General features: G+C 43.6%; 3 protein-coding genes and 1 long non-coding RNA gene across 8 annotated transcripts; 2 read left to right on the top strand and 2 right to left on the bottom strand.

The window, feature by feature from the left end:
• The first annotated feature begins 57,298 nt into the window (after positions 1 to 57,298).
• Positions 57,299 to 58,090, top strand: LOC100994837 (ubiquitin-ribosomal protein eS31 fusion protein-like). Its single transcript, XM_063599521.1, has one exon. It carries the CDS (start codon positions 57,360 to 57,362, stop codon positions 57,858 to 57,860), a length of 501 nt encoding a protein of 166 aa, XP_063455591.1. The 5' UTR covers positions 57,299 to 57,359; the 3' UTR covers positions 57,861 to 58,090.
• Positions 58,091 to 90,759: 32,669 nt separating this feature from the next.
• Positions 90,760 to 204,726, top strand: LOC117976546 (uncharacterized). Of its 2 annotated transcripts, XR_010110558.1 has the most exons (5): positions 90,760 to 90,791; positions 116,044 to 116,413; positions 117,001 to 117,095; positions 118,938 to 119,058; positions 204,551 to 204,726. It is a non-coding gene; the product is annotated as an uncharacterized LOC117976546 (long non-coding RNA). The 2 variants fall into 2 exon arrangements; XR_004667239.3 differs by lacking the exon at positions 90,760 to 90,791 and having other exon boundaries at positions 115,547 to 116,413.
• MYH13 (myosin heavy chain 13) lies at positions 99,417 to 162,681 on the bottom strand. Its single transcript, XM_055102259.2, has 38 exons — positions 162,478 to 162,681; positions 160,509 to 160,652; positions 160,267 to 160,423; positions 158,304 to 158,331; positions 158,103 to 158,214; positions 155,879 to 155,971; positions 153,253 to 153,316; positions 153,064 to 153,162; positions 152,849 to 152,952; positions 148,760 to 148,898; positions 144,910 to 145,028; positions 143,694 to 143,843; positions 143,429 to 143,599; positions 142,023 to 142,332; positions 138,542 to 138,615; positions 138,364 to 138,451; positions 131,268 to 131,385; positions 130,294 to 130,417; positions 128,585 to 128,721; positions 126,050 to 126,305; positions 122,536 to 122,778; positions 120,078 to 120,254; positions 118,897 to 119,042; positions 118,700 to 118,790; positions 117,336 to 117,725; positions 114,445 to 114,571; positions 114,238 to 114,356; positions 111,694 to 111,890; positions 111,110 to 111,293; positions 110,447 to 110,612; positions 109,639 to 109,763; positions 107,776 to 108,372; positions 105,484 to 105,609; positions 105,004 to 105,174; positions 101,944 to 102,048; positions 101,746 to 101,841; positions 100,120 to 100,254; positions 99,417 to 99,517 (listed from the first exon to the last, which is right to left on the bottom strand). Exons 1-38 carry the CDS (start codon positions 162,679 to 162,681, stop codon positions 99,503 to 99,505), a joined length of 5,901 nt encoding a protein of 1,966 aa, XP_054958234.2. The 3' UTR covers positions 99,417 to 99,502.
• On the bottom strand, positions 188,736 to 220,319 carry LOC103782669 (myosin-8). Of its 4 annotated transcripts, XM_008971340.5 has the most exons (40): positions 220,299 to 220,319; positions 220,032 to 220,075; positions 218,387 to 218,626; positions 217,257 to 217,400; positions 217,015 to 217,171; positions 214,050 to 214,077; positions 213,841 to 213,949; positions 213,661 to 213,753; positions 213,485 to 213,548; positions 212,755 to 212,853; positions 212,561 to 212,664; positions 212,271 to 212,409; positions 210,974 to 211,092; positions 210,734 to 210,883; positions 209,156 to 209,326; positions 207,676 to 207,985; positions 207,494 to 207,561; positions 205,295 to 205,382; positions 205,093 to 205,210; positions 204,677 to 204,800; positions 204,444 to 204,580; positions 202,733 to 202,988; positions 199,947 to 200,189; positions 199,679 to 199,855; positions 199,449 to 199,594; positions 199,272 to 199,362; positions 198,793 to 199,182; positions 197,945 to 198,071; positions 197,185 to 197,303; positions 196,861 to 197,057; positions 195,213 to 195,396; positions 194,963 to 195,128; positions 194,740 to 194,864; positions 193,544 to 193,852; positions 192,661 to 192,864; positions 191,499 to 191,624; positions 191,245 to 191,415; positions 190,956 to 191,060; positions 190,296 to 190,391; positions 188,736 to 189,017 (listed from the first exon to the last, which is right to left on the bottom strand). In XM_008971340.5, the coding sequence occupies exons 3-40, from the start codon at positions 218,594 to 218,596 to the stop codon at positions 188,868 to 188,870; spliced, it is 5,814 nt and encodes a 1,937-aa protein (XP_008969588.4). In that variant the 5' UTR covers positions 218,597 to 218,626; positions 220,032 to 220,075; positions 220,299 to 220,319; the 3' UTR covers positions 188,736 to 188,867. The 4 variants fall into 4 exon arrangements, with proteins under 4 accessions (XP_008969588.4, XP_034798266.3, XP_024781796.4 ...); XM_034942375.3 differs by lacking the exons at positions 220,032 to 220,075; positions 220,299 to 220,319 and having other exon boundaries at positions 188,764 to 189,017; positions 207,494 to 207,547; positions 207,665 to 207,985; positions 218,387 to 218,596; XM_024926028.4 differs by lacking the exons at positions 220,032 to 220,075; positions 220,299 to 220,319 and having other exon boundaries at positions 188,764 to 189,017; positions 207,667 to 207,985; positions 218,387 to 218,596.
• Positions 220,320 to 222,095: the final 1,776 nt, after the last annotated feature.

Here is a 222,095-nt window from a genome sequence, read left to right as displayed (position 1 = left end):
CATTTCTGCCACTTTATAGCTGTGTGCCACTGGGTGATTTACTTACGTCTCTGAGCCTCATTTTCCTCATCACTACAAGAAGACAACAGTAGTATTAATATCATAGAGTTATTAAGAAGATTAAGTGAGGAAGCATGTAAACTGTTTAGAGCAGTGCCTGGCACATTAAATGCCCCTATGTTAGCGATTGTTTTTATCTATCCAGTTCAAGGGTCCTGGTGATTTATTACGTAACACTTCTTTTTTAACTAAGATTTCTAGAGCAACAATAGAAGGAGGAACTCTTACATCTTTGGGATGCCACAAATTTTGTAGAAACACACTTTGGCTTTCTGTTTTCTCCCAGGATCTTGAAGGAAAGATAAATTCCTCCCTTATCAATTTTCCCTCCTGCCTTCTCCCTCTCTGATTTCTATTACTATCTTGAAATTGTATTTAAATCTTTAATTATTTTTGCTTTTTTTTTTTTTTAAATTGAGACAAGATCTGGCTGTATTGCCCAGACTGGAGTGCAATGGTGTGATCTTGGCTCACTGCATCCTCTGCCTCGTGTCTCAAGCCATCCTCCCACCTCAGCCTCCAGAGAAGCTAGCTGGGACTACAGGTGCACACCACCATGCCTGGCTAATTTATTTTTGCTTTTTTTTTTTTTTTTTTTTTTTTTTGAGATGGAGTCTCGCTCTGTAGCCAGGCTGGAGTGCAGTGGCACTATCTCGGCTCACTGCAAGCTCCGCCTCCTGGGTTCATGCCATTCTCCCGCCTCAGCCTCCCAAGTAGCTGGGACTACAGGCGCCTGCCACCACGCCCGGCTAATTTTTTGTATTTTTAGTAGAGACGGGGTTTCACCGTGTTAGCCAGGCAGGTCTCAATCTCCTGACCTCGTGATCTGCCCGCCTCGGCCTCCCAAAGTGCTGGGATTACAGGCGTGAGCCACCACACCTAGCCTACTTTTGCTTTTTTAAAAAATAATAATTATTATTAAGTCTTATTTTACTGGTTAGACTGTTAGTAACTCAGGAGAGGGATAGCATCTTTGTTTTAAATTTCCATCTATCTTTTTTTTTTTTAGACTGAGTTTTACTCTTGTCACCCAGGCTGCAGTGCAATGGCATGATTTTGGCTCACTGCAACCTCCACCTCCGAAGTTCAAGTGATTCTCCTGCCTCAGCCTCCTGAGTGGCTGGGATCACAGGCATGCGCCTCCACGCCCGGCTAATTTTGTATTTTTAGTAGAGATGGGGTTTCGCCCTGTTGGCCAGGCTGGTCTCGAACTCCTAACCTCAGGTGATCCACCCACCTCTGCCTACCAAAGTGCTGGGATTACAGGCATGAGCCACCATGCCTAGCCTATCTATCCTTCTTAAAGCCTAACGTTGACTCATACAAAAAGCAGGCATTCAATACTTCTTGATCTTTTGCATAGATTGTTTGGACCCTGTTCATATTTAGATTTTCTACTTGCTAAGTTGTTGTATAAACCTGTGTCAGAGCTTTCTCTAGACACTGTGCATTTGATAGTTATGTGGTGGCTGATATTTCATTTCTACTCAAGACAACCTTATACACCTTTCTATCAGCCTATGGATGGCAGAGAAATGGAAAGGTTTCCATTTCTTTACAACGTTAAACATAGCCAGGCATGGTCGCTCATACCTGTAATCCCAATGCTTTGAGAGGCTGAGGCTGTGGGATCCCTTGAGGCCAAGAGTTTAGGACCAGCCCAGACAACATAGTAAGACCCCTGTCTCTACAAAAAATAAAATAAAATAGAAAATAAATAAAATAATTTAGCCACAGGACGTGGTGACATATCCCTGTGGTCCCAGCTACTCAGGAGGCTGAGGTGGGAGGATCACTTGAGCCTAGGAGATCGAGGCTGCAGTGAGCCATGACCACACAACTGCACTCCAGCCTGGGCAGCAGTGCAAGCCCCTGTCTAAAAAAAAGAAAAAGGAAGAAAAAGCAAGTTAAACATAAATTTACCTAATGACCCAGCAATTTCTTCCGAGGCATCTACCTAAGAGAAATGAAAACATATGTCCACACAAAACTTGTAGTGAATGTTCATAGCAGTATTATTCACAGAATTCAAACAGTGGAAATAATCTAAATGTCCATCAGCTGGTGAATAGATAGACAAGAGGTAGTATGCCAATACAATGGAATATTTACTCAGCCATGAGAAGGAGATATTGATTCACGCTACAACATGGATGAACCTCAAAGACATTGTGCTAAGTGAAAGAAGCCAGACACAAAAGGCAATGTATTATATGATTCCATTTATATGCAACATCCAGAAAAGGCAAATCCATAGACACGATTTAAAAATTAGTGGTCACCTGGAGTTGGAGCTGCAAACAAGGAAGAAAGAAACAAACACAAGGTTTCTTTGGGGCGATGTAAATGTTCTAAAATTAGTTTGTGGTAATGATCACACAACACAGTAAGTCACCAAACTGTACACATAAAACAAGTAAAATTCGGGGCATATAAATTATACCTCAAAAAATTGTTAGTGTTGAGCAAAAATCAAAATTCATAATGATCTTCATCACCCAACAAGAGTTATCTTTTTCAACTCATGTGTGCTATTTCATTCAACAACAGCTCAAAGAAGTGTTAAACACATATTAGAAAATGGACAGTGTACTGGGCCTAGGGATAGAGAGATAACTATGACAGCTATATAAAGAATACTGGCTGAGCATGGTGGCTCATGCCTGTAATTCCAAAGCTTTGGAAGGCTGAGGTTCGAGGATCACTTGAAGCCAGGAGCTCAAGTCCAGCCTGGGCAACATAGTGAGACCCCATCTCTATAAAAAATTTGCCAGGCATGGGGGCATGTGCTTGTAGTCCCAGCTACTAGGGAGGCTGAAACAAGAAGATCATTTGAGCCTAGGAAAGCTATGATTGTGCCACTGCACTCCAACCTGAGTGTCACAGCAAGACCCTGTCTCTAAAAAAAAAAAAAAAGAAAAATAGGTTTTAAAATAAAACAATTCCTCTTGATCAATAAAGAAAACATAGACAACCCAACAGAAAAATGGGCAAAGAACTTGAACAGGCATTTCACAAAAGAAGATATCCAAATGACCTATTGGTCATATTAAAAGATGCACGACATCATTAATCAAGAAAGCATGATTTGCTTTTCTTTGATTTTGATTAAATCATAAGAAGGTATCAATATACACTCAGAAGTGATGAAGATAAAAACAGAACAGAAAATACCACATATTGGAGAGGCTGTGGTACACCCGGAGCTGTCATACACTGCTGGTGAGAGCCTGTTGGAAAATTGGCAGTATTTAGCACAGTGGAAATGAGTGTTCTCCATAACTCATCTAATCCCCTTCTAGGCGTATAACCAACTAAGATACGTTGATATGTCCAACAGAAGATGTATAACAATGTTCATAGCAGCACTATTTATAACAGCCCCAAACTGGAAACAACCCAATATCCATCAAACTAGAATTGATAAATCGTGACATATTTATACAATGGAAAACTCTACACTTAGAATAAACAGGCTTGGTACAATGGCTCACCTCTGTAATCCTAGAATACCGGGAGGCTGAGGTGGGGGGATCTCTTGACACCAGGAGCTTGAGACCAGCCTGGTCAACACAGTGAGGCCTCATCTTTACTAAAAATAAAATAAAATAAAATAATTTAGCCAGGCATGATGGCATGTACCTGTAGTCCCAGCTATTCAAGAGGCTGAGGTGGGAGGATTGCTTGAGCCTAGGAGGTCGGGGCTACAGTTAGCTGAGATCACACCACTGTACTCCTGCCTGGGTGACACAGTAAGACCCTATCTCAAAAAAAAAAAAAAAGAGAGAGAGAGAATAAACAAACTATTGCTACATATAAGTGAATCCCATAGATGTAATGTGGAGCAAAGAGCAAAAGAAGCCAAACACTAAAGAGCAGAGACATCATGATTCTGAGAGAGGAGGAAGGAAGAAACCAGTCAGGCAGGCAGTTAGGGTGGGTCCTTGGTAAAATTATTTCAAACAAAAGAACAGCCTGAAAAATCAAACTGCAGGCACAGATTAGGGAACTTGCACAGGGTGCCTTGCCTAAGACATGCCAACAGCCACATAGATAAGAAAGGCTACACAGGGGACTTGCCTAGACATGCCCGCAATGGAAAATTCCACCCCCTGACACATGCGCAGTAAGAGGAACAAAGCAATGTGGAGTAATTCAAGCTAAGGAGACCCATGTGCACTAGGAGGAGGAGTTGGAGCTACCAGAAATTCACACCTTATACAAATGAGAAGCCCAGCCCTCACTGGTTTCTTATAAAAGCCTCTGTATTCAACTGTGAAACGGCAACCCTCTTTCAGTCCCCCTCTCTGCAATGGAGAGCTTTCTCCTTTCACTTATTAAACTTTTGCTCCAACCTCACCCTTGGTGTCTATGCTCCTTAATTTTCTTGGTCATGAGACAAAGAACTTCAGGTGATACCTTGGGCAACACCAAGGTACACCAGTGCTACATTGGGTGCATTGGCGAGACTGTAACAATTCCATTTATATGACATTCCTAGAAGTCAGGAGAGGAGTTATTTTGGGGAAAGGTAGTGACGGCACAGGGGTGTCTAGGTTGCTGATAATAATCTATTCCTTGATCCTGTTGCTAGTTACATGAGCTGTTCTCCAGTCTATATACTAATTTGTGCGCTTCTCTGTGTGGATGCTATTTTTCAATATGGTTTGTTAAAAAATAATAGTATTGGGGGGAGGGGGGAGGGATAGCATTAGGAGATATACCTAGTGCTAAATGACGAGTTAATGGGTGCAGCACACCAGCATGGCACATGTATACATATGTAACTAACCTGCACATTGTGCACATGTACCCTAAAACTTAAAGTATAATAATAAAAATAATAATAATAATAGTATTCCGGCTGGGTGCGGAGGCTCACGCTTGTAATCTCAGTACTTTGGGAGGTCAAGGTGGATGGATCACCTGAGGTCAGGAGTTCGAGACCAGCCTGGCTAATATATAGTGAAACCCCGCCTCTACTAAAAAAATACAAAAATTAGCTGGGGATGGTGGCGGGCACCTGTAATCCCAGCTACTTGGGAAGCTGAGGCAGGAGAATCACTTGAACCTGGGAAGTGGAGGTTACAGTGAGCTGAGATCATGCCACTGCACTCCAGCCTGGGTGACAGAGCAAGACTTCATCTCTCTCTCAAAAAAAAAAATAATAATCACAATGGTATTCTAATCTCAAAGAATTTGTAGTCTAAATTCTACAGAGATGCTTTCCAAACTTTTTTGACTGTACACCCCTATCAGTAAAACTCCCGGAGATATCTACTTCTATTATCTATGAATTAAATAGATGAACCACTAAACTAATAAGCATATTATCATAGAATTAAAAATTTAAAAAGGTAATATTGAAGTAGATGTAATATTCAAATAGCAGTTCTAATATTGTCTTCCTGCACCATAATGGAAGTTTTATGTACTTCTCAGTGATCTGAGAATCAGTTTCAAGAAGATACTGGGAAGGGAAAGAAAGTTAATATACTGAAAATAAGCATTTTGGAATCATGACTTCAGAGAAATAAATGGGTCCAGTTCTCCCCTTGGAGTCCGGAAGAAACCTGGCGTTGGGCCTCCATGGAAGAGGAAGTGTGAAGAGCTCTATCCATCCCTTCCTTGATTTTCTCATCCAGAATCTCAGCCAGAGTTCCAGCCAAAGATTCTGAAACTTAAACATGTATAAGGATCACTGGAGAAACATGTTAGAAAGGATGCCTATTTTTAGGCCACCCTCCCAGAGATTAGTGGGTCTGGGATGGGACCTAGGAATCTGTGTTTTCAACAAAATCCCCAGAGTACTGTGGGGTTTTCAGACTGTATTTCAAACGTTGTTGGGCCAAGTGCAGTGGCTCACACCTGTAATCCCAGCACTTTGGGAGGCCAAGGCCGGCAGATCACTTGAGCCCTGTAGTTTGAGCCCAGCCTAGGAAACATGGTGAACCTCATCTCTACAAAAATACAAAAATTAGGAGCTGCGATTGTAGCAGAGCACTCCAGCCTGGATAACAGAGCAAGATCCTATCTCAAAGGACAAGGGGGGGTTTTATTTTCAGGTATTATTCGTACTCTCAGAGTGTATTTGTTTATTTATTGAGATGGAGTCTCGCTGTGTCGCCCAGGATGGAGTGCAGTGGCGCCATCTCGGCTCACTGCAACCTCCGCCTCCCAGGTTCAAGCAATTCTCCTGCCTCAGCCTCCCGAGTAGCTGGGACTACAGGCGCCCGCCACCATGCCCAGCTAATTTTTGGATTTTTAGTAGAGATGGAGATTCACCATGTTGCCCAGGATGGTCTCGATCTCTTGACCTCTTGATCCACCCACCTCGCCTCCCAAAGTGCTGGGATTACAGGTGTGAGCCGCTGCGCCTGGCCTAGAGTGTCTTCATTTATAAGAAGGGTTTACGTTGGCATCTTGTTTGGCCAGGCCCACCAATGTTTAAAAAGAGGGGAAGGAGGCTGGGTGCAGTGGCTCAAAGCAGTAATCCCAGCACTTTGGGAGGCTGGAGGCAGGTGGATCACTTGAGGCCAGGAGATCAAGCCCAGCCTGGCCAACATGGCAAAACCCCTTCTCTGCTAAAAAGTACAAAAAGTAGCTGGCTGTGTGCCACACACCTGTAATTCTAGCTACTTGGGTGGCTGAGATATGAGAATCGCTTGAACCTGGGAAGCAGAGCTTGCAATGAGCTGAGATTGCACCACTACACTCCAGCCTGGGTGACGGAGACTCTGTCTCAAAAAAAAAAAAAAAAAAAAGATAAAGAAAAAGAAGAGAAGGGAAGAGGAAGCAAAGCTAGATGCAGACAGAAAACAGTAATAGATCAAAGAGGAAAGAAACAATTTGGGGAACAGGAGACAGAGAATATAGAATAAGAAAAGGAGAGTAGGATAGAAAAGAGAAGGGAAAGGGGCGAGAGAGGGGAAGAGGGTGGGAGCGTGGAGAAGAAAGAGAAAACAAAGCCCAGCCTTCTCCCAGGTCTTCCAAGATCTCCACCCACTCCCTCACAAACACAGCTTCCCTGGTGTAAGCTAAAGGTTTCATTTGCAGAAGCAGCATGAAGCAAGAGAAAAGGAGAAGGGAAGAAATAAGTTGTGTGACCAGAAATAACACAAACCGAAGTCTGCTTTTTCACTGCTATTGCTTGGTGGGTGTGGAAAGGAGTTCCAGCCCCATCCTCACTGTTCCCTAACAGCAGCACAGAAATATGGAAATGAGATTGCCCTTTGGGAGTAAATAACAGTAAAATATCCACGGAGGAGCGAGGCTGAGCAGAGATATGCAAAGCCACATAAAGAGACAGAAAGGCAGAAAGTCTCCAGGGCCAGGACCCAACTCCGATGTGACGTCGCTATTAACATATCTGAAGCTTGGACAAATCCACCCAAAGAAGGGTGGGCTGTCTAAGAAAAGCTTAGAAAAGAAGTTTACGAAAATTGCTGTCCCTCCCTGGCTCAGTGTTATCCCTCCTTGTGGCTCCTTTGCCCAGGGCCACAAGGTCCCTTCATTCTTGAAACACACACACACATACACACACACACACACACACACACACACACACATGCAGGCACGCACGCAGAACTACCCTTGATTACACACCCAGTCTGCTTCTCTTGCCCCGAAGACAAGCCAGATCCTAATTTCCCCAGCGCTGTGGCAGAAACTGAGGTTTTCATTTGTAGGTGGTGTCCCTCTATTGTGTAAAAATGGTTCTCCAGTGTGCATTAAAAGCAGCTTAGGTTGCTGGGCGCGGTGGCTCACGCCTGTAATCCCAGCACTTTGGGAGGCCAAGGCGGGCAGATCACGAGGTCAGGAGATCGAGACCATCCTGGCTAACACAGTGAAACCCTGTCTCTGCTAAAAATACAAAAAAATTAGCCAGGCGTGGTGGCGGGCACCTGTAGTCCCAGCTACTCAGGAGGCTGAGGCAGGAGAATGGCGTGAACCTGGGAGGCGGAGGTTGCAGTGAGCCGAGATCGCGCCACTGCACTCCAGCTTGGGTGACAGAGCAATACTCCAACAACAACAACAAAAAATAGCTTAGGCTGACATAAATCGCTGGGGAATCTTGAGCTTCAGAAACAAACAAAACGCACAGGAATGACCTGGCCACGGGTTCTTGGCTTTTTTGTGGACAAAGGGGCTGGCCAAGGAAGACTGTCAGGAATAGCGCATTTCTTTCTCAGAACAAATCCCCGGCACGAGTCTTCATTCTTTTGAAGATAAAAATAAATTCGGAATTAATCACAACAGAAAAGGAACAGTGTCTTCAATGACTATAATTAGTTCTCCGTTTATTAATGAAGACTCCAATGATTAGGCTCATTCGAGTCCCAACTGTTTTGCTTGGTAATTACACACCTAAGACAAGGGGTTTCACCTCTGTAAACCTCAATTTCCTCATCTGCAGGACAGGGATGGGGGGACCTATTTCATTAGGCCGTGGAAAAGATTGCAGAAAGCCGTCTGGGGGATGTGGTTGGCCGAGAGTCCAGCTGTGGGGAATGTACAGCGTGCCTTCTGCAGAGAACTGGCTTCAGACCAGAAGAAACTTGACTTGATGTATTCAGAAGCCAACATGTTCTGTGGAAACTTCCAGGCCTGGTATCACAGGGAGTAGGGAGGTAGAGGGAATGCTTATTTACACTGTAGACTAATAAAAATTCCTTCCAGAGCCTCTGGGTACAACCTGGATGAGGTAATAGAACGCACATTTACATACCTGTGGACTTCCCCAACAGGATCTCCCTGTCAGACAAAGGAGGATTTCCCAAGCCCTTCCCACGGTCACCTGAAGGTCAGAGGCTGAGAAGCAGGAACGAGTTCTTGGGGACCTGTGGGGTAGCCTGGACACTGGGCAGAAAGGGCTTCATGAGAACCATCTTGGAAATGAAAGGGCACATGGCTGGGGCCTCTCTGGGCAGTCAGAGTTAAAATAATAACACAGGGAAGCCTGGCATTCCCAGAGGCCAATATCCAGATGCTTCAACAATCTGGAATTCGGCCGGGCGCAGTGGCTCACGCCTGTCATCCCAGGACTTTGGGAGGCTGAGGCGGGTGGATCACCTGAGGTCAGGAGTTCAAGACCAGCCTGGCCGACATGGTGAAATCCTGTTTCTACTAAAAATACAAAAATTAGCCAGACGTGATGGCATGTGCTTATAATCCCAGCTACTCAGGAGGCTGAGGCAGGAGAATCACTGAATCCAGGAGGCAGAGGTTGCACTGAGCCGAGATCACACCATTGCATTCTAGACTGGGCGACAAAGGGAGACTCCGTCTAAGAAAAAAAAAAATCCAGAATTCAGTGACGACTGAGCAAAAGGAATTTTGAATAAACAAGGTGAAAAGTGTGTATCATGTTGTTCATTGTTGAAGGGAGCAGTAGGGAAACGGAGTTCATGAGACTATCTTCTCTACTTGTTTATAGGTTTGAAATTTTTCATAATAAAAAAAGGAAGGCCAAGCGTGGCGGCTCATGCCTATAATCCTAGCACTTTGGGAGGCTGAGGCAGGAGGATTGCTTGAGTTCAGCAGTTCAAGACCAGCTTAGGCAACCTAGTGAGACCACATCTCTCTACAAAAAATTAAAAATTACTCGGGCATGATAGTGTGTGTCTGTAGTGGCAGCTACTCGGGAGGCTCAGGCAGGAGGACCGCTTGAGCTCAGGGGTTTGAGGTTGTAGTGAGCCGAGATTTTGCCACTGCACTCCAGCCTGGGTGATAGAAAAAAAAAAAAGGAAATATATGCATCTTAGCTTACTCCATATACCTACTCCTCTGAAAGACCATCAGAATCTCAGTTAGAGCCTATCCACTCACAGTCTTCAAACAATCCTAACAACAGATTTTTTTAATCTAGCATTTTTCAGATAATAATGTTACCGGAAAGGGGTCTCAATCCAGACCCCAAGAGAAGGTTCTTGGACCTCAAGCAAGAAAGAGTTCATGATTAGCCCATAGAGTAAAGTGAAAGTAAGTTTATTAAAAAAGAAATAAAGAATGGCTACTCCATAGGCAGAGCAGTGGCTTGGGCTGCTCAACTAAGGATACTTATAGTATTACTGGATTACATGCTAAACAAAGGGTGGATTATTCATGAGTTTTCTGGGAAAGGGGGGGGCAATTGCCAGAACTGAGGGTTCTTCCCCTTTTTAGACCATATAGAGTAACTTCCTGATGTTGCCATGGCATTTGTAAACCATCATGGCGCTGGTGGGAGTGTCCCGTAGCATGCTAATGCATTATAATTTGTGTATAATGAGCAGGGAGGACCACCAGAGGTCACTTTCATCGCCACCTTGGTTTTGGTGGGTTTCGGCCAGCTCCTTTACCACAGCCTATTTTATCAGCAAGGTCTTTATGACCTGTATCTTGTGGCGACCTCCCATCTCATCCTGTGACTTAGAGTGCCTAACGTCCTTGGCTGGGCACGGTGGCTCATGCCTGTAATACCAGCACTTTGGGAGGCCGAGGCGGGCGGATCACAAGGTCAGGAGATCGAGACCATCCTGGCTAACACAGTGAAACCCTGTCTCTACTAAAAATACAAAAAATTAGCCGGGCATGGTGGTGGGCACCTGTAGTCCCAGCTACTCAGGAGTCTGAGGCAGGAGAATGGCGTGAACCCGGGAGGCAGAGGTTGCGGTGAGCCGAGATCTTGCCATTGCACTCCAGCCTGGGCAACAGAGCAAGACTCCGTCTCAAAAAAAAAAAAAAAAAAAGGAAAGCCTAACGTCCTTGGAATGCAGCCCAATAGGTCTTAGCCTTATTTTACCCAGCCCCTATTCAAGATGGAGTTGCTCTGGTTCAAACGCCTCTGACAATAATGTATGGAAGAAGATATCGACAGCAGGAAGGAGAACCAGCTGACAACAGATTGACACTGGCAATGAGGGGTGGGGATAGGGATCAGAGAGTATCATTTTAAAAGACTCAAGAAAACAAAAGGTGTCTAAACCAGAGCTATTTAGCAACCATCAAGAGCCCCTTAAGATGTTGGTAATCAATATTCATTAAAAGACGGAGCGCTACTCCTCAAATATAAACATTATGCAAATATAAAGTACTATAAGAATGACAATGACCCTCAATCATTCCATTTTAACAGTCAAGGCAGTGTGTAATACTTTCTTGAATAATCTTCACCCATAGTGGTTAAAGGATTTCAAGTTATTTCAAGTGTTTGTAAGTGTCCAAAGACACAAGCACAACAAATTTAGCTTAAAGATCTTAATTGGTTTTTATTTGTGATTCTAGAATTGGGCACCACTTCCTTCTGTAAAACAGAATGAGTGTTCCCACGAGCTGAGCAGAGGAGGTTGGTTTTATATTCAGAAAAGAGCTGGGGAAAGCAGAAACAAAATGTGGACTGCTATTTCAAAGTTAAAAGACCGGGCACGGTGGCTCACCACCTGTAATCCCAGCACTTTGGGAGGCTGAGGAAGGTGGATCACTTGAGGCCAGGAGTTCCAGACCAGCCTGGCCAACATAGCGAAACCCCATCTCTATTAAAAAATACAAAAATTAGCTGGGCGTGGTGGCACATGCCTGTAATCCCAACTACTCAGGAAGCTGAGGCAGGAGAATCACTTGAAGCTGAGAGGTGGAGGTTGCGGTGAGCTGAGATCTTGCCAGTGCACTCGCTCTAGCCTGGGCGACAGAGGGAGACTCCATCTAAAAAAAAAAAAAAAAAAAAAAAAAGTTAAAGGTTAGGCCAGGTGCAGTGGCTCACACCTGTAACTCCTAGCACTTTGGAAGGCCGAGGCTGGAGGATCACTTGAAGGCCGGAGCTCCAGACCAGCCTGGGCAACATAGTGAGACCCCGTCTCTACAACTTTTTTTTTTGAAATTAGCTGGGTGTACTGGTTCACGCCTGTGGTCCCAGCTGCTCAGGAGACTAAGGCAGGAGGATCGCTTGAGCCCAGGAGTGTGAGGTTGCAGTGAGCCCTGATGGTGCCACTGCATTCCAGCCTGCGCAACAGAGTGAGGCCCTGCCTCCAAAAAAATAAATAAAGATTAAAGCCAAGGGCTCTTGTTTATCATGCCAGCTAAAACTGGCCTGTTTAGGGGATTATCTCTCTCTCCCGGTTTCTCAAAAGGTCAGATAAACAACTTAGCTTCTGTTTGGTAGCGTGGAACTTTAGCATGAGTGACTCCATTTTGGTTTGGTCTGTTGGGCCTGGTACAGGAGCTAGTGCAAACCTATAAATTTGTGCATATTAGGTGCTTCCTACTGGCCTCCTCACTGCAGCCACCCTAGAAATCTCAGCACTCACTAAAAGAATAACCCTGGCCAGGCATGGTGGCTCATGCCTGTAATCCCAGCACTTTGAGAGGCTGAGGTGGGCAGATCACCTGAGGTCGAGAGTTTGAGACCACCCTGACCAACATGGAGAAACCCCATCTCTACTAAAAATACAAAATTAGCCAGGCATGGTGGCACACGCCTGTGATCCCAGCTACTTGGGAGAGGCTGAGGCAGGAGAATCACTTGAACCTGGGAGGTGGAGGTTGCGGTAAGCAAAGATCGCGCCATTGCACTCCAGCCTGGGCAACAAGAGTGAAACTTCGTCTCAAAAAAAAAAAACATAATAATAACCCTGACTTGTGAGCAACCATTTGCCCTGGACGGAACTTCAGGAATTAGGGGTACACTGGGGATGGAAATAATTCTGAAGAAAAGCTGCTACTGGAGAAATTATTGCTAGTTATTGCTGATCATGTATTACAAACATAAGTGAAAGGAACAGTTTTGATTCTTGGACAAATTCACTTGTGTAGAACAACTCATTTTCTAACTAAAATGAAATGAGATGGCTGTTAATATTGGTCACCTGGGGGAAGAGGCTGGGCGTGGAGGGGGCGGGTGAGAGGAAAATATCCTGGCATTGTTTCATTAGCTACAATGAGCTCATATTACTTTTGCAATCTAAAAAAGATTAAAAGGGAAATTAAGTATTCATAATAAGTAAGGAAATAATGAACATAGATTTTTGTACCTGTGGCCCTTCACCAGGTTAGTTAGGAGATCAAGATACTTTAGCCTATGGTGAGTTCCAACGTCCACCTCCGCTCTCTTTATGGGATCTGAACCTACTGGCCTCCTAGTATTCTTGCGCGGTGACTTGTAACCTTAAACTCTGACGCTTGGCTTTCGTGAAAATCTTACGAAAGCGATTGTCCTACAGGAACAACTGTCTGCTAGTGAGTTGGTATTAGATTTAATCATGCAAAAATATCAATGCCAGATCATTTTTGGTCTATATGCATAGTTTAACTTAACAGTTTCTTTCTTTTTTTTTTTTTTTTTTTTGAGACGGGGTCTTGCTCTTTCGCCCAGGCTGGGGTGAAATGGTGTGATCTCGGCTCACTGCAACTTCCAGCCTCCGGGTTCCAGTGATTCTCCCGCCTCAGCCTCCCAAGTAGCTGGGATTACAGGTGCCCACCACCATGCCTGGCTATTTTTTGTATTTTTAGTAGAGATGGGGTTTTGCCATGTTGGCAAGGCTGGTCTCGAACTCCTGACCTCAGGTGATCCACCTGCCTTGGCCTCCCAATGTGCTAGGATTACAGGCGTGAGCCACCATGCCCGGCCTAACTTAATAGTTTCAATGCAACATCCCCATCCACAGTGAAACCCAATGGATAAAGTGAGGCCTATGGAAGTCTCCAATTCACCCAGTCCCTGCCACATTCCTTACTGCCACCCACACCACAAAGCATTGCCTTATGTTATGCTGGATGAGTGACATGCACCACCAGCAGCTCTCCAGAATTACCGAAAGCCTGTGAAAAAGGTAGATACCTGGGACCGACTCAGGAGATTTTGAAATAAGGAGATCTGGGTGTCTGTATTCTTGTTTCCCAGGTGATTTTTATGCACGGGTCTGGCCCAGAACCTTAGCATAGTGCGATGCTTCCCACGCTTTACTGCATGTTAGCATCACCTGGCGATTTCAGAATGGCTGGGAGTGACAGGCATCCATATTTTTATTTTTATTTTTATTTTTTTTGAGACAGTCTCGCTCTGTCATCCAGGCTGAAGTGCAGTTACACGATCTCAGCTCACTGCAGCCTTAACCTCCCTGGTTCAATCATTTCTCATGCCTCAACTTCCCAGGTAGCTGAGACCACAGGCACCCACCATCACGCCAGGCTAATTTTGGTGTTTTTAGTAGAGATGGGTTTTTGCCATATTGGCCAGGCTGGTCTGGAACTCCTGACTTCAAGTGATCCGCCCGCCTCAGCCTCCCAAAGTGCTGGGAGTACAGGTCTGAGCCACCGCACCCGGCCGCATCCACATTTTTAAAAGATCCCCCAATTATGTCAATGTGCGGCCAAGTTTGGGAACCACTGTCATAGTGAATGACAGTTGACCTTCATTTCCAGAGGCAGGGACACCTGTAGCCCAGACCTGAGCACGTCATCAGGGAGTAGGAACAGCACAGGAGGGCAAAGATCTGCCCACATGCATGACTCTGGTTAGGTCCTGGGACAAGCTGACCCTGTTCTCTAGGGCTGGACTTGCTGGCTTGGCCCACCTGGCTGCCTGCCTCCAGGGATGGAACACCTGCTGGGCCTCGCTGCCCCAGCCCCCACTGTTTCCTGGGCAGCCCCGCCTTCCGCTGCCCACTCAGTGAGGGATACGCGCTTGGGAGCTGCTTCCCCTGCCTGGGAGTGCAGCCCAGGACCCACCAGGGAGCATGTTGCCATGACGATGGTGGCAGCCTGCTCCCCAGCCCCCTTCTGCCACTGTAAAAGCCCCGTGGAAAATCAGAACTCACGGGCTCTTCTGACTGCCTGGACTTCTCCACAGGAAGGGGATATGGGAGCTTTCTCCCCTCTGTGCCATTTGCAAAGCTGGAGGAGGGAACAACAGCCTCAAAACAAAAATGCAATTTTCCCACTTTATTGAGATACTTAAAGAAATCAATTTTCTTTTCTTTTTTCTGTTTGTTTTTGAGATGGAGTCTCGCCCTATCACTCAGGCTGGAGTGCAGTGATGCAATCTCGGCTCACTGCAACCTCCGCAGCCCGTCTCCTGCCCCTCCCCCGGGTTCAAGCAATTCTCCTGCCTCAGCTTCCCGAGTAGCTGGGATTACAGGAGTAATCCCACCATGCCCGGCTAATTTTTTGTGTTTTTAGTAGAGACAGCGTTTCGCCATGTTGGCCAGGCTGATCTCAAACTCCTGACCTCAGGCGATCCACCCGCCTTGGCCTCCCAAAGTGCTGGGATTACAGGCGTGAGCCACTGCCTCTCACTCCCTATTTTCTTAACACAAGGATTATCCACTGCAATTGTTGTCATGATGTTTGTCAAGAGAAAAATGGGGAATGTATGAAGGAGAAAGAGCTGTTTCTCTTCAGGTGGAGAAGAGGCAGGAACAGGGATAAAGCAGAGGAAGCACAGCAGAGGCATCAAAGGGTGATTTCTAGAAAAATGCCATTGAGTAAAGAGGATGAGACTGAGGCTGCCTGGAGCAGGGCTGGGTAGACTAATAAAGAAATCAAGGAGGACCCCTGGTAGAGAATTTGGCCAGGAAATAGGTCTGGAAAAGAGAAGACTGATATAGAGTACTCTAGTTGTCTATTGCAGATTATTTCAAAATATGGTGGCTTTAAACAACAATAAATAGTGCTTTTTAAAAAAAATCGATGCTATTCTTGTTTATATTGATTTTAACTAATTAATTACATTTTAGAGGTAGGGTCTCACTATGTTGCCCAGGCTGGTCTCGAACTCCTGGACTCAAGTGATCTTCCTACATCAGCCTCCCCAATAGCTGGGACTATAGGCGCACACCACTATGCCTGGCTACATTTCTTTTTATTTTTTATTTTTTTGAAACAGAGTCTCCCTCTGTCACCCGGCTGGAGTGCAGTGGCGCGATCTCGGCTCAGTGCAACCTCTGCCTCCAGGGTTCAAGCGATTCCCCTGCCTCAGCCTCCCAAGTAGCTGGGATTATAGGTGCCTGCCACCACATCCAGCTAATTTTTGTACTTTTAGTAGAGACGGGGTTTCACCATGTTGGCCAGGATGGTCTCAATCTCCTGACCTTGTGATCCGCCCGCCTCAGCCTCTCAAAGTGCTGGGATTACAAGTGTGAGCCACCGCACCTGGCCTGGCTACATTTCTTATCTTATACATTCTGTGGGTCTGTTGAGTCAACAGCAGCTGAGCTTGGTACTCCTGGCTTGAGGTCTCTTGTGAGGTTCCAGTCAACAGGTCAGTCAGGGCTGAAATCATCTGAAGACTTGACTGGGGCTGTAGGAGCTGTTTCCAAGATGGCACACACACAGCTGGTGAGCTAGTCATGACTGTTGGCAGGTGGTTTCAGTTCCTTCACATGTGTAGCACTCCATAGAGCTGCTTGAGTGTCCTTATGACATGGCAGCTGGTTTCCCTCAGACAGAGTGATCCCAGAGCCAGTAAGACAGAGCTGCAATATCTTTTATGACTCACTGTCAGAAGTTACACATCTTATTTCTTTTTTTTGAGACAAAGTTTTGCTCTTGTTGCCCAGGCTGAAGTGCAATGGCGTGATCTCAGCTCACTGCAACCTCCGCCTCCCGGGTTCAAGTGATTCTCCTGCCTCAGCCTCCCAAAGTGCTGGGATTACAGGCGTGAGCCACTACGCCTGACCTTCACATTTTATTGCTACAACATCTTATTGGATCCACATGTCAGCCCTATACACTGCTGGGAGAGAATACATAAGGGTATGAATACCAGAAGGTGAGTATCATGAGGGCCATTTTGGAGGCTGGCTACTTAAAGGAGAAAATTCTTTCTCAGTCACTGCCAAGTATAATTGTGGAGGTTATTCCCTGTACAAGGAAACCCAGCAGATGGGGCAAGAAGGGGACTTCAATCCAGGCTGAACTTGATGTCTGGCCATGCCCCCAGCCAAAGCAAGTGGGTACACCCCCCCTTTTTTTTTTTTGAGACACAGTCTCACTCTGTCACCAGGCTAGAGTGCAGTGGCACAATCTCTGCTCACTGCAACCTCCGCCTCCTGGGTTCAAGCAATTCTCCTGCCTCAGCCTCCCAAGTAGCTGGGAATACAGGTGTGCACCACCACTCCCGAGTAATTTTTGTATTTTTAGTAGAAGTGGGGTATCACCATGTTGGCCAGGCTGGTCTCGATCTCTTGACCTTGTGATCAGCCTGCCTCAGCCTCCCAAAGTGCTGGGATTACAGGTGTAAGCCACCTTTTAATAATGTGCCTCTCTAGAAGAGGTACATGCCCTGTTCTTACAAAGATGCAGTTTGTGCCTCAGCCCCACTTTTTCAGGATATTTTCAAATGCATGTAACAGAAAACCTAACTTTAAAAAAAGAAAATATAATAATGTATTGAGTCATATAATTGAGGGGTGCAGGGGGATAGTGCTTCAGGTATGGCTGAACCTAGAGTCTCAAACAATGTTGTGACCTCTCTCTTTATCTCACCTCTGGTTTCCTCTGATTTGCTGTAACTCCATGTCAACTTTACTCTCCTAAAGCTCTCTTATTACCATGGCACCTAGCTGCTCTAGTCCTTCTGACTCTCAGGTTCAGCCCAGATATGAAGATTCTTCCTTGAGGCATTTGGAATAAAAAGTTCTCAGCCCCATTCTCTTTGACTCCTCTCTTGCACATTCACTGTGGCCAAGGACATGAAATATGTTGATTGGCTTAGTCTATGATGTACAGCCACCCCTAGAAAATAGGGCTGGCTCAATTCTAACCCAACAATTTTGAAGATTTCTTCTAAAGGAATGAGTTGGATACTAGTAACCAATAAGGAAAGAAAGAAAGAAAGAAAGAAAGAAAGAGAAAGAAAGAAGGAAGGGAAAGAAAGAGAGAGAGAGAAAGAAAGAGAAAGAAGGAAGGAAGGAGAAAGAAGGAAGAAAGAAAGAGAAAGAAGGAAGGAAGGAAGGAGAAAGAAAAGAAAGAAAGAAAGAAAGAAAGAAAGAAAGAAAGAAAGAAAGAAAGAAAGAAAGAAAGAAAGAGCGAGCAATGATCCTGGAAGGGCAAACATCACAGTGGTTCACCATGGCCCAGAGTCAGTCAGCATTCAACTGACACTGGAGGGAGAAGATTCCTCCTTGCTATGCTTTGACTGTCCCCTCCAAAACACATGTTGACATTTAATTGCCAGTGTAATGGTATTGGGAGGTTGGTCCTTTAATGATTAGGGCAGAGCCCTCATGAATGAATTAATCCTATCATGCCAGTGGGCTAGTTATGGGTTTGTTATTTCGGGAGTGGGTTCCTAGGATAAATAAAAGGATGAAGTTTGGCTTCCATTTCTCTGTCTGTCTTGCTCATGCTTGCATGCCCTTCTGCCATGTTATGACACAGCATGAAGGCACTCGCCAGGTGCTAGTGCCATGCTCTTGGACTTGCCAGCCTCCAGAACCATAAGCCAAATAAACTTCTATTGTTTATAAATTGTAGAGTCTGCGGCATTTTCTTATGGCAGCAGGAAACAAACTAAGACAGTGCTAGAATCTTGGGGTGGATGCTGGCCATCAGAAGATGGACCAGAGCAGTGCCTAGGTACAGAGGGAAAGAAGAATACCTGTGACTGTTGCCTTAGGTGTAATCAGAGGGCTTGGCTGTCCCCAGGCTTGGTAGGTGAAGCCCCATATCATAGGTTTGTGATCCAAGCTATCAACCTTTTATAATTAAAAAGTAGAATTTTGTTTTCAAATTACTTTTCTCAACAGTAGAAGTAATGTATAAATTAAAGGAGAGGATCTAATCATTTATCATTCATTCATTCTTTTTTTTTTTTTTTTTTTTTAAAGAGGAAGAGTCTCACCCTGTCATCCAGGCTGGAGTACAGTGGTACAATCATAGCTCACTGCAACCTCAAACTCCTGGCTCAAGTGATTCTCCTGCCTTAGTTTCCCAAGTAGCTAGGACTAAGGCATGCGCCACTACACCTGGCTAATTATTTTATTTTATTCTTTTAGATACAGGGTCTATATTGCCCAGGCTGGTCTTGAACTCCTGGGCTCAAGGGATCCTCCTGCCTCAGCCTCCCAAAGTGCTGGGATTACAGGTGTGGTCCACCAGAACTGGGCATCATTTATCAGTCTTCAAATATGTCTGGAGCACTTCCCACATGCCATAATGTCTCATGATGAAACAATGTCTTTTTAAAAAATTGGGAAATGACCAGGGCACGGTGGCTCATGCCTGTAATCTAGCACTTTAGGAGGCTGAGGCAGGCGGATCACCTGAGGTTGGGAGTTTGAGAACAGCCTGGCCAACATGGCGAAATCCCATCTCTGCTAAAAATTCAAAAATTAGCCGGGCATGGTGGCAGGTGCCTGTAATCCCAGATACTCAGGAGGCTGAGGCAGGAGAATTGCTTGAACCCAGGAGACAGAGGTTGCAGTGAGCCAAGATCACGACACTGCACTCTAGCCTGGGTGACAGAGCGAGACTCCATCTCAATAAATAAATAATTAAAATGGGGAAGTGTAAGTGCAAATCCAGGACTGGCTTCTTTTAGATTTAACTCTCAGTAACCATTGCTCATCGATATCTACTCCCAGGTTTAAGCAGTACTACTCTGACTCTTTTTGGAGTTGAAGATCCCCCTGGTTGTGCCTGTTTTGGCAGTTCCAATTCTTGGGGTGAAAGCTGCTTTGCCCATTCCTCTGCTTGAGTCTGGGAAAGCTTTTTTTTTTTTTTTTTTTTTTTTTGAGACGGAGTCTTGCTCTTTCGCCCAGGCTGGAGTGCAGTGGCCCGATCTCAGCTCACTGCAAGCTCCGCCTCCTGGGTTCACGCCATTCTCCTGCCTCAGCCTCCCGAGTAGCTGGGACTACAGGCGCCCGCCACCACGCCCGGCTAATTTTTTCTATTTTTAGTAGAGACGGGGTTTCACCGTGTTAGCTAGGATGGTCTCGATCTCCTGACCTCGTGATCCGCCCGCCTCGGCCTCCCAAAGTACTGGGATTACAGGCGTGAGCCACCGCGCCCGGCCTGGGAAAGCATTTTACAATCAGCGTATTTTTCTCCAGTGGAGGGGCAAGGGGCCTTTTCAATTCTACTACCTCACCATTCTTCAGCATTAAAAATCTTTGCACTGCCAGGCACAGTGGCTCACTCCTGTAATCCCTGCACTTTGGGAGGCTGGGGCGGGTGGATCACCTGAGGTTGGGAGTTCAAGACTAGTGTGACCAACATGGAGAAACCCCATCTCTACTAAAAATGCAAAATTAGCTGGGCATGGTGGTGCATGCCTGTAATCCCAGCTACTCGGGAGGCTGAGGCAGGAGAATCGCTTGAACCTGGGAGGTGGAAGTTGCAGTGAGCTGAGATGGTGCCATTGCACTCCAGCCTGGGTAACAAGAGTGAAACTCTGTCTCAAAAACAAACAAAAAAACTAATTAAAAATCTTTGCATCTCCCTTGCACAGTAATTCCTGCTTTGCCTATGTATTTTTGTGTCCTGAGGCAGAAAAGAGAGAGAAAAACATTGGGCACCCACAATTCCAGTTCAGGCTGGGAAGAGAAGACTCCTATTAGCTAGAGTCTGCCACCAGACCCAGCTCCCTGCTAGCACACTCAATGGCTCCCTCCTTCCCCGTTAAGTGTCCTTATCTGTATGGTATTAGGTTGATGCAAAAGTAATTGCGGTTTTTGCCATTTCAAAGTAATAGTAACTCTATCAAGAAGAATTTAAGATTCTGCTCATTTCTGCATTTTAAAATCTGGCTCTGTGAAATTTTGCAGGAGAAATGGGTTCTATTTTTAAAGGGGCTGATTCTTTCTTTCTTCTGATCATTTTCAAGTGAAATTTGAATGAAATAGAGCAGTTTTGAAAGCTCAGCTGCATGATAGATTCTTCCTGAGCTGGGTGGAGCTGGGTTAATGTTTCACAGAAAGTTGATCACTTCTATTGGTGGTCTGATGGTTCACTCAATAATTGTAGAGGACATAGAGATGTGTATTTAAAATGAGTTATATTGAGCCGGGCAAGGTGGCTCACGCCTGTAATCCCAGCACTTTGGGAGGCCAAGGCAGGTGGATCACCTGAGGCCCAGAGTTTGAGACCAGCCTGACCACCATGGAGAAACCCCGTCTCTACTGAAAATACAAAATTGGCTGGGTGTGGTGGTGCATGCCTGTAATCCCAGCTACTCGGGAGGCTGAGGCAGGAGAATCGCTTGAACCTGGGAGGTGGAAGTTGCGGTGAGCCGAGATCGTGTCATTGCACTCCAGCCTGGAGAACAAGAGAGAAACTCCATCTCAAAAACATAAAATAAAATAATAAATAAATGAGTTAAATTGAATATGTATTTTATGTATAGTGAACTTGTATGATTCACGAATATTATTGCTAGGACAAAGTGCAAATAGATAGCTATGTTAGCTCAGACTTGATTGAAAGAAACATGTCAGTAAACAAAAATGCTATTGGTACACAGATACGGCAGAAATCATGAAGATGGCTTTGTTTCCTGTGGTTCTGTAATAAATCACTACAAACTTGGTGTCTTAAAATAACACATATTTATTTTCTTACAGTTCTGGAGGCCAGAACTTTAAAATCAGTTTCACTGGGCTGGAATTAAGGTGCTAACAGGTCTGTGTTCCTTCTGAAGGCTCTAGGGGAGGACCCTTTCCTTGCCTCTTCCAGCTTCTCTGGAAGCTGCCCACATTCTGTGGCTTGTGGCCCCATCACTTGAATCTTTCCCTCCATGGTCACATCAACTCCTCTCCTTCTGTGTGTATACAAATGTCTCTCTGCTTCCCTGTTTTTTTGTGCTTCTTTTGTGTGTGTGTGTGTGTGTGTGTTTTGTTTGTTTGTTTTTATTTTTTTTGAGACAGAGTCTTACTCTGTCACCCAGGCTGGAGTGCAGTGGCACAATCTTGGCTCACTGCAGCCTTCCCCTCCTGGCTTCAAGCAATTCTTGTGCCTCAGCCACCTGAGTAGCTGAGATTACTACATGTATTTTTAGTAGAGACGGGGTTTCACCATGTTGGCTAGGCTGGTCTCAAACTCTTGACCTCAAGTGATCTGCCTGCCTCGGCCTCCCAAAGTGCTGGGATTACAGGTGTGAGCTACCAAAACCAGCCTGCTTCCCTTTCATAAGGATACCTGTGATGGCATTTAGGACCACCTGAATAATCCGGGATAATCCCCCATCTCAAGATCCTTAATGCAATCACATCTCCGAAGTCTTTTTTTTTTTTTTTTCTTGTTTATTCTTTTGCCAAACAAGGTAACACATTCTCAGGCTCCAGGGATTGGGACATGGGCAGCTTTTAGGAGGGCACTATTCAGCCTACCACAGTGGCAGAGGAAGTTTGGAAAGCACAGAGCAGGTGAAGAAATAAGACTTGTATTGCCAGAATCCATATCCCAAAGGTCTCCAGTGATCGTCAGAGAAAAGAGTCTGCTCTCTGCTTCTGCCTCCAGCTCACTGAAGATGTGGGAGGAGTGGGGTGTGCAGAGAAAAGGACCATGCAGTCCGGGTGCAGTGGCTCACGCCTGTAATCCCAGCACTTTGGGAGGCTGAGGCAGGCAGATCACGAGGTCAAGAGATCGAGACCATCCTGGCCAACATGGTGAAACCCCGTCTCTATTAAAAATACAAAAATTAGCTGGGCGTGGTGGCACGCGTCTGTAGTCCCAGCTACTTGGGAGGCTGAGGCAAGAGGAATGGCTTGAACCCGGGAGGTGGAGGTTGCAGTGAGCCGAGATCGCACCACTGCACTGCAGCCTGGGTGACAGAGCAAGAGTCCATCTCAAAAAAAAAAAAAAAAAAAAAAAGAAAAAGAAAAAGAAAAAAAAGGACCATGCACTCCAGGCAGGTTCCTGTTGTCCTTGAAGAGTAAACACAAAAACACTTGTCCTTGAAGAGTAAACACAAAAAAACTGGATGCATTCACCATAACCTTGGATTCTTGGACATAATTTGAATCACTGGTGCATACATTGGTGATACACACACCTTAGAAAACACAAATTTTAAATTGCTCCGGGTTCAAAGGAACATTGTTTTACTCCATGAGGATCACTACCTTAAGGCCCCATTTCAGATTCACACTGTATTTATTGAAATTGCTTTTGAAATGTGAATCACCGAATGTTAATAAACAAAGTAATTATTCCTGATTTTCTTTAAGTGTTCCATTTATTAAAGGGAACTGATGCTATTCATGATTTCATGAAGAAACATGAGATCTGTAAGTAGGTTAATGTGCTTTTCTCATGAAATTAACGAAGGCATTTTCTTATTGCATAATAAGTAAATTAGAAACGGGATTATCGCATTTCAGGGAAAGGTGCTGTAGTAGCTTCTCGCTGGATCTGATTAGTGCATTCACAGTGAGTGCTTTCTCTTGGAAGACTTTCTGGAGGGAGGGCTTATCAACTGAACTCATGTAATTCAGCAAGTTGCGTTAAAGTGTGCAAATGAAGTGAGTGGGAGAGAGGAACTAAATCTCATATCAGCATCAGCTTTGATGACACCCGGGCTTGCTCCCCACCCCCACGTGCACCGCCCACCCTCTGCACATCTGCACAGGCCTGTTGTTGCTCTGACTTCATGGCACCAGTGAGTGATGTCTCTTTTGGCCAAGCAGACAAGAGGAGACCAAAGGAACCAGAGAGCTCCGGGAGACAGGGATGCCAGTCTGCAGCTGGTGAGGAGAGGAAGCTGGGGGGCAGCTCACTCTTTCTCAGAACAATGTCCGGAGAACCTTTGCAGGGAAGCTGATTCAAAGTGCCCCAAAGGTGTGGCCTGACAACCTTTCTTTAACATGCTCCTCCTGGGCCTGGCTCTGATCGACAACAAAGAAGCGCATCATTTTTGCTCCCGGCTTCTGCTCCTCCTGATCTTTGATTCAAATCCCAGCATAGGGTCTTTTTGCTAAATGGGGTCTTTTTAAATAAAAGATGCATTGTTAGAGAAGCTAGGAGGGTTTCATTTCTGTAATGGGGTCTTTAGTCAAACACAGAGCAGACCTTCTCAAGGAGAGGGGACAAAGCTATCAGTGGTCAGGCCCCACAGGCTGGGGAGAGACAGAGAGAGACAAAGATTCTAATCCAAGTGGGTGACAGCCAGGAGGGGAGGGAAACCTTGCCGGTTTTATTCACGAGAGTTTTCACTAGTGACCAATAGTTAGAAGCAATAAAGAAGGGTGTCAGGTCTGAAGGGACATCAAATTCAGTGACTTTAAAGTTCCCTTCTAGTACCACGGGTGTGACCCTGTGCTTTTATGGTTCACTTAGGCATTCTTTCCTGGGCTGAGCTGTGGAGTAGACAGAACACAGTTTCCTGCATCACACAGCCCTGGGTTCCAATGAAATCCCACCACTCACAGCTATGTGGCCTTGGGTTTGTCATTTCTCCAAGTCTGTTGTCCTTGTCTACAAAAACAGAGATACCACCTCCCTCCTGAGAGCATTAGTAACTATGAGACAGAGGATACTGGGCCATGTCTTAGCCTGTTCAAGTCTCTGTCACAAAATGCCACAGACTGAGCAATTTATAAACAAAAGATGTTTCTTTCTCACATTTTGGAGGCTGGAAGCCCAAGATCAAGGTGCCAGTAGACTCAGTGTCTGGTGAGGGCCCATCCCTCATAGATGGCACCTTCTGTGTGTCCTCATATGGTGAGGAAAGCGAACAAGCTCCTTCAAGTCTCTTTTATAAAGGCACCAACCTCATTCACCTCCTAATCACCTAATCACCTCCTAAAGGCCCCACCTCTTAATACCAACACATTGAGGGTTAGGTTTCCACACATGAATTTTGGAGAGGCACAAACATTCAGATCATAGTAGTCCCGGTCGCCAAGTCCCACTATTCTTTTCTTGTTGTTGTTTTTGTTTTTGGGAAGGAGTCTTGCTCTGTTGCCTAGGCTGCAGTGCAGTGGCATGATCTCAGCCCATTGCAACCTCTGCCTCCTAGATTCCAGCAATTCTCCTGCGTCAGCCTCTCGAGTAGCTGGGACTACAGGCATGCACCACCACGCCTGGCTAATTTTTATATTTGCAATAAAGATGGAGTTTCGACATGTTGGCCAGGCTGGTCTTGAACTCCTGACCCCAGATGATCTGCCCACTTCTGCCTCCCAAAGTGGGAGGATTACTGGTGTGAGCCAGTGCGCCCACCTCCAAGTCCCCCTATTCTTGATAAGCTGCCTGTCCTCCAATGTTGGTTAAGGAAACGGATATTCAGTTCTCCCCAGCGTGTGTGCTGAAGCTTCTGGTCATAACCCCAGCTTGGGCCTTCCTGCTCCCTTCCTCCCCTCCTGGCCTGTTCCTGCTTGGCTATTGCAGGTGGATGCTGCTCAAGTGCATCTGGATACCAAGGGTCTGAGAGGCAGGAATACAACTAGAAGAGCCAGAACAATTCCAACACAGGGATCTCCCAAGAGAAATCCCAAGGGAAGTCCAAAGAGAAGTTGCCATGTGGGCCTGAGAGTCTTGGGCCACTTTGCTTGTGCACCTCCCCTTGCCCTGCAGAGGGACTGAGTTCCTGGCTGTTGGCTCCTAGGGGATGCAGAGTTGCCCAGGTGTGATCAGAGGGGAGGAAGCCTTGAGCTCCCCCTAGTGGTCGTGGCAGGCCATGTAAACCAGAGGCCCAGGTTGGGGGCTGCGGGCCCCACCTCCCACCCCCACTCCACGCAAGACTCTTAGGGCCTCATCATCAGACTTTGGAGTCCACTTTCCCAATGTGGCACCACTCCTTTCCACAAAACCAGGGGCCACAAATGAGAGATTTGGTGCCTCTAATTTATTTGGCCAGCTCCATGTTAAAGAAAAACTTTACTTGCCAATACATAAGCGTTGGATTTGACATAAAAATCCAGACATGTGATTTCTCTTGCAAAATCAGAAGCTCTGGCAGATGAAGCCTCGCTGGCTTGCTCACTGCTCACCTCCTGTTGCGTGGCCAGCCCAGTTCCTAACAAGCCATGGACTGGTACTGGTCCGGGGCCGAGGGTTGGGGACCCCTGCAGTAGAGGGCAGGGGCAGAGGTGGGGAGGCCATTAAGAGGCTGTTGTTCTGATGCAAGTGAGAGATTAGGGTACGCTGGACCAGGGTGGTGTTAGTAATCATGATTAGAAATGGTTGGTACCGGCCGGGCACAGTGTCTCACGCCTGTAATCCCAGTACTTTGGGAGGCCAAGGTGGGCTGATCACCTGAGGTCAGGAGTTCGAGACCAGCCTGACCAACATGGAGAAACCCCCATCTCTACTAAAAACACAAAATTAGCCGGGCGTGGTGGCGCATGCCTGTAATCCCAGCTACTCAGGAGGCTGAGGCAGGAGAATCGCTTGAACCCGGGAGGCGGAGGTTGTGGTGAGCTGAGATCACGCCATCACACTCCAGCCTAGGCCATAAGAGCGAAACTGTCTGAAAAAAAAAAAAAGAAAGAAAAAAAAAAGAAAGAAAGAAAGAAAAAAGAAGTGGTTGGTACCACAGAATTGAACCCCCTCTCGTATATAAAAAGCATCTTCTGTCTCCCATTTTTCCTCATTTCTGCTCATTTCAGCTGAGGCTGAGAGTCCCTGGTTGTAGCCTTGTAGCCCCATCAGGCTGTAGCCTGAGCCATTTTTTCTGGAACTGATGGGTCTCCTTCAACTTTACCTTGCTCCACCCAATTCTTCATGGTTAGCGTGTGGTTCTGCAATCCCACGGTGTCACTCACCAGGACCCAGAAGAATACCAGTCTGTACCCAAAACATTTAGAAGACACAAGCAAATGCTAGCAGAACTCATCATCTTGTTACAATGACTTCTGTCATTCAATCCTGCTACTGAGCCAGGCGCTTGAAGGTCTCTAGGATTTTCTTTTCTTTCTTTTTTTTTTCTTTTTTTTTTTTTTTTGAGATGGAGTCTTACTCTGTCACCCAGGCTGGAGTGCAGTGGCACAATCTCGGCTCATTGCCACCTCCGCCTCCCAGGCTCAAGCAGTTCTTCTGCCTCAGCCTCCCAAGTAGCTGGGACTACAGGCGCCCGCTGCCATGCCCGGCTAATTTTTTTGTATTTTAGTAGAGACAGGGTTTCACCCTGTTGCGCAGGCTGGTCGCGAACTCCTGAGCTCAAGCAATCCGCCTGCCTCAGCCTCCCAAAGTGCTGGGATTACAGGTGTGAGCCACCGTGCCCGGCCGAAGGTCTCTAGGATTTTCTACATGCTATTATCTTTTCTTGGAATACATCTTCCCTCCACCCAGGTAACCCTAGTCTTAGCTTAGACGTGGCTCTCTCCATAGATCCTTTCTTGACCCAGAAGTTTTTGCTGAGGGCTGCCACCACCAGTCAGAATGCAGTTCCAAATTCATCTTATACAGGTCTGGGACTAGGGTGCAAACTTTCAGGAGCCAGTTACTCTCAGGGTCATGCAAGTGTAGGGGCCACTTGAGAGTGTCTCCTTACATTCTACACCCTAGGAGCCTCCTGCACTCCACCCTAGTCCTGGCCCTTGCTATGATCCAAGACATGCAGGAACATCAAGCTCAGGGGCTTTGTGTCCCCAGATGCTTTGCCACTATGGCGCTGAGTTGGATTGTACCTTGCGAGGCACTGGCATGGCATTTGGAAGAGAGAAGAGCAGAAGAAGCCATCATTATCCAGCAGCACTGAACTCGCTTGGCAGCAACATTCATCATTCCCGAGTCATCTTCCTGAACTCACCCATTTCACTGGTGCCACTAGCTGCTGAGAATGTCATGAGACCCTTCCTCGGGATGCCCATGCTCTGTCATTTCTTGAAGCAGCCCTCCTGACTGCCACTTTCCAAGCCTCTATTTCCCTCTAATAAACGTTTTGGTCTCCTAAATACCTGGAGTGGCATTTACTTTCCAGGCTGAGCCCTGACAGACACACTTCCCCAGTCCCCCATGAGAAAGAGTAGGCTTCCCATGAGTCACGATTTCAGCATCTTCACCAGCATAGGACATCTGCCTGTCAGCCAGCCCTGTGCACTCTGGCTGCCGATGCCCAGGCCTTCCTGGCCTTCCTTCAGTGCCCCTGCCTGGCACATAACTCATAACTCTTAATCTCCATCCTTAAGTGGGTTCCTCAGGAAAGCTGTCTCTGGCTCTGCCCAGCCCTCTCTGTGACCAGCTCCATGCCCTCCTAAGCACTTAACTTAGAGCTTCATTATTATTATTATTACTTTTTGAGATGGAGTCTCCATCTCTTTTGAGATGAAGTCTTGCTCTGTCACCAGGCTGGAGTGCAGTGGCATGATCTCGGCTCACTGCAACCTCCACCTCCCAGGTTCAACTGATTCTCCTGCCTCAGCCTCCCGAGTAGCTGGGGGATTACAGGCGCCTGCCACCACACCCGGCTAATTTTTGTACTTTTAGTAGAGATGGGGTTTTGCCATGTTGGCCAGGCTGGTCTTGAACTACTGACCTCAGTTGATCCTCTTGCCTTGGCCTCCCAAAGTGCTGGTATTACAGGTGTGAGCCACTGTGCCCGGCCAGAACCCCATGGTTTTCTTCCTTCCTATAGTTTATTCCTGATACGGTTTGGTTGTGTCTCCACCCAAATGTCACCTTGAATTGGAGTAATCCCCACGTGTCAAGGGTGGGGCCATGTGGAGATAGCTGAATCATGGGGCCGGTTTCCCCCACACTGTTCTTGTGATAGTGGATAAGTCTCATGAGACCTGATGGTTGTTTTTTTTTTTTTTTTTTTTGAGACGGAGTCTCGCTCTGTTGCCCAGGCTGCAGTGCAGTGGCACGATATTGGCTCACTGCAAGCTCCGCCTCCCAGGTTCAAGCGATTCTCCCGCCTCAGCCTCCCAAGTAGCTGGGACTGCAGGTGCCCACCACCATGCCTGGCTGATTTTTTGTATTTTTAGTAGAGATGGGGTTTCACTGTGTTAGCCAGGATGGTCTCGATCTCCTGACCTCATGATCCGCCTGCTTCGGCCTCCCAAGATCTGATGGTTTTATACATGGGAGTTCCCCTGCACTTGCTCTCTCTTGCCGGCTGCCTTGTAAGACCTGCCTTTGCTTCTCCTTTGCCCTCTGCCATGATTGTGAGGCCTCCTCAGCCATGTGAAACTGTGAGTCCATTAAACCTCTTTCTTTTATAAAGTACCCAGTCTTGGGTATGTCTTTATTAGCAGCATAAGAACAGATTAATACAGTCCCAACGTATAATATTTCTTTGATTATTCAATAATCAGTGGCACATCTCTTTCAGTAGGTGATAGGATCCATGAGGACAGGCAGAATTGCCCACTATGGTATCCCCTGTGCCTGATTCAGTACCTGGCACTAGTATGTGCTCAATGAGCAATTTGTGAAATGAATCAATAAATAATTTGTTGCATTGAATTGCATTAGGTTGTCAGCACCCATGGAGCACTTCTGGTAATGGTAGCTCAATGATAGGAACTATGGGAGAGGTAAAAAAAATGAATAATCAATAAACAGATAGGAAAGGTTAAGTCTTGTGAAGGCACGTATTCCAATATGGCCACCAAGGGCTCTCCCATCCTAGGAGCACTTGTTACAATGTAACCTTTACATTCCTTCCATCAAGAGGTGCCGTCTATGTCCCTTTCCTTTGAAATTAAGTGAGCTTTTGCACCTGTTTTGACCAATAAAATATAGCAGAAAGGTCATAGCAAACAATGCCACTGTCCCCTTACTTTGGAATACTCCCTTCTGAAGTTTGTGGCCATGGAGGCAGTCTGGCTGCCCACAAGTCCACCATGCTGTGAGGAAGCTCAAACTCCCCTAGATAGAGAAGCCCTGAACCTACTTGAAGAAAGATGTCCTGCCAGTCTTCAGCTGCTTCAACCACTGTCTGGTTGCAATTAAATGAGACCACTGGCCAGAACTGTCCAGATGAGACTGTCCCAAATTCCTGACCCACAGAAACAATGACAGATAGTAAAATGACTTTTGTTGCATTAAGCCACTGAATTTGGGGGTGATTTGTTACACAGCAAGAAATAACTAGAATAGATTTGAATTCAAAGAATGTATGATCTAGTTAGAGGCCGGGCATGATGGCTCATGCTTGTAATCCCAGTGCTTTGAGAGGCCAAGGTGGGAGGATCACTTAAGTCCAGAGCTCAAGACCATCCTGGTCAATATAGAGAGACCCTGCCTCTATTTTTGAAAAAAAAATTGAGTTGGAAAGTCAAGACGTGAGTGAATTTAACCAAGTTTATTGGATGGTGCCAGCAGTCTCTGGATGACAAGGGTCCAAATTGTATGGTTCTATCTATGCGAATACCATAAATACACTCACCCATCCATCCCCATCTTCTCTCTCCCATTCATCTCTATCCATGCTCCCTTACCTCTGCCCCTAATCTTGGCTTGGTCCTTCAAATCCTTGGTTCCCATCATATGTCTGCAATTCACTGCAGGGCTGACACTTTCTCAAACTCTCAACCTGATAGAGCCTTAAATTAACAAGCTACCTGGTCTTCCCAGCTTCACTTTGGATGTACTGCAGAGTGGAGTCAAGGATGTTTAGATCACAAACCCCTGGTTCTGGCTCCTGGATCTTGGCAACAGTCATCACATAAATTTTCTAACAAGAGACACATCCGCATAATTAAACCAAAGATATCACAGACGCAGACACATGCAAAGAGGGCAGGGCTGGGAGAAGGGAACCATTCATCAAAACCTCATCATAAATTCAAGTTGAAGGACTGAAAAGGAACAAAGCATGGATACTTCCCAAACCCAGCAGCTGGACCTCTCACTGAAATCCTGAAATCACTGCAGCCCAACTCAACATCTGGGAGAGAATAAAATATAATAAAGACTTAAAAAGAACAGACGCTGGGCAATTACCAGTTGAAGTGCGGATGGGGAATATAAATTCTCTGAGCGCCTAAAGACAGAAATATACATTGGCACATGGGTCTTAGGGCTGTGAATTTCATCCAGCTGTAGCCACCATTCTTTCTCACTATGACTAATATTTCGTTAGCAAATGCACTTTCTAAGCAATGAACATAATTATGTTCAGGTTGACATGACCTAAATTAGAGTGGCTGAATTTTTATTTATTCGACACCAGCAGTGAAGTAAAATGTCCAAAAGGATTTTGATGCTGAATCAAAGTACCAAAGAATGTTGGGAATAACATTCTATTTAGAATTGGAAGATCTGGGTAGAAGTCCTATCTAGTCCATGTATACATTGTGTGAGACTGGGCCATATTGAATCTCCTAAATGTGGACACAAATTTGAAATGGAGATAAAACCTACCTCCAGAGTTTTAATGAGGATTAAATTAGGTAATATATCTTCAAAACTCCTGCCACATTGCTTTTGGCTTCTTCACCTGTAAAATTGGAGCAATACTTGCATAAGAGGGTTAGGTTGTAAGGATTCCTTAGCTTATGATACTAATTAAGATACTCTTGGTTGTAACAGACAGTGGGATTTATAGTTGCTTTAAAATATAATGTATTGGCTGAGCACGGTGGCTCATGCCTGTAATACCAGCACTTTGGGAGGCCAAGGTGGGCGGATCACCGGAGGTCAGGAGTTGGAGACCAGCCTGGCCAACATGGTGAAATCCAGTCCCTAACACACACACACACACACACACACACACACACACACACAAAATTAGCTGGGGCATGGTGTCACATGCCTGTAGTCTCAGCTACTCGGGAGGCCGAGTATGAGAATCTCTTGAACCCAGGAGGTGGAGGTTGCAGTGAGCCGAAATGGCACCAGTGCACTCCAGCCTGGGCAACAGAGTAAGACTGTCTCAAAATAATAATAAAATAAAATAAAATGTATTGAGTTGTTCTAGCTAATGAGAAAGCAGAAGGTAAGTGATTCCAGGGTAGGATCAATGACATCAGTGATGAATAATATCAAGGCATTGAGTCTAAGTCTCTGCAACCCATGTGGCTCCTCCCTCATGGTGGCAAGATGGTTGCATCAGCTCCAAGCATCAGGTCTTCACACCAGAGTGCCCAAAGCATGAAAGGAGAAGAGTTTTTTCCACACATCTCTCTTATCAAGGAGGAGAACATTGCTCCCCCCACACATTTTCTGTTACATCTCATTGGCCAGAACTGAACCATGGCTATTTTTTGCTGGGAAGGAGCCTGGGGAAATAAATACCCAGTATTTCCAAAAGCTAGCATGGAGAGCCACCTCTAGCAGCAGTGGAAAAGGGGGAGAAAAATGACATTGGGGTGGGAAACACACTGGGTCTGCCCCTGTAATGGATGTGGAGTGTCTACCGTGAGGGCCCCACGGTCAATGGAGTAACATTCATTGAGCACCAGCTGTGTGCCAGCTATGGTTTGTAGTCCTTTAGAGGGATCACCACATTTCATCCTCTCAACAATCCTTGAGAAAGTACTACTATTAGCCTTGTTTTATTTTTTTGAGACTGAGTTTCACTCTTGTTGCCCAGGCTGGAGTGCAGTGGTGTGATCTCGGCTCACTGCAACCTCTGCCTCCCAGGTTCAAGTGATTCTCCTGCCTCAGCCTCCCAAGTAGATGGGATTACAGGCATGGACCACCACAGCCGGCTAATTTTGTATTTTTGGTAGAGACGGGGTTTCTCCTTGTTGGTCTCAAACTTCTGACCTCAGGTGATCCACCTGCCTTGGCCTCCCGAAGTGTTGGGATTACAGGCATGAGCCACCGCACCCAGCCAGCCTTGTTTTATAGACAAGGAAATTGAGGCACAGAAAATTTCATCCACTTTAGCTCAAGGCTATGCAACTAGTGAGTTGGCACAAAGATATCCACACCTGAGTCAGAGCAGGTTGAGTCTTCAAACTAGGTCAAAGGTGGATGCCCATCTCACTTCTCAGGTCTTGTTTGTTCTGATTCTCACCTCGAACTCAAGTGGATTTGAGTTTCTACCTGTGTATCTTAGTGATGAGTATGTTTGTGAAACATTTCCATAAATTCATGAGATCTCCTAAACTGTTCCAGAATTTATTTACACGTTCATATTGTGGTGATTGTTGTGGAGTGGAGGCCTCAAGGCTCAGGCTTACCTGGACCACAAGGTCAGTGACCTGGGCCCATATCAGGACTGATTTGTGCCCATCACTTTCCATGGGGTCTGACAGATTTTCTCCAGAGAGGCGGGTGGTAAGCTGTGGTCACAACCAGGGTTTATCTTACGCTTTGTTAACTGGGCAGGGAGGCTACTGGAAGGAAGTCCCCCAGTATGGACCGCAGGGCACTTGGGAGAGAATACGAGCCTGGCACAAGGAGCTGGGCTCAGCCACATGGCCTGAAGGTTTTGGGTGTGGCTTGTTGGCTGTTACTTGGCCCTGTCCCTGAGGAACAGAAGCACTTTGACTGTGACCTCAGGGCCAAGGGAGTAGAGCAGTGAGGAGAGGGGGACCTTCCTAAACCTCCCTGGAGAACAAAAGCAACCTCAGCACTTCGGCACAGAGCAGAGCAGACCTGGGACGATGCCTGGGGCAGAGCAGCTACTGGTGCCCATTGGAGTGTCCCAGAGCTTGGGGAGAAACAGTGCAAGGTGCACAACCAGCTGTGGACAAAAGTCTGTTCTCAACCTCCTACTGTGTGCCAGGCACTGGCTGGCATGGTCCGTGTCAACAGATTGCCTGACAAGGGAGAGGAGCTTAGAAACAGCGTGTTGACGGTGAAACCCCGCCTCTACTAAAAATACAAAAAAAAAATTAGCCAGGCGTGGTGGCGGGCACCTGTAGTCCCAGCTACTCGGGAGGCTCAGGCAGGAGAATGGCGTGAACCCCAGAGGCGGAGCTTGCAGTGAGTCGAGATTGCGCCACTGCACTCCAGCCTGGGCGACAGAGTGAGACTCCGTCTCAAAAAAAAAAAAAAAAGAAACAGCGTGTTGAGCTCTGTGATGGGGGAAGTGCAGGGTATGAAGAGCGCCTCCAGGAGGGCCAGGCACCTAACTGGGCTTGGGGAAGATTCTGGAAGTGTCTTATTAGAGCATGCCTAACCTTTCATACCAGTTTTCTACAATGCTTCTGCTGTCTCATATTTCCCTACTGCACGCCAACCTCCATGTGGCAGCCAGATTTGTCATCCTGAAGCAGAGTTTTCTCAACCTGATTTTTTCCATGATTACTACCCCCTCAATACACATCATTCAATTTTTTTTTTTTTCTTAGCGGAATTTCGCTCTGTCGCCCAGGCTGGAGTGCAGTGGTGTGATCTCAACTCACTGCAACCTTCGCCTCCCAGGTTCAAGCAATTCTCCTGTCTCAGCCTCCCGAGTAGCTGGGACTATAGGCGCCCGCCACCATCCCTGGCTAATTTTTTTTTTTTTTTTTTGTATTTTTGGTGGAGACAGGGTTTCACCATGTTGGTCAGGCTGGTCTCGAACTCCTGACCTCAGGTGATCCATCCGCCTCAGCCTCCCAAAGTGCTGGGATTACAGGCATGAGCCACTGCACTCAGCCACATCAGTGAAATTTTAATACCACAGAGATATTGTATGTCTGTTTGCTTATTGTACATACATCTGTGCTTTATACATAAAAAGTACAATTTTTTACTTCCCAAGAACCAATTTCTGTCCCTTTGGTGGCAATATTTCCCCCCACTGCGAATGTAGTTTTCTAAAAGAATAAGCCCAATTTTCTTAGTCCATTCCTGCTGCTATAACATAACACTTCAGATTGGGTAATTTATAAATAATATAAATTTGTTTCTCAGAGGTCTGGAGGCTGGGAAGTCTAGGGTCAAGGTGCCAGCAGGCATTGCTTTGGGCCAGGTGTGGTGGCTCACGCCCGTAATCCCAACACTTTGGGAGGCTGAGGCAGGCGGATCACCTGAGGTCAGGAGTTCAAGACCAGCCTGGCCAACATGGTGAAACCCCGTCTTAACTAAAAACACAAAAATTAGCCGGGCGGTGGTGGCACATGCTTGTAATCCCAGCTACTCAGGAGGCTGAGGCAAGAGAATCGCTTGAGCCCGGAGGCAGAGGTTGCAGTGAGCCGAGATCGTGCCATTCCACTCCAGCCTGGGTGACAAGAGCAAAACTCCATTTCAAAAAAAAAAAAAAAAAAATGTGCCAGCCGATTTGGTGTCTGGTGAAGGCTTGCTCTCTGCTTCTAAGACTGTGCCTTGCTGAGTCCTTACTTAGCAGGAGGGCAAAAGGGGGACAATTAGGATCCCTCAAGCCCTTTTACAAGAGCACTAAATTGCTTCCCATAGGCCTCTTAGTACCAGCACTTTGAGGGTTAAGTTCCAACATATGAAGTTTAGGGAGATGCAAATATTCGGACTCTGGTAGCTATGCTCTTCGTGTAAAGCCATTAAATCATTTCTGAGGCATGTTTAGTTGATCCATTTAATCTGGTGGCTGTGGTGGTGTCACAGTGACATGGCTAGCTGGAAAGTTACAGCATGGATGAAGGGTACACCTAATGGAAGCCTGTAAGTCAATGGTTGGATCAGTTCTCTATCATTTCATAACAATTACCCTGAAGCTTAGTAGCACACACATCATCTCTTTTCTGTGGGTGAAGAACCTTAGTATGGTTTAGTTGGGTGCTCATGCTCAGGGTGTCTCACAGGTTGCAATTGAGGTGTCCGTCAGTTCAGCTGGGGAGGGTCTGCTTTCAAGGTCACCCCGTGGTAGTTGGCAGAGCTCAGTTCCTTATAGGCGAGTGGACTAAGGACCTCAGTTCGTTGCTGACTGTTGTCTTCAGGCTGTCCTCAGTCTCTCCTTCACATATGAGCCTTCCCATGGGGCAGCTGGCAACATGGCAACTTGCTTCATCAGTGTGAATGAGAGTGGGGGGAGAATGGAGAGAAAGAGAGATAGGGATGGGGAAAGCAGCAGAGGAAGAGAAGGAGAGAGGGAATTTGATCAAGACAGAAGTCACAGTCTTTAGAAGCAATGCACTCTGGAGAGGCGATTGCACAAGGTGTGAATAGCAAGAGGCAGGATCATCACTGAGAGCCTTTCAGAAGCTGCCTACCATGATGGTCAAGCCAAAGTCAGGAAACACACAAGTCACAAAAGCCGTTGGTGGTCTAGGTTGGGTGGATGATCAACAATTGGGAAGGCAGCCAGGACCTGTCCTTAAGGCAAATCCATGGGCCAAGAGCAGAAAGGTGGCATGGAATCAGTGGTCAACAGGAGTCCAAATTCCAAGCAAGGCACTGAGTCAAGTCAAGAAGGATACCAAGGACTCTGGGAGCAATCGCTGGCCAAGCAGCCCAGGCAACAAAGATGAGTTACAGTGGTAGGAAGATTCTTTTTATTTTTTATTATTTTTTATTTTTTGAGATGGAGTCTTGCTCTGTTGCCCAGGCTGGAGTGTAGTGGCCCGATCTCGGCTCACTGCAAGCTCCACCGCCTGGGTTCACACCATTCTCCTGCCTTAGCCTCCCGAGTAGCTGGGACTACAGGCGCCCGCCACCATGCCAGGCTAATTTTTTTTTGCATTTTTAGTAGAGAAGGTGTTTCACCGTGTTAGCCAGGATGGTCTCAATCTCCTGACCTCGTGATCCACCCCCACCTCGGCCTCCCAAAGTGCTAAGATTACAAGCGTGAGCCACCATGCCTGGTGGAAGATTCTAAAGCTAGGTAATGGCTTTGTCAGCCAGGAAGCCTCTTACACACCAATTCCCTGATAAAAACTGCCCCCAGACCCTGGTAGTTCTAGGGCCTGGAGGTGGGAGCAGTGATCGTCTTTAGGAAGCTTTGAGAATTGAGCATCCTAGAGACAGAGCTCAGAGCAAATGGGGAAGCAGCACAGGGAAGATTCTAGAAACAGACAGGTGGGCTTTGAATGCCAGCCCAGCTACTCACTAGTTGTGTGGTGTTAGGTGAGTAAATTGACCCTAAACCTGAGTTTTCTTTTCTCTAAATAATCCTCAATTCATAGTAAGGCTGACAAAGATGGAATAGGATACTAAAATCTTAGTACAGTGTCTGCTACAGAGCAAGCATTCAATAAATGTTTATTATTGCTATAATTCTTATTATATAAAGGTAATATATTTAGGGGAAAAACAATGCAAACCTTAAAATCAAAATAACACCACCAACAAGAGCCTAATATTCTCTGATTGAGAAGATGCCAATTCAAAATTTAACCCAATTTCTTATTTACTAATAAAGGGTGGCAGGCAGTATGGGAATCACAATTGCTGAAGGGCTATTTCATGTCAGGCATTGCTCTAGGTGCCTTGTAAAGCTAACTTCATGCCATCCTTTCAACCAGCATGCAAAAGTGGAGTTGGTATTCCCATGTTATAGACGAAGCAACAGAGACTCAGAAAAGTTGAGTGAGTTGCTGAAGGTCACGCAGTTAATAGGAGATAGAAGTGGACATTTGATACGGGTCAGTTGGATTCCAAATCCCAAGGCCATCGATCCTATTTTATGTTAACATGGTTGGGTGGAGATGTTAACCAGAGCCTACATAGCTTACTCATGACATAGGGAGGAGCTGAAGAGTGAGTCCAGGTTGCAGAATATGTGACAAGAGGAGCCAAGGAATCAGTCAACTCCCAAGGGCAAAAGAATGATGTTTTCATTCATTACCATTCAGGAAAGAAAACATATTTCTCCTTAGGAAATCAGAGTCAGAATCCAAGATAGTGAAGAACCAACACAATAATATTTTGGACCTTTTTAATAGGTATCAGTTCTTTAATATTTGAGTTTCCCTTGGGAAGGAATAATCTCTCCTCCAGTGCATTTTCACCCATGAACAGACCTAATTTTACGTCTAGTATCCAGAAGGCTTCTGGGCTTCTAAAGAGGTTTTCACCCTGGATGGACAATTCTCTAACACTATTTTTTAGCTACCACAGCTCGATCAAAACACTCTCTGTGGATGTATATATACTAAAGATCACTGCCAATTGTAGCTATAACAGTCAAGTTTCTTAGTTGCAGAAAAGTTTGAGCAGAAAGGGATTTACAGCTGGGTGCAGTGGCTCACACTTGTAATCCTAGCCCTTTGGGAGGCTGAAGAGGGTGGATCACATGAGGTCAGGAGTTCAAGACCAGCCTGGCCAACATGATGAAATCCTGTCTCTACTAAAAATACAGAAATTAACTGGGCTTGGTGGTACACGCCTGTAATCCCAGCTACTCAGGAGGCTGAAGCAGGAGAATCGCTTGAACCCGGGAGGCAGAGGTTGCAGTGAGCTGAGATTGCACCACTGCACTCCAGCCTAGGTGACAGAGTAAGACTCCATCTCAAAAAAAAAAAAAAAAGGGATTTACTACCAGATATTGTATTATTTTCAATATTTCCGGGGAGACTGGAGAACCAAGCTTGGATGTCACATGGCCAGGAACAATGCAGCCCACCAACCATGTCATAGCACTTTTCTGGTTTTAAATTCTGTATTGGAAGATGTTTGGGACTGAGTGCAGTGGCTCACTCCTATAATCCCAGCAACTTGGGAGGCCAAGAAGGGTGAATTACTTAAGCTCAGGAGTTCGAGACCAGCTGAGGCAACATGATGAAACCTTGTCTCTATAAAAAATAGAAAAATTAGCTGGGCGTTCTGATGTGCAGCTGTAGTCCCAGGTACTTGGGAGGCTGAGGTGGGAGGATCGCTTGATTCTGGGAGGTGGAAGTTGCAGTGAGCCAAGATCATGCCTGGGTGACAGAGTAAGACCTTGTCTGAAAAAAAAAAAAAGTGCCTGGAATTTGCTTCAAAAGAATATGGAAATGGAGAGTAGGGGTACAGATGAAAATAAATTGACACAAGTTAATAATTATTGAAGCTAAAACAGGTGCACGAGGTTTCATTTCACTGGTCTATTTTGTTAAAATAAATTTATTGAGATATAACTTAATGAGTACAGCGTACATTTAGTGCTACACTAAAAGCCCAGACTTTATCACTATGCAGTATATCCGTGTAACAAAATTGCTCTTGTATTCCTTAAAATTTTACAAATAAGATTTTAAAAGGGGAAAGAGAAAAACAGATTTGTTGAGATATAATGTATATGCTATAAAATTTACTCATTTTAAACTGTACAATTCAATGGTTTTTAGTATATTTACAGAATCGAGTAACCATAACCACAATCTAAATTTGGAACATTTTTATCACCCCCCAAAAAGGAACCCCATACCCATTAGCAGTATGGGTATTCCCATTCTGCCATTCCCATTCCTTCTCATTCCAGCCAAGGGAAAACTGTAATCTACTTTCTGTCCCTATAAATTTGCTTATTTGGGATATTTCTTATAAATGGAAACTTACAATATGTGGTCTTTCATGACTGGCTTCTCTCACTTAACACGTGTTCTAGGTCCATCCATGTTGTAGTGTGTATTAGTAGGTCATTCTTTTTGACTGTTGTGTGATAAATACATTCAGTTGTATGTATGTCACATTTTGTTTATCCACTAATTAGCTGGCAGGCATTTGGATTGTTTCCACTTTTTTGGCTATTATGAATAATGGTGCTAGGAACATTCATGTATAAATGTTTGTATGGACACTTATTTTAATTTTTCTTGAATATTCCTAGGAGTGGAATTGCTGCGTCGTATGGTAACTTTATGTTTCACATTTGGAGGAACTACCAGATTGGTTTCCAAAATGGCTGCACCATTTTGTACATTCTTACCAGTAATGTATGAAGGTTCCAGTTTCTCCACATTCTTACCAACAGTTGTTATACTCTTATTAAATTTTTATTTTTTTATATGGTAAAATACGTACTACTTTAACATGTACTACTTTAACCTTTTTTTTTTTTTGAGATGGAGTCTTGCTCTGTTGCCCAGGCTGGAGTCAGTGGCACCATCTTGGCTCACTGCAATCTTCAACTCCTGGGTTCAAGCAATTCTCATGCCTCAGCTTCCTGAGTAGCTGGGATTACACGTGTGTGCCACCATGCCCTGCTAATTTTTGTAGTTTTAGTAGAGACAGGGTTTCACCATGTTGGCCAGGCTGGTCTTGAGCTCCTATCCTCAAGTGACCTGCCTGCCTTGGCTTCCTGCACCCTGTCTATTTTAGCCATTTTAATTGTGCAACTCAGTGGCATTAAGTACATTCACAATATTGTTTGTATAACAATCACTACTCTCTATTTCTAGTACTTTTTCATTGCTCCAAATAGAAACACTGTACGCTTTATACAATAACTCCTCATTCTCCTTTCTCCCCACTCCCTCTACTTTCTGTCTCTATGAATTTGCCTACTCTAGGTACTGCAGATATGTGTAATCATATAATCTTTGTCCTCTTGTGTCTAGCTTCTTTCACTTAGCATAATGTTTTCAAGGTTCACCCATGTTGCAGCATGTATCAAGATTTCATTCTTTTTCATGATTGAATAATATTCCACATTACCTATATAACACATGTTACTCATTCATCTGCTGATGGACACAAGTTGTTTTCCCCTTTTGGCTATTGTGAATAATACCGTTATGAACATTGGTGCAAAATATCTGTTTGAGTTCCTGCTTTCAATTCTTTTGGGTATATACCCAGAAGTGGGATTGCTGGATCACATGGTAATTCTATGTTTAACTTTCTGAGGAGACGCCAAACTGTTTTCCACAGCAGCTGCACCGTTTTACATTCCCACGAGCAACGCACAGGAGTTCCAATTTCTCCACATCCTTGCCAATACTTGTTATTTTTGATTCTAGCCATCCTAGTGGGTGTGAAGTGGTATCTTATTGTGGTTTTGATTTGCATTTTCCTGATGGCTAATGATGTTGAGGATCTTTTCATGTGCTTATTAGCCATTTGTATACCTTCTTCAGAAAAATGTCGATTCAAATCCTTTGCACATTTGAAAGTGATTTTTAAAAAATCTTCTAATTTGAGTTGTAATACTTTTTTATCTATTCTGAATGCAAGTCTCTTATCAGGTATATAATTTGCATATGTTGTCTTTTCACTTTCTTGATGGTATTGTTCGAAGCACAAACGTTTTTAATCTTGTTGAAGGCCAGTTTATTTTTTCCTCTATTGCTTATGCTTTTGGTGTCTTATCTAAGAAATCATTGCTTACACCAATGTTGTGAAGATATACTGTTATGTTTTCTTCTAAGAATTTTATAGTTTTAGCACGTATAAAAAGGTCTGTGATCTATTATGAGTTAATTTTTGTGCATAATGTAAGGGTCCTAACTAATTCTTTTCCGCATAGATATTAATCTATCTATGTTTGTGTATGGTGAGGCTTCCCGTAATAAAACCTTAAGAAAAGGCAGGCTTAGCATGGTGGCTCACGCCTGTAATCACAACAGTTTGGGAGGCCAAGGTGGGTGGATCGTTTGAGGTCAGGAATTTAAAACCAGCTTGGCCAACATGATAAAACCCCGCCTCTATTAAAAACACAAAAATTAGCTGGGCGTGGTGGTGGATGCCTGCAGTCCCAGCTACTCGGGAGGCCGAGGCAGGAGAATCACTTGAACCTGGGAGGCAAGGTGGCAGTGAGCAGAGATCGCACCACTGCACTCCAGCCTGGGCAACAGAGCGAGACTTTGTCTCAAAGGAAAAAAAAAAGAAAGAAAGAAAGAAAAGAAAAGGCATTGAAAAAAAGTTACACACTAGGTAGGAACTGCTTTTCATTGCTAATGACTTCTACCTAAATAAGAGTGTTTTTAGCACTCTTACGTTTGGTTTTTAAATTTATTCACTTTAAGTAAAAGAAGTTCAGAAGTAGGCAGAGCTGATACGGCCATTCTATTCTATCTATAATTGTTATTGACCCAGAATCCTACTATCTGTTTGTTTCAACATTCCTACATGTGGCATCTATCCTCAAGGTTACCATGGTCACAATGTAGTTGCTGGAGCACCAGCAACACCTTTGCATTCTGAGCAGGAAGAAGAAAAGTTAAAAAAAAAAAAAAAAGCCGGGGGTTGGGGAGCGGTGAGAAGGAGAGTCATCCCTTTGAACAACTTTTCCCCGAAGCTAATTTAAATGCTTGAGTTTCTTTCTTTTTCTTTTTTCTTTTTTTTTTTTTTGACAGAGTCTCGCTCTGTCGCCCAGGCTGGAGTGCAGTGGTGCAATCTCGGTTCACTGCAAGCTCCACCTCCCGGGTTCACACCAATCTCCTGCCTCAGCCTCCTGAGTAGCTGGGACTACAGGCGCCCGCCACCATGCCTGGCTAATTTTTTGTATTTTTTTTAGTAGAGATGCGGTTTCACCATGTTAGCCAGGATGGTCTCGATCTCCTGACCTCATGATCCACCCGCCTCGGCCTCCCAAAGTGCTGGGATTACAGGCATGAGCCACCACGCCCGGCCTTTAAACACTTGAGTTTATAACCCATTGGCTATTCCCGTAGTAGGGAGGCTGGGTACATTAACATATTCATCAGTACAAGGGTCCTAACATTAAATTAAATGAGGATGCATGGTGGATATCAAGTAGCCAAGGCAGCTGGCTGTGGTGCAGGGTGCCACTCGGCCACCCACTACCGATTTTTAGTCCTCTTAGTGGCAAATAGGATTGTGGGATTAGATGAGCCAAGTATTGCTAGAGCTTCCAAGTTCTAGAGACTTGAATTCTACATTTAATATAAACTCTCCAGATTTTTCAATGCTGGTAACCAATCCAAAAAAACAAAAGTTTAACCTTGTCTGGGCCAAACACAGTACTTCTGTGGCCCGTGTTCCACCTCTGTGCTGCCTGTTGACATCCTCTGCTTTTGGGTGAACATTAGAGCTCTTGAGACACCTGAAGGGCCCAGGAGTGGTATTACAATTCCCCTGTGTGGCTCCGAGCCAGTGGGTAGAAGTCACGAGGAAGTAGATCTTGGCTCAACTTTAGGAAGAACTCTATCTGCAGAGCTGTCAAAAACAGAAGGAGCTGCCTGGGGAGGTAGGAAGCTCTCTGTTGCTAGAGGTGTTTGAGCAGATGCCAGAGAAGAACTTGGCAATGATTTCTAAGGTCCTCCCAACCCCAAGAGTCTCTGAGGCTATAAGAAAATTACTGTGATGACTACTGCTGCTTCGATGACTCACTGAAAGGAGGATCCTGCAGGAGGCAAATGGAGGATGAGACGCCACACATCTGGATTGCTAAGGAGCTAGCAACCCACCAGCTGTGGTGTCCTACCCTGCAAATGACAAGGCAGAGGGAAATGGGAAATGCCCTCACCGTGGGGATGACCTCTATTCAACGTAGCCTGTAGGGCAGCAAAGAGTTCCTTCCCAAATATTTACAAGCACGATTTGATTCATCTCCGTGCATTGCATAGGGATACACAACAGATACGTAGCTTTTCTTATGCAGGATGATTCAGGTTACTAAACTACACTCCTTTATTTACTCCTGCTTTCAGGGCTGGCTTTCTGGTATGCGACCTGTGCAGGTGTAGAGGGCCCTGCATGCAGAAGGACCTGATGCTTGGTGTAATGCTCCGCTGTTACCATCTTAAAATTCTCAGTTTTGAAAAAGGGGTCTCATATTTTCATTTTTCCCTGGCCCCTGCAATTATGCAGTGGGTACTCCACACTTTTACTCAAAATGTATTCAGTGTAGAAAATGCGAAGCACTGGGGGCCGGGCCCACTCTGTCACCCGAGCTGGAGTGCAATGGTGTGATCTCAGCTCACGGCAACCTCTGTCTCCCAGGCTCAAACAATCCTCCCGCCTCAGCCTCCTGAGTAGCTGGGACCACGGTCGCGTGCCAGCATGCCCAGCTAATTTTTGTCTATTTTGTAGAGATGGGGTTTCACTATGTTGTCCAGGCTAGTCTTGAACTCCAAGGCTCAAGCCTTCCACCTGCCTCAGCCTCCCAAAGTGCTGGGATTACAGGCATGAGAAAATTAATATCTTTCAGGCCACTGCATTATGGGAGTTTTCCGTTAGCCTACTTGACCAAATACAATAAACAAACAGGAGTTAATTATGCGAAAAAAAGGAAGAGAAGGCAGACTCCAAAGTGCCCAGTCCAGGGAGAACGTGGCATATTCAGGGAACTGGGAATGGTTCAAGATGCTTGACACTCTGGCTGTGGGAGGGAGAGTGGTGACTTAGTCAGCTCAGGCTGCTATAACAAAACACCATAGACCGGGGAACTTAAACAACATTTATTTCTCTCTCTCTTTTTTTTTTTTTTGAGACAAAGTCTTGCTCTCCTGCCCAGGCTGCAGTGCAGTGGCGTGATCTTGGCTCACTGCAACTTCCACCTCCCAGGTTCAAGTGATTCTCCTGCCTCAGCCTCCCAAGTAGTTTGGACCACAGGCACCTGCCACCACACCTGGCCAATTTTTGTATTTTTAGTAGAGATGGGGTTTCGCCATGTTGGCCAGGGTGGTCTCAAACTCCTGATTTCAGGTGATCCACCCACCTCGGCCTCCCAAAGTGCTGGGATTACAGGCATAAGCCGCCGCACCCAGCCCAAACCCTTATTTCTCACAGCTCTGGAAGTCCAAGATCAAGGTGCAGACAGATTTTGTTCTTGATGAGGGCCTTCTTCCTGGCTTGCAGATGGCTGCCTTCCTGCTATGTTCTCACATGGTGGAGAGAGGGATGGAGGGTGAAGGGAGGGAGGGGAGGGGAGGGAGGGGTCTGTTGTCTCTTCTTCTTTTTATGAGGGCACTAATCTCATCTTGAGGATCCCCACCCCCACTCCAAATACCATTACATTGTGATTTAGGACTTGGGAACACATGAATTTTGGGAGGACACAGACATTCAGTCCATAACATGTGGGCCATGTCACCAAGAACCTTGGATGCCAGGCATGGAGCCTGGATATCATCCACTGGACTGTGGGAAATCAAGTCGGGCACTGACATCCTTTTTCTTTTGCCAGCTTGGGTTGCAACCTGTGCTAAGGTTTGCTATGGTTTATATATTTGTCTCCTCCAAACCTCATGTTGAAATTTGATCCCTATTTTGGAGATGGTACCTAATGGGAAGTGCTTGGATCATGGGGTTTGGTGCCATTCTTGAGGTAGTGAGTTCTCGGTCTCATGAGATTGCACTTGGGGAGGGGGGTGTGTTATGAAGCCAGGATGCCCTTCAGGTTTAGTTTCTCTTCTTAAACGTCTGCTTCCGCTTTGACCTTCTCTGCCACATTTTAACTCAGCACAGAAGCACTCTCCAGAAGCCAAGCAGATGCCGACACCATGTCTCTTGTACAACCTGCAGAAGTGGAAGCTGAATAAACCTACTTCTTTAGAAATTATTCTGCTTTGGGTATTCCCTACACAAAATGGACTAAGACAAGCTGCAGATTTTAAAATGTATGAAATGTTTCATAAGACTGGCTAATAATACAATGAGCGCTCATGCACCCACCACCTAGCTTGAAAAACACATTGCAGATAAAGTCTCCAGCATTTCTTTCCTGATCCCATCTTCAGCTGAGTTTTTTTTTAATTTTTTTTTTTATTTAGACAAAGTCTCGCTCTGTCACTAGGTCAGAGTGCAGGGGCACTATCTCAGCTCACTGCAACCTCTGCCTCCCGGGTTCAAGCGATTCTCCTGCCTCAGCCTCCCAAGTAACTGGGACTACAGGCGCATGCCACCACGCCCAGCTAATTTTCGTATTTTTAGTAGAGATAGGGTTTCATCATGTTGGCCAGGATGGTTTCGATCTCCTGACCTCGTGATCCGCCCACCTTGGCCTCCCAAAGTGCTGCGATTATAGGTGTGAGCCACTGCGCCTGGCCCCTTCCGCTGAGTTTTTAACTTTATTTTGTTTTGTTCTGTTTTGTTTGTTTGTTTCTTTTTTCCTTTCTTTTCTTTCTTGTTTTTTTGAGATGGAGTGTCGCTCTGTCGCTCTGTCTCCCAGGCTGGAGTGCAGTGGCGCAATTTCAGCTCACTGCAACCTCCGACTCCTGGGTTCAAATGATTTTCCTGCCTCAGCCTCCCAAGTAGCTGGGACTACAGGTGCCAGCCACCATGCCCAGCTAATTTTTGTATTTTCAGTAGAGACAGGGTTTTGCCAAGTTGGCCAGGCTGGTCTCGAACTCCTGACCTCAGGTGATCCACCCGCCTTGGTCTCCCAAAGTGCTGGGGTTACAGGCATGAGCCACCATGCGCAGCCTGTTTGTTTGTTTCTTAAGGGCACTTGGAAAGGGCAAAGTGGAAACAGGACATACATCACTGAACCTCTCATATGTCCTCAATATTTTGCCAGGTACTGTGATGTATACATATGGAAGAAGCAGCCACAGCCAGGTAGAAAACAACAACAACAACAACAATAACAACAAAACCCCAACCTTTGTGCTTTCCCAGAATGCATTGACTCTTTCCTGAGACCAGCTGGGGCATGCTCAGAGGGGCACCATGTTTCTGGATGTGAGGTGATGGAATATTTGCACTGAGTCTCTAGCCATTACCCACTTCTGCTGACTCATGTGCGGATAAATGGCACAGTCCAAATAAATTTGAAATATGTGTCTGGAAGTTTTAAAGTTCTGAGAAGGACATTGAAGGATTTGGGGCTGTTCCATCTTTTCATCTGGCTGATGGCTGCGACTTTGGGGAGAAGAGAAAAGATGTTGGGAGTGAGCAGCTGGTGAGCAAAAGATGTTGATGGTGTTGGTGAGGATTTCATTTCCTGGGCCAGAGCCCAAGATGCTAGAGTACAAGGCTACTGGCAAAACACAGAGAGTACCGCAAAGTCGGGGAAGAATGTGCTGGGCAGATTACCCAATGACATCAAAGGACACTTAAAAGATTTCTGTGGGCTACATAGTAAACAGCTGTTGTTTTTGTCTGCTCAGCATTCCTTTGCCATCTTCTTTTAATAACCTCTTTATTTCTGAAGGAAAACCAGGCATTTTCATAGTCTATGCAGCTGAAGAGGGTCGACACATCCTTTGGCTTCATGGGTGAATATGCAACTTGGTAAGAGTCTATCAAAATCTCAGTGATTTATTCAGAGGTGGACACGTGACTCAGCCTGGACCAATGAGAGTTTTCTCTGGGACTTTTCTCAAATGATTAGGAATGAGATATGCTTTCTTAGAGTTGTTATGATGATAGCTAGTGTGAGACCGAGCTCGAATGAGACTGAGAATGAAGCGAATACAGCAGAAAGCTGAGTCTAATGATGGAGAGACAGAAATTCCTGAAAACATTAGGGCACTTGGATTTAGCCATGTCTGAAGCTAACTGTACCTCTTGGACTTTTTAGTTATGTGAATCTATACCTTTAAATTCTCTCTCTCCCATCAATCTGGTTTAATGTAATTTCAGTTTGGTTACTGTAATGTACAATGATAGTTGAGAAAATGTAAAACAGTCTTTGTGATTAGAAAGAAACAGGATGAGTCAGGCGCGGTGGCTTATGCCTGTAATCTCAGCACTTTGGGAGGCCGAGTCGGGTGGATCACTTGAGGTCAGGAGTTCGAGACCAGCGTGGCCAACATGGTGAAACCCCATCTCCACTAAAAATACAAAAAATTAGCTAGGTGTGGTGGTGGGTGCCTGTAGGTCCCAGCTACTCGGGAGGCTGAGGCAGGAGAATTGCTTGAACCGGGGAGGCAGAGGTTGCAGTGAGCCCAGATCATGCTACTACATTCCAGCCTTGGCAACAAGAGCAAAACTCTGTGAAAGAAAGAAAGAGAAAGAAGAAAGAAAGGAAGAAAGAAAGGAAGGAAGGAAGGAGGAAGGAAAGAAAGAAAGAAAGAAAGAAAGAAAGAAAGAAAGAAAGAGGAAAAGAAAAGAAAAGAAAAGAAAGATATAGTGCCCAGTTATTCTTGGGCAAAAATAAAGGCAACAGGATGGGAACTTTATTTATGGGCTTACATCCATCTCCCAGTGCAAAGGGTGTGGGGGAAATGGATAAGGTAAGATGTTCATACTACTGAAAGAAGAAGAAAGCTATAATTTCATTAGCATCAGTGCTACTTAGGAGGGGAATCATAACTGGAAAGTGACAATGGAAGGATGTATTTTATTTGAAAGATGCAAGTCCAATAGAAAGGGAATATTGTATAGCATTATCTGTGAGGAAGTTACTAAGTGGTCTGCCTGTCAGTATGGAAAGCTTTGGGGTCAGGAATAGGGAGGACAACCACAGAAACAAGACTCCACCCAACATGGGGCCAGAGGAAGCCTGGAGAAGATGCTTTCCTAACACACATTCCCAAGCCACGAAAGAGTTTCATTAGGAATTCCAGTTATGCAGACATAAGCTGGAATTCTTCTTTTGCTAAAGTTTAGAACATCTGATAAATTATTATCTTACTTTGCTAACAGTTTCTCAGAACACGGAAGTAGCAATGGAGTAAGCTGTTCTGTTTTCCTTTCTTTTAAAAACTATATTTTTCCCTTGAACATAAAAGAAAGACATACTTCTGGTGGAAGATTCGATAATACAGTGGTGACACTCATACATCTATTCCTCAAAGATAAGCAATTGGACTTGTACTGTGTGCCAGATGTTGGCTAAGTATTTAATAAATAGGCTCATTTAATCTCTACAGCATTAAGAGGTGCATTCTTGTATGATCCTTAGTTTGTGGATAAGAAGACTGAGGTTTAGTAAAGCTAAAAAAAAATTCTCTGAGATCACAGAGCCAAGTTGGTGCTAGAGCCAGGATTTGAACTAAGCCATCTGGGCTCTTAACCACTATACTACATTCTGTATTTGTGCTTCCACCTACATAAATTCCTTGTTATAGTGTATATTTATAATTTTGTAGCCTGTTTTTCCCTTTCACTTAATTTTATAATATAGGCAATTTCCCATTTTGTCAAAAACTCTTAAATTTTAAAAATTAAAATATTTATACTTATGTAAAGTAGACTACTCTAAGGGATGCCTATGGACCTATCACAGCTTCAACAATTACCAAACAGTCTTGTTTCCTCTATCCACTCCTCACTCTATTATCTAAAGCAAATTGCAGACATTGTACCATTTTATCTGTAAATATATCAATATGTAATTTTAGTTATTCCTTAATATTCTGAGGTATCCAATCTGTGCTCGAACTTTCCAGATGTAAACATTATTGTAAATGTTATTCTAAATTTGGTTCTGAGGATACTTACGGAAGAATTGGTGGGTGATGTGGAAGTATTAGAAGCTTTGAGCCAAAGTGACCCTGTCACTTTGGAGTTTGCAGTAGCAAACAAACAGAAAACGCTGCACTGCACAATGAGGAAACCAGATCTCCAGAAGTTCAGTAGAAAGAAAGATGTACAATTCCACCTAGAACTGTATTGTTCCACGTAGTGGCACCAGTCATATGTCACTATTTACATCAAAACTAATGAAAATTAAATAACATTTAAAATTCAGTCCCTAAATAACCACATGTGGCTTGTGGCTATCATATTAGATAGTGGAGATATAAGATATTTTATTTTATTTTATTCTGTCTTTTTTCTTTTTTTGAGACAGGGTCTCGTTCTGTCGCCCACGCTGGAGTGCAGTGGCATGATCATGGTTCAATGTAGCCTCGACTTCCTGGGGCTCAAGCAATCCTCCCACCTCAGCCTCCTGAGTATATGGGACTACACAGGCATGCACCACCATGCCTGGCTAATTTTGTTTATTTTTTATAGAGATGAGATCTCACTGTGTTGCCCAGGCTGGTCCCAAACTCCTGGACTCAAGTAATTCTCCTGCTTCTGCCTCCCAAAGTGCTAGGATTACAGGCGTGAGCCACCATGCCTGGCTGATATAAGACATTTTCACCATCACAAAAAGTTCCATTGAATGTAGCTGGTCTAGACTTTAAGAAGGAATAGTATTTGCAAGAAGCAGGAGATTCCTACACAAAAAATGTCTGCATTTGTGATTGTCAAAGGGCTTGAGGAGTGCAGCTGCCACTCTGATCACAGAGGCCTCTGATCAGCTTAGCATTCAAGAGGAGGTGGAGCACACAGCTCAAGTCTCATTGCTTATTTATTTATTTAACTGCTTTAATTGAACAGGCCCCACTTAGCCATGTGCCAACAAGAAGTTTGCGTTATTTTTGTAACTCACTTCCTTTTTGCTAAAAAATCCCTTTTCACACTCAGCAGCGGAAAAACTGAAGTTAGCCCAGTCTTATAAATACCAGCCCTGTCCAGTCATTTCCAGTTTAAAATAGTTTCATTTCGAGTAAACATTTCACGCCGTTCAGGTATTTTTATCCTCCACCACTGTCTGGTTCAGAACCCCACTCCGAGCTTGGGCATCAGAGGAGAGCTTTGTCCTTTGCTGTCTCTTCTCTTCCTCCTTGCAGCCCCTCAATAGCTGCTCCAAGTGTCCCCTAGTGGGAAGTGGAGAAGGGAGACCTCTCCTTTCTTGGCCAGGCCACGTTTCTCTATCTGACTGGGTCCTCAGTGTTATTTGGTTGCTTGATTGGCTCTACCTAGGTGATGTCCCAGGTAGGATTCTGCTGTGATGTCATGCTCAGTATAAGTCGTGGCCCAGGTGATGTGTCTCTGCCCAAGGTCCTAAGCCCAGTGGACCTTCAAAGGCTAGTGGCCACGTTTTCAGAGCCGCAGCCACTCTAACTCCCATCAAGCAATTCCCTTTCTTACTCAACTGGCGTAACTATCCTGAGTTACCCAACTTTACCTAGTTCATGGTGGAAACTTCATAGGCCCCCTTCTATGATGTTCCAGAGGATGCGGTATGATACTTGTTGTGCCCAGATGTGCCACCCCACAACTGCTCACACAAGCTTCATGCTAGGCTCCACTATAGTTGAGTTGCCAACTATTAATATGTACTTTAAGAAAATGAAGGAGTATGTGCTCTGGGTTTCAGACTCTCTTCTACCTCATAGGCACTTCCCTTGGAGTTCTCCAATTTTGAGGGACAGGTCAAGGGTCCCCATAGCACATGATTGAAGATATAATTACTTCAGAAGGAATCTTGCTCCCTCTCAAAGATGAGCCCTCATCCCTTCTTGTCCTCTCTTCTTTTTCCTTATCTCTTCCTGGTGCTAAAAGCAACTAACCCAGTTTAGATGTGTATTTTGGTATCTATTTTTGAAAGGCCAAATTATTCCAAGATGTAGCCACTTAAAACAACTTTTATTATCTCTCACAGATTCTGAGGATATGGAATTTGGGTGTGGCCAACCTGAGTGGTTCTAGCTCAGGTCTCTTATGTGGTCACAGTCAGGATCTCAGCTGGGACTGCATTATCTGAAGGCTTGACTGAGGCTGGAGAATCCACTTCCAAGATGGCTCACTCACATGGCGGTTGGCGGGAGGCTCCATTCCTTACCACATGGACATTTCCCTAGGGCTGTTCACAACGTGGTAGCTGGCTTCCCCCAGAGCGACTGATCTGACAGGGAGAGGACAATAAAAATGGAAGTCAGAGTGGGTTTAGTGTGGGGTTGACTGTATTTTTTAATCTAGTTCTGGAGAGAAGATGCTATTTTTTACAGTTTTTTTGATTTTGGCTTCCTTCTAACATTTCCTTTTATCCTTGGATTTTTACTAAATAATTTCCTCCTGATTTAAAATTTTTTTTCTCTTCTGGGAATTTGAAATCTTGGTACTTACTATTACATTAATTTTTCCAAAGAGTTGAAATCATTTTAATGCCAGAACATGGTAAATTTGCAGCCATTTCAAGCAGCTGGTGGTCTTTTTTATAACATCATTAATGGGTACTATTAAATATTCTGAGAGGTGAATGTAAAATATAAAAGGTATAAGGTTTTTTTTTTTTTAATAAAACAATAAGCCTTCAAAGAGAAAACAAACAAAAACAAAAAAAAACCCTAGTCTCATAAGTGACATACCATCACTTCTGCCATGCTGGGCTGGTCTCACCGACCATCTGGATGCAACATGGAAGGGGTTACACAGGGGGATGGGGGATGGATAACAGGAGGTGGGGATCCTTGAGGGCCATGGAGGCTGGCTACCACAAGGAGGTTCATAGATTGTGGGAATCTAACCTGGGAGTAGAGATCCCTTTTAGCTTCGTTGTTTAGAATTTAGCCAAGCTGTTTTCAGTGAGCATGAGCTTTTCCAGGGAAGACCCAGAAAGGGTCTGAGTCTTTGCTCTTGTATTTATAAAAGTACCTTTTCTTTTTACTATCACACAAGTCATATGTATGAATTGTAGAAAAAGAAAATAATAGAGAAAAGTAAAAAAGAAAAAGGAAGTAATCCTTAGCTTAGTCCACCATTCAAAAGTAAGCTCTGACAACATTTTGGTGTATATTTTTACAGAATTCTCTATGTTCATTCATAAATGCTAATTGCAATTATTTATTTATTTTTATTTTTATAGAGATGAAGTCTTGTTATGTTGCCCAGGCTGGACTCAAACTCCGAGGGTCAAGTGATCCTCCCAACTCAGCCTCTTGATTGCTGGGACTATAAAAATTTTCCACCACACCCGGCATTAACAACTATTTATTGAACATCTCTTATGTGTCAGTAATGCTACTTCCAAGAACTTACTTAAGGAAATATTCAAGGCCATGGGAAAACGTCTACAACCACTTTATCCCAATGTGTTTACTCAATAACCTTGATGTCATTTTATCTTTGTTTGTAGTTCAGCCTTAAAACTATTTTTCTTTATGGTTCCTGGCTCACAAAATTTTTATCTAAATCTAATATTACATAAATTAATTTTAAGAAGTAGGAATTTAAAATTTTTTACCTTGCAGACAGAAAATGTATAATTATGGCTATTCTCTTCTATAGCTACACTTTTCATCACTTTTTTTTCTGTTTGTTTCTTTTCTTTGAATATTAGAAGAATTTTTCAAGTAGGGTTCCTATGCATGAATCTTTATCTTTTTTTTTTTTTTTTTTTTTGAGATGGAGTCTTGCTCTGTCACCCAGGCTGGAGTGCAATGGTGCAATCTCGGCTCGCTGCAGCCTCTGCCTCCCGGGTTCCAGTGATTCTCCTGCCTCAGCCTCCTAGGTAGCTGGGATTACAGGCACACGCCACCACACCTGGCTCATTTTTGTATTTTTTAGTAGAGATGGGGTTTCACCATGTTGGCCAGGCTGGTCTTGAACTCTTGACCTCAGGCGATCCGCCTGCCTTGGCCCCCAAAAATGTTGGGATTACAGGTGTGAGCCACCGTGCCCGGCCGAATCTTTATCTTTAAAAAACTTTGCCAGGTGCAGTGGCTCATGTCCATAGTCCCAGCACTTTGAAAGGCCAAGGTGGGCAGACTGCTTGAGCTCGGGAGTTGGAGACCAGCCTGGGCAACATGGTGAAATCCTGTGTACACACACACACACACACACACACACACACACGCACACAAGCTGAGTTTGGTGTTCCATGCCTGTAATCCCAGCTATTTGGGAGGCTGAAGTGGGAGGATCGCTTGAGCCCAGGGGGTTGAGGCTGCAGTGAGCCATGATGGTACCACTGCACTCCAGCGTGGGTAACAGAGTGAGACCCTGTCTCAAAAAAATTTTTTTTTAAATGCTTTTCTCAAGGTTTAATTAAATAATTAAAATACACAAAATAATATTTATGACATATGTATAAGGAATAAGCTACCATTATCAGCTTAAAAAATCAAACACTTCCAGCATCTTAGAAGCCTTCTCTTCCTTTCTGGTGATTACTATCCTGAGTTTTGTGCTTATCATCCTCTTGCATTTCTTGATATATATGAACACACATATGGCCTGTGTATCCTTATACAATACCTTGTTTGTTTGTTTTTTTATTGAGATGGAGTCTTTCTGTGCACCCAGGCTGGAGTGCAGTGGTGCAGTCTCAGCTCACTACAACCTCCGCCTCCCGGGTTCAGGTGATTCTCTTGCCTCAGCTCCCAAGTAGCTGGGATTACAGATGCCTGCCACCACGCCCAGCTAATTTTTGTATTTTTAGTAGAGACAGATTTTCACCACGTTGGCCAGGCTGGTCCCGAACTCCTGACCTCAGGTGATCTACCTGCCTCTGCCTCCCAAAGTGCTGGGATTACAGGTGTGAGCCACCGCGCCTGGCCTTTTCTTTTGGATATATGCACAGTAGTGGGATTGCTGGATTATATGGTAGTTCCATTTTTAGCTTTTTGAGAAAGCTCCTTACTGTTTTCCGTAATAGCTGTACTAATTTACATTCCCACCAACAGTGCATAAACGTTCCCTTTTCTCTATCTCCTCATCAGCATTTGTTATTTTTTGTCTTTTTCATAATAGCCATCCTAACTAGAGCGATATATGATCTTACTGTGGTTTTGACTTGCATTTCCCTGATGATTAGTGATGTTTAGTTATGCAAAGTTTTCCCTTCTGTAAATAACATCAATTTGTATATGCTCTCCTGTGAATTGCCCCCCACCCCAATTATGTTTGTGAGAGTCATCCTTATTGATGGGCATGGGTGCAGTTAATTCCTTTTTGTTTTCTTTTGAGATGGAGTCTCGCCCTATTGTCCAAGCTGGAGTGCAATGGCGCGATCTCGGCTCACTGCAACCTCCGTCTCCTGGGTTCAAGTGATTCTCCTGCCTCAGCTCCTGAGTACCTGGGATTACAGGCATGCACCAACATGCCCGGCTAATTTTTTTTTTTTTTTTTTTTTGTATTTTTAGTAGAGATGGGGTTTCACCATGTTGATCAGGCTGGTCTCAAACTCCTGACCTCGTGATCCACCTGCCTCGGCCTCCCAAAGTGCTGGGATTACAGGGGTGAACCACCACGCCCCGTCAGTTAATTCCTTTTTACTGTGGTGTAATATTTCATTGTATAAATGCACCACATTGTGTCAGTTCTGTCCGTGGATATTAAGACATTTCTGAGTTCCAGCAATTACGAACAATACTTCTGTAAACATTCTAGAAGATGTTATCTGGTGCACACATGCAAAGATTTCTCTAGAGCAGTCATTCCCAAATTGGCTGCACATTGGAATCATGTGAGGATCTTCAAAAACTATTGACAGGTGGTTCACACCCCCAGGACATTCTGATTTAATTGGTTCAGAGTCTAACTTTGGTGTCTGGATTTTATTTGATTTTTTTCAAACACATTTATTTTTTTCAGAGACAGAGTCTTGCTATGTTGCCCAGGCTGGTCTCAAACTTCTGGACTCAAGTGATCCTCCTGCCTTGGCCTCCCAAATTGTTAGGATTACAGGCATGATCCACTGCACTGGGCCAAGTCTGGATTTTAAAAAGCATGGGATTGGCCAGGCACAGTGGCTCACGCCTGTAAACACAGCACTTTGGGAGACTGAGGAGGGTGGATCACCTGAGGTCAGGAGTTCAAGACCAGTCTGACCAACATGGAGAAACCCCATCTCTACTAAAAATACAAAATTAGCCAGGCGTGATGGTGCATGCCTGTAATCCCAACTACTCAGGAGGCTGAGGCAGGAGAATTGATTGAACCTGGGAGGTGGAGGTTTCAGTGAGCCGGGATCGTGCCATTGCACTCCAGCCTGGGCAACAAGAACGAAACTCTGCCTCAAAAAAAAAAAAAACAAAAAAAACAAAAACAAATGAAAACCATCAAAAAGTGGGCGAAGGATATGAACAGATATTTCTCAAAAGACGACATTTATGCGGCCAAGAGACATATGAAAAAAAACTCATCATCACTGGTCATTAGAGAAATGCAAATCAAAACCACAATGAGATACCATCTCACGTCAGTTAGAATGGTGATCATTAAAAAGTCAGGAAACAACAGATGCTGGAGAGGATGTGGAGAAATAGGAACACTTTTACACCATTGGTAGGAGTGTAAATTAGTTCAGCCATTGTGGAAGACAGTGTGGTGATTCCTCAAGGATCTGGAACCAGAAATACCATTTGACCCAGCAATCCCATTACTGGGTATATACCCAAAGGATTATAAATCATTCTACTATAAAGACACATGCACATGTATATACACATGCACATAAAATATAAAGACACATGCACCCAAAGGATTATAAATCATTCTACTATAAAGACACATGCATGCGTATGTTTATTGCAGCACTGTTCACAATAGCAAAGGCTTGGAACCAACCTGAATGCCCATCAGTGATAGACTGGATAAAGAAAATGTGGCACATATACACCATGGAATACTATGCAGCCATAAAAAAGGATGAATCCATGTCCTTTGCAGGGATGTGGATGAAGCTGGAAACCATCATTCTCAGCAAACTAACACAGGAACAGAAAACCAAACTGCATGTTCTCACTCATAAGTGAGAGTTGAACAATGAGAACACATGGACACAGGGAGGGGAACATCACACACTGCGGCCTATTGAGGGATGGGGAGCTCGGGGAGGGATTTCATTAGGAGAAATACCTAATGTAGATGACGGGTTGATGGATGCAGCAAACCACCATGGCACTTGTATACCTATGTAACAAACCTGCACGCTCTGCACATGTATTCCAGAACCTAAAGTATAATAATAAAAAAAAAAAAAAGGAAAAAAAGCATGGGAATCTGGCCACACGCATTGGCTCATGCCTGTAATCCCAGCACTTTGGGAGGCCAAGGCGAGGCAGGCAGATCACCTGAGGTCAGGAGTTCAAAACCAGCCTGGTCAACATGGTGAAACACTGTCTCTACAAAAATACAAAAATTAGCCAGGCATGATGGCTGGTTCCTGTAATCCCAGCTACTCGGGAGGCTGAGGTAGGAGAATCACTTGAACCCGGGAGGCGGAGGTTGCAGTCAACCGAGATCATGCCATTGCACTCCAGCCTGGGAGACAGAGCAAGACTGTCTTGGGGGGAGGAAAAAAAACAACCAACCATCATGGGATGCTAACATTCAACAATATTTGGACCCACTGCCCTAGGGTGTCTGTCTGGGAGTGGAACTGCGTGGCCATAGGGTATGTGCATTTTCAGTTGTAGTGGATATTGCCAAATTGTTTCCCACAACAAATGTGCAAGAGTTCCAGCTGTCTCAGGTCCTCACCAATATAAGGTATTGTCTGATCGTATTTTTTTTTTGGCAGCATCAATTCTACCCTTTATAAGGGAATTACGAATTTTAATCTGCTTTTGTTTTTAGTTTCCTTATAACCCTTCTTTATTACCCTTTTAATGCTACTTTCATTTATCTAAGCCTGCTGCTTTTTCATCTGAGTTTGTTTTCTCCTAATGATTTTATGTTTCAGAAAGGCCATGTCTTTTTGTGCCCTATGCAAAGAAGTTTCCTGACATGTTCTTATTGATCTGACAATGGATGGTTTCCAGTGCTTTGCTCTTCCTCTGCGTCCCAATCATGCATCTTTTTCTTTCTGTATTTTTTTTATAGATCTCATGATGGTTTTGTTCTCTTAATTCACTCATGCACAAAATATGATCTGATATTTGTCAACAGGTAGAAGGCAAATTGCCTGTGAATAGTCCCGTGCCTTCTTAGTCTACAGCTGAAGTGAAGTTTGACAAGCACAGATCGTGGTCTACTTCCTTCATTAAAACAGGTTCTCTTTTCCTTTTCGATCCGCCATCTGCAGTGGAGCCGCCACCAAAATGCAGATTTTCGTGAAAACCCTTACGGGGAAGACAACCACCCTCAAGGTTGAACCATTGGATACGATAGAAAATGTAAAGGCCAAGATCCAGGATAAGGAAGGAATTCCTCCTGATCAGCAAAGACCGATCTTTGCTGGCAAGCAACTGGAAGATGGATATACTTTGTCTGGCTACAATATTCAAAAAGAGTCTACCCTTCATTTTGTGTTGAGACTGCGTGGTGGTGCTAAGAAAAGGAAGAAGAAGTCTTACACCACTCCCAAGAAGAATAAGCACAAGAGAAAGAAGGTTAAGCTGGCTGTCCTGAAATATTATAAGGTGGTTGAGAATGGAAAAATTAGTTGCCTTCATCATGGGTGCCCTTCTGATGAATGTGGTGTTGGAGTGGTTACAGCAAGCCACTTTGACGGACATTATTGTGGCAAATGTTGTCTGACTTACTGCGTCAACAAACCAGAAGACAAGCAATTGTATGAGTTAATAAAAGACATGAACTAAAAAAACAAAAAAACAAAAATCAGGCTCACCTGGGATTCTATTGCTCCATGATGTAGCATCTTCTTGCAGCCACTAGTTAAGATCATAGGCTTTGGGGGAAGGGTCAGATTTAACTGACTCAGCACCACGTCTGCCTGCATTAATAGTGGGGTGGGAGTAAGTTAAAGAATCAGTGGTGTTTTCTGAAAAACAGAGATGATAATAGGGCCTCAGGATTAACTGCACAGAAAGGGCTTAGCGTAATATCTGGCAGATGGCAAACATTTAATAAGTGGTAGCTGTCATCATTATTATTTTATTATTAGTATATTATTAACATATTGTATGTTTGTGTATATATTATTGACACATAGTATTATTACTGTTCACCCCACTGCATTGTAAGCTACAATGAAAGTAGGGGTTTTTCTCTATTTTGTTCGTTTCTTTATCCTCAACAATTAGAACAGTGCATGACACATGGTAGACATTCAAGAAATATTTGTTGAATGAAGAAAGTTTTGAGAATTTGGAGAGGTTATAGTAGGAATTGCTAACCAATTCAAAATGTGCCATTTTGAATCAGAAGTTGGCAGTGTTATTTATAATAGTGACCCATTTGAATCAACCTGCATGTCAAATGTCAGGGATTAGCTGAATAAATCACAGTACTTCATAAGCTGGAAGCTATGTCCCTATTGCAAACCATCTTGTGGAATACATTTTGACAGAGGAAAATATTTACTTATACAGTTGGAATTTTAAAAAGGAGGAGTTATAAAACAATATGTATAGTATCATCCCAAATATATAAAAAAATATGTATATGTATAAAAAAACCTGGAGGTAGTATAACAAAATATTCATAACGATTGTCTCTGGTGGTGAGATTAAAGATGATTTTAAATTTGCTTCTTTGAGCCTTCTTTTATTTTCCAAATATGTTTGTAGTAAGCATATATTATTCTTGAAATAAGAAAAAATAACATATATATTTTAACAGACATGTACTAAAGATGAATTAAGTGGCATAAATCTCAGGGATGCAAAACAACAGTGCAAATCTAGAAGAGAAAGGAAAGACTCAAGGATGGTTTAGGTTTCAAGGGAAGTTTTAAAAGACAACAAAATGAGTCCTGAATCAGCCAGCATTCTTAGTTGCACGCAACAGAAACTAACTGGCTGATTTCAGCAGCAAGGGAATCTATTTAGAGAGTACAGGGGTAGCTCACAGAATTGCCAGGAGGGCTGGAGGACCCATGTCAACAGCTACCCAGCCAGAAACAATGCCCCAAATCCCACCACAGAGCTGACCCAGCTTCCACCACTGACACTGGGTACAGCAGCAACTCTGCTGTCCTGGGAGCCTGGTCTTGCCCCTGCCACAATCGTCACCAAAGACGTTACTCTACTGAAAGGGTATTCCTCCACTCAGCAGCCTCAGCATCACCTGGAAGAGTCTTAGACATGCGCATTCTCACGCCCCTTCCCTGACCTACTGAATCAGACTCTGGGGTGGGACCTAGCAACCTGCACTTCAACAAGACTTTAAGGTGATTGCAAAGGGCACCCAGTCTGGAAAAGCACTGCTTCATAATCACTGATGATTCTTTGCATCATCAGTTATCACTTTGCATCATTCACAGTTCAAGAGGACGCTGGACACGGTGGCTCATGCCTGTAATCCCAGCACTTTGGGAAGCCAAGGGGGGTGGCTCACTTGAGGTCAGGAGTTCAAGACCAGCCTGACCAACACGGTGAAGCCCTGTCTCTACTAAAAATACAAAAATTAGTCAGGCGTTGTGGTGGGTGCCTATAATCCCAGCTACTAGGGAGGCTGAGGCAGAAGGATTGTTTGAACCCAGGAGCTGGAGGTTGCAGTGAGCTAAGATTGTGCTACTGCACTCCAGCCTGGGCAACAGAGCAAGATTCTATCTCAAAAAGCAAGCAAACAAACAAACAAACAAACAAACAAAAAACACACATACAAATACCAAAGAACAAAACAAAACAAAACAAAAAACACAAAGTCCAAGAGGAATGCGTCTTGATTGACAGATCCTAAGTCATGTGTCTTACCGCCTTGGGGCAAGAGAGGCTGGGAAAGATTATCAACAGTGAAAAGCTTCCACAGTGAGAGGCAGGCACTGCTTTACTGGGACTTATGGGAATGAGGATTCTCAAGACATGGAGATCGAGTTGAGATGCTGATCCACAAAAAGGAATGACTAGTGGGTCATAGGAATGACAATTCCAGGGTATGGAGCAATTAAAGAGGCAAAGGGTTTTGGCCAAATCAATTCAACAACTATTTCCAGACTGATTAAAGAATGAAAAGTACAACGATAACTTTTAAAATGTTTAAGAGAAAACACAGAAGACTATCTGTTTTTTTTTTTTTTTTTTTGAGACGGAGTTTCGCTCTTGTCGCCCAGGCTGTAGTGCAATGGCACGATCTCGGCTCACTGCAACCTCTGCCTCCCAGGTTCAAGCGATTCTCCTGCCTCAGCCTCTCAAGTAGCTGGGATTATAGATACCTGCCACCACGACCAGCTATTTTTTTTTTATATATATTTTTAGTAGAGATGGGGTTTTACAATGTTGGGCAGGTTGGTCTTGAACTCCTGACCTCAGGCGATCTGCCCACCTCAGCCTCCCAAAGTGCTGGGATTACAGGCATGAGCCACGGCGCCTGGTCTAGAAGACTATCTTTTTTACACCAAGGTAGTGAAGGATTTCATAAATCAGCTTCAAAGAGCATACACTATAAAGGAAAAAACCTGGTAATTTTGATTACCTTAAATATTAAATCTTTATTATGTTAAAAAGCACCATAAATAAAGTAAAAAGACAAGCCAAAGGTTGGGAGAATATACTTGTGTCCCTTATAGCTAACAAAAGATTAGTGTCTCGAATATTTATTAAAATTCTATAAATTAATAAGAAGGAGAAAAACAACCCAATACAAGAAGTCTGAAGATGTTGTTTTAGTTATTTGTTGCTGCATACAAAATTACCCCAAAACTTAAGCATCTTTCTCTCTCTTTTTTCTTTTTTGGAGACAAGGTCTTGTTCTGTTGCCCAGGCTGGAATGAAGTGGCATGATCAAAGCTCACCGCAGCCTTGACCTCCTGGGCTCAAGTGATCCTCCTGCCACAGTCTCTCGAGTAGCTAGGACCACAGGTGCATGCAACCACGCCTGGCTAATTTAAAAAGAATTTTTATTTTTTAGAGATGGGATCTCACTATGTTGGCCAGGCTAGTCTTAAACTCCTGAGCTCAAGTGATCCATCTGCCTTGGTCTCCTAAACTGCTTGGGCTATAGGCATGAACCACCGTGCCCAGCCAAAATACAACATCTTTAAACAATTATTTGTTATCTCACAGTGGTTCAGAAATTTGGCAGTACCTTATCTGGGTAGCTCTAGTGTCTCTCAAGAGGTTGTTACCCAAGCTGTCACTGGGTCTGTGAGTCACCTTTATTTGCATTATTCACAGTATTACACTTATCTTAAAATCAATTATTGCTATAGGATAAGGGCAGCTGGGTTGACAAGATCTCCTGTGAAAATTCTAGGAGTCTTAGCCTTTTATAACCTGTTGATGGGAGTTTAAATTGGTTTCTGGAGGGTAATTTGGTATAAATACAATCAAAAGCTTCGTAACAAAACACATCTTTTGACCTAGCAAGTCTATCTCTCAGTTATTAAGAAATCATCAGACAAATATATGTAAAAATATGTATAGAATGTTTATCCAAACATTGTTTATAGTAGCAAAAATGAAATAAAGCATGCAAAACCCATAAAAAACCCACATGTCTCTCCAGAGGGTGCAAAATATACAACATGCATTGGAATATCATAATTCCAATAGAATAGACAATATAATAGGCCGGGCGTCATGACTCACGCCTGTAATCCCAGCACTTTGGGAGGCTGAGATGGGCAGATCACAAGGTCAGGAGATTGAGACCATCCTGGCTAATATGGTGAAACCCCGTCTCTACTAAAAATTCAAAAAATTAGCCAGGCATGGTGGCAGGCACCTGTAGTCCCAGCTACTTGGGAGGCTGAGGCAGGAGAATGTCATGAACCCGGGAGGTGGAGCTGGCAGTGAGCCGAGATTGCACCACTGCACTCTAGCCTGGGCGACAGAGCAAGAGTCCATCTCAAAAAAAAAAAAAAAAAGAAAAGACAATATAATAAGCATAGAAAATGGTCTGGAAGGTTTCAAAATAATATGTTCATAGTAAATACCATTGGAGATTGGGTTGTAAGAGTTTTCTATTTGTCTTTTGTTTATTTAGATTTTCTAATTTTCTTTTCTTTTCTTTTTTTTTTTGAGATGGAGTCTCACTCTGTTGCCTAGGCTGGACTTCAGCGGCACAATCTCGGCTCACTGCAACCTCCGCCTCCCGGGTTCAAGCGATTCTCCTGCCTTAGCCTCCTGAGTAGCTGGGATTACAGGTGTGCACCACCATGCCCAGCTAATTTTTGTATTTTTAGTAGAGACGGGGTTTCGCCATGTTGGTCAGGCTGGCCTCGAACTCCTGACCTCAGGTGATCCACCTGCCTCAGCCTCCCAAAGTGCTGGGATTATGGGTGTAAGCCACCACACTCGTCCCTAGATTTTCTAATTTTCTACAAAGATTATGTGTTGCTTACATGATGAAGCAGCAATGGATTTTAAAAAATGAGTTTTAGTTGATAATACATTTAATCTAATCCAGCAATGTAATAATGTTGATGCTAAAAAGTGATCATTTATGACATTAGGAGACTGGAAGAAGTAATGATCCCATTACACTCTTCATATGCTCCTAATAGGAATCACATTTTAAGGGTTCAGAGGAGAGACCCCAGGATGTTATTGGATTTGAAAACTATGTTCTACAAGTAACTGTTGAGAAATCATGATGATTTATGTTTTTAAAAAGAGATAATTAAGGAAAAGTACTTTGTCTTCAAATGTCCCAACGGCAGTCTTATGAAGACTATTGACAAAGAGCTGCTCTAGCAAATAGTCCCAGAATAAACTGCTGGAAATCCCGTGGAGGAAGAGTTCATTATGATATAGGAAAGAACTTTTGAACTACTAGGCACTGTTACTATTGCCATTATGAGTTAAATATCTTAGGGTTCTTTGGTTGCAAACAATAGAAATAGACTCCAGTTAACATATTCAGGAAAACAATTATTCAAGGATAATTTGAATTATTCTATAATTTGGAGCAGCTCATAGAGGGGACTTGGGTTTGGAAAATCACAGAAGCAAAAGACGTCTAGGATTCCAGATAGAAGGAACAAGTAAATGGGATGTTTCTGTTGGCAAAAATTAGCCCTACTTCTCTTCAAAAGGTCTTGACATAACTGCACCCAACATCCAAAGTTAATGGAGTAAGAGTGTGATGAACCTGGCTTGGCCGAGGGAAGGCAGGACTACTTCATTGACAGTCCCTATAAGACTTTTTTTTTAGACGGAGTCTCACTCTGTCGTCCAGGCTGGAGTGGAGTGGTGCGATCTCAGTTTACCGCAACCTCCGCCTCCCAGGTTCAAGCTATTCTCTGGCCTCAGCCTCCCAATTAGCTGGGATTACAGGCACCTGCCACCATGTCCAGCTAATTTTTTGTATGTTTAGTAGAGACAGGGTTTCACCATGGTGGCCAGGCTGGTCTCGAACTCCTGACCTCGTGATCCACCTGCCTCGGCCTCCCAAAGTGCTGGGATTACAGGCGTGAGCCACTGTGCCTGGCCCATTTTATTTTTTATTTTTTGAAACGGAGTCTCGCTCTGTTGCCCAGGCTGGAGTGCAGTGGTGTTGCCCAGGCTGGAGGGCAGTGGTGCGATCTCAGCTCACCACAACCTCCGTTTCCCAGGTTCAAGCTATTCTCCTGCCTGAGCCTCCCAAGCAGCTGGGATTACAGGCACCTGCCACCACACCCGGCTAATTCTTTGTATTTTTAGTAGAGACAGGGTTTCACCATGTAAGCCAGGCTGGTCTCGAACTCCTGACCTCGTGATCCACCCACCTCGGCCTCCCAAAGTGCTGGGATTACAGGCATGAGCCACCATGCCCGGCCCCTTTAAGATCTTATGTAGTGGGGAAGAGATCATTTCAGAGAGAGAGCAAAAGTGAATGAGAGAGCTGCTTCTATAAGATGGGAGAATGAATTCTGGAGCCAGAAACAACACATGCCAACACATTGCCACTTCACTCTGCCAGGCCGACCGTTTGCTTCATCACTGAAGGACTTCAGCAGAGGCTGAATGGTCAAGGATTGATAACTCCTTGCCTAGGCTGCTGTGGGGAGATCCCCATGTTAGACTGGTGGGGATTGTGGGGAAGGAGGTGTAGACTAAATGAGTTCTGTGGTTCCTCAGTAACAGTCAGCCCAATATTCCATCTCTGAGTCATACTTAGTGTGTTTTGGGAAAACCAGTGGCAGTTTTCACCCAAGATTAAAGGTGTGCCCCCTAGAACTCCCCAGTGTCCTCTTTAACACCAAATATGGTTCCAGTATCCACGAATTAAACAAACCTTTCATGAACTCATCTATATTTTTATACTCTACCTCTTCTGGGTAATGAGGTCCATCAGTTTATGAATCCTAGAGACCATTATCATGCAAATGAGTCATTCTATTTCTTAGTCCCCCCTCCTCCCCCCAATTCTGCTTCTAACCATTCACAGATGTCCGCTGACTGTCTTTGTTTTGGGACTTGGTGATCAAGTTTATGTTTGCCCTCGAAACTTTAAACATTTAAAAACATTATCTTGCTGCTCACTCTCTCCAACTCAGGTTTATTAGGCTGTGGAATGAACTTTCATGGGAAACAGTGAGCAAATGATTATGGAATGGAGTGTTTTCTTTACAAAGGAGAGGTTTTCTTTCCCCTGATTATTGCACCATGTAGTTAGGACAAAACTTGGGTGCAAGGAAACAATCACAGAATAAGGAGTCAAGAGGGAAAAAGAACCAATATTAAACTCCCACTATGTTCTAGGCATTATGCTGGGCCCTGGTGTCGTCAGGATTCCTAGTTATAAGCCCAGAAAATGACTGAAGCTGATTAAAGCAGAAAAAATCCTCACCCGTTTTAAGGCTATTGGGGTAGTTCATAGATTTCTCAGAAAGATTGGATAACCAGGTGGAGCAAATAGGCAGGAACAAAATGGTGCTCTACAGTCAGAGAAGAGCAAAAATCATGCCACAGAACTGGTTCAGTAAAAGAAAAAAAGATAGCACTAGAAACCAAACCGTGCACTCAGTCCAGACCTCTCAGGCCTGGACACTGGACACTAAGGCTGGCACCACTGCCACTCTGGCCATGAAACTGCATGTTACTGTCACGGCTAACACCACCTGGTTCTTCTTTCCTTGCTCCAATTCCCCTCTCCACGCTCATTCAAGGCTGAGGAGCATGTACATATGATTGACTGAGTCTAGGTGACCTGGCCATGCCTCAGCTTCAAGGGAGGCTGGGAGAGGAGTAGCCAGGGTTTTCCACTTGGAAGAGGGCTCTGTCTCTCTCATTTGGACAGCCAAAAAAACCACCAAAATTCCACATTAGCACTTGCCATATTTCCCTAATTCAGCAACCCCATAAGTAGGTATTTCCCCTGTTTTATAGATGAATAAATTAAGGTTTGGTGGGCTGAGTAGTTGGATTAGATCATACAGTGAGTAAGTGACTGAACAATGGCTAAAACTGGTCTCCTTCCTTATCATTTCATGATGTCTTGTCTATGCCAGGTTCTATGTTCACCCCTGAACATAAGAACCTATGAGCTAAGCATTATTATACTCATTTCACTAATGAGGAAATGAGAATTTACCCTGGGTTCTCAGCTCATAAGGCATGGAAAACAGGTGGCATAACATGAGTCAGCCCTTTAACCACTGCACTATATTGGTTCTTCAGGAAAGAGGGATGTTGGGTGAATCCTCTTTCACAGTCTTTGTCTGGCAGGCCTTGAGGGGCATGCCAAGTGTTTTAGTATGTTCTCACACTGCTAATGAAGACATACTTAAGACTGGGTAATTTGTAAAGGAAAGAGGTTTGATTAACTCACAGTTCCACATGGCTGGGGAGGCCTCATAATCATGGCGGAAGGCAAGGAGGAGCAAAGTCACATCTTACATGGTGGCAGGCAAGAGAGAGCTTGTGCAGGGGAACTCCCACTTATAAAACCATCAGATCTAGGGGCCGGGTGCGGTGGCTCATGCCTGTAATCCCAGCACTTTGGGAGGCCGAGGCAGGCAGATCATGAGGTCAGGAGATCGAGACCATCCTGGCTAACACGGTGAAACCCTGTCTGTACTAAAAATACAGAAAAAATTAGCCAGGTGTGGTGGTGGGTGCCTGTAGTCCCAGCTGCTCAGGAGGCTGAGGCAGGAGAATGGTGTGAACCCGGAAGGTGGAGCTTGCAGTGAGCAGAGATCATGCCACAGCACTCCAGCCTGGGCTGTCTAAAAAAAAAAAACCATCAGACCTTGTGAGACTTATTCACTACCATGAGAACAGTATGGGGGAAACTGATTCCATAATTCAATTATCTCCTGCCGGGTCCCTCCCACAACACATGGGAATTATGGGAGCTAAAATTCACGATGAGATTTGGGCGGGGACACAACCAAACCGTATCACCAAGTGACCACCCAGACACCTACCTCAGGCAACAGAACACTAAGCACTTTGACACCCAAGGTTGGAAGCTTTGAGCATTCTCAACTCCTGGCTCTTCCACCTCAGATAAGTTGCGAGTTGTTTTTCCCTCTTCGTGCCCGCAGCCACATCTCTGGTCTGGGTTTTACTATTTTATGCCAGTGATCTGCACTGTCTTCTCAGTTCATCTCCTTGCCTCCTGTCTTCTCCTTGAACATAGCCATGGCCAATGGCTTTGTCTTGTCCCAGGACTGTGTGCCTAATGAGACTGGGTGGCGACGGGAGAGTGGTGTCTCCTGGGTGGATGCATCAGAATTTAGTTGTGCCTGGATGTGTTACTGGAATGACCATTTTACAACCATCCAAGAATAAAGCCAATAGTAAGTGTCGTGACAGGAGCATGCGTATTAGAGGGGTTGATTATGCTGTGCCTGCAGCCTGCCTCCCCATCAACTTCCAGTTAGGTGAGACAATATGCGTTCTTATGGTTTGTGATTGAGTTTCTACTATTTGCAGCAGAGAGCATTGCCACTGCTAGTCATTTAGCTGAAATACAAATCCAATCATTTTCCTCCTCTGTGGTTTTGTATTGTCTTTGGAATCAAGCTCACATTCCTTAATATAGTTCACAAAGCTCCCGATGGGCTCATGGTTTACTGGTCAGGCGTGGTTCTCAGTATCTGCTGTCTACCCTTTTCCCCAAGGAACTTCAGGTCATCATCAGACAATCCTGCTTCCTTTTCCCCATACATACCTGCATATCTATGTTCTTTCTTTCCTAGAACATTCTTTTCCTCCTTCTCCATCTACTATACTTCTACTCATCTTTCAAGTTTAGCTCAACTGACAATCCTTCCACAAATTTTTTCCTAATCCCTCCAGGCAGAATTAAGGAATCTCTTAAGCGTTTCTGAGCACGTTGTGTCTGTGTTATGGTGCTTTCTGCAGCCTCATATACAATCACAGGCCACCTATGTTTCTGCCTCTTTGCTAAAACATGAGCCCCTTAAAGACAAAGACTATGTTCCATCCACCTTCTAGCTGTAGTGCCTGTGCCTTGTACCGGACAAAATGATCCTGTAAGTACTAATGAAATGTTCATGAATTCGTTCAGATTGCAGGTAACTTAGCATGTGCTTATTAACTGTTATTTATTTTTATTACAAATAAAGCAGTATTATTGTCAGTAATAATGTCTTTAGGATTTTGCAGTTCATGAAGCTCTTTACTACACGCTATCTCAATTAACACAGTATTTATTTTTAAATACTTATTTATGTATTTATTTACTTTGAGACAGGATCCTGCTCTGTTGCCCATTCTGGAGTGCAGTGGCACCATCACGGCTCACTGCAATCTCTGCCTCCCAGGCTCAAGTGATCCTCCCACCTCAGCCTCCCAGGTAGTTGGGACTACAAGTGCATGCCACCATGCCTGGCTAATTTGTTATTTTTGTACAGATGAGGTCTCACTATATTGCCCAGGCTGGTCTCAAAGTCCTAGGCTCAAGCCATTTGCCCACTTTGGCCTCCTACTGGGATTACAGGCATGAGCCGTCATGCCCAGCCCCACAATATCTCTATAACACCAACGTTGTCCCCACTTCCCAGATGAGGAAACTAGGCACCCAGTTAATGTATGTATATTTGTTGGATGCCTATAATTTGCATAATACTGGGCAAGAAGCCAGCTGTGAAGGAAGCTTGCAAAGAAGTAAAAACCAGAGTCTCCCTTCTCACAGTGTTTACAATTTACTTGCGGAGATAAGAAATCATGCAGAATATTTCCATTAAAAGAGACAAGAGCACTGGAAAATAACAGTGAAGAGATGTTGAAGACAGCAATTTACTACATAATAAAAGAACACAGGCCGGGCGCGGTGGCTCACGCCTGTAATCCCAGCACTTTGGGAGGCTGAGGTGGGCAGATCACTAGGTCAGAAGATCGAGACTATCCTGGCTAACACGGTGAAACCTCGTCTTTACTAAAAATACAAAAAATTAGCCAGGCATGGTGGCAGGCGCCTGTAGTCCCAGCTACTCGGGAGGCTGAGGCAAGAGAATGGCGTGAACTTGGGAGGCGGAGCTTGCAGTGAGCCAAGATCGCGCCATTGCACTCCAGCCTGGGCAACAGAGCGAGACTCTGTCTCAAAAAAAAAAAAAAAAAAAAAGAAAAGAAAAATAAAAGAACACAAAACATAAGTACCATAAGAATTAAGATGGAACACTATGGCCTGACAGTGGAGGTCCATGAAGAGTCTTCCAAAAGAGAGCCCAACTTGGATTTTAAGGATTAGTGGGATTTCACAAAATGAAGAAGTGGGCAAGGCATTCCATGTGAAAAGTGAAGTCTTAACAGGGTGCAACTCCTTCTCTGCTAAGCAAGGAAGAAGATAGGATAGTGAAAGCCCCAAGGAAATGAATGGATATATTTGTGGCATGGATAGATGGATAGGTGGATGGATAAATGGATGGATGAGTAGATGGATGGATAGATGGGTGGAAAGACAGGTGGATAGGAGGATGAGTAGATGGGTGGATGGATGAACAGAGGAGTAAATTCACAGCTTGTAGAGGATGGCGCTCATTTTACCAAAATTGTCTCCAAACACAGCAGCATGATGATGAATTGTATTCTCTTTACAGAACGGCTTGGTTTAACTTGTCCAGATGAAAGAAAGGCATTGTAGAAATCCATAAACACTTGTTGAATTAAAACATTTGAATGTGGTCAGAGCTACAGAGAAAGGCCTGGGCTTAGGATGCAATCAGGCCAGTGTGGCCTTTCGACATTATGTGTGGGTGTGTTTTCTCACAAACACATGTGAAGAGACACAAACAAAACTTCGTCTGAGGTTTTTATTTTCCTTTTTACTGTGAGATGCCAAACTTCTGTTTTGACTGGATTGTCACTTTCCAACTTTTCATGTGTGGGAGCCCAAAGCCCCATGAGTTGGCATGAATGAGACACTTTGACTCATAATGACGGTGGAGGAAACTGTTCATGTGACTGGGATAAAAGATGTTATTCAGCTGGTCAGGGAAATGATCACACTTGATGGGAAAGTGAACTTTATTCCTCAATCCCATTCTTATATCTCATGAAATTGTATCCTGAGTCAACGGTCTTATGTGATCAAGATGAGATGTGAGTTGAGTTGGTCTTCCTGTAGCTCTTTTTTTTTTTCCTTTTGAGACAAAGTCTTGCTCTGTCGGCCACGCTGGAGTGCAGTGGCGCGATCTTGGCTCACTACAACCTCCGCCTCCCAGGTTCAAGCAATTCTCCTGCCTCAGCCTCCTGAGTAGCTGTGATTACAGGTGCCCACCACCACGCCTGGCTAATTTTTGTATTTTTAGTAGAGATGGGGTTTCACCCTGTTGGCCAGGCTGGTCTCGAACTCCTGACCTCAAATGATCCACTTGCCTTGGCCTCCCAAAGTGCTGGGGTTACATGTGTGAGCCACCGTGCCTGGCCTCTAGCTTTTAACTTCTAACAACTAATGAGTCACATTAACATAATACTTCTGCCTTACTCCACAATATTACCCATCATCTGTGTTCCCTGAATTTCTGGCTCTGTTGCAGAGCCTGCAGCCATGCATCTGAACATAGAGGCTTTTCCTACAGTTGGGAGTTTCCAGCCTAGACTTTTTCCCAAGACTGGCCTAATTCTGGTCTAACTCACGATGTTTGGACTCAGCCTAAAATGTGCCAATTTTTAAAAGCTTTTAAAAAATTTCCCAGCCTAAGATGGCTTGCGCAATCTTCAGCTTGATGTCTTGTGGTTCTCTGTGAGGGCTTTTCTGGCAGACACTGTTTGTTACCTACACAACCCATTTCTGACCCGCTTCTTTATCTTGCTACCTCTACTTGTGGAAGGAGGAAATCCAAGTACAGAATTTCCCAATCTCCCTTGGGCTAGATGTGGTCATGTGACCTGACTCAGGCCAATGAGAAGAGGAGGTCTACTTGGGGCTTCTGGGAACATGTTTTTTCCTTATGTAGGAGATAAATTGAGATGTTACCTTTCTCTTCTTTTTCCCATCTGGAATGCAGAGGTAATGTCTAAAGGTACAGCAGTCACCCTGTGGCCATGATGCTGCAAGCATGTGGAAGGAAAGGCAAAACACTAAGAATGGAAGAGTAGAAAGGTAAAAGGATGCAGGCTGGGCCGGGCATGATGGCTGATGTCTGTAATCCCAGTACTTTGGGAGACTGAGGGGGAAGATTGCTTGAGTTCAGGAGTTTGAGGCGAGCCTGGGCAACATGGTGAGCCCCTGCCTGTACAACAAAATTTAAAAAATTAGCCGGGTATGGTGGTGTGTGCCTTTAGTCTGAGCTACTCGGGAGGCTGAGGCAGGGGGATTGCTTGAGACCAGGAGCTTGAGGCTATAGTGAGCTACTTCAGCCTGGGCAACACAGCAGGACCCTGTCAAAAAAAAGAAAAAAAGAAAGAGGAACAAATGAACGAAAGAAAGAAGGGAGGAAGGAAGGAAGGAAGGAAAGGAAGGAAGGAAGGAAAGAGGGAAGAAAGGAAGGAAGGAAGAAAGGAAGAAAAAAAGAAAAGACAAGAAAGAAAGGAGAAGGAAAGAAAGAAAGAAAGAGAAAGAGAGGCCAGGCACGGTGGCTCACGCCTGTAATCCCAGCACTTTGGGAGGCCGAGGCAGACAGATCACCTGACGTCAGGAGTTCGAGACCAGTCTGACCAACATGGAGAAACCCCTTCTCTACTAAAAATTCTAAATTACCTGGGTGTGGTGGCACATGCCTGTAATCCCAATTACTTGGGAGGCTGAGGCAGGAGACTCACTTGAACCCGGGAGGCAGAGTTTGCTGTGAACCAAGATTGAGCCATTACACTCCAGCCTGGGTAAAAAGAGTGAAACTCTGTCTCAAAAAAAAAGAAAGAAAAAAGAAAAAAAGTGCCAAGATGACATAGTTGGGCTGCTCAGGCAAACGGAGACCACTTTCAATAAATGTCCACATGGTTTAAAACTTCGTTGTTGAGTTCTCTGATACTTGCAGCTGAATACATCCTAACTGGTATGGTCTGCCAGTGTTTGGCTGAAGGATGCTGTGAAGAACAAGGTGAGAATATGGATCTGACTTTGGATAGAGCCAAGTATGGGAAACCAGAAATGGGGGAATGGGTTGATGAAAGGATTCATCTTGCCGTATTCCTACTTGAGTTTTCCTTTTTATTTTTTTGAAACAGGCTTTCAGTCCTGCTGCCCAGGCTGGAGTGCAGTGGCGCGATCTCGGCTCACTGCAACCTCTGCCTCCTGGGCTCAAGCAATTCTCCTGCCTCAGCCTCCCAAGTGGCTGGGATTACAGGCACATGCCACTGCACCCAACTAATTTTTGTATTTTTTGTAAAGATGGGGTTTCTCCGTGTTGCCCAGGCTTGTCTCGAACTCCTGGGCTCAAGCGATCCGCTCACCTTGACCTTCCAAAATGCTGGGATTACAGGTGGGAGCTATCATGCCTGGCCAAGTTTTCTTAATTTCTTCTACCCTCCATATGCCTCTTGGTTTAAGTTTTTTTGTTTGTTTGTTTGTTTTTGGAGACAAGGTTTTGCTTTGTTGCTCAGGCTGGAGTACACTAGTGCAATCACAGCTCGCTGCAGCCTTGAACTCCTGGGCTCAAGGGATCTTCCCTCCTCAGCCTCTTGGATAGCTGGGACTATATAGGTGTGCACCACCACACATGGCTAATTAATTTTTTTTTTTTTGGGGGGGAGGCAGAGTCCCACTATGTTGCCCAGCCTGGTCTTGAACTCCAGACCTCAAGTGATCTTCCTGCCTCCACTTCCCAAAGTGCTAGGATTACAGATGTGAGCCACCACACCTGGCCTTGGCTTAAGTTTTAATGCATTAACTCTCTTTATAGGAAATTCAAGATATTGTTGTGGCAAAGATCCCACATATGCCTATATCAGTAGTAAGTTAAAAATGATTCACCCCTAGAATAAAGCTCCATAAGGGCATGGATTTTTTGCTGTTTTGTTCAGTACTTTAGCCCCAAATTCCAGAATAGTGCTTAGCACATGGTAGATGGTCATTAAATATTTGTTGAATAAGTGAATTATTGAGACTTTGTCTCAAGACGCCCTTAGTTTGAAAGGCAGAAAGTTTGGCAAATGAATATCTATGATGTTTATAATCTGGCCATATTGCTTTGATTGTGGACTGTACTCTGCTTTGCCTAAAATCCTTTTTAATGATAGTCTTAAGTTTCGTCATGTCAATATATACCTTAAAAATAGTTGAAAAATCACCAGTTTTAGGGAGCAGGTTTAGAAAAAAATGACTGTTCCCTTGTGAAATTCCAGCCATGCTTCTGAAAAGAGGAAGTTCTATTGGACCTTGAGATTAGTCCAGGAAAGGGAGAGTCTAATTTAGGGATATTTTGAGGACAGAGTTCTGAATAGCCCATGTGGATAGCTTCCTCTGTTTTATTTTAATTGTACGCTCAGTGTAATGTGCTTAGTCTTTACCAGTCTGGTCTGAAAGTACCCTTCCAGCCTTCCTCAGCCTCCCTCTCTGCACTTCGGTTACATGCCTGAAAAGCCCTTTCCCACTTCTCATCTGACCATCTCCAAGTCAGCCCTCAATTCCCAGCTTGGCCTTTCCCAATTCCCCCAGGTGGGGATCGTTGCTCTAATCCTGGAGATCCTACAGTCTCTCATTCCTGCCTCTTTGTAGAAGCTTGTCAGGCTGCCTCACCTGCTGGAATTACGTGTTTCCCATTTCTCCCCTCTAGTACACACTGGATTTGTGGTGAATAATGATGGCCGTAGATCACATTTATAGAAAATTCACCTCATGCCGGACACAGTTCTAGGTGCTTTACATGTATTAACTCATTTACTCTTCCCAATAACCCCAAGGTAGATACTACTGAGAACCCCATTTTACAGAAGAGGATTTAACACATTCTGCAAATATTTATTGAGTGGCTACTATATGCTTGGCACTGTCCCAGCCGGGTACTAGGGATGTAATTTTTTTGTTGTCGGTTTTTTTTTTTTTTTTGAGATAGAGTCTCACTCTGTCACTCAGGGTAGAGTGCAGTGGCATAATCTTGGCTCACTACAACCTCCACCTCCCGGGTTCAAGTGATTCTCGTGCCTCAGCCTCCCGAGTGGCTGGGATTACAGGTGCCCACCACCATGCCTGGATAATTTTTGTATTTTTAGTAGAGATGGGGTTTCACCATGTTGGTCAGGCTAGTCTGAAACTCCTGACCTCAGGTGATGCTTGTCTTGAACTCCTAACCTCAGATGATGCTGATATTACAGGCGTGGGCCACCGCGCTCGGCCTAGGGATGTAACGTTGAACAAGACTGGAAGAAGGATAAAGTCAACAAAGTAAACAAATTGATGAATCGATATTTATAGAAATTGGGCAGGTCTGATGCATCAGAAAGGAACTTTTTAGGTCTGAGGAGTGAGAATGGATCCTCCCACAAGGTGCTACTATTAAAATAACCACAGATAAGGGAGGTTGAAGATGAAAGATTCATACCAGGAAACTTCACAAAACCCACCAGGCAGAGATCAATGTTAACCATGAAAGGAAGGACAAAAGCAGGAAGAGGCGAACTGAAAGAGCGACACGGGGTTGGAGAAGCACAAGTCCAAGGTGCAGGGAGAGAAAAGGGAGGCTCAAGAAAAGCCTTACAACATGGCCATGGCAGAAAGAGGAGCTGATGGTAATGAAAGGGATTCTTACAAGTGCCTGGAAATAGGCTGGCACTGATCTTACAGGCTGAGGCTTAAAAAGGTTTTGTTCTTCTGTCGGATAAGGAGAGCCATTGTGGTCCCCAGGAAATAAGGAGTTCTTGGGTGCGTGTATATGTGTGCGACTGAATGGGGAGGGGGAATTCCTTGCCCCAAATGCAGAATGATTGTCAGTGTCCACTCTATTCCTTGCACCTGCCTGAGTGGAGGAGCTGGAACTGCCCCCACAGGGACCTGCGTGAGGAAGCTGGGCCTGGGGGTGGGGATCATGGGAGGTAGGCTTGGCCCTGCCTCACAGTAAATGACTACCTGGGAGCCAGCCTAGCACGCAGGATCTGCAGCTGGTCATGGAGCTCCTGCTTTGGGTCCCCAGAGCCAACGTGGTGGAGGTGTGGATGTGACAGGGAGGAAGAAAGAGGACTGACTGCAGCCCCCAATACCTGCCCCAAGAGCCTCTGAGTAGGAGAACCGGTGGCCTCTGGACCACAGCTGCCCTGATGGAGCCCCTGTGACTCCTAAAGCCGTGTAGATCCTAAGGTCTGACCCAGGTAGCCTCTGGAGAGGGACCAGGGACCCTTTGGGAGGGCTGCAGAGAACACCAGCCCAGGATTTTCTGCTTTCCTTGCCATCCCTGCTACTAGTGAGGCAGTACAGTGAAGTGCTCCGGAACCCCATCCCCGGGGGAGAGTCTGGCTCTTTCCCTCTCTACAGTGTGACTTTGGATAAATTTTAACCCCTGTCTCTGCGTCTGCAAAATGGGCACAATAGTATCTCCCTTACAGGATTGTAGGGGGGTGAAAAGCTTAGGAAGGTGTGGAGAGCTGAGTAGGCACTCAATAAACATAAATAGTGGTAGTTATGAGTATTATTTTTGCCTCTGGGGATTGTTTGGTACGTGAAGGGCACATGCTCTTTGGAATATACCATTTCCCCTTATCCCTGAGTTTCAGGGACAATCACAATTTTTTGGTACAGGATGAAGTCCAGGAGCAAACCTTGAAGTTCCAGGCCTCTTAGTTGCCACTTCCTTCCTCTTTTGTCCTTCGTGGCAGTAAATAACCCTGGGGTAATAATTGCCAGGAGTTGTGCCTGGAAACAAACGAGCCCACTTTGACAGGGCTCTGCAGAAATTAGAATAGCTGAATGACATTAGTTTAGGTGATCTGGGCATCTGCTGCCCACCTCCTCCCAGTTTGCTCTTTATTATAGGCAGATACGGTAGTAGTTAGCTGAGCCCCTGACCCCATGACACTCTCGCTGCCTTCTAGATTCTGCTATGCCAGGGCAGCCTCCCCACTCCTCACTTTTTCTCTGCTCATTGCTCATTTGGGCTCTCCAGGGGAGGCAGGGGCGGAGAGATGATTTGCATAACATCTGAAAATAGAATTTTGGCAGCTTTTGTCAGATGCCAGGGTTCTTGGGAAGGGCATGGATACTGAAGAGGAAAAAACAAAAGGAAGTATTGGGGGAATTCTGTTTGTTCTTGGCACCAGACAGGAATTCTAGTTCACTAAGAAGATTTTTCTCTGCATCCCGAACCCCTTCAGCCCATCCTTCACCTTTCTCTGAACACATTCCTGAAATTTCTGAATGCCTGGGGCTATTTTGAGTCTGAAGCAAGCCCTTATGGGTCCTGGTGGTTCCCTTGGGTTCACCTCAGGAGAGAGAGAGTCTTTACAGAGGAGGTGAGCTCAGAGTGTGTCTGAATCTTCCGTGGAGTGTGTTGACAGCCAGAGCCTTCTGGGGACCAGGGCATGAGGGATTCCACTAAACCTTGGCTTGGACGTTCTTTCTCATCTGTATCCTTTTTTTTTTTTTTTTTGACAGCATCTCACTCTGTCACCCAGGCTGGAGTGCAGTGACAGGATCACGGCTCACAGCAGCTTTGACCTCCCAAGCTCAAGTCAGCCTCTTGAGTAATTGGGACCACAGGTACGCACCACCATGCCTGGATAATTTTTTATTTTTTGTGGAGATGGGGGTCTCGCGGCCGGGCGCAGTGGCTCACGCCTGTAATCCCAGCACTTTGGGAGGCCGAGGTGGGCGGATCACAAGGTCAGGAGATCGAGACCATCCTGGCTAACACAGTGAAACCCCGTCTCTACTTAAAATACAAAAAATTAGCCGGGCGTGGTGGTGGGCGACTTTAGTACCAGCTACTTGGGAGGCTGAGGCAGGAGAATGGCGTGAACCCGGGAGGCGGAGCTTGCAGTGAGCCGAGATCGCGCCACTGCACTCCAGCCTGGGTGACAGAGCGAGACTCCGTCTCAAAAAAAAAAAAAAAAAAAAAGACATGGGGGTCTCGCTATGTTGTGCAGGCTGGTCTCAAACTCCTGGACGCAAGTGATCCTCCTGCCTCAGCCTCCCAAAGTACTTGGAAACGGCACCTCGCTGGCCTTGACTTCTGCTACCTAAGGTTATGCTGGGGGAGTCTGACGGAATGCTATTTCTGTGGCTTTGTAGAGCACTTCATTTATTCATTTGTTAATTAATTCATTCACTCATTTATTTATTTTACCCTAAAATAATCACATGAAAAACGTTTTGTGTGTATGTGTTTGCTTGTGTGCACAACTGCTTATGGGGAAGGTGTCTACAGCTTTCATGGGGTTGACAAAAGTGTCCCTGACCCCAAAGAGTAAAAAAAAAAAAACAAAAGCAAACAAAAACAAAGAAACCCCCACCTGTATGGAGGGGTAAGAAGATTGAATTAGCATTTGTTGAGGCCATTCTGTGCCAGGTGCTATACTAAATTTTTGTGTGTTTTTTTGTTTGTTTGTTTTGGAGGGAGCGTAACTTTTTTAAATGAAGTAATACCAAAAAATCACTGTAGGAAATTTGAAAAAATAATGAGAATAATATAGAAAAAATTAATCTGTAATCCAACCACACAAAGAGCTCTTCAGCCATTGTGGATCTGTTATCTTCAAACTGTCTTCCTATAAAACTGGACACTTCACACTTCTACAACTCCCTGACATGGTGCTTATTCCTAAGTCATAGAAGACTGTGAGGCTGAAGCCACGCCCCTCGCACCAGGAGGCACGCAGCCTTAGCTATCAAGGATAGCTTTTAGCCGGTGAAGAATACACTTAGCTACCAGAGTAAGGCAAGTCCTAGGATTGAGGAATACAGGACTGAGGTTGACAAAGGAGCAGGAGGGAGTCTTGAAGGGACTTCTCCAAAAAGGTAATAATTTGGCAGGTCTTGAAGACCCAGCCTGAGTTGTTTAATGGTTATAGTTTCAGTTTTACATGATGAAAAGAGTTCTGGAGATGGATGATGGGTTATTTCACATAATGAAAGTTCTGGAAATGGAGTTGGTGGATGGGAAAGAGGGAATTACTGAGATACGGTTTGGGTACACGGGGTGCCAATGAGGCAGGAACAGGCACTGCATCTCGTGGACGCTTGATCCCACCTCGAAACTGACACTATTCTGCCACCATGGAATAGCTGTTAATGTATTTTGGAATTTCTTTTACCACTGTAATTCCCTTCATATATTTATTGCTTCCTCTTCTGGGGATATCAACTTTACATGGTATAAAATTGACTTTGGAATTTGCTCAGGAAGAAATCTGGCTTGCACTCGCTTTTTTTTTTTTCTTTTCAATTACGTGATTGTTTTTAGCCCCACTTGTAGCTAGCTTTACCACTCTAAATAATACACTTACCCTCTGCTGCGTGTGTTATCCAACTTTAGATGGTATCAATGAACTTTCCCTTCTGGAGGATGAGAAGATCAGTGCTGTCACTCATCTTTCGCCTCTCTTCTGCCCCCTCCACCTTAACTCCTGACATCTGTCCACTGGATGCTCAGTTTTAGCCTGTCAGAGTTTATAATATTTATAGTCTGTTCTGTAACTGAAACTGTGATTTTAAAAAAATTGTGATAAAATATACATAACATAAAATGTGCTGAATTTCCTGTCTTAACCTTTTTTTTTTTTTTTTTTTGAGATGGGGTCTTGCTCTGTCACCCAGGCTGGAATGCAATGGTGCGATCTCGGCTCACTGCAACCTCCACCTCCCGGGTTCAAGTGATTCTTCTGCCTCAGCCTCCTGAATAGCTGAGATTTCAAGTGCCTGCCACCATGCCCAGCTAATTGTTGTATTTTTAGTTAAGGCAGGGTTTCACCATGTTGGCCAGGCTGTTCTCGAACTCCTGACCTCAAGCGACGACCTGCTTCGGTTTCCTAAAGTTCTGGGATAACAGGCATGAGCCACCATGCCCATCCATCTTAACATTTTTTTAAATGTACAGTTCACTGTTAAGTTTTCACATTGTTGTACAGCCATCACCACCATTCAGCTCCAGAACTCTTGTAAAACAGAAACCTCGTAACCATTAAACAATTCAGGCCAGGTCCAGTGACTCACATCTGTAATCCAAGCACTTTGGGAGGCTGAGATGGGAGGCTGGAGTGCAATAGTGGGATCACAGCTTACTATAATCTCGACCTCCGGAGCTCAAGTGATCCTCCTATCTCAGCCTCCCGAGTAGCTGGGACCACAGGCATGCACCTCTATGCCTGGCTAATTTCTGAGCCCAGAAGTTCAAGACCAGTCTGGGCAACACAGGGAGACCCCGCATCTCAAAAAAAAAATTAGCCAGGTATAGTGGTGCATGCCTGTAGTCCCAGCTACTCAGGAGGCTAAGGTAGGAGGATCACTTGACCCAAGAGGTCGAGGCTGTAATGAGCTATGATTGCATCACTGCACTCCAGCCTGGGTGACAAAGTGAGACCATGTCTCAAAAAACAAACAAACGAAAAATACAAAAACCCCCACAACACTCCATTTCATTCTCCAAGTCCCTGGCAACCACTATTCTTTTTGTCAGTATGATTTTGACTACTCTAAGTAACTCATATAAGTGGAATCATACAGTTTTGCATGTCTGTGTGGCTGACTTATTTCACTTAGCATAATGCCCTCAAGGTTCATCCATGTTGTAGCATATTGCAGAATTTCATTTCTTTTTAGGCTGAAGAATATTTTGTTATGTAGATATACCATATTTTGCTCATGCATTTATTCCTCAATAGACATTGAATTGCTTTCACCTCTTGGCTATTGTGAAAAATGCTGCTATGAATGTGACTGTACATCTATCACTTTGAGACTCTGCATTCAATCCTTTTGTGCATATACCCAGAAGCAGAATTGCTAGATCATGGCAATTCTATTTTTAATTTTTTGAGGAACCATTATACTGCTTTCCATAGAAACTACATTGTTTTACATTTTCACCAACAGCGCACAAAGGTTCCAATTTTCCCACATCCTTGCCCACTCTTGTTAGTTTCTTATTTTATTTTGATAGTTGCCATCTGATGAGTGTAAGCTGATATCTCGTTGCAGTTTTGATTTGCATTTTCCTAATGATGAGGGATGTTGGCATCTTTTCATCATTAGGGAAATGCAAATCAAAACTACTGTGCTTGTTGGCCATTTGTATATCTTCTTTGGTGAAATGTCTACTCAAGTCCTTTGCCCATTTAAAAATCAGGTTATTTGTTTTATTGTTAATGAGTCGTAGGAGTTCTTTATATATTCTGGATGTTAATCCCTTACCAATTATATGATTTGCAAATATTTTCTCCCATTCTGTAGGTTGCCTTTTCACTCTGTTGATTGTGTTGTGAGATGTACAAAAGTTTTTATTTTTATGTAGTCCAGTTTATTTTTACTTTTATCGGCTGGGCCTTTGGTACCTTATCCAAGAAATTATTGCCAAATTCAATATCATAAAGCTTTTCCCCTATGTGTTCTAAGAATTTTATAATTTTGGATCTTTGATCTATTTTGAGTTAATTTTGTATATGGTATATGGCAAAAATGCGATTTCATTCTTTTGCATGTGAATTAACCAGTTTACTCAGCACTATTAGTTGAAAAAACCACCCTTTCCCCATTAAATAGTTTGGTACCTGTATTAGTCCATTTTCACACTGCTATAAAGAATACCTGAGACCAGAGAGTTTATAAAGAAAAGATGTTTAATTGACTCACTGTTACACATGGCTGGGGAGGCCTCAAAAAACTTTCAGTCATGGTGGGAGGGGAGGCACGTCTTAGATGGTTGCAGGCGAGAGAGAGTGTGTGAAGGAGGAACAGCCAAACACTTAGAAAACTCACTCACTGCTCACTATCACGAGAACAGCATGGGGGAAACCGCCTCCATGATCCAGTCACCTCCCACCAGGTCCCTCCTTTGACATGTGGGGATTATGGAGATTACAATTCGAGATGAGATTTGGATGGAGACACAGAGCCAAACCATATCAGTACCCTTATTGAAAATTATTGACATATATGTGAGGGTTTATTTCTGGGCTCTCTATTCTAGTCCATTGATCTATATGTCTGTCTTTATGCTAATACCATACTATTTTGATTACTGTAGCTTTGTAGTAAGTTTTGAAATCAGGAAGTATGAGACCTCCAACTCTGTTCTTTTCAAAATTGTTTCAGCTATTTGATGTCCCTCAAGAGTCCATATGAATGAAATTAAGTTTTCTGTGCCTTGTCTACAGATTGACTTTAAAAAGTGAAGACCAATAAAAGACATTAACTATTTTTCATTGTTGAGCCAAGCAGTGTAATCAGAACTGTAGAGAGGTATATTTGTTTGTTAGTGTGGTCCTAATGAAGTACCACAAGCTGAGTGACTTAAACAAGAGAAATAAATTATTCCACAGTTCTGCAGGCCAGAAGCCCAAGATCAAGATGCTGACAGAGTCATCCTTCTTAGGGCAAGGACTAGGGGAGGATCAATTCCAGACCTCTCTCCTAGCTTCTGGCTTTTGGCAGCATAAATGCAATCTTCACATGGCATTCTCCCTATGTGCATGTCTGTGTCCAAATTTCCCCTTTTTATTAGGACACTAGTCCTATTGGATTAGGGACCACCCCAATGACCCTAATTAACTTAATGTTAACTTAATTACCTCTGTGAAGAGTCTATCTCTAAATAAGGTCATATTCTGAGGTCCTGAGGATGAGGACTCCAACTTATCCTTTCTGAGGGACACAATTCAACCCATAACAAGAGGAAATGTAATCCTATCTCACTAACTCTGTTCCATTTGATGGAAAATTCCCAAGTGTCAAAGTCAAATGGACACTCTTTCTTTACACTCCATCAAAATCATGTCATATTTTAGTTTGCTTCATACTTGAATAGAAATGTTCTGGTTCTGATTTTAGTTTCTAATTACATTTCTCTTTCTTTTACATAAATAAACAAATAAAAAACTATTAAGTCTCACCTTACCAATAAGTTCATCCGTGTTCTAAACTATATCATTATGACTAAATGTGGGACCCTGACAATCTAGGTTCAAATTCCGGGTCTGTCAATAGCTCTTTGGGCATGTCACTTAAGTTTTCCCATATTGTTAGTGGAGTAAGAATGCTGTCTATCTCTTTGGAATGTTGTGAGGAACGGAATGAGTGTACAAGAAGATTTAGAGCAGTACCTGGCACGTAACAAGCACTCTCAACAAATATTCACTATTTACTGTGGCATACTATTTGTTGAAATCAAGCTGCTTTATCTTAAAAGAGATGTTCTTCTCAGTGCCCCATGAGTCTTTTTGTAGAGCAAACATTTCTGCCTTATTCTTCTTTAAGAGTGTCTTAGCTGTTTTTTTTCTTGCTGTTTTTTTTGAGATAGAGTTTCCTTCTGTTATCCAGGCTGGAGTGCAGTGGTGCAATCTCGGCTCACTGCAACCTCAGCCTCCCTGGTTCAAGCAATTCTCGTGCCTCAGCAAGTAGCTGGGATTACAGGCATCCACCACCATGCCTGGCTAATTTTTTGTATTTTTAGTAGAGATGGGGTTTCGCCATGTTGCCCAGGGTGGTTTTGAACTCCTGGACTTAAGCATTACATCGGCCTCGGCCTCCCAAAGTGCTGGGATTACAGGCATGAGCCACTGCACCTTGCCAATAGTGTCTTAGCTGTTCTTGATCTTTTACATTTCCTTATAAAATCTGGAATTATCTTGTTAAGCTCTGTCAATGAAAAAGAAAGAGAGAGACAGACAGAGAAAGGCAGAGATAGAGACAGAGAAAGGCAGAGATAGAGAGAGACAGAGTGAGAGATGTATACAGAGAGGGAGAGGGAAAGGAGGGAAGAAAGAAAACTCTGTAGAGAATTTTTATTTGGATTGCACTGAATAAATCATTTTGGGAGGAATTGATACCTTTATACTATTGAGTCTTCTAATTGATGAATGTGGTATACCTTTAGGTCTTTTAATCAAATAGTTCTGTGTAGGAAAAAAGCCTCTTGTACGGCAAAAGGCATCTTGAAGCTAAACTGCAATGATGACCAATGTTTAATTCCTGCATACCAAGGTGGTCTGCAGCCAGGTCTTAAAACAATACCTGTAGCACAGACAACCCATCATAAAGATGGTCACCTAACTTTTCCAGTGGTCATGAGTTGCAATAAGAAAGTCTGAGATATGACCAGCTGCACCTGTTTTACCATAGAAGCTTGCTATAGAAAAGATATTTTCTGAAGGGTGGGTATGGGGATCCACTGTGTCATGGCCACCAGAGACATCACTTCTGTTCATAAGTCCCCATTAAATATTTCTTCCTGAGAAACTGGATTGGTCAGACTCTTTGTTTTGCTTCTCAGCTCCCTTGGCCTTTGGGTGTGGGTTTGCATAGACCTGCTCACCTCAGAACACTCTTAATGAGAGTGTTTTATGATTTTTCTCATAGAGGTCTTATACATGCTTTGTTTGATTTGCTGCTAAGAAACTGATTCGTTTTATTTAATTAGAAACAGCATAGTTTTAAAAAATATTTTCAACCTTTGAAATTATCTGATGCTTGTATATACAAGTACAATTTACTTTTGTATTTTAAGTCAAAAAAATTTTATAGCCAGGCGTGGTAGCTCATATCTGTAATCTCAGCACTTTGGGAGGCCGAGGTAGGAGGATCATATGCGGCCAGGAGTTTGAGATCAGCCTGGGCAACATAGTGAGAGCCCTGTCTCTACAAAAAAACAAACAAACAAACAAAATTAGCTAGCTAGGCTTGGTTGTGTGTGCATGTAGTCCCAGCTACTTGGGCGGCTGATGTGAGAGGATTGCTTGAGCCCAGGAGGTCGAAGCAGCTGTGGGCTGTGGTCACGCCACTGCACTCCAGCCCAGGTGACAGAGAAAGATCCTGTCTCCAAAAAAAGAAAATTTTAAACCAACAAAAATTATAAATAAACATAATAAACATTTTACTTGGGAATAATTTTAGATTTATGGAAAAGTTGCAAATATGGTACAGGGAGTTCCTGTATACCCCACACACAGCCTTCCCTAATGCTAACATCTTATGTAACCACAGTACATTAGTCAAAAAGTAACAGGTCAACATCAGTACATTACTAACAGGTAAATTCCAGGCTGTATTTGGATTTCACCAGTTTTTCCACTAGTCTTTTTTTCTCTTCCAAGAGCCAATTCAGTATACCTCATTGCATTTAGCGTACTTTGATTTTTGAAAACAGCTACCTTGCGGAACCCTGTTATTAATTCTAATATTTTATATATTGATTCTTTGGAAATTTCTTTGTATACAATCGGCAAATAATAATTTTGTTCTTTCCTTCCCAGTCTTTGTATTTTAAGTGTCTTTTTCCTGCTGTATTGTATTAGGTAGGACTTCTAGTACCTTGATGAATAGAAATAATGATGGTTGGCATTCATATCTTATTCCTGATCTCAAAGGAAAAGCTTTCAACATTTCCTTAATATGATGTTTTTGTAAGACTTTTGTAGAGACTCTTTCTCACATCATGGAAGTTCCCTTTTATTCCCAGTTTAAGAGAAAGCATTTTTAAAAATCATCAATGGCTATGAATTTTATCAAATATATATTTTCTGCATCTATTGAAATGATCACATGAATTTCTGCTTTTATCTGTTTATGTAGTGTATTAACTCGAATAGATTCTCTAATGTTAAGTTAAATTTAAAATCCTGGAATAAATCCAACCTTATATCAGGTTATATTATTTTTCTTATACATTGCTGAACTCAGTTTGCTAATATGTTTTTTAGGATTTGTTGCATCGATGTTCTTATGTGAAATTGACCTATAATTTTTGCTTTGATATCAAGATAATACTGGCCTCATAAAATAAGCTGGGGCATGACTTTCTTGTCCGCATTCCTCCTCTGGAAAAGTCTGGGTAAAACTGGAATTATTTCTTCCTTAAACATTTCACTCTCATCAGTGTTTAAAGCCAAGAAATATAGCAATCCTGGCTGGGCACGGTGGCTCATGCCTGTAATCCCAGCACTTTGGGAGTCCGAGGCGGGCAGATCACCTGAGGTCGGAAGTTCGAGACCAACCTGACCAACATGGAGAAACCCCGTCTCTACTAAAAATACAAAATTAGCCGGGTGTGGTGGCGCATGCCTGTAATCCCAGCTACTCAGGAGGCTGAGGCAGGAGAATCGCTTGAACCTGGGAGGCGGAGGTTTTGGTGAACCGAGATCACGCCATTGCACTCCAGCCTGGGCAACAAGAGTGAAACTTTGTCTCAAAAATAAATACATAAATAAAATTAAATTAAATTAAAAAAAAGAAATATAGCAATCCTGACATGAGTGTTTCACAACCATCTTCACTGCACTGTTTTTTTCCAGAGCCGCGAAGCATCTCCTCATGTATTATACTAGTCATTTACAGTAATAAGTAGAGCACAGATACAGCTTCTCTGCGCTGGGCTCTGTAATGCTGGAAGCAATGGGAAACTGCAGATCATTTATACCAGTCTTCCCTTAAGCCTGGTGGATAACTAGTTTTTGTAAGCTTGCAGGATATGCGATGGGGGGATGCCCCCATGTGCTTGTTTTTTTCAGGGGAGGAAGAAGACAGGGGATTATAGAAAGCGAAGGTACAGGGCCCCTAAAACCAGGACAGCAGCTAAATTCACATTCCCTTCAAAGCTATTAGTGGACATATTGGCTGGGAGCAGGATCAGCATAGTAGTGGGGGTGTGATAAGGAGTTCTCCTTGTTCTGTAGTTCTAGGAGTCTCCCTCCATCCCTCTTTTCTCCCTACTGGCTCAGACATGCTCAGCACCTTCAGTGATGGGGAGACCTCTACAGTCATTTGTTCGGGAGAACAGGATGTGACACTTCCCCTGGCATTCTAGGGGAGCTGTCCAGGGCACATTCCAGGAAAGGAAGTGGGAGGTTTCCTTTTCCCTTTTCCTCCACTGAACCCTGGGCATGTTTACTTCACTGGGGACAGGTTGAGGCTATGCTGAGAGAGGAGTAGAAGGAGATAACTCCTGGCCACAATAGACTTCTTCAAGATTTAGCTAAAAGGTTTCCCAAAGTTTGGTCTCTGGACCCCTTTACACTCTTAAAAATTGTTGAAGACTCCAAAGAATTTTCATTTATTTGGGTCCTATCTGTTGAAATTTACCATACTAGACAATAAAACTGAGAAATTACAAACATTACTAATTCATTTAAGATAGCAATAATTAATGCATTACCTTAATATAATCTATTTTTATGAAAATGACTATTTCCCAAAACAAAACAAAAAATAGTGAGTTGAAAGTAGTATTGTCTTACATTTTTGCAAATCTTTAAAATTTCTGGCTTACCAGAAGATAGCTGATTCTCAAGTCTGCTTCTGCATTGAATCTTTGAGCCTTTTTTTAATGGCTGAGTAGTATTCCATAGTGTATATGTACCACATTTTCTTTATCCAGTCCACCATAGATGGGCACGTAGGTTGATTCCATGTCTTTGCTATTGTGAATAGGGCTGCAGTGAGCATACAAATGCATGTGTCTTTTTGGTAGAACGACTTATTTTCCTTTGGGTGTATATCTAGTAATGAGATTGCTGGGCTGAATGGTAGTTCTAAGTTCTTTGATAAATCTCTAAACTACTCTGTATTTTTAGTAAGACAAGGTTTTGCCACGTTGGCCAGGCTTGTCTCAAACTCCTGACCTCAAGTAAACCTCCCACCTCAGCCTCTCAAAGTGCTGGGATTATAGGTGTGAGCCACCGCGCCCTGCCTTGCTGGAGTCTTTAGGGTTTTCTAGGTATAGTATCATATTGTCAGCTAAGGGAGATAATGTGACTTTTCCTTTTCCTATGTAGATGCCTTTTATTTCTTTCTCTTGGCTGATTGCTCTGGCTAGGACTTCCAACTACACTGAATAGGAGTAGTGAGACTGGGCATTCTTGCCTTGTTCTTGTTCTTAAGGGAAATTCTTCCAGCTTTTGCCCATTGAGTATGAAGTTGGCTGTGGGTTTGTCATAGAAGGCTCTTATTATTTTGAGGTATGTTCCTTTCGTGCCTAGTTTGTTAAGGGTTCTTATTATAAAGGGATGTTGGATTTTATCAAAAACTTTTCCTGCATCTATTGAGATAATCATATCGTTTTTATTTTTAACTCTATTTATATGATGAATCACATTCATTGATTTGTGTATATTGGACCAATCTTGCATCCCAGGAATAAAGCCTACTTGATTGCGGTGAATTTACTTTTTGATGTAATGCTGGATTCAATCTGCTAATACTTTGTTGAGGATTTTTGTGCTTATGTTCATCAGGGATATTGGCCTGTAGGTGTCTTTTCTCATTGTGTCTTTGCCAGATTTTGATATCAGGGTGATGCTGGCTTCATAGAATCAGTTAGGGAGGAGTCCCTCCTCCTCAATTTTTGGGAATAGTTTCAGTAGAATTAGTACCAGCTCTTCTTTGTAAGTATGGTAGAATTCAGCTGTGAATCCATCTGGTCCAGGGCTTTTTTTGTTGGTAGGTTTTTAAATTACTGATTCAATTTCAGAACTCGATATTAGTCTGTTCAGGGTTTCAATTTCTTCCTAATTCAATCTTGGGAGGTTGTGTGTTTCTAGGAATTTATCCATTTCCTCTAGATTTTCTAGTTTATATGCATAGAGGTGTTCATTACAGTCTCAAGATTTTATTTTTTATTTCAATAGTTCTTGGGGGAAAAACGGGATATTTTTTATTTCAATAGTTTTGGGGAACAAATCGTTTTTTTGTTACATGGATGAGTTCTTTAGTGGTAATTTCTGAGATTTTGGTGCACCTGTCACCTGAGCAGTGCATACTGTACCCAGTGTATAGTCTTTAATCCCTCACCACCCTCCGCCTTTCCCCCTGAGTCCCCAAAGTTCATTATATCATTCTTATGCCTTTGTCCAGATCCTCTGAGGATCTTTTGTATTTCTGTGGGATCAGTTGTAATGTCATCTCTGTCATTTCTGATTGTGCTTATTTGGTTCTTCTCTCTTTTTTCTTTTTTAATCTACCTAGTTGTCTATCACTCTTGTTTATCCTTTTGAAAAACAAAGTTTTGGTTTTGTTGACCCTTTGTATGGATTTTTGGGTCTCAATTTCATTTAGTTCTGCTCTGATTTTAGTTATTTCTTTGCTTCTGCTAGCTTTGGGGTTAGTTTAATACTCTTAGAATATTCTTCATATTGAGCTAGAGTCTGGGTCCTATAACTCTTATCTACTGCTCTGGACCTGTCTTTTAATCTAGATCAGTAGTTCTCACTGTGTGGTTATAGTACCACAAGCATCAGCACCCCTGGGAGCTTGTTAGCAATGCAGATTCTCAGGCCCCACCCCAGAACTAGTGAATCAGAAACTTTGGGGATGGGGTCGGCAGTCTGCATTTTAATAAGCCCTCCTGGTGATTCAGAGACTTGCTGAAGTTTGGGAACCACTGTTCTGTACACAGCTTCTCAAACTCTCTGTGGTAAAGGATCCTCCCACCTCCATCCATGTGGACCTTCCAGGTACAACCAGTTCTGCAACACTGAAAATACATTCTGTTCAATGGGATGTGTCTGCTGACCATGAACTTGGATGTCACCACAGCATTAAATTGCTTTAAAAGTGTCCAAACGGCCAGGTGCGGTGGCTCACGCCATAATCCCAGCACTTTGGGAGGCCGAGGCGAGCGGATCACCAGAGGTCAGGAGTTCGAGACCAGCCTGACCAACATGGTGAAACCCTGTCTCTACTAAAAATACAAAAAATAAGCCAGGCATGGAGGCACATGCCTGTAATCCCAGCTATTCTGGAGGCTGAGGCAGGAGAATTGCCTGAACCCAGGAGGAGGAGGTTACAGTAAGCTGAGATTGCACCATTGCACTTCAGCCTGGGCAACAACAGTGAAACTCCATCTCAAAAAAAGAAAAAAAGAAAAAGCATCCAAACGCTCTCAATTTCTATACTTACCCCATGGAAGATCATTAACAAACAGTTCAGAAGATGAGCACTTGTCCCTGGACCATGACTTGAGTGGCGGTGCTCCAGATCTGCACTTCTCAAACTTAATGTGGGCACAAGTCACCTGGGGATCCTGTGAAGGATGGGTTCACTACATCTGGGAGGGACCTAAAATTTTGTATTTCTAAGTACCCACGGGATATTGATGCTGCTAGTCCATGGACCACACTTAGAATAGCAAGCTCTAGACTAGAGCAGTGCAGAATACATATGATATCTTTTCTCATGAGTGTCTACCTAATATTTGAAGCTAATCATCATCCTCCCATTCTCCAAGCTTCTTCTCTAGGCTAAATATGACCAGTTCTCTCAACTCTTCCACATCCGCAATATTTCCAGATCTGCTCCCCACACCATACAGGCTGGCCCCATAGATGCTATCTCTTCTCTGCCCCAAAGCCAGTTCTCCTCTTCTTTTTTCTCATTCTTCCCCCCCCCCCCAACCAGCATTTGTAGCTGTTTTGTTCAGTGTTTCCTGGGCTGGCTCCAGCCCTTGGGGGATTTTCAGATGGCTCAGGCTTCTGGGAAGCTCTTGCAGCTGGAGGAAGGAAATTACCCCAGAGCTGGACAGTGGAATGTGCATCTGCCTAACCTGGACTCTTGCCCTGGTGTGCCTCCTGCTCTCACTGATCTCTCAGAGGACCCCTGCCTGCCCCATCTAGAGTCATCTCAATTTGACTCTAGTAACCTGGGCTTTCCTTCCTCCACTCACTCCTTAAAGCATCCTGGGGAACTTAAGGGAAGGGAGGATAGCATAGAGAGGTGAGAGGGGTTGCTTGTTTGCTCTGGAGAGGGGCTTCTGACGAGGCCAAGACCCTTCACAAGGATGCCCCATCTTCACTAACCCAATGTTTCTTCTTTATCTCTCAGGACTGCCCAGAGCCAAGCTCACTCCCCGAAAGCCAGTCTTGAGCCAAGGCTTTGTTTTCAGAAGTTCTTATAAAATGTCTTTTCTGGGAAGGCGTGAAGGGATTGAGCCAGTCTCACTCGTTAACATCTCAGCAAGGATTCATCTGTCAAATTAGTGAATAATTTGCCTAGCCCAGAGGGCATAAAACTCATAGGTAGACAACTTAAAAAAATTATACACAGCTTTACAGAGAAATGAAGACTTAAGTAGATTAGAACTTCCATTTTGTTCCCCTGAATGTTGGCTTTTCTGACATGTCCATACATTTCACATGGTTATGATTAGTGTGAGTATATTAATGTAGACTTCTTTCATTTAACTTCTTTTAGCATGCGTTAATATATACATCTCAAGGCAGCCAAACATTGGATGTGCTTTTGCCCTTTAACGTGTACATAACCCTCCAAGTAATCCTAGAGTAGCATGGTGGTTGTAAACTCGGGCCCCATCACTTACTAGCTGTGCAACGCTGGGCAAATTCTTAACATCTCTGAGCCCAACCTGTAAAATGAGGACAAAATAAGAACCCACAGCATAGAGTTTTTGTGAGAATTAAATAAGCTGAGGCATGCAAAAACTCCTAAAATAGCACCTAGCCCCTCATAAGCACCCAATTAACTTTAGCTGCTCTAATTATAATTATTACTAGTATATTCAGGCAGTCATCTGTTTCTAAGCATTTTAGGTTATTTGCAGTTTTTTTTTTATTATAACAAAGTTGTTGTTAACCTTTATCCTTTCTGGTAGTCATGTAAGGATTGCCTTGTCTACTAGAAGATATTAAGATGATAATGACAATGCCAAGATAATCTGAGAAGAGAATGATTACAATCTGCAAAGGGCTCAGAAAGGAAGCATTTCCTAGGGAAGGGAGAGAGCAAGTGAGGCAGATCAGAATCGAGCCAGTCGAGGGGGGCAGTTGATGGACGAGATGAATTTGGGATATCTTTCAGAAGAAGGCACTTCAAATTCTTGTTATTTATTTCACTATGGTGCTCTCTGTGATTGGAACAGCTTGATATAGTTTGGCTCTGTGTCCCCACCCAAATTTCATCTTGAATTGTACTCCCATAATTCCCACGTGTTGTGGGAGGGACCTGGTGGGAGAGAATTGGATCACGGGGGCAGGTTTCCCTCATACTGTTCTCGTGGTGGTGAATAAGTCTCACGAGATCTGACGCTTTTATCAGGGGTTTCCGCTTTTGCGTCTTCTTTCTCTCTTCGCCTGCTGCCGTCCATGTAAGACGGGACTTGCTCCTCCTTGCCTTCCACCATGATTGTGAGGCTTCCTCAGCCACGTGGAACTGTAAGTCCAATTAAGCCCCTTTCTTTTGTAAATTGCCCACTCTCGGGTATGTCTTTATCAGCAGCATGTAAACAGACTTAATACACAGCTCCTGGCACATCATAGGTCCTCTGTCAGCTCCTGGTTGAAAGTATGAGTTGTCTGCTAGCTTCAGCAGGAGCCGCCAACCTGCTGTGGGCGGCCCTGGGTCCGGATCCCAGCCATGTCCAGATTTTTAAAGTCCAGATGTTTTGTCTGGCGCCACTCGGATCTCTGCTTCCTGAGTCATGGGACGAGAAACTCCTGGCTGGGGGCAGTGGCTCTGAGCAATGGTCTCCTTCTCCTCCTGTCAGCAGTGAGAGGCCTCTCATGGAATTTGGGTCATGGGGGTGGGGGTGGGGAATGATATTCATTAAGAGAAGTTGGACTCTTAGCAGGAGTTGAAGGACGAGAGGTGTCTGCTGGGTCTGAGTGCCAGCTGGTTCAACAGCAAGGGAAGAAAGAGATATGGCCTGCATCTTAGAATCTTAGCAGCGCTGTCTCTTTCGTGGGAAAAAGACAAGTGAGGATAAGTACAGAAGAGGGGGAAGTGCCTACTGGCATTCTTAGATAGCTTATTTTGGGCGGGGGTGGAGGGCGTTTGCAGCCATCGTGTGGTTTTGTCTACACAGTAATCCAATGGGAAGGCATGACCAGCTGAAATTTAAAAGTGAGAAATAGACTCAGTGCAGTCTAGTGAGCCCTCATCATGGAATTCCTTGTCTCTTTCCACACTGTTTCTTCTGGGAATAGGAACTTGACCTAGTAGTGGGAGGGATAAGAAACACCCCTGTTGACTCTCAGTTCATGCAGTCTGGGTGGGGCTGGTTCCACCCAAAGCTTCAGAGGTGGGCTCATGAATCAGATATGATTCATCAAAGTACCACATCCTCCTACCAACTTCTGACCAGGTGCACATGACCATGCTAGGCAATTAGAGCCAATGAGAATCAGCCCTAGGGTTTTGCTGGAACTATCTTTAGGCTCCTAAGATTTTAAGATATAGGTTAGAGGCCTGGCCATTTTGTCATCCTAAAGGGGTCACCTTCTTGGGAATAAAGTTAATTTAGAGGAAAGCAGAACTGAGAGAAGGAAAGAGAGAAAGAATTAAGAAATCATTTTAAAACCCAGATCTCACCATGAATCCATGGATCCAGTCAGCCTGAAAATTGACTACCCTTGGAATTTTCATTTAGGTGAACCAATACATTTTCCTTTTTTTTCCCCCGGAAAGACTTGTAGCTGACTTTCTGTTACAGCTGAAGGAATTCTTATCATAGAGTATAGCAGTGAAGTTGAGACTTGGTCAGCAGAGTTTGCGCTTGTCTTTCTGCCTTCCCTCCCTTCCCTGCACTGTGCAGTATGTAAATCCCTAGTCCTGAGAAGATTTCTCAATTTGCTACCTTGTATAAGCTTACCTAGTTGGACTTGTGGTGGTTAGGAAGAGTGGGTGGCCCTACATATTCCAATATCTTTTAAATTTTTATTTATTTATTTATTTAGAAACAGAGTCTTACTCTGTCATCCAGGCTGGAGTGCAATGGCGCAATCTCTACTCACTGCAACCTCCGCCTCCCAGGTTCAAGTGATTCTCCTGCCTTAGGCTCCCTAGTAGCTGGGACTACAGGCGTGTGCCTCCACACCCGGCTAACTTTTGTATTTTTAGTAGAGATGTGGTTTCACCATGTTGGCCAGGCTGGTCTCGAACTCCTGACCTCAGGTGATCCACCTGCCTCGGCCTCCCAAAGTGCTGGGATTACAGGTGTGAGCCACTGGGCCCGGCCTCCAAGTTTTTTATATACAGAGCTGCAGTTATGTTTTTACTAGGATTTCACTGGGTCCACTCAGTAATGTGCTGGTAAATGTTTAACAAAGAAAGGAAAAAAAATCTGTTCTGTAGTGTTTGCCAATTTCTGTGGTGCAAATATTCCAGCCATGGCTAATCCCAAGCTAACAACATAACAACACTGAATGCAGAGATGGAAAGAGGTACAAAGAGCACATGATTAGATAGTATTTTCACCACACAGATTTAATAGTTGTAGGTAACTGCAAGAGATTATAGATACATTGTAGTAAATAATTATGAAGTTGTAAGTTTTGACTATTTAGTACCTTTCTTATTAATATAATTTATTTAATTGTAAGTTACATAATTTAATTTTGATAGCATCTGTCTAACAACTGGCTCACAAAATTCCTGAAAATTTTATAATTGGCTCTTCCGAGCTGGAATGAGCTAGTTCTAGGCCACCACTGATCTCATCTAGTGCCCTGGTAGAAATGATTGCTTCTTCAAGAGTTAGGAGTGTAAGCTCTGGCTTGAATTAAAAAACAGACCTGAAAGTAATCTTGAAAGCTTGATTTTGGTGAAGGTCAGTGCCAAGTTGAAGTGTGCAATGAAACTGAATACATTACTGTCTACTGAATGGAATTTATGACCTGAAGATATTCACAAATAGCTGTGAGATAGCACTCTTACTTTGCATGGTCAGCTGGTCCTGCTCTGTAGAAGGGGCCATAAAGCAGTAAAATAGATGTGTAGGGCAGGAGTCCTGTATCAGGCAATTTGAACCTGCAGAAAACAGATAGCACATCTGTATTAGTCTGTTCCCCCACTGTTACAAAGAGCTACCTGAGACAAGGTAATTTATAAAGAGGTTTAGTTGGTTCATGTTTCTGCAGGCTGTACAGGTTCTGGGGAAGCCTCAGGAAACTTACTATCATGGCAGAAGGCAAGGGGAAGCAGGCAATGTCTTACATGGCTGAAGCAGGAGGAAAAGAGAGAAGTGGGAGGTGCTACCCACTTTTAAACAACCAGATCTCATGAGAACTCACTATCACAAGAACAGCAAGGGGGGAAAATCCACCCCCATAATCCAATCACCTCCCATCAGGTCCCTCCTCCAACATTGGGGATTACAATTTGACATGAGATTTGGGCGGGGACACAAATCCAAACCATGTCAACATCCAAATTAGCATAATATGAGGAGTGTTTGAGGAACAGACTCTCTACAAAGGTGTGGGCAGGTATAGAAAAACCACAGAGATACAGTAGAATTCCAGGTCTATTAACAGGGCTCCATTATCTTCCCTAGGCCTGCAAGGAGGTACAAGCTGGGGGTAAGAGGGACTCGGTTACCAGAACCTGGAGACAGAAGGGTTGGGGGACTGGGATACCTGACATGGAATGGGATTTTGGACTACAGGGAGAGACATGCGGAATAAATACTGCTCTCAATCTCCTCCTTCCCTCTGCTCTTCTAGCCCAGCTCCCCATTGGCTAGGCCCACCCAAAGGCCAGGGCAAGGGATCCCATTGATGTCAACCTCTTGGGGCATTGAGCACGTTGGAGAAAGGTGGAAAGGGTCTCACGGGTCAAATGGCACCTTGAGTATCCTGCCATGGAGTGCACATCCTGTCCTTTGTGTTGGGCTAGAAAAAGGGCCAGGGAACCTTGCTTTTGGAATTGCTATGGGCCACCTTCATCCCAGAAACATTTAGCGTCTGGTCACCTGTTCCTGCGAAGGGCAGGAGGCTATTTGTGTAGATATACTGCTTCTCCCCTGGGACCAACACTTCTCTTCCAGCCTGGCATGAGGAGCATGAGGTTTGGAGAGAGACCCTTGGCCATGTCATACTCTTTACTGCCAAGGCCATCACTAGGGACCACTCTTTGTCTGTCCAGTGAGTCTTAGCCCTCTATCTCAAGATTCTGCAAGGTCCTTTTCTGTGGATACTCAGTTGAGGAAGCCCTGGTCTGGGAGCCAAAAGACCTGGGATATCTGATTCTGATGCTATATCTTGAGGGGTTACCAGATCATGTCACTAATCTGGATTTTTGTCATTTGCAAAATCAGTGGGCTGTTCCAGATGAACATGATTCCCAGTGACACCTCTGACTCTGAAGAGCGAATCCAAGATTTTATGAGTTTCATCATCTCTAGGTCATTTGTGTAATGAAAAGCATGCCTTTCCACAGCCAGGAGGTGGCAGCAAAGCTCTGTTTTGAAGGGGGCGTTAGGCCAGGGTAGGCACTGCTCTCCAATTCCCTAGAGCTGAAAGTTCAGGTTTGGAGGCTCGGTTTTACTCCTGAATAACAACAACAACAACAACAGCATTATTATTTTCATTATTGTTAGTAAAACAGAAGCAACAATGCCATCTTCAATTTGGGCAATGCTGCATAGTTGAGGAAACATTTTTGTGCATTGCACAGGAACCTTTTAACAACTGCATCCTGTAGGTAGGTAATGCCAGGACTTTTAGTCCCATGTTGAGGCTCAGGGACATTTCTTGACTTGCCCGAGGCCCTCTGGAAAGTATTGATGTGCCAGGATAGGAACCCAAGCTTTCTTGCTTTTGTTCTTGTTCTGTGCACTCCCTATCTTATGGTGTGGAAGACCCAAGGCAAGGTCCCCTCTACCTCCTTTTCCATTTTGCAAGAGAGTAGGAGGGTCCAGAGGTACCCAGCTCAGCCTGAGGGCTTAAGACTGGTTTCTGGCTGCCAGATGAAATTTGACATATACAGGCTGGGAAAGAAAACTCAGCACACAAACCTCAGCTTCACTCTCTTCTCTTTCTTCTAGTCCCCAGAAAAGAAAAAAGATATGTATCTTTAGTTACTTACCATCAGGGTGTACCTGGTGTCTCTCTTATTCATTCATTAATTCATTCCTTCAATAATCAGAGTTCTGATGAAGTGTAAGACTCTGTTATGTACTGTGAAGGATATAGGAAGGTTCTTTCTCTTCTGACTCAGAGATCTGGGGGTCAGAAGCTGGGATATGGGAGCCAGGTAAGTGCATAGCTTCTTGGGGGTATCTTAATCCTAGAGAGCCGCCACTGAACTGGGAGTTCTTGAGGAGATGGAATTCAGATTTGGTTTTGTTGGCGTGTCAGGGAGAAGTGAATCCACAGGATTTGAAAAATGACCCCCAACTCCATATGTTAACTTCTCAAACCAGAGAAAACCCCTTAGAGACACAGCCAAAACCCCAGACTGTTGTCCAACTGAATCCCTGTCTTGTACTCCACCTACCTCCTGGGGCCAGGTCTCAACCCTCCGCATCACGATAACAGGTTATCAGAGTGCGTACGGTGTGACCCACTCTATACCACCTGTGCTTCTTGCGTATTCTTATTTGCTTCTCAAAACAACCCTATAAAGTAAACTGTTACACTCTATTTCACATCTGGGGAAACAGAGCCTTAAAGTCATGAAGTAACTTGCCCAGGGTCTCAAAGCTAGTGAGTGGTAGCATAATTGGGACCCTGACAGGTTAGGACTCAGGATCCTGACCACCTGTCCTTGCAGAGGGAAAAGCCACCAAAGTGAGACTGAAGAGCTGCAATCTTATCTCCTCCTCAAACACTGGGCAAGTCATAACTTGTCTGCATCATCTCCAGAAAATGAGGGTATTACACTTGCTTGGTCTTCTAATAGGCTTGTTGGGAGGATGGAATGGAAAAGAGAAAAATGGGCCTGTGACAACTTAGCATCATACAATGTTGTTCTGTGTGTTCGAAATAATATTATTCTCCCTCCTGACTTTGGATTTTTTTGACTGTGAAGATTGAGGCAATTGAAAAGATCATTTCAGTGGACACTTTCAGCAATGATGATGGTGATGGTGATGATGGTGATGGTGGTGGTGATGATGATGATGGTGATGGTGATCTTGAGAAGGTGGTGGTGGTGGTGATGATGGTGATGGTGGTGGTGATGATGGTGATGGTGGTGGTGATGATGATGATGGTGATGGTGATCTTGAGAAGGTGGTGGTGGTGGTGATGATGGTGATGGTGGTGATCTTGAGAAGGTGGTGGTGATGATGATGATGGTGGTGGTGGTGATGATGATGATGGTGATGGTGATCTTGAGAAGGTGGTGGTGGTGGTGATGATGATGGTGATGATGGTGATCTTGAGAAGGTGGCGGTGATGATGATGATGATGATGGTGATCTTGAGAAGATGGTGATGGTGATGGTGATGATGGTGATAGTGGTGATAGTGATGGTGGTGATTTTAATAGTGATGAAGGTGATGATGGTGATAATGATGACGGTGATGATGATGATGATGGTGGTGATGATGACAGTCATAATAATGGTAGTGGTGAAGTTAGAGGAAGGTGACCTCAGAATCATTTTCTGCTGCCACCGCTGCTGCCAATCCTCCTCAATTTCCAACCCCACTGTGTCAAAGGCATTTGGGGTGGGCTGGTGATGAGATGAAAAGGAGAATCTAGAAGGCCAGAGAGAAGGAATAATCTAAGATGTTAAAGAATAGTGTACTTATCTCAGTGCCTGGTACATAGTAAGCCAGTACTTACTATCAGGTAATAGAAGCTATGAATTTTTAAAACAGTTTTATTAAGATGTAATCATACACCATACAATTTATCTGTTTAAAGTGTAAAATTGAATGGCCTTTAATATATTCACAGTTATGCTGCCACCACCACAATCAATTTTAGAACATCCGTTTTCCCAAAAGAAACCGTGTGCCTCTTGCTGTCACCCCAACCGCCTCATCCCTCCTGGCAAAGCTATGATTTTTATTGCTATCTACACCTTACAGAATAAGGAAATTGAGACTAAGCAATGAGAATAACTTGCCCATGACCACACAGTTGGTATGTGACAGCACTGGGATTCCATCTAGGTTTGCCAGAACCTAAAGCCTGTGCTTCTGTCCACACAGGTCAGTTTGACCAATGAGGAAACTCAGGTTCAGAGAATATATGTGATCAACCCAAGGCCACACAGCTACAGCTATTAAGTGGTCAGGATGAGGCTCACATTTAGACTTGGCTCCTAATCCACCCATAAGTGTCCTTATTCCATTTTACTGTGCCCCTTCAGGGTAAGCAAATCAACATAATCAGAATGGATGAGATCCTTAAGATCCGAGAGAGAGATGTGAAACTAGCAGTAGTTTTCTTTCCCATTGGGGAGGGAGAATGGTGCCTGGGTCCAGTCTCGTCCTGGACTTGGAAAGTTAACATCTCTTTGGACCCAGCTGCTCCCTTTTCCTTTTGGCCCTGAACACCCTGAGGAGGCTCCATGCAGGTGGGGAGGAGTTATCCTAGCTGGAAGGAGGAGCAAGGTGGTACCTGAGCCCCTATCCAACCTTTTCTAAAGCATCTGTCTTCCTAGGAGTGAATGAGTTTGACAGTACCTACTACCTTCTCAGATGTTAAGGGGAACTGTGGGTGGGCATGAGAGAATTATACGACAAAGCCTTTAAAAGGGATGGGATGGAAAAGCAGAGTTGCTTGGCAGCCTGCAAGTCTAGGATCTCCAGGGTGTAATTTCCACTCTGCCCTAGACAACTATAGTCACAGTGCTTAATCCATCTGGGCCCCAGTGTCCCTATCTGTAAATTCAGAGAGAAAATGAGGAAGTAAATTGCAAGAATTATGAGTTCCTAGGAGGAAAATGTACTACAGTTATCTGAAAGAATCTTTCTTTTCTTTCCTTCCTTCTCTTCTTCCTTCCTTTTGGATGTTTTCAGCTTTATTGAAGTATAATTGACAAAAGGAATTGTATATATTTAAGGTACACAAATTGATGTTTTAATACATGCATACATTATTAACTATAGATAGGCCTGGTGCTGTAGATCTCCAGAATGTATTCATCTTGTATAACTGAAAATGTGTACCCTTTGATAAACATCTTCCCACTTCCTCCTACTCCCAGCCTCTGGCAACCATTATTCTACTCTTTGCCTCTGAGTTTGACTATCTTAGATTCCACATAGAAGTGAGGTCATTCAGTGTTTGTCTTTCTGCATCTGGCTTATTTCACTTAGCATAATGTCCCCCAAGTTCACCTATGTTGTCACAAATTGCAGGATTTCCTTCTTTTTTATGGCCCAATAGTATTCCCAATAGTATATGAATATATATATTCAAATTTGCATATATATGTACATTTGCATATATATGCACATTGTGGTGATATATACATATATACGAGATATATACATATATACGTATATACGAGATATATACGTGTATATATATACATATATACGAGATATATACGTGTATATATATATACATATATATACGTATATACACATTTTCTTTATCCATTTATCCATTGATGGACATTTAGTTTGTTTCCACATTGTGGCTATTGTGAAGAGTGATGCAATAAACATGGAAGTGTAGATATTTCTTCAAGATCCTGATTCAATTTCCTTTGGATATATGCCCAGTAGTGGAATGGCTGGATCATATGGTAGTTCCATTTTTAAGTTTTTGAAAAACTGCTATTAGGTTGTACCAATTTGCATTCCCACCAGCAGTGCACAAGAGTTCCCTTTTCTCCACGTCCTCACCAACACTTTCATCTTTCTGATAATAGCTATTCTGAGAGATGTAGAGTGATATAGGGTCTTTATTTTTAAATGTTTGTGGAAGCTAGTGATTTACCTGGCCATGGGTTGGATTTCCATGTTTTCTACTTGGAGCAAAGATCCTCCACTTTCACATTCCTTATTTTATATTTACGATAGAGCAGCAAGAATCTAAATATCAGCTTCATAGAAGAGGAATGGACCATGATAATAAACACAGCAGAGCCGGGAATCCGAGTATTTAGGAGAATTTATTTCTCACACATTTTCCCTCCACTCTCTCGGAGGTGTCCCATGGCAACGAGCATCAGGTGAGCCTCATTCTTCCATCTTCTGTGGGAGAAAAAATAATTGTACATAGGAAATGAGTCAACTAAATGGGAGACTGAACATCATCTTGAAGTGAAGCAGCTGGAAAATCTGGAACTTCAGAGGAATATTAAGGAATGGCATTGTTTCCCTTTGAACATTGTAAAAGCAAATCAATCTAGCTACTGGCGACAGGACAAATGCCCTGCAAAACAGGGGCTTCATGGGCAGCATCTGTAGCAACAGGGACAGACAGGGATGACAGTGTCGTGCCTCACTGCTCATTCTTTCAAGAGCCTGGAACCACAGGAGTCTTTGCTCAAACAGTAGCATTTGGGAGTGTGCAACCAGCAGCAGGAAGGAGAGGATCAACAGTCATCTTCCAAGCTCTCCCTGGGTGGTCCATGGGACTCCCCCGGGGCTTGGGATTTCTTGGGAAGAAGCCATACTCAGGTACTTGCTCTTCCCTGGCCCCCTACATCTCAGGTACCTGCTCTTACCTGGTCCCCACATCTCAGGTACCTGCCCTTATCTGGCCTCCCACACTCAGGCATTCGCTCTTACCTGGCCCCCATATTCAATATCTGTTCTTAGCTGGCCCCTATATCTCAGGTACCTGCTCTTACCTGGCTGCCCACGTCTCGGCTCTTGGCCCTCAGCTTGTTGACCTGGGACTCAGCGATGTCTGCCCTCTCCGCGGCCTCCTCTAGCTCATGCTGGACTCTCCGGCATCTGGACAGCTGCGTGTTGGCCTGCTCCTCCTGCACAGGAGACAGAGGGGGTATGAGGCTATAGAGCCTCTCAGTCTGATTATGAGGTGCCCTGTCTCTGAAGGCCTCTGAGGAGTTAAGCAACCAGGGCCCTGGATTCCCTGATGGCAGAGAGGGCAGGTAAGCTTTCTCCAGGGTGTGAGGACAAGGCTCCCAGCTCACGACCATGTGTACTGCCTCGGATCACCTTGCAGGTGCTACTGTCCCTTCTAGGACCTCCACATGTTCCCTTGAATCTCTTCTATATGGTATCTGCTCCATAGAGATCTTCGGGGGAGACCTAAGTCCAGAGCTCTCCCAAGGCACCTGAAGGTATAGAGACCAATGGCCCAAGTCTCCCTCGTCCTGTGCCTCTGCCCAGCACCATCTGTCAAGGCCAGGCCACTGTACTGGTCTATTTGGGGGAATGTCAAGGATTCCTGACTAAAATGTCCTCCTGGGCACCCTCTAGCCTGCCGATCCTGCTGGGACTGTACTCATCCCATGTGCGTGAATTGCTCTCAATATTGCACCAGTTCAAATCTGCTTCCCTGAGGTCAGGATTGAACCAACCAGGCTCCAGGGAAGGGAGGAAAAAGAGCAATGGGAGAAGCTCAGTCATTTGTCCAGGGCAGACTCCCCTAAATTTTGGTCCTCAGAACAGTAGCCCTGAGGGATGCTCTGCATACAATAAGAAGGTTCCAAAGTCAATGAAGAGTGAGAAATGGTATATTCTGGAACCCTTCCTTCACTTTGTAGAGTTGATGACATATCAAACTCTACAACATCTACAAAATCTGAGATATCCTTGAAGTAAAGCAACCAGGGTAACTTTGTTTAACTCAGATTTTCCCAAATGATTTCTTTTCTATAAAAGGATAAGCTCCTCCCCATGGCAGCCCCACCTTCCTGCTATTAACATCCCTCAGAACCAGTGTCCTCAGAAGACACTTTGGGAAACACTGATTTTAGCCCATTCCATTTCTTTCCTATTGATTTCACCTATTTGATCAAAGGGTGGATGAAAAAGGATGGGATGGAGTGGAGGGAGTTAGGGAGGGCTGAGGAAGGCTGGAGATGCCTAGGAGGGTGGGCTGTGGTGGGATGGTGGGAATTAGGATGAGGTATCTCAGGTCAGGTCATGGGAGCAGGAATGGCTTTGAGGGTAGACTGGGGTGGTTCGGGAGAGTCAGGGTGATCCAACGCCAGCAGAGTAGGCTAACATGCTCTAGGGGGTGTCAAGTGAGTCACGGTGGGCAGGATGAAGGGGATGGAGGGGGCTGGCCAAGTAGGGTGAGGCAAGAGGGCACAGAGATGGTGAAGGTCGTGAAGGCTTAACATGGACCAGGAGAGGAAGAGGGCAGTTGTCTCTGTGTTTATAGCCTGCAAATACAAACTCAGGCCTGAGGCTCAGGGGACTTTACCAACCAGGATGGCGGGGACACCCAGGATGCCCCAGGGACTGTCTGTCTGTGGGCACTGCTGGGGACCTCCTGTGCTTACCGCCTCCTCAGCCTGCCTCTTGTAAGACTTCACTTTGGCCTGCAGCTTGTCCACCAGGTCCTGGAGCCTGAGGATATTCTTGCGGTCCTCCTCAGCCTGCAAACAGAGTACACGTGGCAGGGGCCCGCAAACCTATGGCCACTTCTGATGGGGCTTGGTCCATACAGCATTCACTGAGGAGGTTTTTGGGACCTCTACCTGGTAAGTCATCTCCTTGACTTTGCGTTCGTACTTGTGGGCTCCCTTCAGGGCTTCAGCTCCCCTCTTCTGTTCCACATCAAGCTCATTTTCCAGCTCCCGCACCTGAGTAGGATGAAAGGAACACAGAATTCAAATCTCCTCTCCCAGGCTTCTCTCATGGACTCATGGGCCAATCATTCTAGAGTGAACTCAAGATCCCCTAATGGTCATTAAAAAGTCAGGAAAACAACAGATGCTGGAGATGATGTGGAGAAATAGGAACACTTTTACACTGTTGGTGGGAGTGTAAATTAGTTCAACCATTGTGGAAGACAGTGTGGCAATTCCTCAAGGATGTAGAACTAGAAATACCATTTGACCCAGTAATCCCAATATTGGGTATATTCCCAAAGGATTATAAATCATTCTATGAAGACACATGCACATATATGTTTACTGAGGCACCGTTCACAATAGCAAAGCCTTGGAACCAACCCAAATGCCCATAAATGATAGACTGGATAAAGAAAATATGGCACATATACACCATGGAATACTATGCAGCCATAAAAAAGGATGAGTTCATGTCCTTTTCAGGGACATGGATGAAGCTGGAAACCATCATTCTCAGCAAACTAACACAGGAACAGAAAACCAAACACCACATATTCTCACTCATAAGTGGGAGTTGAACAATGAGAACACATGGTCACAGTAAAGGGAAGATTATACACTGGGACCTGTCAGGGGGCAGGGGGCTAGGGGAGGGATAGCATTAGGAGTAATACCTAATGTAAATGATGGGTTGATGGGTGCAGCAAACCAACATAGCACGTTTATACCTATGTAATAAACCCGCACGTTCTGCACATGTACCCCAGAACTTAAAGTTAGAACAAAAAAAGATCCCCTAATGGGATTTTGCCAAGATGTCTCCTCCTAGGTCTCAGGAGCCACATTTTATTGACAATGCAGGTGCTTTGAGCAAGTGAGAATAAGATGCCCTTACTGGGCAGAGGCAGCCTCAGGTGCACAGAGCATAGCTGGTGGGTCAGGATTTGCTTAGATGCTCCCTTTTGTGGAGCCAGGTCGTTTGGCAAGGGCAGCAAAAGCTAACCTGACTTGTCCTTGCAGGTGAAACCTGCCCAACTGTTCATTGAACTTACAGCAGATCAAGTAACTTGAACTTACAGATCAAGTAAGGCAGCAGGGATCACGAAGAGAACCTGGGCCAGGAGTAGTCAAAGCACTCTCCAGGCCCACTTGATAGACCCAAAGCAAGTCAGTCGCCACCACTGAGCATGAGTTTCTGTATATTTAGGATGGAGATAATATTTCCTGCCCAGCCTACCTCAAATGTGGAGATCAAATGAAAGTATGTGAAAGTATTGTTAGAATGACAAAGCACTACACAGGTGTTGTTAATTTCATAGTTGCTTCTGCCTTTCTTGAAGTCTCGAGGGGAAAGGGCAGCCACTGAGGACATAAGTCACCAACTGTGGTCCCAACTCCACAATCCAGAGATTGAAGCCAGGGAGGGGCAGCAGCCAGCTGCATGCTCCACTCCACTGGGAATCCTAGTGGCTGCAGAGCAGGGGCGACTCTGGGCTTGGAGACTCACTAGATCAGCCTTGAAAACTACCAATCGGACGGGCTTACTCTGGGTGCTGTTCCCAAAACCTCCCCACCCTCTACCTCCTGGACCCAGGAAATGTCTTCCATCAGGTTCTACAAAACATTTGTTTTCCTGGGAATTCTTTCTAGGCTTCTGTAAGGTTTATGGAAGTCACATAACCGGGCAGGGGATGGGAGGACAGTCAAGGTGCCTCACCATGGGAGGGGGAGGGTGGCCGAGGGCTCCCCGCCAACCCAGGAATCAAAGTATGGCAGAAGGTGTCATGAGATCTAATCCTTTTCCCATAGGAGGGATCCATGAGAAGAACAGGCCTAAACTCATTGTAGTGGAATAGGACTGGGGATAATTGAAAATAAACATTAAAGAATTTTGGGGGAAGTTCTAACTTCCCTGGTGTTTACTTTTGTTATTCAAAAAGTCTATGGCCTTGTTGTTTTTAGCACCCCCCTAAAAAAAAATCCTTTCACATTTAATGGGACCATGTGCCTGGGGAGGATATCCTCGGGTGGTTTGCATAAAGAATGACAGTATTTGGAGGCTTTCCTGCTGGGAAAAGTTGTCTCCTTCTCTTTTCCTCCTCCTCATCCTCCTTTCCTCCCTCTCTTTCATTTCCTGTCTCCCTGGGACAAGAGACATTCGAACAGCCTCCTCTGCAGAGCCCTCCTCCAAAATGTCAACCGCTAGTGCAGCCCATTTTAAAATGATTGAAATAAACCACATGGGTCTAACAGGAAAAGCGAGGGAGACAGGAAACAAAGGGAACAGTCAGCAAAGAAACTGAACAATAACTGCAGGATACGCTCCCAGATAAAGAAAGAGCAGGATGTCCAGGTGTCGGGGGGTTGAACTTTTCTGGTGCATCAAGCTAAAGGAAGAAGCCCCGATCACCCTCTTTTGGGGCTGGAGCAAGAGACATACCTGTGCCAGAATTGCAGCCTGCACTGACAGATGAGAAAAGCTGGGGAGGGAAGGAAACCTGAGACTGGGAGAAAACGGAAACTGCAGATTTTATGTAGGATAGGCCGTGTTGATCAAAGTGAAGCTTGGTCCAAAATGTAAATGCATCAAAATGAGTAATTTTATGACTGTAGAGTATGTTAATAGCTTTCTCCATGTATGTGTGTGCATCTGAATCTACATAGCAAACGGAATGTGAACATTAACATACATCATTCTATTACATTTACTGAGATGTGAGCATACCAAAATAGATGTGTGTGTGCGTGTGTGTGTGTGTGTGTGTGTGTGTGTGTTTTGGGGCATAGGAACAGGTGAAACAGAAAGAGGTGAGAAATGAGGCTCACAGGGAATTTTTCAAGCAGTCCTGAAACTGAATTTGCAATCTATTCATTCAGTGGCCTTTTCCCACCATCTCAGTTTCTGGACTGTGGTTCTGTCCGAGGCTGTCACTTTCAGAGTAACAGTCCTCTCAAAAACTCTACCCGGTTCTCCAGTTTCTGGATCTGCTTCTTCCCGCCCTTCAGCGCCAGTTGTTCAGCCTCATCTAGACGGTGCTGCAGGTCCTTCACCGTCTGCTCCAGGTTCTTCTTCATCCGCTCCAGGTGGGCGCTGGTGTCCTGTTCCTTCTTTAGCTCCTCAGCCATCATGGCAGCCTGGTTAAGTTCACAGGACACATCAGAGGCCCTGTCCGCCCATCCCTACCCAGAGCTTGCAGAAGAGGCGAGGGCTGGGATCATGGTGCTGAGCCTCCCCTGTCTGACTGGGGCCAGTCATTGCTGATTCCCCACAGCCTCCCCTCCCACTTTGCCACTGCTGAGACTGTACCTCATTACATCTGTCTGGGAAGCCACCACTAACCGATTGTTGTCATAAGAGATGAAACATACTTGCCACGCCCTGGCTCAGAGGCCCCCCTTTCTCAGTTCCAAACCCCATCTCTGAAAAGGAAGAACAGAGCTCACATCCGTGATGGCCTTCTTGGCCTTCTCCTCTGCGTTCCTGGACTCCTGGATCGAGTTCTCCACCTCTGCCTGGCACTGAGCTATGTCAGCCTCCAGTTTTTTCTTGGTATTTATCAGGCTTGTATTCTACAAGAAGAATTAGATATCAGGGGTGTGGGTTCTCTTGGGGCGCTTAAAAAAATTGGGAGAGGGTTGGCTGGGGAAGGAAGTAAATTGTGATCCTGTTCCATTTCTTATTTTTCATGTGGGTGACCTGCTGGGTACAGTACTGTACATTCTTTCTTTATTCTTAACTGAACAGAAAGTCCTGAAACAGACCCAAGAATTGTACATGAAAGAATTCAGTAAATGATAAAAGTAGAATTTCAAATATTTGAGGATGGATAGATTATTCAGTAAAAAGTCTTGGAACAAGGAAATGATGATAGACATACTATATGAAATGAAAAATAATTTAAATAATCAAAATATGCCATAAATAGAATTGTAAGGGGTGACGACAAACTGGAAAACATTTGCAATGTACATTACAGAAGAAAATATTCCCTTTCTTAACATATAAATAAGGCAAATCAATTAAAAAAAGGGCAAAAACTACAAATGGGTAAAATACTAGAAGAAATTCAAATGGCCAACAAATGTGATAAAATGTTCCATCTCATTAGCAATAAAAAAAATACTAAAAACTCAGTGAGGTATGTTTCAGCAATAAAATTGGTGAAGATTTTTAAAATAAGAGCTAGAATATTTGAGAATTTGTAGAAGAGAACTCTCACACGTTTCCCCAATGGAAATAAAAATTGGGACAACCTTGTTAAAGAACAATTTGTATTACAAATACCTTTGCTGTTTGGACCTTGAAATTTCATTTTTAGAAATTTATTTACTTTTAGAAATATTAAGATTCTAGTAATCATAGAAGTATATGAAAATTTAGTTATGAGGAAGTTCATCAAAATAGTCTTTCTAAAAGTAAAATTTTTATTGAGAACAATCTAAAATAACCACAGAAGACTGATTAAATGAAAGGGCCGTAATATACAAGTAGAATAGCCTACTTTTCTGTCATCAAAAATCATATAGAAGACTATTTAAAGATGTCGAAGCTGGGCACAGTGGCTCATGCCTGTAATCCCAGCGCTTTGGGAGGCTGAGGCGGGCAGATCACCTGAAGTCAGGAGATCGAGACAATCCTGGCCAACATGGTGAAACCCCGTCTCTACAAAAATACAAAAATTAGCTGGGTGTGGTGACGAGCACCTGTAATCCCAGCTACTCAGGAGGCTGAGGCAGGAGAATCGCTTGAACCCAGGAGGCAGAGATTGCAGTGAACTGAGATCGCACCACTGCACTCCAGCCTGGCGACAGAATGAGACACTGCTCTGTCTCAAAAAAAAAAAAAAAAGATGTCAAAATATGTTCATGATTGTTAAATTCAAAAAAGAGGTTGCAAAAGATTGCTCATACTTTTACTATATATATATGTATTTATTTTTAATTAAAACTTTTTTTTTTTTTTTTTTGTAGAGACAAGGTTTTGCCATATTGCCCACGCTGGTCTCAGACTCCTGAGATCAAACAATCCCAAATTCCTGGGATTAGAGGCAAAAATATAATATTTATATAATTCACAATGGGCCTAAGAATGAGAGACCCCCAGAATGTTAATAATATGCTTGACTTTTTTCTTCCATGTATTTACTTGTTTTTTCTATTTTTTTAAACAAAGGAGTTTTAAAAACTTTTATAAAAATAATTATTTTGTGTTTTTGTTGTTGTTGTTTGTTTGTTTATTTTTTTGGCAGGGTCTCCCTCTGTTGCCCAGGCTGGAGTGCAGTGGCATGATGATAGTTCATTGCAGCTTCAACTCCTGGGCTAAAGCAAACCTCCCACCTTGGCCTCCCAAAGTGCTGGGAGTATAGGTGTGGCGCTGAGCCGGGTCAAAAATAATTATTTTGAAATAAAATCTTAATATTCTAGGGTTTCCACTTAAATAGTACTTCCAGGTGCCTTACGTAATAATTAATCCTTCGTTGTTCTGATTTCCCCACAACGTGCAAGATGTTTAATGTTTGGATGAGAGAAAGCTCAGAAATCTGTCAATCAAGAGTCAGTTATTCCAAGAAGCAAGCTTAAAAGAAAATTTGTCTTGACCACTAGTCTGGGAGAAACCGGGTGCTCCTTCCCATGGCGTGGGCCCTGAGCGGAGGGATAGCGGAAGCAGCTGCGGGGTGCAGGAGGCGCTATCTGCCCCAGGGTGGACCTTCAGCGGAGGAGTGAGGGCCGACGCACCTGGGAGTGCAGGAGCTGCACGCGGTCGCTGGCGTCCAGCAGCTCCTGCTCTGACAGCCTGCGGGTCCGCTCCGTCTGTTCCAGGGCCACCTTCATTTCCTCCAGCTCCTCCAGCAGGAGGCCATTCCTGCGCTCCACGATGGCCAGCTGCTCCTTGAGGTCCTCATTGCTCCTCAGGGCGTCATCGAGGTGCAGCTGGGAGTCCTGCAGGGGAGACCCAGAGTGAGGCCAGAGCAGCTTGGCAGGCTGGGGCCCGTCCAGGTACGCAGAGGCGGCCACCGTGCTCACCTTGAGCTGGCCCTGGACCGTGCGCAGGTGCTTCTGGGTCTCTGCCATCTGGCGGTTGGAGTGGCCCAGCTGAATCTCCATCTCATTGAGGTCTCCCTCCATCTTCTTCTTTAGCCTCAGGGCGTCGTTCCGGCTGCGGATTTCAGCATCCAGCACGCTCTGCAGGGCCTCTGCTGCCCGCTGGCTGTTTCTTTTTAGCTGCTCGATTTCTTCATCCTTCTCAATGACCTTGCGGTCTAGCTCGGATTTCACCTGGCTCAGCTCTAGCTGCACGCGCAAGATCTTGCTCTCCTCGTGTTCCAAGGAACCCTGACGAAAGCAAAGGAGTGATTGAGAGTGCCGTGGACATCCACCTTCATGAATGGGTATTTTCATCCCCATACGATCAAATGGGTATGCGTTTGTTTAAAAAAATTAAATTTAAATTTTCTTTTTTTTTGGTAGAGACAGGGTCTGTGTTGCCCAGGCTGGTCCTGAACTCCTGGGCTCCAGTGATCCTCTGTCCTTGGCCTCCTAAAGTGTTGGGATTACAGGTGTGAGCCATGGTGCCCAGAGCCCAAATAGGTTTTGTATTTTTTTTTTGTACAGAGTCTCACTCTGTTGCCCAGGCTGGAGTGCAGTGGCACAATCTTGGCTCACTGCAACCTCCACCCCCTGGGTTCAAGCGATTCTCCTGCCTCAGCCTCCCAAGTAGTTGGGATTACAGGTGCCCACGACTGTGCCTGGCTAATTTTCATATTTTTGGTAAAGACAGGGTTTCACCATGTTGCCTAGGCTGGTCTCGAACTCCTGACCTTCCAGGTTATCTGCCTGCCTCGGCCTCCCAAAGTACTAGGATTACAGTTGTGAGTCACCACGCCCGGCTGCAAATAGGTATTCTTATACCCATTTTATAGATGAAGAGAACAATATTCAGAGAGGTCTGAGTATTTGGCTTGCTCCCAAATATCCCTAATAGTGATGAAACTGGGACTAAAACTTTGCATCGCTCATGAACAAATTATTTTATGACTTGAGATAGAGTATCTTTCTTAATTAGTGAAAATTTTATTGTGGGTATCTATTATAATAGTGACCATAAATCAGGGGTCAACCTATTCTCTTAAATGACAGGGCAACTGCTCTCCTGTTATCCTGTGTCGGTTCGTATTTCCCTAGAAACCACCAGCCATCCTGGCCACCACCGATTACTGCATTGGGAGACGCTGGGTGTGTTTGGATTATACAGGATTCTTGATAGCCAAAAATGATTGTCTGTGCCTCTATGTTAAACATAACTGAGAGATTCTGCACTGCTCTCAGGATGTTAGGTGATTGATTTTCTGCTTCCTGAGAGGAAGACATTGAAGAACATAATGAACACATTTATTTATTTTCAAAGGGGAACTGTGCCAGAGAACGCCTAGGAGATAAAGTAGCAGCCCGTGGATGTTTCAGCCCCTGGGATGGCTGAATGTTACTCCCAGTGGAGACTCAGGGTCTCCTGGCAGGAAGGGCCCCATGGGGTGGTGAAGGGCAGCCTCTTTAAGTTCCCTGTCCTCCTGAATTTCTGAATGTCATATCCCAGACACTTACCTCCACTTCTTCTAAGGCGACCTGCAGATCTGACTTTTCCTGCTCCACTAGCTTCTTGGTCTTTTCCGCTTCCTGAAGATTCTTGCCAGTTTCTGCAATCTGCTCAGTTAAGTCGGAAATCTCTTCTGCAAAGGACAGGCTTGATTTAGGCTGTTTCAACAGGCTCCAGTTTATAGTATAGGCATTTGCCAGGCAATTCAGGGATGGGCGATTCATTCATGACATTTATACAGGAGAGAATACAGGGCAGCCGTTCAGATGAGGTGTTGGCAAGACAGGGATGTGTTGCCTCACCTGCACTAGGCAGACAGGAACCACAAGTAAAGAATAGAAACTTAAAACTTCAAAAGTACCATATACAAAACGGTCATAGAGAAGACCAGAGAAAACAGCTGTGGGGAAAATGCATAGAATCATAGTCTGCAGAACCAGAAGGGGCTTTGGAAAGTGTTGGGTGTGGTCTTCTGATTTTGTAGAGCAGAAATCTGAGGTCCTAAGGGATTCAGTGGCATGTGCAAGAATACAAAGCCACCTAGAGACAGAATCACTGAAGGGTCTTCTCTAACGGAGCAGTGGGCTCAGCAACCCACTGTTCCTTCAGTTCTCAAAAATGAGACTTAGCTGTTGCCGTGTCTTACATTAAAAAGGTTTGGGCCTTGGGGCAAACTGAGTCAATGTGAGGCATGATGGGTGAGGATCGTGTGGGGCAGTGGGAAGGAGGTGTCTGGAGATGGCTGTGGCCAAATGGGGAAGGGGTTGGCAGGAGGAGACGGGGACATAGCACACACCGGTGGTGGAGACAGCTCACCTTGCAGATTTTTGTTCTCCCGCCTCAGTGTCTCTAACTGGTCCACCACCTCCTCATAGGCATTCCTCATCTTGAAGAGTTCAGTGCTGAGTGACCTGGACTCCTTCTGAGCAGCTTCCAACTCAGCCTGGCTTTCGTCCAGCTTTTGCTTCCACTCTGCAAGGACCTGGGAGATGACAAAGGGACATGGGAGAAGCAGAAAGCAGGGGTGACTCAGAAGAGTTCATGCAAACAAGGGCTGTCAGTAACACCAACGTTTTGCCCTTCCATCCTTAGGGACTGAAGAAGGAGGAGGAGCACTGTTCTAGATCAGGGACCCCAAACTGTGATATCCCTGCAGACCCTCTGCTGCATTCTCACAGACATTATAATCTCAATGGAACGGAATTAGCTTTCACTAAAAATAAAATTGCCTTTGGAGGGACTGTCACAGTAGTCAAGAAGACACCTCAAGTCCCTGAAACTGGGAAATGATGCTCCAACCGGGGGCCTTCTAGGATATGCAGGTATCTCACACATCTAAGCGTGAAACTGTTGTTTTCACCACTGCCACTGCAAAACATTTGTCCCTTTTCCAAATTCAGGTATTTTCATGTAAATAGCATTTCCCCAACTTGAATTATCCTCATGCCATCTTCACAAAGAAAGCGGCTGGGGAAGGACCTTGTCGAAGTTCCTCTGCTTCTTGTCCAGTGTGGCACAGGCGGTGTGGGAGCGCTCCAGATCCCGCATCAGATCGTCCACCTCTCCCTGCAGCCTCTGCTTGGTTTTCTCCAACGATGCGCACTTGGAGTTCGCCGTCTCTGTGTTCTCCTCTGCTTCCTGGAGCCTCTGGGCCAGTTTTCTCCTATGAAAACCAGATTTTTTTTTCCCCCTTCGCAAAGGTGGAATATTTCAGAAGGTAACTGTCAGATGGGAAGAGAAATGAATAGCGTGGAAGGGACTGGTGTTTGATGAGACCAAGACCTAGGATTTGGTGAGTGGGGAGGATCCAAGTGTCACCGAGAGATTCTCAAAATGCTTGGTGGCAAAGCAGGTCCCTAAGGAGCACCTCCAGGGAGCTAGGTGGAACGGACAGTTCCCGAGAAGAAGGACAGGGAGACCCCCAGAGGGTGGGGGGTACAATCCGAATGTTTCAGAAACCACAAAGGCGTGGGCAGGAAAGAATCTCTCAAGATAGGAAGACTCCTGGTCCCTTGGCTTGTGTCCTTGGGCCCCCTCTGCTATTGCCACCCTGGAGCCCCTACTTGGCCTCCTCTAGCTCCTCTGTGCGCTGGATGGCGTCCGTCTCGTATTTGGTCCTCCACTGGGCAACCTCACTGTTGGCCTTGGACAGCGCCCTCTGCAGCTCGGCCTTGGCTTCCTGCTCCTCCTCATACTGTTCCCGCAGCAGGTCACAGTCGTGGCGGGAGGACTGCAGGGCGTGCGCCATGGCGTTCTTGGCCTGGGAATGACAGCAGTGACAAATTGCAAAAACATTTGACCCTTTTCCAAGTTCAGGTATTTTCATTTAAATCACTTTCCCCCAACTTGAATTATCCCTATGCTGTCTTCACCAATTTTGCCCTATCAGCATATCACCTGGTTTATTTAATTTTTTTTCAAGTGGACTCCTTAATTATATTTAAATATATTTAACAAAAGAGTAAACTGTCACAGGAAAGTAAGTGGAAAACCATTGACATTTGCCATAAACAGAAGGTAACCATAAGCGCAATGGAAATAAAGCAATGTTATCATGTCTAGCTAGGTACTGTTGCCTGCTGGGACTCCATGCCTGGGGTCTACCCTCTATTTCTTAATAGGGTAAATAAGCAAATGCTAAGGAAGTATGGTTCACACTGAGGCCTTTTCCTTGATATAATCAGAAGGATTGGAACAATTAAAAAGGGAATAATTTTCTCACTACTTGATGCAATGGTATGGAATGCTGTGACCAGGAGAAGCCTGAAAGCATCTTCTGATGTCACCACTGGGCTATGTCCCCACACTGGGGATTGCTGATGTGAGCTTCGCTGTTTCCACGGCTGGACTTCCTCCTCCTAGGCAGAGAAGACATGCCTAGAGGCCTCCGTCCCTCACTCCCTCCCATTGGAGGGATGTAAGGGCAACAGTTTAGCTCCGACTATAATGGCCACAAGACGCCCTCTGGTGCCACCATCAAAGAGAGAGTTCTGTCAGCCCACTTCAGTAATTTGTACATTTTCATCTTTTTAAAAATGCAGTAGACCAAGCGTGGTGGCTCATGCCTGTAATCCTAGCAGTTTGGGAGGCCGAGATGGGCGGATCACCTGAGGTCAGGAGTTTGAGACCAGCCTGATCAACATGGAGAAACCCTGTCACTACTAAAAATACAAAACCAGGCATGGTGGCACATGCATGTAATCCCAGCTACTTGGGAGGCTGAGGCAGGAGAATCACTTGAACCCAGGAGGCAGAGGTTGTCGTGAGCCAAGATCGCGCCATTGCACTCCAGCCTGAGCAACAAGAGTGAAACTCCATCTCAAAAAAAAAAAAAAAAAAAAAAAAAGGCAATAAATGACACACTTTGCCTAAGAAGGAAAACTCAGCTGTTGCTGTATTCTTGCCAAAGGACAGCCTGCTCCTGCAGTGGCCCTTCTCAGTACTTGTTCAGGCTTGGGTTCTCACCACTTCCCCCTTCCCCTCATCTACCAAAGATCTTTACCATATAACAGAAAGATGGGAGACAAATATGGCACTTGTCCTTTTTCAGAAGAAAAAGGTGGAGCTTGGGAAAATTCCAAAAGATTGCCCTATAAGTCTTAGCCAGTGTACAGCAACCTCGGAATTCCATTCATGCAGTTTTTTGGACTCTTAGTCCCCTATTCTGATACTTGAATATGAATTGGCAGCACCAAGTACCTACTGTGTGCACTGTTCTGCTAGGCACAGTAGGTACAGTGGGGACAAACTATTCTTGCCCTCCATGAGTTTATAGATCTGTGGGGAGACATGTATTATAAACACAATATCTAGACATTGAAATCAAGAAGGTGATGATGTTCATGTTTATGCAACTGTCTCAAGGGTGCTTCCAAAACCATGGAGCCTTCTTGGAGGAGGGGAGCTTAAAATCAGGTGGTATAGGAGGTGACACATCAGGAATAATGAAGAAGAAAGAGGAGGGGGATTTCAGGTGGCCAGGATGAATTGCTGGGCAGAATGATCAAGTGTGTGCAGTGATGGGGAGGAGGTGCCCTGGCTGGAGAAGGGAGTTTCTCAGACCACCCTGCGGGGGACAGAGGAGGCCAGGGGATGGACCACCATAGGTATGGTTTTCTATTCCTGAAGAAGGAGATCCAGTGCCAAGGTCCTCTAACCTTAAAGGACAGGTTCCCACCATGCTGCAAGGCAGACAGGAGAAGCAACAGGTTTCTTTCTTTCTTTCTTTAATGGAGTCTCGCTCTGTCTTCCAGGCTGGAGTGCAGTGGCGTGATCTCAGCTCACTGCCACCTCCGCCCCCTGGGTTCAAGGAATTGTCTGCCTCAGCCTCCCGAGTAGCTGGGATTACGGGCACCTGCCAGTACACCCAGCTAATTTTTTTTGTATTTTTAGTAGAGACGGGGTTTCGCCATCTTGGCCAGGCTGGTCTTGAACTCCTGATCTCGTGATCCACCTGCCTTGGCCTCCCAAAGTGCTGGGATTACAGGTGTGAGTCACCGTGCCCAGCTGCAGCAGATTTCTTGATGTAGCACTGCTCCGACCAGCTTCACGGGTGAAGTGGTCATATAGTCTGGCTTCTCAGGTTCAATCTGACTCTATACCTTTACCTTGGTTTCTTCTTCCATTTGCCTCTTAAGCTCCTCCAGCTGCTGGGTGAGGGCCTGCTTGCTTTTGGTCAGCTGTGAAATCAGAGACTCCTTCTCTTCCACTCGGTGGCTCAGCTCCCCTACCAAACAGATGTGGCCCCCACGTCAGTGTTACTGACCACCCTCTCCCATGGCCCGGCTGGACCCCAGAGCCCTGCCCATTCTCACCATTTTGGGTCTGCAGTCTTGCTTTCTGCATGTTCAGATCATGGATCAACTGTGTCTGTTGCTCGTCCTTGGCTTTGATTTCACTAAATTGATCTTCTACCGTCCGGCACGTTCTTTCTATGTTACTCTTTAACAAACAGAAAGTCAACATGAATGGGAAGAAATGGATTCCTAGTGCCCAGCATTGAACTGAACAGTGTAATCATTTAGTTTCTTGTCAGGTAAAATAAAAATAAAAGTACAGAACAAAAAAAAGTTCAGTTTCAAAAAAATCATAATCGGCCAGGCGCAGTGGCTCACGCCTATAATCCCAGCACTTTGGGAGGCCGAGGAGGGTGGATCACCTGAGGTCAGGAGTTTGAGACCAGCCTGACCAACATGGTGAAACCTTATCTCTACTAAAAATACAAAATTAGCCAGGCGTGGTGGCGCATGCCTGTAATCCCAGCTACTCGGGAGGCTGAGGCAGGAGAATCGCTTGAACTCGGGAGGCGGAGGTTGCAGTGAGTCGAGATCATGCCATTGCACTCTAGCCTTGGCAGCAAGAGTGAAACTCCGTCTCAAAAAAAAAAAATCATAATTATTTCAGATTTGTGAATGCAGCTCAATCACCAATCACTTGGAACATCAGGTAGATAAGTATTTAATGATTTGTAAACAACCCTTTGAGAAGATGTCACTTTTAAGTGGATCTTTCGGATCCTCTTGTAATATAAGTGATTCGTGAATAATTGCAAGCAATACAAGCCTGTGAATATTTGCAAGCAATATATTCAGATGACAGTGTTAAGCATTTCATTCAATAACACAGAAGGTTCCCCATGGTGCAGGCAGTATGAAGGGATTCACCTCTCTGGCTTCCAGTTGGCCTGTATTTTTGTGAAGTTTGTTCAAAACCCTTGTGTGTGTTGACCTTTCTCTCCTCCTGCTGCTCCATAAAATAGAAAATAAAATGTATAGAGCATATGTTTTTCTTTAGAATGGTAAGTATGAGATGGCAGTGGAGGAAGCAGGGACACTAATTCCACGGGCGTCCTGGAGGAGCTTAGGATCTCTTTGAGAAGATGACACGCAAACATGAAGGAATCAAAGCAGGGAGAGTTGAAACGCGATGGCAGCTTGCAAGGAGAACCGTCAAAGGGGACAACTGAAAAAGCGTTAAGAGACATGAAGTGCTGCTTCCCCTGGATGTTAAAATTGAGAACAGAGAGCAGCACACGGCAATTCTGGAGATAGGGAGGCTGGAGTGGGGGCTGTTTATAGGCACAGTGTGTGGGGGATGCTGGAGGCCCTTCCTACCCAGCTACCCCTGCAGGCTGGCCTGGCTCGCCGAGAGAGAGGTGTGGGAGGGGAACATTTACAGAACCAAGTTCTTAAAGGAAGAAAGAAAACCAAGGGAAAAAGGGCAAACACATGGGAAAGCAGGAAAGAAAGAGAAAAGGAGTCATCAGCCGGAGCCAGAGGCTGCAGTCGCGGAGTGAAGAAGCAATCAAGGAGGCACAGGGCTGCGTGGACGCAGACCCTAAACACTGGCAGCAGGGGGCGCTGGAGAGACCACTCTAGTTCTCTGATCCATATCTCCCTTCCTTTTCTGGACAGATGCCCTGACCTTCCGGGAAACCCTCGGTGAGAGGCCCACAGCCTCGCTTCTAGGGTCACCACCGCTTCTTCCAGTCTAGCCAAACAGCTCCTAGTACAGCTCAGAGCACCCTGCAAGGAGGGCACGTGTTAAATCGAGGAGCACACATGCTCCACGAGGAATTCTTTGCTTTGAGGCCACGCACAGAGGTGGGTTCACTATGAAGCTTGTGAAATAAGCTTCAGGGCCCGCATTTGCATGGGCCACAGAGAGTCTGGGAGCTGCAGAAGGTTCAAGGGAAGAGGAGCCATCACAAGCAGAATATTCTAGAAGGCATTTCTGGCAAATGGCCCAAAGAGGCCTCAGGAGAAAAGAACTTGAGTCTTCAAGGTAACCTGCGACTTTTTTGTCTCATTATAAATATCAACTTTCATGCCTAATTTTTATAAGTTTGTATACTTTTTTCTTAAAGAGCCCCAATCGGCCAGGCACAGTGGCTCATGCCTGTAATCCCAGCACTTTGGGAGGCTGAGGTGGGTGGATCACCTGAGGCCAGGAGTTCAAGACCAGCCTGGCCAACATGGTGAAACCCCAACTCTACCAAAAATACAAAAATTAGCCAGGCCTGGTGGCGTGTGCCTGTAATCCCAGCTACTTGGGAGGCTGAGGCAGGAGAATTGCTTGAACCTGGGAGGTAGAGGTTGCAGTGAGCTGAGATGGCACCACTGCAACCCAGCCTGGGGAACAAGAGCGAAACAGTGGTGCCAGATCATCCAATTGTGCTTGAATCAAGTGATCTTGATGCTTTGGTCTGAAAGTTTGTGTCCCCCCAAAATTCATAATTTCCAGTCCAGTGGTGTTGGGGGGTGGGGCTTTTGGGAGGTGATAAGGTCATGGGGGTGGAGCCCTTATGAATGGGATTAGTGTTCTTATAATAGAGGCCTGAGAGAACTTGTTCACCCCTTCTACCACATGAGGATGCAATGAGAAGGCACTATCTGTGAGGAACAGGCCTCCGACAGACACCGAATTTGCTGGCACTTTGATCTTGGACTTCCCAGCCTCCAAAATTGTGAGTGATAAATTTCTGTTGTTTATAAATTACCCAGTCTAAAATATTTTGTTACAGAAGCACAAATGGATAAGACAAAGGACGTGAGTGAATTTGAGGAACTGGAAACAGGCAGAAATAGGGAAGAGGGTTTCAGTGTAGAACATGCAGTGGTTTGGAGGCATCAAATTACACGTGCCCAGGGGCAGGTGGCTGTCGGCTGCCTTGCATTCTCCAAGAGCAGAAGGGCCAGTCAGGTACCTTTGACTTGGAGAGAGCCTCGATGTTGCTGGCCATGTCGTCGATCTCCATCTTCAGCTCGCTCTTCTCCTTCTCCAGCTTCTGCTTCACCCGCTGCAGGTTGTCAATCTGCTCCCCAAGCTCGGCCACACTATCTGCTTGCTTCTTCCTCAGGGTAGCTGCTGTGGCTTCATGCTGCAGGGTGGCCTCCTCCAGGTCCCTGCGCATTTTCTGGAACTCAGCCTCCCGCTTCTTGTTCATCTCAATCTGGGCTGAAGTGGCCCCACTGGCTTCTTCCAGCCTCTCGCTGATCTCCTCCAGTTCCCTGGCCAGATCTGAGCGCTGCTTCTCAATCTTGGCTCTGAGCGTGTGTCCCGCTTCAATTTCCTCCTCCAGCTCTTCTATGCGGGCCTGAAAGGATTACTCTATCAGGAATGTTATTGTGGAGGAGGGGGCAGCCCCCTTTGAGAGGGGCTGGGTGTCGAGGAATTGCGGGTAGGCAGCTTGAGCCGGGTGGGTCATTTGAGGTCAGGAGTTTGAAACCAGCCTGGCCAACATGGTGAAACTCCGCCTCTACTAAAAATACAAAAATTAGCCGGGTGTGGTGGCGGGCGCCTGTAGTCCCAGCTACTCGGGAGGCTGAGGCAGGAGAATAGCTTGAACCTGGGAGGTGGAGGTTGCAGTGAGCCGAGATCGTGCCACTGTGCTCCAGCCTGGGTGACAGAGCAAGACTCGGTCTCAAAAAAAAAAAAAAAAAAAGAATACATTATAACATTAAATTGGTGAAAAAACTTGGAAACAACCTAAGTGTCCATGGATAAGAGAATGCACAAATCGATTGTGATGGAGACTTGTTCTAGAAGTCTATGGAGCAGGTAGACACCAATCCACGTCTATCATGGATAGCTCTGCAGATCATGTTGCCCAAAGAAAGGAGCAAGTTGCAGAGTGATACTCTCAGTGTGATATGCTAAGAATATGAAGAAACAAGAACCTTTTCTGCATGTGTACTATATATTTTTTGGGGAGTCTTAAATGTGTACAAAAACACATAGCAAAAGAGGCAGAAAGATGCACATCCCACTGAAATTGGCAATTAATTCTCAGAAGACGGGGAGGGCACTGGGCTTAGGGATGATCAAAGCACCCTTATCAATAATATTTAGCTTTACTGGGCCTATTTGGAGCCTTTGCAAGGAACTATGTTTATGGGTTATTCAGAACATTAAAATATTATTTTCAAAAACTAAAGGAAATGACAGGACATCTTCTCTAGCTTTAGCAGGAGGAAGGAAAGAAGCAGCTAAAGAAACAAGGGGGAAGGGGTGAGGAGGGGCGCTCTTGCAAAGGGATTGTCATGATTAGGAAGGTTTTCATGCTTTTACTTGCAGTTCTTTAATCTTCTTTTGAAACTGCAAACTGTGGACTTGTTCGTCATCTATTTTGGCTTGTAACTGACTGAGTTCAAACTCCTTCCTGCAAATAGATTAAAAAAAATAAAGAACATGAAATACAAGCCTCTTGGAGGGGGTGAAAGTTGGCTTTTAGGCTGAGACACAGAGGTGGTAAAAGAAATATCTACTTTTTCAATTTCTCTTCTATTTGCTGCTTGTCATTTTCTAGATCCATAATGGATTCCTGGGACATTTTCAGATCTCCTTCCAGCTTCCTCTTCGCCCTTTCCAAGTCCGCCCGCAGTTTCTTCTCCTGCTCTAAGGAACCCTCAAGCTGAGAAGACACACAGGTAGAAAATTAAGCCCCTGCTGGGGAAGTGTTTGCCCCGTTTATCCAGTGTAGCCATACACGTGGCCTGGGGCTTCCTGGGGCTCCTGTAGGGTGCTGGCTGCAAGCCTCTGGCCCCAGGAGGAAGCAAGTCTTGCCCCTACCTCCCCTCTCTTCTGTCTTCCAGAAAAGACTACCCAGGGTGGGGCCGGATCCCTCAGGGGCCTCCTGGTGCCTCTCTCAGCTGATTCCCACTTGGCCTGGCCCAGACTATGTTCCCTGTAGGGGTATGGTACCCATGGGTGCACACTCTTGCACAGACAATACAAATGGGGGCTTCTGTGGACAGCACTGTGAAGGTCTGTGCTACACACCATCACACCTTGCCTGCTAACATTATGCAACCATGGGAGGCAAGGAATTCGTGTGTGTGTATGTGTGTGCACACACACACATGCACACATAGGAACAGGAAACGGGTGTAGAGGAGGAGCACACCTACCCTGGGCTCAGAAACATTAAAGCTATCTGGAAAATCTCTAGCCACAATAGTGAGTAAAACCTGAAAACTTCAAACGTGGCTCTTACATCAAAAACAATAATGTCATGTGACGGGGGCGGAAATAGTAATTTTCATGGCCACAAATGGAACTCATCTTTAGTAACGTTACAACAGGATTGGAGGTTTTGGAACCCAAAGGACCTACAAGTGGATGCTAATAATAATGATAATGGTGATGATAGCAATAGTAGCAGCTATGTTTTACTGAACACTTTCTGTGTGCTGAGCTTTCTGTGAAAACCCTCTGAGATGGAGCTATTTACATCGCCATTTCACAAGGCACAAACTGAGGCTTTGCAAGGGTAAGCAGCTTGCTCAGTATCCCAGACTCCTTCAGGGTCAGGGTGGGGCTGAGATCTGAATTTAGGGATGCTGATTCCAGAGTCTGACCTCTCAAGCCCTGTGTCCTAGTTAGACTGTCTCTTGTCTGTGCTTCCACAAGTGATAAATGCTAAAGCATAGTAGTAAAATATCCTCACATCATCTGTTTGCTGTTCAAGCTTGGCATTTATTTTGATTAGACCATTGACTTTGTCTTCTTCAACCTGAAGATCATCCAGTGTTTGCTGATGGGCCTCCTGTAGAGATTTCTTTTCTTTGGTCAATTTGGAAATGTTTTCTTCAAGTGCTGTCATTTCTTCGGAAAGATTCTTTACCTGGGACAATATTAACACCGATTTAATATGGAAACGATTATGCCAGAAGCTTCCATCAACAAAAGCTATTGCTTCTTTGCTCATTTTTCCTTTTTCCCTTTTCTTTTTGGCTACTACTTTTTTACCTTCTAGAATTGACAGACTCTCAGTTCTTTATCTTCCTTAACCGTCTATCATGGTGCCTCAAATTCTCCCATTAGGATTATTCATTTAAGGAGGGCATTATATTTTACAAGGAAGGGCACTTTTAAAATGCAAATGTGCTACCTCTGAAGGGTAAAACATCAATCTATATTCGCTCATAATATGTCTGTGGAAATGTGTTTGTTAGGTTGGCTGAATAGGGTTTAGAATGAGGCAGGAAGGGGAGGAGAGGCGTGAGGTGCTACGCAAGAAAATTCACGCCGGGCGCGGTGGCTCACGCCTGTAATGGGAGGCCGAGGCAGACGGATCATGAGGTCAGGAGATCGAGACCATCCTGACTAACATGGTGAAACCTCGTCTCTACTAAAAATACAAAAAAAAAAAAAAAAAAAAATTAGCCAGGCATGGTGGTGGGCACCTGTAGTCCCAGCTACTCAGGAGGCTGAAACAGGAGAATCGCTTGAAACCAGGAGGCAGAGGTTGCAGTGAGCTGAGATTGCACCACTGCACTCTAGCCTGGTGACAGAGTGAGACTCCGTCTCAAAAATAAAGACAGAAAGAAAGAAAGAAAATTCAGAACGGGAGTGCTGTGTTATCGGGAAGCAGGAGGAGGGCACCCAACACGGAACTTGAAGGAAGTAAGTGAAACCTTTTTCCACATCCAGCAGGCTTCCAGATCAGAAGTTGCTAACTCCTAATCTATGGGCTGAATCTGGCCATATTTTCTTTAGTCCACACAGTAGTTTACAATGTTATCATTTACAATGTTACAGTTTTTTTTTTTTTTTTTTTTTTGAGAGGGAGTCTCACTCTGTCGCCCAGGCTGGAGTGCAGTGGCGCCATCTCGGCTCACTGCAAGCTCCGCCTCCCGGGTTCACGCCATTCTCCTGCCTCAGCCTCCTGAGTAGCTGGGACTACAGGCGTCCGCCACCACGCCCGGCTAATTTTTTGTATTTTTAGTAGAGACGGGGTTTCACCATGTTAGCCAGGATGGTCTCGATCTCCTGACCTCGTGGTCTGCCCACCTTGGCCTCCCAAAGTGCTGGGATTACAGGCATAAGCCACCGCACCTGGCCCTATATTTCATTTTCTTACATTTTTCCACCGTTTAGCAGTAGGTATTTAATATTTGGTGTGCACACCCCATTGCTCCTAATGGCTACGTAGTGCTCCCTGCTGTGTTATCTACTACATTTTAGTTCTCCGTTTTCCCCGTGGTGGACCCTGGCACTGCCTCCAGCTGTCTCCCGCAAGCAATGCCACTACAAACACCCTAGGACATGTCGCCTTGTGGACAGGTGGAAGAATTCCTTGATCTATACACCCAGGAGCAGAATTGCTGGGTCGTAGGGTATCTGGATTCTTAATTTGACTGAGTAATTCCAAATAACTTTCCCAAAGGCTGCATCAGTCTCTGTCCTGCCGGTACCCGCTCCTCTCAGTCAATCCTTGGTGTTATCCAGTCTTCTGCCTCCTTCACTATCTGCCTGACCCCTGTAGGCCTTCTTGTTTGCAATCCCTGTGCTTGGTGCTATGGGAACTGAAGAAGAATATGAAACAGTCCTTCCTCTCAAAGAAATGCTAGAAGTTTGTGATACAGCCACGGAGGGTTGAGAAGAGCCTATGGGGCCGGGCTCACACCTGTAATCCAAGCACTTTGAGAGGCCGAGGTGGGTGGATCACCTGAGGTTAGGAGTTCGAGACCAGCTTGGCCAACATGGTGAAACTCCGTCTCTACTAAAAATACAAAAAATTAGCTGGGCATGGTGGTGTGTGCCTGTAATCCCAGCTACTTGGGAGGCTGAGGCAGGAGAATTGCTTGAACCTGGGAGGCGGAGGTTGCAGTGAGCCGAGATGGCACCACTGTAGCGAGATCTGCCTGGACAACAGAGCAAGACTCCATCTCACACAAAAAAAAAAAAAAAAAGAAGAAGAAGAAGAAGAAGAGTCTATGGGTAGAAAAGACACCAGAGGACAGAACTTGTTGGGACTTGACTACCCTTCACCTTGACGCCAGCCTCTCATTTCTGGGCAATGTTATATTGGCTGGACTCCTACGCCACCCTTTCTCCTCCTTACAGAGAGAGAGAGAGTGAAGCCTGTTAAGACACTGTGGGAGTCCCTTGGGTTTGCTCACCTTGTTCTCTGTGGCATGCTTCTCCTTTTCAACTTTCGTCAAGGTCAGCTCCAGGTCATCAATGTCTCTCTTGAGAGAGGAGCATTTATCTTCCAGATTCCTCTTCTTGGCAACCAATTCAGAATTCATCTCCTCTTCCTCTTCCAATCTCTCCGTCAGCTCCTTGACTTTTGCTTCCAGTAGGATCTTGCTTTTGATGAGTCCTTCACATCGTTCCTCAGCATCCATCAGATTTTCTGTTTCCTGAAAGAACCAGGTCATTTTATGTTTTGATTGACCTCTTTGAAAATGCTACAAAGAAAGGGTATCACCCTCTAAAAGCTTATTATCTACACCTAAGCCAAGAAATGGGTCATGCACATACATGCACAAACATGTGCACACACTGCACACACATGTGTACATAAACTTAGATATCACCCATAAACACATTTTTTCTTTTTAGATGGAGTTTCTCTCTGTGGCCCAGGCTGGAGTGTAGCGGCATGATCTTTGCTCACTGCAACCTCTGCCTCCCAGGTTCTAGCGATTCCCTGCCTCAGCCTCCCGAGTTGCTGGGATTACAGGCATGTGCTACCATGCCTGGTTAATCTTTGTATTTTTTTGTAGAGATGGGATTTCACCATGTTGGCCAGGCTGGTCTCAAACACCTGACCTCAGGTGATCCTTCCGCCTCGGCCTCCCCAGGTGCTGGGATTACAGGCATGAGTCACTGCACCTGGTCCGTATACATGTTTTTTTGTTTTTTTGTTTTTTTTTTTAACTAGCAAGGACATTGCTTATAGAAATTCGCATATAATAATTTGTTCATTTATTTCTTTAGAGACAAGGGCTTGCTCTGTTGCCCAAGCTAAAGTGCAGTGGTGTGAGTATAGCCCACTGCATCCTTACACTCCTGTGCTCAAGTGATCCTCCCACCTCAGCCTCCCAAGTAGCTGGAACTACAAGGGATGTGCCACCATGACTGGCTTCTTTTTTGGTGTGTGTACAGATGGGGCCTCCATGTGTTTCCCAGGCTTGTCTCAAACTTTTAGCCTCAAGTGATCCTCCTGCCTCAGCCTCCCAAAGTGCTGGGACTACAAGTGCGAGCCACCATGCCTGGCCTCACTTATAATAATTTCAAACAGAGGAGTTTGTGAAATTACAAGTTCATTTTAAAGAATGAAGCCTCTAGAAATTTGCCACATTTGAATAGCTGGTTATCTCACTCTTCCTGCTACCACCAGTTGGAAAATGACTCATCTACTCTATGTTATCTCAAGCTGACAAAATAGTTTCAAAACATTACTATCTTTTAACTTTCATTAAATTTATTTTTAAATATATGGATTTATTTATTTTCTAGAGATAAGGTCTCACTATGTTGCCCAGGCTGGTCTCGAGCTTCTGAGCTCAAGTGATCCTCCTGCCTTGGCTTCTGAAAGTGTTGGGATTATAGGCACGAGCCACCAGGCCTGATCCTTTCAACAGAAAAGTTCTGCCTATGTCTCCTTAGCTGTGTCTCCTCGAACCACAGAACAGAAAATTAAAAACACCCAAGAATTCGTGATTGAATACATATGTCCCAGAAGATGCTGCAGTGAGTCTCTTGGACAGACCAAGATCAGCTACTTCTGTTCTAAATCGGGCTATATCTTCCCATATAAGAGTATTCATTTATATATTTGTTTATTTATTGAGACGGAGTCTCACTCTGTTGCCAGGCTGGAGTGCAGTGGCGCGATCTCGGCTCACTGCAACCTCCGCCTCCTGGGTTCAAGTGATTCTCCTGCCTCAGCCTCCTGAGTAGCTGGGACTACAGGTGCCCACCACACCCAGCTAATTTTTGTATTTTTAGAAGAGAGGGGGTTTCACCATGTTGGCCAGGATGGTTTCGATCTCTTGACCTCATGATCCACCCGCCTCGGCCTCCCAAAGTGCTGGGATTATAGGCGTGAGCCACCATGCCCGGCCCATATAAGAGTATTTTAAGACACACACTGCAGGGTAATGCATGGGAGGAGACTGGCAAGCGTGCATGCTAATGTTTACTGAACATCTATGAACATGAGCTGTGTGCCAGGCATTTTACAGGCATTAACCACTCTGATTTTTCAATAGCTGGATGAGGTGAGTACTCTGACTATGCCCATTTTACAGACGAGACAATAGAAGCACAAAGAGGATATGTAGCTCGTCCAAGGTCACACAGCTATCAGGTGGAGCATCTGGGATAGAAACCCAGTTATCTTGTTCCAAGAACTGTTCTCTTGTCTGCTGTACCTGGGAAAGTGCTCCTATTAACTCACTATAGTGATTGGGAAAGTGAAAAGGGGAGCGGAAAATGCTCTGTATAAAAACAAAAGGTAAAAGTATTTGCGGATTTACTAAAAAGGGAAAATTATAAATGCCTTCACTCTGTGAAAGAGACAATTATACTGCCCCATTTCTTTTCTTTTTCTTTCTTTCTTTCTTTTTTCTTTTTTTTGAGACGGAGTCTTGCTCTGTTGCCAGGCTGGAGTGCAGTGGCACGATCTCAGCTCACTGCAACCTCCACCTCCTGGGTTCAAGCGATTCTCCTGCCTCAGCCTCCTGAGTAGCTGGCACTACCGGCGTGTGCCACCACACCTGGCTAATTTTTTTTTTTGTATTTTTAGTAGAGACGGAGTTTCACCATGTTAGCCAAGATGGCCTTAATCTCCTGACCTTGTGATCTGCCCGCCTCGGTCTCCCACAGTGCTGGGATTACAGGTGTGAGCCACTGCGTCCAGCCTATACTGCCCCATTTCTTTGATAAAACTATGTATCTTTAAAGCACTTTTTTTTTTTTGAGATCGGGGTCTCACTGTGTTGCCCAGGCTGGAGTGCAGTGGCATGTTCTCAGCTCACTGCAACCTCGACTGCCTGGGCTCAGGTGATCCTCCCACCTCAGCCTTCTGAGTATCTTGGACTAGAGACATGCACCACCATGCCTGCTAGTTTTTAAAATTTTTTTTACAGAGATGGGGTTTTGCCATGATACCCAGGCTGGTCTTGAACTCCTGGGCTCAAGCGATCCTCCCACCTCGGCCTCCCAAAGTGTTGGGCTTACAGGCGTGAGCTACCGCGCCCGGCCTAAAGCACTTTTTACATATTATTATAAATAATACATAGAAAATTACTCCTGCTACTTTGAATTGGGTTATTTAATTTTGATTATTTTTATTTTTATTGATTTTTTAAAGCTGTGGTGCATATACATATGACACATATATATCCCTCATGCCCACAGCAAAATATATCTAACTCTGCGATGACGGGGAGAAATCAGGGAGAGCACAAATTCTCTTTGCAGACATAATTTCCGGCACTCACTGCTTTGCTAAGCCCGGGACCAGGCATCCTTTTACGAGCAAGGTGGTGCTGCAATACTCCACATGACCACTGGGTGGCACCACTGTCTCTCAAATAGACACCTGATGGCGCCCTCAATGTTCCTCCCCCTTTTCTGTCCTCCAGAGTCTGTGTTTTGCGTTCTCAAGTAGAAGGTACTTACAGACTGGACCTGCAATTGGAGGTCATTCTTCTCCTGCAGGAGGGAGACCATTTTCTCCTCCAGCTCCTTCCGGCGAGCCTCGGATCGGGCCAGTTCTTCCTTGGTCCTCTCAAAGTCTTCCTTCATGGTGGCCATCTCCTTCTCGGCCTCTGCACTCTTCAGCAGGGGCTTGATTTTGAAGAACAGGTTCATCCAGGGCCAGTGCTTGACGTTCATAAAAGAGCGGATGTTGTACTGGATGCAGAAGATGGAGTCCCTGTACACCCATTAGGACTCAAATTAATAAATCCAGCAAGGTCTGGTCTCTGCACCCCCCACCTGTCCCCGATGGACCCCATCCTCCATCCTTCTCGGTTAGGTGGGAAGGAGGTGCAGCCAAGCTTGGCAGATCCTCTGGATCCAGAGTAGGTCTGCAAATGAGGGGCAGAGGAAACAGAGGCACGTGCACAGGTTGGAAGGTAGGAGAGGGCGTGGAGCTACCTGCGGGCTCCTGGTCACCTGGCTGCCCTTTCCACCACCCTACTGAGAGTGCCCTGCCTGAGGGCGTCCGTGACCTCCTAATGCTCAATGCAAGGAATAGCTTTCATTCCTATTCTATTGGGTCTTTCTCCCATGTTTGATGTATTAATCAGCTCTTAACTTTTGAAACTTTCTCTGCCTTAAATTCCATCAACATTTTTCCTGTTTCATTGTGTTTTGCCATATGGGGTTCCTCTTCCTGCTGAAGAAACCCAGGACTTGTCCTTGGTCATTTCCCAGTCTCTTGCCCTGGTAGAGTTGATCTGTCTTCCCAATTTCTTTCTTTTCTATTCGTTTTTTTTTTTTTTTTTTTGAGATGGAGTCTTGCTCTGTTGCCCAAGCTAGAGTGCAATGGTGCAATCTCGGCTCACTGCAACCTCCGCCTCCTAGGTTCAAGCAATTCTTCTGGCTCAGCCTCCCAAGTAGCTGGGATTACAGGTATGCGCCACCATGCCTGGCTAATTTTTGTATTTTTAGTAAAGACTGGGTTTCACCATGTTGGTCAGGCTGGTCTTGAACTCCTGACCTCAGGTGATCTGCCCGCCTTGGCCTCCCAAAGTGCTAGGGTTACAAGCGTGAGCCACCACAACCAGCCTGTATTCCTAATTTCTACTGCTGTTTTCATCCCAGTGTCACCCACATGATCTCCTCCCCTTCACCCTCCACAGCTTTATATTTACATAGCTTATGGATTCCTGAACACTGGCTTCTCTTTCCCTTCTTGAGATTCTTTTCATCTCCGTGCTGGCTTCCATTTGCTTCACCAAGCTCAATGCCTGGGAGTGATTCCTGACGCATACGTGGTGGCGGTTCATTATGGCTCCGACAGTTAGAGCCACACAGGGGATCAGGAGACCAGGGAGAACAGGCTCCCTCCCACACTCCCCTCTCCCTCCAATCCCTGCAGGTGACTAGTCATCAATGCTGCTATTCCTTCTCTTGAATTATCAAAGGAAAAAGACTTAAATGGATTAAACATTCCTTTAATCCATGCCCTCCTCTCTCACCCATCAACTATGTCCTACTTCAGGTCCTTGTCATCCCTTATTTGGACTTCTACCACACTGTGGCCTTGCCCCATCATAGCCTTTGTGTTCACTCTCCTAGCTGCCAGAGTGATGCAATCCTACCCCTTGTCTCTGCACACACCTTCTACAGCTCTCCATCAATGACAGGGTGCAGCCTGGGTTTCTGAATGTGACACACGGGGACCTCCACTACCTGCCTCTTGCTCTATATTCCAACGACAGCCACCTGCTTGTCGGGCTTCCTCCCAGACCACCCACTCTCAGGTTATGTAGAGCTTGCTTCAGAAAGTGCTTTCTTCAGCTGGACGCAGTGGCTTACGCCTGTAATCCCAGCAATGTGGGAGGCCAAGGCGGGCGGATCACCTGAGGTCAGGAGTTCAAGACCAGCCTGGCCAACATGGTGAAACCCCATCTCTAAAACAAAACAAAACAAACAAACAAAAAACAAAATAGCCGGGCGTGGTGGTGCACGCCTGTAATCCCAGCTACTAGGGAGGCTGAGGCGGGAGAATTGCTTGAACCTGGAAGGTGGAGATCGCAGTGAGCCGAGATTGTGCCACTGCACTCCAGCCTGGATGACAGAGCAAGACTCTGTCTAAAAAAAAAAAAAAAAAAGGAAAAAAGAAAGTGCTTTCTTCTTGCTGACACCTTCATGCCAACTCCAACCCCCTAATCAGGCTGGGGGCTTATTCTTGCCAGTTCCCTATCCCCCGACTATAACTCGAACATTGAGCTTGTCACAGGCATTAAAACCAGCCATACATGCGTCTGCTTCCCACTCCTTTGTGACCCCGTGAGGGAGGGTTCATTTCTGTCTCCCCAGCGCCATGCAGAGCACCCAGCCCAGGATTGCCGCTCAGTAGATGTGGGTTAAACAAATGAAGGAAAGAGAGCAAGCACATGGAAATCCCAAGACTAAAAGCAGGAAGTGACAATCAGCTGCTAAGCAGAGAGGGCAGGAGAAGGTGGAGGTGAGAGTCTGTGTCACCTCCTCTCCATCATCTTCTTGAACTCCACCCGCATCAGGTACCCCCTGCACACCGCCTGCGTGCGTGTCATCAGCGTCACCAGCTTCTCGTCTCTCATCTCCTCCAAAAGTCCCAGGAGCCCAGCTTTGAAAAACACCTGCATTAAAAGACAGAGGAGCCTTGATCTTTTTCCCCAGCAGGTGTTCAGCCGGGCCCTTGAGGGGGCCTGTTTCTGCTCAACTCTGAGGCTCAACTCTCAGAGCACGGCAGGGGCAGCAATTCTGTTTCCAGGACTTGCTTCTCGGCGGCTCTGGTCTCCTCAGTGGCTCCTCCTGGGCAGTGAGGCAGCCTGGTCCAGAGTCTGTTCCAAGCTGGTCATGGTGGCTCATGCCTGTAATCCCAGCTCTTTGGGAGGCCGAGGCAGGTGATCATTTGAGGTCAGGAGTTCGAGATCAGCCTGGCCAACATGGTGAAACCCTATCTCTACTAAAAATACAAAAATTATCCGGGCGTGGTGTGGGGACCTGTAATCCCAGATACTCAGCAGGCTGAGGCAGGAGCATCACTTGAGCCTGGGAGGTGGAGGTTGCAGTGAGCAGAGATTGCACCATTGCACTCCAGCCTGGGTGACAGAGCAAGACTCTGTCTCAAAACAAAACAAACAAACAAAACAACAACAACAACGACAAAAAAAACGTGTGTTCCAGGCCCCACCAACCCACAGAGATCCGTTCTGACAGAGCTCACATACAGGAAACAAAGATGAGTCCAGAAAGAAACCATGGGACGCAATTGTACCCAGATCAGAGAGATTCACAGATGCGTTGGCTTCACCCTCTTCTTCTGTCCATCTGGGAAGGTTGGTCCCACGCTCAGGCCCACTTCGCCCACTCCCTCCATAACATTCCAGGGAAACTAAGCACCCTCTGGGGCCAGCAGGCTCTTCCTTGGTGGAGACCCCCAGCCTGCCCGTTTCTGAGATGTGGATCTTTGGAGGCAGGCCAGGATTTGAAGCTGACCTTTGCCACTTACTATCTATCCGTGTGTGACCTTGAGTAAGTTTCTCGACCTCCCAAGAACCTGATGAGTAAGTGCCACCCTTATCACCATCACTCCCACCTCGCTGGTTAGTGAGGAGTCAGTGAAGTACGTGCAGGAGGCTTCTCACAGGGCTGATACTCACGTGCTCAATAAATGGCAGCTAGTTTGTCTTTGTTTTTGTTTTTTTGAGACAGGGCTTCACTTTGTTGCCCAGGCTGGAGTGCAGTAGTATGATCAATCGCACTGCAGCCTCCATCTCCTGGCCTCAAGAAATCCGACCTCAGCCTCCCAAAAGCATGGGATTAAAGGCATGAACCACTGCACCCCGCTTGGTAGCTGATTTTATTGTTTATAGTCATTCTCCTCAAGGCCTCAGTGTCCCTGGAGTCCTCTCTACGTTCTCCTCTCTTCAGCTCTTTCTTACCTCTGGGACACTAGAGTTCCCCATTGGCTTTTCCTATCCTTGCTGCATGGTGGGGCTCAGGCTTCCAATCTAAGCTTTCAGCCACTTACAAACCAACAGGGAGACAAGCTCTGTCTACCTAGACACAGAGCTCCCCTTACCTGGGCGACTGGGCAAGGACGGTCAGGTGGACCAAAAGGAGAAGGGGACCCTTTTTCTGATCAGCTAACAAGCAGCCCAGGGCTGTGGGGTTACTAGGGGAGTCCCAGCCTCGCCTGTGCTCACCTTGGTGTTGCCGAACCTGAACTGCTCCCGGTCCACATCGATGGAGTTGAGGAGCTTCTCTGAGGCATTTTTGCTGTCAATGAACTGCCCTTCAGGGATAGCACTGGCATTGAGGATCCGGTACCTAAGGAGAGAGGACATTTCCCAAATGGATTCCAATCCCCGAAAGGCTTCATAGCTGAGACCAGCCTTCTAGAATCTTCTCCTGCTCAAGCCTTAGGAGGAAGTGGAATACTGTACAGCTGGTCTGGGAGATGGGAATAGCTAGGGACTGATTCTAGCAAGGGGGCTTGAATCAGCCCCCTTGGGAGAGAAGCAAGGTGGGTGGGAGAGAAGCATGAAACAAGAGAGCCCAGCTGAGTGCATGGCGGGAAGTTTGCTTTCAGAGGAGATGGTTCTTCTCTGGCTTAAAAGAAGCCTTGAAATCAACCGTGACCTGTAGGCCCTGGTTCTCCTACTTCTGGAAGGTCCTCTCCTGTCCTCCATCCTGGACAAGGCCCGGACTTGTGTAACCCGATGGTGGCTCAGAGGAGAGAGTTAGTCTAGAGCTGCGGGCCTCAGCTGGGTGTGATTTGGCAATGTCTAGAGAGTTTTGATTGTCACAGCTCAGTGGGGAGGGGTGTGGTTTGCTACCACATCTCTGAGTAGAGGGCAGGGTTACTGCTAAAATCCTCCCACACCCAGCACAGCCTCCACAATAAAGGACGATCTAGCCTGAATGTCCATAGTACAGAAGTTGAGACATCCTGGTCTAGAGTCACAATCAGGCTAGAGGGTCTGGGCTCTGAATTTGGAACCACTTGGGCTGGCCCACTCACTGTGGGCATGGGATCAGTTCCTCTAGCAAGAGATGAAGTCTGTGGAAACTCTGGGGGACTTGGGAGCTCACCAAATACCCAGGTCAAGAAATGTCTTAGGGAAATGCAAAAGGTGCCCTCGGAAGGAGAGAGATGCACAGGAGAGAGGGAACCTACCGCTGCTTGAAGTCAGCATAGAGGATCCGGCTGGGGAATCCCTTCCTGCAAATCCGGATGCCCTCGAGGACCCCGTTACAGCGCAGCTGGTGCATGACCAGGTAATGGTCCATCACACCTGGAGAGAGAACGTCCCGGGGGTGTGCCTGTGATCCCTTCATTTGTTGTTGACGGTCTGAGGCTCCATGAGACCCTCCAACACATCCACACTTGAGTGGGAGAGTCAGTGAGTGGGAGAGTCAGTGCCAGCTCCAAGGTAGAGGGCTGGGGGTGGCTAGAGCCTGCCTGCAGGTCCCGCAGTGAAATAATCCCACCCTCTTGGGGAGATGCTAGCACCCCATAACCATGGCAGTAAGAGCCAAAGCATTGTGCTTTCTGTCCTCAGCCCTGACTCTGCAGCAAGGCTGCAAAAGCTGCAGAGTGAGTACAGGGTGCACTTGGGCTTCCCATGGGATAACCCGAGATGTCTTCTTGCATCTACACAAGGATGGGGATGGAAAAATCTGCAGGCTGTGGCTGCAGAAGAGTAACTCAGCAAAGAAGAGGAGGCCGGCTGGGCGTGGTGGCTCATGCCTATAATCCCAGCAGTTTGGGAGGCCGAGGTGGGTGTATCGCCTGAGGTCAGGAGTTCGAGACCAGCCTGGCCAATGTGGTGAAACCCAGTCTCTACAGAAAAATACAAAAATTAGCCAGATGTGGTGGCACACACTTGTAATCCCAGCTACTTGGGAGGCTGAGGCAGCAGAATCACTTGAACACAGGAGGCGGGGGTTGCAGTGAGCTGAGATTGAGCCATTCATTGCACTCCAGTCTAGGCAAGAAGAGTGAAACTGCACCTCAAAAAAAAAAAAAAAGAAGAGGCCGTGGGAGGGGACCCAGAAGGGGGTTGAAGGTAGGGCGGCGGTCATCTGCTGACCACTCAGCCCCTGCTATAGGAATTGGGGGAGAAATGGAGCTTGGCTGGAAGGAGAGGAGCTAGAGGGGCAAGCCCCTTTGGGGAGGTAATGTGGGTGCTCGTGGTAACCAGCCTGGGTCAGGCACAAATCAAACTAGGATGGAGAAAATTCTGTCTCAGGTCTGCATGAGGGGTTAGAGGACACAGGCTACGGCAACCTGATGGCTTCTCTTTGTGGGCTCCCTAAGTTGCTGGGGTGGGAGTGGTGGGGCCAAGGCTGGCTTTGACTTAACCTTAGGGAAGCTTCTAGAATGCCCACGTGGTTCCCTGGTAGCTGTGGGGAGACATCACTATACAATTAGATGATTTTTAAGGCTTTGGTAGAGCTGCACTGTCAGATACAGTAGTGACCAGCCACATGTGGCTATTTACATTTAAATTCATTAAAATTAAAAATTAATTAACATTTTAAAACTTTTCATGTAAATGTAAACATTTCATGTAACGGCGGCCACCCTATTGAACAGTGCAGACATGGGGCATTTAATCATTTCTGAAAGTCCTATCAGGTGGTGATTCTCTAGAGAAAACATGGTTGAGAGCAAGGAGAAAATGTCTCAGACATTCAGAGAACTGGCCAGGTGCAGTGGCTCATGCCTGTAATCACTGCACTTGGGAGGTCGAGGTGGGTGGATCACCTGAGGTCAGGAGTTCGAGACCAGCCTGGCCAACATGGTGAAACTCCATCTCTACTAAAAATACAAAAATTTGCCGGGCATGGTGGCAGGTGCCTGTAGTCTCAGCTACTCGGGAGGCTGCGTCAAGAGAATCGCTTGAACCCGGGAGGCGGAGGTTGCAGTGAGCTGAGATTGTGCCACTGCACTCCAACCTGGGTGACAGAGCAAGACTCAGTCTCAAATAAATAAATAAATAAATAAATAAATACAATAATTAAAAAATTCATAGAACCGCCGATGTGGAGAGAACCTTAGAAATGGTCTAATTCGACTCCCATGAGCTCTCAGATGATGATTCTGAGTGGTTAAGATCCCAGCTATGCTGTTTACTAGCTTCGCGGACTTGGCCTGTCTCTGCCTCAATTTCTTTATTTGTAAAATAAGGATAATAATGTAGGTTGAGCATCCCGATTCAGAAAACTCAAAACCTGAAAACTTTTGAGCTCCAACCTGATGCCACAAGTGGAGAATTCCACGACTGACCTCATGAGGCAGGTCGCAGCCAAAACTGTTTCACGTACAAAATTATTTAAAATATTGTATAAAATTACCTTAGGGCTATGTGTATAAGACCCATATGAAACAGATGAATTTTGTGTTTAGACTTGGTCCCATCCCCAAGATAGCTCATTAGGCACATACAAATATTCCAATACCCACAGAAATTTAAAATTCACAACACTCGTGGTCCCAAGCATTTCAGATAAAGGGATAATCAACCTGTAGTATCTGCTTCATCAGGCGGTTGAGGATTACATGAGTTAAGATGAGTACAGGCCCGGTGCTATGGCTCACGCCTGTAATCCCAGCACTTTGGGAGGCCGAGGTGGGCGAATCGCCTGAGGTCAGGAGTTCGAGACCACCCTGGCCAACATGGTGAAACCTCGTCTCTACTAAAAATACGAAAACTTAGCTGGGTGTGGTGGTGCGTCCCTGTAATCCCAGTTACTTGGGAGGCTGAGGCAGGAGGATTGCTTAAACTGGGGAGGCAGAGGTTGCAGTGAGCTGTGAGCTGAGATGGCGCCACTGCACTCCAGCCTGAGCGACAGAGTGAGACCCTGTCTTGAAAAAAAAAGAGAGAGAGAGAAAAGATGAGTACAAAGGTTAAAATGGTGAAAGCAGGCATGATTAACACTTGCTTTAACCATGTGGCTGAGGCCTCTTTCTTCTTAAGCACCGGGAGCAGAGAGAAAAAGGCATAGTTACAAGAGAATTGAAGCTTCTAGAGCCAGAAGAAAGCTGAAAGGACCATCATTTTACAGTGGGGAGGCCAGAGATGCCACCATGCTTGCCAGGCTGTCCATCCTGTTAGGGGTCGTGTCCGACTTGGACTGGGAGATCTTTTCTAATTCCCGCAGAGGCATCCTATGGGGTGGCGGGGCACTGGGGGAGACTGAGGCCCAGAGAGGCGAAGGGCTTTGCAAAGCTGTAGCAGAGCCGAGACGGCACTCTTCTCTCTCACAGGGCCCCTCTGGTTTGTGCAGACTCAGAATCCTGAGCTGGTTCTCTTAGGGCTTGCTTTGTTTTTCCTTAAACCCGGCCTGAGATGTTTTCTATCAGGTCCACGTAAAGGGCCTCCTTTGCTTTTGTACCAACGCGTAAAACTTCTAAAAATTCCCCTGAGCTATTCTCTCATCCTTCTGCTCCAGCCGCTGAAGGGTTTTTCCTCTTTATTTCTCCAAGTGTATCACTTCCATCCCACTCCTTTCTCCAGCCATCTTGGCCTCCGTGGGCAGTGGTATTAGCCATGCTTTTGAAATATGCTGTATCTTATGATGATCTGGCATCATGGGGCCTCCTCACTGGCTCAGGAGAGACTGCCCTTCCCGGGGCTAGCCATTCCAGGAGATGGCAAAAAAGTCTCCTGCAAGCACGTCTTTCACATGCAAACCAGCCATCCAAAGCCCTTAACCCCCGATCCCTACCTTTATCAGGCTCTCACAGGGCTCTTACACTCTGGGCCAATACTTCCCTGTCCTGGTCACCTCAGGGCCCCGGGTACCGGCCAACTTGAGAAAGTCCCTACATTTTGAAGCCTGCTGAAACCATTCAAACTTGGCAATGCTGAACCTGCTTGGCCTGTTCATGCTGCCTCGCCTGCTCCATCCCATGGGAACGACCCTCGAGGCTCTGGCCTGTGATTTCTCCTTACTCCCCCAACCCCAAACCTAGCCCTGGTGCTTCCCCTCGTGGCCCTCTGTGGCAGGCCCCCTCCTCTTGAGCACTGTGTTTTTTTTTTTTGAGATGGAGTCTCCCTCTGTCACTGAGGCTGGAGTGCAGTGGCGCAGTCTCGGCTCACTACACCTGCCGCCTCCTGGGTACAAGCAATTCTGCTTCAGCCTCCCAAGTAGCTGGGATTACAGGCATGCACCACCACGCCAGGCTAATTTTTGTATTTTTAGTTGAGACAGGGTTTCGCCATGTTAGGCTGGTCTCAAACTCCTGACCTCAGGTGATCCACCCACCTCAGCCTCCCAAAGTGTTGGGATTACAGGCGTGAGCCACCATGCCCGGCCGTGACTGTCTTTTTAATGGTAACCATCTTCTGGTCTGTTGGCCTCACCATCCCTTAACAATAATAAAACCTACATTTAAAAACAGCAGCAAGCCAGCTTTTGGTGAGTCAGCAGCACAGACTTAGCAGGCTCCAGGTTTGCTGCAAGAGGAGAATGAGAGGAGTAGAGGCTGGAGCCTGCTCCCGAGGGGCCCTTGTTCAGCAGGCGAGCAGAGGACCTGTGCCCGTGAAGCCCTAGAGGATTCGGGAGAACAACCAGCAAGCCCCGTATGTGCCTGTGGGTGGGGAGGGACTTGAGATTTGATCATGGATCGTGACTCCCAGCCCCTGCTCTAGGTGCCCTGAGGTAAGGCATGGAAATCTCCATAGTCTCTAGTCTTCTAGAAAATAAAGAGGGCACACTAGGTGCTTTCTAAGGTGTCACCAGGCTTCTGTATCAGTGTTGGGCTATTCCCAGAAATTGACATGAAAACAGAGAGGTAGGTGCCAGAGCTAAGGAGAAGCAAATGCAACAGGAAAGGACAGACATTTCAGCAACATTTACCTTCCCAAAGAAAATGTAGGGCCGGGCGCGGTGGCTCACGACTGTAATCCCAGCACTTTGGGAGGCTGAGGTGGGCATATCATGAGGTCAGGAGATCGAGACCATCCTGGCCAACATGGTGAAACCCCATCTCTACTAAAAATACAAAAATTAGCTGGGCATGGTGGTGTGTGCCTGTAGTCTCAGCTACTCAGGAGGCTGAGGCAGGAGAATAGCTTGAACCAGGGAGTTGGAGGTTGCAGTGAGCCGAGATCGTGTCACTACACTCTGGTCTGGTGACAGAGCGAGACTCTGTCTCAAAAAAGAAAAAAAAGTAAGCCAGTGGATTACCAAAAGCATTCCTCCCAGAGGCACAGTTTGAAGCCATCCTCCACCACCTTGCAGGCCATCTGCTTAGAGAGGAGTCAGGCCACAAGCATGTTTGATTTATGCAAGCACGTACTCAACGACGACAGTAACAGAAATGGATGTTTTCCAAGACCTACATACAAGCCAATGATTTCGTGTGATTCTTAACCAAAGAAACCACTCTTCCCAAAACTGGAGAAGCTGGCTCACTGGTCAGGAGGCTGCAGGATGCCCCAGATAATGCATATCACAATGATGTAGTTGGTTATTGCTTTTGACTTAGACTTTAGAACCTAACTTTCATGGAAGATGCAGTTTCACTAACTATAACACACCTGGCTATTGGGGATTTAAAGTTTCTAGTTCTGAGTGATAATAATAATAATAATAATAATTAGCATCCAACATTTGCTGGGTGTTCACAATGTACTCAGCCCTGTTGTAAATGCTTGACTTGTACTTACTCATTGAACCCTCACGACAACCCTCTAAGGTGGGTTAAATGAGCTAATATTTGCAAAGTGAGTAACCACTTTATGAGTGCTTATTAAAGAAGTAAATAATAGATTAAAATGCCACTTTTATCCTTGTTTTTTTTTTGTTTGTTTGTTTGTTTTTGAGACGGAGTTTCGCTCTGTCGCCCAGGCTAGAATGCAGTGGCGCGATCTCGGCTCACTGCAAGCTCCGTCTCCCGGGTTCACGCCATTCTCCTGCCTCAGCCTCCCGAGTAGCTGGGACTACAGGCGACCGCCACCACGCCCAGCTAATTTGTTTGCATTTTTAGTAGAGACGGGGTTTCACCATGTTAGCCAGGATGGTCTCGATCTCCTGACCTCGTGATCCACCCAACTCGGCCTCCCAAAGTGCTGGGATTACAGGCATGAGCCACCGTGCCCGGCCTATCCTTGTTTTATGGACAAGAAAGCTGAGGCAGAAAGTGTTCAAATACTCTGCTTAGGATCACGTGGTAATAGGTGAACTTTCCCCCCTTCCCCACCCCCGACAACGTATACCTCTGTTCACTCATAATGTTGCAGAGGCAGAATGTTTAATCCTGAGCTGGGAGGCCCGTGTTGGGCATAGAACAGCTCAGCTGGTGAGTGAGCTACCCCATAGCCACAGCTCCGTGTGACAGTTTGTTTTCCTTTTTGTGACAAATGACACTGAAAAAGCTAGACTCCAAGAATATTCGCAAATCAGGATGAAGTGACAGTTAAAGGAGTCCTCTATTGCACAGGGTTCTATATTTATATATAGTCTCTATTGCACAGGGTTCCGTATTTATATATAGTCTCTGATTCTCAGTTTTCTCATTTATAAACTGGAGATCAATATGCGTATCTTGCAGAGAACTGTTGCAAGGATTCGAGGTAATATAACAAAGTGATTGACATGCAGTATGGCTTCAAACAGTTGTTATTGATGCTATTTTGATTATGGGATACCTAAGATGATTATTTGCCAAATGTAGTGGTATTTAACTTTGGGGTAAACAGAGCCTTTATCTTATGAAAGCTGTGGCTCTGATGTGCTTATATACATACACACAATATTTTGAATATGATTTCGTAGTAGGGGTGCCAGATAAGATACAGATGCCCTGTTGAATGTGAATTTCAGATAAACAATGAATACTTTTTTAGAGGAAGTATATTCCAAATATTGCATAGGTCACACTTATACTAAGACATTTTTCATTGTTTAACTGAAATTGAAATTTAATAACATTTAATATGGCATTTGGTTTTTAGCATTTTTGTGGTTACATAATAGTTGAACATATTTATGGGGTACACATGATATTTTGATACAAGCGTGAAATGTGCAAAGATCATATCTGCATAATTGGGATATCTGTCACCTCAAACATTTATCATTTCTTTGTGTTGGGTACATCTGGTATTTTTATCTGCTAAATCTGGCAACCCTATTTCAGAGACTACTTTCAGAAGTGATACAGACCATCACTCTTTCCAAACTCACACCCACAGAATTTTGCATTTATCTCAGGGCGTCCTGTTCTGTTCAAATACTTGGCAAGATCTGCTGGTACTCACCAGGAGTCTTGGTCTCATTGGGAATCAGACATCGTACAAAGTGAGGGTGGGTGCTCCTTAAGTTAGTCATCAATTTGTTTAAATTTTCCTGGGACATAAACCAAAACAAGCACATTTAGCAAATGCCATTTCACTGGGCAGAAAAACAAGTGAATATGGAAGCTGCCAAAACACCAACCCTGAACACGGCCGACACAGTCTGGAAAGAGGAGCCCTTCTTCTTCCCGCCCTTCTTGCTTCCTCCGGAGTCGCCTGGAGACAGACACAGAAGAGCGTGTTAGGTGCATCCCAGAAGACCCAGCAGTGGGCTTCCTGAACCACCCGTTCCCAGCCCCGAGTTCTGGTTTCCTTTTGACATAAGAGACCTGAGGTTTTGTTTGTTTGTTTTAGATGGAGTGTTGCTCTGTTGTCCAGGCTGGAGTGCAATGGCGCCATCTCAACTCACTGCAACCTCCACCTCCCGGGTTCAAGCCATTCTCTTGCCTCAGCCTCCCAAGTAGCTGAGACTACAGGCGTGTGCTACCATGCCTGGCTAATTTTTGTATTTTTAGTAGAGATGAGGTTTCACCATGTTGGCCAGGCTAGTCTCGAACTCCTGACTTTGGCCTCCCAAAGTCCTGGGATTATAGGCATGAGCCACCGTGCCTGGCCTGTTTGTTTTTAAAATGCCCCCAAACTACCCAGGATTAAGAACCCTCAGCTTTATCATTGTGGGAATGGGGTGGGCATGGGGTGTGGGTAGCATTTAACTGGGAGTATAACTTAAACTCTCAGTAGAAAAGGGGAGTCCTTTCCTTTAGAAATCAGAGCTGAAAGCAAACTGAATAATTTGCAAGATTGAGATGTCCCTCTTAATGTTTGTAGTTTCTTTTTTTTTTTTTCATTCTTTTTGTTGTTGTTGTTGTTGTTTGTTTTAAGATGGAGTCTCGCTGCGATGCCCAGGCTGGAGTGCAATGGTGCAATCTCGGCTCACTGCAACCTTCGTTTCCCGGGTTTAAGCAATTCTCCTGCCTCAGCCTCCCAAGTATCTGGGAGTACAGGCGAGCGTCACCATGCCTGGCTAATTTTTGTATTTTTAGTAGAGATGTTTAGTAGAGAGTTTCACCATATTGGCCAGGCTGGTCTTGAACTCCTGACTTCAAGTGATCCGCCCACCTTGGCCTCTCAAAGTGCTGGGATTACAGGCGTGAGCCACCGTGCCTGGCAATGTTTGTAGTTTCTTTCATGAATTTGCCTCCTTTTATTCTTTAATCCCTGCTTATCTCTAAAGAGTAAGTAACTGAAAGTAATAAAACGGAATTTTCTCAACAATATTTTATAAGTTGATTTCTTTTTCTTTCCTACAGGAAACAACCCAATTTGCCATCTTAATTTGGAGTCTACTTTTTCTGAATGACTCAATTTTCTCTGATACTTAATCAAGATGCGGCCTTAGGGGAAAATGTCATGTCCCAGTCTCCCCCATCTTCCTTTCCCTTCATCCCACTTTGTCCCCGGGGTCTAGCATGACTGTGTGTTTGGATTGGGGAAGGGAAGGCAGGAAAGTCGCTTCCCCAAATCCGCATCCACACAGGGTCTTATGTTAGAGCTGATGTTATCTCTAGGCGAGGTTATGCAATGTAGTTACAGAGACATTGTGATTAGATTCAAAGAAAATGATTTTCATCATTGAGGTTTATGCATGTGCCCATTTCCCATTTATTACATTCCCTGGCCCATAAGACATTAGGCTTTCATTTTTAAAAAATGATCTCATTATCTAATGAATAATTATATTTCATATATTTTATTAATTTATTAAATGTATGCATTTAAAATGGCATATAATGTTAAAACTCTATGTTGGCTACTATTTAAAAGTATATTTACTGGTAATCTTAAAAAGTGTTACTGGCTTGTGTTACTTATTTATTTATTTGAGATAGGGTCTCCCTCTGTCATCTGGGCTGGAGTACAGTGGCCCAATCACAGCTCACTGCAATTTCAGCCACCCAATCTCATGTGATCCTCCCAGCTCAGGCTCCCAAGTAGCTGGACTACAGGTGTGCACCACCACTTCTGGCTAATTATTTTATTTTATCTTATTTTATTTTGTTTTAGAGACAGGATCTCTATGTTGCCCACACTGGTCTTGAACTCCTGGCCTCAAATGATCCTTCTGCCTCAGCGTCCCAAAGTGTTGGGATTACAGGTGTGAGCCACCACGCCTGGCCCCTGTGTAACCACTCTGGAAAAGAGTTCAGAAGTTACTGAAAATTTTGAACACAGTTATCATATGACCCAGCAACTCTACTCCTAGGTACCATATATATATACTGTATATACCCAAAAGAATTGCCAATATATGTTCACATATAAACTTCTATACAAATGTTCATAGCAACATCATGCACAGTAGCCAAAAAGTTCATCAGCTGATGAATGTGCAGACAAAATGTGATATATTCATACAATGAACTATTATTTGTCCATAAGAAAGAACAAAGTCCTGATACATGCTACAACAGGGCCAGACCTTGAGAACAGTAACCTGAGAGAAAGAAGCCAGACACAAAAGAGCATCCAGTATATAATTCCATTTACATGAAATGCCCAGATAGGCAAATCTACAGGGACAGAAAGTTGATGAGTGGTTGCCAGAGGCTAGGGATAGAAATCTGCTCATGGGGACAGGCATGATGGCTCATGCCTATAATCCCAGAACTTTGGGAGGTCGAGGCGGGTGGATCACAAGGTCAGGAGATCGAGACCATCCTGGCCACCATGATGGAACCCTGTCTCTACTAAAAATACAAAAAATTAGCCGGGCGTGGTGGCGTGCACCTGTAGTCCCAGCTACTTGGGAGGCTGAGGCAGGGGAATCACTTGAACCCAGGAGGCAGAGCCTGCAGTGAGCCGAGATTGCACCACTGCACTCCAGCCTGGAGACAGAGCAAGACTCTGTCTCAAAAAAAAAAAAAAAAAAAAAAGAAATCTGCTCATGGGTTACAGGGGTGTGAAAAATGTTCTAAAATTCCACAGTGATGATGGTCACACAACATTGTGAATATCCTAAAAACCACTCAATTTTTTTTTTTTAATAGAGTCTCACTCTGTCACCCAGGCTGGAGGGCAGTGATGCAAACTCCATTCACTGTAACCTCTGCTTCCTAGGTTAAAGCAATTCTCCGGCCTCAGCTGCCTGAGTATCTGGGACTACAGGTGTGTGCCACCACACTCGGCTAATTTTTGTATTTTTAGTAGAGACGGGGTTTCACCATGTTGGCCAGGCTGGTCTCAAACTCCTGACCTCAAGTGATCGGCCCCCACCTTGGCCCCCAAAGAGCTGGGATTACAGGCCTGAGCCACCATGCCTGGCCAAAACCACTAAATAGATTTAAGGGTGAATTTTATTATATGTGAATTATACCTCAGTAGAAAACTATTAAACAATGTGATGTTGACTGTCTTGGCCACTGAGAGGTCCTGTTTACCTCCATAGAGCTCAATCTCTTACAGAAGAGGAAGAATAAGAGCAGGAGGAAGAAAAATGGAGCTGAAAGAGAAACATCATACTCAGCTGAAGCTCATGTCTGATTACTGGTTCTTCACAAGCAGCTCTGGGTTAGGAGTCATTACACAGAACGTCCCACAGAGGGAAAGAAATAATAGAATTTTACCTGTCTCTGCACCAGCATAGTTGGAAAAAAGGAAGGAGAGAAGCTTCAGCGAAGACTTCTGGTACAGCCCCACCACAGTCTCGTTCAGGGGGTCCTTGTTCTTGTCCAGCCAGCCGGCAATGTTGTAGTCCACGGTGCCGGCATAGTGCACCAGTGAGAAGTGAGCCTCAGGCTTGCCTTTGGCAGGCTTGGGCTTCTGGAAGTTGTTGGATTTTCCAAGATGCTGGTCATACAGCTTGTTCTTGAAGGAGGTGTCTGTTGCCTTGGGGAACATGCACTCCTCTTCCAGGATGGAGAAGATGCCCATAGGCTGGAAAGAGGATAACAGAGTCTACACCTCCACATATAATAGTGCATACCTATGCTTCATGGTCTGGAGAAGCCAAAAAACCTTCTTTGGTGCTTTCACTCTGGTACCAGGAATGCTGGCATGTACGCTCAGTGAGAGCAAGACTCTTGGTCTGTTTGGGGGATGACCAGAAAGTGCTAGGCATAGAGTATGTGCTTAATTAATATTTGCTGAACAAAAGAATATAGGATAAAATTATGTGTGTATAAACCTAGCATACTTTTTTCAGTAGGTGTACAAAAAAGTAAAGTTTCATATATAGCCATAAAGTAATGTGAGTAATATTTTGAACAATAATGTCCCAATTTCTCAGTAGCCACCTTAGGAAGATATACTCATTCCAACATGAGCAGTGCTCAAATATTATGGGAATTCCTTTTTAAAAAGTTAATGTCGGCCAGGCGTGGTGGTTCACGTCTGTAATCCCAGTACTTTGGGAGGCTGAGGTGGGCGGATCACAAGGTCAGGAGTTTGAGACCAGCCTGGCCAACATGGTGAAACCCCGTCTCTACAAAAAAAGAAAAAAAAAAATTATCTGGGCGTGGTGGCGGGCACCTGTAGTCCCAACTATTCAGGAGGTGGAGGCAGGAGGATTGCTTGAACCTGGGAGGTGGAGGTTGCAGTGAGCCGAGACTGCACCACTGCACTCCAGCCTGGGTGACAGAGCAAGACTCCATCTCAAAAAAAAAAAAAAAAAAGTTAATATCTATTCCTGTTTTCATATTAACATCCCTCCAAGAGCCACACTGCTCCATGGTTCCGCCTCCTTGGGTCTTTGGGTAAGTCAAATAGGTAAGAAATGCCACAGTCCTTACTGGGGTTCCATCACATTCTTGGAAATAACTGAGCCCTTGGATTTTAATGACCCGTAAACCTCTTTAAGTGTCAGAACAGATTTAGGACATTCATTCTCTTTGCAAATAGGCATTCAGTTATCTATCTGAAGGCTTGCAGCCTGGGGGCTAGGGGCCCCAATCTGTGAGCAGAAAAGAATCAGAGCAAGAAGGGGAGGGCCCCCAATAAGGAGGAGCTGTCCCAGGGAGCAGTATCTCTCTACCTTCTCGATGAGCTCGATGCAGGCAGCCAGGTCCATTCCGAAGTCAATGAACTCCCACTCGATGCCTTCCTTCTTGTACTCTTCCTGCTCCAGCACGAACATGTGGTGGTTGAAAAACTGTTGCAGTTTCTCATTGGTGAAGTTGATGCACAGCTGCTCCAGGCTGTTGAACTGGGTGATTCAAATACCAAAGAATTTGAGTGAGCTTGGAAAATACATTGGAGATTCAGCAAAGCAGACAAGAAAGTAGAAGGTCACAACTCACATCAAAGATCTCAAAGCCAGCAATGTCCAAGACCCCGATGAAGTACTGCCTGGGCTGCTTGGTGTCCAGCTGCTGGTTGATGCGGGTGACCATCCACAGGAACATCTTCTCGTAGACGGCTTTGGCCAGAGCACCCACCGAATTGGTCACCTTGAAAAAGGATCACCCACTCAACCCTTGAGTTAGTGTTTCTATGGCTGCATTAAGTTGAAACATATGAAATTGACTCGAAAATCAAAAGCTGTTGGCTAGGCATGGTGGCTCACACCTGTAATCCCAGCACTTTGGGAGGCCAAGGCGGGCGGATCACGAGGTCAGGAGTTCAAGACCATCCTGGCCAACATGGTGAAACCCTGTCTCTACTAAAAATACAAAAATTAGCCAGGTGTGGTGGCAGGCACCTGTAGTCCCAGCTATTCGGGAGGCTGAGGCAGGAGAATCACTTGAACTTGGGAGGTGGAGGTTGCAGTGAGCCAAGATCGTGCCACTGCACTCCAGCCTGGTGACATAGCGAGACTCTGTCTCAAAAAAAAAAAAAAAAAAAAAAAAACAAAAGGAAAAAAGAAAATCAAAAGCAGTTGAATATTGGCAATTTCAGATCATTCAATGTAATATTAAATATTTTATGAGGTGTTTGCCCAGCTCATGCTGTTCACCTTTCTTTGAGAACTATCCTATTCACAAAGATATTTTTCTAACAACATGGTTATAGCACATGACTCCAGCCCCTGGCCACACTTAATTAGACCAGAGGTGAACACTTGATCCAGATTGGATTAATTGAGTATCTCTCCTAAGAATTTGGAATAGGGATCAAAAGACACTGGTCTCAGTTTCAGGGTGAGGCTGGAAACACAGAGATATAAACTTGGGAGCTATGGGGTGGCCACGGGCAAGAGAGGTCCAGGAAACTTATCTGCCTAGCAAGGACACAACAGAGGAGAGACTCAACAGCCCATGAATCCCAGAGGAGCTGGAGGGAGGCTGCCTGGCTCCAGAGGGCTCTTCACTTTCTAATTCCAGGTCCTCATGGCGTCCAATGGGCACTTAATGATTTGCATTCCTTCAGTTGCCTCTGAAGCCTAAAAATGAACTTCCTCTTAATGTGAAAGCTGATTTCATGTGCATTTCTGATACCTGCAACTGAAGGAGCTTTAAGATAATGGCTCAAATAGCAAAAGATCTCAATCAACTGGATACAGAGCATCTCCATTACCTGCTGGACATTTTGCCCTTTAGTGACATATTCATTGCCAACCTTCACCCTTGGACAGCACAGGCCCTTCAGCATTTCTGCAGAATTCAGTCCCATCAGGTATCCGGCTTTGTCAGCCACTGAAGGAAGAGAAAAAAATGGCATCATGCAAAAACAGTAGCTGCTAAAGTGTCCAGTCAGCCCCTGGCTTCTCCCAGAAGTGTTTTCTGTAATTTTCTTAAATGTTTTCATGTTGTCATATCTGTACCAGGTCTGGACTTGTTCACTGAAGCTTTAATCCCATATCCAGGGGCCCATGGTTCTCAGGAACTTCCAATTTGCCTCCTAGATGCAGTTTTAACAATAAGATACTCCGTGGCCAATTTTGACCTACTGATATTTCAATTTCATAAAAAAATGTTAATTACAGGCCAGGCACGGTGGTTCATGCCTGTAATCCCAGCATTTTGGGAGGCCAAGGTGGGTGGGTCACCTGAGATCAGGAGTTCGAGATCAGCCTGGCCAACATGGCCCCGTCTCTACTAAAAATACAAAAATTAGCCAAGCATTGTGGCAAGCGCCTGTAGTCCCAGCTACTCGGGAGGCTGAGGAAGGAGAATCACTTGAACCTAGGAGGCAGAGGTTGCAGTAAGCCAAGATCGTGCCATTGTGAACTCCAGCCTGGGTGACAAGAGCAAGACTCCGACTCAAAAAAAAAATTAATTAATTACATAGTTATGTTGGAGTCTGACAATACGTTAAAATGTTATATGAGTAAAGGAGCCACCACTTGGACCGTTGACAATATACATGAGGCACCTTCCTAATTTAAGCAAAGTACCATGCTCATAGTTGAAAGAGAAGTACAAAACTTGACCCTGCCTTCAAATGTTTGGAGATGGTCAAAAGCAGTTGACTTTTGGCTGTTTCCTACAGTTCATGGGTTATATATTTTCACATATTTCAGCAGACGTTCATTGACTTTGAGAAGGACCTGGTGGCCTGCATTGAGCTCATCAAAAAGGCAGAGAAATGCTGCTCCCCAGGGACTACTTCTTTTTTTTTGTTGTTGGAGATGGAGTTTCACAATGTTGCCCAGGCTGGAGTGCAGTGGCGCGATCTCAGCTCACTGAAAGCTCCGCCTCCTGGGTTCACGCCATTCTCCTGCCTCACCTCCCGAGTAGCTGGGATTACAGGCACCCACCACCACGCCCGGCTAATTTTTTTTTATTTTAGTAGAGATGGGGTTTCACCATGTTGGCCAGGATGGTCTTGATCTCCTGACCTTGTGATCCGCCCACCTCCCAAAGTGCTGGGATTACAGGTGTGAGCCACCGTGCCCAGCCCCCAGGGACAACTTCTTGGTTGGGACCCTTGCTTCATTGCTGGGTGGGGAGATGAGTTAATAAAAATCTAGGGCAGTCTATGTTAAGTACTTAATCAGAGGCCAGATGCGTGCTTTACTCTCTCCTCGAATTATCTCCTTTTCTTGCTTTGCCCATTCAGGTAGATGGTACCATTATTCTTCTTCTTGTCATTTAAACTTGAAAGGGGTGATACATCCTTCTCTCTCTTGCCCCTGACATTCCTTTGTTCAGACAGGCACCAAGTCCTGCTTATTTCACTCTCAAAATGCCTGGCCTCTCCACTGCTTCCAGCAGTTATAGTGGCCAAGAGCCTGGGCTCTAGAGTCGGACTGCTCTAGGTTTAGGTTTAGGTTTAGGTTTTGGTTTTGCTTCTTTGTGCCTCAGTTTTGTCTGTAAAATGGGAGACAGTGACAGTACTCATGTTATAGGGTTGTCGTGAAGCATGCCTGGTGACTAGTGAGCATCCAGCAAATATTAGCTTGGGTTGGTATCGTCATTGATATCATTGGAGCACTGGCCTTGATTATAGCCCTCCACTTTCTGCTCCTAAGCACTGCACACACACAGCTGCTAGGGCTGGAAGAGGGCCTGGGACCCTACTGAGGTATATCAATACGTGTATCAATGCAGTCCACTGTTGCTGAGGAGCCTGATACTCTTTTTTTTTTCTTTTCAAGTTTTCCCACTTTTGGTGAGCCTGGCTGCTGACAGATTAATTTCAGGTTGTCTGCATGTACTTCCCCTGCTACTTGGACAGCGGCTTCCGTGGCCTGCCATATATTCTAAACCATTCATCCTGACACTCAAGATCTTCCCAAACTGATGCAAAAATTGTTACTTTAAAATTCTCATTTCTTACAAATCCACTGCTTATATCCTGTTCTGTAGCCAAAGTGGACCACTCACTGTGCCTCCATCCCCATCACAGTTCATCCTCTGCCCCTTTGCACATGACCCTTCCTTCCTTCTCCCTTCCTTCTCCCTTTCCTTCCCTTCCCTTCCTTTCCTTTCCCTTCCCTTCCCTTCTCCCCCTCTCTCTCTCTTTCTCTTTCTTTCTTTCTCTTTATTTCATGGAGTTTCACGATTTTCACCCAGGCTGAAGTGCAGTGGCACAATCTTGGCTCACTGCAACCTCTGCCTCCCAGGATCAAGTGATTCTCCTGCCTCAGTCTCCCGAGTAGCTGGGAATACAGGCAGGCACCATTATGCCCAGCTGATTTGTATTTTTAGTAAAGAAGGAGTTTTACCATGTTGGCCAGGCTGGTCTTGACCTCTAACCTCAGATGATCCACCCACCTCGGCCTCCCAAAGTGCTGGGATTACAGGCGTGAGCTGCTGTGCCCGGCCTGCTCATGACATTTCTTCTGCTTGAACTGATCTCTCCCCCAATTTTTCAGAATCCTACTCATCCCTCAAAGTCCAAGTCAGTGCCCCTTCTATCAGGAAGCCTTCCCTTATTGCCCCAGTCAGAAGTGTTTCCTGTGTGAAGACTTGGAGTCCCCTCCACTGTGATGGGCAGGATGCTAGGATGGCACCCAAGGTGTGCCCCCTGGTGTACATGCCTTTTATAACCTCCTTTACTTGAGTGCAGTGGAACCTGTACAACTCCCATGATGCGGCGACCAATCAGTTGACTTTGAGTTAACAGAAAGGGAGAATTATCCCAGGCAGGCCTAGGATAGAAGGCTGGTAAGCATTTATGGGACACTGATAAGGTTATGTAGGTTTTCCCACCCTTTAATTTATGGCTGCACTTCCTTTTTATTGCTTGAGAGTTTAAAGCGCACTGCTTCACACACTGTGGGACTGTAATCAAAAGGCAGAATTATCAAGAACGATCCATGTTGCCAGGCTTTAATTCAAGGAACTTGTAAGAAGCATCGTGAGAGCTAAGAAGTCTAATGAGCAGGACGTATGGGGGGGAGTCAGTCACTGCTCAGCCCTTCCTGCTGCCCTGTGCTCTAGTTCCAGGCCTCTTAGGGATGAGGCAGAGGGTGGCGGTAGGATCAGCTAGGTGAGAGTTATGGGGAGGAAGAACCGTTCACCATTCTTGGTTCAGGGTCAAGTTCAACAGATGCTGGGGTGGAGGCGATGGGAGGAACAAAACTTGGCTCCCACTTTACCAAAGGCCTCATTTTTGGCCTGAGTGATTAAGACTGCATTCTGGTGGAGAGAAAGAGAAGTTCACCTAACAATATTGTCTCAAAAAAGTCCACCTTAAAAAAAACAGGCACATTTAGATGGTGAAAGATAGTGGAGTCGGTGGTGATTATTCATTTACAAGAATGATGCTTTTTGTTTTTCAAGAATTCACTACTCTGGGAGTCCTTGACTGAGTGAGCAGACTTCCTAGTGCATGCTACAATGAGCTTCAGGAAACCCAGATTTGATTTATGCAGTTTTGGAAGAACAGCTTTTGAAATGAATGCAGTTTATCTCACACGGCCTCGCCCACACATGAACATAGATGGACCCAATCGCATCCCTTTCCCAGATGCAGTTACCTTCGGTGCCGTCTGGCTCTGCCTGCTCCTCACGCTGCTTCTGCTTGAACTTCATGTTCCCGTAATGCATCACGGCTCCCGTCAGTTTGTAGATCCCGACTTTCTCCTCTGAGCTGAAGCCCAGGATGTCAATGGCATTCTGGAAAGAAAAAAAGGACAACTGTCATAGCAGGAATCAGGGATCCATATGCAACCTTTTCTTGGCAAAGACCTTACCTCTTTTTTGTACAGCATATGAGACAGCATTTGCCCAAATAAGTGGATGACAGGTGGGGATGTGGTAAATTAGAAACCATTTGTTTCACGTGTTTGTGTGGGTGGGTGGAGACTGTGGGAAAAAGATGTGAATTTTCTGTTTCCTTCCATCAAATAAGAACTGATTACAGTCGGGTGCGGTGGCTCACGCCTGTAATCCCAGCACTTTGAGAGGCCAAGGCAGGCAGATTACGAGGTCAGGAGTTTGAGACCATCCTGGCCAACATGGTGAAGCTCCATCTCTACTAAAAATACAAAAAATTAGCCAGGCATGGTGGCTGGCACCTGTAGTCCCAGCTACTCAGGATGCTGAGGCAGGAGAATCACTTGAACCTGGGAGGCGGAGGTTGGAGTGAGCCAAGATTGCACCATTGCACTCCAGCCTGGGAGACAGAGTGAGACTCCATCTCAAAAAAAAAAAAAAAAAAAAAAGAGAACTGATTATGATCTTTTCTCACTGTACATAGATTTGGGGGAGCAGTTTTCTGGATGAGGCGATTGGGAACCATTGTATGATACTGAGAGCTGGGAATGTCATGGAGAATGACTGGGAAATAATGTTTAATGGCTTAAGAGTTTGGCATTGTAATCCAGGAGTTCCAGCGTTGTTCAGACTCAAGACAATATGCATTATGGGATATTAGATCTGGAAGGGAAGATCATCAAAGATGGCATCATCATTTCCCAAATGAGAAAGGGGCAAGCTCTTGCAGAGCTCTTTCTATGTGCTAGACATTGGGTAGGCATCATCTGTATGTTATTAAATCCCCATGAAGCCCCTTTAGCTGTGCAGGTTTTTCCAGATTTCTGGATGAAGAATTGAGGGTCTAGTTGGTAAGTAGCCTGTCATACAGGGAGGGTGTGATAAGACTGGGACTGGAGTTAGGTCCTGGTCCCTTCAAAACCTAGGGTCATTGCTGGTTTGGTTTTATAATCATGTTGCCTGTCTTCCACCACAAAGGTTTCAACAAAAAGAAATCCTTCTCTTGGGTACACATATTGATTATGCAGTAGGGTTTGCAGCCTGAGCCTGTACAGTGTCCATTGGTAGGATTGAAACATGTTTGGACGTGTTTGGTGAGCAGGTAGGATAGACCCAGTAGGCCAACACCAGCAGGGTGATATTGGAGAGTCAAGCATTCTTGGAGTGGCACCCCCTTTAGTGGAGAATGAGCCTATGCCAGGAGCTGGGATATATGGGGAGGAGAGATTCCGAGGCCATGATGGCCATCCCTTGAATCCATATCCCATTTCAGGGATGCATATCTCTGTCCTAGGGAGGGGCCGTTGTAGGTTAAAAGAGAAAGAACTCTTTCAAAAACACTAAAAGGAGCAGGTGAAAGCGTCACTGCCTGGGGACCCTTTTGGAGAATGTCATCTCCAAAGGGGTGCAGGTGGAACCTGGGTATATGATGGGATGTCACTCCCATTATGAGGTTACCAATCAGTTGACTTTGAGTTCATAAAAAGGGAGACTATACCAGGCAGGCTATAAAAGCTCCGTGAGGCCAGGCGCGGTAGCTCACATCTGTAATCCCAGCACTTTGGAAGGCCGAGGTGGGTGGATCACGAGGTTAGGAGTTCAAGACAGCCTGGCCAACATGGGGAAACCCCTTCTCTACTAAAAATACAAAAATTAGCCGAGCGTGGTGACAGGTGCCTGTCATCCCAGCTACTTGGGAGGCTGAGGCAGAGAATTGCTTGAACCTGGGAGGCAGAAGTTGCAGTGAGCCGAGATCGCACCACTGCACTCCAGCCTGGGGACAGAGCGAGACTCCATCTCAAAAAAACAAAAAACCAAAAAACAAAAAACCAAAAAAAGGCTCCGTGAGAGGAAGGAGCAACAGCCGCATCTGGCAGAAGGCATCTCAGTGAGGACATGACTTAGGTAAGGTGACTTTTAGAATTCCTTAGGTGGGCCTTTCTCAGTGGATGGGGGCCTTGCAGCAGTCATTAGCCTGGCCCTTTCTGTGCTTACAAGTTAGTGAAGACTGGGGAAACCTCATTGAAAATATATAACAACTTAAATTAAATTTGGTCTAAAACTGCCTCCATACATAGCAAACTATAACCTAAATTAGTATGTAAACAAACTGCAACCTAAGAGTATATTCTTGTAACAAATAGCTGAGTCTCAGCCAGTCACAGCAGCTGAGCTTCAGCCAATCACAGCAGCTGAGCTTCAGCCAATCACAGCAGCTGAGCTTCAGCCAATCACAGGCTGCCAAACTGATGGGCCATTGTGCATATAAGACAAATGCTTCATCACACCACCTGCAGATAAGGCAAAGGCAGACCTGTAACCAATCAAGCTGTTTCTGTATGTCACTTCCTTTTTCTGCCTATAAATACTGCCTGCCCTGTTGCTGGGTGGAGCTCTCTGAGCCTCTCCAGGTGCTGAGTGTGGTCCAACTCATGAATCGTTCTTTGCTCAAATAAACTCTGCTAAATTTAATTTGTCTAAAATTTTTCTTTTAACACTATTAGACCTAAGATAACTTATTTGATCATGAAAATTTTTCTATTTGTGTTAAAATAATTAGTATCAGCTGGAAATGTCACCAAATGAAGGCTAAGAAGCTGGTCATGGGGCAGTGTCTCTAGGATGATGGACAAGACCCCTTTTCGCAAGCTCTTGCAGCTTTTGTATGGGTGGAGCCAACAAGGGTGGAGATGAATTGCTCACAGACGGTATACTTTAATTAAAAATGTAAGCTCTGTAGTTAGGCAGACCTGTGTTTAAATACTCTGTCATTGGGCCTGGTGCAGTGGCTCAGGCTTGTAATCCCAGCACTTTGGGAGGCTGAGCTGGGCGGATCACCAGAGATCAGGAGTTTGAGACCAGCCTGGCCAACATGGTGAAACCCCAATTCTACTAAAAATACACACACACAAAATTAGCCAGGCATGGTGGTGCAAGCCTTGTAGTTCCAGCTACTTGGGAGGCTGAGGCAAGAGAATCTCTTGAACCCAGGAGGCAGAGGTTGCAGTGAGCTGAGATCATGCCATTGCACTCCAGCCTGGGTGACAGAGCGAGACTCTGTCTGAAAAAAGAAAGAAAAGAAAAGAAGAGAAGAAAGAAAGAGAGAGAGAGGAAGGAAGGAAGGAAGGAAGGAAGGAAGGGAAAGACTCTGTCATTGATGAATTATGTCTTCCAGAAAATTATATGTATTTTAAGAATCAGCTTCCACATTTGTAAAATGGAGACAATAATGACATAATTTTGAGACTATAATGAGATAATGCAGGTAAAGCCACTTACCTCAGTGCCTGGCACATGTAAGTGCTCAATATATTTGGTTATTATTGTTATTATGATTATTAATCCTACAGGTACTTCCCCAAAATAAACACCACAGGCCTGACAGGTGTACTGAGGAGCTGGGTGTCTAAGGTGAGCCTAAAGTGAAAGGCAGAAAGAAAAATGGAGAGGCTATTACAGAGTGGGGTTGGTTTTCTGCTTTATACTTTTTTATATTTTCTAAATTTTCTTGAAGAACCATATAGATGGTTTTGCAACATGAAAACTTTCAACGAATGTTAGGTTAAAGATCTTATAAATGCAAAAATGCATTCCAGTTAAAATGTTAGAGAACAGAACTGAAGGTCTGCTTTGGTGAACCTTCTGGATTTCCATTTTGGAATGCTGTGAGGTGGAGCTGAGTAGGGAGGGGCCAATCTGTGCTAATTCTCTGAGCTCTTGATCTCTGAGATCTTGAGTCTAATCACTTAGTATCCCTGGATTTCAGCTTTCCCATTAGCTCACTAACGTGTCTCTCAGTTCATAAACTCAATAATTCTGTGCACAAACAGACAAATAAATGGCATGCTTACATCTGTCGCCAGCAGTTCTTCACTGTCATCGATACTGGCCACCGTGACCTCTCCTTGGCTCACGAAGGGGAAGTCGAAGGGGTTGGTGGAGATCAGAAGCAGGTCTGTGAAACACAGATATCCCTTTAATGGCTTATGCATAACTTACTCTGGGTTGTTTTTTTTTTCCCAACGTCACCGATTTGGAACATAAGAAAGGTATTCCAAGAGCTTACCAATTAGTTCTGGCTTCTTGTTTGACATAATTTGGTAGAAAATATGATAGCTTCTCTCACTGGATAATTGAAACGTCACTCTGGATTTTTCTAACAGATCTAAGATAACAAAAATAACGTGATTTCAGTCTCCCAAGAGATGCTTTTGTGGCCAAAACACCAACGGATTTATAGAGTGTTTGGACTCACAAGTTTCGATGTCTGCCGATGCCAGCTTCCCTGTGGCTCCAAAATGAATCCGAATGAACTTCCCCTGTCCAATAACAGGTGGACAAATGTTACAGTTATTTGATTTATATGGTTTTGTGGCTGGCCTTAGATAGGTGCTGCCACAGATAAATTATAAATGCAAAAATGTTAGAGAACAGAACTGAAGGCCTGCTTTGGTGAACCTTCTGGATTTGCATTTTGGAATGCTGTGAGGAGGAGCTGAGTAGGGAGGGGCCAATCTGTGCTGATTCTCTGAGCCCTTGATCTCTGAGATCTTGAGTCTAATCATTTAGTATCCCTGGATTTCAGTTTTCCCATTAGCTCACTAACGTGTCTCTCAGTTCATAAACTCAACAATTCTGTCCGTAAACAGACAAATAAATGGCATGCTTACATCTGTCGCCAACAATTCTTCACTGTCATTGATACTGGCCACCATGACCTCTCCTTGGCTCAGAAGGAAGGGATGCCAGAACATGGGCACCTCTCCACCTGGTGCCCAGTGCTCCCAAGCTGGGTCAGCAAGGACTCAGGTCGCTCTACCCAAGCACCTGGCCCTGTTCCCACAACTCAGGGGATGCCCACAGGCTCCTTCTCCAGCTCTCTTCTTGGGACTACTCCATTCTTGACTGCCTGCCTGGTTTTCATCCTGTTCTCTTATACCTGGATTCTTAAATCTTCGTAACACCTTTTAATTGTAACTGGTTGGATTGTTCTTTTTTTTTTTTTTTTTTTTTTGCTTGTATCTTAATAGATGCTACTTCTGAGATTTCTTGCCTGAGTTTCACATATGGCTGACTACAGACAAATCTGGCTCACAGGCCTGGGCTCAGGCTCAGGCCTGGCTCCCTGGCTGCCAAAAGAACAACTCAGGGTCTAGGTGGCCCACTTTCTGGGGAGTGGGAGGTAAAATTTCATATGCGTGTTTGTGCGTATGCACCTGCTTCATACATTATCTGCTTAATTGGTCCTCAACGACACTGTGAGCAAATTTGAGGACAAAAAATATTTTCTTGCTTTTTCACCCACAGTGTCTGAAATGTGGATGGTACTTAGTACTAACCTCAATATTTTCTGAATGAACCCTAGGAAAAGTTAGTGAAGGATCAGTAAAGGCACATGTGCACTGTAAGTGCTGTGTCTTCAGTATATTTAGCTGCTTAATGGAAGACAATGGAAGTCATCCCTAGCCTGCAAATATTTTGAGGGTGGAAAGAGGACAAAATAATTAGAATGATTGTGACTTCTGGGTCAGGGCTAAGAGTAGAGGCCCATGAACTAAGTAAATGGGAATGAGAAGAGGGAGTGCCTGAAGGTATTGTCTTTCACTTTAAGCTGGTGTCAGGCCAGTGCAATAACTAACTTGGTCCAGGCATGGGTAACATACTTCTGCCATGTAACATGTGCCCAGATCTTCCACAAGGAAGAGGAGTTTATTTGGGCACTGGGGAAGATACAGGTGCAAACTGGCAGTGCACAGGGTACAAAGAACACATCCAAGGAAACAAAAGTCAAGGCTCAGAGCCATGGTCCTTGATGGATTATCTACTTCCTCATTGATAACCATTTTATCTTTCAGGCGATGAAATACAAGTTTGAGACTATCCAACTATTAAGATGTGTGAAGTTTTAATGTACTTTTGCAACCATAGGCACAAATGATGGCTTTGCCTCTGAGTACTTGCTCCACTGGCCAGTGAAATGAAATAGAAGGCTGGATGTGTGTTTATTTCCGATGGGAAGTAAATGTCTTTTTGATTAAGCCAAACCTAAGTAAAAAGTTGAAGGATGGCATATATCCTTCAATATCTTCAGTATGAATCTATTCCAATATTTTTTTCTTTTTTTTGAGACAGAGTCGCCTTCTGTTGCCCAGGCTGGAGTGCAGTGTTGCAACTTCGGCTCCCTGCAACCTCCACCTCCCGGGTTCAAGCGATTCTCCTGCCTCAGCCTCCCAAGTAGCTGGGATTACAGGCATGTGCCACCATGCCCAGCTAATTTTTTGTATTTTTAGTAGAGATGGGGTTTCTTCATGCTGGCCAGGCTCGTCTCAAACTCCTGGCCTCAAGTGATCCGCCCCCCTCAGCCTCCCAAAGTGCTGGGATTACAGGCGTGAGCCACTGCGCCCAGACTATTTCAAATTTTTGAGCTCTTCTGCCTTCACTAGGTTTTCCCTGCTCCCAGTCCCTACTGAGTTGGAAGAGGTCAAATCTGCTCACTTAATTCACACTAAGGTTTCCGTGGCTAGACCAATAGATATGGCTTAATGGACGTTAACATTTTAAAATGTTTCCACACAGAGAGACCCATTTTAGCATAAAGTTGATCTCTAATTGTGGGATTTGAATCATGTGAGTGACTTCAGGATGCTGTGAGGTGACATTGCCTAGTTAGGGTAGGACGGCAAATCCTCCCTCTGCCAGGACCAAGCCAACACCTTCCTCAAAGTGTATCAAAATATTCCAGATAGGTAGATTGATCTCAATCACTTGGGGGTAGAAAAAGGCCCCCATATATTCCAGTTTATGGGGCAGTTTTTCATATCCAGCATTTCAGGAGAGGGTATGGTTTTGGGAGGATACTTGAAAATTGGGCCGGGTCTTACAAATCTTGAGGAGTTGTCATTCCTCACAGTCTTGGCATTTCCAAAGGCCTCCAGCAGTGGGTTGGCCTGGATGATCTGATCCTCTAGCGTTCCCTAATAATAAACAAGAAGAGGAAAAAGAGGACTTTGGATGGTTTTCTAAAGTAGCCCCTTGATGACTAAAACGGTGGGTACTCTGGGCAGGTTCAGGTAGAGATGTCGACCAGCTCCACCTGGTGGTCAGTGCAGTACCCACGCCCCCACCCCCACCAGACCTGAGGCGTCTTCAAGGTACCATCCTAGACAGGCTCTTATTAGCATAGCATTGAAGTGACTTCTGGTCATGCCAGGTTCTAGGCAGGAATATTACTCCCTCCATCAGAACATCCAGACTGCCTTTCTGATAACATTTCATTATAAATCATGGATTTTTATAACATGCACCTCTGTTATTGCATGTAATGTGACCCACCTAATATAGATATTTGTGTTCAGAAGGAGAAATAGAATGTGAGCAAAGCAAGCGACCCAGGGGATGATACAATAACAACAGTGGTTCTCAAAAAGGTTTTTTATGTAGCAAAAACTTATGAGAATGATTATTCAGAAATCCACTACAGAAAGCAGAGTTTTCACCTTCACCTCCATGACTGCTTTATCCTTCTGGGTCCAGAGCAATTTAGAAACTACTGTCAAACCTAGTGGTTCTCAAAGTGTGGTCCCTGGACCAGCAGCGTGAACACTACCTGGGAATATATGAGAAATGCCAGGTATGGTAGTTCACACTCATAATTAGCACTTTGGAAGGCTGAGGCAGGAGGATTACTTGAGGCCAACGGTCTGATACCAGCCTAGGAAAGATAGTGAGACTCCATCTCTATAAAAAATAAAAAAAAAACTAGCCAGGCATGGTGGTTCCTGTAGTCTTAGCTACTCGGAAGGCTGAAGGATGATCGCTTGAGCCCAGGAGTTTGAAGTCACAGTGAGCTATGATGGTGTGCCACTGTACTCCAGCCTGGGTGACAGAGTGAGACCCTGTCTCTACAAAATAAAAAGGAAAAAAAGATGCAAACTATGAGGTCCCACCCTAGATCTACACAATCAGGAATTCTGGGCCTGGGTTCTGCCGCCTTTGTTAAGAATCTCTCCTGTTGATTCTGATGTGTACTCCAGTTTGAAAACCACTGGTGTAAACATTCCTTCTCCAGAGGAGGATGTGGAGTTGGTCAAGGTCCCTCAGCTGTAGCTGATGGAGCTGGTGCTAGAACTCAAGTCCATTCTGGTGGAACCACTTCCTGCTTTGCTCCATGTGATACTGTGATATAATAGGAATGGTATATTTTGGTCTTTTTCCAGTTTCCTGGTACACAGCTCCTAAAACCCTTGGAATATCTGAAGTGATAAATGTCTTTTTGTGTGCTAATGAGATGATTGGTGGCTTCGGGGTCCTGGACAGCTCAGGATGGGGGCTGGTTGCCAGGGAACCAACCGCGTGATTAGAGAGTTGGAACTTTCAGCCCTATTCCTGACCACTGGGAAGGAAAGAAGGGCTGGAGGTTGAGTCAATCATCAATGGCCAGTGATTTAATTAATCATGCTCATGTAATGCAACCTCTATAAAAACCCTACACAGAAGGCTTCAGAGAGGTTCCAGGTTGATGAACACCTGGAGGTACTGGGAGGATGTCACCTGCAGAGACCCTGCCCCTCCCCCATACCTTGCCCTAGACATCTTTTCCACTTGGCTTTTCTTCTGCATCCTTTGTAACATCCTTTGTAACAAACTGGCAAATGTAAGCAAAGTGTTTCTCTGAGTTCTGTGAAGCATTCTAGGTAATTATCAAACCTGAGACGGGGGTCGTGAGATCCTCCCAATTAATAGCTGCTTGCTTAGAAGTTCAGGAGGCCCGGACTGGTCCCTGGTATCCAAAGTGGGGTCAGTTTTGCAGGACTGAGCCCTTAACTTGTGTGATTTGACGCTTTCTCTAGGTAGTTAGTATCAGAATTGAATTGAACTGTAGGACACCCAGTTGGTGTCTGCAGAGAACTGGAGAATTGTTTGGCATGGAAAAACCCCATACATTTGATGGCAGACACGTTCTGTGTGAGGATACAGAGAGGAAAGAAAGAGTTTTTCCTATTTGCCATTTCTACTGAGCGCATACCCTGCATACACTTGGTGCTCACCCAGGCTTTAAAGTATACTTATTCCAGTAAGCCTCCGGATGCAGGTGGGGCTGCTCACCTGCATTTTGCCTAGCTGTGTCTCCTTCTTCTTGTCCCCAGTAACTGCAATTGTTGCAAAATACTGGATGACACGCTTGGTGTTCACAGTCTTCCCAGCCCCGGATTCTCCGCTGCCAATTTAAAAGTAAACGGGATAAAGGAGAGTGGAAGGGAGGGCACTGGTTTCCAAGTCATGATGGTACAAAGAGGTGTTACTCACGTGATGAGGATAGACTGGTTGTCTCGATCTAGAAATGCAGAGGGAAGCAAAACAAAACAAATAAACAACAAACAGAACGTTAAAATAAAGTAACATTGGGGGTGGTTGGAGAACACAGGCTCTAGTTAATGTCTTTGCCATTAACCACTGGTATGATTTGGGCATGTCTAATCTTCTTTGGGACAATTTAGGCAGATTTCTCAAATGTGGGATGTGCAACATGACCAGCCTGGGAGGTGAATGATTCTCTACTCACTGTAGTGAATCCCACAGTGTAGAAGTTACTCATGTTTATAGATCTTTAACTCCCTGCTAGTCCTTTCCCATCGCCCTTTTCCATAAAGAAAGCAAGTGTCAGGTTCAGAGCTTGTGGGGCCACAGCTTTTCATCAGCATTTATAGATGCTGGTTGGTTTTATTGCATTTTTCTTCTACCTTTATCTTCTACTTGTGAAAAGTGATACTGGTTTTTCATTTGCAATAGAGCATGGATTGAACTGTGTCCTCCTAAAATTCACATATTGAATTTCTAACCCCTAGTACCTCAGAATGTGACCTTATTTGGAAATAAGATGTCAACAAGATGCAGGGGTAATTACTCAAGATGAGGTCATGCTGGAGTAGGGCAAGCCCCTGATCTAATGTGACTGGTGTCCTTATAAACAGAAGAAATTTGGAGACACACAAGCACATGGGGAGAATGCCATATGAAGATTAAGGCAGGGATCAGGGTGATGCTTCTACAGATAAAAAACAACAAAGATTTCTGCTAGCAAACCATAGAAGCTAGGAGAGAGAGGCATGGGCCAGATTCTCTCTCAGCGTCCTCAGACTAACCAATCCTGTTGACACCTTGACTTCAGACTTCAATCCTCTAGAACTGTGGGACAGTACATTTCTATTGTGTAAGTCCCCCAGTCTGTGATACTGGAGCAGCCATAGCAAACTAATATAAATTGTGGTATTAGTCTTCCCTTTAAAATTAATGTAACACGAACTAATTTCAAGAAAAATATTAAGTTTGCAGACATGGCAAGGATTGTGATTGTGAGACAGAAATGACAGAAGTTTGGACACCATTGCATTAGATGATTTTTAAGCATCTACAGGTCTCAGATTCAGATGCTAGACTCTTTTTTTTTTTTTTTTTTTTTTGAGACGGAGTTTTGCTCTTTTTGCCCAGGCTGAAGTGCAGTGGCGAGATCTCAGCTCACCACAACCTCCTCCTCCCAGGTGCAAGCAATTCTCCTGCCTCAGCCTCCTGAGTAGCTGGGATTACAGGCACCCACTACCATGACTGGCTAATTTTTTTGTATTTTTACTAGAGAGAGGGTTTCATCATGTTGGCCAGGCTGGCCCCGAACTCCTGACCTCAGGTGATCCACCTGCCTCGGCCTCCCAAAGTGCTGGGATTACAGGTGTGAGCCACCGCACCCAGCCTTGCTTCTACTTCTAGCATCTGTTCCAAGTCAAGTCAGGTGAAGGTTGAACAGACAGACTTGATATTAGGCATCATGGCATGACAGTGTTACCATGTCCTTACTCCCCAGGTCATTCTGGAAATTAAAGGAGGTGAAGGGGAGCCTGAGTTTGGGGAAGAACGCAGGAACACTGCTTTACCCATTTCTCCAACGTAGCATTCCCTGAGTGGCTACTGATATGGTTTCTCTTCAAAGTACACCTGGATTGGGGGTTCCCTGGGGACAAAGGTAGGGCATCTCCTTGTGTTCCACATTCTCCCAAATAAGCAAGAGCTCAGTGTAGCTTCAGCCATAATCACAGGCCTTGTCATGCACTGTGACTGGCAATGAAAGATGTTGTACCCTTTGCTTTTCATCCCCAAATCATCTGACTCTCCGAAGATCCTTTGATTATTGCACCATTCAGATGGCCAATGCCCATCAAAAGCTTGAAAAATTAACTAAGGATGGCTTCAAAAAATATGAATCAAAGAAATTACTCACCAGTCAGCATGAACTGATAGGCATTGTCAGAGATGGAGAAGATGTGGGGCGGGGCCTCCTGGCGCTTTTTGCCTCTGTAGGCAGCCACCACCTCGGGCTTGTACACCGGCAGCCACTTGTAGGGGTTGACGGTGACACAGAAGAGGCCTGAGTAGGTCTGGGAAGATCAGAACATTTATCACTTGGATCTCGTTTTTACTCAGAGAGAGACATGAAATAAAAAGGTGTTTACAGACACTCACGTAGATCATCCAGGCTGCATAGCGCTCTTTGAGGTTGTACAGAACAGCAGGTTCATGCAGGTGAGTCATCATGGCCATGTCCTCGATCTTGTCAAATTTGGGAGGGTTCATGGGGAAGACCTGGTCATTGTTCAGAGTGAGCGTCTGGGTATTGAGAGGAAAAGCAGGTAATAAATTGGTGAGCCAAGTGCCCACATTGCACTTTACTGGTGTGGTGGAAGTAGTGAGATATTGTGGAGGAATTACCCCATTGTGATGGATAATTTCATGGATCATTTCCATGCCCCAACATGATCCATAAATAACAGTTCTTGAAGAATCTGATTCTGGTCAAACTATGTAACCAATTCTGGTCTGATGCCCCTCAGTCATCCTGCTGTCATGCGTACCAGGAGTGGGTTACAGGTGTGCAGAGCTTTGGAGCCCTTTGCCTCTGTTTACCCTATTTGTTGTGAGTGCTGTGATGAGACAAAGGTTGGAAGGTTACAAAGAACTGCTCCAAAGTGTTCTGTGTTTTTCCACCTCAAAATCTCTGCTCATGAGGGTTCCTTCAGCTGGAATGTCTTCATGAAAATTTTGTTTAGAAACCTTCAAAGCTCAGCTCCAGCACCAACTCTTCCACGACCCATCTCCTCTCTCCCCTATTGCTTCAAGGCTCCCATAATTATTTGTACCTCTGCTCTAATAGTTCAAACATTTGGGGGTGCATCATGGTTCTTTGCTGAATATTTTCAGAATATTATTTAATTTTTTTTCCCTCTGTTTTTTTCCCACCTCTCTCCCCCATTCAAGCTGGCTCTGCACTCCATGGCTCAGGAGAGACAGAAAATAGGGCAAGAACAGCTACTAGGGAGGCTGAGGCAGGAGAATGGCGTGAATCCGGGAGGCGGAGCTTGCAGTGAGCCGAGATCACGCCACTGCACTCCAGCCTGGGCGACACAGCGAGACTCCGTCTCAAAAAAAAAAAAAAAAAAAAAAATAGGGCAAGAAAAGAAAAAGAGCTTGTAATACTTCCTGGATTTTGTTTTCCAAAAACCTAAGTCCTTAGGAAAACTTTGAGGGTTTCACAGAAAAGATAAAAGGAAGGAGTTTTGCTGGTATAGACCAAATTTTTTGAGGAAGGAAAGGCCTTCCACTCCACCACCCAAGACTAGAAAAAGAGAAACAGACACCCAAGGTAGCCAAAGGGGAGGTAGAAAAGTCTATGTATCCTGAATCTTTAAGGACTGGGACTTGTTTCTGAATAAATCCTTCAGGGAGGCTGTGAGTCCCCCGTGTAGTGCTGTGTAAGGTTCTGAAAATGTGACATATTCCTGAGGCGGTGGTGAGGGCACCCCAAGAGTGACTGAACACATTTTTTCCCAGCCCACTGAAAAAGGACTGGAATTAGAGGTTAAGTTTAATAACAAAAAATAAAAGCAAGGTCTCTCTCATATGCCTGAGTTTGTGAAATGAGATTCATACCTGCCATATACATCTTTGGGAAACTTTGGGAAAGCAGGTGCAGAGGTATGCTTATATTTGCAAAGCAATCAACGCTATGACCTAGACCTGGTGGATGTCCAGTAAGTACTGAATGGTACATGATAATTCTCCACCTTAAGTGAGTCAATGGCTCCTGAGCTTCCTCTGTAGCAGCCGCTCTGCAGCCCAGAGAGGTATAATTGGTCGGCCCATCCAGTATCAGCCTCTTCCTTAAATAGACCAACCTTTTCTGCCCTCACCTGCTGCTTTCCTCTAAAGCAAACACCACAAAACCCCTCAAAGCCCAAGTCCTTGGATAAGGAAAGAGGCAAGAGTGAAGGTGCATGTAATAGCAGCTTTCATCTGCTACTTCACCGCAGAACAGATAAACTAAGTTTTGTCCTGTCTTCAGATTCCGAAGGACCAGCATGCAATTTCTAATATTCTACTCCAAAGAAAAATGAGCATGCCCATATTATCGAAGACATCTGGAATCAACACTCACCCGGTCATCGAGGGTCTTGACTATGACTTTGTCATTTTCCCTAGTCTGGATCATGCCTTTCACATACATTTCCTTATCATCCGCTACAAAGCAGGCTTTCTTGGAATCGAACGGACGATTTTGAGCCTCGATTCTCTCCTTCTCTGGTTTCCGGAGGTAGGGAGCTGCTTCTCCAAAAATGGCCATTTCTGCGTCAGAGCTCATGACTGCAGAGGGCTGGGAAGACCAGAGGGACTGCTGAGTCTTGTGCTTGGGTGACTGCTGAAGCTGCAGGGCCCCTACCCTTATTCTATTAAAACAGGGGGCCACATTCAAAGGCTCCTAGATTGAACATAGGTCCTGAGGGATCTATGGCCAGGTCTAGGAGCTTAAAGTGTGCAAGTGGGAATAAGCTAAAGGGGATATTTTATTCTAACAAAAAAGTATGAAGGTTTTTTTTTATCCTCTGAGTGTCGATTTTGGGAATATTTTAGTTCAGTCCCATGTGTGCATGTCTGAATCAATTAGAGCCAAGGTGAACCCAATAAAAGAGGCTTCAGGAAGCACTTTCTTTCTTTCTTTCTTTTGAGACAGAGTTTTGCTCTTGTCACCCAGGCTGGAGTGCAATGGCTGGATCTCGGCTCTGCAACCTCCGCCTCCCAGGTTCAAGCGATTCTCCTCCCTCCCCTCCTGAGTAGCTGGGATCACAGGTGCCCACCACCACACCCAGCTATTTTTTTATATTTTTAGTAGAGAGAGGGTTTAACCATGTTGGCCAGGCTGGTCTTGAACTCCTGACCTCAGGTAATCTGCCCGCCTTGACCTCCCAAAGTGCTGGGATTACAGGCGTGAGCCACCGCCTCCATCCTAGGAAGCACTTTCTAAATCGCTCATCGTGTTTGAGCCTGTGATCTCAGTGTCATTTTAAAATCTTAAGAATATTTGAAAATCGTCACTGGAATGCTGATAATTCTTAATAGACATTTTGGTTAGCCCCGTGAAAAGTGAATGACTTGAACATGAAGATTTGTCACATTTGTTTAAATAACAAGATGATGGGAGGCAAAATGGCCCAGGGCGATGGTCCCAAACTTTAACATGCCAGAATCCCCTTGAGGGGTTGTTAAAGCACAGATTACAGGCCCTATCCCCATGGTTTCTGATTCAGTAGGCCTGAAGTGGGGCCCAAAAATGGGCATTTCTAGCAAGTTCCCAGGTGATGCAGATGCTGCTGATCCAGGGACCACACTGAGGATGGCTGGCATAGTGCCTTCCTGTTCCCAGGGTGGTCCTTGAAATGCAGCAGCATTTCAAGTTCATGCAGGACTTCATTAAGAAATGCAGAATCTCAGACCCACCCAAGATAATGAGATCAGCACCTGCTTTTTAACAAGATCCCCAGATAATTTCTATGCATAGGAGTTGGGGAAGTACTGGGCCTCTAAACTCTAAACGCGGTCTCTAAACTTCGTGCGTAGCGGTGTCAGGGTGTGACAAATATTGTTTAGTTAGATTAATACCCACCTTAGAACTTGCTGCATGGTGTGTGTGTGTGTGTGTGTGTGTGTGTGTGTGTGTGTGTATGGGGGTGTGTGTGTGTAGGGGGTATTGGTCTCTCTCATCCGTTGTATCACTTTCTCCTAAACTATCTCCCTTTGCTGCCTTTCTTGCTCTTCTCTTTATGTATTTTTTCCTTCTTTTATGTAATGTATTGTCCCTGCTTAGAATGCAGAAAATTCATCTTAAAGTCCTAGCACTGATCAAACCACTTAAGCTCTCTGGTCCGCAGCCTCTTCCCACTTATAAGGGAGAAGCCAGCCTCACTCCTGTCTAAGGTTCCTGTAAGTCCTGTGTGGACTGTTCCTCTTCTCAGAATTTGCTTCTCCCATTCCTCCTCTGCACCTCTTCCCTCTACTCCACTACCTATTTTCCTCAAGTCTCTTTCCTCTTTCCTTCCCTTCTCTCCTCTTTTCCTTCCCACTTAATTCTATAACTGACATAAAATGGAGTCAAGTCATACACACACACATGCACACCCACACATATCTCTCCATATCTCTCTTAAGAAATAAATCTGTTTTTTTTTTTTTTTGAGATGGAGTCTTGCTCTATCTCCCAGGCTGGAGTGTAATGGCACAATCTCGGTTCACTGCAAGCTCCACCTCCCGGGTTTGAGCAATTCTCCTGCCTCAGCCTCTCGAGTAGTTGGGATTACAGGCGCCCACCACCACACCCGGCTAATTTTTGTATTCTTAGTAGAGATGGGGTTTTGCCATGTTAGTCAGGCTGGTCTTGAACTCCTGACCTCAGGTGATCCGCCCACCTTGGCCTCCCAAAGTGCTGGGATTACAGGTGTAAGCCTCCATGCCCCGCCTGAAATACATCATATTTTTTGAATAAGGTCTTTTATGTCCTCTTTTTATAGTGGGAAAGTTGAACATGTTATAGTTCTCTCCCCCATCTTAGCCTTCATGAAATTGCTCTCTTTATTGGTAACTGGCCATTGTTGAAATATCCTTTCCTGTGATTCTGTGGGGTTCTGTCTTACAGAAAGAAAAGCATCCACTTCCCATGGGGCCTTATTCAGATAAGTTGCATTTTAGTTATACTTTGTCTAGTGGCTCTGCTGAACCATCTGTGGGTTCATGGTTAGGTTTTCATAGTAAGGGACTGGAATTCAAATGCAGCACCCACAAATAAGACTCTTGGCCTGCAGCCATCATGCTGGTTTAGAGTCTCTCAGTTACCACCTGGAGGATGAGAAAGAATTCATCCACATGGCTTTCTTCTCTCATTTCTTTGAAGATAGTCCCTAATGTAATGGCTTAGGTGGATTTCGCTACAGCAGCGGTTCTCAAACTTTGTGGTTTCAGGACGGCTTCGCACTCTTAAAACTAAATGACTGAGAGCCCCATAAGATTTGGTTTATGTAAGTCATATCTATTGATATTTACCATATTGAAAATTAAAATTGAGAAATTAAAAAATATTTATTCATTAACTAAAAGTTACTGTCAAATTCATTACATTAACATAAACATTTTATTTTATTATTTTATTGAGATGGAGTCTCAATGTGTCATCCAGGCTAGGGTATAGTGGCGCAATCTCAGCTCACTGCAACCTCCACCTCCTGGGTTCAAGTGATTCTCCTGCCTCAGCCTCCTGAGTAGCTGGGATTATAGGTGCCCACCACCATGCCCAGCTAATTTTTGTATTTTTAGTACAGACGGGTTTTCACCATGTTGGCCAGGCTGGTCTTGAACTCCTGACCTCAAGTGATCCTCCTGCCTCAGCTTCCCAAAGTGCTGGGATTAAAGGCGTGAGCCACCGTGCCTGGCCAACATAAATATTTTAATAAAAATTACCATATTTTCCAAAACAAAAAGACTAGTGAGAAGGGTAGTGTTTTCATTTTTTGCAAATCTCTTTAATGTCTCCTTAATGGAAGACTGTTGGATTCTCATATCTGCTTCTGTATTCATGCCATTGCTGTATGTTTGGTGAAAGTAAATATAAAATATTTAGCTATGTAATTCAGAAAAGGAAAGAGTATTTTAGTCACCTTTTCAAATAATTGTGAATTTTCTTCTCAGATACTCTACCAAAACTTGACAAGTGGTAGTTTCTTAAAGGCTAGTTGCAATGCGGAATCTGAAGCCATATCAATAAACATTTTGTACCCTGTTACATTATAATCCACTAGTCTGCCTTGCATTTTGAGTGGATCTTCTTTTCCCATATGTGAATTTCATACATTGGTTGTTTGGAAAATACTGGTTCACTGAATTATATAGTACTTCCAAATGTGGACACATTTTCTTACACAATATTAAAAAAATTACAATCATCAATATCACCACTGTGATATCATTTGAAAATTCTTTCAGTACTAGGAAGTTGTCAAGCTAATGGTGGCAAATACATGTTTTCCTGTATGCATTCTCATTTATACTTGAAGGCTCAAAGTTGTGATTTATAACAAATGCTGTCAGTTTTTTCCTCAAGATGACAACCACATTGTTCCTTTTGGAGAACATGTTTGCCAAATATCCCAGTCTGAATAACCATAGCTTGTCTGCTAGTTGGTCTTTTAAATAAAAATGTTGCTTTATGAATAAAATGGCTAGTTCAGCTTGCAACTCACACAAATGCACATGTGCTTTTCCAGGATACAACCATCAAACTTTGGTGGACTTCCCATTTCATCACATAAAATTGTTAATGAAACTTTTTAGTGCAAGTTTATGGTAGTGAAGAATACAGTAATTACTAATACAGTTTGGTGCGGTGCCTTGATTTGTAATAAGATACCAGCCATTTATTCATCCTTGCTTTTGCATCGCTCATGCAGTGAAAATAGGAAATAACAGCTGGGTATTATTGTGAAAGAGTTTTAGCCTCATGTGCCTCCTAAAAAGTTCTTGGGACTCTACAAGAACCCACAGACCACACTTTGAGAATGGCTGCCCTATTGCATAAGGGAATCCTGACTGGTTACAGGTTTACGACCTTATAATATGTAGCTTGACTTAGCGTTAAGCATGATACCTAAAAGTGTTGGAAGATGATTTACTTCAAAACCCTCTGCAACATAATCTCTATGGCTGGGGCCAGGGAATCTGATTTTTTGATAAGGTCCTCAGAGAGATGTTTGGGAACTACTGATTTAAAGCATTACTTTGCTTGTATGAAACTACTCTGTTTTTCTAAAGCCAAAACCGTGGCACAGTCTCATTGCTTGTACACAAAATAATTTTAGGCAAATATTTTTTAATTTAATATTTGTATGCTTATTTTAAAGCCTATTACCTTATTTTATCAAAATGTGCCATCAATTATAACTTCCACAAATAAAAAAATGCAGCTAATTTAAACTGCAATGCTTCTTTCATAGATTGTAATATGCATCCTCATTTCAGGGATAAATTTGTAAAAAATATAAAAAAATCAGAATTGATGGAAATAGGGTAATATTTGTTTAACACTTAGGAAGCGTGCTACATCCATGTATTCTATGATATAAATCAGTGTTTGTCAAACTTAAATGGGCATATGAATCCTACTGTGAATATTCACTAGGTCTGGAGTTGGGTTTGAGCTTTTAAATATCTTACAAATTTCTCAGCTAATGCTGATACAGCAAGAATATAAGGTAACTTTAAAAACAAATAAGAAAAGAAAATGAATCAATGTAAATACAAATATTAAGTAAATTGACAGTATTGGTGTTAACATGGCTATTGCAAAACTTGTGATGGCAATAGGAGAATAAAGTCTGAAGTCAGGGAAAGGCTGCCATAGCTGATAGTTGAGCCATATTTTTAGTCCTCCTGGAAAAACAAGGCTTTTCCATGTGGGCCTCACTGACAGTTTTCAAGCAGAGATTTTTCTCCCTTCATTTACTCTAACCGTGACTCAGAACCCAGTATCTCCTAGTAGTATTACCTAGATGATGTTTGAGTTATCCCTCCATATTCCTTCAATGGTGCATCTAACCTAGTTGGATACTTTTAAGCACAACTCTTTTCCCTTTGGGGCAGGTTTGATAGGCCAAAGATTCTTCTTGCTTTAAATTAAAATCTGGCTCTCCATAACTTCAGGACAATAGTTTCTCATTCCACCCCTTGGTAACAGCAGAAAGAGTTCAAACCTTCCTACGTGACAACTCTTCACCCTTTTGATGGCTGTTCTGTGTTCTGCTTAGCTTTATCTTCTCCATGCTAAATAGCCTCAACTTCCACTGGTTCTTCTATGATGTGCTTTTGAATCCCTTACCATCTCAGTCACTCTTCCCTGAACCCACTCCTGTTAATCTTTTAAAGTGTGATATCCAAACCACATGTCACCCTCCACTGGAGTGTGCCCTCACCTCTCTTGACCTAGGTGTCATGCTTGAGGTGGTGATTGCCTGTTGGCAGCCACGTCTCACACTGCTGACGCACCACTCCGTGTCGAGCAAAGCCCCTCAATCCTCTCCGTGCATGCAGTTGCTAAGTCAGATCTTCTCCCTATATTTGTGCAACTGTGAGTTGGGACCCAGGGGAAGACCATTCATTTTTGACTGATAAACTTCACCTTGTTAGATCTGACCCAAGTCTCTAGGCATGACTCATGCTGCCCACTGAGCACCACCCTCCAGAGTTTCCTTAATTAGCCTCTTCTCTGTTCCAAGAGCAGGACCTGCTTCCAACGTTGCATAGCTGTGCCCCTTCAACCACTCTGTTCCTGTCTTTAAGGGCCTTCTAATTGAGATGACTACCCCTGCCTGCCTAATCTCCATCACCCACTTGTGAGGGCTCCTCTCTCTCTGTTTACCCTCTGTGTACCATGACACTACTCTCAATTTTCATCCCTCTCCTGGGAATTTCACCGCTACTGTGTCTTGTCAGCAATGATGTGCTCATGATTCAATGACAGCTTGGCTTTTTTGGTCCCAATTCATCTAGAACTACCTCTAATAAACACACGTTTTAAGGGGATAGGGTTTTTATTACCACACCGGGCATAGGATTGAACGGATCCCTCCCCATTCCTTCGGTATTACACGTGAGGGAAGGTGCAGCTGTGTGGATTCATGGGTGCAGACTCTGCTCAAGGAGCAGCAAAGTTAGCCTTTGTGTGAAGACTGCATTTGGACCCTATGAACATCATGTTCTGTGCCAACTAAGTACTGTGTATTGACTTGGAGCTTGTATGTCAAAATTCTGCATTATATTTCGTACATTTCAGTGTAATGAGCAAATAGGAGAAGCCATTCTTCCTTTGGTAAAACCTGTATATATTTTAAAATCTACCTTTAAGAATAGTTAAGTTATTGGTTTCAAACTCATCAATTTCGTCTTCTTATGAGTGTGGCAAGAATGAGAACGTGTTGTAGTCCCAGCTACTCGGGAGGCTGAGGCAGGAGAATGGCGTGAACCCGGGAGGCGGAGCTTGCAGTGAGCCGAGATCGCGCCACTGCACTCCAGCCTGGGCGACTGAGCGAGACTCCGTCTCAAAAAAAAAAAAAAAAAAAAAAAAAAAAAAAGAATGAGAACGTGTAAAATGATGTTTGCTAATTTCAATGATTGCATTCATGATCAAGCTGAAAATAACCCTTACCTTCTTGGTTCCCAAGTGACAGTCAGTGTCCTTCAGGAATAAAGCGTCTTCCTGGGGATAATTTGAGAAACAAAAAACAAACCAAAAAACCCCAAATGAGCTACAAAGAGTTTAAATAAATATAGAAACCATGTTTGTTCCAGTTTATCTACCTTAAATAGATACACAGTAGACGGTGTGGAATGAAATAAATTTGCTGTTTTGAATTTTTACTTTTGATTAAAATCATTATTCTTTAAATAGTTGGTTAATTACAACATTTAATTAATACTCTCTTGAGAAACTTCTGTGTGTACAATGTACTGTGTCAGCTCCTTAAGGGGGTATGAAGAAGAAAGTACAGTATCTGCCCTATAGGAATGCAAAAGTTAGTAAGGGATAAGAGAATGCTCAAGTAAGTCTTTGAACAGGATTAAGACAAATTTTTAAGGAGTCTAAACAAAGTACTATAGGAACTTAGAGAAACCGCTTCTGACTGGGGGGCTGTGAGGGGTCAGGGAAGAAAGAAAGTAGGGAGAGGAATGCTCCAGATTGCAGCTTGGATGCTTAGGGGCAGTCACCTTTTTTTGGCAATAGGAGAAAAGTTATAAATTGTGGACAAAGACTTCTTTATTCTCTTCAATGCTCTAAATTCCTCCTGCAGATGATGAAGGTAGGGCAGCTGAAAAGTCACCTGGGACTAAGGAATCTCAGCTCTAGGAGTTTATAAACTACGTGGCTATCTCAAGGAGGCATGAGTGTCTGAAAAATTTTCAATATCAAACGTAATCTAAGCAAACTTCCCAATTACCATTCAGTGCTTTTATGGAGCCAGGGGAGTATTTCATGAAGCCCTATTTAGGCAGGAACAGACACTTAGGATTTGGTTTACTATCCTTGTTGCCTCCTTCCTTCTCCGTCTTTAATGCATCTTAAATAATCTCCAGTTATATCCTAAAATTCTCACAATTTCTTAAAAAATTAAAGTATTACATACTAGATTCTGAATCCTCAATTTAAAAAAATATGGAGGCAGAGCTACAGAAATTCTAATATCAGTTCTGTTAAGTAGCTGGTATGATTTCTTTGGGTTTCTGTTTCCTTCTGTAAAATGAATCAGATGCACCAGAAAATCTCCAAGATTCCTTTCAGCCCTATGAGTCTATAACAGACAGTTCTTCGTAGAGATGGTGGCCTGAATTCAAAGTATCACAAGTCTCTGAGGGATGCTATTGCACTGTCAGACACAATCCAGTCCCAAGTCCATAAAATATGCCATGTGAGAACAGTCTGCAAACCAGTCAATTCATATCAGACTATGACACTTTGTAAGATGGGTAAGATGCTTGGGATTATTTCTTCCCACAACCATTTTTCAGAAATCCTGACATGGGAAACAAATTAAATAAACATAAAAATTTCAAATAATAGCTTAAGCAATCACAGAAGAGATACCACAAGTTACCAAGTTAATTTGCTAACTGAACAGTATAACATTGACCTAAATAATCAGAGGAGGAATCATGCATTATACTCAGTTTTGTTCTGCAGGTGAATATTTTTTGTCTTATAATTGCTTATATTCTTGTCTTTTCACCCCTTGTAAAAGTTTCTTGAAAGGCAGTTGTCTTGTCTTTCCATCTTGTCTCCAACCTTGCCCTCAACACAAGACCTTGCACTTAGTAGGCACTCCGTAAAGGCTACTTTATTGTCTTCCCCCCTTGACTGGTAACCTGATCAGGTGCAACTATAGCTACGTGGAGCAAAAAAGTGAGCACTTGTGAGCACTTACCTAGAGATGCTGCGGTCACAGCAATTTCAGGAGTGTGACCCCCCAGCTCTCTTTATACTCCCAAATCTGCCAGCCCAGCACTCTAACTTGGCTATATTTGGGGGAGCACCATTTACTTGTTAGATGTAAATGTGTTGTAGCCCTGATCTCTCACTCTTGTTAAGTTACTTGGATAAATGACCAGCGGAGGCTGCATAATGCCAAGTCAGCTGCGTAGGGATTTTGATGTTGGACACAGATCTTTGAGACTTAGAGAGTCCTAGGGGCTGAGTGGAACTGGAGCAGACTGTGCTAAGAAGGTCACTGAAGGGCAGAACCACAAGATGCTTTGTCAAGCAATGGGTGATCAGTAGTGTGGACAGTAACTACACCTCATTTACCCAGCATTGGTGTGGGATGGTGTGCTTCTCGTCTCAGAAATCTCTGGAAATTTAAGGTTGACCTTTTAACACATCCAGTCTTATTTATGTATTTGTTTGTTTAAAAATCTACTGGAAGAAAAGCTTTCCAAAATGTATTTTACATTATCCTGCTCTGTGTAACCTACTGTCTTGAATAGAATTTAAGTTTTTCTTGATCACTCTGGGGGTCTGGGAGATGATATAATAAAGTCATCAAGGATCTGGTTCTTAGTGGATCATGCCTGCACTAATTGTTCCTGCTGTGAATTTTGGTGTATACTTTTATTTATTATTATTATTGTTATTATTATTATTATTATTATTATTATTATCGAGACAGAGTCTTGCTCTCTCCTCTAGGCTGGAGTGCAGTGGCGTGATCTTGGCTCGCTGCAAACTCCATTTCCTGGGTTCAAGCAATTCTCTTGTCTCAGCCTCCCAAGTAGTTGGGATTATAGGCATGTGCTATAATCCCATGTGTTATATATAGGCATGTGCTATAATCGCCCAGCTAATTTTTATATTTTTAGTAGAGACGGGGTTTCACCATGTTGGCCAGGGTGGTTTCGAACTCCTGACCTCAAGTGATCCTCCCGCCTCGGCCTCCCAAAATGCTGGGATTACAAATGTGAGCCACCACACTTGGCCTTACTTTTTAGATTTTCTATCTTTGCCTTCATGGCCAGCCTCTCAGGTATAATTTCTTTCTGTGGTAAGTTTGTCTTTACTAGCCTGATTTTGTATTATCGATTGGGAAAGAGATTACAAAATTAAGATCAGGCTAAAGTAAGAGTAAATAAGTTCTGAGTGCAGCTCTAGTGGGTTCTAATGAAAATATGTGGACTTTGTGACAATTATAGTTACTTAGGAGTTTTTTTATTTTTTGCTAAAATATAAGTGATGTTTGACTATGTAGGAACAACTGTATATGTAGAAGTTAGAGCCATTTACTGCAATACAGTGTGATCTGTTTAAATTGTATATAATCAGTGTTTGTTGAATCAAAGTTTCCTTAATCAGTCTCCAGTGGGTACAATTTCATGTAGGTAGGGCATTTCCAAAAGACAGTTTGCATTAATCAAAGTGAATTTTAGACCAGAGGAGGAGTAGGTAGAGATAGGACTTCCACAAAGTATTTTCTCTTCCTTCCTTCCTTCCTTCCTTCCTTCTTTCCCTCCCTCCCTCCCTCCTTCCTTCCTTCCATCCTCCTTCCTTCCTTCTTTCATTCCTTTCTTTCTTTCTCTCTCTCTTTCTCTCTCTTTCTTTCTTTCTCTTTCTTTTTTTTTTTTTTTTATTTGAGACAGAGTTTTGCTCTTGTTGCCCAGGCTGGATTGCAATGGCGCGACCTCCGCCCACCACAACCTCCGCCTTGTGGGTTCAAGCAATTTTCCTGCCTCAGCCTCCCGAGTAGCTGGGATTACAGGCATGTGCCACCAGGCCCAGCTAATTTTGTATTTTTAATAGAGACGGGGTTTCACCATGTTGGTCAGGCTGGTCTCGAACTCCCGACCTCAGGTGATCCGCCTGCCTTGGCTTCCCAAAGTGCTGGGATTACAGGCATGAGCCTGGCTTCCACAAAGTATTTTCTAAAGTAGATTTGACAGAATGCAGATTGGGAGGGTCACTTCGAAATAAATGGTCCTGTGGTTAAATGAGCTTAAGAAATGTGTTAAACTCTATTCCCTCCTGTTAGAGATTCATCATAAATATTAGCATATTAAGGGATGTGAGAAGCCCTTCAGTAAAGAAATATGAATACTTTTTTTTTTAGACCTGGAACTTCCCTAGGTGATTTGATGTTGGAACACAAACTTATTTACTTCCTGTTCCAGAAAACAAGAGAGGAAAGGCTGAAGGACATAATCCATAGCAAAGTTCTGGCCCAGAAGAAAGCAACCGAGAGTGATCAGCCCTAAGCACAGTTGTTTTTATTCGAGGTGCAGCCTTTTGCATGTAGCAGATGCTCAGTAAATGTTCGTCCTGGTGAATAATGAATCAAGATGACTCATAGGGGAGTCATCCTGACTCATGTGTTGAAAGGCCTGAAGTGATAAGAAAAGAATGGAATCAGACTCTGAGTTTCATTTAATGGTAATAATTAAGACTTAAGAACTAGGCTGGGTGCAGTGGCTCACACCTGTAATCCTAGCACTTTGGGAGGCCGAGCCGGGTGGATCACTTGAAGTCAGCAGTTTGACATCAGCCTGGCCAACATGGTGAAACCCCATCTCTACTAAAAATACCAATAAAATTAGCCAGGCATGGTGATGCACACCTGCATTCCCAGCTACTTGGGAGGCTGAGGCAGGAGACTCACGTGAACCCAGGAGGTGGAAGTTGCAGTGAGCGAAGATGGCACCGTTGCACTCTAGTCTGGGCAACAGAGAAAGACTCCATCTCACATAAAAAAAAAAAAGAAAGAAAGAAAAGAAAAAAGACTTAAGAACTCACCACATGCCAGGCTTTATCCATATTGATTCACTGAAGCTTTATAACAGTCCTGTGAGGTAGGTGCTAATATCATTTCTATTATACAACTACTGAGAGTTTAAGCAATCTGCCCAAGGCCATACAACTAGTCAGCAGCTGAAATGAGTTTCAAGTGCTCTCTGGCTCTAGAGCCTATGCCTGTAACATCTCGTTTTTGGAAATGCATCATGTTTGAGTGCCTACTTGGTATTAGACTCTGTGCTGGGAATGGGGAACAGGGGTATGAGCTAAGATCACTGCCCCAAAGGAGCTGACAATGCAGATGGGAAGAGAAGTGCATAGACATGAAAAGGATAAATCACTTTCCCAGATGAAACTATCCTAAACTGATTGGATTGTGGACAGTGGATTCGACGTATGTACAAGGTATTTGAAAAACCATAAAGTGTGTTGTATATATAAAATATTAGCAGAATTGTTATAATAATAACATTTTATTTATTTTGAAGGAGGGAAAAGATCTGGACGGGAGTAGTGACTGTAGATAATAATAATCTTTTAGTACTTTTTGGTTTAGATGACGATTTTATATATTTTATTATGTTTATTTTTCTCTACCAGGCTGAGAGGTTTATACGATTCATATTATTATTATTCCCACGGTCTAAATGGGGAAACTGAGGCCTAAAAGGTTAAGGGATTGGCTAAAAGGCCCCACAGCTAGTACGCAATTGAACCAGAACTGAAATCCAGGATTTCTGATTCCAAAGCCATGCCTTTTCCCCTAGTCTCTCCTGTCTCTTAAAGGAGGCAGACTTTTAACTGGGTGAGGGGAACAGGAAGGAGGTTCTAGGCTTAGGGAACTGAGGGATCATGGCTTGGAAACAAGTCTTCCCAGGATATTTTAGGAAGGTCAACTGGGAGAGCCAGGCCACAGCACAGGACTGGGGTGGGGTCGGGGGTAATACGGAGGTGAAGGCAGAAGTGGGCTGTGCTTATTTGTGATGGATTTTCAGTGCCCAGGAAAGGAGTCAGGCATTATTGCGAGATCACTGGGAGGCCTTTTGAGGTTTGTGAGCAGGAAAGTGGGCAGATTACACACACACACACACACACACACACGCACACATGCACACTCACACACACACACATATGTATTTGAAGATGAGTCTAGAACTGGTGATATGATGTAATGGTGGCAAGAGAACCTGGCGGCCTAGAAGCAAGTTGTGACTATTGAAAAAATCTTGGTGTAAAACTTCCCTAGATGATTGGACAGGTTCTGATGACTCGTGGGGGCAGGCAGGCTGTTAGATGCTTAGACTTTACCCCTCAATGCCCCTGTGCTTTCAGATCTGTGTTAAAATTCCCCACAGCACCGCAGGGTGGCTTTCGCAGTGGTTGTGAGTCCTGGTGGCTGGTGGTTCTGAGTCCAGCCCTGGTGGCTCTGATTCTGCCATGCAGAGTCAGGGAGAAGAGCATTGCATGGGCTTGTAGTTTTTCTTCTACACTGTCCCATTTAGGCAAAGCAGGAACAGTGAAATTTCAAACCCCAAGTGGTAAAAGAAGTGTGTATTAGGGACCAAGTGTGGTGGTTCACACCTGTAATACTAGCACTTTGGGAGGCTAAGGCAGGTGTATCACTTGAGGTCAGAAGTTCGATACCAGCCTGGCCAACATGGTGAAACCCCGTCTCTACTAAACATACAAAAATTAGCTGGGCATGGTGGCAAGTGCCTATAATCCCAGCTACTTGGGAGGCTGAGGCAGGAGAATCTCTTGAACCTGGGAGATGGAGGTGGCAGTGAGCCAGAGATTGCACCACTGCACTCCAGCCTGGGTGACAGAGCAAGACTCCATCTCAAAAAAATAAAAAAAAGAGGTGTATATTAGGGCCCATTTAAGACCTTTGTGAGTTCTAGGCTTATTTTTTGAGGCTCTACCCCATATTATATCAATATATTAAAATGTACTCAGTGTATATTAACAATCACTTACACTGAATATAAAAAATAATCGGCCAGGTGTGGTGGCTCATGCCTGTAATCCCAGCACTTTGGGAGGCCTAGGCACGCGGATCACGAGGTCAGGAGATCGAGACCATTCTGACTAACAAGGTGAAACCCCATCTCTACTAAAAATACACACACACAAAAATTAGCCGGGCGTGGTGGCAGGCACCTGTAGTCCCAGCTACTCAGGAGGCTGAGGCAGGAGAATGGCGTGAACTCGGGAGGCAGAGCTTGCAGTAAGTGGAGATCACGCCACTGCATTCCAGCCTGGGAGACAGAGTGAGACGCCGTCTCAAAAAAAAAAAAAAAAAAAAAAAATCATGGTTAAGTCATCATAGTTAAGTGTTTGCAGAAAAAATTTTTAAAATATTGGTGTAAAATGAAGAGGGCCTCAATTACAGAGAATAAAAATGAAGTTCAAAAGGAAGGAGAGAAAACTCAAGAGGTCCCCTAAAGGCAGGACCCAAAGGGCTTTGATGACTGCCGAGTTTGAGGGGCGAGGAGTCGTCAAAGGATCCTGCCTGTCATGCAGATCTCATTTCAGCCTGGAATCTAGGGCCACGACACCAGCCCAGAGGAGACACTGAAGTGGAGAAAGATGAGTGTCGATTTTGGACATATTGAGCGTGAGATGATGTGGCAGAGATAAGGGTTCAAAGTTTAAAGGAGATGTCAAGGCTAGAATGTCATCCTCTATGTTGGGGGATATCATTTGTCTAGAGGTGATAATTTAAACTCTTGTGAAAGTTTAGCGCTCACAAGAAGGCTAGGTGTTGCGGACATGGGAAGAGGAAATGAAAGCAGAAAAAGAGGAAAAAAGTAAATAAAAATAAATGAGGTTCATTCTGCAAGTAAGCAAATACCAAGTGAGAAGCAGTAAGATCTTGCTGGAGTCAGAAGACCTGAAAGAGTCCCCAGCTTACTTCTGCCATTTTCTGACTGGGGTGAGCCCCTCCTCCCTTCTCTTAGCAACTCTGGAGTCTTTCCCCTTCAGCTGCAAAATCAGAAAAAATTTTTCTGTTTCTGTCCAAGTCATGAGAATGATGCAGGGACCTAATGAAATCCTGTCTATGCCATCTAGATGTGGCTATCTCTGTGTGCAGTCTGCTTCTATCCCATGCCAAACTGTATATTTTCATGTCCACCCACCCTGACCTGGTCTCAGCATATAATCCACCATCCCCCAAAATCTAAATGAGCAATGCAGAATTTACCAAAGATATTTTAGGGGAGACATAGAAGAGGATTATATTACATACCTCAGAATACATTACCTGTTTCCATCAGAAATGTCTGTTCTACAAAGTCCATTTTTTCTTTACACTGATGCTGGATGTCTTTTCCTTTCTTCCTTTCAGGAATTTCTCTGCACCCCTAGGGTACTCAGTTGTTCCTCTATTATGTGGAATCATTTAGCTCTGCCATAGACACGCATTTCTACTCTTCTGGTTACTCAGCAACATAAAAGTCATCAAATAAAGAAGACCACTTTCATCTTTAGAAACAAATTTGGTCACCACCTATTTTTATTCATATAGGCCCTTTTTCAGGGGGAAAGGGACTCATCTTTTTCTTTCTTTTTTTTTACAGCTGTATTGAAGCATAATTGATATACAAAAAGCTATACACACTTAAGCACACAATTTGATGAGTCTGGACATATGCATATATCATAATCAAGGTAATAGTCATATCCATCACCTCTGAGAGATTCCTTGTTTTGGGGTTTCATCATCTCTATTTCATCACTATTCCCCCAAGTCCACAGCTCCCACCCCACACTATCAGCCCACCTCTCTCAAACCTGAGAGGAGTTCTAGGACTGGAAATTTTCTTCAGTCTTATTACAAAATCATTTCGTCTACTCAAAAGTGAAGGTAACTTTATTATTAGTGTCAAAATAAGTCAAGGGAAGTGATATTTTCAAGAGAGAGGCTATCATGAAGAGTGCTACAGAGAAGCTGGAGAAAGAGAGGACCAGGAACAGGGCATTGGATTGGCCAGGGAGGTGATCCTGACAGCAATGTCAGCAGGATGGTGGGGGTGGCAGCAAGGGATTAAGGAATGAGCAGGTGTTAAGGAGGAGGAAAAAGTTTTTCTGATTTTCCTAGGGACAAATCTCTTCACAAATCACTATTTAAGATGCATTCAGAGGAAATGTCAATGTGGATAGCGCAGTGGGAAGAAGGAGGCAGTAGCAAGGCCAAATAAGACTAGGAAAAAAGTGTGATTGAGGTCACTCCTCAGAAGGCTACTTGAGAAGAAAGGGCAATTAATTGTGCTAATAGTGGGATCATACCTCACCCCTTACAACTCAGGCTATCTCAGGGCTTATGTAACAGATGAAATTTCAAAAAGCAGCAGGACGTTTTCCAGCCAGGAACAGAAATTTCTGAGTGAAAGTCACATTGGTGAATGGCCCCCATTCATATTTGAATCGCCTAACTAAAGATTTGAATGATAATATAGATTCTGGAACTAAATGAGGCTTTGAATATTGTCTAAAGTAACTCCTACCTTACAGAATCAGAAATTGAGGTTCTAGACAGTTTATCTAATTCATGCTAAGCATAAAATTAGACCCCTCTCCATTCTACTCTCAAACTCAACAGAACAAGTTTGCAACTCTTTCAAATAGAATATATAAACTTCTTCACTGCTGGTATTTATATACTGAAAATGTGCAAAGCAAAAAGTTCATAGGGGTTATCAAAAGCATTATTTAAATTGATTATTAAATGTCAATGAGAAGAGAGACTTATCACAGTTTTGTAGGTGGGAAAACTGAGGCTTGGTGAAGATAAATGACTAACCATACGGCTAATAGTGGCAGAGTGAGAGCTAAAACAAACATCTTTTGACTCCAAGTCCAGTTTGTATTTTCACTTGAAGACAGCTGCTTCTGGCTTTACAAGATCCTGTAAGACACTAATGCTATCAGAATTATACATGCTTCTCAGAATTACACATAAACTAGGCATCCTTCACCAAAAATAACATGAAGAGATTGTGTGGATGACCTGAGAACACTGTGTTCAGAGAAAAAATCCTACCAGCTAGGTCTGTTCAGTAAACTGGAGACTTTCCAGCCTGGCTTCATGGCTTTGACTCATGTCTGTGAGAGTTAGGATCTCCTGCTGTTTGCCTCCTACCTTGGGGTCTATTTGCTGTGTTTTGGTTACTTCAGCTGCTTAAAACCTCATTAGAGCTAAGGAAAGCATGACTGATTACTTTTAACTACTACCACTGAGGTCTTAATGTGTCCTAAAAAAGCTTGTTGGATGCAGTAAAAGTATGTATTTATACCATTAAAATCTGCATGATAATGCAGTCACTAAGAATGGACCTTGACAATCAGAATGCTGGGTCTCAAATTCTGACTTCACTATTTAAGCTACTTGAATTTGGGCAAGTTACTTAATCTTTCTCAGCCTCAGTTTTCTCACCTGTAGAATGGGAATGTTAACAATAACTCAGGAGGTTCTCGTGGCAATTAAGTGAATTAATGAATGCATGGCAGGGTACTATTTGGATGTGACATGATAGTTTGGGAAAGGGGAGAGTGGTTGAGGCTATGTCAACAGAGAACCCTGTGATTTTGAAAAACATGAGCTTTCTTTGGTGAACACACCAACCACTGACAGTGGCAGAGGGCTTTGGGAGCCAAGTCAATGTCTCCAATGTTGTTCATGTCTTTGATGCTGCTGTCTGGTGAGGCCCACCAGCTGCCAAAGCCTGTCCACTGTCTTTTTAGTCCTCTCATTCTACCCAGTATATGTAGCCAATTTTCTGTGTAGATTCATTCCTCCCCACATAGCAGTAAAACAAAACAGGGAAGATAGGAGCCTGGATATCTGAAAGTAGGTGACCAACCATGCCAGTTTGTTTGGGGCTAAGGGAGTTCTTGAAACTTTCCATTTTAAAACCAGGACTGTCTTGGGCAAGTGGTGGTAAATTCATCACTATACCTGATAGGTTGTTGGAGGGTATCATGGCAAAGTCCTCAAAATCTCTACCTAAATTTTGGTTTAAATCTTTTCACATTTTTTTCCATGTTTTTATGTATTCTTTTTTGTTTGTTTGTTTGAGACGGAGTCTCACTCTGTCACTAGGCTGGAGTGCAATGGCACGATCTCGGCTCACTGCAACCTCCTGACAACACAAGCCTGACCAAGACAAGGATAGATGGAATCAGTTTGAGATCTTCTAGAATGATCCAAGCTACAATAATGATGAAATTCCCACCTGGAACTGTTAATTGCAAAGCTGTAATACATACATAGGGCTTAGCAGAGAGCTAGCAACATGGTAAACATGAATTCATTCATTCAACATTCGTTGAAACCTTACCATATGCTGGGAGGATTTTAAGTACTGGAGAACAAAATAGATAAAGTCACAAACAGATATATCAATTAAAGATAAATGCTCTGAAGGAAAGAAAAGCAGGATAAGGAAACAGTGGCTGTGTGGGGAAGTTTCTCTGAAGAGGTGATATTTGAGCAGACACCTAGTGAAGTGAATGAGTAAGCCATGAAAATATCAAAGGGCGACAGTATTTCAGGCAGAGGAAACAAATGCAAACGCTCTGGGAGATGGTGGGCCAGTGGGGCAGAGTGAACCAGTAGTAGGGAATGTAGTGGCAGAGGTAGGCAAGAGCCAGATGGTTTAGAGCCTTGGAAATTAAGGTAAGGACTTCGGGTTTCAAATGTCAGCTGTTGTTATAAAGGCTGTTTTTTTCCTCCTTTTTCTGTGTTGAGTGTTGGATCTGTTAACTGCTCTTTTTCTACTCAATATTGGTTCATTCTGTCCAACAAAATTTATTGAATGTCTGCTCTTCATTCAACAGAAGGCTAATGAAGACATTTTTTCAGGAACTGAAGAGAAAGTTTGTTTTCTCAACCACTATGATCTAGTTGTGGGGAGGGAGGGAGTGGGTCAAAGTGCTGATAATGCGTCAAAAGACGGCAGCAGTGCGCCGAGCGCGGTGGCTCACGCCTGTAATCCAGCAGTTTGGGAGGCCGAGGCGGCGGATCACCTGAGGTCGGGAGTTCGAGACCAGCCGACCAACATGGAGAAACGCCAAGTCTCTACTAAAAATACAAAAATTAGCCGGGCGTGGTGGCGCATGCTTGTAATCGCGGAGGTTGCGGTGAGTCGAGATCGCGCCATTGCACCCCAGCCCGGGCAATAAGAGCGAAACTGTCTCAAAAAAAAAAAAAAAAAAAAAAAGACAGCCGCAGTGTGCTTTGAAGGAGACACCCTGGCACTACAGGAGAGAAACGATGTTTTCAATTGTCCAGAGAGGAGGGGAGTCACTTCCGGTGCGTCCCAGGGCATCATGGGAAGGGTCAGTCTGTGGGAAGGAAAGGCCAGAAGTGACTCCTGCCGTAGCTGCGGCAGGCCTGGCCTGGAGGCCGTACTGGGACCTGGCCAGTAAGTGTGCATTTAAGAGTTTGCGAGTGAGCAGGACCTTGTTCGTCCCAGCGATTTATTTGTGCTGTGTAATTCCAGACAGTAGATCCGTGAAGGACTGTGTGGTGGGGAGGGTATGAAATTGAGTGTGGAGAGGGCATTTGAGGGCAAGTCTCATGACTGACTGGGCCAGACAGAAAATTTAAAATTCTTGTCAACAAAGCCCGTTTGAAAATTTTCAGTGCATACATAGCCATATTATTATGTTGTACATGTGGTACACATAAATATTCCTTTTTTTTTTTTTTTTTTTTTTTTTTTGAGACGGAGTAGCACTCTTGTCGCCAGGCTGGAGTGCTGTGGCGTGATCTGGGTTCACTGCAACCTCCACCTCCCGGGTTCAAGTGATTCTCCTGCCTCAGCCTCCTGAGTAGCTGGGATTACAGGCACCCGCCACCACGCCTGGCTAATTTTTGTACTTTTAGTAGAGACGGGGTTTCGCCATGTTGGCCAGGCTGGTCTCAAACTCCTGACCTCAGGTGATCCGCCCGCCTCGGCCTCCCAAAGTGCTGGGATTACAGGCATGAGCCACCGCACCCGGCCACACATATATTCTTATATAAAGTCAGGTTCAGATACTCAAATCCGTGGGTACCAATTGAATTATTTTTCCAAATAGTGGAAAAAGTGATGATTTTGTTGCTCAGAAGGTACTACCTTTCCCATCCATGTTTTAAACATAATTTCTCATAATTTGAGCCTTCACACTGCGCAGTACCTCAGTTTCCCCAAGAAAGCCACAAGCCATAGTTTCTGTGAGGAGCTGAGAAGATAGTTTGCCCTCTTGTGAAGGTCAGGCTATTGGAATCTAAGAGAAGCCCTGTTTTGGGTGTGTTCCCCAAGGGAGATGTTTTTCTCCTTCACCATGGAGAGGCTTTCTTTTTTCTTGCGGCCTCCGGAAGCGGCATCTTAGTGGCCCTTGGAACTAGGAGGGAGGAATCAGGCTGGCAAATTCCATCCTTAAGCAAGGTTCTTTCCATCTGCCCACGGCTGATTCTTCAGCTTCTCGCTTTGGAAAATGTGACCGATGGAGTCTGCGGTGACGGTTCCTAGGGACACCGATATGTGGAACATGTGCCCAAACCTCTGCCACAGCCAGGAGGCAGAATTTAAGTTTGCTTACTGACAGCTGCTGTGTGTCAGTCCTGGAATGTTAATCCTTACAGAGAGCTTGGATGACAGGCAACAGCTTTTAGCAGCTGTGCTAATGGTCTCATCCATCAAACGACCCTCTCTTCACCTTACTGTTGTCAGTTATATCCATGTCTTTGATGAGAAGTGGATATGAAATCTTAAGAGGCAGGTTACTTTTATTTATTTTAAAAACATGAGCCTTTAAAAGAATTCCAAAAATAGTACACACATTGAAAAACATAATCAAACATACTGAAGGAAAATTTTAAATCTTGCCTAAAATTTTAGCATAGAAGTCATCTCTACCTAAATTTTGGTTTAAATCCTTTCACATTTTTTTCCATGTTTTTATGTATCCTTTTTTTTTTCTTTTTTTTTTTTTCTTTTTTTTTTTTTTTGAGACGGAGTCTCATTCTGTTGCTAGGCTGGAGTGCAGTGGCGCGATCTTGGCTCACTACAACCTCCGCCTCCTGGGTTCAAGTGTTTCTCCTGCTTCAGCCTCCCCTGCACCTGGGACTACAGGCGAGTGCCACCATGCCCAGCTAATTTTAGTATTTTTTAGTAGAAACGGGGTTTTACCATGTTGGCCAGGATGGTATCCAGCTCCTTTTTTTTTTTTTTTTTTTTAGATGGAGTCTCGCTCTGTCGCCAGCCTGGAATGCAGTGGTGCGATCTCGGCTCACTGCAACCTCTGCCTCCCAGATTCAAGTGATTCTCCTGCCTCAGCCTCTGGAGCAGCTGGGACTGCAGGTGTGTCACCATGCCCAGCTAATTTTTGTATTTTTAGTAGAGATGGGGTTTCACCATGTTGGCCAGGATGGTCTCGATCTCTTGACCTCATGATCCGCCCACCTTGGCTTCCGAAGGTGCTGGGATTACAGGCATGTGCCACCACACCTGGCCAATTTTTATGTATTCTTAAACACATACACAATTGAGATATCAGTCTGCAAGCACTGTTTTGTATTCTGCTTTTAGAACACATTTTAAAATTTTCTCATGATATTAACTATTCTTTTAGATTATGATTTTTAATAGTTACGTAGTGTACCATGCTTTGAAGATAACATAATTTATATAACAAATTTTCTATTATTGGGCATTTAGGGTGCTCTAAGTTTCTGTTCTTTAAAATATTCTGCTAAGTATATATGTGTACATAAATGCTTATGCATATCTTTAATTGTTAAATCTATAGAATAGACTTTCTGGGCAAAGGCTAAAGATAGTTTTCAGTTTGCAATAGTGGAGTCCCTGTTATTGGAGCCTTCACAATAATGATATTGCATAGGAAAACAAAAAGTATTCACTAATGATCTTGTTGATCATTATGTATTGTAAATATGCAATAATCAATTTAAGTTGAATGCAAAGTAAAATGAGAAATCTTGGAACAGTTGCAGAATTTAGTGAAGTCAGTGAAAGTAGTAAAAAAAATTGGCTTGAGTTTTGCAAAGCCATTGACCAGCGTGCATTCAGCAGTGTTGAACTAGTTAACAACTGAAGAACTGAAAATGGACAAAAATGATGACCCAATAGATGTTTCCCGAGAATGAATTCAGGATCAAAGGATTAGGAAGGCTCTTAAAAATATTGATGAAGTCATGCATTTTTGTGAAAAAGGATGTATTTTATTATTGCATTGCAAAACTTAAAGGATGTCATATTATGTTATCACATACGACTGTGAGAAATCTGTCCCTTTTGTCCCAACTGCAACATTTACTCATTCTTTGTTCTAAGAATAGCAGAGTTGCAATTATGATCTAAATCTTAAGAAATGCAACAGAAGGCTGGGCACCGTGGCTCACGCCCGTAATCCCAACACTTTGGGAGGCCGAGGCAGGCAGATCACGAGGTCGAGAGATTGAGACCATCCTGGCCAATATGGTAAAACCTTGTCTCTACTAAAAATACAAAAATTAGCTGGGCATGGTGGCATGTGCCTGTAATCCCAGCTACGCAGGAGGCTGAGGCAGGAGAATCACTTGAACCTGGGAGGTGGAGTTTGCAGTGAGCCACTGCTCTCCAGCCTGGTGACACAGTAAAACTCCATCTCAAACAACAACAACAACAACAACAAAAAACAAAAACAGAAAAAAAGAGAAAATCAATTGTTTTTCTGTATGTTAGCAGTGAACATGTAGACATCAAAATTAGAAATATAATGCCATTTACAGTCACTTAAAAAAAGAAAGAAGTTAGACAGGCCGGGAATGGTGGCTCACGGCTGTAATCCTAGAACTTTGGGAGGCCAAGGTGGGCGGATCATGAGGTCAGGAGTTTGAGACCAACCTGACCAACGTGGTGAAACCCTGCCTCTACTAAAAATACAAAAATTAGCCAGACATGGTGGTGCACGCCTGTAATCCCAGCTACTCAGGAGGCTGAGGCAGGAGAATGGCTTGAACCCGGGAGGTGGAGGTTGCAGTGAGCTGAGATTGTGCCACTGCACTCCAGTCTGGGCAACAGAGTGAGACTCCGTCTCAAAAAAAAAAAAAAAAAAAGTTTGACATAGATCTAACAAAATTTGTATATGGCTTGTATGCTGAAAACTACCAAACACTGATGAAAGAAATAAAAGAAGATCTAATTAAATGAAACAGACTGTAGTTAAGAATTGGAAGATTCAACATAGTAAATATGTCAACAAACTGATAAACAGGCTTCATGCAATTTCTGTGAAAAAATATAACTCTGGCTTTAAAGTTTGGCATATAGTATTCTAATTACTAATTATCTTCCCAGAGTACTGTAATTGTGGTATTTCCCCTAATGCAGAATTTTAAATTTATGGAGGTATAATTGACATTTAAAACTGCACATATTAAAAGTGCACAGTTTGATAGGTTTTTACATACATAGATGCCTGTGAAACCATCATCTCAATCAAGATAATGAACATGTTCATGGACCCCCCTCCCAAATTTCCTCCTGCTCCCTTGTAATCCCCTCCACCCTTTCTTTGTGCCCCCTACAAACCCTCCCTCTGCATCACTATCCAACTGCTGGTCCACTTTCTATCACTGTAGTTTTCATTTTCTAGAATTTTATATAAATAGAATAATATAGTATGTACTTTTTGGAGGGGCTGCTGCTTTCAATCAACGTAATTATCTTGAGATTCACCCTTTTTAGTGTTAATGGTTTCTTTTGATTGCTGAGTAGTATTTCATTGTATGGATATACCATAATTTGTTACCCATTCATTTGTTGATGGATATTTTGGTTTTTCTTTTTGGTTTTTGCCCCTATTACAAATAAATGTGCCATAAACATTTGTGTACAAGTCTTCATGTGGACACACGCTTTCATTTCTCTTTGGTAAATACCTAGGAACAGAATGGCTAGATCATATAGATAATTTGTTAACTTTTAAAGAAGTTGCCAAACTGTTTTCATAAGTCATTGTAACATTTTACATTATGACTCTTGGCCAACACTTTGGTCTTTTAGTCATTGCAGTAAGTGTGTTGTGGTATCTTACTGTGTTTTAATTGATATTTTTCTCACGATTCATGATGTTGAATGATTTTCAGATGCCTTTTTATCATCTGTATGTTTAGTGAAATGTTTGCTAAACCTTTTGCCTTTTAAAGTATTATGTTGTTACCTTTTCCCTGGATTTTTAGATTTGTTTATGTATTCTGAATATAAATCTTTCATCAGGGCTATAAGTTGTAAATACTTTCAGTCTGTGGCTTGTCTTTTCATTCTCTCTATAACAGTGTTTTTCAAAGAGCAGAAGCTTTACATTTTGATGATGTACAATTGATCAATTTTTTCTTTTGTGGCCTGTGTCTTTGGTGTCATATCTAAGACATCTTTGCCTAAGCTGAGGTCACAAAGATTTTTTCTTTTGTTTCTTTCTACATGTTCTTATGATTGTAGTTTTGATTTCCTCTTTGATCCAAAATTTTGTTTTTTGGAGATTATTTAACATTTTTTTTCTCTTTTTTGTTTTAAACTTTTGTTATTAACTTAGACACATTTGAGATTGCGGTCTACACAATTTATAATGAAAAGATTGAGGCTGATAGGGGTTTAGAAGTTGGGGGAGAGTAAATGTTAGAAGGTAGAGGAAGGAGTGAATAAAGTACAGTCTTTGTCTAGATTTCATTTTTGTTCTGCTGCTTCCTCTCTTTCTGGAGGTTCTACTCCATCAAGCTTTTTTTTGGTCTTATTTTCTGTCCCTCTTTTATAAGTTCATTCTTTCACTTTGTCTCTCATCCAATCTATCTGACAATCCTATGTATGCTAGCTACCGTCAATAAATCTGGAATCCATCTACTTCTCTTTGTCTCCCGTTGTTATTTTTCTGCCCTAAGCCACTGTCATGGTTTTTATTGTTGTTGTTGTTGTTAGTTTTTTTGTTTTTTTTGTTTTTTTTTTGAGACAGGGTCTCACTCTGTCTCCCAGGCTGGAGTGCAGTGGTGCGATCTTGGTTTATTGCAGCCTTGACTTCCCGGGCTCAGGTGATTCTCCCACCTTAGCCTCCCCCGTAGCTGGGACTACAGGCATGTGCCACTATGCCCTGCTAATTTTTTTCTTTTTTTCTATTTTTAGTAGAGATGGGGTTTTGCTATGTTGCCTAGGCTGGTCTCGAACTCTCGGGCTCAAGTGATCTGCCCACCTCGACCTCCCAAAGTGTTGGGATTCCAGGTGTGAGCCACCGCGCCCAACTGCCACTGTCATCTTTTAACCTTTATTTTTCAGTAGGCTCCTAACTAGTTTCCCAGTGTCCATCTTTGCTCCCTTAGTTTATTCTCAACACAGCAGCCAGAGTGATTCTTTTAAAATATTTGTTAATATCACCCTGCTCAAAACCCTCCAAAACTTTCCCACTTCACTCTGAGTAAAGGCAAAAGTCCTTAGAGTGGCCAAGGGGCCCTACATGATCTGGTCTCTCAGTTCCTCTCTTACGCCTTAACTGTCTCATCTTGCTCAGTCTCTTCCTGCCCTGCTTGACCTCCTCCCTGCCCCTCTAACATTCCCTACCTGCCCTTGCCTTAGGGCCTTTGCATTTTCTGTTTTCTCTGCCTGGACGTGCTGTGCGCCCATATACCCACTTGGCTTACCCTCTTGCCTCCTTCAGGTCACTGCTCAAGTGTCTTCTTACCAGAGATGCCTTCCTTGACTACTGTCTATAAAATAGTAAATGTGGCCGGGCGCGGTGGCTCACGCCTGTAATCCCAGCACTTTGGGAGGCCAAGGCGGGTGGATCACGAGGTCAGGAGATCGAGACCATCCTGGCTGAGACGGTGAAACCCCGTCTCTACTAAAAATACAAAAAATTAGCCGGGCGTGGTGGCGGGCACCTGTAGTCCCGGCTACTCCGGAGGCCGAGGCAGGAGAATGGCGTGAACCCGGGAGGCGGAGCTTGCAGTGAGCCAAGATCGCGCCACTGCACTCCAGCCTGGGCGACTGAGTGAGACTCTGTCTCGGAAAAAAAAAAAAAAAGTAAATGCTTCCCTCCTACTTTCTAATTTCCCATTAGTACTTATAATCTGGCTCATTACATAGTTATGAATTTATTTATTGCTTTTCTTTCGTTGTGGAATATAAGCTTCTAGAGAGCAGAAACTATATTTTGTTCACACAAAACTTAAATAGTGGCTGGCACTATTTATTGATTTATTATATTGATGCACATAGTAGATGCTCAATATCGTTTGTGGAGTAAATGAATGGGCCCATACAGAGGGCAGCCTCAGGGAGTGTTTTTCTTAGTAATTTGTAACAATCTAGAGAGATATAATAAAAACAAGCTCAGCAAAAGATATTTGTGTGTGTGTTGGTGGGGGGTGAAGAGGTGGGAAAGGGACTGTTGGGTGGTGCTGAAGGTATAAAATATTGAATGCTCTGCAAAGCCATATATAATATTAAGATATTAATAGCTAGGTGAGAACTGTGAGCATGAATAGCTTTGCAAGTGAAAAAATGAAAGTCTGGTTTAATGTATACATTTACTGTAGTTTTTATTTATTCAGCTTTAACAGGAAAATAAACGTCATAAAGCAAGTGACCAAAAATAGCACATTTTGTGCCTTTCTTCAGCCTCTTGATAGCATCAGGCAGGTGTGTTTACTCTGCACTGATTTTTGTGTGAACCTCTCGGCTCTTCACTCGCAATTTGTTGACCTGGGACTCAGCAATGTCAGCCCGTTCCTCGGCCTCCTCCAGCTCATGCTGGAGTTTGCGGAATTTAGATAGATTAGCATTGGATTGTTCCTCCTAAGAATAGAGATAAAATTGTGAGAATTAGACTGTGTGGTTCTCATTGCACTTATCACCAGACAGGATTAGTTCCTCAAATCAGGTATTTCCTTCTTATGGTCTATTTAGCATATCCGACTTTAAATCTAAACAGAGTTTATAACTTCAACTACAATTTTTACTTTAAAGAATGAAAGGAGAGTTTTGAAGTGGAGGAGACAGCCTCATATAAAGCCCATACATCCTTTTATGATTTATGTTCTGTGTGGAAAGGAGGAAGAGACCTATGTACCCTTATAGACATCAGTAAGTAAATGTAAGGCCAAATTATAATTGGGGAAATACCACTTAATATATATTTTGATTCTAGTATATAAAGAAAGGGAAAAGATGGGACTAGACAGAAAGTCTCCTCTGTTAATTGACTCATTGCCATTTATGCCTCTCCCTTTTTTCTTTCCTTTTCTTCCTATTTACGTCCTACCTATCACATGTGTCTGGAAGAGTGGAGGGATAACCAGGAAGGGTATAGGTACAGAATCTTCTAACATGTTCTTATATTAGCTACAGCAAATGTGGGGGCAAGAGCCCCCACTGATGACACTAGTGGTGAGTGAAGAAGTCAGGTGGGGTAAAAGATTGATGTTTGGCTTTTGAGAACTTGATTTTTTCTATGTCTAGAGGGAGAGGAATATTTATGATGGTATTAATTAGAATTTCTACTGTATATCATTTGTAGCTATCAAGTAAGTGAGCTGTTTAGAACTTGCCCCCCTCAACCCTTACAAATTGCTTAATAATAAAAATATCTCGGCTGGGCATGGTGGCTCATGCCTGTAATCCCAGCACTTTGGGAGGCCGAGGTGGGTGGATCACTTGAGGCCAGGAGTTCGAGACCAGCCTGGCCAACACGGTGAAGCCCTGTCTGTACTAAAAATACAAAAACCAGCCAGGTGTGGTGGTGCACGCCTGTTGTCCCAGCTACTGGAGAGGCTGAGGCATAAGAATTGCTTGAGCTTGGGAGGCAGAGGTTGCAGTGAGCCAAGATCACACCACTGCACTCCAACCTGGGTGACACAGCAAGGCTCTGTGTCAAAATAAATAAATAAATAAATCTTTTGAAGTCTTATTCTGTAATTTGGATTTGGCAGGACAAATTCATATTTATAAAATCATCCCTCTTAAAATGAGTGGTAGATTTTCACTTTGTCTTCTTCCTTATTGATGCATTCTCTTAAAACACTTTCTACTGCAAAAGAAATTTCCTTCTTTCCTCAAGGGCTTAAAGATACTTACAGCCTCCTCAGCTTGTCTCTTGTATGATTTCACCTTCGCCTGTAATTTATCTACCAAGTCCTGCAGCCTGAGAACATTCTTGCGATCTTCTTCAGTCTGAAAGTTTGAAAAAAATAATCTGCATTCATTCCGAAGAGATAAGGCTACTCTGGGTACTAAAATAAAATCATTTGGCATGATGGCAGGTGGGCCTGGGGTAAACTTGATCAACTCTGAGATTTTCTTCATAGAATTAACAGTAGCACTCTTGGTAAATGTTTCCAGTGTGCAGGCACTGTATTAGAGAATTGCACACATCTTCTCCAGTCCTTACCTCCTCATCCGGGAAAATAGACGCTGTTATCTCTATTTTACAGGTGAAGAAACTGAGGTTTAGAGTATTAAGTTCAAGAAGCAAGAGAGGCCAAACTAGGGCTAATACCCAGTTAATCTGCCTTTAAAATCTGTGTTCTTTACTCTCATGCTATTTTCTAAACTTTAGAAATCTGAAGGCCTCCCTAAGTTTTAGTATAGGTCTGTGATAAGCAACTGTCTTTACTCCTTACATGTACCAAGTTAATGCGTATTTGTTTGTGAGTGGCATATAAATAAATAGTCATAAGGTTTTCAATTTCCTTCTGGGCAGGAAGACTGGATATTCTGGAAGGCTATTCCCTTTACCTGGTAGGTGAGTTCTTTTACTCGTCGCTCATGTTTCCGTAAACCTTTAACAGCCTCTGCATTACGTTTCTGTTCATTTTCAACCTCTCCTTCAAGCTCACGTACCTGCAGCCAAGAAAAATACTTACGCAGTCAGTCTTGGGGGATATTAATTAGCCCAAGACCTACTGAAGGCATGGGGTGGGTGTTCCCAGCCCCAGGACAGGATGGGAGTCTTGTGTAGGAAGAGAGAAGGGTAGAGAGAGTGCCCTTTTTCCCTTCCCAGATTTAGAGAGATTGAGACACCCACCCTGGCCTCCAGTTTCTGGATCTGCTTCTTCCCACCCTTCAGCGCCAGCTGCTCGGCCTCATCTAGACGATGCTGCAGGTCCTTCACCGTCTGCTCCAGGTTCTTCTTCATCCGCTCCAGGTGGGCGCTGGTGTCCTGTTCCTTCTTCAGCTCCTCAGCCATCATGGCAGCCTATTTAGGAAATAAATTAAGAAAGTAATGAAACTTGATGATAGCAGGTGCCTACGTGTCAGTAGGCCAAATGTTCATCTTACATCAGTGATGGCCTTCTTGGCTTTCTCTTCTGCATTGCGTGATTCTTGGATTACTTCTTCCACTTCACTTTGGAGTTGGGAAACGTCATTTTCTAATTTCTTCTTGGTGTTAATGAGACTGGTATTCTGTTAAAAGTAGTCGTGGAAATTTACAAAATTTGCAGTTTGCCCTCTTGGGATTTTACAAGTGTCTTACTTGTTGGTTCATGCAGGGGATCTGCTGGCAACATTTCACTAAACTTTAATTATTTGTTCAGTGGAAAATGTTAATTATTTGCAAGGTAGGAACTCCTTTCCCCCAACTTCCCCAGTGTCCACCTGATTTATGCATAAGGACTTCTGAGGTTTGAGAATGCCTTTATTGGCGTACATTAGTTAATTGTTCTTTTAATTATATTTCAGTGAGACATCACTAGTTATTCGCTCTCTGGAAGGTTGGAAATAGAAAAGAATAGATTCGTTTTGTGAGTGGCAGGCACTGAGAGTTTCTTGCTTTGAAAGAATCTATTCTCTCTGAATTGTTATGATTTGTTCTGTGGGAGAGCACTGAATTTGTCTTATGAAAACATGTTCTTAAGATTTCAACTCTGTTTCTAGAGAGAAGCAATATCATCTCAACGGGTATTTGAAAATGTTTAGGGGCAGATATTTTTGGTTGTCAAAATGACTAGGGGGTGCTACTGCATTTAATGCCTGGGCAGGTCAGGAATGCTAAATGAGCTGTAAGGCATGGGGACAGTGAACACAGCAGTGCTAAATGCTTAAGTGCTACCAATGAGAAACACTGCATGGAACATTTTCAGATTTTGGAGGCAACAGGTATCTTTACTCAGTAGTATTCTACCTCGTGGTTTCCAAAATAATCTAAATAGCCAAATCTTATTTTTAAATAAAAAAGTAATAGCTTTTTTTTTTTTTTTTTTTTTGGTGAGGGGTAGAAACCCCAAGAAAGAAACAGGAACACACACCAAAAAAAAAAAAAAAACAAAAAAAATCACCCATAATCCACCAATTACCCTAAGATAATAGCAATGAGTATTTTTGAGCATATCCCCCATCCATGTTTACATACACATATTTATACAAATTGAGTACTTTCATGTTATAATTCGAATGCATCAGCTACCAGTACACCAGCATTTGTTTGATGTGAGGGTCCCACCTGGGTGTGCAGGAGCTGAACACGCTCACTGGCATCCAGGAGCTCCTGTTCTGCGATTTTCCTGCTTCTCTCTGTCTGTTCCAGAGTGGCCCGCAGCTCCTCGATCTCAGCCTGCTGCAGGTTGGCTCTGCGCTCCACAATTGCCAGCTGTTCCTTGAGGTCCTCCTGGCCCCGGAGAGCATCATCCAGGTGGAGCTGGGTTTCCTAATAAGTGAAAAACAGAAAGGCCTTAAGTGTTCTGAAGAGGATTTGAAGATCCCAGGAGATGAACTGGGAGATTGTACTGGTGACAGGAACAGAAGATGACATATGCCTGTCATTTGAATGCATCTGATTATGGTTAGGTCATTTGCTTAGGGTGAGAGAGAATTATCAGGAGACATAGATTCTTGTTCTGTTTCTACCATTAACTGGTTACTGTGTCATGTGTGAGTCACTAATGTCTGTCATTTGTGGAGCAGTTTCCATATGCTCTATCAGGACTTGACATCTGTTATTTCATTTGATCTTCACAGTAACTCAGTGAGGTGGGTAGTTTCATTCTTATTTTGAAGAAGGAACAGAGGTTCTGAGAGGTTAAGTAATTTGCTTAAAATCAGGCAGCTAGTAAATGACAAAACTAAGACTTAACCTCAGGCCTGTCTGGTGCCCAAGTCTGTTCACTTTCTTTCATATCCTACTGTAATGCCTAGGCATCTGTTTGTTCTTCTACATAACATTTTCTTAAAAATAATACGTTCTATGTGTATTAATTCAGTTACCTTTGTGCGGTCAGCTGTATAATTTGTTAAGAGAAAAAAAGGATCGTTTAACAAGGTGTTTGGGAAATGGAAGACAGGTACTTTCCCTGCTTCATCTGGGAGGCGAATGTGGACCCGTTTACCTTCAGGATTCCTTGGGTGTTCCTGTAGTTCCTTAAACTCTCTGCAGCTAAGCGATTGGCATGGTTCAGCTGGATTTCCATTTCATTCAGATCTCCTTCCATTTTCTTCTTGACTCTCAGAGCATCATTTCTGCTTCTAATCTCTGCATCCAGCGTGCTCTGCATTGTCTCCACGACTCTAGTGTGGTTTCTCTTCAGCTGGTCAATTTCCTCATCCTTTTCTGCGATTTTTCTATCAACTTCAGACTTGACTTGGTTTAACTCAAGCTGGATACGCAGAATCTTTCCTTCTTCATGTTCAAGAGATGCCTTAACAAAACAGTGATCAATTAATAATGGAGAAGAACCTGAGTATTTGGAGTATATTCCCTCGTGAGCCAAACTCTTGTCAATATCAGTTTGTCTAATTTTACAAAGTATAATACAGTAGTTCTGGGAATCTTCTAGGTAAATCATTATTTTGTTTATTTAGTGACAGATTATATAGGGCAGCTCTGCAATAAAGGTGCATTGTGCTATACAAATATTGTTCATATTAATACTAATAAAATTATATAATTAAATTCATGTATAGTAAATATAAATTCTCAATCTGTTTTAGAAATTAAAATGTTCTTGTGTGATATACTAGCCCCTGACCTAGAAACTATCAGTTTTAAAATGTTAATTTTTTTCCGATTACATAATAAATGTTCATTGTATAATGTGGAGGCAATACATAAAAACAAAAGAAAACCTAGCTGTTGTTCCCCCAGTAAAGAGATAAACATATTAATATGGTGTATTTTTTCTAGTCTTTTTTCCTACTTCTATATATTTGTACATAATCAAAATTATATTGTATATGCAAATTTGTGTCTTTAAAATTACTGTCTACTGTAAAATATTTTTCCAAAATAATCATATTTCATGGCTATATAAAATTTCATCACATGACTGTTCTGTGATTTGCTTACTTTTGTTCTTAGATTGGACATCTTTGCCTTAAAGCTTTACTCCATTTGACATCTTTTGGGTGATAAAATCTTAGAAATAGAATTGATAGGTCAGAGTATTTACATTTTTAAGGATTTTGATAGCTATTGCCAAGTTGTCCTTCATAAAGATCCTGTGAGTTTAAATTATCACTAGCCCCACTTTTTTTTAACTGATGTTTGTCTTTGTTTTTCCATAACATAATACAAGGTAATATGTACCTCTGCTTCCTCTAAAGCAGCCTGAATTTCACATTTCTCTTGTTCTACTTGCTTCTTTATTTTCTCCAATTCATGAATTTGCTTTCCTCCCTCTGCAATCTGCTCAGTGAGGTCAGAAATCTCCTCTGTGGTTGAACAGACAGGAGAGAAATGGTCAGAAAGATGGCAACATGGAAAGGTCCTCCCAGGGATATATGGAGTAGGGAGGACTGTGAGGACTCACGTTGCAAGTTCTTATTTTCTCTTCTTAGCATTTCGAGTTGATCCAGGGATTCCTCATAGACATTCTTCACCTTGAACAGCTCAGTGCTAAGAGAACGTGACTCCTTCTGGGAGGCCTCAAGTTCACCCTGAGTTTCCTCATACTTCTGCTTCCATTCTGATAGGACCTGAAAAGCAATAAATCATGAGTTGATCCAAGGAGAAAGGAAGACCAAGTAAAACACTCTTAAAGTTTAAGCAGTCTGGGCCACCTTGTCAAAGTTCCTTTGCTTCTTATCAAGAGCTGCACAGGCTGCATTAGACCTTTCCACATCAAGCATGAGGTCTTCAACTTCATTCTGGAGCCGCTGCTTCGTCGTCTCAAGGGAAGCACATTTGGCGTTCACAGCTTCTACATGTTCCTCAGCTTCTTGCAGGCGCTGGGCCAACTTCTTCCTGAAAAGTTAGCCAGGCAGTCAGGAGAATGGCCAAGACCAGAAGCAAAGTGATAACCTCCTTGGTCCCTTTTCACAGTCCTGTTTCTTTTCTTTTCTTTTGTTTCTTTTTTTGAGAGACGGAGTCTCGCTCTGTCGCCCATGCTGGAGTGCAGTGGTGCAATCTTGGTCACTGCGACCTCCCGGGTTCAAGCGATTCTCCTGCCTCAGTTTCCCAAGTAGCTGGGATTACAGATGTGCACCACCATGCCCAACTAATTTTTGTGTATATATATATATATATATATATATATTTTAAATAGAGACAGGGTTTCACCATATGTTGGCCAAGCTGGTCTTGAACTCCTGACCTCAGGTGATCCGCCCGCCTTGGCCTCCCAAAGTGCTGGGATTACAGGTGTGAGCCACTGTGCCTGGCCACGGTCCTGTTTCTATACTGGCAAATGGCATATGATTTTCAAAATGGTGGCAGCCAGAACTGCTTTCTAGATTGGTAAACTGTATGGAAAGATCCAAAGTGGTGAAGAGTTGGAAACAAGTCCTTGGAATATTATAGAAGTCTAAGAGGCTGCTGTTGGTGCTGCCATTGTATCCGCCTTACTACCTAAGTAACTCAGGATTTTCAAGACTTCTGATTGAGTATGACTGTGGAAAATTATTAGCCAGGACAATCTTGTTGTTTGACTTATATATCCGTTCTCACTCCAATATGGATTTGAGGTTAACTAGATATTTTACTGGCCAGAAATATACTGAGCATATTCATTTGCTTTCTCAGACTTTCCATTCCATTTTATGTGTTTTCTTCCTAGAGAATAGCCAGTTTCTTCTAATCATTATAGTTGGACAATCTCTCCAGGGAAAGAAACTGATACATAAATCAGGACAATTCATGCAGTTTAAACAAAGGCAGGTTTTTTTCCCTCCTGAATTCTCTACATTCTCAGTTCATTTTCAGTTGTGTGCCAAGTACACATCCTTATGGTAGTGAAAAACCTTTGGCTTGATGCCCAGGGAGATCTACTTGAAGGTCTCCCTTTGTCTATATGCAGACTAAGGCTTCACTTTATTTAGGCCAACCCTAAACATTATGTATGGTTTGGTGGCCTCCAACGTGAGTTTTAAGAGGTATGTCTTCTACTCAGTGCTGAAAAAGGTGGGCTGTAGAATCAGAATGACAGGCTCCAAACCCAGCTGTATCATTTATTAAGCAGATACCTTTGGGTTAGTTGGTTAACAACTTATAGCCTCAACTTCCTCATCTGTAAAATGGGGATTAGAATAATGATACCAATATAATATTGTTATGAAGGTAAATAAGCTGATATACATGCATATATATATATATAATACTTGACACAGTATGCACTCAATAAATGTTAGCTTTTGCTATTGTTATGTTATCATCATCATAAATATCACAGCTGCTTCTGGGAGTTCCTCTTCTAGAGTTCACAGCACATACTTGGCCTCCTCCAGCTCCTCTGTGCGCTGGATGGCATCCGTCTCGTATTTGGTTCTCCACTGGGCAACCTCACTGTTGGCCTTGGACAGCGCCCTCTGCAGCTCAGCTTTGCCTTCCTGCTCTTCCTCATACTGTTCCCGCAGCAGGTCGCAGTCATGGCGGGAGGACTGCAGGGCGTGTGCCAGGGCGTTCTTGGCCTGCAGAAGTAGCAGTTCAGTGACATAAATTCATGTATTCAGTGATATTTAACTTACACATCCCAAGTAGAGCCTAACTGGGCAGGTTTAGATTTGGTTAGTCAAAAAAATCCTTGGCAAAACTCACTTTAGTTTCTTCCTCTAGTTGATGTTTCAGCTCTTCAATCTGCTGAGTAGATGCTTGCTTGCTCCTTGAAAGCTGAGAGACTAAAGCATCTTTCTCATCTAATTGTCGGGAATATTCACCTAGGAGTAATAGACATAAGGGAATTTTTTACTGGCATAAAAATAAGCCTAAACCTTTTACATTTATATATGTGTGTGTATATATATATGTATATATGTGTGTGTGTATATATATATATACAAGTTGTATATACCTTACCTGAAATGCTTGGGACCAGAAGTGTTTCAGATTTCAGATTTTTGTTTGATTTTAGAATATTTACATATTCTTGCCAGTTCAGCATCCCTAATCCGAAAATCTAAAATCTGAAATGCTGCAGTGAGCATTTCCTTTGGACATCATGTCAGCCCTCAGTTTTGAATTTTGGAGCATTTCAGATTTTTGATTTTCAGATTAGGGATACTCAACCTGTGTGTGTGTGTGTGTGTGTCTGTGTGTGATGTGTTTAATCTACACTTCATCTGCTTCTAAGTATTTTTTTAGCACTGGTTAGAACCGGAGATTTAAAAGCAGCATTGCCATAGAAGTGTTGTAAGTAAACTTGTCTGCTCAGTCTTGACTTCTTTCCTTTTTGACCTTCTTAGCAAACTCTGATCATTTGTTTATCTTTCTCTAAAGTGGGAATATTGCTGTTTATTAGAACCCCTAGAATCCATTTTATTTAGTCCATGGTGTTGGGACCCAGAGAAGATGTCTTTACCCGCTTCTGTCTGCAGGCGCGCTCTCTGTGCTGTGAGGTCATTGATCAGCCGCTGCTGCTCCTCTTCCTTGGTCTTAAGCTCACTCACTTGATCTTCTAGAGAGCGGCACATCTTTTCAAGGTTTCCCTACAGGATATGTAGCAATGAAAGATGAGACATTGAATGCAATAAAAAGGTTAAAACTTGATTCTTAAAATATTTGTAGAGTAAATAAATTCATGTCAAGTGTGAGTAGAAAGTTAGGACATCAACTCTATGGAACATGCAAGAATTTAGGCATGGCGAGTGCATAGTGTGCCTAAACTGGTCATTGTTGGAGACCATTTATTCCAATGATATTGACGCTTGCTTAAAGTGGATTTTGAAATCATCTTAATAGGCTGGGCGTGGTGGCTCATGCCTGTAATCCCAGCACTTTGGGAGGCCGAGGCGGGCGGATCATGAGGTTAGGAGATCGAGACCATCCTGGCTAACACGGTGAAACCCCGTCTCTACTAAAAATACAAAAAATTAGCCAGGCGTGCTGGTGGGCGCCTGTAGTCCCAGCTACTGGGGAGGCTGAGGCAGGAGAGTGGCGTGAACCCGGGAGGCGGAGCTTGCAGTGAGCCAAGATCGCGCCACTGCACTCCAGCCTGGGCGACAGAGTGAGACTCCATCCCCCTCCTCCAAAAAAAAAATCATCTTAATAGATCATAACCAGCATTTTAAAAAATACCATAGAATGGGATATATTTGGTTAGAAAATATTTGAGTAGTGCTATAAAGTGCCTGCAAACAATGTTTAGGGATAGAGAATAATGGGTGTTCTTACAAATGATTACCTTCATTTAGAGACAGTATTGTGTACCTTGGCTTTGGAAATGGCCTCTGCGTTACTGCTGAGGTCATCAATCTCCATCTTCAGCTCACTCTTCTCCTTCTCCAGCTTCTGTTTGACCCGCTGCAGGTTGTCAATCTGCTCCCCAAGCTCAGCCATACTGTCTGCGTGCTTCTTCCGAAGAGCAGCCACCATAGCTTCATGCTGCAGGGTGGCCTCCTCCAGGTCCCTGCGCAGTTTCTGAAACTCAGCCTCCCGCTTCTTGTTCAATTCCACCTGAGCAGAAGTTGCCCCACCGGCTTCTTCCAGCCTCTCGCTGATCTCCTCCAGTTCCCGGGAGAGGTCAGAGCGCTGCTTCTCCGCTTTGGCTCGGGAGGCCCTCTCTGCCTCGATTTCTTCCCCCAGCTCCTCAATGCGGGCCTGGGAACGAAAGAAGCACATAAACATAAACTCATCTCAACTTCAGTGTTTTTTTGGTGTGCAGAAAAAATAGAGGTGAGATGACTCACCTGCAACTCTTTGATCTTCTTCTGTAGTTGAATTTCTACAGCTTGCTCATCTTCAATTTTGCTTATCAAATTGCTAATTTCAAATTCTTTCCTTTAGAAAGAAGAGCAAGAAGTATTAATACTCATGTGAATTGAAAGATGATATCACATAGAAGTTTTTTTCTAAAAGGCTCCTACTTTTCAAGCTTTTCATCAAGTTGCTGTTTGTCATTTTCCATGTCCATTGTGGATTCTTGGGCCAATTTGAGGTCACCCTCCAGTTTCCGCTTTGCTCTTTCTAGATCCATTCGAAGCTTCTTTTCTTGTTCCAGAGACCCTTCAAGCTAATAAGAAAGTAAATATGGTAAAAATTGAAAGTATATATTTTTTTAAAAAATCTTTCAAAGGGATATTTAAAATGTGCTTACATCATCCACTTGCTGTTCTAGCTTGGTTTTAGCTTTGGTCAGGGTGTTGACTTTGTCCTCCTCTGCCTGCAGGTCATCCAGGGTCTGCTGGTGGGTCTCTTGGAGAGCCTTCTTCTCCTTGGACAGTTTTGCAATGGTTTCATCCAGGCCTGCCATCTCTTCTGTAAGATTTTTCACCTACAAAGGTTAAGAAAGAGATTATTTCTCCTATAAAACAATTTAGTTGGTGGCAGAACCTCTATACAGTATTGTAAAATATGACTGATACCTTGTTCTCCGTGGCATGTTTCTCCTTCTCAACCTTGGCCAGTGTCAGCTCAAGGTCATCAATGTCTTTCTTGAGTTCTGAACATTCATCCTCCAGTTTCCTCTTCTTGGCTGTCAGCTCAGCATTGATCTCTTCCTCCTCCTCAGCTCTTTCAGTCACCTCTTTGATTTTGGCCTCAAGTTGGATTTTGTTTTTAATCAGTTGCTCACACCTTTCCTCTGCATCAGCCAAGCTATCTGCTTCCTATGGAGAGATTCATTCAGATACTTAGAGTCTGTTACTTATTTTGAAACTTGGTGGTTTTTTTTGCGCAAAAATAATAGTGTTTTATTGAATTCTGTTGAATTTTTCAGTATGAATATAAATGTAATTTAATCGAACATTATTACATGGTCTGGAGAAATGCAGCTTATTGGAAGTGAGACTATAGCTTTAGAAGCAAACTAGTTTGCAAAGTTATCGGATTGGAGCTATTGATTATTTAAAAAATAATTTGTAGAAGAGTGGAAAGACCTCTAAATCGGGCAAAAGGAAGCCTGGGTTCTTGTCCCAATATTGTTTGCATATGTATGACTTTGGGCAAATTGCTTTATTCCTTTTATTCTCAATTTTGTATATATATATATGGGTTGGAATAAATGATTGCCAAGAGCTTTTCAGCTGTAATATTTAAAGATTTTGATTTAGTTAAATTGGTTAGTTTTGGTTTTGATTATTCCCTGTCCCCCTGAAACCAATAATTGCTAGGCTGTATTGAAGAAAGAAAAAGAAGAAAAATAATTTAAATACATTTCCATGTAGTATTTTTTAATACACTAAAACCTTCCTGGTAGTTCATACAGTGCTATAATTGTTCAAAATTTACATTTCCATTTAAAGAATTACCCATTAGTCTTAAGGTGAATTTTATTTTTTGGAACTTTTACCCCAACTTTTATTTTGAAAACTGTTAAACTTACCGAATAGCTGTATGAATAATACAATAAATTGCCATATACCATTTACCTAAATCCTCATATTTTTAACATTTTACTATTTTTTCTCTCTCTAAACACACACATAGACACATATATATGCACATGTGTGTGCACACACACACACACTCTCCTAAATCATTTGAAAGTAAATGGCAGATATCGTATTTTAGCATTTCTCTCCTAAGAACATGAACATTCTCCTATATAACTACAATACTGTTATTACAAATTAAAATATTAATCACTGATACAATAATATTATCTAATATACAGTCTATATTCAGATTTCCCCAGTGTAACAAAAATGTTCTTTAAGTTTTGTGGTTTCATTGTTTTATTTTTATACACAACATGGGCAATAGGCCTAAACTGCAACATAATTTTCAGAGAGTTGTACCATTGACTAGGCTAGAGGTTCTCATGCCCAGGACAGTTCTAGTTAAGGAAAGATTGATGAACTGTTCTTAGCCCTTTCTGCTTTTGTGTTTTTGTTTGCTTTTGTTTTCCCATTCCCTTCTAAATCTGGTTAATGTGGAAAGTCTATGTTGAGCCCCTGAAATTTTGAAAATGTTCAAACCCATATGTCAAGTTAGGAAAAAAAAATAGAATGAACAGTGATATGTTATGAACCTAGATTTACCAGTTGCTAAGTTATGCCACATTTGCCTTGTCCATTCCATTTGTGGCCCTATCCCCTCCCCCCATAATTATCAAAATGAATTTTAGAATATATGAGAAAATGTAATTCTCAGAAACTGTATAGCTCAATAAAGTTTTTATAAGTGACTAATGAAAGGATTCAAATAAAAATCAATCCAGTCTAATTTATTAGGTTACCTTGGCCTGGGGAATATTTTTTAACTTCCCAGTGTTTGTTTTGTTCTTGAGTTTAAAAAACGTTTAAATGGAATATAATGGGAACTTATTGGGGGATTCTTTTCTTTTTTCTTTTTTTGAGCTTTACTGCTTAATATATTTATTTTTAATAGTGATACACTCAATATATATTTACTCACTGACTAATGATAACTGTGAAAAGATGGTAAGATAGAGAGGCTATGGTCCTGTGCTTTTGGAAAAATGTAACCTTCATATAAATGAAGGTATCAGAAGGAAAAATTGAAAGTTGCTGAAAAAAAAGTGGGAAAACTATCCTTTTCACAGGTTAGTTTATGATATTGTTAGGTTTGTTGAACCAAGGAAATGGGAGGTTACCTTTGACCAAAGTGCTCATGCCAAACCTACTCCCCACCCCAACTGCCCCTCCTTCCTGCACCAATAAACAGACCCTAGGAACTAGAGATTTGTATCAGAGGAAGAATCAGGAGGACACATTGCTCTGCCTGACATGCTGGTAGTTCAGTTCCATTAAATACAGATAGATTTATTGAGCTAAATCTTGGGGGTTGGGGAAAGGAGATACAGAAATAAATAAGTTTGAATTTAAATACAATCTCATAGACTTGCATTTAGAAAATAGGGCTATACTTTTAATGCTGGGCTAAAGTAGCCCAGGCAAAGGGGTAAAATATTTGACTGAGACTTGGGGGATTGGCTTTAAGCTACTTCCTTCATGGCTGTTAAATTTTGTGATATTATTTAAACAAATTCTTCAATCTTTCCTTTTCCCATTGTAACTTGGAAATAATTGTGCCTTTTCTTCCCCATAGAATATTAAAAGATAAATGAGGTATTAAAAACAGCAACTTGAGATTTTTTTTCAAGTACAGATCATTTGTAAATCCAAAGTATATGTGTGTTTCAAAAAAGCTTCAGTAACATGGTACATTCAGAATATGGAGTACTCACAGATTGAACCTGGAGTTGCAGGTCATTTTTCTCTTTTAAGAGAGTGACCATTTTTTCCTCTAGCTCCTTCCGTTTTGCCTCTGACTTGGCGAGTTCATCTTTGGTTTTCTGGAATTCTTCCTTCATGGTGGCCATCTCTTTCTCGGTCTCTGCACTCTTGAGGAGGGGCTTAATCTTGAAAAAGAGTTTCATCCAGGGCCAGTGCTTGACGTTCATGAAGGCACGGACATTATACTGGATGCAGAAAAGTGCTTCTCTGCGATGACGTGAAAATATCAGTGTAGACTGATCCATCAGAGCCAATGTTATTGTTACTTATCACACACAAATTTCCCTTTTAATGAATGCCCCTCACAAATAAATATGTCACATTCTCTATATATTATATGCAGGCTTTACACACACACACACACACACACACATGTACACACATTCTCACGCTCACACTCATGATCAGTAGCCCTCAGTATAACCACTTTGCTAATATGAGTACTGTTCATATTGAGCACATCTTCTGTGTTCTCAATCCCTATCAAACTAGCAAAGAGAGTGACTTTAGGGGTGAATATTTTGAATGTATGATCAGCACATACCATTTGACATATGACAGTATTAGTGATTTGAGGGTGGGCATGGCGATTCCATGTTGATTGTGCTGCCTGTCTGTGGGCATATGGATGAGAACTGTGAAATGACATAGGTTGCCTTCTGAATGGCCCACCTAAACTGAGCGAATGATTTGTCATCTCTTCCTTGAAGTTGCTCCTCTTATTTTGAACAACACTGAATTATCCACTCTATAAACTTTTTTTGCTAGCTTCTTCAGATAATACACTGGCTTATCTCAAATTCTTTCAAGTGCCTCAGTCTTAACTGATTAATTGGATTGTTAATATTTGCGAGGCATTCAGCATCTGTTGAGCTCTAAAATTTATTTTATTGAAATAAAGTGAAAAATAGTAATATAAGGTACCCCTACTGCAAACTATAGCCATAGACTGGCTAGGTTTGACTACTTGTAGCAATGTGTATGTTTCTTCAAGCTTGTTAAAATGGAAATTCTATCTCTATAGGTCCAGTTTTTAAGACTTGTAACTCTGTGAAAGCAGATACCTTGACACAAACCATAACATTCACACATGGGAAAGACTCAGGAACACTTCCAGTGCAGGCCTAAATGATTACAGATAAGAAAAATGAATGCACAGTGTGTGTGTAAGTAGAGGGAATGCAGTAGTGTTGGGTAGATAAACTGGGTGAGATTAGTTACAGAAAGGGGAAATTAAAGTTTTAAATTGGTAAATAGATAAATTAGGATGAGGGGAGAGATGAGATAAGAAGATAAGCAAATGAGAGATTAGTAGATAAGCAAATTGTTTAGCCTGGCTGGAAAAGGCTATGTGCTTGGAAATGATAGATGAGGTGGGGAATAGAGAGGGCCTTGACAGGCAAGCAAGCAACTGGCTTGATGAAAATACTGCTTACTGCAAACTATTCCTGTGGCTGTATCTGAGATGGCTGGAGGTAGGAGAGAAGTTTTGAAAGGAATCCAAGTGTGAGAGCTGAAGCAAAGGCTGCTGTGTTGTAGGAGTGAGTTCTGAATTGGGTGAGAGGAACTATTAGCCACCAAATGAAAGAATTAATGAATGAAGAAGACTGATTGATAGTCCTTAAGGGACCTTATAATTCTGATATTCTGAATGATTGTTACCTCCTTTGCAACATCTTCTGATATTCTACCCTCATTAGGAATCCCCTACAGACAGCTTGTGTTCTTGTTATAATTTGGGCTAATTTTTCATCTCTCATTTCTTCCAGAAGACCCAGAAGTCCAGCTTTGAAGAAAACCTGGAGAAAGAGAGAGTCACAAATCATCTCCATACTGCAGGAGATGCAGAAATGGCAGAAGGTACTGGGATCAGGTGTAAATAAATAACGATATACCTTGGTATGTCCAAATTTATATTGAGTATGATCAATATCAATAGATGCAAGAAGTTTCTCAGAAGCCTTCTTGCTGTCAATGAACTGTCCCTCTGGAATAGCACTTGCATTTAAAACCTTGTATCTGCTCAGTTAAAGAAAGAAAGAATGGTTAGGAAAATGTGACCACATGCCAACAAAATGACACCAAAAAGAAATATCAACAAACATCTGAGAGTAGAAATAAAAGTGGAAAATCCAACTGCCGTTTAAGGACAGATAGTAAAACAATATGATTTTCTGTTGCATGCCTGCTTCCTGTTATCCTTCTAACCTGTTGTATTATCCTACCACCACAAGACTATATTATTCGACTTCTTAATTTTTTAATATATACTAATTCACAGTGTTAATGAAATACGTCAAAGAAGACTGACCTTTGTTTGAAATCGCCATATAAGATTCTGCTTGGGAATCCTTTCCTACAGATGCGGATGCCTTCCAGCACACCATTACACCTCAGCTGGTGCAACACAAGTTCATGTTCCATTGCCCCTAAAAATATAGAACAGTACTTATTAGTGGGCATTTAACTTTCAAACCTGTGCCTGTTTGATTATTTCACTCTCTGTGTCTTACCAGGAGTTTTGGTTTCATTGGGAATGATACACCGTACGAAATGAGGGTGTGTGCTCCTCAGATTCGTCATCAATTTATTTAAATTTTCCTAGAAAACCAGACAGAAAGGACTTGATGAAAAAGTTCTATTTCAGGTTGTTTTTTGTAATTATATGGAATGAACCTAGACAGTCCTTTAACTACTAGGCATGCATCTGTGAGGCTTCAATTGCTCTGTATTTTGAGGGTCTCAAGAGTTCTAGCCTGCCAAATAACAAAAAGGCCAAAGTGCTTGGAAGGAATGCACATCTCCAAGGTATTCCTTTGTAACACCAGGGATCTGTCTCATAAACAAATTGCAATTCAGTAACCTTGTGATGTACAAGGAAGGATTCTCAACCGAGAATCACAAGACAAAACATGATGGCTTTGCTATGCCACTAATGAACTGCCTGACTGTATAAAATCCATTTTGTTTCTCTGGGCATTATCTGAGAATAGTTGAGATTGTTTGTGAGGTCTCTTTCATCTCTCTCAGTGCTAATAATTTTCACAGTAGCAGTTTACAGTGGTAACCTAAGTTAGCAATTGTCCTAACTTTTGCCTTTCCTTCCTTGAGTGTAATATTTCCTGGGACCTCTTGACCTCTTGTTTTCTTTTGGTTTTTGAAGAGTCTAAAATTGTGAAACTGGCCAGGCATGGTGGCTCACGCCTGTAATCCCAGCACCTTGGGAGGCCAAAGCGGGCGGATCATGAGGTCAGGAGTTCGAGACCAGCCTGGGCAATGTAGTGAAACCCCATCTCTACTAAAAATACAAAAATTAGCCAGGTCTGGTGATGGGTGCCTGTAATACCAGCTACTCGGGAGGCTGAGGCAGGAGAATTACCTGAACCCATGAGGTGGAGTTTGCAGTGAGCTGAGATTGTGTCACTGCACTACAGCCTGGGTGACAGAGCAAGACTCTGTCTCGAAAAAAAAAATAAAAAAATAAAAAAAATAAAATTATGAAACTATATAACCTTGGGTTGGTGGGTGTTGGGTACCTGAGACTAGATATACTCTTAAGAAGGCAGATTTTTTTTTTTTTGACAGAATCTCGCTCTGTTGCCCAGGCTGGAGTACAGTGGTGCAATCTCGGTCCACTGCAACCTCTACCTCCTGGGTGCAAACGATTCTTCTGCCTCAGCCTCCCAAGTAGCTGGGACTATAGGCGTGCACCACTACGCCCGGCTAATTTTTATATTCTTAGTAAAGATGGGGTTTCACCATATTGGCCAGGCTGGTGTTGAATTCCTGACCTCGTGATCTGCCCGCCTCGGCCTCCCAAAGTGCTGGGATTTACAGGTGTGAGCCACTGCGCCCGGCCAAGAAGGCAGATTTTTTTCCCCACAGCTCAGTTAACCATTAGGAAATGAAGAAAATAAGTAATGTGAGTTCCTAATTTTGAAAACATGTATGAAAACAAGTTGATAAAAGTCTATTTGGTAAGATAATGCAAATTGGTTGTGAAAAAGAAAAAGAACAAGAGTAGTTTTCTTGTTTAGATCATAGGTCGTATGTCGTGTCTGTATTTTAGTTTTATAAGGAATGAGACTTAGCCATACACATTTTGATTAAAAAGCCATTATTAGTCCATATATAAGAACCAGTTTTTAAGCTACATAGGAAAATCACATTACTTTGTAGTGAAATTATTATTCTTTAATCTCAAGAGATATTTTGTATCTTAATGATCCATTTAAGTCACTGGGCTTGGCTTTAGATGATTTTCAGCTGTAATGAAAAATTAAATTCACCTCAGAGGACAAAGATATGTTTTGGTGAAAGATGTCATAAAGAGTGTATCTGAGGCTCATTCTCAAAGAGGAACTCAGGAACGTTTTCAAAGGGCAACATTCAAAGCGGAATAAGAATATGGCCTTCCACAGGGACAGCTTTGAAGTTTAGCTATACTTCTTTAGAAATCAGCCTCATTATATAATGAGAAAGTTTCTAAGGACATTTTGGCAATCCTGAATACATTAGATAATCATAATAAGGAATAATGGGTAAAGCATCCGTTCCTACAGGAGTAGTATTTCTTTGGCTATACTCTGACGAGAGCTGATATTTGAAGTGATTCCTATTAACATTTTATTGCCTCATAATTTTTTCTAAATCCTTAATTATGATAATTCATAGAAACTGAGTAGATATTTCAAATTAAATTTGTACTTTACCCTGAAAAGGGCAGACACAGTCTGGAAAGAAGAGCCCTTTTTCTTAGCACCTTTCTTCGCGCTGCTATCTGAGGTGAAAAGAAAACCCATGAATAAGAATAGAATACCAGAGGCTTATATGAACATGTATTATAACATTATGTGAGAATGGATTTAATTTAGATTAAGGACACAGAAAGTACCTGCTTCAGCACTAGCATACGTGGAAAAGAGACTGGCTAGAGTCTTCATTGCAGACTTCTGGTACAGCCCAACCACAGTATCATTCAGGGGGTCCTTATTTTTGTCCAGCCAGCCAGTAATGTTGTAGTCCACAGTGCCAGCATAGTGAATCAGAGAGAAGTGGGCCTCAGCCTTGCCTTTGACCACCTTGGGCTTCTGGAAGTTGGCAGACTTGCCCAGGTGCTGGTCATACAGCTTGTTCTTGAAGGAGGTGTCCGTTGCCTTAGGGAACATGCACTCCTCTTCCAGGATAGAGAAGATGCCCAGTGGCTGAATTCAGAAAAGTAACATTGGTGTCAACCTAACTTCTCTCAAAAGATACAGACATGGTGGCTGTCATTTGATTGAATTATGAGCACCCCAATTAAATATATGTATGAAATAAACCAGGGTCACAGCTCGAAGAAGTCCCTTGTTATCACTAGAATGACTTTTCCACTATTCTTCTCACATTCAATCTGTAGCATTACTTTCAATTAAAAGAATAGCTGGATACAAACTTCCTCAACACCGCATGTTAAAATGTTATGTATTATTACACTTTTTTCCTATTCAGTGAATAAATCTATTGTCAGAGTTTTTCTTCGTTATGAAAATAGCTTACTGACTTATGATGTTGACTCTATGCAGTAATTAAACAGTATAAACAACCAAATTTTATTCAAGATATTTTGGGTATTTAATTTCTTTAAAATAGATTATAGGCTGAGCACAGTGGCTCATGCCTGTAATCCCAACACTTTGGGAGGCCAAGACAGGAGGATCCAGGAGTTCAAGACCAGCTTGGGGACCATGGCAAAACACCGTCTCTACAAAGAATACAAAAATTAGCTAAGCATAGTGGCACATGCCTGTGGTCCCAGCTACTCGGGAGGCTGAGGTGAGAGGATCGCTTGAGCCTCGGGGTTGAGGCTTCAGTGAGCTGTGATTGCACCACTGCACTTCAGCCTGGGTGACAGAGTGAGGCCCTGTCTCAATAAATAAATAAATAAAATAGATTATGAAGTAGCGTATGCAGTTTGACTTCTTGACTTTGAAGAGATTAGCTTTCATGAAAGCACTAATTGTGTCATGTGTGCATTGATTTTTATATAGAAAAATATTTTTATGTGGACATCATGGATCATAATGGAGATAGATCAAGAACTAATGAGGACAGTAGTTGTAGTAAAGCAGAACATCTCAAATAGAGTTTTCAGTGCTGTGTTAAAGTTGGATTTGATCCAGTGTCAGAATAAGAATGGTTAGAACAGAATAAAAGTAAACACTGTCAGATCTTTCTTATGTAGAAGTTAAAAAGAGGAAGTAATCTCTAAATAGTAATTTTCCAGTTTGTTCAGATCACAAACCATTTGAGATTACAGTAATACTTTCTAGAATTGCTTAAGATTTCTGGAAAGTGATCCTCACAGTCTGCCGTTCTTTGGAAACCAAACCGACCTTCTCAATGAGCTCAATGCAGGCCGCCAGGTCCATCCCAAAGTCAATGAACGTCCACTCGATGCCTTCCTTCTTGTACTCCTCCTGCTCTAGCACGAACATGTGGTGGTTGAAAAACTGTTGCAGTTTCTCGTTGGTGAAGTTGATGCACAGCTGCTCCAGGCTGTTAAACTACACAAAATAATAGAGATTTCCAACATCAAATGAGTTTTTATAGTAGTAAAATTCATTACTGAAAAAATTCTTTTATTAAAAAATGTGGAATGTAGTAATGAGATACAATTAAAACTAATGTTGTTCCTTCAAAAAATGATCATTGGCCGGGCACGGTGGCTCACACCTGTAATCCCAGCACTTTGGGAGGCCGCAGTGGGTGGATCATGAGGTCAAGAGATTGAGACCATCCTGGCCAACATGGTGAAACCCTGTCTCTACTGAAAATACAAAAAATTATCTGGGTGTGGTGGCGTGCACCTGTAGTCCCAGCTACTCGGGAGGCTGAGGCAGGAAAATTGCTTGAACCCTGGAGGTGGAGGTTGCAGTGAGCCGAGATCGCGCCACTGCACTCCAGCCTGGGCGGCTGGGCGAGACCCTGTCTCAGAAAAAAAAAAAAAAATCATTATTCACATGAGCCTTTCTCATGAATTCCAGGCATTGTTGAGGGTCCCAGATATCAATGTTAAAACAAGAGTTCTGGTAGAATTTACCTTTTCTCCTCTAAGATTGCATGGGCAAGAATATACTTTAAAAGTTCAACCATGGTCCTGTTTATGGTTTCGATTCAAAGGTAAAAGGGAAAGGAGTTGATTGGAAATTCTCACTTCTTTCACCACTCCCACTCTCCAATTCAAAATAAAGTTCACATTTTCACCTTTGGCTGTTACATTATTAAGGAAAGCTGATCTTAAGACCTTTAATATAAAGGTCTTGGTGTATAAAGTGAAATCATTAGGGTAATTTCTCTTCTATTTATATCAGACATTTAGCAAATCCCCCTTGTAGGTGTGTGAAAGCAGGGACCTGATATAGTATAGCAGTTGAAGATCTAAAAGGTCTTTGTAATAATTTACTCCTTTATTTTATAGATGGTGAACTGATGCCCTGGAGGTAAAATAGTTTATGTAAGACAAATCTGGAAGAGGAGAGACAGACTATCATCTGTCTCTAGGCTTCTACCTTTGGGCCTTTTCTTCTCTATGAAGAAGCCTTGTGTATGGATCAAATGCTGTAGATCTGGGTTGCTGTCCTGGATTTGTCTTATGCACCTTTGGGATCTTTAGCTAGTGTTTTGGTTTCCCTGCATCTTAGTTTCTTCTATATAAGTTGGGGGAATATTAGCTACTCCTTGGATTAAATATGGTAATGTTTTGAAGTCCCTAGTGTACACTGCTGGCCCAGTGAGCGTTAGCTATTATTAGTAGTACATTATGTTACCTCCTATTTTGGAGATAACCTTTGTTCTAGGTGCAGTGTTGGAGCAAGTAATATGGACGCTATAAATGTGGATGAATAATGATAATACCTAATATATCAAAGCCCACAATTGCCTCCTTCTTAATTCTTGTTAAGATAACTCACATCAAAGATTTCAAAGCCAGCAATGTCCAAGACCCCGATGAAGTACTGCCTGGGCTGCTTGGTGTCCAGCTGCTGGTTGATGCGGGTGACCATCCACAGGAACATCTTCTCGTAGACGGCTTTGGCCAGAGCACCCACCGCATTGTACACCTTCACAGATAGAATAATGTTTATTGGTATTGTTAAAGACATGCCATGAAGGCCTGAGATGTGTGTGATTCATTGAGGTCATGCACTTACCTGCTGCACAGTCTGGCCTTTGGTGACATACTCATTGCCAACCTTGACCCTAGGGTAGCAGAGGGCTTTGAGTAGGTCTGCAGAGTTCAGACTCTGGAGATAGGCTGCCTTGTCAGCGACTGCAGAGACACAGTTCAGGACATGTTGTTTCATGAAGGATATCCTCTTTTACCTAATCTTTCCATTTTTCTCCAATTCAATCTATTATTTAAATAAAAAGCTTAAATAATTCTATAAAAGGCCAAATGAGGTTTTCTAACCTTAGAGCATGTGGTTGCCAGTAAATGGTTGATTGGTTATACTGATCTTTAGTGATTTATTTCAAGTAGTTTTTAAGAAATTTTTCATCAACCGTAAACATATGTAGTATTTATTGCCGTCTTGCAGTTTTTTGTAAGTAAAAGCCATAGTCCCTGTTTTTAAGACACATTAGGTGTAGTTGGAAGGATAAGATAAATATTCACTGTTAGAGAGGGTAAAAGTCAGAATATTTTGATTCTTATCTTAGTTTTTCACCTCCCTATTAAACCTTGCTGGATTAATTTCTTTATCTACAAATGTGGAGATTAAAATTTACTGCGTGATCCCTACAGAATCCCTTTCTAAAAATCTGTAGGTGACTATAACGTAAATAAATGCCACATGTCAGGTACACCAGTAACTGCTGAAACATTTAGAGGAGGAAGAAAGAATGTCAATTCGAGGTGGTCAGGAAAGGCTTTAAGGAGCGATAACTGTCTGTCTGGGGTAGATCCTGTATATTGCGTGCTCTTTCCATACGTAGAATATATGATCTTTTTTCTCAATTCCTTTTTTTAAATCTTACTTGCTGCCTATATTGTCTATGGATTTATATACAGACAATACACACTTGCTTACAGATGACTCTAGGGGTATCTTTCTCCCCAGCCCTGTATTTGGGCAGATTCTCTGCTGTCAGTTCCTAGGATCTTCCTATCTAGTGCTGAAATAGAGCAGTCTACAGTTATCTACATATACCCACCTTCGTTGCCAAGGCCAACCAGGAGCACTATTATATCTCATTCTGTCTCATAGTTTGTGCTTATAAGTGGCTATTGGGGTTTGTTTGTGACTTATTTGGGCTGGATGGAAATGATGGAGACATGGAGATGTAAGGAAGAGAGGGGGTGAGGAAAGCATGCAGTGTGTGTAAATGTGTATATGCCCTTCACAAGTCACAAGTCCAGCCACAAAGGAGATGTGAGTGTAAAATAGGATTTTTTTTTTTTTTTTGCTACATTCTCTCATTAAACCCAGATAAAGTTTCATTTGGTACCTTCTGTGCCATCTGGCTCAGCTTGCTCCTCACGCTGCTTTTGCTTGAATTTCATGTTCCCATAATGCATCACAGCCCCTGTGAGTTTATAGATGGACACTTTCTCTTCAGGAGTGAAGCCCAGGATGTCAATGGCACTCTACCAGGAAAAATGAGAGGACAAAAGTTAGGGCTGAAGAGACTAACTTATAAGAGAATTTATACATATCCTAAGGTAACCACACCTACAGTAGTTTGCTATTGTCATTTCCATACATAATGGATTTTTAAAATTAGTGTTTTTGACTTACATCAGTGGCCATCAACTCTTCTTGGTCATCAATACTGGGAACTGTGATCTCCCCCTGACTGACGAAGGCATAGTCGTATGGGTTGGTGGTGATCAGGAGCATTTCTGGGTCACAGAATTCAGGGCATACATTTCACATTAGACATTGTTAATAAAAATATTAACTTCTGTCTATGACTTTAAGTTCTTTCTTACCAATTAGATCTGGCTTCTTATTGGAAGTGATCTGATAAAAAATATGGTAGCTTCTTTCCGCCTTTAGCTGGAAAGTAACTCTGGACTTTTCTAAAAGATCTGGAGAGGGAAATAGATATCGAGTTTGAAAAAAGTATCAGTGCTTCTGAGATAGTAAATGAACCTCACGTCTTTGGTCAAATTTGGAGCATTACATTTGGCTCCAATGAGATTTCAACTTGATGACCAATTGCAGATGGACAGTGATTCTCACTGTCTAAGGGCAGCAACTGAAGCATACCTGCTCTAGGACAAATATATTTTTCACATGAAGGATCCATGACCTCTGTATTTTAGTTGATCCCTAATATCCCCTCCTTCTTAGGATCACCTAGGATTCACTCTGGGTGGTGAGGGCCTACCTTGGAAACATCTACCAAAACTCAGATCAGGAGCAAACCACAGAGATGTATTGGAAACCCATAAGTAGCCCAGTTTTTGTCCTGGAAAAAAATCATAGTTGCTTCTGAGGCAGGAATTTCTCTAGGATGTGTTACAGAACCATCAAGTCTGAGATTGAGATAAAGGGAGCACTCAGTGGATTATGGGTAAGCCTAGCATTAGCTTACAGGCAGTACTGGCAGCAGACTACCCTTTTAACAGGCTTCATGCACAGCAAGGGTGGCAAAATATCCCTGCAAATGAAATCACTTGTCTCTCTGTTTTGATTTTCAATGGTCCTGTTACTCACATGTTTCTATATCAGCAGATGCCAGCTTCCCCGTAGTACCAAAGTGGATTCTAATGAATTTACCCTTGAAAAGAATATTTAGTATTAGAAAACTGAAACACAAAGAGAGATGCAAATGAAATAATAATTCAGACGTGGCTACTCTGGAAGTTAGGGGTTGAGACCAAGAGACTCACAAAGCGAGAGGAGTTGTCATTCCTCACGGTTTTGGCATTGCCAAAGGCCTCCAGTAGGGGATTGGCGCTGATGATTTGATCTTCCAGAGTCCCCTGCAAAGGAAGGAGCAGTTCTCACATCTGGGACTCCAGATGTCTGAGAGCCTTGACAGAGGTTTTGACTCTGGCTATCAGACCTACCTGCATTTTGCCAGATTCATCCTTCTTCTTCTCTCCAGTAACTGCAATTGTTGCAAAGTATTGGATGACACGCTTGGTGTTCACAGTCTTTCCGGCACCAGATTCTCCGCTGTCAAACAGAAATCAGAGAAGAGATCAGAGAACTATGGCCTGCATTGTCAACATCTAAGACAATCCTTGCAAATCAGAGAAGAAAAAAAATCACATACGTGATCAGGATGGACTGATTCTCTCGATCTGTGAAAGAATTCAAAATCATCCGTTAAAAAAATGCGTATATAATATGAAGAGTATTGAATCAGTTCAGATCAAACACAGCTTGTTCTTTTTAACTTTTTGAAGATGTCACCTTTGGTTTTGGTTTTGTGTTTATCCTCCAAAATAGCCAATTGCTTCTCAGTGTAAAATTTGTGAAAATGAAAGCAAAGAATCATCTCTTCCTTTTTGTATTTATTAATTTTTAATTGCGATGAGATACACATAACATAAAATTTACCATCTTAACCATTTTTAAGTGTAGAGATCACTGGCAGTAAGTACATTCATAAAGTTGTAAAATCATCATCACCCTTCATCTCCGTAATTCTTTTCACCTTGTCAAACTGAAACTCTGTGTCCCTTAAACTCTTAACTCCCCATCTCCTACTCCTCCCATTCCCTGGCGCCCACCATTCTACTTTCTGCCTCTGTGAATTTGACTACTCTAGGTACCTCATGTAAGAGGAATCATAGAGTATTTGTCTTTTTTGTGACTGGCTTATTTCACTCAGCATGATGTCCTCAAGGTTCATTCATATTTTAGCATATGTCAGAATTTCCTTCCTTTTAAAGGCAGGATATCTTATTGCATGTATATACCACATTTTGCTTATCCATTCATCTGTTGATGGACACTTGGGTTGCTTCCATGTTTTTGCTATTGTAAATAATGCTGCTATTAACATAGTTGTACAAATGTCTCTTCCAGACCCTGCTTCCAGTTCTTTTGGGGATATACTCAGAAGTAGAATTGTGGGATCATACTGTAATTCTATTTCTAATTTGTTGAGGAACTACTATACTGTTTCCACAGTGGCTGATCATTTTACATGATCACTAACAGTGTACAAGAGTTCTAATTTCTCCAGTTCTTGTCAAAACTTGTTATTTTCTGATTTTTTGATAGTGAACATCCTAACGAGTGTAAGGTACATATTTGATTAATTTTTAAAACATTTATTATGGAAAATTCAAACATATACAGAAGTAGAGACAATAATATAATGAATCCCCATGTGCCCATCATACAGATGCAATGGTTATTAACATTTGGCCAATTTTATATCATCTATACCTCATCCCAATCTCACTGAATTATTTTAAAGAAAATCCCAGAATCTTATAATTGTATTTATAAATACTTCAATTAGAATTACAGAATTTTGAAGGCATAAAAGATCTTAGAAATTGCTTAGGCCAACTCTTACATTTAAGGGATAAAGAAACTGAGACCTGTAAAGGAGGAAGTGACTTTTCTAATATTAAGTACATAGCTAGTTAAGGTCAAATATATCCTCCTGGCCTCTTCCCAGCTTTTGATGTCACTAATTTGACTTCTGGCAATACTAAATAAGGAAGGGGTCTGGAATTGTGAATATTTGTGTTCATCTGTTTTATTTTCCTTTTAATCTTATATGCATTTCTAAATAATAAAAACAAATGTCACTAATTATGTGACTGATATGTTGTATTTACATCAATTTGCTGATTTGTTAAATCTCTAATTCTATAGTGTTAGATTATAGATTTTAGAGAATTCTAAAACCTAAAAATCTATTCAGGGAAAATAGATACAAATCTGGATGTTATTTAGATGTAGATATAGACATAGACTTTAGAAAACTTTAGCCTTCTCTTCAGGGAAGTCGATGCAGATTTTGCATCCTATTCAGATAGATTTGTTTTCTAGTATAAGTAAAACCGTGGAAGATTATATCACATCTAGTGGAAGCACAGATAAGAAAACAATGTTCTGGTCTCTTGGCAATGCTAAAATAACATTCACCAGCTCAAAGGCTAGAGCTCTGTACCATTTTGTACAAAAATCATGTTTGGGAGCCATAAGTAACCTTGAATTTGGAGCAGCCCCAAACAATGGGGAGCGGGGAGCTTGCTGAGTGGGAGGACAGGGGTGGTGTACATAGCTGTGTAAATGCAGCTGTTGAGTATTAAAACCTCTGAAATGAGCCAGCGTTTGGATAATTTCTGGGAGGTAGTTAGCTTCTGTTGACAATCAAAGAACAGTTTACTGGCATAGAATCCTTGTAGAATTGATGGCCAATTTGTAATGGGAGATTCCTATTTTATTCCTTACTCTTTATTCTCCCCCTCGAAAAGACAATTTAAAAACAAGTGCAAAAAAACAAACCAAAAAGAAAGAAAAAACACCTTAGTTTCCAAAATTCCATGGAACAACAGGAAACTCAGGAATAGAAAGTATTTCCAAAGGCAGTGCATTTGGTGTGTGAAGATAAAAGGTTTTAATGCTGTATTTGGGCCTATAATGCGTATCAAAGCTGGTTGTTTATGCCTTGACAAGGCAGGAGTAACAGACTTTGATACAATTTAAACATTTTTCTCAGAAAAGATTTTTTCCTTTCATTGTAATAGGAAAGTGCTTCAAATCTTTGGGAGGAAAATCATAGCTTTCTTTACTCATGTTTTACCCTTAAAGGCTGGCAATATTAGCTGTGTCATTCAAAAATAAACATAAGAATTCACAAAGTTTTTCAGCTGTGGCTGATAACTCTTTTCGTTGATTGCTGTGAGCCTGGGTATTTTTAAAAAGTCTGTTTGAACACTTTTTTCTATCCAAATTGGAAAGTAACAAAATATGGAAAACAATAAATATGTTTACAGTGGTCTAGTAACTGTTTCAGCTAGGCTTCCACTTAACTATCTGTGTTAGCTTGGGAAGGACAGTGAATTCAGTGAGCTTCACTTTACTCATCTGTAAAATGGAGGTAGCTGCTGGGAAGAGCATAAGATGTCACAGCTGTGAAAGTTTTTTGAAAACAGTGAAGCCCCATGTGGCTAGAATGTATTATTATAACATAAAGAGGCTCGGAAGAGGTCTGTCTGTTCTGCAAAGATTCTATTTACACATTTCTGTAAATAGATGCCTCACTCACTCACCAGTCAACATGAACTGATAGGCATTGTCAGAGATGGAGAAGATGTGGGGCGGGGCCTCCTGGCGCTTTTTGCCTCTGTAGGCAGCCACCACCTCGGGCTTGTACACCGGCAGCCACTTGTAGGGGTTGACGGTGACACAGAAGAGGCCTGAGTAGGTCTGGGAAGATCAGAACATTTATCATTTGGATCTCGTTTTTACTCAGAGAGAGACATGAAATAAAAAGGTGTTTACAGACACTCACGTAGATCATCCAGGCTGCATAGCGCTCTTTGAGGTTGTACAGCACTCCAGGCTCGTGTAGATGAGTCATCATGGCCATGTCCTCAATTTTGTCATATTTCGGAGGGTTCATAGGGAAGACTTGGTCTTCCCTGACAGTTAGAGTCTGGTGAGTAAGCAAGAAACCAGTTCGTTTTTGTTTGTTTGTTTGAGATAGAGTTTTGCTTTTTTTGCCCAGGCTGGAGTGCAGTGGCGCGATCTCAGCTCACTGCAACCTCCGCCCTCCTGCTTCAAGTGATTGTCCTGCCTCAGCCTCCTGAGTAGCTGGGATTGCAAGCGCCCATCACCATGCCCAGCTAATTTTTGTATTTTTAGTAGAGACAGGATTTCGCCATGTTGGCCAGGCTGGTCTCGAACTCCTAATCTCAGGTGATCCACCTGCCTCAGCCTCCCAAAGTGCTGGGATTACAGGCGTGAGCCACTGCGCCTGGCTAAGACCAGTTTGTTTTAATGGTTGGAGGTAGGGTTTATGTTTGCCTGTATATTTTGGTACAAAACTATAATCACACATACTTCTCATTATATTATTTAATGTCCTCTTAAAAAAGGCATGAAATATATTCATTTCAGAGTTTAATGTTAAGAAAACCTGTTTCCTATGATGAGCTAGGACACTATCTTTTTAAAAGATTTTTTTCCTCCCACATTCTCTTATCCCAGATTTATCAGTTTATATCCTTTTTTCTTATTTTAGTAGGCTAAATTTTTATTTTTTTCTTTCCTTCATTAAGAAACTTCATGTTTTTGGAAGTAATGGGGATATTAATACATTATTTAACTAAGTAAATATTTAACTTCTGATGGGAGGAGCTTGTTTTCATTTCTCTCAAGTTTGGAGATTCAGACTAGGAAGTGGGGAATTGAAGGGAAATGGTGAAGGCCGTACATAGTGGGGTGAGGTCCTGTGCGATGTTGGGAAGGGAAGACATGAGGGACTGCTGTGAATTTCCTTTGCCTTCCACATCTAATGTCTCAACACTGACTAGAAGGGTGTTTGCATTGGCAACAGGCTTGGAGATTCCCAGTAAGTTAGGCTTCATCTTTTGAACCAAGAAATAAAATGGGGAGTATTTTCTCCCTGTTTTCACTTACTGCTCCACCTTCAGTCTTTACAGTTACTTTCCCTCCTTCTTTGCTTTGTATAGTGCTCTTCACATAGGATTCCTTGGGCTCCGCCACAAAGACAGATGTTTTAGCATCAAATGGCTTGTTTTGGGCCTCAATCCGCTCCTTTTCTGATTTTCGAAGGTAGGGAGCAGCTTCGCCAAAAACAGCCATCTCAGCGTCTAAGCTCGCACTCATGGCTGCGATTTATTTAGCAAAGGATTCTGCCTAGGGAGGAGAGAAACAGGAGAGAGAGAAATAAAAAGCAGAAGTCACAAATGTGAGTTAGGATTTGAAATGAAAGAAATGTTGAACATAGCCTGTGCTGTAACTATTCCTCCAAACTGGCACTCCCCAGTGTTCTAACATAGTCTAAAGGACAAGTATGGAGTGAGACTGTAATTTGAGATTTCATTTTTAGGACTGTGAATTTCCTTTTCAGATCACATATCTTGATCCTCAGGGATAGGGTACCTACAATTGAATTAGAATGAAACCTCTACAGCTAAAACTATTGATGGATTGTTTTATAGCAACTGTCATTATTTAATTTCCTCTCCTCTTTCTGCATAATGTTTGTCTATGCCATATGCCAGGACAATCATATAGTCAGAAAAGAAAGTTTGTCTTGTTCAAATGAAGGTTCATATTTTCAAAGCTATCAAAAAATCTTTGCCTTTTAAGATGGCCATTTTCTCTCATAAAGCAAATAATTATTTTTAACATCTTTATGTTGATATTTGGTGTTGTATCTCTCAGTGGATTGTTAGAAGAACATAATACATTCTAATACTCTGGATTTTTTGTAATTTGGGTTGTTCCCAACAGACTTAGCATTGCCTTGATTCCAAAATCTTTTTTGACATGAGAGATTTCAGCTGTCAGTTAACAGATCTAACCACAGAGGAATGAGAGCTTCAGCACAAAGGCCCTTCTTCCCACATAAATTCCATGGGGTTCTTTTCTTTCCACCCAGAAAACAGAGAAAAAAGTTTTAAGAGTACATCACATGCATGTAAGCCATTGTCTTCTGATTAATAGATAGGCCTCTGCAATGTGGACATGTTAGATTGGTTGAGTTTTTCCTTTATTTTCAATTAGAAAGTTACTTAGGGAAGGGCAGGATTCCTCTTAAATTAGTCATGGTATTTAACACCCGGTGGATGTAATACTTGCGACCTGTTAAGTAAATAATAATAAGTCTTTCTAACAACAAATAACAAATAATCAAAGGTAGCTAAAATATTTATATTTATATTTCTAGGTAAAAATCTTTCTGGAGTCTTTAAAAATGTCTATAAAATGTCCTAAGTCCTCAATGCTTTGCCATAGAAGAAGACTGGCATGGACTAGTCTATTGCCACTGGACAGTTCTAAGCACAGCTGAGAACTCACTGTCGAAGCTAATTCTGTCCTAAACGGTCTTTGAATCTTGGAACTCAAATGAGGATAGTCTCTGAGAAGAAGACATTTTGAAAAAGTTATTTTCTAGCATTTATAAACACTCATTCGGAAACACTCTTTCCTGATATAACTGCAAAAACATGGAAATGGTGTATAATTCAGGATTGTTCACAGCTTCATTAGACTATATCCCCTCTGTCATCAATAAATTAATAAAGCCAAATCTTACCTCTGGAGTTCCAGATAAAAATGCAGGTTCAGAAGTGTTCCACTCTGTAAAACAACAAGCTTCTTATTAGTGATGCTCCGAAATTCCAATATTATAGTTACAGAATTGTTATTATAGTTACAGAATTGAAGTTTCCCTACCCCAAAGCTTGGTTCTATGAAGACAAAAGTTAAGATTGAGAGAGCAGTTTAATGCTCACAGATAACTACGAGGTCAGCTCTTTTCCCCACCTGGGGTTTTTCGAGTTCCAAGGCCTTCATCACTTACCTCTGGGTTCTTGGTGGAAATAAGGCACAAGGGTCAGTCCTGCTTATATAGGAACTAATGTGCTGATGCTGCAACTACCTCCTCTTTGTTAGGGCAAGACATTTGGCAACATGAACCCTCAGCATAGTTTGTAGTGACATTTGTCATGTTTGGATATAATTAGAAGTATTCATATCATTTTGAGTATGCAAACCAATCTCCTATAAATAATTTGACAGAGACCGATCTGCCAGCAGAGAATGCTTTCTAGTGTGCTGGGAAGGGAATCTTTGACAGTGCCTGATGGGGCCTCAGAGTAAGTTCTTAAGAGCTATATTCAATTTGGCAAACTCTTTCATGCACGCCTGTGGTAGCCAAATGATCAGATACCCGGGGCACACAGCTGTCAGGGCCTTAAGCACGTTTCCTTATTTGTTACCACAGGAACCCCCCACTGCATTCCCTTGGGCCACTACAGATGCTCACTCTTGAAGTCCAGGCTTAGACAGCAGAGATTCTACCTTGAGTCTCCACCATTGGGCCAGTGCCCACTCATCTAACTTTGAAAAACATTATTAGTAGAAAATAATATGTTTATTACAGAAAAAAATACAGGTAAGTAAAAAAAGTCTCTGTAATCTCTAATGCAGAAATAAGATAGAGGCATATAAGTGGGATCATATTATAGATGCATATATAGTACATGTATGCCTTGTAATATGCTTTAATAATTAATATATCATATCACTAGTGTAATTTATACCCTATTCTTTAAATAAATTATGATTTTTTAAAATTAAACTCTTTCCTTTTTTTAAGGTCAGATATATTGAGGTATAATTTACATAGAGTCAAATTCACCCTTTTAAAGTGACAGTTTTATGAGGTTTTTTGCTTTTATTTTTAAAAATTTTTAAACTTTATAATAAAATTTACTTCTTTTGTTGTATGATTCTATGAGTTTTTATACACGTATTGATTCATGTGGCCACCACCACAGATAGAATGCAGAATAATTCCAGGCCTATGGGTTTGATAAATATATGCAGTTGTGTAACCTCTTACACTGTAATTACATAAAAATTAAAGCCTTAGAGATTAGGCTAAATTTTCCCTTTGATGAACACTCACAATGCTGGTATCTCCCTTTTCTCCCAAGGTAACTATGGATACCTGTTTGGTTTGTAATATTGCAGACCTTTTCTGTACATTTACATATGTATTTTCTGGGAAAATATAAATTAGTAAAACTGGTCTAAGGAAATTGGGCCATAGAAAATTTATAATATATAATATAGATGTTTAAAATATAGATAGTATGATTATTTATTTACAAGCTTTCTTTTTTCATTCTACACTCTTGGATCATTTGCCATGTTAGTACATAAATAATAATATGAAAACATTTCAAACATATGCAAAAGTAGAGGGGGTAGCATAATGAACCTAGTATATTCATCATCCAGCACTGATAATTATCAGTTCATGGTCAGTCTTGTTTCCTATATATTCTCACCATTCCCTCTATCACTGGATTATTTTGATATTACTCATTTTTAAATTTCTGTGTAAAATTCCATAGGTTTAAGATTGTAATAATTTTGTTTATACAAGTTCTAAAAAGTTTCTCCTGATTTAATAATGATCTTTACTATGCGATCTCAATCTTCTAGAAGTTTTACATCTTTAGGTAGTCAGAGTTATAAAAAATTTTCTTTTATATTTTTGGTTTTTTGTGTGTATTGTATAAGAAAAACTTTCTCTAACTCAAGAACTCAGAGTCACACATATATTCTTCTGTATTTTCAATCTAATGCT

Source organism: Pan paniscus, chromosome 19 (assembly GCF_029289425.2).
Source record: "Pan paniscus chromosome 19, NHGRI_mPanPan1-v2.0_pri, whole genome shotgun sequence".
Lineage (NCBI taxonomy): Eukaryota > Metazoa > Chordata > Mammalia > Primates > Hominidae > Pan > Pan paniscus.
The sequence above is the reverse complement of the archived record's forward strand: the minus strand, read 5'-3'. Positions and strand labels throughout refer to the sequence as shown.

Coding starts and splice junctions, on each gene's coding strand:
- MYH13 (XM_055102259.2), bottom strand. CDS start 162,681: ATGAGCTCTGACGCAGAAATGGCCATTTTTGGAGAAGCAGCTCCCTAC. Junction 160,653..162,477: donor TCAAGACCCTCGATGACCGG/GTGAGTGTTGAT, acceptor CTCAATACCCAG/ACGCTCACTCTGAACAATGA. Junction 126,306..128,584: donor AAGAAGATGATGGAGAGGAG/GTGACACAGACT, acceptor ATGGGTGTACAG/GGACTCCATCTTCTGCATCC.
- LOC103782669 (XM_024926028.4), bottom strand. CDS start 218,596: ATGAGTGCGAGCTTAGACGCTGAGATGGCTGTTTTTGGCGAAGCTGCT. Junction 207,562..207,666: donor TGCTGAAGCAGGTACTTTCT/GTGTCCTTAATC, acceptor TTTTCACCTCAG/ATAGCAGCGCGAAGAAAGGT. Junction 190,392..190,955: donor TAAAAGAACTCACCTACCAG/GTAAAGGGAATA, acceptor TCAAACTTTCAG/ACTGAAGAAGATCGCAAGAA.
- LOC100994837 (XM_063599521.1), top strand. CDS start 57,360: ATGCAGATTTTCGTGAAAACCCTTACGGGGAAGACAACCACCCTCAAG.